The 288,358-nt window shown below is 41.2% G+C and overlaps 8 protein-coding genes and 1 long non-coding RNA gene across 23 annotated transcripts in view; 4 read left to right on the top strand and 5 right to left on the bottom strand.

Moving 5' to 3' along the window:
• The window catches only part of rflna (refilin A), an 8,614-nt gene extending 2,936 nt beyond the window's left edge, over positions 1-5,678 (top strand). Inside the window, exons 3-4 of the mRNA XM_018668655.2 lie at positions 2,155-2,264; positions 2,407-5,678. Coding sequence (XP_018524171.1) covers positions 2,155-2,264; positions 2,407-2,740 — 444 coding nt within the window. The 3' untranslated portion in view covers positions 2,741-5,678. The remainder of the gene's footprint in view (positions 1-2,154; positions 2,265-2,406) is intronic.
• Positions 5,679-7,602: 1,924 nt separating this feature from the next.
• Positions 7,603-90,791, bottom strand: ncor2 (nuclear receptor corepressor 2). 4 transcript variants are annotated; one of them, XM_051075352.1, is made up of 47 exons: positions 90,510-90,791; positions 72,491-72,689; positions 71,601-71,713; positions 66,193-66,370; positions 60,267-60,449; positions 56,140-56,253; positions 51,355-51,411; positions 50,574-50,626; positions 47,370-47,436; positions 46,106-46,278; positions 45,799-45,892; positions 43,565-43,743; positions 42,730-42,784; positions 42,526-42,624; positions 40,000-40,136; positions 38,061-38,221; positions 36,835-36,897; positions 31,411-31,553; positions 31,124-31,262; positions 29,803-30,214; positions 28,560-28,680; positions 27,757-28,033; positions 26,905-26,952; positions 26,408-26,572; positions 26,114-26,247; positions 25,863-25,962; positions 25,593-25,700; positions 24,689-24,792; positions 22,368-22,518; positions 22,020-22,169; positions 21,781-21,873; positions 21,011-21,228; positions 20,568-20,913; positions 20,208-20,411; positions 19,436-19,684; positions 18,480-18,632; positions 18,084-18,386; positions 17,793-17,973; positions 17,170-17,666; positions 13,811-13,941; positions 13,452-13,627; positions 13,160-13,294; positions 12,563-12,705; positions 12,388-12,441; positions 11,456-11,650; positions 10,902-11,081; positions 7,603-10,773 (listed from the first exon to the last, which is right to left on the bottom strand). In XM_051075352.1, exons 2-47 carry the CDS (start codon positions 72,596-72,598, stop codon positions 10,577-10,579), a joined length of 7,341 nt encoding a protein of 2,446 aa, XP_050931309.1. In that variant the 5' UTR covers positions 72,599-72,689; positions 90,510-90,791; the 3' UTR covers positions 7,603-10,576. The 4 variants fall into 4 exon arrangements, with proteins under 4 accessions (XP_050931309.1, XP_050931310.1, XP_018524172.1 ...); XM_051075353.1 differs by having other exon boundaries at positions 31,124-31,259; XM_018668656.2 differs by having other exon boundaries at positions 17,284-17,666; positions 90,510-90,790.
• A 19,537-nt stretch (positions 90,792-110,328) lies between these two features.
• ep400 (E1A binding protein p400) lies at positions 110,329-138,029 on the bottom strand. 6 transcript variants are annotated; one of them, XM_018669070.2, is made up of 53 exons: positions 137,843-138,029; positions 135,015-136,372; positions 134,791-134,898; positions 134,572-134,656; positions 132,126-132,520; positions 131,717-132,016; positions 131,123-131,308; positions 130,860-131,000; positions 130,683-130,761; positions 130,477-130,514; positions 130,326-130,383; positions 130,124-130,213; positions 129,447-129,560; positions 129,147-129,337; positions 128,883-129,060; positions 128,660-128,796; positions 128,391-128,560; positions 127,889-128,063; positions 127,619-127,755; positions 127,148-127,334; positions 126,382-126,551; positions 126,044-126,228; positions 124,880-125,182; positions 122,131-122,304; positions 121,406-121,558; positions 121,134-121,204; positions 120,722-121,011; positions 120,283-120,485; positions 119,633-119,802; positions 118,540-118,736; positions 118,231-118,342; positions 117,707-118,036; positions 117,494-117,568; positions 117,192-117,326; positions 117,055-117,099; positions 116,779-116,932; positions 116,266-116,501; positions 115,966-116,139; positions 115,828-115,875; positions 115,590-115,726; positions 115,279-115,335; positions 115,104-115,182; positions 114,395-114,571; positions 114,242-114,287; positions 114,057-114,163; positions 113,659-113,860; positions 113,420-113,565; positions 112,992-113,201; positions 112,537-112,699; positions 112,070-112,233; positions 111,724-111,873; positions 111,557-111,622; positions 110,329-111,257 (listed from the first exon to the last, which is right to left on the bottom strand). In XM_018669070.2, the coding sequence occupies exons 2-53, from the start codon at positions 136,335-136,337 to the stop codon at positions 110,949-110,951; spliced, it is 9,330 nt and encodes a 3,109-aa protein (XP_018524586.1). In that variant the 5' UTR covers positions 136,338-136,372; positions 137,843-138,029; the 3' UTR covers positions 110,329-110,948. The 6 variants fall into 6 exon arrangements, with proteins under 6 accessions (XP_018524586.1, XP_050930894.1, XP_050930895.1 ...); XM_051074937.1 differs by having other exon boundaries at positions 116,266-116,498; XM_051074938.1 differs by having other exon boundaries at positions 122,140-122,304.
• A 323-nt stretch (positions 138,030-138,352) lies between these two features.
• Positions 138,353-151,904, bottom strand: ulk1a (unc-51 like autophagy activating kinase 1a). Of its 3 annotated transcripts, none has more exons than XM_018669665.2 (27): positions 151,384-151,904; positions 151,203-151,295; positions 151,080-151,121; positions 149,760-149,792; positions 149,603-149,639; positions 147,855-148,028; positions 147,654-147,727; positions 147,465-147,566; positions 146,349-146,407; positions 145,064-145,146; positions 144,925-144,975; positions 144,743-144,831; positions 144,444-144,600; positions 144,260-144,320; positions 143,760-143,849; positions 143,428-143,553; positions 142,998-143,137; positions 142,486-142,586; positions 142,084-142,208; positions 141,714-141,829; positions 141,250-141,375; positions 140,603-140,757; positions 140,298-140,473; positions 140,081-140,199; positions 139,807-139,964; positions 139,554-139,689; positions 138,353-139,449 (listed from the first exon to the last, which is right to left on the bottom strand). In XM_018669665.2, the coding sequence occupies exons 1-27, from the start codon at positions 151,471-151,473 to the stop codon at positions 139,406-139,408; spliced, it is 2,757 nt and encodes a 918-aa protein (XP_018525181.1). In that variant the 5' UTR covers positions 151,474-151,904; the 3' UTR covers positions 138,353-139,405. The 3 variants fall into 3 exon arrangements, with proteins under 3 accessions (XP_018525181.1, XP_018525182.1, XP_018525183.1); XM_018669666.2 differs by having other exon boundaries at positions 140,298-140,470; XM_018669667.2 differs by having other exon boundaries at positions 142,084-142,205.
• Positions 147,975-165,829, top strand: LOC127143168 (uncharacterized). The gene is made up of 2 exons (XR_007814408.1): positions 147,975-148,118; positions 165,641-165,829. It is a non-coding gene; the product is annotated as an uncharacterized LOC127143168 (long non-coding RNA).
• Positions 152,675-182,294, bottom strand: adgrd1 (adhesion G protein-coupled receptor D1). 2 transcript variants are annotated; one of them, XM_018669582.2, is made up of 26 exons: positions 181,830-182,294; positions 181,697-181,733; positions 181,230-181,346; positions 180,484-180,582; positions 179,928-180,050; positions 179,657-179,833; positions 177,712-177,969; positions 176,369-176,436; positions 175,691-175,840; positions 175,449-175,499; positions 174,160-174,283; positions 173,696-173,803; positions 172,359-172,434; positions 171,332-171,473; positions 162,548-162,621; positions 161,811-161,934; positions 159,338-159,441; positions 159,055-159,166; positions 158,625-158,778; positions 156,488-156,554; positions 156,127-156,193; positions 155,850-155,941; positions 155,627-155,753; positions 155,495-155,536; positions 155,139-155,231; positions 152,675-155,040 (listed from the first exon to the last, which is right to left on the bottom strand). In XM_018669582.2, the coding sequence occupies exons 1-26, from the start codon at positions 181,881-181,883 to the stop codon at positions 154,945-154,947; spliced, it is 2,736 nt and encodes a 911-aa protein (XP_018525098.1). In that variant the 5' UTR covers positions 181,884-182,294; the 3' UTR covers positions 152,675-154,944. The 2 variants fall into 2 exon arrangements, with proteins under 2 accessions (XP_018525098.1, XP_018525097.1); XM_018669581.2 differs by lacking the exon at positions 180,484-180,582.
• A 1,024-nt stretch (positions 182,295-183,318) lies between these two features.
• On the top strand, positions 183,319-191,808 carry stx2b (syntaxin 2b). Of its 2 annotated transcripts, XM_018669148.2 has the most exons (11): positions 183,319-183,712; positions 183,811-183,885; positions 183,985-184,084; positions 185,264-185,338; positions 185,451-185,524; positions 185,891-185,999; positions 188,992-189,065; positions 189,288-189,425; positions 189,647-189,757; positions 189,940-190,059; positions 190,231-191,808. In XM_018669148.2, the coding sequence occupies exons 1-10, from the start codon at positions 183,683-183,685 to the stop codon at positions 190,033-190,035; spliced, it is 882 nt and encodes a 293-aa protein (XP_018524664.1). In that variant the 5' UTR covers positions 183,319-183,682; the 3' UTR covers positions 190,036-190,059; positions 190,231-191,808. The 2 variants fall into 2 exon arrangements, with proteins under 2 accessions (XP_018524664.1, XP_018524665.1); XM_018669149.2 differs by lacking the exon at positions 189,940-190,059.
• A 1,204-nt stretch (positions 191,809-193,012) lies between these two features.
• rimbp2b (RIMS binding protein 2b) lies at positions 193,013-272,902 on the top strand. Of its 3 annotated transcripts, XM_051075113.1 has the most exons (30): positions 193,013-193,472; positions 194,334-194,372; positions 194,889-194,982; positions 195,076-195,207; positions 205,493-205,630; positions 233,385-233,468; positions 239,670-239,759; positions 242,344-242,466; positions 243,879-243,983; positions 246,129-246,179; positions 246,688-246,708; positions 248,912-249,116; positions 249,938-250,086; positions 251,629-251,708; positions 252,488-252,597; positions 252,678-253,550; positions 256,506-256,657; positions 257,163-257,828; positions 258,123-258,272; positions 258,831-258,992; positions 260,577-261,356; positions 262,499-262,607; positions 263,109-263,234; positions 264,618-264,799; positions 265,034-265,202; positions 265,370-265,432; positions 265,746-265,849; positions 267,465-267,536; positions 267,775-267,909; positions 270,531-272,902. In XM_051075113.1, exons 3-30 carry the CDS (start codon positions 194,917-194,919, stop codon positions 270,726-270,728), a joined length of 5,295 nt encoding a protein of 1,764 aa, XP_050931070.1. In that variant the 5' UTR covers positions 193,013-193,472; positions 194,334-194,372; positions 194,889-194,916; the 3' UTR covers positions 270,729-272,902. The 3 variants fall into 3 exon arrangements, with proteins under 3 accessions (XP_050931070.1, XP_050931068.1, XP_050931069.1); XM_051075111.1 differs by lacking the exons at positions 260,577-261,356; positions 263,109-263,234; positions 265,370-265,432 and having other exon boundaries at positions 267,775-272,902; XM_051075112.1 differs by lacking the exons at positions 260,577-261,356; positions 264,618-264,799; positions 265,034-265,202; ... (3 more) ...; positions 267,775-267,909; positions 270,531-272,902 and having other exon boundaries at positions 262,499-263,110.
• Positions 272,903-272,946: 44 nt separating this feature from the next.
• Positions 272,947-281,802, bottom strand: piwil1 (piwi-like RNA-mediated gene silencing 1). Its single transcript, XM_018669150.2, has 21 exons — positions 281,702-281,802; positions 281,055-281,148; positions 279,793-279,895; positions 279,490-279,618; positions 279,128-279,342; positions 278,910-279,031; positions 278,583-278,663; positions 277,883-278,080; positions 277,632-277,740; positions 277,227-277,353; positions 276,812-276,929; positions 276,173-276,287; positions 275,878-276,065; positions 275,576-275,648; positions 275,160-275,360; positions 274,889-274,992; positions 274,620-274,690; positions 274,375-274,528; positions 274,012-274,137; positions 273,789-273,936; positions 272,947-273,598 (listed from the first exon to the last, which is right to left on the bottom strand). Exons 2-21 carry the CDS (start codon positions 281,121-281,123, stop codon positions 273,482-273,484), a joined length of 2,568 nt encoding a protein of 855 aa, XP_018524666.1. The 5' UTR covers positions 281,124-281,148; positions 281,702-281,802; the 3' UTR covers positions 272,947-273,481.
• Between the last annotated feature and the right edge of the window lie 6,556 nt (positions 281,803-288,358).

Below are 288,358 nucleotides of genomic sequence, written 5' to 3'. Positions count from 1 at the left end.
GTGCAGGGGCTTGTTAGAGTGGTTGCAGGCCATTGCATAAGTGTTTGATGACCTCTCACTTCTAAATTAAACGTGGATAAACACTCAGACGGCCTGTCTGTCTTCAAACTTGGTTCAAATTTATGCAGATGCAGGATAAGTAATTTTATACTTGCATCTTTTAACATGTGAACAGATTTACAAGAGGGATTAGATGCATGAAAAATATGACTGTGGTTATGTAATCTGGAATATTTCAGAGCTGGGTAAGGTTATGTACACGTTCAGTTCAAGGAGGTGGCTCAACTGTCGAAGGATTAACCAGGACGACAGACAGGAGACAGATCTCATGACTTTTTCTAAATCTGCCTCACTCTGTGAATCTGATGCTCTCACATTAATGCCCTTGCAAACACAGGATGTAAAGTCAGGGGCTTCACTTCACCAAACAGCCAGAAGTAGGAGAAGTGTGTTTGAGTTGGCGTTTCACTCTGCAGCTCTGCATTGTGCATTGTACATTGTGTGGGTTGCTCAGCTGCAGACTATTTTTCCTGGGCAGAAAAGTGCTTCCAGTGGGGTTTATGCTTTGTGTGCATACTGGGGGATCCACTGAAGGTGACCTCCCCTCCATTCACGAGTGTTTGCTTTGCAGAAGTTGCCAGAACACACCGTGGAGAAATACCTGGGATGCTCTCCATGCCAGAGCAGCAGCAGACAATCACATTCTCGCACAGCATTTCCAGCTCATGAAGTACCAGCAGCAGAAAATGAGCAGCCTGCATATTAACTTTTTCTCAGTAGTGCGTGGCAAGAACAGCAGCTGTGCAAGTCCAGTCCCACCATTCAGATAGTGTGTGTCGATGATCATAGGCTGTAGGTAAGATGAGCCTCACACAGCGATCCTGCTGTGCCCTTGGTCCGTTCTCGCTCGTCCCCTGTAGTGGCATGCGCGCTTAACGGCGGCCAAACAGCCTCCCCTGTGTAATGTGAGAGCTGTCTGAGTTGTGGTTTGTTTCAGATTGGACAGTGTGTGGAGAAAGAAAATGCAACTTCTCCCCACGATGTATGCCAGTATCTGTCTCTGATTGGCTCTGGAGGAGACAGACTGAGAGGTCAAGGGTCAATACACAAACAGACATAATGTCAATATTTTATCATAAAACAGACATGAATTAATCCATTGAAAATGAATTGAATAAAATTCCTATGATTCCTATAGGAACTTAAGCATGTGGGGTTCTCATTTATTAGTTTATTGGAACAGGACCATATTGCTCACTAGATTATTCATACAGGAGCATATTAGAGCTGAGAAAATAAATTGATTATTTAAATATTGAATTGAAAGAAGCTTCTCTACTCTAAATTAAAAATCTTTGTAACTCATCATCATATAAAATAAGTAATTTAAATGAGTCAACTTAAGGAGGCATAGTAGTGAGGTAGACATAGAGAGAGGCCATCACACATGAATGCTTGATCATTTTAACCCATAAAAATCCTAATTTACAAGAATCAAGAGCATACATGACAGTGGCATCACATGTATCTGTGATTAGAGGCTGTCCTTCAGTTAGATGGTTCAATTCCCACAAGACCTCTGACCTCCCTGAAACAAAAAGAGAAGCTTTGAGCATCACCTGGTCATCATTTTCAAACAGCATCTTAGCCTGACTTCCAGCTGCACTAGAGACTTATTTCTTGTAAGTGAATTTCCCTTTTCATCAACTACTGTAGGCCCCAACATCTGTAAGTCTATTTTCAGTTCACACACTCACACAGGCTGTGAGTCTGTGTCTGGGTCACACTTCTCTAGCGGGCTGCACTGCAGTGAAAGCTTGTGAGAAAGAGATTTACCTCCAACACTTCATTTGCCTGGACCCACATAGTATAATTATCTGAATTAAAATGGAAGCGTTTCCCCTGACTGCTGCGTTTCTTGTCTAATTGTTGGTGTAGTAATAATCGTGCCATCGACAAGGCGAGTTCTCGAGAAGGAGGATTGAGGAGTGTGTTTTTAATTTGGGTTTCTGGCTCTGCTGAAACCCCCAACCATGCTGAGATTTTTTTTACTGGAATTCCTTGAATGGACACGTTGGCAGGCTGCTTACAAACAGTTCAGCAGTTCATGGATGTTTTTGTGAGATTGTGACTGTGTGTGTTCCCTCTGCACAGCTGCCCTACCTGCTGCTGAACTCCACAGGAACAGACCCAAAGACTCGCATGTACCCCGTGTTCTTTGGAGAAAGCATCGAAGTCAACCCCAAGCCAGAGCAGGAAATCAAGTAAGGGGAACACAAAGACATAGGAGTGGATGCAATATGGAGTGTAGTTCATTTATTTTGATCAATATTGTCTTTTCAACACTGCCACCTAGTGATCAGTTCTAGATGTGTTTTTAAAGAGTTGTCACTTTTTTCTTTCCAGGTGCAACTCTGAGGTCAAGTATGACTCTGACAAACATTACCGGGACCGGGTTTATTGCGCACCTGTTCCCACAGCCACCTCCTTCAGCGAGACAGTGGTGGCAGTGCAGAACTGCACTTGGAGGAGCTACAAGTCCCAGGTGTACTTAGAGCCGCGGCAGAGGCCCATCAGCTACCAGAGCACCACCATCATCTACCCGAAACACGCCAAGAACACTTACCGCACCACGCTCAACTACAATGCCACAGGCTCCCGCCGCTGGTTTGTCTCCACGGTGCAGCTGGAGTCAAGTGAGGATACTAGTCCCTGTATCATCTACACAGAAGACCTGTAGAGTCCAGACCGGGCCAGCCCAGGGCTACCCTGGGGATCATGTTGTGTGTTTTTTTTTTTTTGGAGGACGAGGAACTTGGGAAGGCCCAAATTAAAAGGGAAATACTTCAAGTTATACCTGGAGCCCCTAAAACCCTGCTCTGTTCATCTTTACTCGCTATGGAGGAAACTCTGGGAACCCTTTAGTGACATTTCACCTGAGTGTATTTAGACTTTCTACTGATGCAGTCTTTAAAAAGGGAGTTGGTCCTCTGTCAGTTTAAAGCTGTACTTCAATGGCTAATGTCTTATTTAATACAAGAGCTGACAAATTGGTGGTCTTTGCTCTCCTTCAGGTTGGATTGTAACCTCAGTGAAGGTAACGATCAGATTGTAGATGTCTGTGCATGTAGAGAAAAATCAAGATGACACGTGTCATGGGAGCTCGCGCAAAACCCAGTCACACCAATGCAAAGCTTTCTAGTATGGCTTTATTGCACTTGTTTTCTATATATCACAGTCCTCCCAGTGGACTTGGCATTGCAGGGGGAGAAGTTCAGTGCTGCATATGAAAAATTGGACCAAAGACAGTTTATCTCTTAACTCCACACAGTGAGACAGCACACTTGCTTTTGTTTCACAGTTTTAATTAACACGCATTCAAACAACAGCTTGTCTATTTTGATCAAGTGTTCAGTTAAACTATACTGCATATTGCTAGGTGTTCTGTTTCTTCACCAGAACCACAGCGGTCTGTAGAGTTTGGACTGAAGTCTAATCAAAAGAAGGATGAGAGCACAATAACAAGAGATTGCCTAGGGAGAATTTAAAAAGGGAGATATTTAAAGCTTCTGAAAACCTGGTTTCAAATCTCATTAAAGTATAGATTCATGCTGGATCATTGCAGTTTAGGTTTTAACGCCTGTTAAACTTAATTTGAATACTTTGGTTAGGATAATGTTGGAGTTGAAGGTGTTTTTGTAAAAGAGGTTCTTGTTTGGTCTCTAGGAGGTGCTGAAAGGTTTAAGTTTGGGGAGGAAACATCCTTATGCTAGCAGGTTATTTATTAAGAGTTTAATGCTTAAAAAGTTGATCTGCTTCATCAGGACTATGTGGGTGTAGGACCACATCATCTGTAGTTACAAGATGACTGATAACATAGTTTGGCCTTTGAGAAAGGTGACAGTCATCGTATGGTTTATTTTTTTTCAGTTAATAGAACAGTTTGTTTTTTTTTACCTGGTGTCAGATGGTGGAGTCGCACAATAAAATGCCAAAAAATTAGACAATCAAGGGAAGTACTGACACTTCTCTGTCACAACTCTTGGTACGGAACAAGCTGTACAGATGCAGTGGCACTCACCTGTTTACTTCTCCAAGAGAGTCATTAGTCAAACACAAAAACAAGAACTGTTTCCAGTTTTGTCTGGATGGTTTAGAGCTGTGAGAAGTCGACATATCGCTGTTTCAGCTGCCTCTCTAAATAAGGCTAACACTGATCTGGATTGCACCAGCTATTCATAAATGTATCACAAAGTTTGCAGATAAAGTAACGTCGAAGTAATGATTTACTCATAGTGCACAATTGAAATCTCTTAGCTAGTAAAGTTAACTTCACAACAATAACTTAACAATAACTTCACAACAATAACTTCCAAAAAAATTACAGTTTTATGGGAGTAAACATCATATTCAACTTGACTACTTTTTTTTTATGTAGGTAATAATTGTTTTGTTTATAAGTGCATACATGGAGAAATATGTTTTTTTCCCCAATGTATTCATGCATTATCCAGTTACTATCTAACATTATTTAGTTTGAAATGTTTGTCAGTGTAAGGTTTAATAAGTAATTTTAGGTATGATTTAAGATGAAATTTATATTCAAATATTCCCCATCTGTCAGGTGAGATATTTCAACCATATTATATATTACCTATTTCAGTCTTCGTTGTTAATGGGCCAAGCTAACGTTGGCTTTGTCACTTGGTTCCATTAAACCTGGCATACAAATGTAACACCAACCAGTCTCTACATAAGAATTAGTTTGCTTGATGCAACTCCTTTTGCTGTAGTGATGTGTAAATCCCCACTTGCAACATAACTAGGCCTGAATTTACGAATAGCTGGTGCAACCCAATGTTTCAAGTTATCAGATATCAAAAAATATATATATGTGAAAAGTCGGGCAGTGAAACCAAATTAGATTTCCCTGTTGAAGATGTAAGATAGATTGTATTGATCATTTTCATGACTTCTTTATGTGTCTGTCTTTTACATATATATATATAACTGAACATGGCAAATATTGAAACTTCAGACTTTACCTCAAATTTTCTTAGGTATCAGTTTTATTTCATTGCAAATGTGTATTCCCAGTTTTCATTTGAGGTCTTGAGCGTGTGATCTTGTTTTATTTTGTAGTTTGAAATACCCTCCAGGTATGTGTGGAGTAGAAAGGACATAGAGGGCACAAAGTGGAGGAGTTGCATCAGTGCTGTTGGTACTGAGTTTTAACGAGGGAACAGTAAGTAGCAATACAAAGAGCAAGACAATGGGAGAAAAGTCAGATCTGCTCTTTCAAAAGAAAAAGATGAGATGAGGAAATTGTTCCAGAGATGATTTTTTTTAATACAACAGTTAAGTTCCTGGCAAGATAGTGGAGAGTTTTGCTATGTGTTGATGGTCTGTGAAATGTCAGAGAATGATGAGAGAAAGTTGGTGGGTGTCAAGTTAAACACGTTGGTGGGTTTATGTGAGATACTTTTGTGTTTCCTAACACTTGATTTTGTTACTGTAAAATATTTTCCTGTTGTATATGTGGCATCGAGGCACTTCATAATTCTCTTTATATTTTTGTACGTCAATCATTGTTCCTGCTCTGATCAAGGAAAATAATTTAAAAAGATGTATATCCTAATTGAATAAAAAAAAAAAAAAAAGAATTTCCCAAACCCTAATTCTGTTGTTTTGAGTACATTTGTTTCTCAGGTTTGATCACAGGATATTGACGTATTGCCCTGTTTACCACAGGTTTAATTTTGTCCCTCTCAAAGAAAGAGGAAGTTCTCCAGACAAAGAGTGGGATGGGTCACACATTTAATGCGGTGCAGTGTCCTGCTGAAAATCCTTTTATCTCAGCAAATAATATTCTAGGTAAAAATAGAATTAAGGCATGTTCCTTAAACAGAGCAAAATACAACAATTACATCAATCTGGAATAACATATAATATGATTTCAGTTGAGAACCCACAACAGACTTTTTTGCTCCAGTCCATGCAACAAATATTTAGACAGTTCTACACTTATTCCTCTTTGGCTGTGTTCTCCAGCACATTCAATTTGAAATAAACTAATATGCTTCAGTGCCATAGGGTCTCTACAGCAGCTCACATCCCTCAGTGCCTTATCTGTCTCTCTCCAATGTTGGATAAGACACAAGGTGACGCAGTAAACTACAATTACTAAGGCCTCATTTGTCAGAGCTGTTCTGGTCCCTGTAATGAAATCCTGGTGAAAGTTGGTATTTATGAAACAACAGACTAGGTGCGAAAATCAGTGGATAATATTGCTCTTTTCCAGATTATATGATATATCGTGCTGAAGTTATATAAGCTTCAACTTGATATATCAGCTCACAGAGGATTCTTTTAAAAATGTTCAATGTGGTTAATGAAATTAGAGAACTGAACATCAACTCAGCGACTTTCTTAGCGCTAAATCAAGAGATATAAAGCTGTGCTCAGCGAGGGACACTGAAAGAATTCTGAAAGCTGTTTCAATCCAACACAGAAAAGTCCCTGCAACATAAATAACATTATATCTGATGTCCTCAGGGATAGTTTCCTCGCCTAAATTTGTTCTTTATCTCTCAGCAGTCTATATACTCCAGTCTATGTAAACAGCAATTACTATACAATTGAAATACCTAATCACAAATTTAAGGGTAGTCTGTAGATTTTTTTGGCCACTAGTGGTGCTATGGAGCAATTTTTTTATCAGCAGGTCCCTGTTTTGTTTGTGCTCATGCGTTCTCACATGCATGCCGGAAGAAACACACATTTCTGCCTGTGGTTTCACACTTTCCATGTGATGACTAAATGTAGCAATGTGCCAACAAAGGTAGAGAGGAAGAAGACAGCTAGCAAGCACACATGGATTAAAACAACACACAACAGAAATATTTACACTTTTAAATTCACATGAAAGTCAGGAGAAGTGGCGTAACAAGTCTTCAGATTCTTTATTCAAGTGAAAGAAGCGCACAATGTGAAAAAAGGAAACGTCATGTGCATATATATAAGTCTTATAGTCTTAAGTAACTATTAGTTACTTATTAGTTAAATTCCACTCTTAATACATTTAAGAGCTTAATTTCATAAGGCTGTAACCTTGCAGAGCTCATGGGAGTTATGTAAGGAGGAGCTCATAACAGAGATGCAGTGTGACCTTCATACGGGCTGAATGATAGTACAGCAGATCACAGGAGACCAGATCAGTGGCAGCTGAACAGCACATTTGTACAGCCACAGCTGACAGCTATGCTCTTTATCATGATCAGATGATGAGCATAGCTGCAGCAGTAACATGGGTCAGGCCTGTATTTTATCATCTTACTTTGTTCAATTTATACAAATTGATTACATGCATTGACTGAGTATCTCCTTCAGAATTCTTTTTGTCAAACAAATTCAATGTATAACTGTTAGAAAACGTGCTTATACTGCCCCCTGGTGATACTTTAACTTCATTACTTTGGACCTATCAAATTTCCCTAAAGGGTAAAATGAATTATATAAAGTGAGAGAACATTTATCCAACACACACACACACACACGTGAACACAGACAGACACCAACAAATAATGTGACTCTGAGACCATGAATGGCAATAAGCTTTTTATTTAAACATTAAGGCAGTGTCTTTTTTGTTTTTCATTTTTACACTGCTATCCACAAAGCTTGCTGGTGGGCATGTAGAATTTAACCATGTGAATATTTTTTTTGTAATACCAACCTTGAAGCAAGCCACATAAATATTTACATCTCTTCAGTTTTATATACAATCCTTGCTATTATACAGTGGGTTATAATAATAAAAAAAAAAATCATTATGCACAAAAATTGTTGAACAATGTTTATGTCAATCTCCCCACCCACCCTTGGACAGTCCAGGGAACACATCAGCAATCAACTTTATCATTTTAGGTTTGGATGATTATTTGATTCATAATGAAACAGGTGTATATGAACACAGAAACAGTATTGACAAAAACAAAAATGGATGCCATGTTAAAACTGATTTAAGTATATACTTTTAAAAACAACCTGTAAGTCTGTCATCGGTTTAGGGAACAGCTGGATATGGCTTAGTCTGTTTACTGTCACATTCTTAAATTTCATCAGTGGATAAATGATAAACACACAGAGACCAAAGTACAAAGCCTGGCTGTATTTTTGCTTTGCCTGATGAAATTACAAACCCTCCATCAGCCTGGATAGAAAAAAATAAATCAGAGCTAAAACATGGCTGAGATGAGCTTTCTGCAGATAAGTAGGATGAAGGAGGGAGAGGAGGTAGTCCTATAACAGTCATCATGTTTGTGTTGTGACAATCCATTGTGACAAAAAGAACTAAAGATAGAGGTGAGATTCTCTAAACTACTAAATGGGCTCTCTGCCGTCGCTTCAGAGTGTTCAGTCAGGGGGGACAGGAACAGTCCCTGGTTGCACAAAAGTCACAAGCCGGAAACATTTTGCATCATTTACAGAGAGGGTGATCTTTAAAAAAATACTGCAAGTAAAATGTGAAAACATGTCAACTAATGTTGCAAAAAAATACCAGAATGCTTTCGAATGCCTTTCCCCTCGACGTCCTCTAACCCGTACAAACACAGGAGGTGCAATGAAGTACACTTGAAGTATGTCATAGGTCTCATAGTGGAGAAAACACCTGATGCAGGCCTGGGTAAGCCTTCCTGTGAGACAGCATTGTCATGTTTAGATGATAAATCCAATGAGTGAAACAGTTAAAAGCTAAGGCTGTGATGGATTTGGAAGAAAAAAAAATGAAGCACACAAAAAACCAAAAATTAAAAAAAGGACGTTTCATTTGCTTTGTTTTCAGATTTACCTGCATGGACAGTAATAACCCTGGCATTGGGGGGGCCTAAAAGAAAAATTGTGCGTAACTTGGTAACTTCAGTACTGTATATGTAAAATAAATGGCACTTAACACTAGGAATATCTCATAACTGTACAAACTGCCTGGATGAGGAGTTGACTCTTGGGTCCACCACTAGGCAGTAAAAGGTCAGAGGTCAGACCGTCACAACAGCTCCTAGACGGGATTCTAGCAGGCTAGCTGAAGCTGTCGCTGCCATGGACCAAGGGGGGTGGGGGGGTGGTCATAGAAAGATGGCTTTTTTTGTCACCTCTTTAATGCGAGCAAACTCCAACTGATGCTGAAAGAGTTTGCCTTTAAGCAGCTTTAAGGTCGGTCTGCACCTGCTCGAAGCGGCTTGTTCATCATTCACTAAAATGTGATTGTCGCTTTGAGTGTGGGAGCGCTAAAGAATATCGGTGGCAAGACCAAAAATAAACAGGTAGGTGGTTAAAGGATGCCTCCACAGCAGGATTTCTATGCTGTTCTTGAGTCCATTTTTTTTTCACCAGCCCCAGGAAACACAGATTCTTAAAAATGCCATTGTGAACAGACTGACAACTAAGTGCTTAATATCCAAAAAACGGTTTCAACAAACACAGACATGGTTAATATAAAAACAGTGAGAAAGTGTCACTTGTCTCAGCGCCATCCATCTGGCAAATCATCTCTCCCCACGTGGATGCCTGAAGTCAGCAGGCCTTTCGCTGTTCTCCAGGACCCTCCCAAATATATGATGACATCAGCAATGAACAGCATGTTAACCCTGTAAACCAATGATATGACCCTCCCACATAACAACCTCTGACTACCCCCCTCCCCTCCCACCCCCTTCCCCAAAAGATACATCATTGATAAGAGACAACAAATGACACCATCAAAAGTTCACCATCAAAATGTACTAAAGGTCTCAGCTCACGTTCCAAACACAGGACTGGACTGAATTTAAAAGGAGAAAAAAAGAAAATACCCAAAACAAGGAAAAAAACAAAAAACAACAACAACAAAAAAAAAAACAGGATGTCGATTCTCCTCCCGTCCTCTCGCACGTATTCTTGTAGTGGTAGCAGTGCACAGGCCGCCTGCACCTGGAGTTTACCGTGAAGAAACGTGAGAGGGTCCTCGCTGTGTGGGGCTGCTGCTCTCAGGTCAGATCTGCGGTCAAAATCTGTCTCTAGAACCAGCCGTTATGAGGCTCCTGACCAGACCAACAACACGACCTTTTAGTCCCTTCCACACAAGTGTCAGCACATTAGAGCGGTACACCCAAAAGGTGCAGGTCAATGTGTCTATATTGATAAGGCCAGTGAGGAAAAGTAGTAAAGTTAAAAAAAAAAGTGATTTGTCCTTTAGAGTAGTCCTGGAGTGAATGCATAACACCTAAGCGCAAACATACACACACGCACACTCACTGAGCAGCAGTGTTCCAGCTCGTCGGTGCTTGGTGTCTCAGGTGTGTGAAAAGATGACACGATCCTTGCTTGAGGACTGATGGAGGAAATGCAGAGTGGAATGGTGTGGGTAGGATAGCAGATGCCTCAGCAGGTGGGTGTATGTGTGTGTGTGTGTGTGTGTGTGTGTGTGTGTGTGTGTGTTTGTGTGTGTATGTGTGTGTGTGGCTGCAGCAGCACAGAGGTGGTTAACTTGTTAGAAGGGTTTGTCCTGTTGTACGGCGGCGTTCCCGGTGGGAGGTCGTCACTCGCTGTCAGACAGGGTTTCGTACTGAGACATGAGCAGGGGTTTGGGCTCCTCCTCCCAGGAGCGGCCCTGTCCAGGTCCTGACCCTGGGCCCTGGCCCCCCGGCTGGCCGGAGGAGGGGGAGGGAGCGGATACTGTCCCGCTGGGGAAACGCATTATCAATGGGTTGCACGGGAAAGGAGTTGGAGCTGAACCTGCAAAAAGAAGAGCAACAGCATTGATATGATGTGTTTAAGACTTTTTCTCCAGTGGATAACTGAACCAAATCAGTCAACAGTAAATACATTTTTTTATTTTTTTATTTTTTAAAAGAGTTGTATACCTGTGGATGAAGGCCGGTCCTCCCACACACGACTGGTGAGGGGAGTTCGCCTGTTGCAGTCTCCCTCAGAGTGGACTGAGGACACAGAGGACGGTCTCTCCCCGCCTGACAGACCTGGTCCTGGGGACTTGGCTTTGCGTCCATTAGAGCGCCCGCTGCCCTTTGAGGACTTTCCCCCACCTGCAAACAGAAGAGACAGGAGTCTGGTTTTAACCTACAGTGTAACACATTCTTATGAAAAACATGTATCCTACTCCACATACAGTAAAAGTGAAAAACTAATTGAAGTGTTGTTACAATGTGTTACATGAATACAGGAAATGAAAACAAATGAACACATAATTCAGCACAAGTAAAAAATATACCATTAAAAAGCTTTATAGAGGACTCTACTACAGAATTAACTTTAAGAGGGGAAGAAAAAAAAAGCGAGCAGTGAGAGATGAGAGGATCAATACCACTCTCATATCTGTCTACATTAAGCTGCAGCCTGCAGGCCCATTAGATAATCTTAGTGTAAAGACTGGAAGCAGAGGGAAAATAGGATGTCGCACCTTGTGAGAAACAGTCCTCAGCACGTCCATCAGCCACAGGCATACCAGAACCCAATGGGTTAGTTGCATTGGATGGAGAGCGCTCCTCAGACTGATCATCGTATTTGCCCATTAAGGCCTTTCTTATTATGGCCTCCAGGCCTATTGAGTTACCAGGGGCCTCTGGAGCTGGGTGGCTGCGGACACTCACAGGTCCTGTGAAAGGAAGGAGTGTTAAACAAGTTAGAGGGAGGGAGGGATGGCAAGTACAGACAGTGCTATCATAAGAAGGAAATAAGAGCATGAAGCAAGAGATATAGCAAAAGAGGAAGAGGAAGAAAGTACTGATCCACAGAGCCACAAAACAAAAAAGTATGAAAAAGAAAGTAAGCGATGAAGAGCTAAAACACAGGCCAAAAGACAGAGATGAATATGTGGTGATTGAGAGCTGTCACAGGAGTGGTGAGCCAGCATGAGAGGTGTGAAAAGAGAAGAGCAGAATAACTTCAGTCAGGGAGGTTTACTGCATTTGTGCTGCATTCTTATGTGGAAATTACATAATGTAGGTCAAAAGTCTTGCAAGCGTCTTATTTCATTAACGCCCTAGCATTTTTACTCTCTGTGTCATGTGGAAACACAGGTCAAGTTCATTTCCTGTGTTAACGCCACCTTAGAATCTTGTACGATTTCTGCGTACTGCACCTTTCACCACAGCTCTACTCTGACAACACGCTGCAAACACTGTTCTCTCTGGTGAGTGGCTGATCCATGTGCTCTACAACAGACCAAAGATTGCTATGGCCTTGTACATTAACATGCTAAAATATGAATCAAACTCCTGTAAGCTACTCCACCTTGCATGGTCATTATTAACTAAACACACCAATGCTGAATTACGCATACTGTGGCCATATTTAACCAATGCCACAATGGATGAGGTGGGAATAGATTACCTGCAGTTGTAGATGCCGGCATATTGAAGATCTCTGTTCCTGGCTGACCAGCATCTGAGAGTGTGAACAAGGTTTCTTTTTAAAAGCCCATTCTCTTTATCGAATCACACATAAGGTTTTCTTCTGAAAACAGTCTGTGATGGTGCACTCATGGCTGTTCTGAGGTCAGACTTACTAAAATCACTGTCGTTTCCCACCACAGTCATCTTCTTGATCATCTCCTGTTTCTTTGACTTCACAATTGCTGAGGTGTTCTCCGTCAGCTTGCTGAAGAAAGCTGGAGGCTGGGAGGCGTTGGGAGGGGAACGAGAGCCCATTCTGTAGGAGGGAAAGAGCCATGTTAACACACACACACACACACACTAATCAACACTCTGGAAGTGCTTTTTCCATCTCCAAAGCTCAACTCCCCTGGTTATAATGTCTGGTTTCATTAATTTAAATAATAATGTTGTTCATACAAACAAAACACCAAGCACCCTGCAGCTGCAGAGGTGCTGCATGTTGTATGACAACTTAAAGACCAGACTGTGCTCACTTTGTTCAAATACTAGAATTAGCACTCCACTTAGAAAAAGATCCTTCACTGCAGTCATGCTAATCTAAATATTGTACGAGTTGTGTTAATGAACGAAACATATACCACACGATTAGATTATTTCTGGCTTGACTTGACTTTCATGTGACTGCATCCACTTAAGTTAACACAAGCAACAGAACATATTTGCAGCGAGCTCGTTCTGTGGAAATCTATAACAATATGAGCTTTTACCCTTGCTCTCCCTGCTCGTTGGGGTAGGAGGCCCCTCCCTGGACTTCAGGCTCAGAGCTGGCTCCAGCAGGAGACACTGGTTCAATGCCATCATTTGAAACACTGACAGGTGATGTCTTAGGCTGAGGAGAAGACCTGGGGAGAATACAAAGACAGATACATTTACAGCGTGGTTACCATCAGTCCAAATCCAGGAATCCACGTTTAAATGATAAGGTACATACAGTAGAGAGTGAGCACTTGAGTGTGCATTCAGATATTTCTCTTGTTCCAGAGTTACAGTAATTCCTACCGGTCTCTGCTGCGTTCTCCACCAAGGCCCTCCAGATAGCGGGGCCCTTGGGCTGACTCCTGTGAGGTGGGTGGGGGCTGGGAGGCACTGGGTGGACGGGTCAAGTCCAGGACAGGAGAGCCGTGGTAGCTTTGCTGCTGCTGGCTCTGCCTGGTGTAGTCTTTAGTTATCACCTCCTGTTTACATGAAGACATATCCACATCATGAGACATTGCCTGGTATACATAAAAATACCTGCTCCTTTCAGCACTTAAAGCATTTAGCAAACATGCTACATGCATAGTACGATATGATTGATAGATATGATTGTTTGTTATGTAATTGTGCTGTTTTTGTAAGTTGTAATGCAGCAGTCTTACACTGATGTGCTGTGCCAGGGTGACCACCCTCTGGCTGCCTTTAACACAGGGGGACGGGGGCTGTTGGCCTGGAGACAGTCTCTCCTCAGACGGAGGACGGTACAGACCGTGAGGCTCCATCTTCTGTTGAGCTGAGAGTCAAATCCAAAGAACAGACACACATGCACACCCACGCATACACACACAGAAGCAAAAATCACATCCACACATAGATAAAAGTTATTTTTGTTTTTGAGTTGATGGTAACACAACTCAAGCTCTCTAAAATGTGCTAATGAAAACATGCATAATTCAGAAATGTCCATCCATCCATCAGGACTTATGGTGGATGTGCAATTTAAACATTTCATGTAGCACCTGATGCACGCATGAAAGCTCAAAGGGAAATGTTTCCCACAAAAACACTATGATAGTGTGTGTGACAAGCTACCTTAGATCTCTTAATTATTTATAGAGTACTCTTTGCATACGGACCTAGCAAGCCTTACCAGAAATGGTACTAAAATTGACTGGTTTTGCATCAGTGACTCATAAATGAAGAAGTCACAAAGTCATTTTTTAACCGAAGACCATTTTTCCGTTACAGATGAGATAAAAAAAAAAAGTCATAAAGTACTGCCTCAGAGACAAAGAGAGTACAAATGCATTTGATGCTATGTTCTTTATGATGTATGAATACAAGTAGGTTGTGAATACTAATAGTATGAAACTTAACTCAAGACAGACCCATTCATGGTCAGCCATAAATTTATGACATTATTGTTGAACCATTGTGGGACTAAAGCTTTCCGCTTGCATGATCTACAGTGGACTATGAGCCTATTTCCAGACACTTTTTCCCTTGTGCGTCATGTCTCACTATGTGTTTTCTTACACAACTCTTGCACTACAGTATTTATCTCAGGAGAGGATGATGTAACTTCAACATGGGAGGGCAGGACTGACTGTACAGACTCCCAGGGAGGACGAGTTCCCCAGAGGGACAGGACGCAGTGGTTTTTGTTGTCAACTAGCAATAACAGGAGAGACTCTGGGTTCATTACAACAACAGCTCACAATAGCCTGCATTTCTCTCTGTGATCATGTCTGTCTGTGTGCCAACAGCAAGGTGATGTCCTATTAGTATGTCTGTCTAAAAGTCTCATCTGTTTTGAGAAGCATGCTTCCTGTTAACTACTGTATATACAAGCCTATATTGACACAGATTTGAGCTCAGCATGCAGTTGTTACTTGCCCTGCAGTCTTGTATAAATACAGATGTGACACATTGTTCGACAAGGAGAAAACAACAAAACAAATTCACATTCCAAATGACGGACAAACTCCCAGAGGCTTGATTGAGAGCGATGTGTTGAGTGTTGAGTGTGTGTGGAAAAAAAATTAAATTAAAAAGGAAAAAAAAAAATCAGCATAAATTACAGTGAGCCATAAATAGGAACATGCAGAGATTTGGAGGGCCAGAACCTGTAGTACCCCCCTCCCCCTGGATGGCTGAAAGTCTCCCCAGTCTTTGCCATGTGCTTCCCCTTCAGCACCATCCTTCTGTGTAACACCAGTGCTCTCTGGGACCCCAGGGGTCAGTTTGGTGGTTAGTAAGGTTTTCAGTGACATTTTAAGAAAGGGATTCTTACACCTACTCTCAGATCCCCTTAAGTCATCAGGGCTTTAAAGATGGGCAACAAATTAAAGGAAAACCAACATTAAGCGTCTTATTCAGGTGTTGAGCCATCACAAGCTGCCTGGATGGCTTCAATGCTCCTTGACACAAAATCTTTAAGTCTCTGGAACTCTGCTGGAGGGAAGGAAAACTATTCTTCCAAAAGATATTCCCTCATTTGGTGTTGGTAGCAGAGGATTCACACCATTTTCACTGTCATCAAATCACTTATGGACTGGGGCACTGTCATCCTTGGAGGAGACCATGTCCATCAGGACAGAAATGTTTCATCACAGGATATAGGTGATCACTCAGAACAACTTTGTACTGATTTGTAGTACCCTTCTGGACGCAAACCACGTCAGCAAAATGCCAAAATTTCCACAGCATAGTTCAGCCGCCAGATCCCCTCTTTCTTGGTGTATGCAACACATGCACTCACACTTATCTCTTTGTAATGAGGGGTTTATCCACTGCAACCCTACTCTAATATTAACTTTTGATGACTCTTGCTCTCAGACAGTCTGATTACGTCCTTTACTGACATTTTCAGTCACCTGAGGAAGATTTGATCCTGTTTTTGCTCACATATCACACACATATACACGCACCATGGTCATCAAATGTGCAGTGAACCACAATGTCTGACCCTATTTACTGGTGTCTTTCCCATAGCTCTAGATGCAGATGTCACTTTATTGTTCCTATTGAAGCAGGTTGAGCAGTCCTTTTAACTGAGGCTTCTGCTATCCATGCCCCACAAATGAACCCTCTCTCAAAGTCACTTAGATCTTTACTTCTTGCATTTTTGATAAAATAAAAAAATCAGAATCAACTGGGACTGCTCAGAATTTTTATACAAGCCACAGAGCATGCCTGGATGCTAATTGCTAAATTGTATCATGCAGTGTACCTGTGTGGACACATCTGCATTTATTATGCTTCTCCACTCATTGATTCAGGTTTTTCCTTTAATTTGTCACCCGTCTGCAGGTCTGTGAGTAGTGTCTACATGAAGGAACGCCTCATAAGACATGGAGTAGGCACTGCATGTAGAAAGTCAAAGTGCTTGAATTACAAGCAGTCTCATTTAACATGGGCTATAAAAGCCTCCTGCAGTGCAATGCCCTTTCATGTGTCTAAAATATTCTTTTCATGCCCACTTGTACGTGGTGAAATATTCTGTTTAAAGTAAGCAGCCGAATGTGAGGGAGGAGGGGTGCCACGTTAAATTCAAGTCACATTGCCTACAAAAAGAAAATTAAAAATAAGCAGCAAAGGATGGTTCTGCTTTAATGTCCCACAAGCTTTAGCTTTAAGCTTTTTAAATGACACCTTAAAGGACACCTAGGATCTTCTTCATGGAAAATTAAATGTGTCAAGTTGTTTGTTATTAACATTTTATCAATGCTCTACCAAGCTTATTAACTGCCTCTTCATATTTAATTTCAGCCACTCTGTCCAATTTGGACAGGCTACGAGTTTGTTTTTCCAGAGGGCACCCTTGGTGGTCTTTAAGTCTTTAAAGAAAAACTAGTAATAAAACTGGGAAAAAAGCAAAAAATTATAGCATTGAAAGAAAAAAAATGTAAATGAATTGGGCTGATTTGATAATGCCAACCACCACAGCGTGCAATAGGCCACAGACTGACGGGGGAGGATCTGGGTGATGAGGGGGACCCTGGGATCCAGAGCGTCTTACCATCAGTGGCGCTGCTGGCAACAAGCGAGCCCGTCTCTGGCATCCCCGTTTCACAAGAAATTTGACGCATAATAATCGCGTTTATGAAGTTGGCCGCAGTCATGGTGGTCTTACCGAGTGCGCGGAGCTCTTGTTCCTGAATGGACATCGGTTTGTTTTGAGTCTTTTCCCTACTAGGTGTACCGCTTTCTCCACGGCCAGGAGGGTTATCCGACTGGAGAGGCAGCAGATGTTGGGGCCGGCTTGATGCCGAGGCATAGGAACCCGGGTAAATTCCTCCTGGGCTGGGGTTGGACAGCTTGGGGTCTGATTTACTGGAGGATCCGTGCTGGTCCTGCACATGCTTGGGTAGACCTCCCCTGATTTTGCCTCCATCGCGACTCTGCTCTTTGGCTACACTTGAGTCCATGACAGATGGGTAGGCCTCAGGGGGCACACCTGTCCTTTGGAGGTGGCCAGGGTAACCTTGGTAGCGGGTTGGCCCTGAGGGCATAGACCTGATGGGGCAAACGAAACTTAGCAAACATGGCGATCAGAATGTTGATCTTTGCTACAATGAGAAGTTAGCTTTGGGAAATATCTCAGTGTTGTCCTTTTGAAAACAGAACTAAAATGCAGTTTACCGTAACACTGATGGGCTGGAGTGTTCGCTGACAGACAAACTTTTGCCTCCAGTGTTGTGCAGGACGCTTGGCCTCTGCTGCACATTCTCCTGGGTGCGCGGTGACACTGGGGAGTGCTGGTGGCTGTATGGCTGGGATGCAGGTCTGCTGCTGCTACTGCTTGCCAAGCTGTGCTCTGTACCTGAGATACACAAAACTCATTTAATTTCCTCCAAATGCATTTGTGCTGCTTGTTTAGGACTTCACTTTTAACATGCAGACAAAGATCAAAAAACACAAAATGCTCCACACCTGGTCGCCAGATGGGGGCGTGCTCCACATTTCCAAGAGATCCGCCCTTCTCTCTGTCACGCTCTCGGTCTCTGTCACGGTCTCGGTCTCTCTCTCTGTCCCGGTCCCTTTCTCTTTCCCGGTCTCTCTCCCGTTCTCTTTCCCGATCTCTCTCCCTGTCCCGCTCACGCTCCCTCTCTCTCTCCCGCTCTCTGTCTCTCTCCCGGTCCCTCTCTCTCTCTCTGTCACGTTCACGTTCACGGTCTCGCTCACGCTCTGAAGATGAGGATGTGCCTTGCATCTTGTTTATGTGCGAGGAGCCGACTGTACAGAATAAGCAGGGGGGGCATTTTTTAAAACATGAAGTGTAACATATTTTATCTCTAAGTGAGTTTGCTTATGTTAATGGAATTGTACCTGGTGAGATGGGGGAGGTGGTGTAAGGCCTGCCAGGGAAGGTGGTACTTCCCCCTGGGATGTAGGTGATGCGATCCATTGGGGAGCCAGTTGTCCCTGCAGAGGGAGGGACCAGGACAGGTAAGTGTGGCACCTGAGAAAGATCGATGATCCCTAGGGGACAGAAAGAAAAGAAGGGTAAAGGAAATTCTAAAAGCTGGTCCAGATGTGTTCTGGTGTGGAGGATAACGGATAAATATAGTGCTGATTCATATTGGTCTATACTGTAGAATATCATCCAGGAATGATACAGTTTGAGGTTTTGATAGGCAGTATAACAATGTGAGGAAAACTTGGTATCTTTGAAATAAATACTAATAAAATTACCTTCTGAAGAAAGGAATTATAAATCAACTGGTGAGAATTTCAAGATAAAATCATGATGACGATGGATGACACAAGATGTAAATGCTTGCACTTCTGGTTTGTTAGCATTTCCTAATTCATTCCACCAAACTCACTCTCTGCTCCCTCATTGACTCCAAGTGACAGCAATCTTTGAGCAACTTAGATGCATTTTATCTTACAAGTAAGAGATTTTAACAGAAAAATGTATTCAAAATATATCTAAATCTGAATTCAAGTTTACAGCCTTTTATAGAATATGACAATGTAATACAGACATCATTATGAATGCATTTAACACCTGAGTTGCAGAGTGAGGTACAAGGCTTGGTGGGCCTCAAGCAGCGCAGCAGTTCTTAATGCTTCTGACAAACGAATCTGTTACTGAATGAAATCCAGGCCACATGAACCCTGCTGCTGTTCAGTGACGTTAAGAGCTCTTAGCAAGTTCCATCTGTAGGTGTAGCCCACTTAATGCCTGGCTGGTGGCAGATTTTCAGTTTGCTAAAAATCTTTAACAACCTACAACATGTATGACTCAATCGAAGTGTTGTGGAGTCAGTTAGCCTTACCGCGTGGGGATGCAGAGTAGGGCAGAGGAAGGGGCTGATCTCGAGGGGCCAGGCCCCTCAACAGGTCTGAGCGCTGGGCGGCCATGGCGGCGGCTGCAGGCCACTGGTGCATCTGCTGGGAGGTGATGTAGTCATTGAGCAGCGTCTGGCGGTTCTCCAGGGCTGCGGTGTCAGGAAAGCCACGGATGAGGTAGGGGTAGGGATGAGGGTATGCTGGGTTGGGGGCCAGATGGCGAGGCAAGTAGTATGCTGTGGATGAAGAGGTGGAAATGTCTGTCATTAAGATTGGACTAAATAACAAATCAAGGCCAATAACAAATTATTAAAGGCCACAGAGATGTTTTCCCTTATTTTCTTTGATTAAATATCTTCTCAGAGCTGTGGGATTGACATCTTTCTCCCTTTATGATTTTGTTTTCCCTATGCAACTGTCAACAGGTTCTCCAGCAAAACACTGCAGTACTTCAGTGGTGTGATTGTGGTGCTGAAGGATTACCAAAGAGACACTGGTAGTCTACCTACTCTGTGTACTTTTATGTATCTGAGAGGTCAATGTAGTGCCTTATTGGATACTGATACCCTGTGTTGAACTAATTTAGCACCAGTACAAAAGTCTCATTGCAGGATGTACTTTTTTTGATGCAAGTCTGTTGTTGGTCTGAACTCTGAGGGACAACTTCTGGCCATATAATCATTACAGAACATGGATCTTGTTGATCTCACATCTCACATGTTCTATGTTTTGTTTTTCTCATTATCAATGTTGCTGTACCTGGGTCAATAGGGATACCACGGGGCAGCGCCGCAGGATCGAAGGCTAAAGGGATTTGACGGTACACGTCTGCAGCTCCGAGACCCTGCAGCAGACGCTCATAAGCCTGCTGATCGGGAACACCAGGTAGCGGTGATTTGGTGGCACTCATTTCCCTGGGGGTTGGTGTAGCTTTACGTTCCTGAGGCGGATTCTTACTGGAACCTGGAGGGAAAACAACAAAACAAAACAAAAAAAAACATGTAAGGTCTATGTATGGTCTTGTTCTAGGATATTTCAACTGGTATGGCTATAGCAAGACCTTTTTTCAGAAAAGCAAACAAAAACAATTGTCTTGACTTGACTTGAATATATACCCACCATCATGCTGCCTTTGACCTGACTCTCTGGATAGAGGGGAGCCATGATGGGAGGGTCCAGGGTAAGGGGTCCTTAAGGTGCCTTTGTCATCGTAGCCCACTGGACTATGATGAGCCTTGCCTCCCTGATCTGATCCCAGCGTAAGGGGAGAGGAGCGGGCTATAGGGCTAGCTGTACTGACCACTGCACTGGGACGCCCTTTTGGTGCCTCTTCATAGCGGCCCCTCTCAGAACGCATCTCCAGGTGGGAGGGTGTATTGTGGTAGGAACGTGGTGAACTGGCTATGATGGAGCGGACATCATGACGTTTCCCTGAAACAGAGGCCTCCTGCTTCATGGGTGTTCCCTGGAGAGAAGCACAACAGAAAGTCATCAGTTAAGTGAGAAGAGGGCCAAACATTAGGGTTGGATAGCGCCTGCACATGTTGTTAGTGTGTGTATACCTGTGCTATGATGCCTTCCTTGGCAGGCTGTCTGAGCTCCTCCCTAGGAATGAGGTGGATGGAGCGCCCAGCCTCCTTCACAGTGGGAACCAGGGACTCTCTGCCCTTCATTGGGTCAGAGAGGGAACTGGGTCCACGGGGTGGAGAGCCCTCTCTCTTCATCTGCTTAGCCTCCCTCCTGAGGTATCCATCCTGAGGGTCCAGATGACGAGGTATACCTGAAATCATAAGGATATGTCAATCTCATCTTTTTTGAAACTACAGTGGGCAGCATATTTCACATTTTTTTCATAATTTAGGCAGAAGGGAACTCAGAAATGGAGAACCAGACAAGATAGACACAGAAAAAAAGGGTTCTGAGCAGCTTTATCCACAACTGTCTCTGGGCAAGATGAGACGAGATAGTAATCTTTACTGCCATCAGATAGATAAATACGAATACCAACATCAAACGTAGTCATGCCAGTGGACGAGCTCTGGTAAGCTGGCACAATCTGTGTGTTGAAAGTAAAAAGCCCAAAAGAAAAAGCAATCTTTCTCTGCAGCTCTGCTGAGTGAGCACTGAGACAACAGGCTGATGAAGTGAGAGTGAGTACCTTCAGAAAAAAATACAGAGAATGCAAACAGAGACAACAGCCAACAATTTAACAGCATTCTCTTGCAAGCAGGTATATTTACATTCAGTTCAAAAATGTTATCTGCTGAAAAATCTTAAATACTTTTCTCAGTCCTATGGTGTCACTTTGATCTGCTGTGCTACGTTCTCCTACCTTGTGAGATGGAACCACGGATGTGATGAGCGTCCTTGTAAGGTGTGTGGTGCGGACTGTCCCTGTCATGAGGCATGGCTCGACCAATCAGACCTGAGGTAGAGAGGAAGAAATAGTGAGATTCAAGACTCCGCTAACTGATTTAATGAATAACTAGATGTGGATGTAATTAAATAAGGGTCAAACGTGATTGCATCCAGTAACCTTTTATGAGAGAGTTAAGTGGAGTCATCGCTTACCTTCACAGTTGGCAGCAGATAGTGATTCCCTCATAGGTAATCCTCTAGAGATGCCTCCCTCCATAGCATCATATGGACGCTTCAGGCCTAGAATTTCCCCTGGCTGTCCAGGGCCTCTGCCCTCATCTTTAGGGGTCTGAGAAGCAGCGCCTACAAATGAAAAAGATGTTACTATAATTACATACACAATATATCTTACATTAAGGGATGTAATGACTCAATGACATCTAATAATCTGTATGACTGACTCATTTGCAAGGTTCACTCGGTGGAAACCAATTTCTGATTCAAAATGAAACAATGAACAGTTGCCTACAACATCAAGTATATTGTAACTCAAATACTCACGGTCATATGTGAGAATGTGCCCACTGATGCCCTCATAGACCACATGGCCTTTAGACAGTGCCTCATCCCGCTCCCTCTCAGCTCGGCTGGTACTGTCCTCTGTGATCAGGCGGGTTATGGTTCCCTTATACAGCACATCAGCCGGTGTCCCCTGTCGTGAAGAGAGGAGACATGAGACCTGCCCTTTATCAGTTTATCAGTGTACAGCAGGAGCTGATCCTAAGAAAAATCCGATCATAACTTTTATAAGACAAATTGTACCATGGGCCAACACGAGAGTCTTAATAACTAGCAGGCGCCATTTAAAAAACAACCTAGTCAACCTGGACAGTTTTTACAACCACGTTTACATGCCAAAGTCACATTTTAAAAATTAATTAAAAAAAAGAAAGAAATAGAAAACTTGTCTCCTTAGGCAGCACCTAAATAGCCTTTATTTGGTATAATCACTATCATGAAACCCAACAGTGGATAAGAGACATTTCAAAACTCACAACTAATGCTATGATAACAGCCTGTGTTATGTAGCTGTGTTATATAACTATGTAACACAATCTGTTATACGACTGTATAACAGACAGTGTTATGCAGCTATTACTCAATAGAATAATTAACTATCCTCTCTTACAAAGGCACCTAATAAAATTAGTTTAACAGTTTTGAAGAGCTCTTAATGAGTCACAGTGCTTTGCTTTTTCTTTGCTTTTCAGGATTGTTGAATTGGATGTAATTAGAGCGACAGTGAGGTGCTGATTTGACTGTAATGCATTTTGTAGACTGCGTTACATACAGAGTGTGTTTTCTGTTTCTTGAATTGCTCCAGAAAGAGCGTTTGTTACGATGCTGTCAGATAATGGGGATCTAAATAAATAAACAAAATAAAAAAAATTAACAATCTCACACAAAACAAACACAGCTTTGAAAAACAGAATAGTACTCCCCGAAGAAGTAGAGGTGCGACCACTTGGCAACAGCAGATGACAAAAGGCAGCTTTGTTAAAACCTTGAGTCACATCACTCGTACCCTGAGTGTGAGTCATATTTCTACACCGCTTGGTGAAAAGATGAGAGTGGGGGTGGTTGAGTAGGAGACACAGTAGTGCCTGAGATCACATTTCTTGTCTGTTGATCGAGCTTTTCGAAGAAGACGCTGCTGAATGTTGGGGGCCAGACAAGTGGGGTTTGCTGTGTTGGGGTTTCTGTCTGCAGGATCAGATGGCACTGACCAAAGCAGTCCTCACCTGCTCCTTAAGAAAGTGCACCATTGCCATATCTGGGTGCTTACACACACATCTATCAATCCATCTAGCTGCAAGCTGAACAAATAAATGAGCTGTCCCTCTACGACAGCACTGATCATACTTTATTGCTTTAACCTTTTCTTTACTAATCTATCATGGTGGATAATAGCCCCCTCAACCCTGATTTCTTCTGTATGCCACTGGGATGTGACATTACAGTGGGCATATCAATGACTGGGTTTAGCCAGTGTCTAGAGTAAATAGATAAATAAGAGAGGTAACAGACGCGGTACAGTGTGTACTTGTTGCTAGGGTGACAGAGCTGTGGTTATGTCACAACAACAGGGAAGTCCAGCAGCCACAGCACTTGGCCTGCCTCATGACCTCTCGACAGCTCTGCTGCTCTCTCTTTCATCACAAGTACACAAATCAAAGCCCAGTAACACAAGGGCTTTAACTTTAAACTGAATGTGCAGGTGCCAAATGACAGTAGCAGCAATATGGGCAAAACTAGGGTGAAGTAATTATAAATAATGAGGGTGGGCTGTCTGTGTACCAGCCACATAAGCTGCTACTATCATGAACCTTAAAACAGCTTAACATGGTGCCAGTTTCACCTCACCATCATTCTCTGGACAAAGCAACTCATTAGCCTGAGTGCACCGCTCCTACACAGTGACCTGACAGGAAACACTGAGCCAAATTTCATCTAATATATATCACAAGAAGTCTCTCCTAAACCTACATAATGGCTCATTTACATTGTTTCATTTTTAAACTGACTTATTTAATGAACTTCAGATGTTGTTCACAGGTTCTCCAAATAAAGGGGAAGAGAACTGTTTGCCAGTTATCTGTCGTAACGCACTTTTCAAACTTGAACACTGTCAGCAGAATATTTTCACATCAGGGTTGCCGCACCCAAACGCAGCGATAACAAATCACCCATATGGGAGATTCTATTGCAGTGAGACCAAAAACACAGTGCCAGGGGATTATCTGTAGATTACGCCAGTTTCCTATCATCAACTTTGTTACGTAGAAAAAATCTAGGTTCACATTCCTCTGGTCTGAGCTCACCTGAGTAATGGAGCCCCCTCGGTAGGAGACTGGGGAATCTGGATGCATTCTGGTCCCTGGGATGCCCTTAGTGATACTGCCCCCCTGAACAGCTGGAATAGAAGCTGTAAAGACAGTAAGAAGGGCATTTCTGTCACCATAAGCCAACATGTAAAGCAGTATTAAGAATAGCTGAAAGTGGAACACAATGTAAACAATCACTGGGAAGTAAGTTTTGCAAAAAGGCTGCGAGCATAGCTGTAACCAAAGCAAATACTACAGGTTGTTTCTAATCACTATGATGTGATATCTGCAAGTCTAATTTTAAGTTTAGTGTACCTAATGATATCAAAGTCAAAACATTTATTTTAAAAGGGAAAACTGAAGTGTTGAGGCACCACTGGTGGTAATTACAGCTCTGAGTCCTCTTGACTGTATGTGCACTAGCTTTGCACACATGGATTTGAGCAGTTTCTCCCATTTTTTCACATCCTCTCAAGCTCTGTCAGATTAGATGAGCTTCAGTGAACTCAACTCCCCACCAACTTTCAATTGAGATTTAAGTCTAGCCCGGGTCACTCATGTACACATTCAGAGACTTGTCCTGAAATCACTCCAGTGTGGTCCTTGCTGTGTGCCTCAGGTCACTGTCATGCCGAGGAGGTAAATCTTTTCAGCATGACAGTGCTCAATAAAACATGTGGAATAGCTTTGTTATTCAAGGGAGTGTGTGGCATCTTGATTGATGACAAAAACTGAACTGCTTTCAAAAAAATCTGTGAGGCAACAAAACCTGGAAAAAGTGACTCTGAATATTTGCACTGGAATCATTCTTCACCCACATAACTACGAGGAAAAATGCAGAAGCAAAGCACCAATACTAGTTTATTGTACATGGAAATAAAAGAAAAGTTGAGCAACCCACCACGTCCAGCAACATTATCATGGGGCGTCCCCTGTGTTGACAGGTTGTCAGCTTGGGAGGACGAGCTGCGAGGGGACAGCTGTTCCTGCTTTACCACGGGAAAAGGACCTGCAGCATAGTGCACAACAGATTGGAAGAAGAAAGGAGTGAACAGAGAAAAGATAATGAGACAGACATATTTGTGGCCTCAATGTCAGTTGTGATGGATGTTTTAGATGTGGATGGCAACTTAGAGCAGTTACACTAGACCCTGTAGACAGTTGTACTTACCTCCCTTCCTGTGATCCATCCAAGGCAACCCCATTTGTGTGGCTGGCATCTTCCCATGCTCCAACCCATGAGCTGGGCTGTGCAACTGCACTGGGGTGCCCTGGAGAAACAAGTATTTGATCTTAATAGTGATGTCAGATACTTTTTTTGGCCATTTCTTTATGGCATATTTAATGTAGGGGATATTTAAGTGTGCTAATAACAGTCAAAAAAAGCCAAAAAGGTTAGTTTTCATTTGTGTGGTGCTATACCTGTGTGATAGAGCCCCCTGGCTTGGTGGAGGAAATGAGAGGTGGTGGCTCTGGCATGAGGGGTCTGACTGCTGCTAGCCTACCACTGTCCTGAGGCAGACTAGGGAGTGAAGGGTGGCCTGCTTGCTGGAACGCTGTACGGGAAGAGACATTATGAACTTGTGATCCGACTCTCTGATTGTTGACTAAGGCTTTCTTGAGGAGAGATTTTGTTTCAACACAATATACAACACATATTAAAATTTAGGCTTGATAAGAATAAAAAGACAGGACAGGACAGAGAGGAGGACTCACAGTTGAAGTGGAGCAAGTGCTGGTCGTGAGTGATCTTGGCCATGTCTCGCGGGGACATGGGGTACGGGGAGAGTACTGGGCGACCCAAGTTAGAGGTCCTTAGGTCATCAGGGCCCAGCGCCTGCTTCTTGGCTTCGCCATGTGGAGAGAAAGCCCGGGACTTTTCTGAAACAACAACAACACACAAACAATGTCAGAACCAAAATACAGCAATTCAACTAGACCCCCACTAATCCAAGAGGCTGTCCTTTAGGGATTGCTAGCTCACTGGTGTCAGCACCGTTGTCACGGCCATCGTTATGAGCACGTAAAAACCTCACTCTACCTCACAGCCAGGGTGACACACCACTGAATTAATACACTAACATACACAACCCAATACTAATTTTTAGTTTAAAGGACACACAGTAAAATCCAACAGAGGAGGTGACTGCACTGTAGGGTGCTAAGAGTGTAATTAGAAAGGAATATGGGGAGAAGGCAAGGGGTAAACGTACTTAATCCCTGCAGGAGGGTCAGTAACCACCTCTCGTTGCCTTCCAGCTCTGAAGGGACACAAACACACCACAGATCATCGCATCCTCACAGAATTTATCTCTCTCTTCCCTATAAACATGCACTAACCACATTAACTTATACTACGGTTACCTCATGATGTGAATTTACTATTCACAAGCAGAGAAATGCTATTAAACAGTAGACTGAATATAGCTTGAAAACATGTCCACACCTGCCTCTGCGGCAGGTATAAAGATCTTTTTAAGTCTTGAAAAAGTGGTTGCTGTACTTCAGAGTTCACAGCTGGTGTGCCCAGTTGGTTATAAAAGACCTGTCTTTGTCTGGACTGTTGCTAAAAGTCTTACACTGTGCTCCCAGAGATTCACATTCCACAAGCTCACAGTAAGTGCACTGAACTAGACTATATTCCCTTCTGGGTCAGTAGCAATACCAGATCATTTATCAGTTCCCTCTCCACGAGTGTCCCAGAAACACTTGAATACCCTAAACACTAGAGAACACAGACTCAAGGTTAGAGCATGTGGCAAGGACCAACTAAGTAAAACTAGATCACATTATTTCCTCATTCCTCATTTATAGTGATAATCTGGTTTCCATTTATCCCACATATTATAAAATGGATAATTTCTGCAATGTGCCATGTTACACAAACATCCTGCAGCAGAGTGACACTAGGGATCAGACAAGGACAAAATAATGGGATGGGAAAACAGACAGGGAGATTGATATGAAACAAATGCTGGGAATTCTGAGAGGGGTAACTTTAGCAGATAAATAAGTTTTTTGGAAATTAAAAAAATAGTGTTCTTGAATGACGGAGGTGTACGTACCATCCTTGTCACCGGCAGAGGGGCTGCGCGGGCGAACACGTGGGCTACTGCTACGAAGAGCCTCCCTGTCTCTGTCTGCCTGTGGGGTGTAAGGCTGCTGTTTGCCTGGCTGGCCTGAAAGCTGCTGCTGCTGCTGCTGTTTATGCTGTTTGACCTCCTGGGAGGACTCCCCGTGAGCCATGGTGATCTGTTGCTGGTACAGTGCCAGGGCGTGGGGGGGCAGCACTGCCTTGCCACTCCCACTCCGCTGACTGCCCTCCATGGAGGCCTCTGGCATCTGCACACAGGAAGAGACATAAAGAAAAGACAGAGAGAAAAAATAAAGGTTATGTACACATCACACACATAACACAAACCCAGTCCTACCTGGCATTTGACATATGGTTAGCCACATACAGTATCCCGCAAACATGATAGCTAAAAAACATCTCTTATTTCTTGGTAAGCTTAAGAGTCCCTGATGTCTGGCATCTCATTTCTTCTACACAAAGCAATCTATCCCATCCATCTATCCCAATCTATCCTCCATCTGGAGGATAGCCTATCATATACAAATATGACTCAACAATTTCACCTGCAATACTGTTATCTCTTATCTCAATGGTAGAGTGTGTGTGTGTGTTTGTGAGTGTTTGTGAGCTGGGCAAATCAGGTTTCTGTTACAAAACACCACCTGGATCAAAGACGCTTTCCAAGGCTGAAAAAGCAGAGATGCTTTTCACCTTACTATTGTGTGATGTGTGGGGGGAAAAAAAACAAAAGACACACACAATGAGACACACAAAGTTTAACTAGTGACTCACAATAGGTGGTATTGCAGCAGCCCTCTGTTTGAGCTGTTTCAGGTCCATGGGCTTCTGCAGCGGAGAAGATATGACGCCATCATGAGCGTAGTTCAGTAAACTTGGCCGTGGAGAAGTCATTCTACACACACACACACACACACACACACACACAAACACAAGTAAGTTAGTGGGAGTGAAGAGGAGGCTGAGGGTAGAGCGTACACCATTTTCTATTATGATAATAGACACATAACAGAGCCTCAAACTGCCGTCTGTCATCTATTTTGCCCACTTGAACCTAAATCCAACAATTAATTTTAAAAACATTTACAGATAAATAAATAAAACATTCACCACAAAAAGAGCAGAGGTTCTGACTGTGTTTCCATCCCACACGCCTGCCTACCCATTCCCCACAGGAGACACAAACAACTAATCCTCACTCACTAAACAACGTATTTAAGTATTCAAATGATAAGGGAAAGCAGAAATATATAGGATGTGAGCGTGCATGTGTGTGAGAGAGATGGACATAGGATGTGTGCTGAACAGTCAGACATTGTGGAAAAGAATTACAAGTAAAAATCCATATCCATGTCTCGCACATCTGTCGAAAGCACACAACATTCTCTGAATCACAGACAGACACACACTTTGATGCACAACAACACAAAAGTGTGTAGACGCACACATGCACGCACGCACATACACACACACACACACACTCACTCCCTTTGTTTGCTTTGGCAGAGAGGGCAGCGTTTCCCTCGGCTCTGCCAGTACATGTAGTCTGCTGTCATGGAAAAAATTGAACAAATACTGTGCAAACAAAACTAATCACTCCTCCCACGCACTTTGACACCCATTTCTTGTGGCCTCATTCACAGACACACACGCAGATATATAGGGTAAATATATATTCTCATTCATACAAAGTGCAAATAAAATATCTGGTTGATAGAAAAGAGCAACCTGTGGTGTACACACAAGTGGCTTGCCAAATATGGCTTCACTGCCACACAGTGTAGCTAGGCAACTAATAACACTTCAAAACCCTTGCTGCGTTATTTTCTGATGTCTGCTGTGGTAGACCAGAGAAGTAGGACACCTAGAAAACCACTGCTCACAAGCCAGAGGGCCTTTGACATTAATAATCTCAACCAGGCCTGATGATGTCATCGATCAAACCAAACAGGAAAGTGCATGACATTATTCATTTCAATTTTTGATTCTCACTTTACCTCTTGCTAAGAGTTCTTACCTGTTCTTGTCTGTGTTGTCTGTCTCCTCCACTTCATCAGCGCTGCAAGTGGCACTAGAGTCACTGTCCCTATGGGAGCCTGTTTTGGCTCCATGGTCCTTCTTAGAGCTCTTGGTGGAGCTTTTGACTTCCTCGGTCTCCGCTGTAGGAGGTTTTTTATCTGTGGTATCGCTGGGTGGTGCAGGCTGCTCTTTGTGGGGCTCCCCTGTCTCTGTCTTTATCTCCTGCTTGATGGCTGAGTCTGCATCTTCTTTGACTGGAGGTTTCTCATCCCCTGCCTGGCCCATATCAGACCCGGCCGCCTCCTTGTCCCCGGCCTTCGACCGGCTCGAGCCCTCCTCCTTAACCTTGCTGTCCTCAGATGAGTGTGGCGAGGGCAGGCTTTCGGTGTCAGAGCTGTTGTTGGCTCCACCTGGCAGGGGAAGAGGACAAAGGGAAACATAGATCAGAAGACGAGACCGGGCTTACACTGTAAATCATGTTATATCTTCTTGTCCTTTTTTTCTTCCATCTTTTCCCCATCTCTTTCTGTTAAACCAGATTCTTCACAGTGCCAGTCTTCTGCCTAATCAAGTTTCACTGTACAATAAGGAGGAACACAAAACCATTGGGATGATGGATGAAATCTCCTGGGGCTTCAGCACTCTATTGTGGAAGTACAGTCTACACACACAGTACACTATCAGCAGACTACAGCAGGATTATCTGAAGATTTTTATAATCGTCACTGCAGAACACGATTCTTCAAGCTAAGTCAAAGAGTTTTGCTGTTACATGACATTATCTACACTCAGTGACCACTGTATTTGGTATCCCTATACAATCCAATGTAATCCAATACAACAACTCAGCCATAAATTCTGCCATTATATGATAATAATGTTGAACTTGACTGGATATAATACAGTCCAGAACAATAATACAACTAACTACGACCTCAATAATAAACACGCTGTTGAATTAATACTTCTTTGAAAGTTTAACAAAAACTGGCCATTACAAGCTCTGTAAAGGTAGAATTTGTGGAGATCTGTTGTATCAGTCTACCTAGTGTTGCTAGCCTTCTAAACAGAAACAGAAGCCTAGCAACAAGCATGATATTAATCATCTAATTGCTTATGTGCATCAGCATAATTAAATGTTGATGCACGTAAATATTTTGTGACCAATTTACACTTTTCTACTGCAAAAACACTATATAATGAAACAGCATCCTATTTTAAATATTCATAAAGCCCAATAAGATAAATACAGGTAAAATAGAACCTTTGATTTATACATTGTTTTGTAATTAGCGTTAGGTATATTGTTTGATGTGTACCCTCTCCATCTTCAGGGACCTCCTCTTCATTGCCACTAGCTCCAGAACCCTCCATCTCCTCCTCCTCTGCTGGATACGGGGCACTGGCCTCCTCATTCTGCAGGGCTTTGCCCCTACGACGGGCCTTTCGTTCCTTCTCCTAGGTCAAAACAAACACACACTAAATAAAAACAGCCCACAGATCATCAGGAGAAAACCAGAAACAATCTTATGGCTTGGTGGTGCACTTCTCCCTGTCACACTGTCAGTAGTGCAAATACGGCTCAGAAACTTTTCCCTGTGCTTACCGATTTCATTTTATGCTGCTGCAGAATCTCATCCAGTTTCTGCCTCTTCTTGTAGTTGAAGTAGAAGTTCTTGCACTGTGACACGGTTTTTGATCCCACCATCTTGGCGATGGCGGACCAATTCCTACCATACTGGAGAAGGCCTGGAATTAACAGATGGGATGGGCAGAAGGATTAGGATAGAATAGGAACAAAGACAGACAGGTAAAAGATGACACGTAGCCTTGCACGACGTCCCTACTCCATCTCTATCAAATGATATTCTCTGTGAAGTTGTAAAAAAGTGATGCAAGCTGTGCAAAGTGCAGGACTGTAAAATTAATTGTCATTTAGGTTTCTATTCAATAAAGAATATCTCCAACCACAATCTCTTTGAGTGCACAGTATGGATGTCTCTCTATAGTAAACCAATAGCCAAACACATGTTATGTCAATACAGTGTAAAACTATAACACAAACCGAGTGTTTGGTTCACAGTGCAAAACAGACAAAGTCCCACTTTCAAAGCAGCACGGCTTTATGTGTTACACTTCCTAAACAGAGACAGAGGAGATGCAGAGAGAGAGTAATGGTGAGGGGAGTTGTGATGTGGTGGCTGACCAGTCAGTCATACCAATGACATCACTAACTCCCCCCACTGGGGTCACTCTGTGTCATATTCTAACTGACTTTGATGTGACCCAGTTCCAAGAAACCCTGGTCCTTTACCCAGTCAACCACATGACTGTGCCTTACACAAGAGTCTACAGGCACCCACTGGGCCAGAGCTGTGATAGATCAACCTGTCATGAAACACACATACACACACAATCGCTTAGTGTATGTGTGCTAAAAGAAGAGATGTAGAGAGCAGTCAGTGTGTAAGTGAGAAAGACAGATAGCGTAGAGTTCCCCCCCCACCGCAAGTCTGCTGTTAGCTAAAGGCAGCTCATTAACAGTGTGTGTTGTAAGAGGCTTAAGCTTGCACCACCCACTTGTTTCCTGTGCCAGCCTGACAGGTCCTGGCAACAGGACAGCCTCTCAAAGGGTTGTGGACACGGGGCGGGGGTTATTAACAGGCACAGAGCCAAAACCTCCTGGGATAACCTTGGACATGGGTTCAGAGGTCTCTGCATCTCATCGCTTAATGGAGGCAGTAGGACAGCAAGCACAACTCCGAACCAAAGGAGAGGAAAGGACAGCTGTTTACAGCCCTGTCATTTCAACTGTCATATTAATCAGAGAGATTGACTGTGATACCGACACTTTACTGACTAATGCTAGTGATAAGTAATAGCTGCAATAAAAGCTGGTCTGTTAGTTGTTTACAAGTTTAATCTCTAGGATATTATTCAAAGAACTGTATTTATTTATATGTGTACCATGATGCTTAGGGATAAACAAGATGTGAAGATAACACATCATCCCAAATATGATGACGTATCCAGAAAACTGTCTGAACAGTAAGATTTTGGTTCAATTCTTTCTTTGCAAAAGAAAATTATAATATTTATCTCTGCACTGACATAAGTAAAATACTACCACTGTCACAAATACCTACTGATGTAAAAAACACTTTTGCAAGTAGAAAAGTTGTGCAATATCCAGCAAACGTGAGAAGATGTATAATAATCACAGTCATGCTGAGAATTTATTAATGCCAGTATAAAAGGAGCTACAATAACCAGCACGGGTGATCTTCAAGTCTGAGCTGCTGGTGTCTAAAAGCTCCTGCATACCTACAACCTGTCAAGTGTTAAAGTGGAAGAGGTTTTTCAGCTGAAATATTCATCGCTGCCACTAAAGGCATTGCTGGGAAAGCTCCTCCAGGAAAGAGAAAGAAAAGAAGAGCAGTTGGCCTGACTCATTCCAAGAGGACTGAGACTCGTGACCGACACCTATTAACCTTTTACAGTCGTCTCACAAGAAGCGTGGGAGGGGGCAGTTAGACACCCTCCAACCTGCATGAGTACACACAAACATACACGTGCTCAGACAAACATAGACACAAACAGTGGCAGAATATCACACACGTTCAACCAACTAAGGCTGCACCTGCTGAACTTGAACCAATAACAATGCAATCCATTTACTGAAAGTCAAAGGTCACTTTGTTATGACCTCTAGCTACATCCAGTTTATTCCACTGTAAGCACATACTCAAAGCACAATCCCAAGCAGCTCTGGTTGACTCAGGGCCTTAGTTGCTGGAGCAACACACATGGAACAAACATCCAATCAGCAGCAGCAATGCTGAAGCAGGTGGTGGCCTCACACCCAATCAGGACATGCTATTCCCATTAGCTCCTCCCAGAGAAAGTCCGAACAACACCTGGTGCAGCCAGAAAGTGGTTGTTCCTGTCTGTCACATGCCTGTCACTTTAGCCGTCGTCTCATGGCCGTGCTGTGGATAACACTATCAGACAGTTTGATCTCTGGAGGGCCAGCCGGGAAGCTCTTCGGGGCTGGGCCTTCCGATCCAGAGCAGAGGAGATGAAAACAGCTCAGTCTCGACGCTCTTCCTGCCAGCTGGCTTGATACTTGAGCCGGTGTCAGGTTGACGTGTTCCAAAACAGCACATGCTCCTGGCCTCTCCCCTCCTTTTCCTCTCACTCTGTCCTCCCTGTCCTTCGGTGAGTGCTGGTCTGTTCTTCTCTGCCGTGTCTCTCCCCAATGGCGGTCGTCTGGGAAGACTTCCACAGGAAAGTGGGACTGTGGGGCGGTGCTATGTGCTCAGCCTTTCTCTCCCCTCATCTGATCTCTCCTCTATCTCTCTTTTTTTCCCTCCCTCCCTCTCTCCGTCGGTCTGTCCCTCCCCTTACCTCACTCTGCCAGCAGGCACAGCAGCACGCACACACACACACAAACGCATGAGTGAGTACACACTCACTCGAACCCTCTCTCTCTCTCTCACTCTCTTTCTCTCTCTCTCTCTCTCTCTCTCCCTGTCTCTCTTGTTAATACTCTAGCACACAGGCGCAAACACACACTCAGGCAGTCCAAGAGTAAACAGAGAGCAGAGAGAGAGCAGCCCAGGGAGAGAGAGAGGAAAGAGAGAGAGAGAGAGAGAGAGAGAGCAGAGCCACTGAGCTAAAGAGACAATAGAGAAAGGGAAAGGATACAGAAGTAGGGAGTAAGCAAAGAGAGAAGAGGGGAAAGACAGGAGGGGTGGGGAGAGAGAGGGAGTTGATGTTGATACCATGAGAAAGCATAAAGGCTTTCACATTTTTCCTGACTGACCTGCTTTTCATCTTGAATGTGACCTCTCACCAGTCTATAACAACACAGAGTGAGGGGAGAGAGGGAAAGTGAGTGAGGGAAAGAGGCGCTTGCCAAATCTTCCACAGCTCTTGCCAATCTGGGCCCTTGCCATCTCCCGTTCGAGAGAGACAGACAGAACGAGAGGCAGAGATAGAGCAACAGTGGAGAAGAAAGAGAGAAAAGATAATATGGCATTCTCTACTTGCTGCTCCTTTAAATGGGTTCTTCCAGCAAGCAGAGCAAGGGCCATTATCCAGCTGCCTGCCTGCACCCAAGCAAAGCCTGCCAGATTAGTGCACTTACATAAACGCCTGCCAAGAAGGGTGCACATGCAAACACACACAGCTTGGACCAAGTGCACACAGACACTACCTTCGCTACACATATCTTGCATACATGTGCACGCGCGCACACACACACAGAGGCAGGCAGAGCTGGTGGGTTTAAGAGACAGACTTTACAAAGATTGGCCATCCCTTGTTTGAGGTACCAGTTTTTATAAGCAGTGAAGACAAGAGTGATCTATCTCTGAGTGTGGCCATGCCATCTTCGAAGGCAGCCCTCGCTGGCGCTGCCATGCTGGAATGCCGTTGTCCTGCCAGGCACTATAAATGCCATTATTCAGATCTGTTTAGCTCAAGTGGATAAACACATTAGCATCAGGACACCTAAGCCTCTTTAAAGCATATACATTGTCAAGCACCTGCAAAGGAAAGCACCTTGACAAGCGTATTCAGTTCTTTAAGGAAATGGGTGGGTGGGGTTATGATCTCCAAGCGCGTGTTTTGGCAGGTGTGGGGGTGGTTGTTAGAAATGATGAAAAACGGCAAGAGCAGCTCCTCCTCTTCAGCCCCTGGTACTGTAGCTGGGGTTGTGTGGTTGTGGTTACATAAGCCCTCCATAGAAGCCCTGCTCCCACCGAGCTGCCAGGCTAATCCTCTGGGATGGAGCGCCCCACTAATCCCACTGCAGGAGAATGGAACTGAAGACATTAACCAGGATTACTACACAGGACCGTGTACGAGCCAGGCCAGCGCCAGTTATCACAAAATAACCCTTAACACACAAACCTGGCCGCAAACACAAACCCCAAATTGCAGGAGAAGCCACACACACACACACACACACACACACACACACACACAGAGACATACAGCATGGGACAGATGCAATAACTCCTCTAGACCAAATGTGGTTTCAATATCACATTCTAGCTGCTGATAGCTGTTTGCAAGCAGTGGCACTTCATCTCCTGGTGATTACAAGGAAGGACAGGTTAAATTAGTCAGAAGCAGAACTGAGAGTCACACAAAGCACAATGACACATCATCTACAAATGGCCACAAAGCAGCCGCGCTGAAGTGAAATTGCGTTGAGTCATGTGCAGAAAGCAAGACTTGACATTACAAAAGTACTCTGCCACCTTAGACCAAGATTTTTAAAAACATCTATAAAAAGATGCATTTAAAGACCCAGCTCAGGCTGACTTTTAGTAATGCAAAGAGTCAAAATATTAACATAACTGCCTGCAGCAGCCATCACCTTTTCTTGAAATAAAATAAATCTTTTTTAACAACAGATGAGAACCAGACCATCAGTATGGTTTAACAGATCAGTGGGGAATCCCTATCTAAAGAGCAGTACACACTAGAAACTACTGATGTTGAGGAGCTCATTCAATCAGTAACTGAGACTCATGCACTGCAACCAACAAACGCTGTCAAACACATTCACAAAAAGCGCTGGTGCAAGGAAAATGGGCAGAATGTCAGCGACCTCTGTGAATCAGCCATAGGCTTCTGGGTAATCTTCAGTCAGAGACAATAAACAGGCTGAGTTAATGACTGCTGCATCTGCAGGGGCCTGCTGATAAGAGGCAGACTTTACAGCCTGTTTGATAAAAAGGCAGGCTGCCTTGACCCAGAGAGACAGGGAAACAGCTCCAAAGAGCAGCAGACCCAGTCCAGGCAGACTGACACATACATGCATAGACACAACCTAGCAGCACGTGGCGGTTGCTGCCTCACTAACAGGAAGTCACAGCCGCATCACTTGTCTATGCTTTCGAAAAAACAGTGCCTGATCTGCTGCTAATGTTCTTTCCTTTGGTACCTCAATTATAATACAAAGTAACTGCGATGAAGTTGCGCTTCACAGGGAGAAGAAAGGTTTATTCTTTATTACCTTTTTTGGCTGTTTCCATCTCTTCTTCAGTCCAGCGAGAGCTCTCATTCATCTCCAGATTGGCTGTTTAAAAAAAAATAGAGAACCACCAAGTCAGAGAGGGCGGGAGGAGGGGGGAGTGGGCAGTTGTCACAAAGTCAGTTAGGGAGTGACTGACAAGAGGAAGGGAAGGAGAGAGAGAAATTAGAGAAGAAAAAAGAATGAGAGGGTGGGGGGCAGGGTAGCTTGTGTTGCTTGCCAGTGCGGCACTGCAGCACGGGTCGCTGGGGACTGTTTGTTTTAGATGGAGGAAGCAGGAAATCCAAGGAGAGAAGTCAGTTAATGATTATAGACATAACAACTGGCTTCTTTCCCTGCACAGGCCGTAAGCCAGGCCGACCCTGGCCCTGCGTGGCAGACAGCAAAGCAGGAGTTTGTGCTTATGTGTCCTCTATATGGACCCGTGAAGGGCACAGTGGGCCAGCTAGCAGTGCTGCCAGGACGGGAACAAACAGTGGCAGAGGGGGGCTGCTGTTAAGAGTCCCTACAGCCTGAGTCACCTGGGGATTCCCTGTGACTAAAACCTGTGCTGCAGGAGCAACTGCAGCATGTGCACACAACTGCTGAAACATCAAGAATTTCTCATAGCCTGCAGCAAGAGTGTTAGATTGTGCACGGCTGACTTACCACCTGCGAGGAAACAAAGACCTAAGTGGGGAGACACTGCTGACACACTCAGTATTCTGTCCTTAAATAATACTTTTGCCAACAGATGCGATTTAAACTGCGTATCTAATGCAGTCACAATTCTTTACGGTTTTGATTTCTTAGTACACCATTTATAAGTGTCACTTTGGCACAAAGTAAGGAGTGCAAGACTTATACGTGGATGAAGACAAAAGGAACAATAGTGCACTCTTGTGGTGTGGGTCAGAAGGCCACAAGTAGATAAAAGGTGAAAAAGTCAATGCAGGTGCACAGTATTCAGTCTGCATTTTAGCCATTTTAAAATCTTAATGTTTTCCATCCAGTTTGCAATAACATACATTTCCTTATGATAACATTTTTTTGTTTCCTTATAGTTTAATTGTAATTTGACCAACACTTCATTTCATAATGTTTACCCACATCACTCTCTCAAATAACAGTGTGCAGTGTGCTGCATGCTAAATTTATTCAGATGTTAAAATAACACCAGACGGAGGAGCAAACTGGCACTAATTTGTTGCACAGCAGCTGAGACTGACCGAGCTCATTGTTCAGGGGCGGTGTGGTGGTCTCCTCCACTTCACTGGTCATAGAGCGGGTGATGCGGCCCTTGCGGCGCCCCTGGCTGTTGGCTGTGCGTCGACCCTTGAAAGCCACAGTGGGCTCTTTGTCCTCTGCATCCTCTCCAGAGGTGTCATCCCTGCATTTGAGAAATGTCAACAAAGTCAGCAAGAGATACACAAAGGGTGTTTGAAGGTGTACATATGATGGATCACTGATCCCTATACACAATCCCCTAATTCTAGGGCAGTATTGTAGGACACTGATAATAATGATTTAGACAGTGTTTTTATTGTCTTACAACCAAATGCTCCCATTCTAACTGGCAGGTCCAGGCAAGGTCCAGCATCACCTCAGGAGATGCTAAGTGTCTGCTGATGACTATAGGTCACCTATATTGACTGTCAGTGACTGCAAAACTTTGCCAAACTCCAACATTAACTATGGTGAATTTAGGTCTGTTTTAATGTATAAAAAGAGCTATAATTCCTGAACTACTGTTATGTGCAAATGTACACACCATCAGAAAGATGACACCTAAATCTTGAAAAATGTGCCGAACCCCCGCAGTATACAATGTGGGGTATCATTCAAAATTATTAAGATATATCCTATTGTAAAAAGCAGCAATTGTAAAAAGAGAATGTAGGGGGATCTCACCAGTGAAATAATACCAGTACAATCTATTCATTAAGTCCCAAAAACCTAAATTCAAATTTGGGTCCATCACCATCATGTTCCTAATGCTCTTTGCCTCTACACTGCATTAGCTTTAGTGAGACAAACCTAGCCATGTGTATGCAGATGCTGTTTTTTCTTTCTTTCTTTTTTTTTCTAAGATAATTTATCGAGTGTCAGCACAATGCCATGCCAGGAGATAGCCACTGAGTTTGAATCCACTGCTCCTCCATTCATCTTCCCCCAGCTACATTAATCTTGCTGAGAGGAACTGGTGGCACACTAAATATAGGCTAGCCAGCTGTGCCAGGGGTGACAGGCAGGCAGCAGGGTGTGCTGGGAGTCACGGAGTCCCCTGGCCTTGCCTCAGAGCGGGGAGGCGGTAGGCAATGCTTCATCATCATCTTCTACTTTGCACAACTGCTCATAAAAATGACCTGCCATTACTTGAAACTGCTGTAGTGTACAACCTCAGCTGATATCATAATACAGTACATGAATACAGAGATAGACTTCATCAATTCATTTTCAGGCAACAGAAAGCAGTGATATTCCATCTGTTGTTTTGCATCCTTTACTGGCACTGTGCCTGTAAACACCCCCTCCACCACCACTGCACCTTCCCACTTGCCCACACACACACACACTCCTCCTTACTCACTAACAATTCAATTTGACAGCTAGGATGATCGTACTGCTTTTTTCCCCCCACCAAAAAAAAAAAAACCCAGACTAACAAAATAAGCACAGAATTTTAAAAATGACACTTGGCATTCTTTTGGGAAGGGGAGAAGTATAAACAGGAAAACAGCTGTTTTAATAGGGAGGACGAAGGGACCCTTGAATTTGCCGTAGGTGGAAAGTCTTGCTGGAGGTGAAGGGAGTAAGAGCTCAAGGGTTAGAGAATGATTGGATTTCCAGATCCGCTCCCCCTAGCCAAAAATTACTCCTACTCCATTTGCTGCAGCCTGACCTGGAACAATTCTAAAAATTGTGTGCTGGAGAAAAGGAGCGAGTAGATCGCTGCAGCTGCACAGGTTCAGGCTCATGCAATGTGGCGGAAATGTTTTCACTCGCCTCCATCTTTTCCTCTCAACCTGTCAGTCTGCTTTTCTAATGGATCACTAAGTAAAATCATCTTTGCAGCACACAGTGCTTATTCTTAAATTCATAATTGGGTTTGATACAAAAGATATGACTCTGGCATGGAAGGTTTAATCAGTATTAAAATTGACTTACTTCATTCCATCTTCCTTGTCTTCGGCTTCATTTTTTTCTTCATCCCTCTCTCCCTCCTTCTCTTTCTCTTCCTTCTCCTTGTCTTCCTGGCTGCTGCGGTTCACTTGTTGCTGCTGCTGCTGCTGTTGCTGGCCGTGCTGCGATGAGAGACAAAGCAACAACAAGGCGCTCTATTACAAAGATAATCCCAGGTAACTGGATACACAGACTTACAAACAAACACCACAACCTCTCCTGTAACCCATATACCTTAGATACACACACTTAGATGTGTGGATGACAAACATGTAGAACTGATGCAATTAAGACTTAAGTGTGCATCTGTGTTTGTGTAAGGAAAATTATTATGATCAGATTTTCTGTCATTTTAGTAGATTCCTCCAATATTTCTCTGTAATTCATCTCTTCTCTTCACCACATGCATTTTCTGTGTGTTAGCAAACAGTGAATGAGGTAGCACTTGTGACAGATGTCTTATCTAATTAGACATTAATCAGATATAAATGTACTTCTGGCATACATCTGCAGACAAAATGGTGTCTGCCTTGCTTTCTGATGAGATAACACAACAACCGTACAGTGGTTTTTGCAAAAACATTGAAATGTGAAACATACAATAATTATTCTCTCTTCACTTAAAAAGATTTGGTTGCACTTATTTAAAGTATACAGTGCTTGCTAACATAAAAAAAGACTCATTTTCAGCACAGGCAAAAAAAAACAGGATACGAAAGTTCCGAAATTACAGCAGCACATTTCTGCCGTATAACTTTTGCTCTTTAAGCACCCAGAACCACTTCCTTACCAGTTTCCTGCCTGTCTGGGCTTTTAGGGTTAGAGTTCAGATGAGTACAGATGCACAGTCTGACCAAAAACCTTAAACACTGCTTAATACTGACAAAGCAGATATACTTAAACTGATAAGAACTACTGCTCTGTTTGATGCATTTGTAGTTCTGGGATAATGTAAACCTTTGTTGATCTCTTTACTACATATCCACTCTTAAAAAAGACACATTGCCTGTGGCTCCTGGAAAGGGAACATAAAAAGGAGTAGAGCAGGGAGAGGAGCAACATCAAAATGCACATTTTTCTCACATACCCTTTTTCTCTGTTTGCACTATACCACTAATGTCCTCTCCCTGCCATGAACTCAGACTGAAAACAAATAAAAGCTATAACTGGATAGGACTTAATGGTCTCCCAGTCTCATGTGCAGCTCTGATGCTTTTTCCTGTCCCCAGATGCATCATCAGCCAATAATCTCTATTCACCCTTACCATAGAGATCTGTTAGCACTGCATTTAAAAATGCCCTAAGCTGATCCAGGGGCAGACATACAGAATGTGTAGTTAAAGGAGACAACAGAGCAGCCAATTTACTGCCACTACACTCAGTAAGACTAAAAACACATTAACATTTGAATTAAGCTGTTACTCATCATCACCATCTCTCCACTATCCAAACATAAACTCTATTAGCATTTGCAGTCGTTCTGACATATAGCACTGCACTTTCTGTTCCTCTTCTGTAGCTACCTCCCTCTGTGACTGTGAGCTATTTGTGCTAGCTGCTACTCAGGAGATGTGGAGCAACCCGCCAGGTAATGAGCGGAGGTTTCTTCAGGAAAGATGAGGAGACAAGCATCATCACATCCACAGGAAAAGGTCGCCAGTAAATTAATGTGCCATTTCATTAGCGCCTGCAACCATTACGTTTAACAGCTAGCACCTGATGTGAGGCTGAGTAATAACTGGGAGCTCATTAGCAATAGAAATGACCTGTGTTCAAAAAAAACCTGTCAGTATGGAAATAGTGCTGACATGTGGGGTTGAGCAAATTGTGGCACTTGATCAGCACTACTGAGTGACCTTTGGCATTTTATGGCTTAAACTACCTGACTGTTCTGCAAAGACATCACTATAGCTCCAGTGCTGGTTGTGAGATTATGGCCCTGTCCATACGCGACACACTTTAACCAACACAAAGTCTCATTTTTAGTAGAGCTGAAATCACTTTGCCTGGTGTATTAGCACACCAGATACAAAACATTAATCTATATTGAATGCCTTGTGTATGTCCAACTCCACATAGAAAAAAAATCTCAATCCAACTTTTTTTTTCTGCTGTCCAACTGGATAAAATCAGAGTCAAGTGTTTCCTAAGCTGCATCCACTGTACACAACAAAAATAGGGGTAAAGCTAGTGGTTGATCTTGCCAAACTTGTTTGACAGCAGAAAATGGCATCAGGGCCTGCACTGTACTGACTAAAACAGAAAACACATTTTTCTTCATCTAGAAAATGGTATAAGTCACTGTCATTAGATAAGTTGGTTAGGTGACTGACACCAGTTGACTTCTTTGTTACCCAGCAGTTGCAAAAGGAGAATTCCAGTGCATCTGCCTCTTTAAAAGACAGAGTGGTGCAACCTCACGTTTTCAAGCTTATGAAGCTTGCTGCACAATTTGGCTTTGGTGTAAAGAGGAGTGCCTTTCTGAACTGCAAGCTTCTTAGGTGAGAATACCTGGCTTCTCCCACGGCGTCTGATGTTCCTCCGCACTATATTCTTATAGTTTTCATTCTTTTTGGTCAGGTAGTAAAAGAGCACACACTCCGCCACCGTCTGAGAAGTGAAAGAAAGGTCATTTTTGAACAAACATTTCCTGAGAAAACGAAATCATACTGAACAGCAACTACAAAAAAACAGTACAAAAAACTGAATCAATACCTTTCTCTCCAGAAAAGACGCAATCAGACCAAAGTTTTTGGGGTGCTGGATGAACCTGTGGGAACAGAACAAACAAACTCTTGAAATCTGCTAAAGCAATGATTCAAAATCATTGACATTTGCTTAAATACTCCAAAAGAAGATCACAGAATAACACAGAGAGAATGATGGAGGAGGTGACGTCTGTGCTGACGCAGAAAAGAAAATTCAAAAGACTTACTGTATCCTGCTTCAAAAAAGAAAAAGATCAAATAGGTACAGAACCACTGCATTAATCCTAAATTTGTAAATTAGGCATGCAATAAGTTAATAAATATCACACCACACGGTCTTTAGTGATCAAATATCTTACTCTATGTTTTGGATCAGATTTGTTACGAAACAGAAAGCTGAAGCTCCTCTTTTGTATGTGGGTAGACTTTAAAGTCAGTGATTTTACTGTGTGGGTTTAATTCGATTTGGCAGCTTGAAACGCCTCCTCTCGCTTCTCACGAAAGGGGAAGATTCACTTCCTTACAACTTACTGACCCTTTATCGGTCACACATACTTCACAAGACAAACTTCATCTTATTGCTTAAAAAGAGGTTCTCAAGCACTTTGCTTTGTCTAATAAACAACAGAGTAGAGCTAAGAGCTTATGTTGCATTTAATGAATCTGGATTCAAACAGAAAATGTTCAGAATTTAATGTAAAAAGCCTGGGGGAAAAACACCAAAATGTAACTGTCAAAAGCTATTTTTGAGTGTGGTTTGCCAAACAAAGCTCAATTTGGCTGCTAGGAAATAGAGATATATTATATTTGCCATCATGACTTCACTGAAGTGCTCTGCTTACTTCTCTCTGAAAGTGTCCTTTTCCTGCTCACTCCACATGTTCATAACCTGCCGGTCCTTGTACACCTTCATGGGGTCATCCATCAATCCATTCATGTTGATGAACTTGATGCGTTGCTGCTCAGCGTCAAACAGCATAGGAGGGATGACCGCAAGCTGTCGCATCTGCTTCTCCGTGTTCTGCCACACACACAAACCAACATCCTGGAGTGAGTGGGCTGGTCGTGAGCAGGAAACTACAACATGGAGCTTATACTGACATGCACTATATGAAACCTGATGTGGTATTACACCCTGTTTTGAAGTGTGGAGGAGTTCAGACGACAGGAGGAAGTTTTGGGTGTCAAATGTAAACTTCGGTAAAACAGAGTCTTTCCTGTCACTCTTTGACCTACAGCATAACAGAAACAAGAAACAATCTAAAAAATAAGGTGTCTGAGGTTGAGAGAGGGGAGGGGAGTAAAGGGCACAGATGCTAGCTTGAGAGGGTAGAAAGCATTTCTTGAGATGAGACAAGATTACCCAACTGGACACACTGCTCAATTTAATGGGACCAGGCTGACATGAGTGGAACAGGCCTGTATGACTAGTGGATATCACAGAAAAGTCACTCATAGCATGGTCCTCCACCATTATCCTCAACAGTGAGAGCAGTGCTTTTAATTGTTAAGGACTCAGACACCACAAGTCTGGCATATCTCTTGCCTGTGTTGGTTTTAACATCTATAATGAGCAACAATCATTTTATTTTTCCTGGACTAAATGTACTATGAACTATAAGCTTCTGAATTTTTGAAATGTAAATGTAACTCTGGAAACCTTGTCAGCCCAAATAGTATGCATTTGGCTGGTATGCTTTAAGTCAAGTCAAGCCAATTTTATTTATATAATCTGCCTTAGAGGGCTTCAACAATTGCAAAAAACCCTGTCTTAGACCAGACTTCTGATGTTGAAACCTTACCGACAGCAGCAAAATTCAAAGGCTGTTACATGGTTGTGATTTTGAAGCCCATGCTGACATTTACTCCCTCGAAGTTTATTCATCGTGGAACCATTATCATGTGGATGAGTACACGGACAGTAATTACTGTTGGACCAGCAGCTGACGCTATGTGTCGACTGCACACATTATAAATGGAGGGAAAAGAAACGAAAGGAGGCTGTAAAAAAAAAAGAGACAGGCAGGAGAAACAGCCAGAAACTATCAAAGTTTTGGGAGTATTTCAATTGGAAGCAGCTGTGCCGCTGTGTTTGCCGCTGGGCTGTGGTGGCCTTTAAGGGCTAGTATTTAGCTTTGGCTAGCCCTGCTAACTTAGCGACCACAAATATTCCAATGGAATACCAGTTGAGAACAAGCCTTCTGTGTTTCTTTCACAGATACCAGATCACACAGTGGCATAAGGCTAACCCAGCAGAACAGCTGCAGTATGTGACAATATTTACTGGCTTATGCCATTAAAACATAACTATGTTGCAGTGATTTACAAAGGCTTGTGCCACATTTCACAGTGCAGAAGTTGCTCCACCATGTCTTCCCAGGTTACTTTCTTTATATATGTTCACCACTTATAAAACTGATTTCCTGAGTACCCATACTATAAATCTATTATGTTGTTCTATTCTGTAGACACAACATCTATTGCACATCTGTCCATCCTACAAGAGGGATCTCTCCTCTGTTACTCTTCCTGAGGTTTTCTTCTATTGTTTTTTTTGTTTGTTTTTTGAGGAGTTTTTTTCATTATCTGATTCAAGGCTCTTTGGACAGAGGGTGTCATCTGCTGTATAGATTGTATAAAGTCCGTAGAGTAAGATTTGTGATATTGGGGTATATAAATAAAATTGGACTTGACATTTGCAGTCTATGTTTTTATGATGTTGTTTTATTATCTTCACTATTGCTAAACTACATAACATTTATAAATATTATTAAGATATGTTTTTGTATGAGGAGGCCAATAATGGCTCATTTTATAAAGACCTGACCTACTTAATTTCGCTTCTCGCTTTTCTCCAGCTCTTTACGTACTCTTATCATCAAAATAATCAATAGAACACCCAACAATTAAGATAATAAATAGTTAGAAAATAAGAAAATAAACACGCATATATCTATATGGCGTATAAAAATAGTGGCACCAACTACAAACACCCCAGGTTTCATTCCTGACAGCAGTGCCACTCCGTACAATCAGGTGCTAGGATGTCTGATAATAACAGTAATTCATATCTTACCTCATGCTCTGATATTCCATCAATGATCTCAGAGACCTCATGTTCACTGCGAGCTGCAGACGAGGTCAGCCCACCTCCTCGCTGCCCAACACGGCTACAAAAGGAAAAATACAGAAGAGCCATCACTCAAAATTACCCACTCATTACTGTAACAGAGCCACTTACATAATACAATGAAATAAATCCAATTTCATTCTTTACAGTAACCGCAGTAACTAGGCAACAAATCAAAGTGATTAAGCCAGTTCCAGAAATTAACTTTGTCTTCGACCTGTTGAGAAATGGAAAAAAAATCCTGTGATCTCACCTCTGCATGCGCTCCTGCAGCTCTCTTTGCTTACGGATCTCTGGGAACTGCTTCTCGTAGTACTCCCGCACTTTGCTCTCCTTGGCTCGGCGCCGCGGGTTGTTTTCAATGCGCTCCACCTTCTTCTCCCAAGCCTCCATCAGCTGGTCATAGCGCTGGCAAAATTTCTGTTCCTGAAGCACAGCAGAGACGGGAAACATCTCAGTCCACTGTAGGCCCACTTGACTCTCAACAATATCTCGTTCAATGTCTTTTGATTTCAAGACACAAAACTAATGCACCACTAAGGAGGTACCATTAGTGAACATTTAACAGGTAACCGCTAAAACAATACATCTCCCAAAAAGCAGAGTGATGTTTCAGACTGCACTAACATTTGATAATTATATTCAGTAATCTTCCATGAGTCTCAGTCTCTCTGGTGTCTCCTAGCAGACGACGGCCCACTGTTTTCCCAGCCTTCCTCACAGGCAGGCTGTAAAGCAGACCATTAACCCTGCTGCAGACATGACCCTCAGTGGGCTCATAAACCACACGGTGATGTCTCCCCACACTCTGCCCACGAGGAGCTACCTCCCCCACTTAGACACAACATGAGAGAAGTCTGGACACTCGTCCGTGACTCACATGCTTTTGATGAAGGTGTTGCATCTGAAAACTGTTCTTTCTGACCTCACATAAACTTGCAATTCAGTTCAGAGCTATGGGACAGTTGTTACTGGCACTATCTCTAAGGTTGGAATCAGTTAAAAAAAGCCATTCTTATTCTCTACTTGTAGATAGATGCAAATTTCATAGTAAAACTGTGGACCTGATTTGTAATAACGATTTTCTGTCAAGCCAGTTGATTTTAAGATGTCCGCCTGGCTCTAGCATCAGAGCTCACCCCATTGATCTCTGCTTTATTTATAGTCATGCTCTTTGGCTCAGTCTCGCTCAATCACTGGCAGCCAAGAGCAGTTACTAACCCTGTACAATGCTCATTATAGTGCTTGGCTGACAGGGAATTCAACAGATGTATAAGAAAAGGTTTTTCTCTCAAGTGACAGTATACGAGAATTTTTTTTCTGTTTTTCAGAGGCAAATGCTTTCCCAAGGGCACAGTAACTCCACTGACAACAGATCATGCCCAGAGCTCTATTTCTCGTTGGTCTGCCTAAAATGGCCACTTGGTTCAAGAAACAGCTAGCCCAGTTTCACTCTAGTAATCGGTCATGGGCTGAGTCCCAGCAGAGAGTCAAAAAATGTTGAATTCTCTACTTACCCACTGCTTACGAGCATGATTTCTCCTCTTAAAGTATAAGATGAGCTTCTTCCTCATCGCCTGGTTTCTGAGAGGGAGGAAGACAGAGAAAAACAGTGGGGGAAGAGAGACACAGAGAAAGGGATATGGTGAGGGCTTTCAAGAAAACAGTCAATGCATACAATGCTTTGGCTTTCATCACATTTGTCACATCATAAATCTAAGTATATAGCATCTCCAGAGCCTTAGGTACACATGTTCTTCCCACTGCACTTTTTCTGCCTCACTTCTTTACCCAGTAAACAAACAAAAAAATGCACTCATAGACACACACTCACACAAACACAAACAATGCTTGTCCTTGTATGCCGCTGCTCGATGAACTCAAACTTGCTTCTGGGTGGAAAGGACAGCAAGGGGAGCCAAACTTATAAAACTTGTCTGGGCTGGGAACAGCCAGCCACAGTGCTTCAAATAAAGGTCAGGGCCAGTAATCTCCTTAGGCAGCCACTCCGTTTGTCTCTTTCTTTGCTGCAAGACAGAGTTTTATTCCTGACACTTAATCTGTCAGTTGTAAGGTCACGTTCTCCACTGATTAATGTAATCTTATTCTACATTAGTCACTTCAGCTGAGCCGCAGGGACCCTCAGGTCGCAGGCAAGGACAGAACTACTACTCATGGTGTACAAGTTTGGTGAAAATTGGAAGATAGCGTGATAACATTTAGGATCTGGAATGATAAACACACAGGATGACCCATTCTTCATTTCCCAAACATGTTATCTGCAATAACAAACCCAAGTTAAATCTAAACAGCCATAACCCCCAACCTACATAAACACTCCCACACACCCACACATACAAACAGACACATATTGAGCCAAGCCATTGCAGCAGGAAAGATAAATACTGCCAAATACAGCTAGATACTGTGGATATCCACACATACTGTGGCATATAATGGGTGAGAACTAACTCAGTATGGCAAAAACAGATCTGATAGATTAAGCCCTTTTAAGACAGAGATGGTATTGTCCTCTGGACACCAGATGGCAAGGGGAAAGATTAGTGGGCTTGAACCCCTACGAAAGGTTTCCTTTGTCCTGCCCAAAGCCTGTGCCATTTCTGAGATATCGGAGAACACCGTAATTTGGCATAATACCTCCAAAACATGATGGCTGAAAGATTCATTATACGTGCACTTGTGACAGATGTTCTCCAGTGGTACAACCACACTGAGCAAGAACTTTTCAGATTTCAAAATTCGATTTAATTCTCATAGTGGTCTGCATTTATCATCAGCTGAGTGGTAATAGCACTGTGCGTGCAAGAGATGAACTGGCATGAGGACTCAGATACTCAGATACTGGTACTCATCTATCCCAGCAGGGATGAGTGCCAGGGGTAACTGGTTAGCAAAACAAAGAAGTCAATTGTGCTGGCTCAAAGCGACATAGTGGTATTTAATAACACACACACACACACACACACACACACACACACACACACGGAGGGAGAGAAGAGAGTTTTCAGTTAATTGCTTTGAGGCAATAATACTGATCAAACGGTGCAAGGATCAAAAGGAGTGAAGACAGAGCAGTGTGCGGCTAAGAGGTCAGACACATCTTGTGGTATGCCACTGTGCCCAAACCATAGTGCCAACGGTGGAGACGGGCTATTATAACCCTCCTACAGCCCTTTGATGTGCCTTAGTGAATTATGGTCCTTATAAGATTACAGATGCACATAAGCCTTACTGATAGACATGGAAGGGCCACGCAAAGTTGTGTATTCTCTGCTCCCCTCACTGCAGATATCCACTAACATATGAAACTGACATGATTTATTAACCATTCACCTAATGCAACCTTGGATGCTGAGAAAGGAATCCTGCTGTTAATATTTCATGTCATAATATCAGGGGTAAAAAATTGAATCAATGGCCACTTGAGTCCATTTTATCTTTGTTTTGTTTGATCTGGAGCACAGTTCAAATATTCAAATATGACTTACTGTACCTTTGCATTGGTCTATGCAAATGTTTCTGATTTTTTAACTACATCCTATTTCTTATGTGATCGCAATACTAATATGACTTTAAACAATTCTACCATCTTATTACTTCAGTAGTAGTAGTAACTAACAGACGGCAGCTGGTGGTCATATTATGTAGCATAAAAATAACTTCAGTGATGATTACTATAGCCTTTAATTACATATTCATGGTCCTCATAACAAAAAACCAGCCAGTCTTTGTACGCTTCAGGAGTTTTGATCAAAACAATATATTTTTTTATATATACCTAACATTAAATAGGAAAACGCAGGTGTATTTGGGTATATCAAGTATCAAATTCAGAATGAATGAAAGCAAACAATTAACACTACACTTACATAATACTAGAAATTATAGAACTGCATTCAAGCAGAACTGACAGGATCTGAATGTAAGTAAATAGCTTTTTCTTTCTTGGCACTGGCCTGTAGACATCTGCCAGCTGACTTCATAACCAAATTGAACACAGTTTGACTGACAGTGCAAGTCTTTTACCATAAGGCATTTGCATTATGTTTTTTTTGTTTTGTTTTGTTTTTTTACCGTCTGTAGCTGCCCTTGTTACACATATTTATTCCAGTAAGTGCAGGAGGAAGGAGAAAAGTGGCGTGTCTCTCTCACTGAGGCAATATACAACCACTACAGGAATTGATAGCAGCTGAGGTCACCAAGTTTTACTTCCTAGTGGTAGGAGTTGTAAGTTTACAGAGAATTAAAAAAAAAAAAAAATAGAGGGATCTAATACAACAAGAATTGTCATAACTGCATATGCACAATTTATATCACTTGATGGTCCTAAAGATTGTCTTAAACAAACAAATATCTCCCATAAATACAATCAATGACAGTTGATCAACATTTTCTGGCCTGTTACAGCTTGCTAGGTTTTAAAATTCCCATGACCCCAGCAATCAGAGTTGTTGGGTGAATTTGAGTTTGGTTTATTCTAGTATTAGATTGTCAAGGACATCACTATGGGTTCAAACGCATTGATTGAAAATTATTCTATATTTTCTAATTATTTTGTATTTAAAATATATCAAATAAATGTTTCAGAAATCAGGGGTGAGCCGGTCTATCGATACTTCAGCAGTTTGTATACTTCGGTGGGCATATATAAAACATTTCTTATATAAAAGTGTTTAGGCATATATTAGTAACACACTCACATTTTGATGTTCTCATGGTACTGCTTGGTATCAGAAGGCTGATTGTACAGAGGCTAGAACAGGAGAAGAAACAAACATTTCAAAGAATCAGTTATATTTTCAGTTGTGCAACAGATTGAAAATAGCTGAAATACAAATGACAGAATCCACTCCAACATGTCTTTAACATGCTTCTGACCTTGCCCCCAGATAAATGCAGGATTTCAGTGTTTGCAAAAATGGTCATCAAATAACAAGAGTGACTAAAAGCTCTGACTGGTAGAAGTCAAATAACCCAATTCAGAGAGTTTTCTCAAAATGAATGCCCTCTAGGACAGAGCAGACCCTGCTTTGTGTAGCATCTTGCATGGGCTCTTTAGGTCATTCATTCAACAAAATCAAGTGATCAAATTCACTGGCTGAGTATCTGTGTGTGAGAGAGTAAGATAGATGGACAGCTGGAATGACAGATAAATACAGTATGTGTGAGAAAACCTATGGCAAAAGCAAAGAGGTGAAAAAAAATTATCGCAATGCAAAAGTCACAAATCTGAAAATGCAGTGAAGTAAGTGTTCTGTGTGGTTGTGCTTCTCAATGCGTTTGAGTACAAAGAAGCCTTTAATATTAGACTCTGACATGAGTCATCTTATTCTGTGTTCAATATCAATATCTTCAATAGTGCTTAATGGAGCTGTGAGTACAGAAATCATAAAATGTTCCCACACGTCAATAATGAAAGTACGTAAGAGTGGGAAGAACAACAACACAGAAAGAGAACATAAAATCAAAGTCTCCACTCACCAGTTCTACCCTGGGTCCCAGTCCCTCCAGTATCCTGTGAGCCTCTTCTGCCTTTTTCTGGTAAGGGAACACAAACAGAAGTAGTACATTAGCCGGCTACCTGCACCTCTGCCATCACCACGGCAACGCAGGGAGCACGCTCACTTGATCACACAGGCTACACCACTGCTCGCTGGATGGACAGACAGACTGCTGGATGTATGGATGGATGGATAGATGGAGAGCTGGATGCACTGACTATTATTAGAGCTTTTAACTCAAGCTGGGCCACAGCTCCCTTTCTCCTCTCCCAGAGCAAAAAAGATTACTCACCTCCCCTGAGCAGAGAGAGGTAGAGAGAAAGAGCAGGCAGGCAGGAAAGCAAGTGGGAGTGGAATAGAAAGTGAGTGGGAGAGAAAGAGCAAAAAAAAAAAGGAGAGGGGTAGGGGTGTTGGGGGGGGGGGCTAAAGGGCTTTGGTGGTTATCTCATAAGAGACATCTGATGAAAGACAGAGAACGATCTCACCTCCAGCACAGTACCTACAACAATGAACCTCTTAAAACAAAAATTCCTGGCAGCGACCATAAAGCAAGAAAGAAAGAGGTGCTGGGGCATGAAGATGGGCAGCGAAAAACTCCCATCTATGTCTCTGGGTGACCTCTCTGCAGCTCCTCTCCTCCATACATTTATATTTAGCTCTGGCAGACAAATGTATGAGCAGTGTCCCAGACTACCCTTCTCAATGTTCGCTCCACTCTTTTCCTCTTTCCACTCTGTACACTCTCTCCGCTTCATCGATCAAACAGACCCCGCTTGGTGACACACCACATGCTCTGTTGCTTTCCATCTCACTTCATTTCCTCCAGTGACCACGCAGCAAGACTGGCAGGACTGACGCGTTCGCAGAAAAGATGGAAGTAAAGGGAGGAGAGGGGTGGATGGAGAGGAGGATGTGGGAGAAATTTCAGAGGCGATAACAGAGACCAAACCTGCCAGTGAGTGTGTGTGTGTGTGTGTGTGTGTGTGTGTCAACCTTTATTTTTCACCACCCACCATTGTCATGCTGCTTCCTTGTCTCTTTCACTCTGTCTTCACTGTAGAGGTAACACAGGAGGTGTTTGGGATCTACTCCTAAGTTTATATAAGACTCACGCTAACAGACTTGGATGTAAGACCCCAGAGGAGCTCACGCACACAGCTTAACTTGACTCAACACAGGCTTCTAACTGGGTCACCTGTGAGGGAAGCCAAATGACATGACTCTAGTTTTAAAAGTGCCCTGTGCATTTCCTCCAAATCATTAGGCAAAAGGAAGCACTGATGATTTACATTTGCACATAGTACACGAATCACTCAAATGCAAATATAGTAACATGATGCTATTGTTCTTGTTAAATTTGCACTGATCTGCTTTCTTCCTCATTCCTGTTGCTTCCTCACCAGTGAGTAGGTGTAACAGGCTGCAGAGTATTGCCTCAGAGAGCTTGCTCACTACAGGAGCAGTTAATGAGCAGCAATTATTAAAAGCAGCCTTTCATCCTCAGGGAGTAGGGAGGCTCACGGATCTCTCTTCATTTCCTGGCCGTGAGTCTTTCGGTAAATCTGAAAATAAGACTGATACTGACCTCGAAACTCTTGCAATTTGGCTTCACATTAAATACTAGAAATGACAAATTTAGCAATCAAGAGAGAGGGATGGATGAGATGCAATATTACCTTTTCTCTTTAAGTGTGGTTAATTACAGAGAGAACTGCCCTCTCAATCCACACACACACATACAACCTCATCACAAGACCCATGCACAGAGGCTGGCTCAATTACTCATGCCCCCTCCCTGTGGTAGCACACAAGACTGCTACTCTGGCAGTGGCATTATAAGCTGTAAAGCTTAGCAGCTGTGCTGTTGTACACACTGCCTGCTGTCAACAAGACATTTTCCCCAGCGGATCACATGATCCCTTAAATAAAACGTTGAACGTGAGGAAACTGGGGACAAGCCTGTGAAAATAACATGCTTATGTGACCAACATCACTGCATTACAAACCTTTCCTAACTAGCATCAAGGGAACACAAGAAAGAATAACAGGGGAAAACAGTGAGAGGCAAACAAAAGAAAGAAAAAGAGAAAGAGAGAGAGAAAGCACTACAAGGCCATCTTAGTACAGCACAGACATGAGGATTTAGCATAGCTCAACAGACTTATGATAATGCAGTCTCAGTGGAGCTGTCTTTTCTTGTGTTCATGCCCATGACTGCTATGTCCCAAATATGAGCGGAGTGAACTTGAGTTGAGCCATCCCCAGGGTTTGACAATGGGCTGTCGGTAGAAATGCTGCTGTAACCCTGTATGAGAGAGCTGGTGACACTGAGCCCAGAGGGGACAGATGACACCGTAGTGACACCAGCTCAAAAAGGCATTCTGAAGCTGGAGTAATTATAGTGAGGTGCTTAAAAACACATACACACAGTTTGTACTGTACATATATGTGCACAAATATAGACACACCACAGGCTTCATGTGTAACATTAAGCTTTAATTTTAAATTATTGCCCTGTTTACACATAGCCACTTCACGTGCTTTGAGCAGACTGGATAACTCTGACATACAAGCAGCCAAGCTTAAATATATTCACCAAATGCTCAAGACAGATGCCGAAAAGGTGTAAATGGCATCTGTCTCTCCTAGTAAAGACTAGGAGAAACGCATCTGTCTCTCCTAGTCTTTACTTCTCCTTGAGCCCTTTGGTCTGTCCTTGTGATCATGGCAACTAAAGTGACACTGAATTTAGCAGAATGACTATAGCAATTTAATCTGAAACAGTCATACAGACACGTAACAGGGAGTCAGAGCTTTTACCAGAGTCATGATCAGTACAGCCACTGAATTACCTGTGTGGGTGACCTAGCAATGATTTGTATGGGTGACGGAGTGACAGGAGTGAAGATGAGCAAAACTTGTGTGTGGTTCACAGACCATCTATACAAGTCATGCATGTGTTTGTTAGAGTGCAAGCTGAACTGTTGTTGTGTAAGCCAAGTGTAAATGGGACTTACACAATAATGATTATACAGGAATTAATAAGTAATACATGTAAAGCTACTAAAAGGATTAATAATCATATGAGTGGATGAGTAAATGTTGTGGTGTTGCTGTTACACTGTTTAGTGTGGGTAAAAGTAGAAAACAGCTAGAAAGCTGGTTACTGCTTAAGAGAGAGAGAGAAAGAAAGAGAGATAGCGAGGTTAGGGGGCCAGGCAGTAGGCCAGAGTGCATCCTGCCAGTCAGAGGGAAGTGGAAAGTGGAAAGTGTTACAGAGGTCAGGCTACATTGTGGAGTAAGCCATGAGTCATTCTTAAACTTCCAGCCATTCAGATTAGTCTTGAGCAATCTGCAAGTCCTGCTGTTGTACAGAAGTGCTGTGATTTAGCTGTGCTTTATGACAGTAAGGGAGTAAGTCATGAAGGACACTCCCTTTGCTGTGGTGTTCCATTTAAAAGGGCTTCTCAGGGCAGTGTGGTGGTTATCTGGGGGCATCTATGCAGGTTAGAGCACAATGTCGCAACACAGTTCCTTGAACTGTGAGGGATTTAGTCTCTTGCCCAATGACACTTAAGCAGGGTGAACGCTTGCTTGCCAACACATGGGTTTTAAACTAGATTCTCCATTTGGAGTGTACACCGCTTTGTCATTCTATAAAAAATATTTGCCTTGAATGTGTCAGAGAAGCTGTTCAAAACTGTTCAAGAGTTCTTTTCCTCAGAACTGTGAAGTTTTAACTTTACTCCTATTTACCCATAGGGGGTTTGTTCAAAGAGGTTAAATCTGGGGTGTGATACAGTGTGAGAGGAGTTCCCTGTTTTAAATGCCAACTCCAATAAAAAGGAGACTTATACATTTCACCACTAGGGGGACTGAGAGCACTGAGAATCACACAGCACGGCTGCATGTACTGATTGCTGTGACCAGAACTAACTTAACACTTTGAACATTTTAGCTTTACGTGACCTCCCAGCTGTCATCCGTTTCTTCTCCTGAAAAATGATTATGTTGCTATTCCTCTATATGTGATAAAAGTCAGAGATTTGTTACAGTGTGCGTCTGTGACGTCTTATAGAGTGTGTATGTGTATGCCTGTGACTCATCATGCCTGTTATCCTGACCTTTAGTAGCTTATTCTGTTAGGCAAGAGTTCTGCCATGCCTGAAAGTAAAGAGTGGGAGGCTGACGTAGGAGGTGAATACTTTGTGATATAATCTGCTTTTGCTGGTCAATGAAAATGACAAATAAGAAAAAAAACATGTTCTGCAGACAGACATCGGAGCCCTGGCATTTTGCTCACTATTATACACAGTTCAAGAGTGTCTATGTTGTCTATGAAATGTAATGAAAGAAGTACACAAAATGCAACTCTACTCATCCCAAATCAGGGACTTTGTTGTTTGTTCAAAAGGTCTACCTGCTGAGGAATCTAGTTTACCTTACAAGCACTGTAAGGTAATCTCCAACACTGGATAAATGCCCTGTCCTTGACACAAGAACCAAATAACCATACCAAGCACCAGAGAATATTCAGAGCCTGACTTAGTTGAAGTAGTTATCTTGTATCAGCCCAGTGAAACAGCACTGAACCACGGCGGAAAAGCATCCAGCCCTCTCTCTCTTACGTTCTCTTGTGATAATGAATACACTACCTATCTGATCAAGTGAAACAAAATTTTTACTTGAGTGAGGGACCACTGACTGAGGGTCTGGTGTAAGTGTTTTTTTTGTGTGTGTGTGTGTGTGTGTGTGTTTTACTGACCCTGTTCTCATCGTAGATGATCTGCACCAGGCTGCGGTGCTTGGCCTCACTGGGTGGTGGTGAGATGGGCCGTTCAGGCTCATGAGGCTTTGCAGCCTCCTCCTCCAGCTGTTGCTGTAACACACAAAAACATAGATGACGGTTAACACTTAAAAGGGCCCCGATCTACCAGGAACCAGTGGCTCACCAGTTCCTGTTGCAAGGTTCCAAGAGTGTGCTTTAGAGCAACCGTCCCTCCCCCTGCTCTCCAGCAGGGACAAGACTAACTGTCCTATTAGCTATAATAGCTATTAATTCCCAAGGGCCTAGTTAATCAAAGAGTTACCACAACAGCCTGTAAACAAAGCCAATGCCTGCTGTGTGGCTAGAACATCCAATGAGAGAGAGAAAATTAAAAGAGAGAGAGAAAGAGAAAGGGAGATGACAAAAGCAAAATTAAGAAAGGGAAATATGGGAAATTAACACCAGACAAATACTGGAAAACAGCTGAGTTCCTCTAAATTACTAGTTACCCTGGCTTGTAACCAACCATTACTTGAGGACTATGCTCCAGAAACAGTAAATCTTAGAGGCACTGTCTACTGTGAAAGCTGAGCAAAACACAGAAACAGACATCAAATAAGAATTTTGGAGGTGGGGGGTGGGGGGGTATCAAAGAGAGCTGTTTGGAACTGAAAGAGAAAACCTGGCAGGGCTGAGGCCCATGAACCTTTATGTTTCACTGCCAATCAAGTACAGTTCAGTCGGTGCTTCTTTGTCCATCAATCGTCACTTGACAGTGTACAGAAATAGAGGAGGGGAAGCCTGCTCTGACATTCAGAGAGAAGCTGAATAGCATATAGAGAGGAAAGCAGATTTGGCTCCAATAGCCCATTTACATTCAGACACTTTTTGCATCTTTGGCAGACTGGATAGCTATCAGAAAGAAGCAAGAAGCATGAGAGAGGAATGGCTACCCGACTGCACAGTCTATCCAGACGCTGAAAAGACATAAATAGACCTATCAGCATCATTAATGCTTCCACACTTTACTATGTCAATAAGCAGCAGGTGGAAGTACCAACGTATGTCTGTCTGTGTTAATGGTAGATGAAAATGAGACAAAATGTATTTACACATTTAAATTATTTACACATCGAGTTTTCCGATGTGGCACAGGAAAAAAAGCACTTTCAACACATGCAATCATAAAGAAGTCAAAAGGTGCTGTATGTAGCATGTAGCATGTATTACATGTACAAAACGTGCATCTTGCCTATTATCTAGCACTGCAACTCGTTGTGTTTGTAAGTTACTTGTCAACAAGCTGGCTAAACTGTTTTAGTTTAGTTATCCAGTTAATCTTTGGTTGTCTTCAGCCTTTGTGCAGTAATAACAACACTGATTTTAATTATTTCATATCTGAATTTCATCTAACTATAAATACACATAAAAAAGGAAATGGGGAATTTGAAATTGAGGCAATTTATCACTTTGGTCCAAAACCTTTTATTAGAAGGACCATTTATTTTGCTGCCTTTACTCAATTATTTTATGAAGAGCCAGACCCAAAGGTCATCATTTTGAGTAACAGCTTGCCAGAATGTAACTGAAAAACCTCAAAAGCATCCATACCTAAATCTGTCTACAATTTAACTTCATGTCAATATCAAAATCATTTAAATTTTGTATTCCACATTTAAAGACAATAAAGGGCTGAGCCTGTCTTCTGTTTAAGGGAAGAACATCAAAAACACATTTTTCGTCAATTTAATCCAATGCATTTCAGTGACTACGTAATCCATAACTTTGACAATAATCACAATACTATCCGCAAAAATAGTTCCTTACTCAAGCTGCCATAAAAACCTTGTGACACTGAAAAAATAAGTAAATAAAAGTAAAACCCTGACATCATAATTTGCCTAAAAATGTTTGAATATAGTCCCTGTGTTGTGCAGGCTGTAAGCTGGAGACTGAGGTAGAGTATATTCAGCTGTAACTGTCTGGAGGCCAAGGCCCAGTGTCACTGGTGTGCATATAGCAAATCAGTTAAAGTCTGCCACCCATCCGCTCCCGCTCCTCGTTCTCATCTTCAGTCAGAGGCTTCAGAAGGGTGAAAGAAGGCCTCCAGCAAGATGGATCATCATGTGCCATGATAGGCCTGGATAAGCATCTGGTGAGGGAAACACAGACATTCCCAGAAGAGAGCCCCCCCACCCACCCCTTTTCCTTTTCCATACCCACCACAGAGTAAAATAAAATAAACCAGCCATCCTGAGCTTGGCTGACATGACACAGGCTGGCAGTAATCTAAGCCCTAACCCCCGCCCATCCACTAACTCTGCCAGAACTCTTTAAATAAAGTTTTACCATGCCACTTAATTAGTCCAGATGTTTTAACGCTTGAAGAGAGTCGGACTATAAAAAAAATATCCATAAACTGCTGGATTTATGCTTGTAAGCAGCAGAGCTTTGCCTCTCAATCTCAATCATTCTCAAGTTTCAACCCCTAGTCTGGAATCCGATAGCTTGTTTTATTTTGGTTCCTGTTGCAATTTGGTAAAATACCCAGATTCAAAAAAGACTAAATATTTTCTACCAACAAAGAGCAATGTACAAAATATTCAGGTAGCAGGCTTCTTATTTTTATCCAGCAACCATCGATTTCAGCAGGTGTTACTATAGCTATCAGCAGGTTTTATCAGCTGTAGCTAATTCATGGTAACTTGGACTTGTAAAAGTTATTCCTTCACATTACTTTCAGTTAAAATCTCCTACTGCAGTGTTTAAGGTTATACTCAGGAACTTTAAGCTTATCAAATCAATAGCTATGAACCCCCGGGATTCTAAGCTGTGATGTATCTCGTCAGTCTGTGAAACCAGTGTTAGCACAAGCTGCTACAGTGGAGAAATGCAAATGTTCAGGAGTCACATCATTAGCTTTCACACTGTCAGATACTGACAGATGAGACTGACACACATATCCATTTTCAATAAATTAACCTAACACTACTTCTGAATGACGATTACTTTGTTAAGTAATTCAGTGTAATGAACAATATAATGGCATGCATGGTGGAGGAGGGACTTGGGTGGAAAAGAATGAGCTTGGCCATACAGTTTCTCCAGTGAACATGGCAGGCGGCCAAAAGGGAGACAGCGTGGCCGGGATATGAGTGGTTTAGCAGTCAAAAAAAACTCCACCATAATCCTCCTCCTCCCCCAGGGAAGCTGTTATTTATAGCCTTATATATTTTTAACCTACTTTTCTCCTAAATAAAAAGCTAAAGAGAAGAGAAGAAAAGAGGGACTGCAGCTGCCTGGAGGAGTGTGTGTACAGAATCGTTGTACACTGAGCAAGAAACAGCTAAAAGCCTGAATGCAGTGATTACAACATAGCAAAGTCTGTTTAAGACTTTATTGCACCAACGCCAACTACAGCCTGGCAGGGAAAGTCACATTGGAACACTGCACATGAACATTTCAAACAAGCTAAACACTGCCACTAAGAAAATTTGACAAGGTTTCCAGCACTGGCAAGGACATCTACAAGCATGACGAATAAACACTTAGGCATGCCTAAAAGCACTGTCTAAGTGCTACCTGCCTGCCTGCTCAAACTATGTGCAGAATGCACACAAATGACATCACACTGTGCTCAACTTTCTCCACTGTCACATATCATCTCTTCTTAGAGGTTGTGTACAAAATAACACTATGAAAAATAACTTCCTAAAACACTTCAAAAAGGTGGGTCACATTCAGCTGCATGCCAAGCTGTACTTACTTTCCTAGATCTCAAAATGTGTCTTTTCTAGTAAGGCCACATCCACTGCAAACACTTTTCTATCACAAAGTGAATGAAACAATGTAAATACAATTGCATTCACCACACATGATTTGTCCTCTTCTCAGTAGCTAGATAGTATTTTGTAATCCAGTCTGAGAAGTTATTTCCAGTGCATATGTTCCCAACAAAATTTTGTGCCACTTAGTGCTATAACAATCAAATCTTGGGCAGAAACAGAAATCAATTCCATGGCAGGCCTGTCTGGATTCCTCAACAAAAATCAAAGAGCTTAAGAGAAAAACTTGAGATGACATTAGTCAGCAATCTCAAAGTTCAAAGATTCAGAGGTGTATACCTGTTTCTTGCGAAGCTTGCTGATCTGCTGCTCCACCATGGTGATCTCCCTGTCCACGCGGTCCATGTTCTGGATCAGCTCCTCCTTGGAGAAGCGAGCTGGCACAAGATCCAAGTCAGGGTCCATGTGGACTGGGCTCACAGGGGAGATGGGTTCCAGCTTCCCCATGCCACTTCCACGCTCCTACAGATGTGCAACACAGAAAAGTGACATGTTAAAGAAGAAAATAATAATATGGTCCTCTGTATTTTCAGTTTTACACTCCAGCAAAAATCAAACACAATAAATTAATTTAATTCAAATCTGACAAGAGAGGGAAAAATGAGGACAGAGGAATATTTCTAAAAGGAATATCATGTAGTAAGACAAGTCTACACAATGTTTGGATAAAACTGATTGTAGATGGCAAGTGAGTGTAAGGTATCTGATATACAACAGAACATAAAGACCCGCTTGATATCTCTTGACCATCTCAGACAAATGGACTTGTACGTTTCCATTTCTCCTCTTTCCTGTTCAAAGCATCCCTATCTTCCTCTGATTGCAAGGTCTGAAGGTTACCCCGTAAGAAACCATCCAAACATAGTCTGTGTATCCTTTGGGAAGGTAACACACACCAGTAATTAAGTCCTCTGGGTAATGAAAGCCAGTGCAGTGTCTCAGTGTCACTAGACCACACTAATGAATATGAGGTCACAGCCTCCCTCACTTGGATTATGCACCAGAGTGCTAGCAGCTGGCTCTGCTTAAGAGGACTTTGTTTGAAATATGAAATACTCTGTGTTAAGGTGCAGGGAGGAAATCTGAAGGGTGGTAACACGTGTGTGTAGATCAAATTCAGGAGGCACTTATTAGCCATGTCTTCTGGCAGAAAAATGGAAATGATGCGTGTCTGTCAGTCAAACAATACACAGCACAGCTCATCAAATGAGCAGCAGTACTGATGAGAGAGAAGAGAGAGGGGATTCATTAAACCACTGATCTTCCAAGTACAGTACAGTACTCAAATTTTAGTTCCAGTTCTGTGCCACTAAATCACTGCAGAAGAAGAAGGCTCAACGAGATGACATAAATTAAAGAGCCCAGTCAAACCTCAAACAAACAAAAACAATGTAGAAAATGTGATGCAAATATGATATCTGTTTTATGTATTAACCTAAGGAAAGTTACAGTTTCCTCATTGGTCCACACAGATCTGATGTTAATTATCTGTGTTTGGTCTCTTCATTAGAGCAGAGGCTTGAGTGGATGTTTAAGTCACCTGCCACATATATGTCGCAATTTATTTGCTTAACCAACTTATTTACTTCAGCCAAGCATAACAAAAAAGTTATGACATTCAATTTCTTTTTTTTGCATCTTCTATGTTTCCACTGTGATTTTTTATGTGCAAATTGAAAATGTGCATTAATAAGTGGCACACTCAAAGAGACAACCAGCAAAAATGAGCATTTTGTGAACTTAGAAGCAGAGAATTACTTAACAACTATTATCATAATTGGACTCTAACTGAGATGACCAGGTTATTCATTTAATTTCACCTGAATGTTCCTAAAAAATTTTTTTGTTTTGTTCTGTTTTTTTTTTTTTTTTCAGGCTTTTATGCCTTTATTTAGAGTACAGTGACAGGGAGAGAGGGGAATGACATGCAGCAAAGGTCCAGCCAGATCGGGAGTCGAACCTTATGTGAGCATTATGTGATTGAACGTAGTCCGCTTCTTCTTGGAGACAGCCATTAAACTACATTGTTAATGCCTGTGTTAAAAGCTCCCCAAATATTGCACTGATACATCTGTAACAGTGAATGACACGTTCGACACCTCATGTTGTTTAGATCACAGACGCCATTGAGATTCATCAGAACAGATAACCTTCAGTGGTGGACCATGGTGAGGCAAGGTAAGCTGCATGATCATCTTTTATCATAACCCATACAAGGCAAGGGTGAGGCACATTTGTCAGACTATCAAGCCACCTGATGTCTCCCACACAGTTGGTGAGACAGCTCATGTTCTGATCCACATGCACATTCAAATCTGCTGCCTTTCAAAGCTCAACACATAAAACGCCCTCACGCTTGAAGCCAGTTCTCAGTAATCCGTTAACATGCAAAAGCAAAGGAGTGGAAACTGTGTTGCTGTTACATGCACCAGTTTATGTAACAACAACACACACAAATGGTCAGAGAAGGCCCACTTGCTCTGCAGGGGCAGCATCTATCTTTTTGTGATCGCTGAGTGTACGTGTGTAAGCGTTCTACAGTTATATCCTCCGTCAAAGACTACATGTGTGATCCAGCTTGCATTTTGTTCTGCGTTATTTTTAAACGTCTGAAATGAAGGTTATGTAAATGGGCTAATCTGGACGAGGCAGGCTGCATTACAGCCCTGTAGCCCCGCTGTTATTGAAAATGTCAGTGCCAGAGGATGTTGAGGGGCTGTCCTAGATGAAGAAGCCCACTGTTGCCAAAGCAATTTAGTCATAAAACAAAACAAAAAAAATCAACACACATAAATATAAAAAGGAAAAAAGGAAAAGAGATCCTTGGATTGCTTGTCTTTGTCTAAAACAACATCCTTCCTGATCTGTGTTACAGCTCAGCGTGCCACAAATCTCTCTCAGGGGACAAATTTATGGTGATGTAAAACCAGATATCATTACACAACATGCGTGCGTGGTCATCACAGTCACAAGAGAGAGATTCAGAGAGATTCAGAGCATAGTCTTGAAAAAAAAAAAAAAAGAAAAATGTCACTGCACTGTGTGCAGTGTTTTTTATGAGGGCATCAAACGTTCAACAGCACAGGAATCTTTAAACCTTTAATTCCTTTCATTTAGCCTTTGTTGCTGCAGCTGCCTGTTGGTAATGACATTACTGGACCTTTTTTTTAACATCACCACTTTGTTCTGCTGCAAACTCAAGGACATTAAAGTGTGTACAAGATGTTTAGAGTGTGTGTTTAACCAGGAGGGATTTCATGGTATGACAAAATTATTGAGTCAAAAGCAGTCTACACTTCACAAGACTTAAGTTTCTCCTCTGGTCTTGTGCCCTACACTGTCCTCTGTTCAGGTCAACAGTGCAGCGACACATCAACAGCTACTACACCTGTGACATAGTGTGAAAAGGTCATAGGCCCATAGCTAAGCCCTTGGCCCAGCACAGCTTACAGCTTATATGGCCTCAACAACCCTGGTCACATTTAGAACATTCCACTGCATGATGTCTCAGGCTGTGCATGCATCAGGTTTTATTTAAATTACCTCTGGGTGTTGTCACGTGTCTGTGTAAATGTGTTCTGTTCAGTGAGCTCCAGCATGTGCGACTGAGTCACGTAGTCTTAAATGTTCCGGACAACATTTGAATAAAGCTGTAGACATCCCATTTTCAACATCCTGTTCATAATAGTCCCACTGGTTTGGACATCAAGCTTACTCTTATGTAAAGAACACATCAGGAGGTACACAAAGCTACTGAAACTGAGGTGACAAAAGTAAGACTTCCTTAGATCTCAAAGCTGAATCTCATTATAAAAAGGGAAAATAAGAGCAAATAAAAATGCAATATGGAGTAAACCTGGTCTCAATGAGCCTCTAACATCTAAACAAGGGTGAGATTTAAAGCTAAATGAAAATCTTTAAAATGCAAGAAACTTAGAGGTGTAAGCTGTGTGGGCGGTCTTGCTGTGAACTTGAAATGCCATCAACAACTTTTGCAGACTTATGTTGCTTCTGCTTTATTTTTTTGTTTGCTTTGTTCTTTCAGTCAAAGATAGTAGACAAAACAATTCTATGTCAGCATCTTAGAAAGTTCCCAAATCCAGTCTACTGCTGCTCCATGGTTGTTACTTATGATGTAGACGTGCAACTATCAAATATTTTCATAAATTTGTAATAATTATTGTGACAATAATTCAAATAATATCTACTGGTATGTGTTGTCCCTGATCACTCAACATCCTGTGCCAATAAGGTCACCAGTACAGATACAGAGCTGCTGCTATTATGACTACAAATCTAAAGCAAACATTTGTTTGCCCGAGTGAAAAGGCAAAGGCCTGGTGGGAGATGTTCGGGAGATAATGTATAGAAATGCAACTATAGGCATGCATGGAACTGAAGGTTCAAGGTACTCCACATCAATATTACACAAATGATGTCTGGCAGTCAGTGTTGGCAGATACTCCAATCTACACTTGTGAATTCTGTTATTTGAGAGCCAAGAAAAGTTCTGTTTCTAAGGTGAATAAGCATGTGTGTACAGTTCGGGAGAAATCTAAAAAGCGAGCCTCAACTTTGAAATATTTAATCACAGATATACTGTATGTTCCCAAGGTCGAGACTTTCAGCTTTCACGCACATGCTGGCTTTTTCTCACTCTGCCACATAAGTGTTCTCTCTCTCTCTCTCTCTCTCTCTCTCTCTCTCTCTCTCTCTCTCTCTCTCTCTCTCTCCCTCTCCCTCTCCCTCTCCCCCTCCCTCTCTCCCTCCCTCTCTCTCTCCCTCTCCCCCTCCCTCTCTCCCTCCCTCTCTCTCTCTCTCCCTCTCCCTCTTCCTCTCCCCCTCCCTCTCTCCCTCCCTCCCTCTCTCTCTCTCTCCCTCTCCCTCTCCCCCTCCCTCTCTCCCTCTCTCCCTCTCCTCTGTGGTGGTCAAACAATGTAATGGCAACATTGCTGTGAAACTAGCTCAAAAATAACTCACCATTTCTGTGCTGCAAAGTTGTGTTATTCATTGCCAGCATACATGCGGATACCAATACATCCGCGACAACCTAATTTCTTTTCCTAATTTCCTCACTGGCATAAATATCCCAGTAACACCAACAGCACTGCTCCTTCTTCAAGCCATATATGGTAAGTATGACATGTATGGAAATTTTGTGAGAGCCTCCTTATAAAGGAGAACACAGACTCTCATTCTAATCTATTATCTTATTCTCTTTTATTAAAACCACAAATTCAGGATGACTTCACAATGGTGTACAGTAACAAAATGTTGCTTTTGTCCTTCTCTGATTCACTGTCCATGATGCAAGCTTCAGCTTTGTCTGCTACTACTGGCCTACTCCCTCTTTTCCTGTTGGTCTTTGTCTCTTTCTCCTCCCTTTCCCTTTCCCCCCCTTTATCTGTGCCTCTCTACACTTGCCCTTTGAATCATTTTCAGTTGCATCTCCCCCTCTATCCCACTATCATTTGGAGCACTTGTTCCATGCAGTGATTGCATCTGACATGACTTATATAATGGGTCCACAGCCCTCGCTGCTCTGAAGGGAATTACTGGCATTCCTGAATATTTGCCTGCTAGCTTAGGAGTCAGTGCTTTTTTTCCTGTACCCTCTGTTATTGGTGTATCTATTTACCATTCCTTGGCTGTCTGCCTCCCCTGGCAGTTTGAAGCACTCTGTGTAATGTCAGGAACACCTCCCCATTAGCAGTTCTACACTGCAAGCAAGTCGTTTTGATGTGCAGTTCACACAGTTTCTTCTTCAGTCTTCTGAAATCTAGGTCAGCTCTATTATTTATTAATTGCAGTTTCACAACTCCCTTAGTCTTCCCACTGCTGCTCACAGGGCTCCAGCTCCTACAACACAGAATCTCCTTCTATGACTTCTGGTGCAGCATGTCTAATAATATCCTTTGTGGCTCTGAAGGAGGCCCAGCGGGATTAATCCAAAAAAAAAAAAAAAAACACAGGATCTCAAGAATACAGTCCTCACATTTTTTGAGAAGAAGCATCCACATTATGAATCATAATTTCTCAAAATTGTCTTATGTAAGTTCTGAACAAATCAATATTTCACTTATAATTTTGTTGTTTTATTGTTTATTGTTATTCCTGCCCAAGGAGAGTACTGATTATTTCTGATTTGCTCATTGACCAGGTTGAAGTAATATATTCCAAACTGTATGTTATAGTGACTACTGACCTTTGCTATGTCCTCAGCCCCTCCCAGAGGCAACGGAGGCCGGTGAGATGAGGGCCTCATCAGAGACTCTGGTCCCATCTCTAAACGAGGCCGTTTGATCTCCGCATACTCCACCTCTGACTGGCTGCTGGGCTCTGGCAGGTATATGTGTTCATAGCGGATATGCTGCTCTTGTCCTCTGTAACAGAAAAAAACACACGCAAATGTAGCAGATTAGAGAAAAGTAGAGAAAGTGTCTGAAAAACTTCCTGCACAGTAAGCCACAGGCAGCAGTTATTAATATAGGGCTTATGATAAAAGCTTTGTTTAGTTATGAATGTTTCTAATGTGAAAGATGAAAGAAATTCACAAGATAGAAATACTGATTTTAAGAATAGTATTTTCCTTCATATGCTTTTTCCCCAATATTTCATTCATGTCAGGACATCTCTAAAACTACTGACAAATTTGCCCCAGCTGTATTTTAAAATTTATGCTAATATAGCAAGATAGCTAATGGTAGCATGGTAAATATCAGCATGTTAACATACAAAAGTTAGCAATGACATACTGTGTATACTGGCACTCAGCTCCAAGTACAGTTAAGCTAGGGTACAGCTGAGGCTGAGGAAGATGAATTGCAGCTGAAACTGATGAAAGTTAAGCCAAAACTGATACTGCAGGGGGGAGACACTAGTCCAAAGGAAAAACTAATGGAAGATAAAGACTGTGTGTGAAGTTTGACAATTTAACTGTTGTGATCTTTTCCCTGAAATAAAAGACCAAACCTCTTCCAAAGCATGCTCAAGTGAAAACTGGAGCAAACAGAAAGAGACAATCAATCTAATCAGTGGTGGAAAAACAAAAATTAATCAATTAAAATCCATGTGTTATGTCAAACTAACACCCCAGGTTAATAATCTCAGATGTGGAGACATCAATAACATTGAGACAATATTGATCTCCTGAGTAAAAGACAAGCCTTGGTGCTGGTTTTGTTGAACACAGTGGTCTAATCAAATCCCATTTATACAACCACACAAAGACACATTTGTACAAAAGCACAAAATGACAGTTACAGCTTGAGATCACGCTGACCTAAATCTTTACTGTTGTGTTCAAGGCCCACACAAATGCCAGTTGGCTTGCTTTGGTTCAAACAGAATCATCATAAAGTAATCACTGAAGACCATTTTTCTGCAAAATTGGGAACATGTAATGGGTCACTCAGTAGTGGAAAGTGGAAAAGAAAGGGAAGCAAGAAAATTGGAAATGGTGACTCACCGTTACACTAACATCTAATGGTTTTAAATATAACAGCATATGGTGGAGCGGCTCTTTGTGTGAGGCTTTGCAGACAACATTAGGCAGTCAATGGCCACACACACAAAGCAAAAACTTGCTTTGTTTAGACTTGGAGTAAGAGCTATGGCACTCCCCATACTGTACCCCAGAACTAGAACTGATCTGGATGGCTGGGAATGTGAACAATTACACTAACAGCCACTGGAGGAGGGGAAAGTACCATACCGTAATGTGATCTGGTCATGTCTGCTCCATGTGTGGTGCTAGTATAAAAAAAACTTTCAGCAAATTTTGGTCACATTCATTAAACTCATTAGCACATTGTGGGAAAAATAGCCAACAACAAGCTAGAGTGCACCAGTAAAGCAGACTCTTGGTGTGTAGTCAAATGACAGCTTCCGAATGTTAACAGCACTGGCTACTTAGATCTGGGAAATTTTATTAGCCCACTTGTAAATGGCTCTCTGTTCTTTCTGAGGGAATGGTTTTCTCAAGTCTGCCCTGGAGGCAGATGCCAGAATGTCAGTGACTTTGCTGCCAGTGTCAAAATGGAAGTGGCTTCTGAAGAGAAGAGGGAAAACACAACCATAATTGCTGGTCCAGGCCCACAATGGCCTAGTGTGTGGTTTCTCTATGTGCCAAAGAGCATGGAGCCTGTCTCTGTTTAGTAGGGTGCTGGTGGGGTGCTGTAACATTCGAGACCATCCTCTGACTAGACCAGAGGTTTACACAGGAGAGATACGTCATGTCACTTATGTAATGTGCAGGGCTAATTCTGCATGTTTAAAGGTGTCATATGGTGTCAAGGAAAGAAATGGATGGTGAATGTTTATCTGTGTGATTGCCTAAATAATATCTCAAAAAAAGGGGGCCAAAATTAATACCCAGCTGGTGTGTGACTGTTCCCCCCGAACACATTTTTCTCACTCATTCAGTCGCACACTTCCTCATCTCCATAGAGGGCTGGCACTTACATAATCACATCATCAAGCTCTAGCTCACCCACCCCCCTTTCCCCCTTTTCTCCCTCTCCCTCTCCCTCTCTCTCTCTCTCTCTCTCTCTCTCTCTCTCTCTCTCTCTCTCTCCCACTTTCTTTCTCTCTCTCCCTCTCTCCTGCTTTCTTTCTCCCTCTCCCTCTTGTGAGCGTGCAGAATAAGCTGATCCCTGGGGAGGATTTGTCTGGAGGATGAGAGAAAGAGATGTGTGTAGAGAGGGTGGGGGGTGGGGTGTGTGGAGAGGGGAGGGGAGAGAAGGGGGCAACAAAATGCAACACAATGGCCCACAACAGTTTCATCACTTTCTTACTGGCTTGGGCCCCATTACAATGAGGAAGAACAGAGATCATGTGTGCTGATAGCAGCCTGTTACTGTGAAAGCACTACAGCGTTTGTGCGGCTGCCAATCTCTTCGTTGCTCCCCAGAGGAGCAGCTCCACAGCTGTGTGCGGCACAGGGATGGCTATCAGAGAGAGAAGCCAGGCTAACTGCACCACAGCTGGGATGAATGAAACTGAAGAGGTGGGACAATGGGTGGAGTCAAAAAAAAAAACTTCACACAAAATGTGCTCAAGTTCTGGGTTCATAAGGTATATTCACACTATACACATCAGTATTCCTTTTGAAATAATGCATAAAATGAAAATGGCACTTATGGACATTGTATAAAAACACCAAAATAATATAAATATGTGGGTTAATATGCAAAGAAATAGAACCTTGTAAATAACACCATTAAATTAACTGAGTCATTTGAGAATGGTTACTCCAATCACCAAACATTTATAGTAACATGATGTAGGAATTAGGTATAGGGGACTCCTATTTAGGACAATTTTTGCAACTGTCTTGAAACCATTGGTATATTTCTTACAGTCTGGTCAAAAGCCACAGAATACTACTTTCATACTTATTCACTACGTTAATCAAAGTTCACAGATGAATGACAAGAATAATCAACCTAGTGAACAAACCTTTTTCATTATTGCACCAGATATGTTTGCTCTATACTCTGTTCTCACCAGAAAGGAAAACCTGTGAAGTGGTTTCTTTGTCTTGTTATGCTCATTCTAAAATTTATTCTCTCCCTTTCTCAAGTAGCCTGGGTGATCTCAGACAGATGGGAAGAGGCGGAGTGACTGAGATATTGCCTGGAGTAAAGAGGGGGATGAAACAAACAACTAGCACAGTGGCTCACCAATGATTATACTGTTGTGGTTTTCTGACCTGTAATTAGGGTAAATTTGGAGCATTAACTAAATAGCACATTTTCACCTTGCTTTCAGTCCAAGACAAGGAAAGAACAGATGAAGGATAGATCGTTCTATCATACTGAGAAAGAGATAATGCCATCTCTTATGGAGAACAGCAGTCTCAAAGGCCATATTAGTGCTCACATTTTCTGTCAGAATGTGAATAACCCCGAGCTTGCTACAAACGGAGACGTGGTGTGCAGAATTACTGAGACTTATGAAAAGACAGGCACACATCTGAGAGGAGAATAGATTGAAGGATTGCCAAGGCCAGAATTACACTATTCAGACTCTGAATGAGAACATAGAATGAGGGCTTCAGACTGGATTCTAAGCCCTCTAAAGGAATGCCGAAGGCCTGATATATTCAACTGAAAGCCTCCCCACCCACAGACGCCTGCCAGCAAGACTAGCGGTTTATTTCAGTCTCCACAAAGAAACGTGGGCTAACTGCTAGTCTCCCCTTTTGATATGATGGTTATTTTCTTATCTGGTAAAAAATAACTTCACTGTTCTACTGTAGAAGTTGCGCATGGAATCTGGGTTGGTCGCCATGTCCTGAGTGTGACTGCCAAAGCACCAGTGAGTGAATGAAAGGTGTCAGCAAATCAGGAGCTGGTGGGTAGCAGTTGAACAGTGTGGTGTTTATTTCTGTATCAACCCATGACCCAGTGTTCCCACATTGTGGGCTAAGCTATACTAACCATTAAACAGGACCGGCACACGCACACACACTGCGCTTTACACTGACGGCCGTAATCCATCTGATTGATACGACACAACACGCAACGACGACACTGGTGTCTGCTGCTGTAACTACACAGCGTTAGAGACGCACAAATTATTTGACATATATCTTGAAAGTCAGCCCGCACCCCACGCTTGACATACTGTTCGTGTAACAAATATCTGCTGGGTGATTTCTAGTAAAATCAACTTCTTGAAAGTTAAATTCTGTACTCCTTGCATGTTTTAACATATGCAAGAAAACCTGCCATGACAATCAAATGAAGAGAAAAAAATATTCTTGTGACTTATCCTCTGTGCACCATGCAAAATTCATGGCAAGTACATAAATTATTCATGAGTACTCATCAAGACTCATCCTCAAAAAAGTATGGGTATATAAATAATGAACTTTGGTAGGTACAAGACCTGAATCTCCAGAGAGAAAGTACTGTTCACACAATACTTTGGCTGACTTATTGTTGGTCTATTGATGATGGCAAAACTCTGCAAGCTCCATTGCCCCGCAGAGCCGTTTAACACAAAATTACAGGGGAACGGCTTGTGGATGCCAATTACGTAAGGATTACACTAGGGGAGAGTTAACAGGCAGAAGCTCTAGCAGAATAATACTGCATAAAATGCAGCCTGCATGAAACTTCCATTGAGCATGCTTTGTCCTGCAGTCATCTCAAGACTCAATAAATTAAAGGGGCAATACAAACATTTTCATGTGAGTGGTATATAACTTCTATGTTAACTGACCGTAATATGAATCTACGTCATACATTTGAAAAAATGTACAAAACTAAAAATATCATGTCATCTACAGATCCCAGCAGGAGGATGTTAATTAGATTTAACATAAAATAATGGTGCAATTTCATTTACAAACCCTCATGCTATATTTGCACTGTAAATACAGCACAAAAGAACACAACAACTACACCCAGAACAATGGGTAATGTAAAAAGTGACAGCGTCTCGAGATAACTTCTGTTGTGAATTGGCGCTATATAAATAAAATTTGACTTGACTTGACTTGACAATGTAATGAGATGCAAAAGGAATCTAAACATGGTGTAATCCATAGGAATATGTTGTTCATGAGAGAACAGACAATATACTGCATGACCATGGTGAACCTACCTCTCATTCCCAGGCTGAAACTCTGAAAGCAAGGAAGGCCGACGGCGATGGGGCTGGGCCAGGTGGGAGCTGTAGTCCCGGGCATGTGAGTGGTAGTCGACCAGTCCCACTTCCTGGAATACAAACAACAAAATTTTCAGCACTGATCTCTTCTATTTGAGAAATGATGCAAAGGTCCCTGAAAAATATTTTTTAAATTTATTTTAATATCCTCTCCCCCAATTTCCTGCCTTTGTCCTCTGTAATTTCCAGTCATTTTCTCTCCTGGTTTCATTTCTCTCATTTGTTTCTCACACAAATGGGGTAAGCCATAAAACTACTGTAAATGTTTGCCTCTGCCAACCAGGGATTGTGGGACACAGCCCATCAACCCTCATTTCCTCGTGAATGTGATGACAAAAGGGAGTAGTGGGATTAACTACATGTGCAGCTGTGGGGTTCCTGGGGGGTAAGCCTTGAATTCTCCCACCATACATGAACAAAAAAAGCTTGCAAACACTGGTGGTCTCGGAATGAACCTCTGGATCACCTAGAGGCCCCCTCTTTGAAGCACAGATAGCTTTGTCTGCAATATGTAGAAGAACATAATCTTGATAATTAGGAGATGTGGGTGGAAATAATGGTGAAGTCTTAATGTGACTCCATAATGACAACATGAACTTTCAACTCAAACAACTAATGAGGGTTCTGTGTGCAAAACACTATAACCTGGGAGTGTTTCTATTGGAAATAGTTGGTTAGGGGGCCCTAGGGTCAGACCCTCTCCAATGGTTCTGAGTAATACCCTGTTTACCAAATATCCACCAAGCATGCGAAGCCTGAGCTACAACTAGAGTAAAACCTAGAGGCACTACAGGGCCATTAAACACATTATGTGCCAGGCCCCTTACCGTGTGTGCCCGTTGCAGCTGCAGGGGTAGAGTAGCAGGGTTTGGCAGGTGCCGTGTGTCCAGTCCAGTCCTCCGGCCCGGCGGCACAGACTGAGGATGAGAGGACATGCTGGCACAGCCGCTTCCTCTACAGGCAGGAAGTGGGTGTGGCTGCAGAGCAGGTGCCGCGCATTATCGGCTTTTTCTCTTAGCCAGAAACCTGTGGAGAAAAAAAAAACCATGAGCTGCGAGACTTTTCTTTGTAGTTGTACAACCTTACTTTGGACACCCTCATGCCTGCATAGAACAGTGCATAAAACATTGTGCAATATGCATAACTGTTGCTCGGAAACAATTTGATGTTTTCTGGCCAGCACTTCCAGAGTAGTTAGAGATGAAAGTGTGTGTCTGTCTGCAACGGATATCAGAATGTCATCACCTCCCTACCACAGCTGCTGCCCCCTCCATTGCTCCTAGTAAAGAAGTGAGAGTCCCTGCACCTGCTAGACTGAACCCCTCCTTCACTGCTTACTGAATGGCCCACTGTCCTCACACTGAGGACTCACAGACAGAGACCAGCCAAGTCAAGCAGCTAGCCGGTAAACCAAAAATACTCTGAGTTTAATGGGGCTTTAGAGGCAACATAAATAACTCAGTGACAGATAGAGATGTAGGCCTTGAGAGTCAGGCACTAGATTTTAATTCCAGATGACGTTATGCAAACCATCTACAAGGAGTGTGTCATATATTGACCAAGAATAATGATAAAAGTAAAAACAGACACACACTAAGCTGTAGCACACCCCCACAAACCCTCTCTGCAAAAACTAGGGGAGGGGATGTTTATTCTGCACAGAAGTAGAGAAGAAGAAAGGTGCTACAGTGACTACACAGCACACACTGACAAAACACAACTGTAGGGCAGGGCAATAAAATGATCTGATGATCAGATCCCAGAGTAGCAATAATAAACTGATGAGTAATTTACAATAAATTTATCTGTTCTGCATTTGGGTCAAACCTCATCTACACAACAGCAGCAATATGGTTACACAGCTGACACATGTAGGGCTAAAACAAGGGGAAAATGAAGTACAAATGAGAGCCCGCAAGGCGTCCGCACAAGACGAGGAAACTGTGGTGAAGAGACGTCACACATCAGTGATTTAGAAATGGTTGGGTTTACTAAAGGTCAATAAACAGCAGAGAGATATCCATTGCAAAAACATACAGGTGCCCTGTGCCAGCGAAACACAGCAACTCTTTTCCAAAATTTCAAGTATACAGAAAGTCTGCAGTCACAACTGACAGCACTAGGGCTTACACTCAAGCTTGCAACCAAGCCTCGTGGTAACATTAGTTCAATCCCCAGCAGCAGTCACTCCTGTTGGCCTTGAATCTTTAATTGGAACTAGACCAGTGGCTGTTTGAGAAGTCTTCCTGTAAACAAACAAATTATCTTTTGTTTACACACCAAAACACACTATATGTACCCTTGAGATCTGAAAAATGTGTTTCTTCCTCATTAAATCCATCTTGTATTAATTATCAATATCAATCGATATGAAAAAAAAAAATATTGCGGCAGTTCCAGCCATATTGTGTGGCCCTGCATGACTGAACTGTTAAAATTTGAGAAAATGCTGAAAAACACAGTGAAACTTGTGAAAATAGTTTCAAATCCTCAATGGGAATTAATTTGTGGCTCTGTCCAGCCTGTTGCTCTACTATTCTCAGGCACTCCAAAAAAGCCTGTGGTGGTAGTAGTAGTAGTAGTAGCTGGACTAATACTCGTAATATGTGTCCCTGTGACTCCTGCCAACAGAGAAATTAGGACTGCTGCCATTTGTATGAGCCACTGACTAATGACGCCTCTCTCATAGCTCATGTTTCACCAGTGTGTGTGGCACACAACAAGAGGCATGGTGGCAGAAATACAGGCTCTCACCATGGCACTGATAGAAATCTTGACACGACAGCAGTGCTTGGGGTGCACTGCAGCTTTGTTAACTGAAAGCCAGCACCATAGAGCTAAACAGTTTCTTTCTAGATGACAATGAATTAGATTTAACACTTAATTTAACTGTGCACTTCAATCTGTGCTTTTTCAAAATAAAGGATATCAAGTTGAAAATAATAAACATCAGTAGTTAATAAGCATACAAGAAATGTTAACAGAGATATTCAACCTGTATCTTAAAGAATTACATTAGATTTAATAAATGAATCATTAATTGGATATCCCCTTTAAGCATGTTTTCTATTTTGATCCTGTTACCATCAAAACCATGTTACCATGAAGGAGCTTGAAAATGAAGCACTTAAATTGAATTAATCTTATTTGGGTGATAACACAAAAGATTTGTCCCAGAGGTTATGTAAGACTTAATTATATACTGCACTAAATTAACTGTCCATGCTTCATGGCCTTTGATTCATGAGATCACCTCTCTGTCCACATTACAGCGTGACTTTGTAACAGCTTGGACCTGTCAAGGCCAATTCATGGTTTCCATGTCATCAAGGGTCCATGTGGATTCCCATGATACAAGTTTCATTATTATAAGTTCTCGAGGGTCCTCATGGGCCCTGTGCAGTCTTCCTAATGTATTCCAAAATTTGAGCCCACGCCCTGTCCACCCTGCAACTGTGCTGACCACACATGCCCCAGCCAAGTAACCTGGACACTTGTTTCATTGATGCAAGAACTATTTATTTCCTATTCTTGGTCATATTCTTGTTATGCTTATCTTTTTTGGCCTTTTCATGTTTTTCAGTCATACAACAGGCAAAGGAGTGCCTCTTCAAGCTGCCAGGAGGTTGCCATCATGTTTTCTAAGGCAAGTGTGGAACGTGTCCGCATATGCAAAGCTCCAGTTGAAGCATAAATAGAAGCACGGCCGCATGCACAGTCCGTGTACATCTGAGGGCAAATGGAAACCAAGAACTGGCCTTCAGGGTTACAGCTGTCTAGAGAGTATTCACATTAGGTAGCACAATATTACTTTTTGTTTAGTAAAATGCATTATCTCTAGAAAACTGTAGCTGCATTAACATAATGCCAGTGCTGTCACATGCACATTGTCCATTAGTAATAACCTTACTATGAGACAACAACTTATATTGGGAGACATAACTAACAGTGCTACTGATGGGAAAATATAATTATGTTTTCAATAATAAATTTACACCTAAAAGTAAAAACAAAAAATAAAAAATAACACTAGGTCAAACTCACAACAAACTCATGGTGACCTATAAACTGCGTAACATTAGCTCACTAGCCAGGTCAGCTATCTCCATTGGTTGCTATACTTCCTCTTTGTAGTCCTTTTAGAGTCTAGACAAGGTTCTGAGTAAGGACCTCTGCAACCAGAATACTTTATACAGCACTATGAATTTGAGACCAGATCACACCATTCAGTGCACATGGTGCACTCATGGTAGCGTGTCAGTGTGCCAGTCTCCATTGTCTGACTCTAGTTTTGACTCTTTTTTGCTGCACAAAGAAGGGCACTATCTACCCTTCCTTCCTGCACAACTGTCACAAACACAGAGTGTCACTTGATTTCAGTTACGCAAAGGGCTCTGTTACGAAAGGCTGAACATGGTTCTGGTGTTAAGGAACAGAAGAGCTCTGTAAACATGGGCTCAAAGAGGCCACAAGATAGGAAAACGCTGCTGAAAGTATAACACCAACTAGATGCTCTGCCTTTAAGTCAAGGACGTCTAAACTGCAGCTTCAAATATCTTTAAGAAACTGGTGCACCTGAGACATCCTTAGAACTATCAGCCTGCCTTGCTTTACTTGGTGTGCTGACACATATTGCTTATATAACAAAAATATACAAAAATATATAAAAAATTGCTTATTTAACAGCAAAAAAACAGCAAGTCTTTTGTCTTTTGTCACACTGGTGGCCAGGTGCCAAGTTTTGATTAGATGATTAGATTGTAATCCTCCAACATTTGCACAATGGATCAGGGATATATAGTATTTTATTAAGTTGGTGAAGATTAGTTACACTGTAAGGGGGTCAGCTGACAATTTTACATTGATATGGCAACTGTTCCATTCTGATGCTTTAGGCTCTGATTGAGTGTCAGAAATGAAGCACTGGAAAGATCCCTGATGTGTCTAAGAGTTAATATTTTTCAACATTTATTTTTATTTTTCCATATTTTAATAATTTTGATTATTTTTGCATTATTTGTATATTTACATTTCCTTGCATAGTTTAAGTTGTATAACCTCTGAACGTTATGATGGGTGGGGGAGGGGGATATCTGTCAGCCCAAATGTGTTTACACAGATTTATCACAGCTGTATGAAAAAATATTTAGATATAAACTCAGTTAAAAAGATGAGTGTGTGCTAGTTTCTTTTTGGTCAACACACCACACAAAAGGAAGGGCTGAAGTCCTTGAGTGATTCTCAATGTTGGTGAAATACTAAATGTGGAAAAACTCACTATATTGACACAAAATACAAATATGCTCAACAAAAGAGGCCAGCAAGACAAAGAGGGGGTGAGATAAGCCATCCTCCTCAGACGCCTCTCTTTGATGACTGTCCAGTCCAGAGAGATTCCCCTGAGAAGGAGAAAAACAAGTCTGAAGGCAGTCACAAGATCTGCACAGGACAAAAAAACCTGAATCAAGATGAGAGGGCCAACACAATGAGAGAGCTTTGACATAAACTCTGAGGCGAATGGGGCCTTCCAGACGAGAGGCTAAACACATGCACTGGCATTGCTACAGACACCCACAGGCAAGTCGATGGCTTGCTGCCAACACTGCGAATGAACTCAGTCACCTCACTCTCTCACTCTAGCGTGCTTTCCTTCTCCCCCTCTTTTTTGCTTTCGTCTCCTCCACAGAGTAGAGTGGGCCTCAGCCTTCAGCGGTGCAAGCCAACATTTCATCCTCTTACCCCCCACCCTCCCTCTCCATTTTAGGAATGGCTGTGGAAATACTAGCACAGAGCACACAGACGGCTTCCAGCCTGCCAAGGAGAGCAGGAGGCTGACTTCAAACAACAGTTTAATTCTACTGACATAAACAGTTAATCAAATCTCTGTCTAGTACGACTTGGTAGCTTGACAGTCCAGCTCAAAAAAAGAGTACTAGAGATTCAACAGCTTGTAACATATTTTTTGATAAGAGCCTTGATGGCGTGGTTTGGACCTTGACAGACTCGAGAGTGTGATCGACCCATTGCTCCCGCAGCAATAACGTACTGTTAATTATATGCCCATAAAAATATTTTGCCAGTATTTTTACACAGGAAAACGAAAACATATTAAGAGTATTGAGCTGACAAGCAAGGACTTCTGCAATTATTATCACAGCCAAAAGAGATGATGGCTCCGTTCAAAGGCGTGGGGCTGTTGTGAAAAGGCAGACAAGTGTACTGTAATGGGCATAAGGCTTGATCTGGGAACAACATCAGAAGTCTATAAAGCACTACCTTAGAGACTTCTAGAGACTGCTCAGGGGAGGGGGGCTGCTAGGACTCTCAGCCTAGGAATGTGGCACCCTGTCAGGTCTCATAAGGATTTATCTCCCTGGAGCCTCATTACCGAAGGGCCCCGGACAAGGAGGCTCTCACTCGCTTACCCTTTCACTCACTCACCCTCAACTTCAATACTTAACTGCTCACAAACACTAAGATGAATGCAAACACTAGTTTTCCAAATGATTTTCAAATCTTTAACTAGAGCATGGGTGGCCCTGCTCATGTTTTAAAGTGCACACAAAAAGTCACTTTCTGCCCTTACCCTAACATCTTGTGGAAATAATGTACTGACTTTATAATTTCAGAGAGGAAGCAGTGGTCTTTTCCACCAACATTTGTTCAGCCTTTTTTAAAGCCAACACTTACCAGTCATTACAACAAAATTGAGAAACTTCTGCGTTGGCTCTAACAGTCATCTGCAGTTGCTGATTGCTCTACTCCCACCCTTCGCCTCCCTCCCCATCCACCCAAATTTAACATGGAAACAAAGCTCTCACAATTAATCCTCTGACGCTCCAGTATTGGAGCCCCAAGAGGTTTTTTAAGGTCAGGGTGCAGAAACAAGGTCAGTCTATGTAGTAAGCACAGCTTGTCAAGACATTTTTCGTTTTATCAAAACTATCTGTGGAGTTGCCTTCAGCCAGGGTACCATGCAAAGCCTGTTTCTGATTTGCATTTTTTTAAGAGGCTGAGTAATGTTTTATTTGACTGCTTTCTGTGCAATAGAAAATCAGTCTTTAAACTCTTGTTCCTTAAATGGCACAATGCTGCATTGTACATGTGTCCTATGTGTTGACAACAGCGCGGTAAGAGCTAAACTACACTAAACATAATAAAGTAAGAGGCGGAAGTCATAGTACAACAACCAATAAAGATGGGAAGGTGACTGCAGGCACCTTTAAAATAGCCGTTGTGACAACAGCAGGAAAAACACTCACAGATCTGCCAAACCCAAGTGCAACGCCCTTTACACTGCTAAACAGTAATATCCAAGACAATGCTGACAAAGAAGAATGCCTTTTTCCCTCATAGACACTGTCACACTGACATTAAAAAGGCGAGGACAACAGATCAACATAGTGCAGAGACCATGATGTAAGATATTCCACTGTGGCTACATGCTTAACTTCAAAATCAGCAGACAAGATGAAAACATGGTTGTATTTTTTGCAAGTATGCTAAAAATACCCTGAAATGTAACAAACCACATCTTACTTATGTTTGCCAGTAAAAAATAATTTAATACTATCAAAGAATCCCCAAAATCTTTGAATTTAAACTAGTTAATAACCACTGCTGGGAAAATAGCCAAGCAGGAGAATGAGTTACTTAACAGGGAAGTAACATCAAATGTTAGGTGACAGAGAGAGGCTATGAATGCCAGCTTGATATGTAGTGCAGCTCCTGGCAGGCAGGTGGCTGCGGCGTTGCTGTAAGTATCAAACAGTGAAAGAACATCCAAACACCCCAAGCTGATCTTGCCTTTTACCTCCACTCAACTTTCAGACAGGAACTCTGCGGTCACAACACAAAGTCAGCAACTGAAGACGCTGTGAGAAAAGTGTGAACACCCAGTCAACTTTGACACAACTATAATTTGTCTGACTGAAAGAGGTACAATCCTGTCCCATAACCACAGCCTGTCACACCTTTTATTTTGAACTTGACTGAACAACACTTCCTGTCATGTGGACGACAGTAAAAACAATAAGGGATTATGAAACTGAAAATGGAAGTAGTAATGAAATGTAAACACTGTTAAAATGCTTCACAGAAAACTTTCATACAGATTATGTTTAAGATTGACAGACACAACTTTACCATTAACAGGACAGCAAATGTAACTGTCATCAATAAATCTGTCCAAAGCCATTTTTGAATGTCATGGTTGTAAATATAAAAATTACTGCAAATAACTGAAATGCTGGTTTGCCAATTTAGCTTCAAAAGCACACAAGCACTGAAAAGAAATCAGGTTCAGTTCAACACTGAGACACTGTTCTCAAAGCCTTTGTGTGAATCTACAAAATGTGAACAATGTGATCAGTTAGGTTAAATACTTGTTATTCTATAACTTGTATTTAATAAGTTGTTTGATCAAACTTCTTTTTATTTGCATAAATGTGATGTTTTCACATCACAGATGATAGACAATGGCTTCAAAGCATAAGTCTGAAAGGAAAAGATGAGACTGGACACGTAAGCTGCTATATAGTGTGGGGCAGCTGCTCTGCAAATGTTGGGCGTACACAGTCAAATGGCACATTTCAGTTTTAAAACAGATTATATCTATCATTAGCAGTATCTCAACACATAGACCATAAGTGCGTGTCTGACATGGGTGAGACGAGACAGAGGAGGAGGAGGAGAGAGATAAGTAGGGTCAGTGATTGGCTGGCCTGTGCCTCCAGATGTGGTTGTCCAGCTGTATCAACGCTGGACAGTAGAGCAGCTATTGGATTTCCTGTCTGTTCCCCTGCTGCCGGCCGCCTCAGCGACACTGTGTGAAATTACATAAGGCTCTACCCTCCCCCTCCCTGCTGGCCGGCATAGAACTGGGGCCTTCACACACTGCCTCAGCCAACTACGACTCCCTGTAACCATGGAGGCACAGGCACTCCACCAGAACACACTGAAGGATCTGAGAGCTACTCCCTCTGTTCACAAACACACACCAACACCATGGGTTTTGCATAGAAACTGACTGAATCATTATAACAATCTATCAATAGTTGTTTGGGTAAATTCAATTACAGTTCACCGATATAAAGACAAGCAATCACAGAGGTAATGTTCACTCCTGACTTCAAGAACAGGTTTCTACCTAAGAACGATTCCTCTGGGATACACCCACAGACAAAACACACTGAACCACAAAGCGAGAGCACAGAACAGTAGTTTTTGTGTAGTGGTTTAGACGGCTGAGTAAATATTTGATGAAAAGTTGAAACCAACACTGACCAAACAACTTTACATCTTCGTTCTGTGTGTTTCAACAACATAAGTAGTTTGTTATCGTTGACCTATATTCTCTATATATTCTCTACATGTGTAGCCCAATATTACAGAGTAGATTGTGTGTGTTATGACAAAAGAGAGGCATGATCTCTAATACCTACTCTGACATGAACCCTTCTTAAGGCCCTGTAACACCACACTGACATAAGCCAACGGATCAAATGCTTTGTGCTGCCCTACATCTTCTGTTACAATTTCTCGAACAGACCACAAAGATAATGGGCAACGGTCAGTTGACCCAAAAAAGACTGTCGACCAGACAATACAGACAGATAAACAGAACTAGCCAACCCAACTGCGCACTACAAACTCAAATAGATATTTTACAAACTAGGTGCTATTTGTAAGTTTTTGGTATCACTACATGGCCAACGGTTGCATTAACAGCTATGCTCAGGACAATGCTACTTCTTCATTCTCTCATGGTGAAGTGAGAGCATACGGGATGCTACGGTGACTCATTATCACAAAGTCATATTAGAAGGCAGGATAGAATCGAGGCTAACTGGTTAGCATGCTAATTTTGGTTGTAAAGAAGTGAAAACAAGAGTTAACATTGCTGTTACTTCCCACAAATAAAGACAGCTCTTGGTGAGTAAAGGAACGAAGGTGAATGCTGCATTTGTTACTTTTCTTTAGACTGGTAAGTAAACAGCTGTTAATGCTAACGCTGGCTATGAAGTGATAGAAAAAATATGGTACATATGGTACCTTCAAATTATGTCATGTCGCTGTTTGCATGTTGTGTCTTGTCTGGTGAGTTTAATATGATTCACAAAGCAAGAAATTGTGTCTCATGAAAGTGCACTTATTTACACTATAGTTATTTTATGGCTGTTGCTATTTCAGTGGGCCTGGAGATTCAATTTGATTCGATACATGGTGATACAGTGATTCAGAGTGTTGCTTAATGAGTTACTGAGAATTTATCCTGCCTGGTAACTTAAAGTTTTCATATATTCAACAAGTGAGCAACACTGCCATTTCCCAGAACTGAAATTGTGTAAAGCCCATATTAAAGGTCAAATTGTAAACGCATTTCCTAGTTATGAAAAATACTTGTTTTATTTGGAAATTGCTAAAGAACTAAAACATGACACATCAGTAAGCATACATGTGCAGAAAACTCTGCACCACCTTAAATGTTGTTCCATACAGCTACACATGGACAATCAGTGGCAGATGCTTCAACTATGTACTGACTTCCACTTAAATGATTACTGAGCACAGACAGGACAGAAACCTGCAGTCTGCTCACTAATTCACCTGCACTGTTTGTGGTGGCAACACATCAGCCTGATATCTGCAGACAGCTGTTTGCGAGTCAAGTAGAATCGACACACTGTTCAGTCGACATCCGTGGCCTCACACCTCACAGCTAGAGACATCGCCTCAACAGACAGCTCAGTCTTTTTTCAGTCCATCAGTTGTAGATTCAATCTCTAGTTTTGACATTTCACCCAGCTAAACCACTTACAAGTTACCACTGCCTACACAAAACATTTAGTGCAGATGTTTACTGAGAAAGGGTGCAATTGCAAAAATCAATAACAATATTGGATCATTAAAATAAATACTATTCAGACACTACAGACTTATGCATTAGAGATGCTTGGCATAGTTTGTTAGAATGCTTTTGTAGAAAAATCCATGGAGACTCAACAAAGTGTCAAAAAGCATTACCATGGTGTCACAGTAAAAACTCAATTCAACTTGAGACACTGAATTGAAAAAAATCTAATAACATTTATTCACACTTTAACAGCTCTGCCTAGTTACCAGCTTGAATCAAACAATTTCTTGTACCAGTGGGACTCCTGATAATAGCCTGAATGAATTACCCCCTCAAAATGACAGAAGATTTACACGATTGACGAATAATCGATGACTGATCAAGAGTGAACGATTGCGACAAATGATTCCCTGTTAATTGCTGATGCACAAATTTACTCTCAGCAGATCCCCTTGGATGGCACTAAACCAAACACTCCTCAGCTGAGGACACAATGTGCCAGCATCACTATGATGTATGAAGTCTCAACTTACGAATCCCTCTTTATTCTCTGCTGGCTCTGCTCTTAAAGCCCACCTGACATTCAGCTCTCCATCCTAAAGGAGCAGGAAATAAAACTGAGGAGTACACTTGTCTGCTGGGGCTGACCTACTTCCTCCTCACTGCTACTTAATTATTCAAGAGCTTTGAAATGTTCTTCTGTATGGCAGCATGCAACCCGAGTGCCTCTGTTTGCCCCTCATGATGGCAGCCTCACAGAGCTTCCATTTATGCATGAGAGGGTTCAAGTGTGTGTGTACAGTGTCAGAGTGCGCGTGTGTGAGTCCGCTGCCAAACACTAATGGCTATACATGCCTGTGTTATTTACACAGACAACATGACAAACAAAACATCCCACCTTGAATTGATACATAAGGTTTTGAATTATGGACGGAGAAGAAAGAAAGGTTCAGTGGAGAAAAAAACCTAAACATTTCAAAACACAGAGCAAACGTCACTTGAGACAGCGACTTGATGTTTTGATGTATTCAGACGACTAATTTGTTCCAAACTGCACTGTCATGGATCCAGTGCACATGTCAGGGCACGAGTTCAATCCTTCCACACAAGCACACCATAACCTGTAATTACACTCCACTTAGGCCTTCATACCTGTCACCATTGCATGACACTCGTATTTTCACTGTAAGATCATCAACCCTGAGGTGTGTACCCTTAGCTGCCTCAACTAACATGCTTTCCAGAATGTGAAAAACAAACAATGCTGTAACACACGTTCCTAGCAGAAAAGTGAGGCTAATAAGAGAGATAAATGTAAGGCTACCCACAGCTGTGGCCTACACACAAACAAGAGTAATGTCCTATAACATGCTGTCATCTGTGTTGCGTAACGGAGTCAAGTGAATCACTTACCACAGAGCCATTTCTAATCTCTGCTAATCCGCTGTCTGCCTCTCTTTTAGTATGTTTAAATATGGGTGACTGATTTTAATAGCAACTCCATTTCATAGCCTGAAAAATGTTCTAATAACATGCAAAAAACAACACACAATCAAAAGGATGTTATATGAGGCTTTTACAGAAATAGAAATTCCAATTTAACACAACAAATGGATACAAGTAATTATTTTGATGCTTCATTAGTCTGATGAAGTTTTATTATTTCCTTGGTTTTATCAATGAACCAAAAATAGTAAATTAAGCAGCTTAAAAATCCAAGTTAGATTGTGTTACCACGTCTGTAAGGAGCAGTTAGAGAGGATCTCTGACTGAGAAACTCACTCACACACTTAAAAAGCAAAATGGGATAAGTTAACTGTCAGTATCTGGATATGTTATATAGTCCCTTTCATAACAAAAGTTATTGTAACACTTTCAAATCAGGCAGATAAAGAACAAATAAGTACCTAAACTTGAACTTTATGTAATAGGTAGCAGATTCACACACACTGACTGCCACAGCAACTGACACAGCATCTGGTATCAGTGCAGTCTCTCTATCAGAGAACTACGTACTGTATACTGTAACAGAGCTGGCAAGTCTTCCACACAGAAAGCGGAACAGTCTAAATACTGTTCCAAACCACAGTGCCACAATAGAAAATGTGACTGTTTAGAGAAGTCAGACTGTCATAACATGCAACAAACTTTCAGAAAAACAAAAATGAAATGAATGAGGAAAGAAAATCCATACGCTCTCTCCCATTTCAACATCATGTGTGTAGAAAGGCAATGCTAGTAACAAGACTGATAAAAGGGGCATGTAATCTACAGTTAACCCAAAATTAAAACATGTTTCATTCAACATCATAATTACCTGAGGAATGGCTATTATATTGGTTTGAAATTTTAACTCATGATGCTAGACACAGTAGGAGCAATGCTCACCTCAGGAGTAAGCTCTGCTACCTGAGAGGACAACTTCAGGGGGGAAAACACACATCAGTGGTAAACATGTTGGTTTGCTAAGGTTGAGGGTTGATTGTTATTTCCACTAAGCTAGCAGCAGTGGCTCTGAATTTGATTATTTTATGTAGGAGAGTGTGGCAACTGGTAAAAATGAGAAATCTGACTCTGATTTGACTTTGTTACGCAGAAACACTGCAGAGTCAAAACTGCTAGCTCTCGCAAATATTACAAGAATTCACTGAATTTCTGGTAGCAACAGATAAATCCTATGGCTTTTGAGCTCTACAGAGTGACAGACGCAGAATCAGTCTGACCTCCAGACCCCATTAACCCCAAGGCCAGCAATAACCCCACACCCTGCCCCCTCCCTTTGATGACTACATCTTTACAACTGCATCCTGAGTATGAAAGTGGGAGGCCATTAAAGATGAGGAAAAAAATCACACGGCTATAGGCTAATGGCTACTTGAAGTATTTGCATGGTTCTGCAGGAGCCAATACAAGAAAGGCACTTCCTAAAACATGTGACAATCATGGTTTCTCCATTTGGCAATCCCAGAAAACTGCTCAACCTCAGCCCCAATGCAGCCACTTTAACTGAGGTGGCACTATGTCCAGTTCAATGGCACTTTGATTGTGAGTAATTTGAGGCAGTGCAACAGACCAGCTGTGCTTGATCATAATATTCTACCACACTGAGTCAAGCATAACATTCTCCACACACGAAACCTACCAGGTGCAGTCAACTAGTGAGCAAGAAATGCTAGACAGCTGCTGTTACTCATTCAGTGAGAGGGAAACTGGGTGGGAGGAGGGAATGCGCCTGGAAGGCAGTTTCACGGTGACTGCCTCATATTTCCCTTGTTGGTTTCTGCATGTTAACTTAAGGGTTCATAAAGTGCACCACAACATACCAAAATTGTGTAATTTCCCTATAATCATTGTTTTGTGTGCTGTAATTACAGTAAATATAAAATTTCAGTTCAATATGCAGCATGAAGTGCTCATTGGTAAAGCATCTGAAAAAATCTGAATAGAACAATGACTGGATTTGCCTAAATTAAAGACGCTCACCTTTGAGTACTGATTAAATCTGTCTGTGGAAATTACACTTAGCTAAGGAAGATGTTGACTTGCGATTTAATGTCAACTCTAACAAAATAAACATCTGAAATTCAGGTTCAAAAGGCTACATCAGATAAAAAATAACATCTCAAAGCCCTGAAACACCAAGCAGACAGGTTGTGTTGGGCTGCCAAACGTCTCTAGCTCTGGTCAGCTCCTGTTGTTAAGCCAGTTCAGCATGTTGAATTAGGACGTCAATACATGCATGTTGGCTGACCATGCTCTGGTTAAAAATTGAGTAAGCACATCAATTAAGGTAAGGACAGTGAAAACTTTCTTTCAAAAGAACTTGTCTTCCCAGTAGGACTGGGTACCAAACTTCGGTTCTTTTATGGCATCGACCGAAATGCTTCGATACTACCTGGTATCGAAAGATGCTTTGTTTTTCGGTGCCACATTTCAATACCAATGAGTTAATCACATGACTGAGATCTGAAAATGCTGCTGACGATTGGCTGTAATGTTACACACGATAGAGGCATACAGGAAAAATACTTACGAGGTTACACCCACAGGTGTGGTTCACGTGTATCTGGTTGTGCACTACAGTGTGTGAGTGTGTGTGTGTTGAAGCGGTTAAAAAATGTGACCGAGGTCAAAAGTGTGGCTCCATTTTAGCAAGACTGATGCCAATAGTGAACGATGCAATATTTGCAAAAAGGACATTGTTGCTAAGGCAACACGACCAATCTGATGAAGCATTTGAACGTGCACTGAATCAATTTAGGAGCAGAAAGTTGCTCCGTATTCAACTGCACAAAGATTTAGAGGTCCTTCCACTGACTTGTCACTTGTTTGCAACAATTATTTTTTGTTGTATTTGTTGTATATTTTTTATGTTAGAAAACTGTACGGAAACAGTATGAAAAATGTTTGAACGATACCCAGCCCTACTTCCCAGAGGGCCCTTGCCTGCTATGTCTCCTTATAGGCCTGGCCAATTAATAGCCCTTAAAGTTATAAAACCTGAACCATTTCTTATATCCAAAGGTAGCCATTTGTTTCTTGAAGCTTGCTGTCAGCACAGTATGGTTTGGTGTGCAGCACCTATCAACTATCAACAACGGAAGCACATTCAACTTTCTAGCTAGCTGTCTGCACAGGCTAGAGGTTACAATCAAGAATGCAAATGAACAGGTTACATTTACCTTATAAAATAACAGACAAAGCTTGTAAAAAATATGATTTACACAATGTTTTACATGAGTACACAAACCAGTTTCCTAATGATCTGTACCAGAAACTTAGTATCTGACAGTAAAAACAGTGTCATGCCATTTATAAGTGACACAATGTTACACTAGTAGAAAAGCACCTGTATATGCTGGTGATCTAACGGCAGTGGTATATTCCAGTGAAACAAACATTGCAGCAAAGCAGCTTGAGCAGCATTCCTGTAGGTTGTGTTTTCATGGCGTGCCTTTACAGCATTTTCATTACGTCATTATGTTATCATATCTTTTCTACAATTTAAAACAATTGTCCTAAAAATTACTCTGATCTGACTGCTGGATTAATGATTAGAATGATAGTGGAGCATCTCTGACAGTGGTAGAGTGCTTCTTTCTTAAAAGAACAGAGTGGTACAGCCCTACTGAAAAGTGACAATTTATTGAAATTTTATGAAAATCTTTCATGATTTATGATGATGCAACATGCTTGTTCTCCTCACAAGAATGCACTGTGAGGATTTATCCTTTACAGACAATAAAATGAGCAAGAACTCTGCCCTTTCTAGTTTCATAACTATGTTGTGTTTCATAATACGAGTAGAAATTGAACTAGCAGTGAAATGGTCTCCCTGAGGCACCACACTGAGCACAGGATTATCTTTGCCCCCATTACCATTTGGATAAGGGGGAGATATCTCCTTACTCTCATTTAACCCTTTACAACCCGAACAAGCGGACACTGTACTATGAACACACAGAACTCAAGTCAGCAATGTCACACTGTTACAGATTATTAGCAGACTTTGTGCTCTTTAGACTGACACACCATCTTTGTATAATACCTGGAAACTGCTTGTTTAACTACTAACTATACTAACTTACTGAACCAAATGTCTGTTCAAAGTCTGTTGTTCTTATTCTTTGATCAGACATTTGAATCATCACTTCAATTATATCTTCTCGTGCAATTTATTTAGGGGATGTACTTTACAGATTAAATTAAAACACACACACACACACACACACACACACATTTAGAGCCCTATTAATACAGATGGAAAGGTAACAGCTAAAAAAGATGCCTGCAGAATAATGCACTCAACACTCAACAGACTATGGTATCAAAACATCAATCAAATCAATACCAGTATTAAGCCCTAAAATAACTCTTGATGGTGATGTGTGTAATTTTCTAGCAGATGTGCAACAAACAGCACATTTTATACATTTAGTGAGTGTTGCTTAAAGATCATCAGCTTGTAAGTGGATCACCAGATATGATGCATCGAGATCATGGCCTACCACCTCTGCTAAACAATTTCCTAGGGGAATCCCTGGGTTACATAATCAAATAGAACAGTTCACCAAAAAAAAGGTATCACTTAGCACTAAGTATCTAGCAAGTCCATTTATGTGCTCTGTTTAGGGCTAGTAGCAGAAGTTTCAGAGACAGACATCTCAAAAGCACACAAAACTGAATCCATCAGTATGGCTGGAAACCACCGGTAGTATGTGACAAAATATGTTTTTGTGTTTTGGGTGAACAAACTTTTCAATAAAAAATTAAATAACAGCAGTTCTAAGAAAGAGTGTGCCATGTTTGTCTACTGACAAAGCTCAACAGGCGATTGGTTAACGTGAGTAGCAGAATGAGCTTAAGTGTCTCAGCCCAAAAATAGTCCAAAAACTCCCTGTACAAAATGAATTAAATTACCACATCACACCAAATGTCAGTCTAAACATTAGGGACTATATAAACATTCTCTGAATGAAATCTGTAACTTATTGCCCAGCATTTGTGACTTTAATGCAATAGAGGGTCAAAGCTACGTAGAAATAAGAGCACATTCGCTGTATATGGCACAACATAAAAATGTGAATATGTATTGTTCAAAGTATTTTGGAGTATGGTGTTTTCATATTCAGTTAAACTGTGTAAGGTTATATATAGCTTAGAACAAATTTGCTGGAACATTTATTTAAAGGCATATTTGGCTGTGTCACAATTTAAATTCAGTTATCTTCATGTCCAGAGGCAGTGATGATGGTGCACAGTAATGTTGTTGTTAATTGTTAAATCACAGCCAAAAAGTACAATGAATCTGACTGCTTCTCGTGGAAAGGGCTGCAGAGATAGGGCAGCTGACAAAAACAGACATAAACTATTTTCCACAACAACGCATGTTTACTTTGTTTATGTTAATGATCTAACTTTGGGTAATGTTTGAGCATTACACAATAAGGGTCTGGCTGTTCTATTAAGATGTTAACAACGTGTCTATAAAGATGAGCCTGCACTAAAAGTTTGACAACATTACGCTCAGTTGGCAAGTGAGACAGCCTGAAACAATAACGTTTGCTTATACGGATGGATATCTATCTTCAATCGTAGTGACGCCTAAAGCAGCCTGCCCACAAATTGTGTTCAAATGTTAGACATAATCTGAGATTAAAAACCACAGTTCAACTCAAAAGCACGTATACTGTCACAACATCAACTTATCGATCCAAGACAACCAGCCACTAACGCTACCTCACCGATCAGTCCGATTTACTTGGGTCAGTGACTTGGCATCAAGCTGATTAGACAACTATAATAAACAAATCACGGCTTATCACTCTTCTGACAACAAAGCAATGCATTATCGGCTAACGTTACTTTAGCTATCGACACAGCGCATTAAATCAACACATAAAACTACTGTTTATAAACGTAAACCCGGCGCTTTTGTGCATAGCTAAGTTAGCAGGCTAACTAAGTTAGCCAGACACCACAACATACTGACACATAGTAGACAGTTGACATGATTTATTAATAGTGAATACTGGTGGTGTCATAAATGGAACTGTGTGTTTACATAGAAAAAATGGAGGAGACTAGAGTAGGATTAATTCTGTTCAATAAAATCGGCGTTAGCTTCTCCGCAGTTCTGACAGCTAGCTTAGGTAGCTAGCGTCGTTAGCTGTTAGCTAGCTTAGCCTAGCCATGTAGCACGTGTTCCTGATTTATAAAATAATTAACTAGCTGATGATAGCCAGCCAACTATGAGTACTGTAGTGGAGTGAGCAACCAGCTAGTTGTTCTGTTCTCTAATATTACATTTCCCAAATGTTCCACTGCCCGTATAGCTAAACGCAACGTATAGCCTCGAAAAGGTCAATACTGCTATGTATGTTTCTCCTCCAAAGAATAGCCGGACCCCGTCGTCCAACAACAGAACAGACAGACCCCCCCAACCCCCACCTCCCAAACCAACGGACAGCCAGCCATGGAAGCTAACTAACCTTAGCGGCGGGGCAAGAGAAACCATTCGGCGGTGTTATCGTACAGTAGCGAATGTCCCAGTCCTCGTCAGTCGATCCAATTTCGCTTAAAGAGCTTCTCGCTTCGATTGAGTGTCTCGCCCCTGAATTAATCCACACGAAAGCGTAGTGTTCGTTTTCATTTGTTCCGCTGGCAGTTTTCAGCTATGTCGTGCCTGTTCCTGCACAACACAGTGGTCTGGTACTACTCCCTGAGCCGCTGCTGCCGAGACCATAGCGGGGATGAACCGCCTCTCTCTCTCTCTCTCTCTCGCTCTCTCTCTCTCTTTCTCTTTCAATAGGTCCGCATGCTCTCTCGCCCCTCCTCTTTACTCAAGGACTGCACATTTCCCATACTCACAACAAATTCAGTGATATACTGATGTAGTCTTAAAGCCAGAGATTACCATAAGGCATCAAAACAAAACATTTTGTTCTTAGGATCTGCCTGTGCCTCCCTTCCTGCACATGGGCTGTAGGCTACACAGCCTATTTCTGTTCATATCATCTATTCAAACATGTTCATATTTGTGGATTTATGTACGTGTGTGTGCTATGCCTATGATATGATGAGGTAAAACGCTCACATACTGCACAATTGCTGATCAGCATACATTGCATTTCTTCACAAATAGGCTATATAGGCTATATGTTGCTTCCATCTCCATCTATGTCTTGCAACACACAAATTCTACAATTACAAATAGGCAGATGCAACAGATACAATAGTTCTATCTATCTATCTATCTATCTATCTATCTATCTATCTATCTATCTATCTATCTATCTATCTATCTATCTAAAATACATTCGCAAGTAAACTTAGGATTTAGCATTACCATCACCTGAATCACCATCCCTGCTGTTTAAACATATTGTTGGCACACATTGTCATAATATCAACAACATATATTGTCCCTCACACCACAGCTATGAGGACAAACCTTCTGTATTCTCTCTTTCTCCCTCCCTCCCTCCCTGCTCCAGTTTGAATTCAGAGGTTCCAGAAGGGGTCAGTTGAAGCGTTGACACTCCAGGAAGTCTACATCTGTGCTGCTTGATGCCCACGGAGAAGTACAAGCTGTGAATACAGTGACTTAACACTGAAGGATAGTATTTGGGAAGATCACAACATCCCATGCTGTGTACATAGTTGATGACTCTGCTGAGGCCAGTGCCCTCTAAATGGTCTGAAACCTCTCTGTCTGCTTCACACAGCTACACTGGCTTCTAAAAACCACCACCCATGCTGCAGCTGTTTCACTCACAGAACAGATTTTGTTTAAAAGTATTAAAGTCAGTCAGTGGTGCTCATTAAAGTAAGAAACCTGCTGCCACATAATCCTGGTTCTGACAGGCGAGGGCAATTAGTTTCAGCTCATTTTATATTGTATAATTTTGATTACACATTAAGTCATTCAGCCTGGACAAGGCGTTGGCAACCTGACTTATACTTGACCATATAACTATCTGGCACACTTCAGGCAGGCTATATCTTGACCTAAATTTCAGCGGCAGCTTTTCCTATGATGTCAGATGGGATTGTTTTTCTTCCCCATGTTTTTCTTTCTGCTCTGTGGTTTGGGAGACCCCCTCTAACCATCAGTATAACCACCATCTCTTCATCCGGCCTTCACAGAGCAGGAAAGAGGGCTGCTTATTTCAGCTGGGCTTTCTGGGCCCAGACATCTGTCGGTTTAATCTATCCCCTATCTCTGCAATGCCCAATTTGTCAGCTCACTGATAAAGCACAAATGTTTCTCACTTGCCAGTTTTGATGTCAACAGCTGTGTTTCATCTGCAGCCAGATCCCCTGTAGAGTTAAATGGAGCTTCAGACAAAGCCCAAATGGACAGATGAACTTTCCTGAGATCCTAAAATCTCTCAACCAGTAAATACTTCACATCTGAACAAGGGACACTTTCAGTGATTGCAAAAATAAATTTGCAGTCCACTTCAGGGGGAAATACTGGAGGTATTTCTTCTACAAGTTATTAAAAAAGAACTAGAGAGGATTGTTTCAATAGATCCAGAGCCCACATGAAAGACACCACTGAGAGTGACTGCATCAGCTAAGCAGACTTTAGAGATTTCAAAGGCTGTCAGTTGATAGATGCACTGCAGACAGTCATTACAGTTCTGAAATAATAGACGAACAACAGACAATCCTTCAGAACAAGAGAGGAGGCTGGAGGGAAAATCCTCATCAAAACCACACTCTTAAAAGATGAACTGCCATCAGGAGTCTACCAGATTAATGGAGCTCCCCTTTGTGAATGATCAGCTTTGATTACAAATTCAAATAGTCGTTTGCTGGTGCCATCTTCCAAAACTGCAGCTGATTAGAAACACATTATTACACTTTGCCATTCTTAGTTTTCTATTGTCTTCAGGGGTAGCTCTTCAGTTAGACTTGGACTAATTGGATTCAAGCACAATTAAATCTGAGACATAAAATCTATGCATATTCTAAAAACATGAAATATCTCTAATTGAAATCACATGTTGCGTGTGTAATGTGATCCTCAGACAAGGATGATGGATATTACAAGGCATGTGTTGCTATTTATAACACTGGTATAATTACATGCCAGGTTCTTCCTTTGGCTATGATGTACATTTTTAGCCGGGACATATTTCATTCTGCCATCGCTGGCATTTATTATTGTCACAACCGGGCTCAAGTCAAGCAGCATGGGAAAATTATCTCTCTCTGTACATATCAGAGACAGAGATGGAAAGCAGGAGAGGAGACTGTTTTTCTATCTGCTTCATCATAATACTATTTTACTGGTATCATTAACAAATCAGTCTCAGTTTACAGTGCAAAGACAGGGCTGAAATTTATTCACAGCCACAGGATTTCACCTAACTGCCTCCTCCTCGCCACAACAAAGACAGCACTGAGAGCAGAAATGGCAGCATCTCACTGAAGAGTCTAACGACTGCCTGCATTGTTGGAATTCCGGCTTAACTTCCTGAGTCTGTCCACACTGGCCGACTGCCAGCACACACACTTTTCTCTCATTTTTTCCTTTCCTTCCTTTTATCAAGATCATATGTAGACTAAATTTTACTGTTGAGACATAATATGAGTCTTTCCAACCTCGCCCACATGTAGTACAAAGTTGGATTATGTTCTGTGTCTTTGTTACATCATATATTCATGTATTTTAACAGCATTTTTATCCCTGATAGTGGTTTGAATTGAGTTTAAATCTGTGCTGGGCAGAAATCCTGTGAAATTTATTGTTCACGTTTGTGATTTAACCTAACCGACTGTTTAAATAACCACAGTAATGAACACACCATTTGTATTTGTGTTGATTGGTAGTTGGTATTAGACAAATGTATTTTAAATTGCAACAAAATAATCAATTAATATATACCACACTGCTGCATGTGTTTCAGTAATGAATCTGAATAGATAATAAGAGCCATGTCATGATGTCATGTGTTCTCTGTTTTCATGTGGCAAATCGTGCTCACATTTCTTCGGTGGTACTGGCTGCATGGGCGTGACAGACATATTCACACTTGTCACATGTCCAAGCGAACCCCCTGTAATGAAACTGGCAGTAGCACAGCAGTGCAGGAGCTTAGCTCAGTCAACCATCTGTTAGCTTGCATGGATTCATGTGGAGTAAACTAGAGTGGACCTTGTATGGACATGTTCCAGCATGACCGTCATGACATCAATATTCACCATGAAACAAACACACACAAAAAAAACCTCATTCCCATCTCCTTCTAATGGAAGAAGCATGCGAGGAAGAGTATGATTCACTGCTTTTCATGTCTAATCCAGGTTCCAGTGCTTTAAATAAATTAGATACAGAGACATGATACAGCATATATTATGCATGTATATCTGCATTCACACACGGATCAGATTTTGGCAATGGTAATTTTAAATACAGTAGCTAGTCAGCTTAGATGTTTGCCCCCTGATCGTATGCCACAACATCTACAGAAAGCACTAGCAGTGATAACCTTGATGCCTTTTTACAGGTGAAATCAGGTGCTGCGGACTCTCTTCAGTACATGATGCTGAGTTGTGGTAAATCTTGGCAGCTGAGATGCACATGGTGATGAAAGAGCTGAAGAGAATCAAAGTGGTACTCTGCTAACATGGATATAGAAGTGAGATGATAGCTTGTTCACCTTTTTCAAGCAGAACAGGGAAAGCCTGCCTACCAATAATGGACGCCATCTCTGACAGGAAAATTGACATTTGATCCTATGGTGATGATAAGAGTTCAATTAGTAATTTCCAGCAAGGACACATAAGGAATTCCTTTCTCTTCCCTCAAGGACAAAGCCAGTTTTGGCTGTAGTTTTCTTGCTAAGTGGCTGAGCTGTAAGCCCAGAGGTGAATAGCTGCTGCTCAGCCAACTCAAATACAGCTCAGCACTTCCTGCAGAGCTGGATGGACTTGCAATGTTGCATCTAATGTTAAAAGCTCAGCCAGGGCTGAGTCCTTCACCACTTCAGAGCACATCACTATCTGCACAGCCTTTTGTCCTTGCATGATAACAAGCTAGAGGCTCACAGGCTGCCCACCCCTCCACTTCCACATAAACCAGACTTAGGCAGGGAAGAGTTCCCGGGAAGATGTGTGGGAGGGAAAATACTAGGATTTCCAGGGAAAAAAGGGGAGGATAGAGAGACTGTGGTGTATATGGGTTGCCATAGCACTATATAAGGGAGGAAGAAGAAGAATAGCAGTATTTTCAGTGGGAGGACAGAAAGGGGAGGGGTTCAGAAGAGTGCAGAACCCCCATAAATAAAACTAATGAAATGGCAGTTGAGTCTGGAGAAAGGTGGAATGGCTGGTTGGGTCTTACCCACTGTCTGATTTATCCTCAGTGTCCCTGTGAGCACAGCGGGGAGATCCATTACCTCACCTCATCAATAACAATCCCATGGACAGGGAAAAAGGCCTACCTTCCACACCGACACCCACCCCAGGGACCAGCTCAGAAGGCTCACTCGGTGGGGGGAGGGGAAGCCAGCGTAATGTAGTCACACATAGAGAGGAAAAATGTCTCGGCTGGGGGGATGGGTTACTTTAGGGGAGCTGCGCAGGGGGTAGTTCAGCGTACACAACAGAACACAGTCAGCACATTGCAGCATCTAACGATCACATGCACATGCATCTTACAGAGCACAGAAATTGATGCATTAGCCATTTTTCACATGGACACAGTGTCTTTATTCTTTTTCTGTGGGTGGATGGTGAAAAGATAAGCATACATTCTCTGTGTCATATGACTCAGAGTGCTATCATCTAAGAGAATGTCAACACACAAACTGGTAAATGATTGATAAGGTTCACCTAATTCATAAGCAATGCTGTTGATAAACTGGAACAGTGAAGGTGTATGCATGGCAAAGATTATGATGTACTATAAACAGAGCAATCATTTTAAATGAACCTTGAGGGCAAACTGAATATGCAAGGAAGGTGCTGGAAATAGTTCTTTACTATGGAACAAGGCATGTGATGATGATAATAAGGCCTTGGAAGTATTTTACACCAGAAATGAGGTGAAATGTCAACAGAGCTTATAGTCTACAGGGAGTTGATAACAGTACAGAGATAAGAATAGAGTGCACTGACAGTTACGGTGACTGAAGTAATCTCTGTCACACACTCCCTGTCTCTGTGCATGTGTGTGTGTGTGTGTGTTTGAGAATGATCTTTTATGTGCTTTTTGCAGCGAGATCACAAGGTAGTGGCAGTGTCTGTGTTAAGGCTGAGTAAGACACCCTGAGGGAAGGGCTTTTCAGCAGCACGGCTGAGAGGAGGAAGCTCGACACTCAAGCATGCCACGGAAAGACAGTGTAAAATCCCTATCAGTCGCTCCCCATCTTTGAGTCTCCATTTTTTTCCCCCAACAGCTCCGGTGTCAGCTGAGTAAATGTTAGACTTTGATCACACAGTGGAGGATTTCACTGCTTGTATCTTGAGTCAAGAATCCAGATTTGCCCATGGAGAGATCCTCCAACAATATAACCTACTGGTTTGAGGTGTTTGGATGGGGAAAGCGCAGTTACACAAGCTTTCTTGAAACTGAAATGAAATCAAATGAATGTCTCTCCTCAAAGCTAAGCCTTTACACTGCAGTATGTCATAGACAGCTATCCTCTCTGTGTTGTGAGGCAACAATAGTAAGCCTTTGCGGGGGCATTCAGAGTTTGTTTCCCTACTCAGTACTCAGCCAAGCCTTTTTAACAGACAGACAACCTGATTACATCTCACTCTCACTGTCAAAAAAGCAGAAGGAGTCTCCAGGCATGCATATTCCTGTGAACTGCAGCAGCCCAAGACTCAGACCCTGACAGGACAATGGAAGACTGAGCTATTTTTAAGCTGTTCCACTGTTCCACACAGACTTAATAGTTCCACTCCCAGCTGTAGGTGCTTCTACAGTGTTGCTGATTCCTTCAGATTAGTCATTTGTAATGTGTTCGGCCACATGAAACACAAGGGACAAAGAAACAAAAATTCAGTACATACACCTCTTGTGGTTTAAGCAACACTGAAATGTTGCAGGACTGTCAAATGTTGTATTGTTATCAGACCGCTCTAAAAAAAAGCGATCCTTTAAGTTTTATCACTTGTCTCCGAGGCAATGAAACAGAATGCCAGTAATGGAAATATGATTGTAATAAAGATACAGAAACATATCTTGGCAATCAAACCTGCAGTTAATGATTCTTTGGCTTCAGAGCAGCAGAAATAAGCTGTAAACACACAACGCTGACCTAGAGTAACCTTCAAAGTTGATATAGGTAACCTGATGTTAACAGCAAATTGCCTATTTATGCAACCTTGCAGTTACTGGACAACATTAACATTCATTTGGAGTTATGTTTCTGGCCACCTGGCAAATAAGTCCAATATTTAGCCTGCTTTCTTTTAGCTCTATTTTTGTTCCCCACCAGCTCCTGAGGGATCTGCCTCTTAGACTGTTGAAATGCTCCATTACATTCACTACCTAGTTGCTAGCTTTGTCAGTCTGCTATTTGGTGCTGGGCAGATAGTGTACAGTGGGTTTTGAAGTGTTTTTGTTTTTTTTCTGAAAACAACTGCAGTATGTGACCGAAAACCTGCTGTGAGCAGTGCGAGTGAATCAAAACAGTGAAGTTGTAGGCAACAAAAAAACAAAACAATTGACTGCAAGATGCTATTGAATTCACCACAACTGCCCCCTTTCACATTACAGCTAAGCAGTTCTATCAGTTTTTATCATAACAGGAGTCTGTAGCCATGCTAGCTTTGTGTGCTAATCAGCATGCTAACATGTTCACAGTGACAATCCTAACATAGCAATATGTAACAGGTTTTATTTAGTACTACCAATTAGGCTGCTGGGAATCAATCAATCAGTCAATCAGTCAATCAATCAACCAGTCAGTCAGTCAGTCAATCTATCTATCTATCTATCTATCTATCTATCTATCTATCTATCTATCTATCTATCTATCTATCTATCTATCTATCTATTTATCTGTCTGTCTATCTATCTATCTACATCCACTGGAGACCAAGCATGTATATACAAAAAAAGACCAACAGACCAACACTGCCATCCATACAGCCACATTGCTAGCTCAGCTCAAATATTAATAGCTTCTTTAATGATAGAAGGCATAGATGTGCGTGTTTCATGTTTCACATTACTGACATACTGACACATGGTCCAAGAATAAAAAAACAGGATGGTGCTCCCATTGGACCAAATAGAGTACACATGTCACATAAATTTAACACACAGAAATTCATTTCAGTATCACTCTCCACAGTCATCAGAACAAACACAAAAGAGATAGCTGCCATATACGTCCTTGAGGAAGAGGGAGATATCCTATTCAGCAGCTTCTGTCTGACTCTGCTGACACCAAGGTCAAAATGTACACAGCCCTGCTCGGGAAGGAGGGAAAATAGTCCATCAAACGAGCAGTGAACCAAGCCCCTGCATCCTGGAAAGTGTTGATGCAGGAATGTGGGGTCCTCTGAGAATAGAGCTTGCTCTGTAAGCATCCACAATGCTCCCTGAGCATTCACACTGTGTGTTCCTTTTTCCACCTGATCTGGCCTTCTGTTCTCTAGCACAGAGGCAACAACACTTGAAGTTTGCTTTCAGAAAAGTCTTTTGTCATGCTCTCGTGAATACTCAGAAAAATACCTATTAATAGATGATATAACACCACACTAACTCTACATGTGCCACAGATTTATATGAAATACACCACCGCAGCTGACAGATGGCGTTCATGTGAGTATAATCTAAACCTCATTTTGACAGAATGTAAATCCCTGTAAAACAGTGTGCTCTTCAGTATGACAACACACATCAGAGGCTAGAGTCCATTGTGGCTGACTACGAGAGAAAAAAAAAATACAGCCAGTGGAAAGAGCTCAGTGGTCATCGTAAGAGAGTAACAGAAGAAGAATTTAGCCTTCGACTGCCAAAGCTAGTGAGTCACATCCGATCTAAGAGATTCTTGTCAGATGTCGGAGAGTGGGAGGTGTGTGTGGGCTGCAGAAATGTGATATAGAATCGCCGATCCAGCCTGCGAGCGTTTTCTCTTCAACACCCAGAAATTAATCCATACACCTTGGAAAGTCCTCAAGGCTTTTCACACTAAGTGTAGAATGTGTTAGAAACAGAGTTGTATAGGGTCTTTGTGTGTTTATGTCCGTAAGAGACAGAGAGGAGACTGTGAAAGAGCCAAACAATACACCATACAGTATATGCTGAAAGGCTTGTGTAAGACACACATTGGATGTTTTGTTTGAAATATCTCAATGACAGTGATATCCTTTGCTTCTGCTCCTGTCTCTGTGCTGAAGTGTAACTTGACAACAGTGGCTATAGTTGCAGCCTTGGAGCAGCTTTACACTCAGTGACCTTTGCAATCATTTTAAACTATTAAGAGTATTAACACCACCACTGCAAGTTCCATGTCTTACTTATTATATTTGTCTCTATATCCCTCTTGCAGCTTTATTGCTTTCCTGCAGTTTTCTAAAAACGTACATCCTTTTTCTTTATGTTTTTCTCTCTCCTATCCATTTACTGTCTGCTCAGAGGACCAGTCTTCATTTTGATCCTGGTAATGATTGGTGCCCAGCCAGGTGGCAATAATGTGCCCATTCTACTGTGTTTCCTTCCAGGGGTCAGGGGTGCTGGGTGATTAACACACAGGATGTGACCTTTAATCCACTAGCAGCTCCTCGCAGCATTAATCTCCCCCAGCCAGCATTCAACTCTGATAATGGCATGGTAATTAATGATGCTCTTTTGAGGTGGCGTCAGCCGGCACTGGAAGCTCCAAGAGCTGGTTAACACCTCGCACATGTTCTCAAACACTGAAGCCCCCCCACCCTGAATATCAAATACAGAGATGGACACTCAAAGCTCACCATGTGACAGCCACATGATATGTAAGATTTCTTCCCAGGACCTGTTTAACCTAATGCAAATGTCTTCTTCAATGGCAGTCAATGGGCACATGATTAAATGTTTCATTGTTGCATCACACTGTTTTGTGAGTGAGTCTCATCAGCTGTAAAAATATTCTAAGATTTAGACATTGTCTTAAACATACCAGCACAGCCATGAATGCATGCTTTAGCGGGCAAAATGTCAACCCACTCTTTCCTCCTGTCTCCTCATATCTCTCTGATAAAGCGGCTCACTCAAATGCATTCACAAACACACATGCATGATCCACCCAAAGGACTCTCACAGTCCCTGCTTATACATATTTAATCAAATATTTACATTCTCTTGTTCTCTATTCCCCATTGATGTTAGAAGAAGAGACAACAGGCTAAGGCCAGGCTGAGTCTGAGTTTTGTGTACATTGGATGAGTCAGGGTGATATGGAAGAGAGGCAAAGGCCAGGCTTGTCCCTGTCTGGGGGCTGTGACACGATTTATGGATCTCTTTGCCTCCGAGTGGAAGCTGCAGAATAGTGTGTGAGTCTGTGTGTGTAATTGTCTGTGATGTGAGTGGGTTGGTGGGGTTGTGGGGTGGTGGGAGCAGACTCCTAGGCATTGCCCATCCTCCACCCTACTCTTCCTGTACACTCCAGTGTCTTTACTGCAGTGACCATTTATCAGCAATACTGCCTAAACTGCCAATTTTAATGTTAATTTTAACTTAACCAACTTTGTCTCAAACACCTAGAAAAGAAGGTAAGATTTAATTTAGTTAGTCTTTGCTTTGATTGACGATGTAAATTTGTGTGAATTTTGGATTTTTTTTTCAAGTATAAACCGAAAGCATACTGTACACTGCACTCTGAACTTGGTTGAGATTGATTTTGCAGTGTCCTTTATGCTGATGCTGAGGAGGTATAATGTTTGCTACATTCACCATTCTAGTTAGTGTTAGCATGTTAGCATACTAACCCTAACTCATATGCTGATAAGTGCCAAACACAGGCTAATGGATCAAATGTCATGAGGTTTGTAACTATTTCGTTTTGAACCACAGCATTACATCAAATTAGCAGACCTGATGGTTATGAAAAGGATCAAGTGATTACAATTCATCCTGACAGGAACATAAATGTTTGTACCAAATGTAATAGCAATCCATCCAATAGCTGTTGAGATATTTCAGTCTGGATCAAGTGGTCGTCGACTGACCTGCTGACTGACATTGCCACACACAGACTGGCTTCTTTACATAGAGCATTTTTATAACGGAATAGCAGCCCAATCAGAATAAATGCCCCATGTAAAGACTTGGATTAAATCATAATAAATTAAATCATTCTGAAAGAAATTTAATTTGTGAGTATAAACATTTCACATATGAAACACTTAGGTAATGTGGTAGCGTAGGATTAGTAACCATCCAGGTGCAAGGTTGACCACTGCAGCTAAGACAAAATATGGTTTTCATCTCCTTCTTCAGAGCCTCCTCACTTCTCCTCCCCCACAGTGGCTCCATATCTTCCTGTATTCACTCAGTGGTTTTGGAGGAGCTGGTCTATTAGCTGGCAGCTCCATTGGCCACAGCCTGCCTCGGTAACTTCCTGACCAGGAAGCTGCTCTCCTCTGAGCCCAGGCCCGGTTCCCAGCTAGTGTCTGGGTCTGTGGTTGAGGCCAGCAGAGTCTACTAGCAGTTGAGCAGAGACACACAGGCACATGTTTACTATAACAGCGAGCATTTTTGTGGAAATATTGTATTGCCCCATGTTATGCTTATTAGATACACTTTTGATTGTAAAATGAGTAAGGGAAAAAAGATGCTAAAAATATAATCCTGTGTTCTGGAAAAAAAAAGTGGCACTTATAAGATGTTGGAATAATTCCTGAAATATAACCACATGGAAGCAACACATTTTAGTCAATTTAGAAACAGCAGATCATTCAGATTTTAAACAGGGGTACACAAAGAACATTTATGTCCTGTCTAAATGATAATCAAATCATTGCCTGCTGAAATGACAACTGTTCCAGGCATCATTTATCAGCTGCAGCTAGCTAGCTAATTAACATCAAGGTGAGCTTTATGAGTTGATTGGCCGACTTCTCCAGTGTTTCCAGCTGACTTGTTTTAAAACAAGAACCCGGTAGAAGGGACTTTAAATGTGCACTTGATGATCCATGTAGAAGACATGGAAAGAGCAACAGCATTATTTTTATGATGCAGTGTACAGCTGCAGTATGACAGTATGATAGTAAAAAAGTGTATTTATCTATTTCACAGAGAAACTATGTGATTTTATTAACCCTGATCAATTATAATGATAATAACCCACCAACACAGATGGTGAAGATTCTTTTACATGCATCTACATGTATGTATTTGATCATTTTTATTATTGACTATTCTATTTTAATTAATTGTTTATTTTATGTATAAAATAACAGAAAATTGTGACCAATATGTTGTCTTTAAATAGCTGGTTTTGTCTGACCAACAGTCCAAAATCTGAGAATATACATTTTATACTGATATAAACCAGAATGATTACTCAGTTAACAATACTGTTGCAGATTCATTTTCTGTTGATCAACAAATAAATTAAGTGACTAATTACTAAGTCAGTAATACGTCCTTGAATATATGAATGTTAACCTGCATGTCTTTGGGCTGTGAGAGGAAACCAGAGCACTGAAAATCCACACATACATGGTGACAAACGACAAACTGTCTGTATGCAAACTTCACACTTCCAATAATAATAAAGATAGAAATACGAGTTTTACAGTGTACATCTCTGAAAGTGAGCACACTAATAAATCACCCTTCCCCCTGCCTTCCTTCTTCTGTTTCTCTACCTCTTCCTTCTTTACTTCCAGCCCCTTCCAACATTTAAGGCAAGAGAGGAGGCCCACTGGTTCAGATACTAGACCCCGTCGCCTCATGACATAGCAGTACTGGTACGTGTGTGTCTGTGTGTGTGATTTATGTGTCTTGTCCAGACTCAGTGGGAGCAGGGAGTAGAGACCCCCCTCCCCCACTTGCCCAACAAAGCTCTCTAAAAATGTGTGTGAGAGGTTTGGGGGAGGTCCCCCTGAGAGGCAAATAGAATTAAGGAGCCAACTGGAGTCACTGAAACTATGCTATAGCTCCTTAGCTGACAGCAAGAGCACACACCCAAGTCAGTGAGTATTCCCTCTCCAAGAAACTCGCATGTTTTTCTTTTTCATACGTGCACATTTTGACACTATGCGGCTGTGGAAACTGAAAGGTTTGGATGTAGATGATTATTTTACCCTGGAAAATGTATGATTTGCAATAAGATACACTTGTTAAGTAATATGGCTCTAAACTCCCATGCTGACATAAGCAATGAATAAATCAAACACACCCACCCACACATATATACACACACACACAGTAATACCATCAGTACTTCCTCTGGCATTAATCTCACACATTTATTCTGGTTAGTCTACTTGCAGGCAGGAATCCACCAGGACATCTCATGTTGCATATCAACACTTCCATTTGTGCAGCGTGAGGCTTAAGTAGGTTAGAGGCAGGCATGCACACTCCACTTTCGTCTCCAAGCCCTCCAGCCAGTAAACGATTCTGTCAGAGAGGCGGCTGCTCGTTATCGACGTGCTCGCAGGCTGGAAGTTGTGGGCACCCCAGCAGCTCCTGCACAGAGCAATGCAGCCTTTGCCTCCGCCGCACAGCAGCCATGGGTGATCGATAATATAATACCATGCACAGAAACACAGCTGAAGCCAAAAGTACCTCTGTAGTGAAGTGAATGTGTATTGATTCCAATATAGCACACAGAAATTTACAGTAGAAGTTACATGAGAATGAATTGTCGAGGTATTTTGGTGTGGAGTGGTGAACTGACTAAAAGGCTGAGTGACACTGTCATCCCTAGAGCCCACGGTGTTATCGTGGCTAAAAAAAAAAACATTGCTTGTTCTTAATCTGTTGCAGCTAAAGCCACACCACACCTAGCCTGAAGCATTTCAACTGCGTGCATGCATTATTAGATAGTTAGTCTGCATGTCTGAATCCTCAGGCCAGTAGCTGTCCAAGGGGGTCAGGTGGGATTTGTGGATGTAGTTAGACCAGAATAAAAATGCTCAGATTTATGACTCTTGCTCAACTGCACAGCCTCAATGTTGTATTTGTGTGTGTATTCAGAGGATGTGTATACTGTATATTGGGGTGGTTGTACTGAATAAGTGAAGCCCCCTCGCACACCCTGTGACATTTACAGAGAGGAGTGCACACTACAGAGGAGGCTTGGGTGGTTTATGGAGTAAAAGCAGCTGACTTGTATGATCCACGTGTGGTACCTGAGATATCTGACTGGAGCAGCCCCCTCAGGCATACATGTGACATTCCATTATCTCCCACCAACCAACCTCCTCGTCTGACGCACATGTTTTCTATCATGGTTAGGACATTCCAGGCGTTGTCCGGCATTCCTCAAAAAGATCTATCATGTACTAAGCACGTCCAGATAAAACAATGATAAACCACACTGAGGAAACCTATTTGGATTTCGATGTGTGTGCACAGACTATAGTATGAGCAAGGTAATGGCATTAAGTGCACTTGTTAGCAAATCTGTACTGAACACCTAATTCCTGTGGAAGCCAATTTAAACCTTGTGCACTCTGTCATACTAGAGGTGGGAAAGTTCCTAGAAAAACAATACAGCCCACCTGAGTTTTACTGTTTTCTAAAAAAAATGCACATAATAGGAATGTTGAGAATTGACAATTAAAGTAAATTATTGTAAAGTAAATTATAATTTCATTTGTTCAAGTATATTAAAAAATAAATGGATAGAACTAAACTGGTGGGAAGTAGCGAGGTGTAAAAATGGTGCTTCCACTTTGTGCAAACATCATCATGAGTTTCTGAAACTGTTCATTGAAGTGAAATTTTGCACAGGCCTTCATGGTCCAGAGAGGATGTATCCTACTAACTTAGGTGATTCCCTGACTTTTCATCTAGAGCCATTAGTCAGTCACAGTCTTCACTTATCCTGCAAAATAATCCAACATACAATTGATAGATTGAGAAGATTGGTACAAAATGCACAGATGCTCAGTATTCCCAGAGGATATATCCTACAGACTATGTGATATCACCTCTATCACGTGCTGCCGTGAGTCAACAACCCTTGCAAGCTAACAATAGTTTTTACCTGCTTTGGGAATATGTCTATGGAGGAGAAGACTGGTATTGTTGTCACTTTTTTTTTTTTTTGCACAAATTTTGCAAACATTGAACATTGATGTGTCCATAGCAACAAGCCTTACGTGGGAATGTTGATTTTGTGTAATTTGTTTGCTAGATGGTTGGTTATTGAAGATTAAATTAATTCCTAGAGTTAAAAATAGACTTGTGTTTAATAATATAAATTTAAGCTGCATGAATTAATACTGTTTTGAAAAAAAAAAGTCAGTCAACAAGAGGCTTGTTGTTAAAAATGAAAAACTTTTCTTAATGCATTTTCTGCATTAATTAGAGATTTCACAGAGGGTATATTATAGGAAAGGAGGGAGGAGAAAGAGTAAGAGAGAGAGCTGAGGACCCCTCTGTCAATCCATATTTCCATTTTTTGGTCACAATATTAGATACCACTGCTGCAGCCCACCATAATCTGACGTATAATAAGGTTGCAAACAACAAGCAACAGCAAGCAATAATAAATTATGACTTATGAGCCCACGCCCACATATATATATATGTGTAACATACACTATTATGCAGAGCAAATGCAGCTTGTCCCATGACACAGCCACAGGCAATGTAAACAATGACCTACCTTTAATAACACTAGACATACACATTGCCTATAGTCAAATGGGCTTAAGTGATGCTAAAGCACTTTCTCAGTTCCCTCCGGACATCATGCCAGGAGCAGAAGACATTTACACAGTGTACATCATGTGAGGAAGAGAGGAAGAGGAGGAGGAGGAGGAGAGTCTGCAGAGCCATCCGTGGGGGCGGATCAGGACAAGATCAATGGGAGTGACAGGGAGTGCAGGAGGCAGCAGGAGATTCAAAGTAGGCCAATAAATAACATCCTAGTGAGACAGCGACTGCCTCCCCCTCAGCCGCCATTGCCCGTCCCACCCCCTGGCCCCCCTGGACCCCGCTGACTGGGCCCCCTTGATTACTGGCCTCTGAGGTGGGTGTGTGTAAGTGTGTGTGTGTGTGTGTGTGTGTATGGGTGGGGGTGGTTGGAGGCCCCGGCTGCACAGTACACCTCTCATATGGGGCCCTCACTCACCTCTTGCCTCCATTTGTTGGACATTCATCTTTCAGCATGTGTGTGAGTTTGTTTAGGGGGTGGGGGCTTGGTGGATGAGGGGCTGGAAGGGACTGCTGGGGATATGGGGATGGAGAGATGGAAGGGGGTGGAGGTCTGTGTGTGTGGTGGACTGGGGAGTCTACTATGTTTTTTACATTGCCCCCCCCCCAACACATGCCCAATCCCCCCCCCCCACCCAAACACCACTCTGTATTCTGTCGTCCCCCCCTTTAGACCACTAAGCTCTGCACTGTGGTTTCACTGAGTAAGTTGGGTGGTTTAAACATTAGCCACTTTGGCTTTTGCTCCATAGCAGTCAGGCTGAAGAGAAAGAGCTTGTCTTCTTTTCAGCCTGGCTGCCATGCAGCACCAACAGTTCTGCTGTTTGACACCTTAAAACCAATTTTACTTTTGGCATCACAACCAGGATTTTATTTTTGATTTTACTCAAATTAAAGCTAAACTAATATTTGTAACATAAATTTAAAGGGACCAGTGTTTTTAAAACTTAAAAATACAGGATATCTCTGCCTCTGCTGCTTTGATCATCCATTTTTAACCTTTCTCTCAGAACTGTCCCCATTTTAGAAAAGATGTAATTCTAAACAGCTGGAGTACCTTTTATTATGTATATAAAAGAAAAGGGGGGAATATGACTAATGTTTCTCAGTAGTAGTGGCTGTTAGCCAAATTCAAATCACTGTTCATAAAAAATCTAAAGCCACATCACAATATACAATAACTGACAGGCTAAGACTGTAACAGAGAGATTATGATTTATGCTCTAACCCAGGATAGTGGATACATTTTAATTACAGTGGATGACTGCATTTGGCATGCACCTGGAAAGGAGAAACTACTGCGTAACTAAGGTTGGCTTTCTTCCCTCGCTTCAGTATAGAGTATCTAAATATTTCACAAAGCACATACAGGACAGGCAGATGACAGGCACGCAGGTCAGGTTGAAGATTGAGGGGTGTGTGTGTGCGCGTGTGTGTTGAGGGCCAGCGCTGGCAGGTGGGGAGCGGGGCCACACCTCAGCCAAGGTTTTTGCCAAGACTCAGAGTGAAGACAGAGATCCCCTTTGTAGTTCACAGCCACTCGCTTACATGACTGTCATACCACAAGACGTTTGCGTGGAAGATGAGAGCAGCCGAGCGTAGTGAGCTGACAGAATTGGGCAGAGAGGAAGAGAGAGGAGGAGGAGGAGGAGGAGGAGGAGGCAAGCAGGGAAGAAAGAGAAGCCGAGGGAGACAGAAAGAGAGAGAGAGAGAAATTCAGAGAAAATGAGTGGGAGGTGGGAGCAGAGAGTGACAGACTTATACTGTAGATCTCAGTGGTGCGTCTTCAAAGTGCCGAATGACACTTCCTATCACTATGTCGAGGGAAGTGGAGCGTGTCAGCTCCGGTGCTCTCTCACCCCATCTTGCATGTGGAGCAATTACCACTGGCACATACAGCCCCCCACACACCCCCAACCACCATCATCATCCCTCTGCAATTCAGTGAAATCAGCCAGCAGACCTGTGACTCATCATTTAGAGTAATAGGCCAATTGTGTACTGGCCTCAGGAGTCTCAGCACTTGTAGGATGCTTAAGGAGGACAGGGAAATGACGAAACAGAACAAAGTCGTCTCATTACGGGGGGGGGGGGGCATCATAAAAATCATCTCACCTTTTATCCTTATTAGTATGGATTAGAAAGGCAGCATTTTAACATTATTCAAAAGCTGTTGTGGGCTTTTCCTCTCCTGGAAGATGTTTGGCACAGAGCAGCTCTGCAGGAGTGGCACACCTTGCTTAAGGGAAGATAAACAGCCTTTGGACAGCAAAGGCTGAAATTCGCTTTTAGCTCTGAATGCTAAATAACTGTTTATTTGATGTGATTAAATTATTTAAAGAGAAATGGAACTGAGGCATGTCTGAAAGGCTGTATTGCCAGTGTGTGCTACATAAACCATTGTTTCACCAGCCCTGTGATTTGCACTAAAGGGGTCGCAGTGGGTTGTCATGGCAACCTTTCAGTATAGATGGCCTGTTTCTTTTCCAATAGCGGTGATCATCATCATCATTGGAGGCGCATCATTAGCAGGGAGCCCCCGGGGCTGTGTGATCAGCGCCTGGCCAGGACATTAGAGAGTGTGGAGAGAATGACAGGCAGAGGATTTGGCCTTCATCATCTGCAGGGTGAAGCCAAACCTCCATAGGCTCCTTTGTACCTGGGTGCCCCCCCCCCCCCCCAGTACTGAGGTTGACAACAGAACCCTCTCCGCGTTGATCTCTTCACTGCTGTTGTGTCAACACACGTAATGATTGTATCATTCCTATTTCCAGGTTTCCAGGCTGTCATTCACATGGCTCCTTTGCTCTCCAACATGCTTAGGAGGCTTTTATTCACGGCTCTGTGCAAATGGATGAAAACATACAACAGTGGAACAGCAGCCCTCATCCCTGCCTCACACATTTGACACTCTTCAGAGGCTTTAAAGACCCTCCTGAGGTAAACACTCACATGGTGAGAAGGCGGGTGCCTGAGCACAAAGATGAAACCAGCTCTGACAGCCTGAGCAGCCCTTACCCTGCACCCCTCCTAATGCCTAACTTTTCCAGTGGAAATAAAGATATCAAAATACAAGCCTGCACTCCAAAGTACTGCCATGGGGGCTTTCTAAACGCTGAACTTCCAGCTGTAAATGCCTCACTCTCAGTTCCTTAATCACAGAGCTTGCGTTATTTCTCAGGTTTAAATCAAAGCAGAAACAGTGTGTGTCTACATGTTTACACTTGTGCATGAAAGGTGTAGCCCCCCCCCCGAATTACTGCAAAATGACATTCAAATAAAAGGTGGATAGCAGAGACATGGAGATTCACTTCCCTTTTCTCTGCTGCACCCTCCAACAAATGCACACACTCAGAGAGAGGAGGTGTGAAGCTTATGATGAGATGTATGAACTGAAGTGGTATGATTCATTTACTCCCTTCAACCAGACCATGACAGCCTGTATGCTCTAAAGTCCACCGGCTGTTCCTCCCCTCAGTAATGTACAGGACCATTATGGCTCTTCATGTTTCTGACCTTCATGTCACTCAGTAAAAAATATCCTCCATCCATGACTACCATTTCCAATTTTTTAAAAGTATAACTAAGAGAAGTTGAGCACAGAGATGGAGGGATGTCCAGGCCAATGGAACCAACTTTGCCCATCTGTTCTTCTCTCAGCCCTCTCTTCCACCTCACCTCCCTTGTCTCACTCGTTTAGCGGTCAATGTGGACTGGCCACCGAGTGCCAGCAGAGAGGAGAGACACAGGGTGTGCACTGAGGAGCAGATGGGAAATTTCAATGAGCTGGAAAATCCAGAGTAGTGGTGGGCCTTCCTCTGAGAGGGTACAGGGTGACACTGATACAACAGTGCCCCCCTGTGGACTAATACAAATCTGCATCCCCTCCTTTTAGACGGCAAGTGAAAGTATTTTCAATTGGGTGCATTTTCCTGGTTTAGAAAGTGAATTTGCAAAGGGTGAGGACTAAACGATAAATGTTTTTAATGTTTTGGGTGGCTGGGTTAATCCTCAGCTCCTCTGCCCTTGTCTGACTTTCTCAGCTGACATATCTGCCAGAGCCAGCAGCTGGCCAGGCCAAGCAGACAGTGCTGAGAGGGCCTCCTCAGACTGTCCAAAGGCAAGATGCTTGAAATGCAAAATCAACTGCCTGCCAAACCCAAACTTTTGCTGAAGATCTACAGCAGCCTTTGACACCAGTTTCTGTTTTGCCAGGTGTTTCTGTACAACTGAAACTAACTGGTGCAGGTCCAGCCTCCCTTCAGGACTTTTTTTTTAAATAAATGTCTGACAAAAAAAAGGAATAGCTACTGATACAGCACCACTCATCAAAAGACACTGGTGTATTAGGGTGCTAAGAATAGTTCTGCGTGTGCTATAACAGGGAGTTTGTTATAAGAATTCACAAGATGTTCAAGTACTTACAACAGATTTAATGGAAAAAAAAATCTAAGGAAAAAAGATGAATTTGTGTATAAAAACAAAACACTTTATTACAATTAGGCTGAAAAAACCCAATGAAAACACAACTACTTTACAAGTACAAATGTTTTTGTTGATATATACAGATTTTTTTCTTTGACATCAATAAAAAAAGACAATTTATGAGAAAACACAAAATACTAAAGTACATGTTTACAGTGTATTTGCTGCAATAAAAAACAAATGACTAAAGGAACGTGCATTATTCTCCATTCAGTATCTATAGACAACAAGGGAATTAGACATAAAAGGGACTATTTATGAATACACTTATTTTAATGGACAGCTTATTCCCCAATGCAGAATTACCAATAAGCCTCCCCCTCAGTTCTGTTGAGTAATATTTTAATCATCACTTTGAAGGCATGTTGTCTGTCATTTGATGGGCTGGGGAGCTGTGGGGAATTTCTTTTTTAAGTTGTGGTAATTTCAAGAAACATTCCACATTTCATAAATCAAATAAAGAATTGAAGTAACATTTTTGATTCAGTAATACAAAATTTTGGATCTCACCAGAGTGAGTGCCTCAGCACAAGTGTACTGTTATAATCTGTAATGCGGGAGCACACTTGATAAACTGTGTTTCATTTGTTTTGCTCTCCTAGCTGCTCCCCCCACTGGGCTTGGCAGGAGTTTTGGCCCTGATGCCCCCCTGGCGAGCTTGACCCTTGGTGGGCTGTTGGGGCTGAGTGGGCTGCTGCACTGGAGACTCAGCAGCAGAGGGTGCCGCTGGCTGCTGGGCAGGGCTGTGGGGAGGAGGCGTCTGGATCTGGGGTGAGGCGGTTGCAGTCACCACCTGCTGCTGGATGACCTTCTGCTGGACCACCTGGGCTGGTGTCGTCCCGGCAGAAATCATTTGCACCTGAGCAGGAGCTGATGTGGGTGCCTGGGTCAGAGGCTGGGCGGGGATCTAAAGAGAAACAACACAAACAAAACACTAGAGGTTTAATGTGAAATATTTCACTGCATTTAAAAGCACTATTGTGCTCTCGCAAAGAGCAAGCAAAGCTCTAAATTAATCACAAAAAAACTTTTATCCTTTTAATCCTTTAGCAGGCAGGTAGTTCCAAAAGGCCAAAAGCAGCGATATTTAATTTCAAGCCTGGAGCATAATGGTATGGTGCCTGAGGATATGAGGCTTAGGAGGAGGTGAAGAGTCTACAGCAGAAACAGCTTAGGGACAGTTCACAGCTCAGCCTAAAACCTTACCTGCTGAGAAGATGACACAATGTGTTGAATATTGGCCTGTGACACTAATTGTGGGACCTTAGCCACCTGATAAGAGAAATAAACAAGAAAATCTCATATCAACACGTGAATCCATTGTTTATCTGCAAATATTTATTCTACAATTAAGACTTCCACTGATGATGTACCTGGATCTGTGGGGCTCCAGATTTCGGGATGGATGTAGTAAAGAACTGGGTCTTGATCCCTGGTTGGAGTTGGGTAGTGGTGGCGTAGGTCACCTTCTGCGGTGGCTGCTGGGCTGTCTGGGCCTGCACTGTCACTTGCTGGGTGCCAATCTAAGGGAAGTAACAAAAGTAAAGCTCACACAATTAACTGACTCACTTTATCTTCCTAATATGATCATTATTTCTCAAAAACTAATATATTTGGGCAGCAAAAATACACCATGATAGTATACATGCTGACTGACTGCATGGTCCTAACAAATGATCAGTTAACATAAAATCCAGTATCTTGGTGTGGCATGTTTACCTTCTGCTGTACAGTGGCCTGCCCTTGCTGTGGCTGCCCTGCTTTCTGCTGGGCTGCGGCTGCTGCCTGTTGCTGCTGCTGCTTCTTCATCTGAAGCAGCTGCTGGACCTGCTGGACCTGCTGGACCTGCATCTGGGAGAAGGACGGCGTCAGCATAGGCCCACCTGACAGAGAGGAGGAAAAAAAAGACATATTGGAACTTTAGAACACATCAAAGGTTTGTGCTAACAGCATATTTTAATAGGATGTCATAAAAAGGTATGTCCAACACAGATGAAACGAGTGCATTCAACAAAAAATGCCTGTTTTGATCTGTATTTGTATTGAGCAAAAACAAGCATATAATTAAAACAACAGCAGCTGATCCATAATATAATTTAAAAATCAGTTCATAAACTGTCCACATGGACATGAGGAGCAACAATCATAGTCAGAAAAAAAGACCAAAATCCAGACTTTAAACACACCTGTTTTCTGGGTGCCAGCAATAGCCACACTAATGCCTGCTACAGTGACTGGCAGTGTAGTGACACCAGCTGATGAGACCACAGCAGGCACAGAGACCACAGGAGGCTTGGTAAGGGTCACCTGGGCTGTCTGACCTGCCTGGGCCTGAGTGGGCACTCGAGTCTGTGAAGGGACATAAACAGAGGAGAGGACAAGGATGTACAGAGGACCATGTTTTTGTGGGACCACTGAGCACAGTGATAACATGCCCACTTCTTTATTTTCTCTGATAATGTTGTGCATCAATAATAATTTAAGATTTATGTCTCTAGGTAATTTTTTCATTAAAACAATCTCGTTTTTTGATTCATATGGTGAGAATCTATTATGCAAGACATATAAATTACTTCCACAACTTCTAGCATTGCAAGTTCTGTACTCATGTGTAAGAGAATGATCCTTTTTACAGTCTTACCAGTCGCAGGTTGGTCACAGTGGTGCTAGCCAGCACAGCTCCAGGTCTTGGTGCTGCCACAGCTGCCAGCTGAGAATTGGCTTGGCCAACCTGTGCAGGCTGCACCTGGGCGGCCTGTTGGGCTCCTGCAGCCTGTTGGCCCTGGGCTGCTGCTGCAACTGCTGCAGCTACCTGCTGCTGCTGTCGTTGTTTGTGCATCTTCAACAGGTCCTATAAACACACAGATTACCAGTTTAACTATACACGTTGTTAATGTAACTGTTACATGGTTTCAGTGTACTATTTACTGAGTAGTTCTGAGAAACTGCCATCAATGTGATCATACTAGAAACAAAGAACATCTCAGTTACAGCTTCTAATATGTCAGATTTATCCAACAGAAACATGAAATTTTGTGTAGCAATGTAAATATGCTGCTGGTGGTGTACCTGGGATTTGGCTACAGGTTTGGCTACTGCAGCCTGCTGTTGTTGTTGTTGCTGTTGCTGTTGTTGGTGCTGCTGCAGCTGTTGCTGTCGGAGCATTTGTAGATGGGCCGGGGTGAGAGGCTTTTGTGGCAATTGCATACCTGTGGCTGGACAGAGAAGAGGAGGTAAGTCAGATCTAAGAAACAGTAAATTATTTAAGTGATGTTGCATTAGAGAAAAGCCTGTGTTCAGTTCAGTACCTGATGTGACCTGTGTGACCAGTGGACGAGCCTGTGACTGCACCGGGCTCAGAGTGGTAGAAACTACAGCGGATGCTGTCACTTGGGTAACAGCTCGGACACCCTGCCCCGTAGCTATGGCGACCACTTCAGCAGGGGTAGCAGCAGCCGTAACGGGCCTCTGTTGTGTGTGGACCACCTGGGCTCCAGCTGCACCAGCAGGCTGGACCAACAACAACAGAAACAGTCACACAATGAGCAAAGGCTCCAATACTTGTAATGGTCATTCTGTCTACAGGGTGTAATGGGTGCACATTCTGTTTCATGCCATTTCAAAGGCTATTTGCGTCATGAATTCCTGTTAGTGAGTAGGTGGCTGAGTTCAGCCAGAGCAGCAGTGATAAATGAACATGACTCACAGACAGGGTGCCTGCTATGACTGGAGATGCCAGGCGTTTGTTGGCCGGGAAGGACGTTGGAGGAACTCCAGCTACTGTGTTCACAATCACATTCCCCCCTACAGTGGCTGGAAGAAACAAAGAAATGAATTAACCGCTGGAACACTAACAGCTCTGTAATGTGAACCATATGAGTGTCAACGTACCAGCCTGGATGGTTGTGCCCACAGTGGCATTCTTTATAGCTCCAGCCTGAAAAACATGAAATGTATGTTTAAAATCCTTCACAGGACAACATGGCTTCTTTTGAATCTCACTATATGTTGAATCATATTGGTGGAGGATGTTTGCATTCTCACCAGAACAGCTGCATTAGGCACAGCAGCAGCTCCGGCCACTGGGGCAGCCTGAGGGACCTGTGCCTGAGCCTGACCCGCGGCAGGAGCCTGGGCCTGGCCAGGCGCAGCCTGGGTCTGGGGAGCTCCAGCCTGCTGCTGCTGGGCCAGCTGCTGAGCCTTCTGCTGCTCTGCAAGGGCCTGCAAACACACACAACATGTCAGTTATAAAAAAGAAATAAAAGAACTTTTTAAATCTGACAGTACTAAAACACAAAGCAGGTGCTCCTGATTTCGGTTTCTACTGACCCTGAGGAAGAACAGCGTAAAGTTGACATGCGTTGGTTTTGTTTTTAATCGTTTAGTTAGGTTTTTTTTTTTTTACTTTTGTACTTCAAAAAGCAATGAGCATGGAAATTTTTAGGAGCTCCATTCCTTTTATTGTGGACAGTACATTTCAGCACATATAGTGGGACATACCAGCGTACTTGAATGGAACAGCTGCAACATGAGAGAGATAGGCAACTATGTCTACCTAGGCGTAACACAAGTATGCAGGCTGTCACTCTAAGTGAAGACTGCAACAGCAGATTTCTCTGATTAGCTGTGTCAACAGTCAAACCACATGCTATCTTTGTTTATGGAAATAAGACCCACATACTCCAAGCATGGCATAGCACATGGTTCAATATACACATTTAAAAGCAGTTGTTGGTACATTGCTGACAATCACCTTTTTCTCCTTGGCAATCCTTTCTGCACGTTGAGATGCCACCTGAATGGGAGGTAGGGGCTTGTCGTAGCTGATTCCACTGAAGACATGGAAAACAGGTGTTATGTTTTTCTTTGTTCCTAGATTTAAATAACATTCAAATGGTAATGGAACAAAATGATAACATTAATCACACCTTTCTGCCAAGACTGATGCATGTTTGGGATTCTTCTGGAATGGATTCATGCCGAGCCTGTAAACATAGTAAATTCAATCAATGCATCTGAACTTAATTCCTCTTTTTTCTTGGTTTTAATCAGTTGTGCATTGGCACGTTATTGCCTTGAAATAACACAAACATTCATGCACATTTTCAAGATCAACCAAAGATGACATAATACTCAACCGCTCTACTGTTGTTATGCAAGACTGTTGACACAGCTTTTTTTTTAGTTTTGGCTCTTTGGTAAGAGCAAGCATTTACTATAAACAAACATCAGTGCTTACAGTGGTTTGATTGGTGGACTCCTCTTGCTGGCAATGATCTTCATGAGTTCAAAGCGGCTGTTGTAGAGCTGAATGTGAGTGGCGTTGTCATCCTGTGTGTAGATCTGACAGGTCCTCAAAGGACGACTGTTCTTAGACTGTACAAACACACAGGATATAAACACATACAGAACAAAAGTGAGGCCAGAAATTCAAAGCGAAGAAACATTTATCAAAGACAAAGACCAGGATAAGGTACCTTGTATATGCTCTTGGTTTTTTTCTTGGGGTTTGCCTCATACACCAACTGAAAAAAGTTAGAAACTGGTTTAGACAAACATGTACAAGGTGAGTAAGTCAGTTTTACAGCAACATAGAATGACTCTGTGCTCATTACCTTGCCCTCCTCTCTGGGAATGATGACATTCTCATAGCGGTTGCGACACTGTTTGGGTGAGCGGTAGATACGGCTGCAGGAGTTCACCACATCGCTTACCAGATCCCAGTTTGGAGTGTGGGCAGGAGACACAATTGTCAGGTTAAGCGGCAACTCCAGCAGCTGCTTTACAGCCTGTCAGAGATATGAGTATGTTATTTAGACATTGAATATAGTGTAACTTTTTTTCACCAAGTGACATGCAGTTCAACAGATTTATTCATTTCCATCAATTCATTAAGGAAGGGCACTGTTAACTACCTGAAGCAGAGCCCAGTCCTCACTGATGAGCCACTCTGGGTTGTCCTGGCCAGCCTCCATGGCAGGTTTAACCAGCGATGGTAAGGGCTTGGCAAAAGGTGCCTGCTGCTTGAGGGAGAAGTTCTTTTTCTGGTCCTTGCCCTCGCGGCGAACTTTGAGCATACTGGCCTTTTCGAACAGGGAGCGTGGAGGAATGACTGTCTCTCCATGGCCCTTCTTCTTCTTTCTGGCTGCTGCTGGACAAACAAACTCAAGTAAGGACACAAATGCCAAACAAACAAAATCAATCCATTCTTAGAAAGTCTTTTCAAACTCTTTCACTTAAAACACACATTGACTACAAAATATATAACAACTCATTGTCTGAAAGCACAAAAAATACTTTTTAGAGCAAAACGTAATAGCCTCATTACAGAAGATGTACACGTAATTAAGCAATCACAGCCAGTGCAGGGCTGACATATTGTCGTACAACAGAGTTAATGAAACCCTTAATGACAAATCTCCTCTCACCTGAGGGGTCCATCTTGAGTCTCTTGTGCTCCTTGCGGATGTAGATAGGAGGTAGCTTGGACTCTGGCATGGGTGTGGTGTCATACATCAGCATCATTACAGAGTCTATGTAAATGTCATTGTCATCCTGTGGTGGTGTGGGTGGAGTCCAAAGCTGTGTTGGAAAATCATAAGTAGAAAACAGCCAGATGAGAGGAGGACTTGATTATGGGCATTAATATAAATTAATTAGGAACAGATCAGGGAAGATCCCAAATTTGAAATTTGGTGGCTTACCGGCATGATTTCAGTATGGCCATCCTCTGCATCAAATACATACTCCTGTTGAAATGCAGAGAAAACGTTTATGTAAACAACAGTGCAACAAAGTCTATACACACAGTTGACTGGCAGAGATAACAATGGCCATCCACCATGTTATAGGCATCCTCTCTGGTGTAGGTAAAGAGATCTTCATCGCCCTCCATCATCTGCCGCTCCTCCTCCTCCTCCTTCAGTTTCTGCAGCTGCTGCAGCTCCCAGCCTCTCTTAGAGCACTCCAACCGCTCCTGAGGAAAATAAACACAAACATGCATCAGTGAAATTTACCAAAGAACAAACACTGCGCTGAAATGCCAACATAAATCTGAAATGAGTAGTTAAGTTAATGGAATGATTTGCTCATCTATATTCTGGCAAGCTTGTAAATAAATGATTACATTAGAGTTTAAGTTACCTTGAGAGCAGTCTCATCATCACTGATGTGGAGGTACTCAAGGTAATGCAGAGCATACCTTTCGATTGGTGTGAGCTGTAAGGGATAAGTAAATGTAAATGCAAACCAGTAAGGCAAAAAAAATATATATATTTTTATTCTAATTTATTGCTTGTATTTGTTATTTTCTGCTTCAACCAGATCCAAACAGTGTAGAAAAAAAAGTAAAGCTACCTGTTCCATGACTGCATTTAGCTCCTCTATCTGAGCAGGTTCTTCTTTTGCTTGGCTCTCTAACTCCTGGTTGTCTTCTGCTGATTCTTTGCTTGCTAATCCCTCCTCCTCGTCCAGCAGCTGCAGCTGCTGCTGCTGCTGCTGCTGCTGCTGCTCCTCCTCCTGCTCTGGCAGGGAATCCAGGTCTATGCTGTGGAGAGCCTGGATGTAGGGTCTGGCCACTCTGGGAGAAATGGCTTCAGATGCTGATGGCTCCTGATGAAGAACCACAAATTCCTCCACCTTCTCTCCAGACCCTGCCTCAACCTCAAACAGATCCTGGATTGTCCGCTGGAAATGCACATTATCGGGTCAGTTACTTTATGTCCCAGGTTAAATAAAGCTATAGTAACAGGTCTTGATTCCACAGGTGAAGAAATGGTAACTTTACTGATACTGTTTAGCTTTCAGAGTTTGCATAAGTGTAGCTTTAAGCAATTACAAAGAATGGAGAGTTTCTGATGACCATTGTGAGTTGATCTTACTTGTGTGAGGAAAGCCAGGGTGTAGTCAGTGCCCTGGGCAGCCACCTCTCTAATCAGGTCCTTGGTGCCATTCTTCAGTAACTTCTCTTCAATGGAGTTCCCACTCTCCAACCTGGGCAACCCAAAAAAAGTAAACAAAAGTAGCATCTGGTCAGTGTTAGGGAGGTACCAGTGTTAGGGAGATAAAATTTGCCTCTCATATTTTACAAGTTACATGTTAAGGAATGCAAAAACAAAGTACTTAAAGTAGTTTATTAGTACTAGTAAAACACAAAATCAGATTATATTATTATGTATTAATAATATCACCTGTATATGTGTATATCCTTGGAACGTCCAATTTTGTCACACCACTCCTGGGTGTGGGCGTCCATGCTGGGATTGAGGTCTGTGTCATAAAAAATGATGGTGTCTGCATCAAAAACAGTCCCAACTGCAGAGCAGCAGCGGTTGGTCAGGATGCTGCAGAACACCTGCCTGTTCCTGTTAAACTTCTTCATATTCTCCTGCAGGGACACAAAACCAAGTGCATGAACAGATGGGACAAAGGCCAAGATATGTTTTTCATCTATTTTCTTTGCTTATCTCAGCAGTTTGTAGCAAACTGTTTTTTTTAAAAACTTATCCCCTTGTATTATCTTTATCCTAATTTATATGCAACAGTAAATTCCCCAAAGGCTCATTAAAGTTTCATCCCCTCTTTATTATACATTTTGATGCAACTGCTGTGGCCAATTAGTTGTCTGCATCTTTATTTTCTTAGAGCAAAACCAGGTCTAATTAACTGACCCAGGAACAAGAGGATTTAATAACAGACAATAGATGACACAAAGTAAGGACAGGAATATGTTTCAATACTGAACTTGACAGTTCAGACAGAGTAGAAACACTTAGACTTGGAAAAAGTACACAGCAAATAGAAAAGACTTAAACCCAGCAACCCAGAGTAACTAATGTAAAACTTAGGCCCTGGCAGGAACACAGTGCAGCAGGAAGGGGAGAGATCAAGATGTCAAGTCTGTCCTGTTGTTGAGCCACAACTCTGCACTTACACTAGGAGGTCCCAGTGTTAGACAGGGAGGCACACAAAGGTTTAGATGTCTATGAAAACCACAATCTAAGGTCACTGGATGACTGTACCAGTCCATGCTTGACAACTGTGGACCAAAATACACTCTTGCCCTTCACTGCACATGCCTGCCCACAACTGATCAATTGATCACTACAATGATACCGAGCTCCAACGCTCTATGACAAGAGTTACTGCTCTAATTCTATGTATCATTTCCATTGTCACCATGGCACTTTTTGATGTAGGTAATGATGACTTAATTGAAGCCAAGTATTATAAAGTATTATAAGTGTGGCTTGCCAGAACCAGTTTAAATGGTGATCATTTTACCTGTCGTTCGTCAGGAGTGAAGCTTTCATCAAGCCGCACATAAGTGAGCTGTCTGTAATCTAGGAAGGCCTCCAGAATGTCTAGCATCTTCACCATCTGAGTAAAGATGAGGACACGGCGGCTCTCTGACCTAAGCTTCTGCAGCAGAATGGCAAGAGCTTCCAGTTTACCTTTGGAAAATAAAAACATCAGAATTTATTATCTGGCATAGTTAGATTTTCCAGTTTGTGGTGTTTCAGCAAGGTTTACCTCAGCTGCAGTGGTTTATTTTAGCAGTAACAGTAACATTTGGTAACAGTAACTATGTTTCTGCATTTTCCTCTGTGACCTGAGCAGTTTTACAGTATTTACATTGATCAAGAATACTTGATCTGAGTATGGAAAAAAGTGATATCAGCATTGTTTCTTTTAAATTATCATTAAATATTGTATATTTCTTCAGACAGACAAGAACTGTCTATCTTAAGAAAGGAAGGAATATTACAAAATGTGGGATGAGTCATTCAGTCCATGTAGGCAGGAGGATTAAAGTGGAGCTTGTCTTTCATGTAGTACATAATTGTTGTTACTTTATTACGTTGTAATAATTCATTTTGCAGTCCCGGCTTGCTTTATTGAAAAAAAAAAGTCCAAAAAAGCCTTGGCCTGACCTGAGTCCATCTGCATTAGCTGCAGGTCAGGGAAATGGAAGAGACGCCTGGACGCCAAGCGGTGGATGTCCGCACTGTGGGGAGCACAGGCCTCTTGCAGCCGACAGCGAAGAGACTTCTGCTCAAGGCTATAGGGAACTGGGGGATTGGCTGCATACAGGTGAGGAGGTGGTGCTACAGCTCGAGGCACCACACATACCAGCCTAAAAGATGACAATAGTAGTCAACACTGATGGATAAATACATGCATATCAGATAGTTTTTAAATGGATAAAGAAATAAAACCTACAGAGTAGCATTGTGATAAAACCCTCATAGGTAAGTTGTTATTTTCTTTTACCACAATAACCACAGTGCATTCATTTATAAGGTATTTTATGATGGTTTCAAATAACGTGCAGCATAGAATAGAGGGGACTTTAGCACAGAGCTGAAATACCTCTTGATAAGGCTGTTGGCAGCCTCCAGACGGTCCTCCACAGACAGCAGAGTGGACTGCAGTGCAGAGGTGGTAGCCACACAGGTCCTCTGAGCCCGGAGGCAGCTCTCTCTGCCCACCCACCTCCAGCCTCCAGCTGTCAGAGCAGAGAGACCAGGCTCTGAGGTCAAAGTGCATGCCTGCACGAGGTCTGACCCATACAACACTCTGCGGCTGCAGCGTCGCTCATTTGCTTCAAACAGGCGGCTCAAACGCTCCTTCAACTGCTGAGTCTTTTCTTCTGAAGACTCCTGAACATTCAAGTGAGAGATTGTTCACACAACCATAGTTTGTATGCTGTAAAATGTTTTGACTCCAGATGAAAAAGCAAACCTGGGCATTATAAATAATTTTGTTTGAGTAATGTACTTACTTGAGAACCAGCATGAGCTGGACCAGTGGGCTTTGCGGGGGCTGTTGTGGCATTTGTAGTCATACCCAAGCCTTAAAAAGAAAAGAGCAGTGTTATTGACGATGCCAACATTGAAAATATTGTACAGGGAAAGAGGTATAATGAGTAGGACAAGGTAGCATTTTATGTCCAACACAAATGTATTAACTTTCAGCATTACAATAATAAACTGATACTGATTTAGAGAATTTATCAAAGATAACAATGCAATATCTGCACTGTCAGTGAGTCACCTTGTTGGGCTGTTGTCAGGGCAGGATGAGGTGTACCAGGTGTAGATGACGCGTTGGAGGCAGGAACAGCTTGTGGCATTGTTTGCATTACCATAGATCCCTGGGGCCTGATGATCTGCTGCCCAGGAGCTGACACAATCTGCAGGATGTTTCCTAAACCCATCACACATAATAAGTAACCAATGTAAGAGGTGCCCTCTCAAAACATAACTTCAGTAAGAGTGGTATTTAATAAAAAACAAAAGCAAATACAAAAATGTAAAATAAAAACAACTTATCATGCTATCGGGATTAAGCATCACATAAAAAGTCAAAAACAACAGTACGTCAAGGAAACTGCAACAATAAAACTATAGACAAAAAAATGAAGATAAAATGTGTGTGGCAGTTTGGGTGTGTTTATTTGTTCTTTCAGTGCTCTTTTTCACTGCTAGCTTGCTTGACCACTGTTTGACCAATGATAAATCCTGCATATTACACCTTTAAAGACTCCTCTGGCTAGAATCAAACCACATATGTTGTAGTTATACGGTTATGGCTTCTGATGTCTTGAAAACATGAAGTAGAATAAGGGTCCAGAATTTGATATACATGTCTAAAAACTGACTCAATCTATAAGTTAATTATAAAACCAGGTGAGTTACAAAGAAATATCAAAAGAACATAAAGGACAGAATGAAGAGAATTATGTTGAGGAAGAAGTGTGACAATGGGATGTACATTACCGAGTGTACCTTGGAGCTGCAAGGGCTGTCCTGTGGTAAGCTGCCGGAGCTGGCTGGGGGACAAAGTGAACTTGTTCCCCTGAAACTGCAGAGTGACAGGCGTCTCTGGTTGGGAGATACGATTCTGACTGCCTGCAATGTTGGCCAGCTGGGCAATCTTCACCACATCTCCACCTTTAATGGAAAGGAAAAACATACTTAATCACAGACAGCACTGAAATGAGTCACATTTTGACAGTTAAAACAATATACATTGTATCAGTTAGTTATAGGGTGAAAAAAAAGATAAGACATGCAGAACCAGGGTGGATTAATCAGTGGAACGAGCACAGCCGCCGTCCACAACAGAACCATAGCAGCTCCTACTTTTATAAACCCTGAAGGGGAAAGAAAATGAATATAAGGGCGGTCCTCAGGTGAGACAGAGAGCCTGAAACATACACAAACATGAAGCGGTGCACTTGACTGCCTTTTCAAACCAACACACTGGTCACCCAGACGTATTGGTGTAAATAAATTATATTCTGTCAATTATATTCTGTAATTAGTATCAATCATAACTTTGTATTTTTTCCATTTTTTATTTATATGAAACACTGGTTTTTACCCTTTATAGCCATTACTGATCAAGCAATGTTGTCATTCTGATCAATGTTAGATTAGAAAATATATGCAGAAAATAGGCGTAGAAGAGAAACTGAAAATTTATGCATATTGTCCTTTCATGCAATTTTCAAAGTAAACTACAAGTACCTTGGAAATGACATAATGAAGCTTGGATTTCTCAGACCACAAAGCAAATTTCAGAAAACAGGAGGATCATGTTTGCTAAAAATACATTAACAGAGCTACCAGACAAAAGTATGTAATCTATTACAAGTGCCTACTATGAGGGATGTTCATAAACCTCTTTTAGACAGTAACCCTCTGAGTACAATGCCAATTTCGGGACACACGAACCATTTTAAGCCACCAAAATCAAGTTCATCAAGATATTAGTGTGCACCGAGGTCAGGTTTACATGACATTGAATTATGCACACAAATTCTGAGAAATTTTACCTGACACCTGCTGGAATAAAATTATAATTTAAACATGTTTACTCCAAGATTCACATTCAAATTGCTCCAGCAAACTTGCTTACCATACCATAAACCTGGAATCTATCAAACTGCAGAATTGGAACTTTTGAAATTAAAAAAATTGATAATTTTTAAATATGTTTTCCCCCTCTATATATTCAAATACTGTGTGTTGTTCCTGAAAAGGTTTCTCTGTTCACATTTGAGGCAGAAAGGGTTGGCAATTTGTGGGACCATTTCCACATGCTTTACAGTGATGCTCAACATCAGAGTGAAACCATAACATTAGCAAAGAAAAAAATGAAACAACCAAAGCTTTGGGATTTCGTCCTGCAGCTGGGCTGATGCAAGAGACAAAAGAATATTAGTAAACTGGGAGAAAAAATGATTAAAAGAAGGGGGGACATAATAATTAAGTTAAATAGTGTAGTGATGTGTAGTGTAACATAAGTGGGTCGTTCATAGTGTACATGCAGGTTTTGAGAGAGAAACTGGGGAATGCTGAGGCTGTGGAGATGCTGCTGATATGGCTACAGATACAATTATTGTTAGAGTTAGGGCTGCACGATTCTGGAAAAAATGAGAATCAATAATTTTTTTGCTTAGAACTGAGATCACAATTCTTTCTCACGATTTTTTTTTCAACATGTTTTTTGCACTCATTTACCCGATACACAAGGAAGTGGAACAGAAAACATAATGGTGCCTGATATAGGACAGGCCATATCTTAATGAGTATGGTCTAGACCATATGCTGGAATACCCTGAAATGACTCACAGAATGTCAGTGGATGAGTTAACACTTTTTTTTTTTAGCTGCCTCACAGTTCACACACACAGCACTGCAGGAGAAACAGTGTGACAGGCTGTAAACTTTACAACCAAAACTTGTCTTAAAATGACCAAACCACAAAACTAACTTTAGAGTTAGATACTTAATGAAAATGGAGGGCAGAATGACGATGCAGGCAGTGTGACTCGCTCTGATTCTCTCCGCTCCAGTGTCAAGTGAGTTCCACCTGCCTGCTGACAGCTGCATGCCTGCTGCGAGAATCCGCACATCTAAAGTGGATGTGTGGTGATAAGACGAGTTAAGACCGGCTGACAGTGTCTGTCTGCAGTGTTTTTGCTCTATACATTTTGTAGCAGCGGCCCGCCATGGGAATATTACTGCCGCTGCTGAAATTTTATAAAGTTGCAGAATACCTGGTTGCGCCAAGAGGGAGAAAGAGAACAAATTGAAAAAGAGAAAATGGTAGAATTAACTTGCTAATCTTTTTTCAGCACGAGCACAGTGCCATCAGTGGTGTTTTCTTCTGGATTGATTTTGCGGTTTCCTAACACAACATCTGGCCTCAGACTGTCATTAGCTGCTGTCACTCACTCGCTCTTGCCGGGTTTATTTGAGGTTCTGCTGCTCTGAATCAAGATCGTGATTTTAATACAATTAATCGTGCAGCCCTGCTAAGAGTGTAATAACTACTGATACATGGCATCTCTGCCATAGCCAAAATTGCTGCACTACAGTGCTACTGCCATTGCATGTTTCTGAAGTAGAACACATATCAGCAGTGCCCCAAGTAAAGGCCTCAGTGTAGAGCAGCCCATACTGTTGTGCCATAGGTGGAGGGGAAATGCTGAGAGGGAGGGGAGGGGAGGCCACTTACTAGGCAACCGTGCCTGGGCCTGTGATGTAAGAACCAGCCTCTGGGACAGTAAGCTGGGCTGGATGGCATGGCCGGGGGCTAGAGCTGGCCTGGGGACCTGTGCTAATCCAGGCTGGCTGATGGGAGTTATAGATCCCACAACTGTGCCAGCTAAGGTCTGGCCCAAGGCCACAGGGGCAGCTCCCAGCACATGCTGCCCAATGCCACTGTTCCCAGAGGAGGCTACAGTGGAGGCGGCAGTGTTGCTGCTGCTGCTGCTGACAGGAGGGGTAGTCTGGGCTCTCTGAGTAGCTGTTCCAACTGCTGTGAAGTACAAGGCAATGGGGTATGGGACTACATGTTAGGGGTAACCCAATATCAGTACGATCAAACAGTTTCCTCTGTATATTCAGCAGTGGTGGGCCAAGCAGGGTCTGAAAAGTTATTGATTAATAATTGACCGATCAATCGCTTCTAACAATTTGACTGATGAAAACATAATTATCTGACAATAAAAAAAGTTGGTGCAACAGTGACTGTGTATCACTTGCAAATAAGTAATTTATACCAAATTTACTATGACTTTTGCCCTTTTCATTACATCACCCTTATATAATAATTTTTCCATCAGCTGCCTTGCAATAAAAGCCTTACATTTAGACCTGCCCTAATGGCAGTGCTGCCATGAGGGGATAACAATGTGTTCAGCCCACCACTACTGCATGAAGTACAAATGTAAACATATGAAACCTCTCTGACCCATGAAACTTGTCAGTAAAGGTGTACAAAACCTCTCCATTAAGTTGTAGGAGGAGAACCTTTAAATTTGCAGTTCTGTGCATAAATATGTATACACTGTACAGAAATGTGCTGCAAATACACATGAAAACAACACATGACCGGACTGGCACAGCATGAATGAATCCTTTAAGCATGACACAATAAATCTGGTTTTATATCCAAAACCGTGTCACAATCATGCAGAATATGATCGTGTAATGTACATAGCACAAGGTTAAAACTAGCATAATGACATGAGGTAAAGGCACCAACAAAATGTCTATGGGTGGTTACATTTGTCTTTTAATTTTTTATGTTGATGATCACACCATCTGTAATCCTTTAGCCACTGTAAAAACTAAATTTCCTGTCCTTTACTAAGTATTGCCACTGAAATGGTCTTACCATGAGAAGTGGCTGTAGTATTTGCAGTAGTGACAGGGGACTTGCCTCTGCTCTGGGCTGACTGGCTGGTGCTAGAGGCAGAGGTGCTAGTAGCAGGGGAGCTTGGAGGATGCTGGCCTGGTGCACTTGTGATGGCAGCCAGACGACCCTCTGGCTTTGTCCCATACTGCACTGGCTGGAACAATCTAATCAGGGGAAAAAGTAAATCATCACGTTTTGTTAAAATATCAATATTACAATATCATGTATACATTTTAGAGCAAAACATCTGCGGATCTCCACATCATGTCATGTTACTTGGATATTTTGAAATTTTATTGTTGTATTATATTGCTAACCTCATGGGTTTTATTGGGCATTGTTTAGGTCGTGGTGGAGGATCTGGACCGGTGTAGATCTCCTCTATGAGCTGCTGAGAGACCTTCAGTTTGGGTACCACCTCTTCAGTTTGATACCGAGTCAGTGTGTTCTCATTATTGATCAGGTCAAATATGGACATGTTCGCAATCTAGGAGGATAAGATGAAAAACAATAGCAGCAACAATGCATTAATACTGATTGATAAACACATTTTCTTTTTCATCACTAATCACATTTAACAACATCTCTCTCTCTCCATATATATATATATATCACCAAAAAGAAGGAAATAATAGACAGCAAGGTCTCAAACAAGTAACATACAACCAAATAGAAGAACATAGACATAGACAAATACTAAAAGAGTGGATAGCATATTGAACTTCAAAGAAACCAAAATTTGGTTTATCAAATATGGACTAATTGATCAATTAGTGGATCAAGCTTTTTTAATTCAATCAACTCTTAAAAAATAAATAAAAATGACAATTGCAAATCACAAGTTGAGAGCCCAAAGTGATGTCTTGATGCTGTCTATTTTGTCTGTCCAATGACACTAACAACCTATTGTTTTTATCTCAATTAAACAGAAAGGCAAGACAATCTTTTTAGCTCTGACATTCAGGGCATTGGCCAATAACAAAAGTTGTAAACACATCATTTTTAAGTTTAGACAATTAAACAGGGTTGACTGGCTTATGTACACCTTGGTGCACAACAGCAATGCAAAGCACAAGCACATACCTTGGCTGAGTCATTCTGAAGAGCTTCCAGCACCAGTGATGGGACACTGTATTGCAGAGAGGAGCAGAAGTAGGAGCTGCTGTTCTCTCTGGGCACCACCAGCTCAGGGTGATTACATACTCGCTGTAACTGTATCAGGACCTGAAGCACGCTGACAAAATGGCCTGTCTTCAGCGCTTCCTGAGCTCTAAGGCAGCACACGAGACAGAAGCCATGATTATGAAAAAAGGTTCACAACAAAAGAAAGAAGCAACCAATATTAGTAAAACATGTGTATCTTGACACATTATGATATTATATATATATATTGATTTACAGTACAATGTGCACATTCTACTTTTAGCATGTCTTCAAATTCCAGTCGCTAAATAAGGTGTGAATCATTTGAGATGACTATCAAATATTACTCAGTGCCAGTAAGTAAGAGCAACCTTACTTTGATAACACAGTTTAACAATGCAAATGTCTCACCCTGGCTGAGTGAGTATATCCTCGTAAAGGCTCTTCTGTCTGCTGGAGAGACGACACTTAAGGATGTGCTCATACTTCTTGGGTAGCTGTTTCTCTACGTCCCTTTTGGAGCGTCTCAGGATGAAAGGCTGGATCATCTACAGTTAAGAGTGAGACAATTTCATATGTAATGTGCATTTAAGGATTGCAAGTGAAGTGAATTAATCATTCTGAATTTTAATGTGTTGTCATGTTTACAGTTTAATAAGCAAATGATGGTGCTGTACCCACCCTGTGTAGGCGGATGACCAGTTTGTGGCAGTAGTCCTGGTTCTGGTCTGTGCCTGCCTTAACAGGGAAGTCAGAGTAGGGCCTGGTGATTCCTGGCAAAAGGAAGTGGATCATGGTCCACAGCTCCTTTAGAGTATTCTGAAGAGGAGTGTTGATGAGAAGAATCCTCTGCTCACTGGAAGATGCACAGAAATATCTCAGTTACTCCGCCAGCTGAGTTTTGTTATAAGCATCTTGTCAGAATATTAAAAGTGATTTTATAGAGAAAGACAAAAATCCCTGACATGGAAATGATCTCATCAAATAAATAATTTGCCCAAAACTAATCACACATGTAAATGCAAATCTGTCACTCCCAACTCTTGCTGCTGTGATCATCAGGAACATAAAAAATGTTAACCATGCTCCAATTTAAAGATTACAAATAAGTAAAAAAATGTGAAAATTATAACCTAGATTCTTAGGAAACTGGAATAAATACAATATTTATCACCCAGCTCACCTTCTGAGAGCAAATACTGTTTCCCAGTGTTTCTCAGTCATGTTTTTTATGAGTTGAACTTCATCCAGGACCAGATGTCTCCACCTCCTCCTTAGAAAATGGCTCTGGTCTTTCATCAGCAGCTTGTAGGATGTCACACATACATGGAAGCTGTTGGCTTCCCCCCACCACTGTAAATGAGTTATCAGATGATATATGTATTTAAAAAAGGAGGCCTCCTATATTGATAATGTCATCAATATGTATTGTTTAAACACAGCAAAAACTACCATTCTCTTAGATCTCCGCTCTCTTCTGTTGCCAAGGTACAGGAGGATCTTAAGGCCAGGACACCAGCGCTTGAACTCCACCTCCCAACTTAGCAACTTGCATGTCCTTACTACGATAAGGTGAGGTCCCCAGATACCTGTGGACAAAAATATTCAGTATTTAAAAAAAACAACAAAAATATTCACAAATTTAAAGAAATCACGCATATCTTTAAACACATACCCTCTTGGCCAGCTAAGTGGGCCATGTAAGCCACTGTCTGTACGGTCTTGCCAAGACCCGTCTCATCGGCCAGAATACCATTAAGGTGTTTCTTGTGAAGGTTAACCAGCCAGTCTACACCAATTTGCTGATACTCTCGTAGTGACCCATGCAGAAGAAAAGGAGCCGGGTTGCGGGTCTAGTAAATAAAAGGTCAGTTAAAAATTAATAAAGAGCATTTTTTTCTTTTATGTGTCTGTGGATTTGTGTGTGTATGTGTCTTACTGTGGAGGTGGTCCTTAAGCTGCCCTTGGGCAGGATGAGCTCTGTGGCAGCAGCCACTTCAGCTATGTCTCTGGCAGGCTTCCCATCACTGTCACAGGAAGTGGCTTTGTCAGCGCCACGGTACTGGTCGACACTAAGCAGGGAGTCAATCAACACTGCTTCAGGTGGACTCCTCACAGGATTCTCCATTTCTGAAAAATAAAAAATATCAACTATTTTAGAGTCCTATCAATCACAACCATTACCCAAAACGGGTATGAGGATGAACACAACAATTTAATTGTTTGATTACAAATGCACCTTCAGTTTCTTCCATGTCATCCTCATCACTGTGAGGACTGGGCTGAGGCCAATCAAAGCCATCGACATAGGCACCAGCATACTGTTTCATCAAAGCATCCAGAGGCATCTCAGCTAAAAGCCAAATACAAAAGCATTTGAGTAAGCAATACAGACACAAAGACAAGCAAATCTGGTACTTGTATTGTGTATTAAACTGAGCAACAAAAAGTAAAAAGCTTTGATCATTTATATCTATATGTAACTTGTAGAATAAATGAAATGATAGATCGCCCACAAATACCTGGGCTCATTAATAATTCACCATCATAAGTAGTAGGGTACATCAACTTTGTTAACAAGTTTGTCTAGCATTATGTGTTAACATAATAAACATGTTAACTCAGTTTTTGTCTGTGTATAGCAATTTTCACTTCAGACAAGGTTATTATGGGCAAAACTTCAGTGTTGCAAACTATTCACAGCCATATGGAGCATCAGTACAAACTGTGTACTGCAGTACAATGACAGGTTATGAAAACAAGGATACAATGAAAGCCTAGTTTACTGATAATCTGAATATATATGTTGTGCACAAGGGTATATCATATATATGAGGATTGGGAATAAATCCATTTCTCCTCATTAATTCTGCTGTTCCACATTTGCATAGCATAGTAAAATAAGTAAATAAATACCATCTTTGGCAAGGTTGACCAACTCTGTTTTGTGGTCTGCTTCGCCTTCCATGGCCTCCTGTTCCTCTATGGTGCTCTCTTCATCTGGGACTGAAAGAAAAGATAATCAATGAACAGTTGCAAGTATTTTTGCAGTAAAAGTCACTCTACAACAACAATTGTGAAGACTCTTTAAACATCCATGTTATACATTGACACATACCATCTTCATCAACCAAGGACAAACTTGATTTTCTTTTCCTTGTTGCAGTGGCCGCCTCCTAAAAAAGAAAAAACATATTTCAAAATATCTTTGTAAGACACAGTGTGTGTGTTTGCATAGTAATTTATTAGTGTATCACTACTGCACTTACCTCTTTATCAGCATTCTCTCCTGTTGACTGACCAGGTACTGTAACACAATTAACTGAAGTTCAGTACAACATAAAATTTGGGTTATTTTAAAAATGTTAAAGTAAGGTAGACTCACACAGGTGAGCTTTGAACCAGAACAAATGGAAAGTGAAAACTCATGATATACATTGTTTTATTTTACGTGTAGTTGCTTAGTGGGACATACCTTTTGCTAAAGCTTTTTGTAAGCTGAGTGCTTTGAGTCTCTTCTCATAAATTTCAAACTGGAGTTTAATTTCCACAACCTGGCAGAAGAAAATACCTCATTCACACTGATAAAACACCTATTATCTATAAGTCATTACAACATTTCATAATCAAGAAGAAATAAATGTAAACATACCTGTTCAATGTTTGACCAGAAGAATTCAACCTCTCGAGCAATTGTGCTGGCAATGTGACGAAGATGAATTTCCCTTTCTTTCTTTGACCTCTCTTCACTTTTTTTCTGCTCTTGATGGTAACGGGCACATGTGCGAACAAGCTGTAGCAGAGACACATGAGACAGTTGGCTTTGAACAAGACATCAGTTGTGACATGTTCTTTTGTTGTGCGGCTGTGTAATTTCACATTTCTCTCTGATTTATTCCATTCATCCAGCTGTACCTTCTTAGCAGCAGCCTCTTTCCATCTTCTCTCCTGAGCAAAGTCAGCTGCCATCCACTGCATCTCCTCCAAGAGGTAGTCCCAGTGGGACTTTGGACGTGAAGCTTCCACAAGCTTGGGGAGTCTACTGGCTGACCACTGGCCCTCCTTTCTTAGCTCAGAGATGCGTTGATGCACTTGACTCTCCTGAGAAACAGAAACCGTATATGACATCAAAATATTAATCACAAATATTAATCCTTGTTTCAGGTGCTCAGCTAGGTATATTAGAACCCCACTATACCTAGCTCAGTGAGCATAGTCAAAATACAAGACAATACACAAAAACAGGACATATAAAAAAATAGACATCACTGGGAATTATTCCCATTATTCCTATTTGTCATATTTCATGATAAGTAACTATGAGGAAGTTAAAAGTAAACATCTTTGTTTTTATTTTTTTTATTTTAAAAAAGCTGAAAAAATACAGCATCGAACCAGTATCAAAAAAGCATATTTAGTACATTTAAAAGGAGAGAATCTATTCAAGCAAAAAGTTTTCATTCATTTGCAGACACCTGCTTGAAAACTAAGTGTACTTAGGGAACTCACCAGTTTGGCTTGCTCCACTTGCTTATCCTGAGAACCCTCCTGTGAGGACTGCATGGTGGCAGTTTGACCAAAACCACCAATTTTGACTGTGGATATGCCATTTGTTCCAGTCAGTTTGGACTGGGTGCTTGGGTTGATGTTAGAACCAAGAGCACGGAGAGGACTTGCAGTATGGGGGGTTGTAACAGAGGAGGAAGTAGAGAGGGGAGCAGGAGACATGGATGTCATGGATATTGAGTTGGTCATAATCCTCTGAACTGGCTGGTTTGAATCTGTACCTGGGCGAGCGAGTGCCACCGTCTGTAGAGAAATGAGAAAAAAAAAATCCTTAATTGGACAAAAAGCAACATCACCATTTAGTCACAAATATAGATGAAAACTGCACTGATATGGTTTCACATAAACTGACCGCTTGTCCTGACTGTAGTATGGCCTGGGACTGTTGTGGTGGAGGCTGCAACTGAAGATGAAGACCTGGCTGCATCTGCTGCTGCAGCTGGGCCTGAAGCTGTGTGTGGGGGTTTACTGTAGTCAGGACAGGCGCACCCGTCTGTACCTTCACCTGTGCTTGAAGCTGACCACCAGGCTGAGCTGTATTCTCCACCAACTGAGCCTGCTGAGAGAGTGTCATGGGCAGGCCTGCCATAGGGAGGGCACCTTGGGGCAACCTGCCAGGCAGCTGGGGAGGAGGAGTGTGCAGGCTGGCTGCATTCTGCACTGGAGGACCTTTGGACGGGTCGTATTGCTGCTGGTTCTGCTTCTGTCCTGCAATCTGGACCGCTTGAGGAGTAGGCGGCATCCCGCCTGTACACATAGTAACCAAATTATAGGACACACAAAGGGGTGATACAGAAAGCAACACAAAGAAAGATGCTAAAAATCAAGTTGCCAATCTTGTCATCTGAAGTGTTTTTTAAAAGTCCTTAGTGCTCTTGACAGAATTAAAAGGTTTTAAATGTCATTTAGTGTTTTAGTAGCTTTCCCTTAATACATATTTGAGAGACCCCTTTAAATGTTACATCTTTTCAAGCTAAAAAGATAATAAAATAGTACTTTTAAATTTTACATGACTGAGCTTCAGATATTAGAGCTCCTCAGAACCTTGCCTTAATGAACTAGATGTACTGTATGAATCAACAGTAGTATATACTACTTCCTGATGATCAGAGCGAAACTAATGAAACTCATACAGCAAAATGATTACAGAAGAAATGAAATCAATGTGAGAATCTACATGTCTCTCAAATAAAATACTACTTTGATTAATGCAAAACCAAAACATTGCATTTCAAATGTTGAGAGAATGTGGTTAAAAACACTGAAAATTATACATGCAATAAGAAAGGTTTTAGAGAGGAAAAATAGAAATGTTACAGAGGAAAATGAAAAAAATAACTTCTGACAGTAAAGAGAAAGGGAGAGAAAAGGGGAAATAAAAATGCAGAGCGGACACTTACAAAAACACCATATGTTTGGCATGCATGAAGCGATGTCATTCTAGCGGTAACCAAGGCATCTGGATGCCTCACATAGCGACAAAGCACAGAGATGAGCAAAAAGGACACACATGGGGTCTTGCAGACAGCAGGCCTGAGCGGAGCTGTGCACACTAAAGCAGCGCCTGCCTTACCTCCCTGCACGTCACACCACCTTGCCTAGACGCCATCAACACCTGGCCCTGACACACCCACACCACCACAATCGCAAAAACCTGTGCCGTGAACACAACTCCTCCACATGAATCCCCTCCTACTTAGACTGAGGGAAAGAAGCCAAGTCAGAACAAAATGCCATGAAATAACATGGAAGAAAATCAACTAAATGTGAACATGAGGTAAATAAAGATACTCTTGAAGGTGTAACGTATGAAGATTGATGATTCTGAATCCCTGTTGATGATGCAAGGACGGACAATCAGACAGGGAAAGACTTGTGAAGGAATGATGATGGGAAACCAAAAGGAAGCATGACACGTGGATTCATAAAATGGGAAAACAAGCAAAACCCATTAGAAAGTGAATTTATTCACACAGGGTTCCCACTTTCTGTGATCCACCTCCAAATTAGATGAAAATCCATCAGCACGGGAAGGTCTGTCCAAATAAAGAAGACTAACAGGAACAAACTTCAGAAAAGAAGAGATGGATAACGACGGGTGATCAATAGTTAAAACAAAAAAGGAAAATCATAAGACATGGCATCTTCCCATTGAGTGGCTACTCTTCTTCAGACTTGGATTGTCTTCTTCCCCATTTATCCTGACAGAGAGAGCTGGTGCTGGTACAGCTAAGCCTGAACTTCCTGTGGACTGCTGAGAAATCCAGCAGATGGATGAAGATCTGTTTGTTGATGCTGCTTGGAGTTTTTTTTAATAGAAGATGAATGTTGTGATTCGCTTTTTAAAATCTCCTTAGATTGAGGAAGGGGATACGTCCAGCAGCATCGAACAGAACACAGAACGGCCTGGTAGTAGCACTCCTACCTTGCGCAGTTGGCATAAGCTGCTGAAGTGGAACGCCAGGTGATCCTAAAGGAGCTACACCAGGATGCTGGAAAATCAGCCCATGGCGACCAACGTCAATCCGGGACCTCTTAGCCTGATCTGGGATTTAAAACACACAATACCCTCATAACGCAAAAAAAGCACTCGGCACAGAGCAATGACCTTCGGAAGACCTTACAGGTCACCTCTCCTTCCTCGGGTTAAGACTTCAACACAGAGCGCTAGTAGAGGATGCCAAATATCTAAAAGCAGAAGCAATTAGAGGGAGAAAAGAAAACAAACAGAAAACAAAGCAAACGGGGAGGAAACAAAGCAACATAAGAGAGACAAGAGTCTAGGATCCTTGTCCTACCTGCTTGCACCATAGCCTGTTGCCTCTTAAAGGCATCCATGTCTCCAGGATTTGTAATAGTGCCAGCAACAGCCCCTTGATGTCCCTGTAAAAACAAACTCTCAAAGAATTATTAAGGGATCACCTCTTACACATTTTCAACAGAATCTAAAAAAAAAGGATATAGATAATTTATTTATAATTGTAAAAAGTGCTTAAGACAAGTGTTGCCTCTATCACCTGAAACTGCTGCTGGGCAGAGAATGCTGCAGAAACATTGGGAGGAAGCTGTGTTGCTATAGCAACTGGAGTAACTGCTTGGCCATCCTTTCCAGTAACAACCTTTACCTGAAAAAGACACAGATGTAAAGGAGGCACAATATTCATCTGATGAAATGAATGTACAGTTCTCTAACCATAAAATTCTTAGTGGATCTCACATTAACAGCCAGCCAATGTAATACCTCATCATTAATGACCTCAGACTGTTCTTCTTCTTCCTCTTCATCTTCAAGGTCCAAGTCATTCTGTCTCAAGTAAGTATATAAGGGAACACAGGGCTTTTTCTTAAAAGCTAAGTAGTCCATCATGTTCCCTTGGAGGTGCTGTAGAAAGAAAAGCTCAATCAGGTACTCTTTGAACACTTCCTTCAGATTTTCCATTTTCTTGTTGTGATGCTCCAAGCACTGTTTTCGCAGCTGGGCAATCTCTGGGGTAGAAGGAGCAATTTCCTCCAACTTCTTGGGAACTTGCTTCTTCATTGTGCCCACAGCCATGCTGGTGGGGGCAAGTGGATTGTTAGGGATCCCCTGGGGTGGACTAGTGAGGGATGGGCTAGATGGTGGAATGGAGGTGGGTATACTGAAAGTTGCTGTGGCGGTGGTTCCTACTCCAGCAACCACACCCTGTGGAGTCTTCTCAAATATCATAGGGCGTGCCAGCTGTCCTTGAATGATACTGCTGATCTGTGGAGGTAGGTTGGAAGTGGTGATGTGACCAGGGCTACCCAGATTGGGGTGAGCGGCACCAGTGGCCACAGGACTTTGAGGTCCAAGGTGGTGGATAGTGCCTCCAGTCTGTGAGTGGGGCTGAGAGAGTCGGCGTTCCCTCACAGAACCTGGTGCTCCTGCAGAGGCCAGCTGTACCTGGCCAGGTGTGGCTGGGGCAATCTGGGCCAGTGCTGTCCCCTCCTGGTAAACAAAGTGACCACTTCCTGATGGGCTGCCTAAACTGATTTGTCGTACTAACATACCAGCTTCAACAAATCGAGTTGGACTCTGTCCACACACACCCAGTGCTGCTGCAGGTGCTCCTGCCCTTGTAACACCTTGCAGAGAGACTGGGCTGTGCTGGGTGGGACTCTGGGGCTGCATGGGCTGTGGCACAGGAGAGGTGACCTGGATGTAGGAGGATGGAGCATGCTCAAACCTCCACTGAGGGGTAGTATGCTGGAAGCCAGGGGATGCTGGGTTCTGGATTGGGAGTGGGGTTAGGGTGATCTGCTGGTTACCAGTCACCATCTGTCCCACATTTTGTAATGTGATGTTCATGTTCTGGCCAGTGACTGGGCTACGACTCATGATTATCTGATAATTGGGCGACTGAGGGGCTGAAGGGCTGGCAGCAGATGAAAATGTTGTCACAGGAGATTGAGGGTGGTTAACTGTAGCTTGCTGTTGCATAGCTGCCATGTTAGGCTGCTGCTGCTCCTCTGCTTCAGACCCACTGACAGACTTGGATCTCTGGAGCTGTCGTTGCATATTCTGTGATCCACTTCCATGGTGCATTGCGTGACACTGTTACTATGTCTAAACACAATAATCTGTGAAAAGGGCAAAGCAAAACAAAGTGGTAATTGATTTTGAACTATTGAATATGACCCAAAAATGGAAATGGTCAGAGGGCTGTTTCTAGTAGGTCACCCATACTGAAAACACTAGCAACACATGTTACATATCAAAAGTAGATCAATCCTGGCCACAGATTTCAAATATCTTAATAAGTTGTATTTAATAAGGTTCTCAATTAGACAGTATAAACAGAAAAAATATTGACATCTACCACTTGTCTGTAGTACAGCTTACATTACTGAAGTGGTGCTTTTTTGCAATGTTTATTTTCCTGTCTTCAGGTTTTTAAATCATTGTGATGATGTAAATGATAATTGTATTGTTCCCAGATTTGTCAGGTATTCATTTTACTGACACTCCTGTCTGGTTATTTTATCTATAAACAATTTCTAAACTGATTTCACTGAAAATTAACTACATCATAATGTATAAATCACTGTATAAATTATATTACATTACACTACACACATTGTGACTGGACACTTTTTTTTCCATACAACCCATTTAGTATACATGACCAATTTCAAATACATAAACATGCACAGAGGGCAAAATTTTGTTACACTATATTATTTAAAATATAGAGATAACCTGCTTGGACGAACACAAACACATGCGCGAAGGCTGGTACATTCACATATTAAAATGTGATTATCAGCTACACAGATGGTGTGTTAATGGCAAAAAGGCAAGGGCTGTTGCCTTTCGTGCATGCAAGCAGTCATATATTCTGAAGTTTTACAAGTACATTTTTAACGTAAAAGCACTAGAATCCATCCAAACAACTGAGTGCAATTTTAAACGAGCACAAAATTGATGACAATTAATGATACTGTTGTTATACACTGTTCTGTAATGGATATGACAGGGCTGACCTAGTTTACTGCTGACAATCAGCCAAAGCCAACATGCATTTCAAACAAAGGTGTTATATCGTTACTTGTACTGATAATGGTGAACTGCACAGTTACTGTTATCGGTCTATTACAGTAAAATGCAGTGTTACAAAATTCTAGAGTTTAATATAGAGCACTGACATTATATTAACAACCAAAATAACCTATACAAAACGGTATTTTCTGGACACTCGCTTAATTTTTCATTGTTTGTTACGACGTTAGCTCCCACTGTCAGTATCGCTCCGGGGCGTAGCTTAAGCTACCGTTAGCTAGCTAGGTAAGAGCGTTACAATGTGATAAAACCCCTTGCTACAGTGAGAATACTTGAGTAGGGTAAGCGCTGGGTAATAAATATATTGAAAACAGGTTGCAAATATTAAACTATACACATCTGCGATAATGTTATCTAGGCCATCTAATCAATTACAACGACTCTTGCTACGGGACGCGTGATAGCTAATGCTAATAATGTTAGCTTGTTAGTGCTAACAGGCCAGCTGCCAATCAACAAACAAATTTTATCACCTCAACAGTGTTACTTACAGGGAATGGGACTTCTGTAGTAGTTTCATAAACCCTAAGTCATATTTACAGTAAATCACATGCTGTAACAAATGTTATTACGCGAAAAAATAAAATATCGATATTGCTAGCGGCTAGTCTATGTTTTGGAGCTAATTTCATTCAGCAACATGGCGACCGCGGCAACCTTTTGTGTAACCCGGATATCGTTCTGTCTCCAGGAAGCGGTAACACCATGGAACGATGACGTTAACTAATATAATGCCTGAAGTGGATAATCCAATGAATTTTCAATAGTAATGTGACATATTAAGTCGATTACCGTCTGTTAATATTAACAAAACAGCCTAATTTCTAATCTAAAAGATTATTATTTTTATTTAGTTCTTATTAAAGCACTGATAAATTATTTTGAAACTGAAATTCAGTGTCAGGTATAATTATAATGACAATGTTTAAACCTGCAGGTAATAAAGCAAACTAAAGACATACTGATTTAGCAAGCAAGCTGAAACAGAAGAGAACCCAAAGTTTTAACAATAAATATGATTTATTGTCATCACACAGTGTGTAACAATTCATTTTCTGCAAATCTGACTTGCAGTCATAAAAGTAGAAAAGGCAATTTGATAAATTCTAACAAACTTCTGTTTAAACACTAACATTTTCACAAAATAGTGAATATGTAATTGTAATAAACTACTGTACTATCACACAAAAAAATATTATACAAATTCATTCCCAAATTTACTTTTTACATTAATCAAAATATGCACAGCTGAAGAATAAAACTAATTGGCACACATACACACAAACAGCAGATAAACATAAGAAATGTGGCATGCAGTTAATGTCACTTAAAGTACCTCATGACTGAGCACATCATTGCCCCAATCAATTTGTTGTTCAACAAAAATCTCATTCAAATATAAAATATACTTACTGCAATCCCATGACTGTAAGACAATTATTCAGTATGAGGTTAAAACATACTGTCACTACCTTTACAGCCACAGCTATCCTGTGACAAAAAATGTACAACAAACACCAGGCACAGTTTAACTAGTATTGCTACACACTGGTAATATTTGGTCATCTCATCCAGAATATTATGGCTGGTGGCTTTCACTGTACATATAACACAAATGCTTCAAAGAGAGAAAGAAAAAAAGCCAATAATCCTTGTTTCAAGTAAAACACATTTAAAATCAGTTATTATTTCATCTGATAATTCTATGTGCAAAACATAAAACATACATTTAACACTAACATATACAGTATGTAACAAAACAAAACAAATACTGACAACAATTTACCTGATCAAAGTATTCAAACAATCATAATATAATCTTTCTTCAAAAACATGTACAAAATAGGACTTCCAGTCTTTTCTGTGCATTTATGTAAAGATTACAGACTGGGTGGTGGGATAAGAGCAGGTGCTCCAGTGGTCAATTCCCTTAAGAAAGATCAAAGTGCTTGTGTGTACTGACAGTCTAGGAGGATCCATCTACACTGAGGTGAAATGGATGAGGCAAGATAATCCAGTGGCTCTGAGTGCAGTTGTAGAGCTCATGGATACTGTTAAGTTTGCAGAGCAGAAAGGCGTCGCTCAATACACTGCTTACCTGAGAACAACAAAGAGATTGGAAAATTCAGATTAGACTAAAAACTGATTCCAACATTTCAAGCTACTGTTTTGTGGTTTGTGTGTCATGGTGCTGCTACATACATTTATCTATGCTGTCAATGTCCTTTTGCTCTGTGATGACACGGGATAGACCCTCCATCAGCAGAAGGGCTCTGTGGTAGCGCTGGACTGATGCTGTGCCATAGTGGAACATCTCATCTAAAGCAGCAGACTGTACCTGAATGCAATAAAAGCACATACATTATGGCTAAGCTAAAGGTGCATACTGGACACATATGGGATGGAATTTGATGTAGAGTGAATATCATCATCTCTTGCTGTGAGGTGAGCTCACCATGTGCACAGTGTGGCTGTAGATGAGTTTCTCTGCTGTGAGTCCATTGAAGCGGTCCATTAGCTTCTGTTTATCAAGCAAGAAGGTCTGCAGCCGGTCGTTGAGGGAGCGACAGTATGTTACACAGTTCTTGTACAGTTCATTCAGCTTCCTGATCACTGCACAAAGGAAGTACAGTATTATTATTCTGATATATGAACTCACCCTTACCATCAAGCTTCAACCTACAAAAGGTGATTGCTTAATAATCAAAACCAGAAGTCATTGGACTCACCTTGTTTGACTGTAGCAGAGGGAAGGAGTCTGCCTTGTTTGATATCCTCTTTAGCAGTGTGCAGTGCAGATGATAGAAACTCTTCAGCTTTCATGTACAGCACTAACTGCTCTGCATAGCTTGAATATGCACATAAGAAACAGAAGTCATTTCCACAAACACTTAAAGAGAGCTACTGTGCATATTGAGGAAAAGTAAAAAGCTCCACGCCTCTCACCTCCATTCTCTACTCAGAAGGCTAATCTGATCTGTCACCAAGCTCTGCTCCAGAAAGGAAACATCAGGACTGCTGATGGCATCCAGCCCTGGGTCTTTAGAAGAAGCCAGTTCCATGACACAGTGGACAAAAGCAAAGGTGAAACGCAGGTCACTCAGGGCATCTGTATGAGCCTGCTGTGAAAAGAAACAATAAAATACTGTTAATCTGAATTTGTCTATTTTATGTTAGTCTGCAAATGCACATCATGCCTATGACAACCTGGAGGATTCACCTCACAGCATCATCATAGTATTTTTGTCTACCTCCATCAGTGTATCTTCAGCGAGCTCTGGAGGGTGAAAGACCAGACCGCTGTGTGGAGTAGCATCCATGGCTTCAGTCTCACTGTTTCTGCGGCTTCCTCTCTGGAGAAGGCGACTGCTAAGTAGCCAGGCTGAGTTAATGTAGCTGGGGGAGCCTGCATTTAGGACAAATATAGGATAACTCTGAACAGCTGAAATCTAAGTAATCAAAAGAGCAGAACAGATAACACATTTTAGAACTACAATAGCCAGGTGGCTACTTATCATGTGTTTTATAATTATTTAGATTTAAAAACAATGTAATGAACTGGTACAACAGCCCACTATAACTTAAATGTCAACAATCAGAGTTTGTTCTTTTATCTAACCAGTCTCCAAATGGTTTTCCTGGTTAAGAAAAGCACTCAGTATTTGTGTTATGCTTGAGAGACTCTTATTGGATAATTACACCTTATTAATTTTCTGAATTGGTTTAAATGAACTCAAACTAAAGAAAATAGTACATAATAAAAATGCTGCCTTATTGGATCACTCATAAATAGTTCTTATTTGAGGGACTTCTTCAAAACCTCCTACAAGCTAAAATCATGGCTAAAAATGAAAGCCATCATCATGAAGTCAATATTCTGAGTAGTCAGAACACCTACCTGCGAGCATCCTTGATACCATGGTATCAGGAGGAGAACTTCCTTTGGAAGGAGAACCCATAGTGAAGACTGGAGGGGGTGGGCTGTCTGAGAACTGAAAGCCTCTATTGTTACCAGTAGGGGGAGCTGTAGGAATAAATAAGAAGAGTTAAAGTCAAAGGGATAGGACATCCTTGGAAAATGTAGTCCAGCTGAATTGCAGCCCTGTAAATGCCATAGCTACAGTCATTGCAGTAGGTAACTCAAAATGGGCACTTTGTAACTACTGCAAACAGTAGTATATATTTATTCCTTTTGTATGACTTTAGATTGTAGAAACCGAACTACATTTAGCTATGAAATATGTACCCATCTTTACCAATCTGTCACTATAACAACAGCTTCATAGTCTTTAATACTGGTGAACAAAAAACACTATCAGTAGAAATAGGAGTGCTCCTATTTGTACTACTTTGTACTGGTACCTGTTATGTCCATGCCTTTCTCACAGTTGAGGCTCTCATCATTTCCCTCTTCAAAAAGGTGAGCTCCAAAGGCCGCCTTCAGTAGCATGTCAGATAGCCTGCCTGTGCTCAGCGATCTGGATATTCAATACAGCCACAGACACCATCCTGAGTATTTAATAATTTATCAGATGGCATATCTTCAGTACTGTGTGACATCTCTAGGTGCTAAATGGGAGGTTTTCACATGAATGACAGGCTCAATTATATGTGGCCTACTGACATAAACACATAAAAATTCAGATTCCATTCAATGCCTTATGATTTTGCAGGATGTTAGCATATTTTACCAATTATTGTTAAAATCATAATAATATTACAATGTTCTCACCTTTTAAAAGGACCCTTTTTAATGGCACATTTCCTGTTGTGGTTGGTCTGGGAAGTGGGAGCTGTGTCTAGAGATTGCAGGTCTGGGACTGTCCTGATCCGGTTTGGCATTCTTGACTGAACCTGCTGAAAAGCAAATGTAAGTTGAAACCTAATTTAATTGATACCATGAACACCGTACAGTTAGGTACTGTTTGATTTCAGAGCAACTGGATTTAACTGTATGAGTTTCTAGCTGCTCTATTATAAATCATTGCCCTTGCAGAAAGTGTAAAGAATTAGTCACCAGTCACTTTTGCTGTTCTGAAGGGAGGTGAAGCAAAATGTGCTACGTGCATTATGAAACAAAAATGTCAATAATAATAATAATAATGATAATAATATAGATGTTTCAGAAGCTGACCTTGGGGCTAGAGATGTCCTGCATGTCAGGAGAGCCAGTGAGAAGTCCAGTTCTTGTGCTGAATGGGAGAGTCTGCTCTGAGGACTTTGGGGTAGATCCCACTAGATTATAGAGGATTACAGACATTAAATCATTAGCAAAACTAGTGAATTAGGCACATTTATAAAATTAGTATTCACTAGAACATTTTTGCTCTTAATAACAACACTGCTAAGACTGAATGAAACGAGCTGAGGCATGCTCTATGCTCTATGGGTGTTGTCAAAAAGCCTAAATACAAGTAGGTGAGTCAAACAGAGGGAAGGTGGGTACAGAGAAAATCAATTACACACAAACACATCACCACAAAACAACTCCAGCAATGTACTGAACATGACATATTTCAGATGGTTGTTGACACCCAAATGGCCCTAAAAGTCTGCAACAAGTGTATGAATGTGACCAAGAGAGTGACTGCAAAAGAAGAAAACATTCCCTAGATAAGTAAAGCAAAAGCCGCTTAAGATACCAACCTAGTGGGGAGCTCTGCTGTGGCTGAGCTCCTCCAGTCACCAGCCTTGGGGAATTGAGGACAAATCCTGGACCTGGAGCCCCACAGCCTTCACATTGTGGGGAGCTTTCACCACTGCTGCCTGCACAGCACAGTGTCACCCTAAATAACATGAGATATAGTTAGACAAAGGCAGAAGAAAATAACAATACACTGAGGTGGAGTGGGTGCAGGGGTAAGAAAGCTGAGAGGTTATCTCAAGGAAGTTTAATCGAAAGCAACTGGACTTAGTTGTAGTCTAAGAAGATGTTTCACCTCTCATCCAAGAGGCTTCATCAGTTCGTGTTCGCATCTGACCAGGCTGGGACTGGTCCAACTGACCAACTTCTATGAGATAACTATGACCTGGATAAATGAGAATATTCACAGGCAAGCTGAGAGGTTGTACATGCCTGGTGGAACCATGCACGCCGACAGGTTGCAGGTTCTGTTCCATACGCTGGTAGTTTTGGATCTGTGTTGGGACAGGAATGGGCACAGAGTGGCTGCAGTTACAGCCAACAAATTCAACAGGATTGCTGCGCGGATGAAAGAGGAAGCCAAGAAATTAGACACAAAGGAATGAGTAGTTAGGAGCGTTTTTGATGATTTTGTGAATCAGAAGAAAACAGTAGGTCAATTTAATAAAATTAATTCACATGTAGTAGTACATGAGATAGATAAATCCCAATCCTCTATCCATCTTCAACCCACCAAAATCTAAACCTGCTTGGCTTTCTCTTACCTAACAGGCTTGGAGGGAGAGTGTACCAGGGGAGAAGGTGGAGGTGTCTTTCTTGCAGGCCCAGGACCTCTTTCAGTAAGCAGTGAGTTCCTGGATAGAGCGTAAAGAAAAGCACATATCTATATTTATTATTTATGTTAATGCCACACACAGTCCAGTATACTCTGCATATTTATCTTAAATCACCACTCAATCCAATTCTATTTATCTCAATCCAATTCTATTTATATTTATATTCTTTCCTATTTTATTTACATCTTCTGCCTGTATTTGCTGCTGGAAATGTAATTTCCCCGAGGGAGTCATCCCAAAGGGATCAATAAAGTCCGTCTAAGTCTAATTTGTTAGCTCCAGTAAAATCGCCTGATACTAAGATATAGATATTATTGAACCTGTAACAGTGACAAATGACATGAATGGAACTTAGGATCTTTGTCATTAAAAAAAAGAATGTTTTCATGTACGTGACAAGTCTATTCTTTTGTTTGTGCGCAACTCACCCACTGTATATAAGGCAACTCTCAATTGGTGACTCAACATCCACTTCACATGTATATTCACCTACAAAGCAGTAAGTAAGTAAATAATCAGACAACAAATAAATAAGCGTGTAATGGGCTAGTGTGAAAAAAACAAAAAAAATTCTGATATTTATAGAGTGAGAGTGAGGCTCAGAGGTCTTACTGGGAAACTGGGCAGGCACCATGACATAGTCCTCTGCGTAAGATGAGGTGTTCCTACTGTCTTGATTGGCTATTTCTTTCAGCAGGAAGCCAGCAGTATTTTGTGTAGGAGAGTACTGAGCTTTGAGCTGGATTCGGTGAATCTCTCCATCGGAATGCTAAGTAAGTGTAAGATAAAGGATGGTTTGACCAAATTACAGAGAAACAAACACACTATTAGTATTTCTTTTACAAGACATTTACATTTCACATTTTCTACCAAGTGTTTTTTGTTCCATTAATCCACAAAATGGTACATACTTGAGGTGAGGCCAGATGAGATGTGGAGGAGCTGCCAGAGGAACTGCCTGAGCCTGAACTGGGGTAGGAGAGCATGGGAGCTGGAGAGCCTGTCAAATAAATGTGTTTGTGTTAAGACTCTGGCAATAGCACCTATACTGATACATACATAGATACTGACACAAATAAGAAACAGTACATACATTTCTTTGTGGATGAGCTTGTCTCCAGGAAAGGATGGTGGAAAAACTCATCTGCATATGTAAAGATTTAGATGTCAGAGAAACTTACCAAAATCAAATTATGAGAAAGGGTAGTGAATATTAAAAGGCAGGGGCTTACCAAAACTGATCCGCTCTTTGTGGTTTCTCTGCAGCAGCCCCAACAGCAGGTGTCTTAGGTTACTAGAAGTCTCCTTTGGGATGCTGGGAAAACATAAATGTTTCCTATTTAGATTATCTTTGATTAATAACACTGTTATTAATATAAATGGAAAAATCAAAACACAGAAGAACAAATATACAAGAGGAATAACATCCAGGAAGAGGGATAAAGCATTCAGTGGGTTTTCTGCATGCAGCTTTACTGTATACAGTGTGATGTATGTGTAGCCTACACAATATTTTTAACTTGCTGCTGTAGTGTGGTCACTGTGTTTGCATTCTGTTGCTGATATATGTAGTCTTAAAAGAAATAATATTTAGGTCACTTGTGTTGCATAAGCTCAGAGTGAGCTGTAAAATATGTGAATTTTTAGTCCAATTTATGGTTTCAGTACAAAACCTCAGAGTCAGTATAGACTGGTATTGCTTGTGTTTATGTCTGTGTTGAGCTTTGTGGGTCATGTGGAAAATGATAGCCGTGCAGGCCACAAACTGGCAGCTCGGAGCAGGTTATATATAGAATGACAAGAAAACAACAACCCATGCCTCCTCATACACAAACAGGGCCTGACTTATCGCCCGGCTTTATCACTGAAAAAGATAAGCATGGCCACGAGCCATACACAGGCTGGCAAAGTACACCATGAAAACAGTGGGCAAACAATCCATAAATGCCTTTGAATACTTTCCATGTCCAACTTCTGGATTCAGTGCTCAAAATGACTGTAAACAGCCAAGAGTTTTTTTTACTAATATCAAGGCAATGACATAGAGTCTCACATTACAAATGGACAACGGCTATCATAGACAGGGCACTTCATTTAGCCTTACACATTTATTGGATTTCTAATATCAACTGTATGCAAGTGGCTGATTGAGAATGTTCTAGATGATCAGTCCTGTCAGGTGTCTGGATCAGTTTCTTTCCCCATCTGAACTATCTTTAGTAGTGGTATGAAACTTGTGGATTTATTAAGTGCTAATGTGAATGTGCATGTGCATGTGCCTGTGTGCGGTGGCATTTGCTTTGTAAACTATCCACATGCACATTGAATGTCATTCACATATACACAATCATATGTGCGAGCACAGGGCAGATTAATGTCAGTCATTCGTCAGCAAACAGAGAAGACAGATCTCCCTGTGATGTCTGTTTACACTCCCCTCCGATCATACACAGGCACATGTTGTGTATATACAATATATATGTGTCTTAGTGGGAGGTCATTCATAGGTGTACTAACCTGGGTAACAGGGTCCTGTTGCTTTCATAAAAGAGACGGAGCTCCTGCGGTGTGCTGGCCTACAGACACACACACAACATGAGTTAAACTTGACCATTCACATGCACACATAAACATATGTAAATGAAAGCACCTGCACCCGTACAAACAACCATTTGGATAAATGGTAATGAAATGTTTGACAAGTTGCTTGTCTACATCATTATAAATAGAAAAAAATTGTTGTGTCAAAGTGCGCATAATCCAAACAGAAACAATATGTCAGTGTTTGATGATCCCACCCAGAACAACGTGGAATGTTTGGAGATGCCAGCTAAGCCAGCTAAATAAACACCATCATAAGCATCATCATCTGCTAACTTCACACTGACCCTTGGACTTATCTCAACTCACTGACCTGCCTGGCAGAAATAGAAGTCAATCTTCCCTCTCATTCTCAGGGAAAATGTATTCAAGGAAACTGGAAACATAAATAACCTCAAAAGGTACAAAAGGTCAAAACAACACAATGTTTGTTCTTCCCTAACTGCTAATACGTGGAAATAAAAAGGGATTTCAGAGTAAATGATGGGACCAAAGATGAGGAAAAAAACATAAGCACATGTCTGTACATAAATCACAGCTGAGGCAATCTGCAAGCAACAATTTGACAGTTTTATCTGAGCAGCCACGTGAGTAAGTAATACCCAGTGTTATGAAACAATATTTACTCTGGGTTCAGTGAGATGGTTCGCGGCAATTTCCGCATGCCCCCCTCCCACAGCCCACCAATCCGTAAACAAGACTCTTTCCTAACAAGTGGTCAAGCTGTTCCAGCATTTTCCAACTAACAACACTGGATATTAGGGACAGTGTCACCCAGCAGGCAGGTGGTTTTTAATAGATGTGTCTCATGTTGTCTCTCTGTGTTGTGAAAGGGATGCGTCATGTCCAGTTTTGTGCTGACAGTCATGAGTCTGCCCTCTCTTGGAACTAAAGCAAAACAATTTCATGAGTATTTGTGATTATGTAAGAGACCGCAGGCAAACATTTGTTCTTTTTATCTGAACACCTAAAAAGGAGCAATGCTACATTTTTTTGTATCTGCATGTGTTTGTGCTCTTAAGTGCCACTCACGTGAAATGGTGCCTTTCCAGTCAGACACTGGTATACAATAGTGCCTATGCTCCACAGATCAGCCTTAGCATCATAGTTCTGGGACATGATGACCTCGGGAGCCTGTGTGCAGACAAACACAGCTTACAGATTAGAGAAATGGTGACACTGTTGGCACAGGAGACCAGAGTAAGAGAGTTTAATTCTCACCATGTACATGGGAGAGCCACACAGTGTGGCTGCCATAGTGTTTGTCTGGAGATGACGTGCAAACCCAAAGTCAGCTGGAGGGTGAGAGAAGTAAGGTCAGGGGTGTTCAGTAGTATTTGTGTATGCATTATGCATCCTCACAGACATACTATACATTCAGGTCTTCTAGTACTTCAGCTGCTTAGTCTGCCAAATCATTACCTATCTTAATGCAGGTATTAATGGAACTGGACCTGCGGCCCTCTGGGTGGCAGAGCAAGATGTTCTGTGGTTTGAGGTCTCTGTGGAGGATGCCTTTGCTCTGCAGGACCTTCATGGCCTGAGCAATCTGCTGCAGGAAAACACGGATGGTGTCTTCACTTAACGTGCCCTTAGCTGTGGATCAGAGGGATGAAATATGATATGGGATGATACAGGAGGAGGAAGACAGCATGGCAGTATACAGAGAGTTTATCATACTGAATGGTATGTAGATGGTATGGTATGTATGCATATAGAGGTGGAGAAACGTGTGAAAAACACATTGTCTGCATTTATTCCCTACATATTATCCTTGTCTAAGTATCTTTCTGTGGGACTGTGATAATGCAACTTACTATCATTTCAAATCATTATTCAATATAAAATGAAATATACAACAAACAACCCTCTTTCAACATTTGAGAAAAGCTGGTTACAAGGTTATTGTAGTCTATCAGCATGTAAATGACCAGTTTATGTCCACTTCACATCAAAGATCTTACTAGCAATGAAAGACACACAGATTAGTTAATAGATTAAACACAAGTTTTACAGGCTTCAGCTTCTTTGGCCTTTTTGGACTGTTGATCAGACAAGGTAAAAAATATGAGTATGTCACCTCTGGCTTTGGAAAACTGTAACAGCAAATTTTCAGTACTTCCTGACATTTTGTGGACTAAATGATTAATTTGTAGAATAATCAACAGATTAATACCAGCTAAAAAATGTGTTAGTTGCAGCCCTTGATCTTACTTAAAAACTAGATTTCATTGTTTGTTCTCACACTCTGAAACTGCAATATGATGTAAGATGGAGATGGACATGTCTAATCACATCAGCGTCACTGCTGTTATAATTCATGGAAGAGAATTTTGTTTATGATGAGGCTTCATTTGGAAATGAATGTCAACGCCGTCTTGACACGCTTGCGACCCCCTCCTTCCTGGTGCATCCAGTATTTCTAGCTGCTGTGTTTTTCCACCGGAGCACAGGGGATAAGTGAGTGACAGATGGGTGAGGTCATGTGGGTGCTCCGTGAACCTTGCCAAGTGTGACTGAGTGTTGTGCTGCAAATAGCTGGATGGGCCAGTCTTCAAAATAAGAGACGCTGGCATGATGGCAGAATTAGCCCATCGCTCTACATCAGCATTTAAATAGACACACTGACACCAATGAGATATATTTAGCTTGGAATAATCAACTCCATACCCTCAACCGTGTCACCATATTTTGAAACAGGTCTTGAAACCTGAAGCAGGGTAACTTTTCACTGTGACAGTCCAGTGAAAAAAGAATCAAGGCACACTGAAAGCCAGAGACATGAAAAATAACAGCTGGGAGTTATTCTGGCCTTTTTGTTTGTACTAGTCTCTACGTAAGGGGTTTCATTTTATCTGGGTTAAGTACTTGTGAGTATTAGCGATAATTTACCCACTGACCTGTTGGAACTTTAAACCTGAATTCTATCGTTGTTCTTTCAAAATCCTATTATTCCTTCAAAACACTGAAAAAGCTTAGCCAAGCCTCTTAAAAGCCACACTGACCTGCCAGTACAGAGGCAAGCTGCTCCAAACATGTTTACAAGTGTGAGACTGACACTCTCTTGCAACAGTGAGGACTGGTGTCAATGTCCCCCTTTATGCTTTGACCACAAGTGAAATGGAAAACTTTACAGCAGTGAGATGTGAGCTATATTAAGCTCTACTTACAGTGAAGGTACTCTGCCAGGTCACCTCCATTGCAGTACTGAAAAGACATGAAAGACAAGTCTTAATGGAGGCTTTGACAATGCCACCTTATTGGTAAATGTGATTTGCATCTCCACATGAAAACAGACCAACCATTACCAATTCTAACACAGCTCACCTCCATGACAAGATACACACATCCTCCCATTTCCTGTTGATAAGATAAAATGATAAATAAAAATTTATAAAAATTATCAGCAGAATAGTAACTGAAATACACCAATGCTAAGAATCACATTTAAAGTGACTTTTACACTGATTTGATGATTGCTAATAAATACATCACATATATTTCATGTAGAGAGTTTAGGATTTAAGACTTATACCAACAATAAATCAATGTATCTCAGCAGCTGTGCCCCAGGTTACACAACAAGTGACACCAGCTCATTTCTTAGACTGAGTTGACTCTGTTTTGGCCCATCACCAGTAGCCCTTCTAGAAATTCTTGGCCCTAAAACTACAGGGGGCTTATCAGGGTCCTGAAACTATACCCTGTCATGATGCCTGTCCACCCCACCCCCCCACCTCCCAGAAATCACCCAAGGTCCTCCTGAACTTGGTGCCTTATGTGTCACCACTGGAAGAAGTCACAGAGCAGTGAGGTGAGATGGGGTGGGGTAGAAAGGTGAGAAGTTAAGGGTGTCAGTCTCACGTGACTGGAATGAAAAGTGTGGGAGCGGGTTGCATCTTGTTTGTCTTTTACATCACTAAGTTAAAGCTGGTGTGTATCGGAGTGATACTTAGGAAGTGTATAAAAACCCACTGTGGCTATTATGATGTAATAAATATCACTGAAGCAGATAACAGAGAGCACAGGTTGTTCAGGTACCAGGTAAATGAACACATTTCTGTCTAAAGTCATTATCCTTGCATGTTGTTGCGTGCCTCCTGGGTGATGATACTCTGTCTTAAAAGCCATTGTTTAACCGGTTACACCCTGCCATCTGTCAGAAATGGTGATCCCATGTCTGGCAGGTGTCAGGAAGGTGAGAAGAGGAAAGCACACACACTCATGCTAACTTACATCCAAGCAAACAGTTAATGTCCTGAGTGATGTGTGACTTGTTTTTATGAGTATTTATGTACTCTATAGCTTACGGTGACACACCCTACAGACAAATCAATATCATATATTAAGGACACAGTACCAACTGCTCAAAAGTCAGGTGTATACCCAATTTCACTCTTTTAGAATTATTTATTTACTGGACTTATTTTAAAAAAGCTTCTATTTAACATAAACTACAGCTCCAGTTCAGGCTACCGAGGCCTGTTAGCTCCTAAAAAACTACAATATCCGACGGCCATATTTGTACCACATGAGCAAATGACGTCCCATGTTTCGGTAACATGTCAACATTTGTAACATGTGGTTGCAAAGTCTACAATATTGCGTGTGTATTAGAGGTGAAAAGAAAATACCAGCCTCTCTTACCTGATAGTCAAGAAGTCTAACAATGTGCTCATGTTTGAGTTCCTGGAGGAGGCGAGAAAAACTATTTAGTTTAAGGTACACAGAGACTGAAACAGAATGTATTGCAATAAAAAGTGATATTACCTTTAATATTTTGATTTCTTTACCAAGCAGAGACTGGGATTTGGCCAAGTTTTTCTTGTTGATACACTTTACAGCTACCTCCCAGTCACGTCTCTAAAAAAAAAAAAAAAGGAGTTTGTTTTAAAATCAGAGCCTTACAACGACCAGACAAATCCAAATTTGTCTCAGATATTAAAGTTACCTCTTTGTGTCTGCCTTTAAACACGACTGCAAATGCACCGTGGCCAATCAGGTCTTTCCTGTTGAACTCAAACTTCCCAACAGACTCCATGGATAATAAAAAACAAACGCGTTATAGTATCCGAGCAGACTCAGGAGGCTGATTTTCCAACTGAAACAGACGTACAGTCCCACGACGCGTCCCTCGTGCCGGTAAATCCCATTTCATTCATTAACAACTATAGTCTTCACACATGACAATATTTATAATCGAAGGAAACGTCGAGGACAACTTTACAAAGTTTCTGTCAACAGAAATAGTTAAAGCAACGTGCGCAGGAATTTAAAAAAACGTGTGTAAACAAAATATTAGCGACCCGCTGTGTTTAACGATTCCAATGAGCTCCTGTCGCCTTTCTATAAGTGGTAGAGGTTAAAAAGTTACAGTAGTGCTGTTAAACGCTGTTAGTATCCAGAAACTGAGCTCGGATATTGTTGTCTTCTTCACCTTTCTACCCATCTGCTGGAGTTATTCATATCTCACGGCGAGCATGCGCAAACAGACTGGCAGCTGTTTGATGATGGCGCCTTCAGGGACACCTCGTGAACTCATAATTCAATGTCTTAATTTGGCCAAGGCTTATTTTTAATTTCTAAAAGTAGCGTTACGGTGGCTAGTGTTATTTATTTGGAGTCTCGCCTCACAATGCATTTTTTGCTTTTTTTTTTTTTCCCATCTCTGCTCCACTACCTTAACATGTTTATGTATGTATTCATGAGTATTACCTGCCCCGAGGCCTAGTTAAAGTTCCTCCCGAAAAACAGGAAAAAGCCTTCATTCAAATGAAGGAGGCCATCAGGACACCTTCAAAGGAAGTGTTTGTGTTCTGTAGGCTGTTTAGACATTGTGCTCTGTATGTTGTGTCTGCACACAATTAATTTAAGCATTTATGACAGGGGCGTAGAGTCTCATAATCCATCAAACCACCTAAACGTAACAGAAACAACAGTATTAAAGACACCTGCCAATTCGTTGTTTGTTTAAAGAATAAACTAGTGTTGTTCAATCCAGTTTTGTTGTTTACATAATGCAGGATGTTTCCATTTCAGTCTCCTTGATGGTGAGTTTCAGGTTTTGGTATTCTGCACAGTCATTCTTACCAAACATGGATTAGTAATACTGTAATCCACATGTACACACACACACACACACACACACACACACACACACACATTTACACTAAATAGTATAAATGCCAGCCAGTACAAATGTGACCATGATGCTGAGAATCATGTAATAAAGATGACACTGATTTCTTGTCATAAACATTTTTTAATAAAGATAATTGGAAGCACAAACCATAGTACCATTAGACAACAATCATTGAAGGCCATATACAAGCTTAGAAATACTGAATTATTTAACTTTAAATCTGACATGAAAAGTGAGCACAGAGTGACTTACAGTAAATCCTGTTTTTGGAAACTTAATGTTGCTACAGTGTAAGATCAATGACATTTTAAAACGTGCCATCTCCCTCCATTCTCACAGTATGTTAAGAAAAAAAAAAGCAACAACCCTATCAAGTCCCTCTGTTGTAGAATGTATTTCATTTCATATGTTGTACAAAAATGTATGAAAACGTAAAAGAAATTTGGAACAGAAATAGATAAAGACACCATGAAACTTCACAGAATTGTGTCCAAAACACAACCAGTATTCACCATTCCTTGAAAAGCATAACACACCGCAGCTTACTAAGATGTGAGGTACTGCAAATATACCAGTCAGTTCATTTCAGGAGAGAAAACACTTAAACACAGAATTTAACATGAGAACATACTGATTGTTGAGCTGTGACACTTGACACTTGAGCTGTGAGACATGATAAAGAACTCCGAATCACAAAATAAATAAATACGTTACATCAGAATTGCATATGGTCTAATTCACTGCTACTTCATCCATTGTTATTATGCAGTTATTGGGTTGCACTTTCCCCAAAACTAGAGTAAAGCTGTATGAATCAGGTGAATCTTGAAGAAATTCATTCAGGTAAAATTTGAAATTTGCCCTTTGTGATGATTAATACTGTTAACAGCTGGTGAAGCCATTATGTCATTGTTTTTAAGAAAAATATCTAACACTATATTTAAGGAATGCTTCTTCCCTTGTTCTTTTTCTATCCAAGGTTATGCAGTTGTACCCAACCATACCCTGAAAATACTTATTTTTATCTCAAATTGTTACATTTTCTGCAAGTAATTGCACTACTTTACTGTGTTAGACAAATTGCGTGTCATATGGTATCACTGTGATTTAAGGGATAAGTTTGACGCTTTAGAAAATAAGCTTATTAGCTTTCCTGCCGAGAGTTAGATGAAAACACAAATTCTCATGTCTTTGTGCTAAATATGACACTACTGCTGATGTTAGCTTAGCCTTGTAAACAAATCCTGGAAACGGTGAAGCTAGTCTGGCACATAACTGTAAAGCCACCAACAACCAAAATGTTATTTTTACACTTTGTATTTTGTACAGATTGATTAAAGGCGATATTACATGTTAATTACTGAGCTTAAGACGGTTGGTAGGCAGAATTTGTTGCCTATGGACAGTGCCATACTAGCTATTTCCAAAGCTTAAGCTTGTAAATTTTCTCTTCTGCTGAATGTGGCTTCATCCATTGTTGCATTTACAATACAAGAGTTTATAATATGCCCGCTGAGCAGTGTTACCTCTTCAGGGTAGACTGGACACTACAGTGAGTTGGAATTGGAAAGTGATGAAATGGGCCAGTTGGGCCAAGGCTAGCTGGTTAGCATGTTAACTTCAGTGTAAGAAAAGAAGTGGTGGAGCTAGAAGCACAACACTGGTGTTGCTTTCCACTGCTGGAGACAGCTCTTGGAAAGTAAAGGAATGAAGTTTGATGCTAAAGTCGCAAAGTTTCTCCTGGACTAGTTAGTACATTAGTAACAGTTGTTAATGTCAGCTATGTAATGATAGCAAAACTTAGAAATAGCTCCTTTAATGAACCAGCTGATGGCAGTAGTTTCATATTTACCCTCCATATATGACAAGTGGTATCAATCTTCACATGTAACTCTTTGCAAGAGAGCGAATAAGTGAATTTCCCAATTGAACTACTCCCTTAAATAAACTCTGGCCAACTAGTAAATCAACTGCAAGATAAAGATGGACCAGGCAACAGGAAAATCAATACTCTCCACTACACAGAGTGTCATTGCCAGACCCTGAACTACACTCATGGATCTTAAGACTTTATGTCACTTCACTGACCTTCTCCTCAAAAAATCCCTGCTCTTGATTTTGGAAACATAATATGTTTTTATGAAGCAAGGATTGGGCACAGTCCTTAGAGTCTGTTTGTCTTTAAATGTGAAGCCATTATTCAGCTACACAACACCTCATTTGGGACCACTTTCTCTGGAGTGGATGAATATCCAATTCATTACATAACATAGAGGGAGAATACTCTGTGTGTCTGACAGTGTTTGTCACTGTACACTAGCGAGCTTGAGATTGCTGTCCTGCCACACACAGAAATGGCCGTCTGTGGTTCTATACGGCAGAGAGGTCGATACGATTGGCTGAGTTGGTGCTTTTGTCCCATGTGTTCATCTTGGTGGGAGTCACTCCCTCCTTGTTTCCATTCATCTAGGTTAGAAGATGGGAAGGGCAGAGTTAGACTCAGGTGGTCAAGAGGAGAACTGCTTTTTTATTTTTTTAAGTTAACCTTTAACAGCAGCACTCACAATGTCAGAGTTGAAGGGCTTCACATTGATGTTTCGGATGGAGCTGCTGGTGAGAGACCACACCTTGGTTTTGTGTTTGAAAGCAGCTCTGACCTATAGAAAGAAGTAAAACCATAACATTCAATGGTGACAAATGCCACCTCACCTTTGAACCACACAAGGAATGCGCAAATACACTATTTTTACAGTATCACTCTAAACCAGAAAATGGGATCGCAACAGAGAACAACATCCTACTCTAGATTCTACAGTCAAATTAAATTCTGGTGGTGGGTGTGTGAATAATTCTCCCACAGGACATGACAAATCAAAAATGAATTCATTAAAACACATAATCAACATGTTTAGTGCCATACCTCAGAGTTGAGAAGACAGTGAAATAAGAAAACAAAGAACCCCTAGAGAAAAGGAAAAATGTTGTAAGAGGAAATTCACAAAATGACTGCTAGCAATTTAGAAAAGAAATGATCCTGTAGTGAGGAACTTACTTGTAATGAGTTGAAGACAGCAAAGATATATAGGAATGCCAAGGATTGTGTGTTGACAGCAAGAACACCAAAGATCCAGGAAATGCCGAGTATAGGCAGGAGCACAGCTACTGCCTTTACAGTCAGCCTTGAAACAAAGCAAGTTTATATTAGCCTTTACTAAAAGAACAAAAATTAATAACTGAAAGAGTATTGGTCTGATCATGAAAACAAATAAACTCACTTGACTGCATTGGCATCTCCATGAACCTTGTAATTCTCTCCACTGATTCGAGATATGATCCTGGTCACAGATATCAGAATGCCTATGTTCACCTGGAAATCAGAAAGGAGATTAAAAACATCTAACACACAGTGGCACAGGAGAAATGGTTGTATGGGTCTCCTCCTTGAATAGAACAAAAGCTTACAGTGAATACAGATTCATCTGTCAATCAAATTAAGCAACAAATGGGGAACTGTAAAAAAATGACAAATGCTAATTTTTGTAAATTCCTCACCACAATGACAAACAGAGCAGGTGCCACAAACGCCCAGATGGCTCCATTCTTCAATGACAGCCAACAGCTGAAAAAGCAAGGACAGGTGCAAGAGTAAAAAAGAAAAAGAAAAAAACAAATCACACTTTGTTCCCTTCCCAGCAAAAATGCAATAATGCTGTAATGTAAATATGGAATGACACATGTCATAAATGTTAACCTGAAAGCATTTGAATAACATTAACAACACAGTGGTTTCCAATTTATTTCCACAAGCGATGTCATTCTCACACAATGCCATCAAGCTTTAATGGAATAAAATGAATTAAGTATAAGCCTATGATTTTTTTTTTTCTTTAAGTGCAGGACAAGTCATACTTACTTGTCAACCTCGCCATAACTGTCCAGAGCTGATGTCATGGACACTATACATATGACCAGTGGAGAGCCTGACAAAACATAAAGAAAACAAAAACACATGTTATACATTCACTAATGTCACATAGTATCCATAACTGGATTTACCTACCGAGGGGCCCTGGGGCAAAAATACGATGCAGAGCCCTGTTCACTCCTTAATTCTCCCCTACTATCCTTACACTATATACCCTCTTGTGTTCAAATACAGTGCCTACAGAGAATATTGTGGCATCTGAATTATATTTACTGTGACTTTTAGTTTATGATACTATATACTTTGAGTGCAATGTGACTGATTTGATTCTGGCCAGGGCCCTTAATTGGACATTATCTTCCCTCTCTGTCTCCTCTCTTTTCCTGTCAACCCTTAACTGTATACTTTCCAATAAATACTACAAACATACTTTGAACTGAAAAAAGAAGGGAGTCAATACTAGATTTTGACACAGGGCCCATACACAAGTCAAGGCCTCATGATTAGGTAAGAACACAATATAACATTAAGATTGTGCTTTAGTGGTGGAGTCGCCCAAACAGCCAAACAGGCAGTTACAGATGCCCCATGGAGTTTTCATGTAAATTAATATTTAAAAAGGGAAATAAAATTATGTTTACATTTACTGTTCCTCAGCCAAAGGCATGATGTGTATGCTTGAGGACTGACAAACATGCTGAATGCATTTCCCTCCTCATAAAACATGTACAAAACTCTTTAAAAAAAAAATCCTGCATTGTTTTAAATCAATAGTTGCTTGGTAACTCTCCTCCTCTTCCTTGCCTTTGTTGGCACATTGCTAACTTTTTTAATGCATTACCTTCGCCAACTGTTGATCAGCAGAACAGCATAAAACCAGTGGCTGGAATGTGAATTACATTGTCCACATGCTCTTGCACACAGATTACATTTAATCAAATCAAGTCACACACTAAACCTGAGGACTTTAGGTCTTCACATGGACCTAGGTCTGGGGCTGTAGCCGAGACCACAGGGCTGGCAATAAATACAAGTTACCAACACTCTTATGTTCTTCTATCACCAGGGCAGGGCTCAGAAGGGTGATTTATTAATAATCTCAAAACAACCTAGGAGGCCTAAAGGGCTTTGACCAAGACCACAGACATGCAGGTTATGACAGATGTATCCCAAATACCGATAACAAAAAAAACATATGGTATTTTGACTTCCACAGTGTCATCCAAACATAAGCCTCTGCTAATTTTAACAGACAGGCTTGTGGCGTGTGACACTTGTTATATTGTCCAACATAGTAAACTCCACCCACAGTGACACCTGCCTTTGCGTACACTTTTAAACCCAGTGGTGGTTTTATTCATCTGCTGTGCTGCTAATTGCTCATTTCCTTTTTATTCTTCTGCCTCATTCTTTTGGCTTGCCAAGCCCAAAGTTTTCTACCATACTATACTACAAGGAAACTTTTACTTTTGTGGGAGGAAATGAAAGATAAAGTAGTCAACAGCCTTTATCACAGCTAATAGCAGAAGCAATTCATTATAAAATGAGTATTTACTTTTTTATGTATAACAGCTATACTTCTGAGTGTCAGACAAGTCTCCAGCACATAATTTGCAGTTGGCCACACAAAATGAAAAATTACTCTGGCCAGAAGAAAGGAAGTAATAAAAAGGGGATCGTTTTTCCACTAATGGGTTCAGCATGTGAAGTAGAGACTATGCATTCCCCAGCAGCCAAAGACAGTAAACGTATGTCCCAGGTTCTTTTTATCTGTCCATCAACTCTGGTTCACTGACATCAGGAGAGGCAATTGTTATGCTGGAATGTAACTGAAAGCAGATTCAGGCCCCAAAAGCAGGGTCATAGTTATTTACTTGCCACAAATAATACTTGACCAGTAAGGTGAATCAAAAAAATACCAGAATCATATTCACAGTAACAGCCTGGTATACGGGCGAGGCACAACACTGGGTCAAGTTTGGGACAATAAAACACAATGACATACTTTAGTCCTTAAATAACAAACAAGAAAATCACACAAGGAATGCATTACTGACGTAAGACTAGTATCTGTGTTATGGTTTTCATCTGACTATTGTAATCAAAGACTACTGAGCAGACCTACCCCAGCCAATGCCATAGTAGTAGAAGTGTTTGCTTCCCTCAGAGCCAAACACCTTGACCACCATACTGTAGAGGTGGAGGCCCTCTACCAGCATCCAGGCAAAGGCACTCAGAAAGAAGAAGTGTAGCAGGACAGCCATTACCTTACAAGGCAGCTGGAACAGGGGACAGAATCAGGCTTTAACCATCAAGGCATTCTCTTTCTCATAGTTATTTGTGTATGCTATGTTGTTAAAAAGCATTTTGCCATTCGCTATGTTTATTTTCGATCATTCATGATTTTTATCATTTAGTTGTAGTTCTATATTTTACAGTTTTAGACCATAGTTTGCCTCTTACATCATCTTACATAAACTACTTTTTTCTTAGTATTTATTCCAACAATCATCAGATTATTTGTATCGACAGAATAGTCTGTATTGTGTACCTACCGTGCCTGGGTCAAAGCGAGCGCTGATGAGCAGCAAGATCTCAGCCACCAGGATGGCAAAGGACAGGTTGGCGTGTATGTGGTAGCGTTGGTTACGGATGGTACTCACTGACCTGCAGAGTGAAAGCAGGACAACATCAAATTAACTCACCATGGTACTTTGGCAATAAGAGCACACTATATTTTGAACACAGATGTACAGTACACATTAATGAACACATTAGTAGAAGTAAAAAATGTGGTATATATTTTAAAAAGTTTGTGTAAATCTTGATGATACTCACGACAGGACTGCAAAGGTAACAAGAGTGATGGCAAGGCAGAAGATGGAAATTGAACAGCCAACATAACCAATGGTTGATAGTGCCACCTGGTGGCCAGCAGTTAGCTGTGTGTAGAGACAAATCACCATCAACAACAGACAAGACAACATGTAAAAACATTATTATTTTGTCTACATGGTGGGTTGGTACATCGTGCCACCAACGCACATGTGAAGCCAGTTTAGCCTGTTTCATTCCACCTGTATCATTAGCCAAGAAATTCAAAGGGGCCCTGTAGAGTTTATGATGATGAACACAATACCAACTCTCATTAGTATTTCTCAGTCTGGCTTCTCTCGAGGACTGGGCAAGACTATGTGACCGTCATAAAGCTTTAGCAAAATGGCTAACCCCCCCCCAGGGTTACAGATTAAACACTGAAGTTGGAATCACAAGTCACTCTTTGCAATAGTAAGAATTCATATATGCCCACTATTCTCACATTTTACATACAGATACTTATTTTTTATGATTTTGGGATAAAAACACACACACACACACACACATATATATATATATATGTACTGTCCATAAGGCAATGCATATGGCCAAGTGCATTGATGTTGTTTTGGAGCTCAGGCTATTTTAAGGGTTTGGGTTTGATTCTCCATTAACTGTCTTCACATGTGCCTTGTCATTACGAGGGCAGAGGATTCTCAGTCTTCCAGAAAAGGGATGTGTGGGATGTTCCCTTGCAGCTGAGGGATAAGGCAGGCCACTAATTAAAGAGTGGCTAAGGGAAAGTATAGCATCAAATAGACTTCTGCTCCTTAAAAACAGCACTGGCCCACTTAGCAGCAATAAGAAGTTCTCTATTTAAAGAAGCCATCGTGGATGCTGGCCATACTCCCAGGACACATATTCTTAAATAACAAAGAGTTAGACCGTGGTGACTGTGTGCACAGGATTGGCATTCAAAATTGCCCTAAATGTAGATAAATAATAAATTAATATAAAATACTGTGCAGGACAGTGCTCAGAGAGGAGAAGAGAATGAATGTCATCTCAGATACTTTAAAAGGACAGTTTCTGCAGGATGGTTCACTGGGACAGTTTTTGGTCTCTTGTGAGACTGTGGACCTTGAGGAATGGACCACTGACCTGTGCAGCGACCCAAAAGAACCACATTTAATCATGGCTGTCCAGAGTACTTCTGTATAAAACCACCAGTGAAACCAACATTGTGACTGTGTAGGTCTGCTTACAACTGACCTATAGGGAGGAACGATAAACTGTTCAAAGGCTGCAGTGGGGGCCTCTGGATGGTGGGTTACTGTGTGGTAAACCATTGCTTCCTCTCCAATTACGTTACTACAAATGTATTTATTTTGTGACAAAGACACACAGGGAGGGATGCACTTTTGAATATCACTGGCATAGAGGAACTAAACTTCTTCTAAGAAGTAGTTGGAAGTTCACTGTTTCTGTGGTGAAAATCATCAGCAAGCCCTTTTCACAGCAGACATTTAAACTTGCCACAGCAGGAAAAGCGCAGGTGTTACTAATAACATTAATGATGGCTTCATTCTGTTCAAGTGTCCCTGTGAGCCATGCAAAATACCAAAATCATGGATTATTATAAGAACTGGATGCTAGACTTGAAGATGGCGCCCACCCTCTTAACTGAAAATTGCTCCCATTGGCCGTGCCTATACACTCCCACTCAGGCCATAGCCTTCATATTGGGATGATATTATGCACATAAATCATGCTTTTTAAGGCCCAGGAAAAGTTTTACAAATATGAAAACTCCATGGATAACAAAATTCATATTACACTGAGAAATAATTGACCTTGTTTGCATTTCGGGGCATGCTGCCAGCAGCTTACAGATGTCTCTTTAATGAAGTCACTGGGCTATAGCAAACCTGAGAGGCCAGATCATATCCAGCTCTCTTAATACAGCAATAACCAAGACCCTGAACTGCAGTAGCTAAATTGAATTCAGCCATTTTGTATTTTTCCTACTCTGACATGTCAAAATGTCTTGTGAAAGAGGCCTATGTTAAACCTATAATAATTAATTCTATTGGATATTTGAGATAGTACAACAAGCTGTAAACACAATGCTAACGTATTATCACCTAATATGGCTAATGTGTTGGCATATAACAGTTGTCTATAATATGCCCATCAGCTAGTTGCTAACTTTGTCTGTCTGCCACTTGGCAGTGGGCAGTTAACATATAGAGGGTCTGTATATAGAGGTTGATGAATACAGTAACCAAAACATTAAAGTTGTAGGGTTTAAAGTCTAAACAATTAGCTGAAAGAAGATAACACATTAACTGAGAGGAACTGCAGATTTGAGTGATGATACTTTGTGAGTTCATCATTTGAACAACCCATTTCACGTTACATATAATAATTTTATCATTTATTAATATGAAAATATTAATCAAAGCTGCTTTAAAGTGTAGCCAAAATGTTGTACCTTTAAGGGCACCACTTGCATAAGGATGGCAAAGTTGGTGAGGTGGTTGCACAGGCATACAGAGTACGTCATGTTCCCATCTGAGCGCACACAACCTTCGTTGGACCATACTCCCTCATTTGAACTGAAAGGCACAACAATTAGGCATATTCACTGAAAAAATACACTCTGAAATATGTTAACACACCAAAGCTAGCATGAAGAACAAATACAGTATATAAAATAAATAGACAAGGTTTTTATAGGAACACAGCTGGCAGTGATCACTCAACATGATCCACTGTAGGAGGCACACAGTGAAATTTCTTTGCTGAATTTACCAGGGCAATCTGACAGGACAATCTAATAATTCACATTTTTCTTGAGTTTCAAGGCAAAGAGGAGTAAGGAGAGGAAGCCTTTGAATCCAAATAAAACACACTCCCTTTTAAAATGATTTATGCTTTCTAAATAATGTTTTGGCTCCATTTATCAGATCACCATATTTTTACAGAGTGCTGTTGCTCAAGATATGCCAAAGTGAAACAGCAACACATGTAACACTGGATGTTTTTGATTTGAATGAGAAAAGGAAAATACACCTTTTCCAAATCATTGGTCATTTCTTATGATTTAAAGCCTGAAAGACTTGGGCAAAGAATATGTAAAGAGTCGACAATCAAGATAAAATCTCTCTGGCTCTACATCTGAATGAATAATTGAGACATACTGTATTTAAATCATGAGTACAGACCCACCTGTAGTCCAAGAAGGCACAGTAGAGGAAGACTTTATTGCTTTGATTTAGGATTTGGTCTTGCTGTTCTTTAGTCTGAAAAAGAAAATTCAAGTCTTTAATTGCAAGAGAAAAGTATGCGATATAGGAAAACATTTGCTTTTGGGTCATACTGGCGCATTAAATTACATGCTTTGTTGTCCCAAAACTAATAGCAAATTGTTTGGAAAATGTACTTTGATCCAGAAGACAGCATGGAATATTTCAGACAGCAATTAGCAGCAGTCTTTCCTTAAACCTCGTTGGCTTTTTCCATCCATATGCTCAACAACAGCATTGGGTCATATAAGGAATAAAAGTTTTTTTTTTAAATGTGCATAGTTACTGTACTGTACCTAAAGGGAGATAAACTGTTGCATTATTTTTGCTTAACAAAATTTTAAAAAATGCTTAACTGGTGCTTAAATTCCAGGAAACAACGATTTCAACTAAAGAGATCTGAGATCATAGTCAAGGAGGACGTAGTTTGACACTTAGCGAAGGTGATTATTACACTGAGTGAAAATCCCTACTGTCTTTGAGAATCTTATTTGATTATAAATCACTTTTTCCATGTCATTCCTTAATATGAGATTTGGAGTCCTAAGAGACAGTGAGCTAATGGCTACAGTGCAAGAATGCAGTAATTGGGGCTTGGCCCTGGTTTCAGGTCAAACCACTACCCTCCTCAATCTGTCATCTGAAGAAAACAACACTTCCATTGGCTGGTTGGGTGTATACTGAGAGACTCCACACCTCTGCTCATTCCCCGAGCCTTGACTCTCAGACTGAGTAAGTGTATGATTAGATGGACTATGTCTGCACTATTTCCTTCTGGAAAAAGTGAGAGTGAGAGTGAAACTGACAGTCAGGCTGTCTGTTTCCTGGCCCATAGGCTCAGTGATTCATATTACAAAGCATAGCACAATACGTTGACTTCATTGTGTAACCAAATCACTGCTCTCATTCTGTCTGTTTCGCACATGCAACTCTTTAGTCATCATGTATTGTGACCCTCAAGATGAATAAAATAGATAGATATTCATTTGGCCCATTAGAGCAGGCAGGACAATGGGTCCAAGAGCCATGAGGGCGCAGTAAATGCACCCCGTCAACACGAGCCGGCGGCCAGCTTTGAGGAGCTGTGAGCCACCCCGTGAGTAAATTTACTGGTCCCCTGGGGGCTTTAATAATCCACAATTCATTTCTTGTTGGTTTTAAATGAAAGCAAATGGAAGAAAGACAAACTGTAATTGGCAAACAATTTTAAGTCTTGCTCGACAGTGTTGTATTTGCTCTCCACACTTGCAGAACCTTTAATGTTCTTGTGCAATGAAGGAAGACTAATTATCCACATTAAGTACAGAATGTAAACCCTGACTCATGGGAAAAAATCCATCATCATCATCATCAAACCATGATATGTACCAGACACAAGCTAAAATATACATTAACTAACATACCATCACACATACAGTATATATGGGAGCTCTGTTTGGCCATACTTCCTCTCTAGCAACTGTCTGTTTGTGATATATCCAGCATGTGTTTTCCAGTTAATATCTGAAGAGAGGTGCAGGAACCTGAAAGTCACTGGCGAGTGTTAAAATGCATTCTGAGATCTGGCCCAGCTTTGTGAACACGCTGTTGTCCCCCCCCCCAACCCACCCCTGTTGCCCCAAGGCCTCAGCATCTATACCAGCCAAGACTGCAGCTGGCGCTCCAACTCTTTATTAGCAACAGAAGTCCAGCAAACGCCGCCTTGGAAATCACTTTGAGCCTTGTAAGGAGAACAGGCAGAGAGACGAAGAGAGGGTGAACGCTAGTGACAGGAGAGTGATGCAGAGCGACAGACTGATAAAGGAGAAGAGTCTGCGAGAGAGAGAAAGAGAGAGAGAAGGTTGATAAATCATAGATAGTCACAGCGTTTGTGGTGCTTCTGTGTTATTATGTCTGACTCGGTGCAGCTGTCAACCACAGCTCCATCTAAAGTGCTTACTTTAACCACAGCTCACTGACCCCTCTGCAGCAGTGGAGTTGAAAAATATCAAAGGTTTTTCATCTCTAGATTCACCAGCTGCGGTGAAAGACGCACTCATATCTTTTACTTATATTTAAATACCAGTGTATAAATGTAAAAATATCATTTAAAGTATCATTTAAATGATATTTAAATGATACTTTAAACTTTTTACTTAAATATAATTTAAGTAAAAGTTTTGCATTTAAACTCCTATTTAGGTAAAAGTACAGAGGTGTTACCTGAAATATCTATTGAGGTAAAATTACTTATTCTTCCAACGACTGTGTAACATATTCCTATAACATATTTTTCTATACTACATTATTAGATGCCTAATGTTTCTGTTATAGCTGGTGATGTAGTTCATATATTTTTAACCACTTTAATCCAGTGGTTTGCCAACCTAGGGGTCAAGCCTTAAACCTGAATGAACTGATCATCTGGTCACAATTAAAAACACATTGGCTGCTGGAGTTTAGTTGAATAGAAATGTGATTTCTAGCTGACACGATTGAGTTAAAATACTTAAATAAACTACAATCCTAAATGAGTAAATGTGCTTAGTTACTTTGCACCACTGGAACATTGGGTGTTAACTAGCATTTCAGTTGAAACAGCTGCATGGGGATAAAAGTACTGTAACTCATGATGCAAGTCTTTGGAGAGGACAAACACTTTGTAGCTGCCATGTCATCATAACATGCCTGTAGTGTTTTAAATGATAGGTATTTAATGGTGTATCCTGATGACTTGCTAATGGAAATGAACCCCTATCAGCCATTTAGCCCAACACACCAATCAGTTGTCATTGGCAACAAAAGGCCGTTAACATCAGCATGAAAATCACTGGCTGTCATTTGATGTGTATATCCATCTAACCCAAATCACGACTCATCCTTTTACCTTTCAATGACTGTGCTGAGCCTGTTGGGTAAAATGCAGAGGGATTAAAATAAACACTCTCATGCATCACAAAAGCATTTAGGTCGTAGATGACATACAGAACCCAGCAATTTGTATAAATGCTTCTCTGTCCTCTGTGGTGTCTTTCAGACCTCCCATGACTGGCAGAGCTGGAAGCCAGAGCCTTGCTGTGGTCGAGCATAGCTTCAGCAAACGCCGACAGCATTTACGCCTCAGAAAATCCCAAGACATGGGCAACTCCAGACCAATTTAAGTCTTAGCTGTTGACAGCTGGTTCTCAACCAAGGCGCAAATAAAGAAAAGATGGAGAAAGCTACACACCACTCATCATCCTTGCTTCGACAGTCTGTTCAACACAGACTGGCTAGTGCTAGAGCTATACACACACATGTACTTCTGTCTGAAATAATTGAGTTGTTTATTGAAGTAAAACTGTTTGTTACACAACTTTGTATGCACCACCAGTATTTAGGCATTCATAACTTCAACAGAAAATTGCAACATTTAAATTAGTGTTTAAAGTGGCTGTTGTGTACAGTAACAATATATATAGAGAGAAATTTCTTTTTCCAGAGCTTGATATGAACTTGAGAGCATGCAATGTGGTTGAATACTATGGAAATGGCTTATATATATATATATATATATATATATATATATATATATATATATATATATATATATATATATATAAAAAATCATTCATGAAAAAATCCTGCACACACCCACTCATTCCATCGAGCACTGGTACAACAATATGCAGCCACAAGAGCAGTCAGGCATATTTCAGGAGCAAAGAAGTCTAAATAAAGGCTTTGGTGGTGCTAAATTTAAAAAGCAGTGAAACATTACACAACTGTGTGAGTGAATAAGTGAGCGATCGTCTCCCTTTTCCTCAAACATTCCAAATATTTGAGCGCACAGAGAGTGTAATTTCCACTGCACTTTCTGCATTTGCTATAGATATCAGTCACACTTAACACAACCACAGAACATTATTTAAAGCAACCACCATATATATTTTTTATTTTTTATTTTTTTTGTGGAAGTAGGTGAAAGTGTTTGTTAAAATATGAGCCAACAGAAAGGCTGGCTAAGATGTGGCCAGGGTTTGACAATGGCTAAATTGTTCTGTATAACAACAGAGAGACCATACATTCATTTCCCAAAAGCTACATTGACTGCTGTTAAATTTAGTAAGGAAAGGAAACACTTTATTGCAGTATGTCTGGGAAAGGTATGGTGTAACATTACACAACCCAGCAGGCTAAAAAAAATAAAAAAAATAAAAACAACCAGCTCAAACCTTGACCTGGAGTTTGAGAAAAACCCTCCCACTCAACCACCTTAAAGTCAGTATGTTGAAGTATCATGCTGATGGAGCACAGATGTCATCGTTGTTGTAACAGGTCTTTTCAATCAGAGGCCAAACTGATCTACATACAGCATGTGGAGAAACAATCTGAATCCATGCAGCAAAACACAACTGGCTTTGAGTGAGATCATGCCGTCGGGGGAAATGTAATAAGACGTGCAGCTGTGGTCTCAGCTCAGTCTCTGAGGTCGACACCGAAAAACAACGAGACGTGTTGATAGGCACGCAGGGTGTGAGGTAAACTGGGGACAATTAAACAACCCCAAAAGTTACAGAATTGTTTTTGATAAGGCGAACAGTGGATGTTCAGAAATATTGTACCATGGCTGCTTCAAAACTACAAAGACGACAAGCTTTTTTTTTTTCCTTTTGGAACTAAACTCATACAACAATGGAAGAGGTTCTCCATGCTTCAATTCATGTTTTTAATTCCCGTGGGCCTTTCATATGGGCCCACTGTAATGTTTCTCTGGTTTCTGTTGGAACAACGTTTGCTTTCACAAGATGAAGGCTACATTTTGAGCCTTTACAGAGAACTTTAAATGAAAGGAAATATAGGTCAAAGGGTCAACAATAACATTTCTAACTGATGATAATTTTAAAAACCTGTAGTTGTAGATTACCCTTTGTAAACCTGAGAAAATCTCTAAACTCTAATAAAAACAGCTGAATGTTATTTCCGTCTGATCCTGTAAAAACACTCTCATAGACAGAATCAGCACCAGGACCTTTTCAACTCTCCATTGGGCTTAAGCTCTGCTCTGTTCAGCACGTAACAAGAGGTGGTGGTCGCGGGGTTGGAGTGGTGATAGAAAGGGGGGCACTTAATGGGAGGAGTCGTAGAAAGAGACTCTAAATCTTTTTGCAAGAGAGGCAACGGCAATAGCCAGACCGCCATCTGTGATTGATCAGTGTGTTGGCTCACACAGCCTGTGTTTGTATGTGTGTGTTGGTGTATGGATGGGTGTGGGTGGTTGGGAGAGAGAGAGGGAGCGAGAAAGAGAGGAGAGAAGGAGCAGAGTCTTTGCCCACAAGGTTTAAGCTGGGCGTGTGCTGGGAGTTATAAAAAGACTGGCAAAATAAAGAACAGTTATTATTGTGGCAGAAAGAACTGATACCAGCGCTGGCATACATGATTAAACAATTAGGAGTGAGGGTATCAGAAAGTGCTGAGCCTAGCCTTTGCGTGTCTATTGTAAAAGTTGCGGAACAATTAATCCATTAATTTTCCCACACGTATAGGAAGCTCCAACAAGTCTAGACATCTTTGTAAACACAAGCCACACAGTTTCCCTTTCTGCCCCTGAGGCTCTTTACTCACTTCCCACCAAACTCTTGTTCAGGTTCCTTAAATCAAACTTAAGATTTGAATACTTTGTGAATACTTGAGCTGATAGTAGTGCTGAGGTCAACTGAGTCATTTTGATCATTTCAATACTCCCATTTTCTTGACTTATAAAATTACAAACTAAGAAAACATATTGAATATATTAAACTTGTCTTTAGTGTGTATAGAAAAGAAGAGGCAAAAGTGACAGTTCTGGTAAAATTATGACTGAATGAATGAGCTGAATGCTTATATCCATAAGAGGATATAGGCATAGTTTTAAGTGTCAAAAACCATCTCAAAATAGTTTTACATCTCCTCTTGCACTTCTCTTTGGAACTCTAACAATATTAGGGCGTTTTATCTGTCTCTGACACTCTGACTGGCGAACTGTTTTCCAAGTGATGCGTGGCTTGGCCAACTGCAGGTAAAAGACTATAGCCTACTCTAGCTTGGTTAATGCTAATGGTGATAGCCACCACTAAGAAAAATGTTAAGCAATCAGTCCTAAATTGAGCTTTATGGACAATTAGCCACTGGAGTTCCTCTATGGTGTTCCTCTATGGTGGGTTTGGGTGGGCCGTGCTGGGGGCATTGCTTAGGGCAGTGACAGATAGAGGCCACCAGTGCTCTTCCAGCGCTGCCACCCCGTTCCACCCTTCACCTCAGCCGCCAAACTAACACACCACTTTATAAGCCTGTAAAGTCAGGTCCCCTTGTCAAAATCTGTTTTTTAAATCCTCTCAATTTTGACCCTATAAATCGACTTTGCTCATGAAATCAAGCTTTCCATTCATTCACTTCATACCATCAGTGTGATGCTTTGATGGAAGAAGAGGACAGGGAGGAGGTGTCAGCCTTTTTATGTATGTATTAATGTTTAACTACGGACCCCAATGCCTCCCACCCTCCTTTTTCTTCTCTTCTTCTCTCTTTCAGTTCTCTCAAACTGAACTGGACCCAGACAGCCGGTAATAAATCACCGATGGAGCCAGCGTCCAATCAACACCGCTGCTGAATGGCGTGAGAAAACACGTGGGCCTCCAGCAGCCTTGATAACACCTTGTCTGGGTATCAAAGCCACTCTGTGCCACATAATGCATGATGGCGGCATCTCAGCTTGCTCTGACTGAGTCAGCTGGGAATGGGAAAGTGACCTCAGTGGGCTGTTTCAGTAAGCTCAGAGGGCATCAATCAGGAGTGCAAGGTCACTCTGACACCCACCACATGGCTTTGATTTTCAGTGACTGGTACCTGTCACGACACAAGGTTGTGGTGACTCCATCAATCCATGGTATGATACGTTTTATTGAGGTGGGTGTCAGATAAAGAAAATGGATGGCACTTGGGTTTGAGCCATGACAGTAAGTGACTGTTTGTACAGTACAAGAGGTGGCACGCAGGATTTGTTGTAACCATGACAGCATGAAAAGACAAATGAGGAAGCTGACATATTTCTGCTTTAGACGCAGTCAGCTGCCCCCCTGCTATGTTTTAATGAAGTCACTGGGTGCTTGTCTATTCTCAGGGGATAAACAGAGAGGTCAGTTGCAAATCACATACTTTAGCCCACTGAACTGGTGCCATGAGAGGACATCTTTAAGGTTTAAGTTGTGCAGACAGTAAAGAGCGACATAAACAATGACGGGAAAGGTCTGCCACATACTGTGTGAGCCACCCTCCCTGCCTCCAAGCTAGAGAGGTGATAAGTACCCACCAGTTGCCAAAGACATTAAACCTCCAAAAATAGTCACTTTTTTTGACTAAATCCAACTACAGGTCTGTGCTGCAATCCAGTCATAGCAAAACACCCCTTTTCCTGGACGCGTTCACAGCCAAAAGCTCTGCGTGCCAAATTACGATGCAGCTCCTAAATATAAATCATCGTCCAAACTCTGCAGCCTAAGTAAAGCTGAAAAGTGCTGGCGTGCTGGTGTTCCAATCAGTATGCATTAGTAATAAGTATAACAGCTTATTTGTAATGGGTTAGAGAGGAAAGAATGTAAGAAACCTGATTTATCCTTACATCAGAGGTAAAGGCAATCCAACTAAAACAGAAACACCTTGACTCAACAGACAGCAGAGCTGGTGAGCATCTCCAGCACTTCCATAACAAAGGAGATTATAAGCCCTCTCCCATGGTGTCCACTAAAACAAACACAGTAATCACTGTCACAGGAACCAGGCCAGATAATTGCAGCGTAAACATTTATTTCACCAGGGAAAATGAAGGCAAACAAAGCAATATTGCCATAGTTTCATGAAGCTACATGGTTTTAATTTGTATTCATATGAGTGAGGAAAGAAAAATATATTGCTAATTCACTTCAATAGAAAGTGAATAAGTGTCATGTAAATTAAACAGAGCTACATTATTGGGGGTTTAGTTGTTAACTGAATTACTAGTGGTATTGTGTGATCTCTTAGGCTATTAAAACAATTTATTTAAAAAAAAAAAAGAATAGCCTCAAAATGTTATCAATGTGCAAAAAATTTACAAAAGTATGCATGGCAGTGAAGTACGCTGCCACATTTCTGACTTTACAGGGAAGCGAGCTAATGTGATGCACATTTTTTACTTAATTTTCATCATGAGTTTCAACTATGTTTCCCATGGAAAACTGGCACAGCCTCTGCCATAAAGCAGTGCAAAAAAAAAAATATGTTGTTCATAAAATAAAGTTATTGTTCCTTTCAAAGCACCCTAAGCCTACAGTTCAAATGTCCATAATCAGTTTGCTTTCTGAAAGCCACATGCTCCGTGAGGGAAAATTTAGGCAGGCTAATGAAAACCAAAATAGGCTCCGCTCTTTGTGCTGGTGAGTGCCCAGCTGCACAAGCCTCAGTCAGTGATAGACACTCGTCTACTTACATAAGAGAACACCAAAAATAGAGCTGATAGATTTCATATGGGGGGGAATCCAGCTACTGTAGCCACAGGCAGACCATGGCCATCTTTCCTTTGATAAGGTGGGTGTCCCACACCCAACAACTGCACCTGCCAACTGGAAAAGCATGCCATTTTCCCAGTATGACTAATGCACACAGAAAGTAAATGCCTGATAAAGGGATGAGTCAAATACGAAGAAAATGGGACGTTGTGTGGGTTTAATCTTACCAGGACATGGGTGAGGACAATCTTGATGAGTGGTGCTCCAGAGAGGTTGATTGACAAGGCTGGTGAAGGCTCCACTTTCAGAGAGATTAGACAGCTTGCTACCTGGATCTTGTGATCCTTGAAATCAGTTGCTTCATTAATCCTAAAGAGGGAAAAAACAGAGAAAACATAAGAAAAGAAAGGCAGCGTTACAGGAAGAAACAGAATCAGAAGTAAGAGTCAAAGATGCAAATATAAAAGGCAGAGAGAAAAAGAGATGTCAGGAGAGACATAAATAGATACAGTCAGATAAATCAGAAATACACCACTGTAATCTGGCACTCACATCAACATAGAAGTGTTACACATGAGCTGGGAGCAATAGCATTTAAGTGGGACTTTGATCATCTGTCTATATAATCTATCTCACTGACAACAGCAATATTGTCTCAATAGTTTTTCAAGATCCTATGATATGTGACATTGGAACCATACAAGCATCACCTCCATCAAAACCGTTACTAAATGTACTGTCACATATCTTAACACTGTGTACTTAAACCTCTACAAAGTATAACGTGGGAAAAACATGTTGTTTAATCACTGTTGTGTCAGGTTTGGTAAAAATAAACACTGAAGCACGGGTGGAACATGCTGGTCCAGTGATGGGACAATAACTTAAGGGGAAGGGGTGGATATGTAGAGCTAATAGCAGGGTGTATCAGTCAGTGGAGTTGAGTGGTGAGATGAGAGACAGGCTAGAGGACAGATAAGGCTCTGGCTCCAGGCATCAGCTGTTCTGTGGCACAGGAAACAGGGGCGCCTTAGTGCCAGAGGACCTGATTCCCCACACAGGAAGTACAAAGAGAGAAGCTTAATTGTTTTCTTTTAGATGACTGGAATTCATATTTACACTGAGTAATTTTGTTTAGAACATATTTTCCTTGACTAATGCCTTGCCAAAACCAAATTGGCATGACTTAAAATGGCTTTAAATTTAAATGCGATTAGATTGGATTGGACTTTGGGTGTTGTCCCTTCCTCTTACCTGGTCTTAACAGGGTTGATCTCTTTGTAGTAGTTGTGCATGTTGTGGTAGAAGAGGCCAACAATGGTGGTTTGAGCTGAGGAAGAAAAAAACACTCATAGTTGAATGTGAAAGGCATGGGCAGAGGGCTGGGAATGTAAAGCAGTGCTGCTAAAATGCTCACAAAGAAGGGAAGTTAATTAACACTCCCTTGCCGGCGCACGCTGGCACCGGCGGGCTAATAGGACGACTGTATACTCGCATAAGAGTGAAAGGGGAGAGGGCCACGAAACCACGTGGATGCTGGGAAGTCTTACGAAACTTCGACATGACTTCACCAGCGGCAGAGCAGGGGGTCTGATCCCCCCACCCCTAATCTGACCCATCATCCAGCTCAGTCCCACCTAAATACTGCAAGATAAACAATTAAATTGGAGGAAATCCTTACTGTTCCTGTTCCTCCTTTCAAAGGCCTTCTACCCAGGCTCCACTGACTGTGACAACAAAGGCTTGCTGATGTCAAACAAATGTGCGGTGTATATGCTGCAGAGATGGTTTTTAACCTTTCCAAAAAATGTTTTCAACAGAATGACCCCCAGGAAGTCCTTTGAGAGATCTGGAGTTGGCCAGGAGGAGAGGGATTGAGAAAAAAATATAATAAAGCATCCAAACACACCAATGTGTCGCATTCTCTCTATTTAATTAGCATATAAAACCTCCCCTTAGAACATTTCATACAGCCAGGTATTCAGAGCTATGAGTTAATTTGGTCCTGGCTCTAATGTGTCAAGCAATAACATATATTCCATTTCTGATAATAGTCCTTTAATGAATTATTAAAACAGTTTATTCTAGTGTTTGTACAGCAACACAGAGAATGCAGCGGCCAGGTGGAGCCAAGGGAATCTGACCTGAACACAAAGTCAAACAAACAGAGTTTTAATGCCCACTGTAATTACTGCTCTCCTTCACTCCATTCTTTTTAATGACAGAGGAAAGTGCTCTCTCTCTCATTCTTTCTGTTTTGAATAAAAGGGTAACTGCCAACATTAAAGCCATAGCTGGATTTCTACGGTGCACCATAAAGCCACACAAAAGCTCTCATGGCACTCCTGTCCTACACTGTATGCTGTGTTAGTAGTCTTAAATCTTAGCATAATAAATTACTGGCCAATAAGGAGAGTCTCCCAGCTGGACAATTTTCTCTTGGCTGAATCAGAGCACAAATAATGTGCAGTATTCACATTCAACCTAGCTACTATTTCTATACAGAGAGGCCTTAAGATGGGAAAGGTCTGTTTTGTCCGTCACTTAAGACATGTCATTGAATGTCTGTAGTTTGTAATATCTATACTTACACTGCATTGTGAAAGCCTCCCCAGGCACAGAGATGTAGTTCTTGCCTTGTGTAGGGAAGCGATAATGCGGTAGGTTGTAGTTCTGAGGGAGTTTCATCAGAGAGTAATCTGTCGAGGCCAGATATTAGAAAAAGTGAGAATGGTTGAGAAAAACAAACTTAGAAGCAAGCAACACAACTAATCTGCTTTATCAAGGGTGGATCAAAGATGTCAAGCGACCCCTGGGAGACAGACACAAGCAAGCTTAGTGGCAAACAAAATATTATGCAAAGAAGAAGAAAAACGACCCACACCAGTGAGAAGCGAAGCAGAGGGGGCTGACCGCTGCTTATCTGACCGGCATTTGTCCTCTGAATAAGAAAACTAATGATGTCAGCTTGATGCTCCATGTCCTTGTACCCTAATCGTGTCCACACAAACTACAAACAGTGAGTCACGTTATGGAGCACTGACACCATACTGACCTGCAACAAAAGACGTTCCACCGAGGGAGATGAGAGAGTTTGGGCTTGGCTCCAGGTTAGTCACCATGTGTTCCATCACTCTGTCCACGGTCTCGATCAGACCGCTGACCACAGGGGTGGACTGCTGCTCAACAATGATTCAACAAAGGTCCACAATCAATTCACAGTCTATTCTTTCAATGCCCAGCATTGATTCATTCACCTATTAGATTATGTCACATCTTGGGAACAATTTTTAAAATTAGATTTTTCTTCCCAGGTTCAATTTACAAATATAAATTAGGTTAAGCAAGGGTCAGTAAGGGTCAATATACTTGTCATGAAGAATCTTTGTGTAGCATGTGAAAAGTTGCATAATGTAGTTCTGTAGCTATAGAGGGAACTGTATAGGGGGAACTTTCCGTAGTCAAAGAAAATAACCGTGATGATGTCATCTGGGTAATCTCAGTTTAGCCTTTGACACTAAGGATTTATAACAGAAACTATGTGTTACAGATGGCATTTACCAGGCAGGAAGGAACATGGAAATGTAGCTGGGAGAATATGTTATTTGTTCCCTCAAAAATTATGTAGTGTCCCTTTAAGACTACTTACAAATATATAGTATGTGTCATACTATACAAGCATATGCATCCCATTGTTGCAATAATAATTATAATAAGTAATATGAATGTAATTAAACTGAATTGGATTAAGTACAAAAAATACAGGCAGCAAACTAACTGTAACACAACACAAAGAGTGAAATTTTCTGACGCTCAGCAGGAATCTGATCAGAGGAGGTAATCACAAGGGGCTTTAGTGAACACTGTATCTACTGTCCAAGTTTTACATCCTAGTACAGGAACATCTGTTTCAGCTTGCTCCTACAAAAACAAGCATGCTTGTTCTGAGCACCAAATGTACTGAAACCACACACTTGCTCAGAATGTCTTTCTTCTGGCGCTGATGTGTTTGTATATGAGAGCGCAGAGATTTGGCCAGGATGAGCTACAATACAGGAGGCTGATAATTTACATGGAAAGCATTGTGTTGTAGAGCACTGTATAGTCAGCAGTACTGTCTTATACAATTTGCACCACTGTATTTGACTACATACTGTAGTCCTGCGTGGGTACACTGCCAGATACTGTTATTACTTCTGGCACCACTTGTGCCAAAAGTATGCGATGTTAAAATCTCAAACTCATAGATCTCTTAAGAGCCTTGGATTAAAGTATTCACCAAATTGCATATGTTACATTATGTCATGTTTGAACATTGCACAACAACAGTGTGAACTCATTTACCTCTTGCAACCCTGGAGAGGACAGCACTTCTTCCACACTTTTGAGAAAAGCCTGGGTGGAAGAAAATGGACATCACGGAACTGTTGCATCATGTGCACATGGGTGGGCATTGAGTCTGTGTGTGTGTGTGTGTGTGTGTGTGTGTGTGTGTGTGTGTGTGTGTGTGTGTGTGCGTGTGAACTGGTTTTGCAAGTGTAATGTGTGTGTGTGTGTTCACGTGTGTATGGACTGTGCTCTAAGACCTGTGTGAGGTTGTTGGCAGTGTTGTAAGCAATGGTCCTATTGGGCAGTGCCTTCAGGAAGCCCAACACTGGCATGGTGTCCGGGTCCTGGGAGCTTTGGACTTCATCATGCTTACTGCTGACGACAGGAGGACTCACTTCAGTGGCTCTCTGGGGAGACAACACATCAGGCATCAAATAAAGTTTACTATCGGGAGGCACTTTCCGAAGGAGCACAGAGTTCCAACATACACAGGATGTTTAGTGACTGATAGCCAGAGTTCAGGGAATACTCTTTGGACAAGTGATTCAGTGTTGCTCTTTTTCAGCCCAGTGCCCTACAGGGAGCCATTTTGTGTGTAGTATTGAGCAGCTGTCTCCACTTTCTTCTATTTCTTTATCCGTTTTCTACCTCCAAAGCCTTTTAATAAACAGGAGCCTATTCACATGTGCTCTCAATATCCTTTTGCCCAATTCCTCTATCTTCAAAAGGAAACAACAGCTCAATAAGAAGTTAGTGTTTCTCTCCTCTGTGATGACTTTTGTGCTTATTTTGCCCCAAAACATTTCTGCAAATTTGTCATGCAATTGGACAGATTCTGTATTTGTGAGGAAAACCTTAATAGTTCACACATGTGGTGTGAAATTGTATTTGGGTATCAAATCTGAGCCTTGCTAAGTCAGATCTGACACACTTACGACTGTTGGTGCTGCTGAAGTGACTTCTTTTGAGAATCTGGGCGTTGTGGCAGAGACCATGGCTTGACCTAGAAAATAGAATAAAAAGGGCTTTATTAAAATAGAACAGGAAGCACACTAGTGACCTGTATAGATGGTTGTAATTCACTCTTAATGTCTGGTAGATTTTCCAGTTTAGATAGCCTTTGCCTTTTTGTCATTTTGTTATTAGGCCCTTTGTTGAACCTGAGCAGGCTGGGCTGCTCTAATGTAACTGGACTTTATCACCGCACAGCTCACAGTTTATGAGGCTGGACCATGCCCAGTCATGAAAGGAGATAGATTATAACCTCCACAAAACTGGGATAATCAACCTCATAATACTCTGCCACTAGCTTCTGTACAAGGCTTAGATACATTTTATGTCATTGCTGTCATTTATTAAAAACGGCACTAACTAGCTACCAGAGAATGGCCATATATGGACATACATTAGAGGTATCAGTGTGAACCATTCCTGCTCTTCTTTGGTTCAATGCAACATTTTATATGAGTGCTCTGGAGAAGTAAAAATATTTTTCTGTAACCATAACAGTCAGGCTCTTTGCGTCTGGTAATGGTCTGTGCAATATATTGCTTTTGGTAACGACTTCGAAGAAGAAATCAAGGCAGTGTGAAGCTCTAAGTGCACAGTAATAGTTTTCATATACTATCACCATACACACAATAGAGCATCCTCCATTGTGCTTCCTCACTAAGCAGTGTGTTTCATATACAACAAAAAGTGCTTAAGCCTTTGTTAAGATAAAAGGTACATTTTATCAGGCTTTGAACATTTCTCAGGCTACCATGAAATTTGGTAATAATTATGTTATATGGGATCACACAAAATATCATTCCTAAGTTCTAGTGAATGTCAACATGTTTTTGTCCATTTATGGCATTCTACTGACCATAGGAGGTAAATAGCAAGAGTACAAAAACAGAGTCTGGGGGTTTTGTCTTAGCGTGTTATAACCTGTCACTTTAAATCAAAATGATCTGCCCCCTGCAACCCAACCTGCCGCTGCACTCTTATAAATACTTATAAGGCAGAACTATGTGAGACATGGCACTTATATGGTGGAAGGTCATGAAAATGTTCTTTGCAAGAGGAACTATTTGACAGAGAAGTATATTTGTACAGTTTAATATCTTGTTGTTATGCATGAACACTGTGGACGGAATGTAGAGAGGAAAAGGGCGGAAATTGCTTTTTAACCCCTATTTCCTCAGTGCAGAGTCAAGAGGGAGGAAGCATCATAATAGATACGCTGTGTCCTAGAATGACAGGAAATACTTTCCAGTACAGCATGATGTCCTACCTATGGCTGCATTGTAGTAGAGCAGAATCTCGTTAGGTGGAAGGGCCCTTTCCCAAATCACAAACTCATCAAAAGCACCTGTCACATAGTGACCGTACGCCCTGTCGTTGCCAGTTCCAATGACAAGGTCAGGGTAGGGGTCACCATAGTTCTCTGAGACATTGCCAACTGCGTCACCAGTGGTGTAGGTCCCATTAATATAGACCTTCAGACCATCCTTTTTAGTCCATGTGAAGAGAATGTGGGTCCAGTAAGGCCCTGACAGAGAAAAGACAATAATAATTGTTTGTGTAGCATTATAACCAAAAGTTTTACACAATAAGCACTGCTAGTGTTGGCATTTCAATAAAACTACAATGTCCATTGTAGTTTCTCAGAGCATTCAGCTTGCTCATTTTGTCCAAACAACAGCCTAAAACCCAAATATAATCAGCCTGCTGTCAAATATGACAGCAACTAGTACTGCTGTGCAAACGCCTCTGACTGAGAGACATAACAGTGCTTTGAGCTAAATGCTAACATGAGCATACTACAATAACATCAGTAACATGCTAACATGTTAACCCTCTTAGTTTAGTGTGCTAGCATGCTAACATTTGCTAAACAATTAGCAATAAAGACAAATTAGTCACAGCTGAGGCTGATAGTAATATTAGTTTTGCAGGTATTTCTTCAAAAACCAATGTATTGGACAAAATTTAAATGTTGGCCTGATGATGGCGATAGCTAAAAAGTAACAGGATAACTAAAGTGACTACAATTAATTTGGACTAACCTTAGTTGGCTTACAATGGCTTAAATATTTCATTGTAGATCATAATAGTTCCTGATGAATTTTGATTGACTAATAGCTTAATAAATGCTATATTTGTCTTTGCTGTTTTATGATATAAGGCTACGTAACACCTGTGTAAAACTCAATGCCAAAGTCTGTTCTGGTCCTGCAAGCTCCTCAGTCAGCCTTAGCCTGCAGTTCAGATAGCTTTCTACCACTAGTTTCTCTAAGGTATTTTGATAATAAGGGGAATCCCATAAGACTCATACACTGTCTGAAAACACTTGTGCCAGAAGAGCAAAACAACCAGAACACATCTCATTTGTGGTTAGAATATAAACCATATGTGCCAATAAAGACCACCCCCTTTTAAACATTTCAGCTCTTGCTTCACTTCTTTATATAGACATGTATCTATAGTGTAACATTCTTAGCCTTCACTGACAATTACACTGGGCAGAGGACACCTCAAGGTTTAATCAATCACCCTAAAAGTTTTTTTTTTCACACTTGTGAAATGCAAGAGAGAGAGCTGACAGATTGTGACAGTATGTCCTGAGAGTTAGACCTGTCACTGTATGAGAAACAGATGACGTTTGATCCTCTGTAACTGAACACTAAAATCAAAATTGAGTTATGACGCCCCGTGAACACAACCTTGAGTAACTGCAACAAAAACAAAGATGACAGAAGTCATTTGAGAATAAAATACTGACTTGTAAAAGTTTCACATAATGTTAAGCCTCATATGGTTTATTCACTTTTGTCAAAACAGTTTACCAAATCATTTCATCTCATTAGAATACAGATTGTATTTTCTGAATTAAGTTCAAAGTATTGGTCACACTCTGACCTTTATTATGTTTCACATTTTATCCTTTACTCACCAAACATTATTGTATTTAGGAGGGAAATGACCACATCTAATTAAACATCAATGATAATTTGTATGTTTTCAGGAAGTGTATCCCTGACTTACCAAATAAACTGTCTGTGGCTACATCTGGTATCTTTTAACCAAATCTTAAATGCAGTTACATAACTAAGAATTTATGGTTGAAAACAAAATATATAGATATATATCTCCAAGAACAAAATGCATTCCTCATTGGTGCCTACAACTAAAGGATCGCTGTGTAACAGCCTACAAAGCAGAGTCATTCACTGTACCTGGAACTCTGATGTTGGCCCTCCATCTGTGGTTGTTTCCTCGAGTGTAAAACTCCACATATCCTCCAAAGGGATTGGTGTAGACAGAGAAGCCATTGGAGATAACTTTCCCTCCAGAGGCCACAGCAAAACGAGACTCTGCCTCATGGTTTTTCCAAAAAAAGGAGAAGGTAATCCCTAGAGAATTAACAAAAACCAGATGTGGCTGTCGATACAAGAGACTGAAATGGTTTGAAAATAATTTGTTTTTTGCCTGATTTTTTGCACTCACCCTCAGGCCCACACAGAGTTGGGTCACTAATGCAAGAGTTCTGGTAGTTTCCAAAGTGGAGAAAGGTACCGCCATTATCTCCATTCAGAAAGATGCCCTTGTTAACCATTCCTTCAACAATGTCTGTGGCAAAGCACAAATCAGGGACATATGCATAAAAATGGGAAACCATGAGGTCTGCTTTAGTGCCAAAATATTCATAATGTTTAAATATCTGTTCATCCAACAAATCAAATCATACAGAAATCCTTATTAGTAAACTTAATGAGAAATTGTTTGTAACTGATGAACATGCTTTTTGGTATCTCATGAAACCACAACACAGGCATTAACTTAAGTGTATAAATATGTTACAGATTTGAACAAAAACTAATCAACAATGGCAAATAATTAAAAGACATGAATTTTCTCAGCTTGTGCTGAACAGACAAGAGACTGAACATGGAGGAAAGTATGAAATGCTCAGCTCAACCCTGTGTGAATACAAACACGACAATAGAGAGCAGTGGGTGACGCAGAAATGAATTTCAGTGAGCAGAAAGTGATTGATCCTCACCTACTGTTGCAGAAATGTTAGTGTAGGCAGAGTCATTGGTATACACATAGGAAGAGTTATGGGAGGAAGGGAGCACAGTGTGGTTGTGGATTCTGAGAGCTGGACAAAGACAACGGAGAAAAACAGTGATTCACACCTATATAGATACACATAACGAGACACAAGAGAACAGTGAAAGGGAGACAATGAGAGGGACGTGGTGTGCAGGTATGAGACAGAGTGATGCTGAGTTGAGCGCACAGTGGCAGCATTCGAAGAGGACCTGGTGACTCCACACATCATGCTCAAGTCTATACCTGATCCCTCTTCAACTTCTTCATTTAAAAAAATAGAAAATACAACTTGCACTACAAAGTCACTGCACAAAGAGAGTAACTGTCTTTCAGTCATAGACCAATTAAAAGAACTCTAAGATGCCGAATAACAATCTGTTCCTTACATTTTTGTCAGACTTTTACCACCTTCAGATTATGAGATACCATATGTAAAGTAGTGCAGCATTTGAAATCACTACTTGCTCTTACTTTACACACTTGATATTTTATCCTTGCTATTTCAGTGATAAATCTGACATACAATATAAAAGCTCTGAACACAGGGACACATTTAAAAAGCATGATGGCTGTGGCTGGAAGGTGGGTGGTGGAAAAACAGCTCGAGACCATGCAGAGAGCAATCAGAGAGAGACATTTAGGTGCTGCATTCCCATGAGCACATAAAGCCCGCTTATGTATGTATGCACATACTTATGTTGCTTCCGTTAACATAACCTGGTCTGTTTCCAATCTGGTCCCACAGCTCATAGATTCCGTCCACTGCGTCGAGAGGCCAGTAATGTGAAGCCGTGGCCAACACCTGCAGGCCTGGACGGAGAGTTCACGGATAAACAAGGATCCAGAAAAGGGCTTTTCCCCCAATCAAGCTCTGTCTCATTACTCAAAATTTATTTTCCTGGCACTCCCTTCTGGATTTTAGGGGGATTAAAAGATTGATAATAATGAAGCCAACAGCTGTAAAAGTTGTTTATTCAACACACTATTCTGATTAATGAGAGGAGCGGTAAACAAATCAATAACATCTTCTGGTTTGGAAGTTAGCAGATGTTAACTCTTTAATTCTGATATATATAGATGTATAAGGTTAAACTGTGCAGCTTAAAACAGTATGAAAAAATGAAAGATATCACACGACGCATGCAAAAATTCATGACTACCTGGATGCTTCACAGGCTGTACCACTTGAGCATAAACCTGTAAAGAAATCAAATGTATTTATAAAGGTTGCTACACAGCAGATGGTCAGACTATAATATTAGAGGATAGGAAAATGTGTTTTTACAAGCTTACCTTAATACATGAAACAAAAGCTGTAAGAAGGTGAATTCGCAAAGAAAATTCCATTGCTTCTGAAAAATGTACAATATACAGTCTTTTCTAAAAACAATTGTTAAATCCCCACATGAAAATGAATCCAGGAGGAGTCACTCATTATTCCAAGATGTGAAAACGTCTCATCAGTCCAAGTGTCCAAACTTAGAAATAAAGATAAATAACAATACCAGCACTTGAACAAAAAAAAAGCAATCAATTTAGTGTTCTGGCATGAGGCAGGAAAACTTAAGAAGTTGCCCTTTCATGATAATGTGAAGCCCAACTTCCACTTCCACGCAGAAAAGTGTAATCCGTGATCTTTATTCTCAAATTGAACTGGTACTCTTAGTTTCCGTGCCTGCATCTGGAAACTGCAAGGAGTAGAGAAGCTCCGTGGAGGCTTACTGGGCTGCTGGACTGAACGTGGGAAATGCAAAGCGTGATGTCATTTTTGGATCTTCTGAGGTGGGGCGTTACGAGCTGTGCGTAAATGGCATTGTTTGTGCGTAATTGGAGATTGCGCCGGGAATGAATGAGATCAAGATCTGCTCAGTGCGATCCAAATGTTGTTTAGATAAAAGATGCGTATTAACATGGGGTTTCATGACTACTTTGGATACTGGGTTAAATTACAGGACAACACCCCGGACTCTCTGGGAACAACAGGGATGCTGCTGCGCTGAGGATGGGGTGGTTTCTGCGATAGTCTGACAGTCAGACCCAGAAACAATATCTGAAACAGTAATCACAACTCTCTATGTATTTCCTTATGGGATACTTTTCAACCATTCACATTAACCCACACGGAAAAGAAGGACGATTCACTACAGATAACTCACTGTAAATACTGTAAACCCAAGTAGAAATGTTAAACAGGAATTGTTGCTGACATGTGGGTCAGAATTTTCTTGACTTTCTCAAGTGCAATACTGTGATGATTAGGACGATTCCCACAGGTGAGGGAGTCATCAACTCCACCAGACCCGTCACAGGCTCCCAAGGTCAACTTACATACATATGATGGTAAACAGCGCCACCGTGTGGTGAAGTGGCCCATAGTTTAGTGACCAACCAGTCCTGCTCATCTATTATTAATTAAACCTTCTCATATAACTGCCTGGTGGTGCGTCTGTAACCAAACTAAAATTTAACATCCGATGAAAAAAACATCACTGTGGTTCATTTGATAAACCACAGAAGACCCTTGTGCTTTGTCACAGTGTTATTTAGACGTAGCCTTGTTTTTAATGGTAGCAATGTAACATTCCCTTCTTTTCTACTTTGTCTCTTTCCGAAACTTTAATAGGATTGCATTACTTTAGTTTATTATAATGGTCTGATCAAATTTAATTGAGGTTGGACTATTTTTTTCTCCCGCCTTAGGCAGAGAGAGAGAGAGAGAGAAAGAGAGGGAGAGAGAGAGAGAGAGAGGTGGGAGAAAAGGCGTAACCCAGGGAGGGAGATATTGTGGATCTGTTACGGATCTTTCACGCTCATGCGGTGAGAAATATCGACACAGTATAGACCAGAAACGGTGACTTTAGACGTTTGTTTTTGTAGAGCTCTTACTTTTTTGAGCTGTATTTTGGACTCAGTTTTGATAGAATTCAAACTTTAAGATCTCTCTTCCTATTTCTTTCGTCTCAATAACGCTATTAATGCAGGCCTATTGTGTGTATCAGCTCAGCTCATCTCTCTTAGACCATCTCAGCTGTGTCTCAGTCCACAGTAAGGTGGCTCAGTGTTAACTCTGCACATGGAGACTTAAAGGATGACCCAGCGGCTGTTTTACTAGAGTTATCTGGCCGGGAGACGAGCCGATCGGTGTGATGAAGGATCGACTGGCTGAGCTGACTGCTGTAAGTGTCTGTTCTTGTTTTAACATGCCTACACCTTGACAGGTAAATGATCCTGACTGCAGAAAAAGTCACTGAAAACACATCTTTCATCTGCACAGAGTAGGACACAAGCAGAGGAGGATGTTGCAGTCACAGTGGACAGAGATGGCTTCATGGAGAGCTTTTTCAGAAGGGTGGGTGTCACCGTGACTTCCAGGATGTGCACAGGTTTTCATTATGAAGTGATCCAAGATACTGAGAGTTTGGCTCTTTTATTTATTGTTTTGATTCAGGTGGAAGAAGTCAGAGGACTCATTGATAAGATCTCCTACCAAGTGGAAGAGGTGAGGAAGATGCACAGTATGATCCTGACTGCACCCAACCCTGATGACAGTAAGTGTGTGTCTTTATAAATAAAAGTAGGATGGAGACAGAGAGCGTGTGAATTTCAATGCTGACATGTCTGTAGTTTTCATGGGTTAATCTGTGCACTCAGTTGTCTTGAGAACTGCTTGGCTAGAGTTTGGCTTTTGAGGATCAGAGTAGAAAACACAACAAATGTCTCACTTCCTTTGTGGCATTTTCCTCCTCATTGTAAATGAATGGCTGGCTGACCGGAAACCTGTGAAGGAAACACAACCATTTTTCCCAAAAACCCACTGACCATTGTAGTGTGAGCTCTGACTTGTCCTGATAGGAACACTCAGGGATTTTAACATGCTGTCATTTGCAGATGTATGTGGACATTAATGTGTAATGTAAAATTTCCTTAACTGAACAGAAAAAGTTTCAACTTTTTTAAATTATTTGAAGCTAACACCTCAATTATTTACATAATGTAAAGTCATAGTGTAATACTCTGAAATTAAAGTACAGAACAAATGAATAATAAAGGTTTAAAAAAAAATTTAATTTAATCATAGCTGAACACACTCGTGACTTTCTTCCTATGATGGAAGTGAAACATTGTTTGGAAAGTGCATCCCAACACTGTTGCAGAAGTTCCCACAAATGCCTTGTATCTGAAGGTTGCTTTGCTTTCACTTTCTGCCCACTTTCTGTTCACCTCTTCAGTTTAATACTGACCTTTGTACCATTTAAAGCTATTCACTAGAACTGCTTATATTTCAATAAAAACTGGAAAAACGTACGTCCTTTAAAACTTTTGACCAGTAGTTTAATATGACCATATTTGTGCAGTGTTAAAAGTCCTGAGAATCAGTGCCTGTCCTTGTTCAGTGAGTGAGCTGAGGCCTGAGGACCCTGCAAGACAAAGACTCCCCAGTTAACAGTGCCATGGCATCATTAGTGATTCTGTTAAATGTAACATATTGTAGTGTTTTGAGATCCATGACGTGGATATGGTCGCCAGGGAAAGAAACAAAAGGCTCATGTTTTGTGCAGCGTGACCTCTGCAGTATTGCCACAGGGCTGTTGCCAAGTTACCAGATGAAATCACTGTAAATTCAATATTTACAGGAGGGAGAGTCACAGTGATTAGCTGGATGGCATTATTTCTTCTCATTAACAAACCCAGTCTGACGTGATTCCTATTTGTGTGTGTGTTTGAAGGAACAAAGGATCAACTGGATGCACTGACCAATGATATCAAAGGGAATGCCAACGTGGTGCGGATGAAACTAAAATGTAAGTTGAACCATTACGTGATTTTCACTTGGATGTTTATTAACTACACTGTACAAAAGCTGAGGTCATCTGCTATTGTGTAATGTTGTGCCATAACTCTCTCCCTGTGAAGCCATGGAGCAAAGTATGCCCAAAGATGATGCAGCTAACAGAGCCTCTGTTGACTTCAGGATCCAGAAAACACAGGTCAGGAAACAAATTGATGACAACTAACTTCTCACATATAAGTAACATAAAACAAATATAAAATCCCACCCATATATGACCATCTTTACCTATTTCTTAGTACATATATACTGGAGATTATGTTTTTGTATAGCTGTATACAACTTTATATCCAACAGCTAATTTTCACAATCAAATCCAAAAATGGTCCTGCCACATTCACTGTTTTGGAAGATTTGGTTTGTAGACTGAAATGGCACTCACTCTTAATTCAAAAAATGCTAACAATATTTTGGACTTGGGTTGTAGGGTATGAAGTAATACAAATGTGCAGTCTGAAATACCCATATTCTCACTGTTTGTCCTTGTGTTCTCACTTGTCCTCAGCACACAGTGCTATCCAGGAAGTTTGTGGAGGTCATGACACAGTACAATGAGACGCAAGTGTCCTTTCGGGAAAGAAGCAAAGGAAGGATCCAAAGACAGCTGGAGATAAGTAAGTGACAAATAATGGAACCCCTGGCCCCTTATAAGGCCACAAATCATGAGTTATATTTAGGCAATCATCCTTTAAATGAAATAGTAATGATGTAAATTGCTCATGCTGACATGAAATACTGCTTCACATGCATTAATATGGCTTGAGTTTGGTTGCACATACAAGACTTGTGAGCACCAGACTTGTAAATCTAGAGATAAAAGAGTGACAAATAAAACCCTGAGGCGCTGTTGGGACAGGATCCAGGAAACAGACCACACCGGTTTCCTCTCTGCTTCTCTGGACACCATCCTAACTGTTGATAAACAGACACCAGCAGCAGGACGGGATTTTTTTCAGATTTCTTCAAGATGTCAGGGTTTTTCTCTTTTACACATACCAAAGTCACAGTTGATCACATCCAGACACAAACATTTCAGTGTTTTGCAAGTTTTAATGGAAATTAAATGAGGAGTAGGAGGATTGATCAGAGAATAGATACACAATAGCAGTTAGACAGAAGATACATACTAGGTCCTGACAAGCCAGAATGAATAAATGTGCTGAAAATGTGGATTATGTCATTAACATGATGTGTAAAATAGCAGCATAGCCTACATAATTTACATTTAGTGTGTGATTTACCACCAATAATATACACTATAAATCAGCACCATTTTTCTGTGGAGTATGATCAAAATTACAGTGACAAACAAAAGCAAAGACAGTGTGCATCAGGTGTGTGTATTATGTATGTATGAGTAACACGAGACAATAGTGAAAGGCAGAAAATAGGGCTGTCTCCTACAGTCCCTGCGGCCGGCATTAATGAGAGGCTCTAGTTCTCCACACTGCAGGCGGAAGAGCCTGATACTGGAGACACCTTGCTGTGTTTGTGTTGCCCGGGAAACAGGCAGAGGGCTCGGCAGCCTGTGTAACAGTAGTTCACCTGTCTTTGACATGGCCACATGAACCTCGGCCTGTGCTGTCACAGACTTGCACCATTAATTTACATCTTTCAGAGGCTTTTGTGCTTGATGTCTATCAATGAGCTGTAATGGTGGTGTGTTTTGCCGTGTTGACTGCGTCTCTCTGAGGAATAGCCATAGCAAAAGGTGTGTGACATACAGTAAGCACCTGCACAGAGAGCTGTCTCTCCAGGGAGGGTGTTGTACAACAGGAGGCATGGCCTCTGGAAGAGAAAGCTTTCTGCTTATAGAGTTTCAGCAGCTATTTCTCTGTTAGGGGTGCTGGGCTGCTTTGTTCCTCTGACACTTCTAATCTTAGTTACAAGTGCAACCCTTATCCATGAATAAACTGAACACCACAGCAGGAGCTGACTATAATTAAACATAAAATTATCTAAATTAACAGTCCTCTGATGAACGCATTTTAGAGATTTAGAGTTTTTCCTCAGCATGTTTTTCAAAACCCAAAATCATTTGGTTTGTAAAAAAAATGTTAACTAAAGTCTTGTGTTGACTCCAAGTCCTAACTTCATCCTAACCCTCAGTGTGCCTTACTTTAACAATGACTGTTGTCCCATTAAATGATAAACCACATCTCCCACTACATGGTGGAAAGTCAGCACTGTGTTTATAGCAGTGCCCCCTGGGTGGATAACAGAGATGTTATTTTTCTGTCAGGAGTTACAATGAGGCCTCATTTCCTCACACATCAGGCTTTATACACAGCAGCTTCACAACACTGCCAGACAAATGTATTACCCAGGGATTAAACACACAGTAGTATAGAGTATATTGTACCAGGGCTAAGCACAGACATGTGTTGTTTACATTCAGAACATTAGTGCAACATTCACTGCATTAGGAGATTTGTATATTAAATGTATATAATTATACATATTTTTGTCGTTTGTAAGGCATGTCACACAAATGATGAACACAAGAACACAAGTTCCTCATTACAACAGGGTGCGTCAGATAAATAATCTTTTAGTCATAGACAGAGCTCCGTCCGCTAGCCTTCCATATTTTAAGGCCAAATTGTGAATCAAAGGTACAGAGGGATAATTAAAGAGCAAGAGTAGGAGTGGTGTCATTTTAAAAAAAATCTCAGGACTCAAAGGACTAAATTATATTCTGTTACACTGCGCTGATCTGGGATTCTATTATTATTATACTTTTAAGGTCATTATTTTGAATAACATAATCATATACACATTGATTGATGGTTTTAATGTTCTCTGTCATTTTCATCCCAGAATATAAATACATTTAATATTTCAGAGAAAGGCCTACATCTACAGTGTAGTGACTGAAAGTGTGTGGCTGTGTGATTGCACATGTATTTGTTGCCCACTGCATTTTACAATCTGCATCTGTAATCACCCCCAATATAATAGACAATTAAGAGTTTACTCAGTAGAAATCAAGATGTCAGATACTTAAGAATCATTGTCATTTTTGCTTCATTACTGACAAGTGGAGGGTTGCACAGCAGTGATGTTTGCCTATAAACTGCTCTGTAATGAGCTGTGGAATTGCTAGTAGAAAGAAGTGTACGTGCCCTGGCATTACTTTTTTGTTCCACCCCCCCCCCCCCCCCCCACACACACACACAATTATAGAGCACTATAGAATTGTAATTGAGTTATTTTGGAGACAGCCTAGGGTTTTTCACAGAAGACATATAGTACTGTAGTAATAAAATGAATGATGGATGAATTCCATTTAGCTGCTTCAGTTTCAGTTTCTGGTTCAGTTCTCACTGTCACACTGTTATGGCTTACTGGGCCACCTGAACAGAACAGACAGAGCCATTAGTAATGTTATTAGTAACACTTGTGCTTTTCCTACCATGACAAGTTAGAATGTCTGCTGTTAAAACAACCCATTCATTTAAAATAGCATGGCTTATATTTTTTTAACACATATTTTACATATAAGTACAAGGAGTTGTTTGTAGGCAAACAACTTTAAAAAGTCACTCTTGCAAGGTGAACCAAAATGTGATCAATCAAGTAATTTTTTAAAAAAAATTGTTTTAGCTGGAAGAGTGACCACCAATGAGGAGCTGGAGGACATGTTAGAAAGTGGAAATCCATCAATCTTCACATCTGATGTAAGTTTTCTCTTGCTTTCCTGTGCAGTATATTGTTGTAGCGTGACAACAGTGGTCTATGGGTGAAAAACTATTGCTGCCATCTAGTGATAGTGGAGGAGTAAATCATCTGGGGTGGGGTAATGCACTGCCAGGTATTTATTTATGCATTTATTCTTGGGGAGATTTGTGTGTGTTATTGGATGAATTATTTCAGTCTGTCTGTCCTCCTTTCTTCCTCAGATCATTTCTGATTCCCAGATCACTCGTCAGGCCGTAAATGAGATAGAGTCACGACATCAGGACATCATTCGTCTGGAGTCAAGCATCAAAGAACTCCATGACATGTTCATGGACATGGCAATGCTGGTAGAGACTCAGGTAACAGATAACTCTCATTAGAAAGTTTCATAGGTTGAGGCTACTCTTTATTAATTAGAAGTCTATCACATTTAGTCTAATAGTGTCTAGTTTGTGATGCTCTCTCACATCTTGCAAGTTTATCCATAGCCACTATATTTCTTTACCAGCACTGCCAAGACAGGACCCAAAACATTTCTTAGATGCATTATATAAAAGCCTTCTGATTCTCACATTTACAGGGGGAAATGGTCAACAACATTGAGAAAAATGTCTCCAACGCAGCCGAATACATTTTTCGTGCAAAGGAAGAGACCAAAAAAGCAGTGAGATACCAGAAAAAATCACGGAGGGTATGTGTTCCTTTTTAATTATGTGTTGCTAAATTGTTGTGAATAAAAACATTTGTAAATGTCAGTTATACAGGATGTTCACATTTTCAACAAATTTAAGCCATGTGTGACTACTAGAGCTGTTTTAATGGTACCCTACTTTTAGTTGAAGTTCAAATAACAACCTCTTCTTCACTTGGCAGAAATACATTATCCTTGCCTTTGCTCTGTTGATCCTGCTTGCTGTCATTGCACTAATTGTTGGCCTGTCTGTTGGACTAACCAAACCTCCTGTATGAGATCTACTGTGATTACTGCATGAGGTACAACTTCCACAACTTCCATGCCTTGAATCAAGCGTTCATCCGTCCATCTGTTCAGCTATACAGCCACAAATCAATTCATGTATTTATCCTTTGAATGGTTAAAGGATTTGTAATGCAGTTCTTCACAAGCAACCCTTATCACTCTTTTCTTTCTTCTCTTTTTGACAGAAACTTCTTTGCCTTGCCATGTGTGGAGTTGCAGGTTTCCTCCTTTTACTCATCATAATAGTCGGAGTCTTTGAATGATGGATTTCATGGTTCACAACCTCACAGCAGTCAGCTGCTCCTGTAGAGATGAGGCAGGGAACAGCTTCATAATAAGACTGACAGTCACTATCCAACAGCATTACAGAGATGATCTCTTGACCAGAGTGAAGTAAGTATAATGTGTGTGACCCACTTTGCGCCAGTAACATCAGACCTCATGATACACTGTTCTGGAGCAATTCTTTACGGCTAGAATAAAGCGTCCTGTCTGCACATATCTCTTTTCCTTAGCTGTGATATAATGAACACTGACAGCACATCAGATTTATACACTGGTGTACGCTCTGTATTGCTGCCATTTTTTTCATGTTGGGTATCGCTTTCAGACATTTCTTGGTCTGAAGACTTTAAAGGAATAGTTTGACATTTTGAGAAATATGCTTATTCGCCTTCATGCAGAGGGTTAGATAAGAAGACTAATACCATTCTCACGTCTTTACAGTAAGCATGGGTCGACCCCCAGCAGCCTTACAGCTTAGCTTAACATAAAGACAGGAAACAGAGAAACAGCTAGCCTTGCTCTGTCTAAAGGTAAAGAACATGTAACACATTACGATTTTTACAGAGGGATTATGCCCCAGACTATTTCATGGCTGGGTGCAGTAATTTCCTGAAGTCTTGTTATCATTGTCATTATCATTTGCTGGTTGGCAGGGCAATGAGTGAAGGCTCCAGGAAGTCACTACTGCCGGTACATCCATACACCCCCTCATAAAACTACAATGTGTCATTGTTACACTTCTGTTTGTGTACAGAACAAACAAACAAGATATATGGTGGACTGTGGTGGACTGTGAGCCTTAGAGGTGCTGCTGGGCTAATTTTGTCGCCTTTGGACATAAACAGTCTAGCTGTTTCCCTTAGTATCCTGTCTTGGAACTTAAGCTAACCTGTTGGCTGCAGCTTCATATATATGAATATATATATATATATATAGCGCATAAACATGAGAGTGGAATCAGTCTTCTCATGTGTTTCTCCCAAGATGTAAAATATTGCTTATATTAACTATTGTATCATCCTTATGTTCTCTTGTCCTTTTGTATATCTACTGTAACTCATTTGAACTGAATGTAAAACTACTACAGCTCAGGAGTCCCGTAGGAATAGAAAAATGTAAAAATAACAAAACAAAAACAACATTATATGCCCTGTAAGCTTTCTAGTTAATTGTGTTTCAATCAAAAGAAATATTTTCGGTCAATTGAATGGAATTCATCAATTCATTTAAGAAACTTACAAAAGTGCCTTCTTTATGTTTAATATGAAACCTTAACTTATTGAATTGTATTTATCACAATCACTGTGTGTGATGACTGAAATATTAGTTGTGAAAAAATCATTTCAAGAGCACACGTTTTCATTTTGATACAATTGATTCATTTTTTTTAATGTTTTTAAGTTATATCTTGTATTTTTATTGAAGAACAATAATTAAGTCAGGTAATTAAAAATAAAGTGTAAAAAGTCTTTGCAGAATGCTTGCTTGTTTGTTTCCTTTCATTTTGCCATATTGAAGGTGATAAAGTTGATCTTATTAGTTAAAACTGCAGGATCACTCCAGATATTTTAAACTGCAAACACCGTTGAATTTGTCAGACAGAATTAAGGTTATTTTCTCTGCTCTTTTAACACTCCAAATATTTGGAGGTTGAGTTTGTTTGGAGGAAAACAGAGAGAAACCGAGGGTGCTGTTTACTTCAGGACTAATGAGCACTTTGCACAAAGCGCTTGACTTCCGTGTAATCAACCAAACAAGATTAGTGAAGAAAGTGGAAGTAGGTCCCTGAGGGCAGGTTCTTTCCTCTTTGAATTAGATCAAAGGAAACTTCTGAGGTACACTTAGAGTGAAATGCCAGTAAATGTCCTTAAAATCTGTAGGTAGGTAGGGTGATTTCAGGTCACTGAGCAAGACATCCAAGGTGTCAAGTCAAGTAATCTTATGAACTGTGATTAAACTTGGACACTTAAGTTTTGGATGAGTAATTTCTACAACAATCTGTAGCTGTTGAAGCTTTGGCAAATGGGAAAAAATGTGTGGAAATAAAATTGGAGAGATATTGTTGCTTATCCTAATTAGTGTATTTTTGTTTTGAATACTATGATGGCATTTATTTGTGTTGTTCACTATGTTCCAAACTGTTGCCTGTGAAAGTCAGCAGGCTGTTTCAGTTTCAGTCAAAATTAACGCAATCTGAGTGTAGTTCATGGACCAGGAGGGTTCAAGATAAGAATCCACAAAGAAATATTAATACTCTCCAAGTGTAACATGTTCTTTGTAGCACAGTTCTGCTACAGCATGGGTAACTCACCACACTAATGCAGTATTGTAGTCACTAGTCTCATTAAAGGTGTCCTGAGGCCTCAGGCATCATGCCTCTGCCCAGTTTTGTTGTAAACAAACGTGATGTTTAGGTTCAGTGTCGCCTAAACGAATTGTGTAGCCTACATCATTGAGGTAGTAGGTTTTGAGTACATTTCTTTTCCCACAAAAGTCAACTTTTTTGGGTATTATTCAATCCGGATATGTTTACATGCTCTTTACTTGCTAGCAGTCATTTCCTTTCCTGCCTTATGGCGCAGTGATTGCATATAGTTCATTACCTCCACCTTAAAATCAGTGAAAAGGTGAGGCCACAGGTACGGCTGTTTATTGCTTCGTGCACGCGCATGTGCACGAGACGTACAAAATTGGGACCAACTCAAAAAACCCCAGCTCTGTAAACAACTCGGGGTCAGAGACTCTTCAGGAGAACCTTATGCAACTCTTTGACTCTTCGAGGGAAGTATTCATGGGTGCACTTTGGCTATTTTAGTACTGCCGGTGCTCTGCAGGAACAAGTCAATTGTGGTCAGACTTGGGTCGTGGTGGTCTCAGACCTAGCATGCATGTTTTTTTACGGGTAGCTAGCTTGTTTGCGAAGCGAACTATATCACGGTATTATACCAGTTGAACTCGGTTAAATGCATTATATTCGCTGGCTATACTTAATTTTAGCATTTCAGTAAGTCACTAGTAGAGGTAGGCAGTAATGAGTTTTGGAGTTAACGGTGTTCGTCTTGGCTAATATATCATCCATTTAACTGGCCGGTCATTGATGCAACCCATTGGAGAGAGAGAGAAAAGTTGACAGTTACTTTATGTGAGTATGACTAACACAACGTTGAAACCACAGATAGTCTCCCTTAGTCAGACACACGTGAACACACCTGTAGTTAATAGGCACTTCATAATGAAACGTCACATCATTATCTACTAATTAGCTTAAATTAGTCGTCCAATATTCAACATTTCATTTTGACCACCTCTGTAATCTTATTGTCACTTATTTTTTTCTTTTACTTGCTTTCTCTAGATAATTTTATAATACAATACAATTTTTGCCTACTCTACTCACTTCTGGTCACAACACTAACATGTTCATGTCCATACTATCTGTCTATCTCTACTACTGGATATTATTTGGCAAGTGGATTCACTCACTGTTTTTGCTGGATCCCAGATTAGAGTACTGTGTGTACTGCTGCCTGAACTTCTCATGAATGTACAAATATAACCTTCAGGGCCCCCATATACTGTACTTAAAACTGCCTCAGACTCTTACATAATGAAATACAGTGAACTGTTGGGGATGACTAAACAGACACCAAAGATTTATCTGGCCAATGAGAAGAAAACTGTGCACCTCATATTGCAGTCTCTCAAAGCGATGCAGGAGGCGTCACATTACTTGGCCTGTGCAGAAATGACTCTCATTGCATTTGAAGGCTGTAGAAAGATTTTTCTGTTACTGTGTGCACTGTATGAGATATGTATCTGCACTTAAAACGATAAGAGGGAATTGCATACAATAGAGTGCTTGATCTAACTGGAATTGGAGCTGACATGGAAAGAAATTCCAACAGTTAATAGCCTCTCCCGCAGTGGTTTTGGAGCACACTAGCCTGGATGACCCAGTGGCAACTGTAGCTGATGACTGGACCTCTGTACATTTTAATTGCAGCTTCATTTCTGCTGGAGCCAGGCTTATCCTGCATCCCAGGTGGGTGGTAATAAAATATTAAACAAATATACTGGATTTTGTAGAGTGGTATTAGACTGTAGTTGAATTATAGCCCACAACTAGTGTGAATCACCATTTTTAATTGATGAAAACTGAAATTGTGAGCTCCAGTTAAATTATGTAGACAACCTCAGTGTTTTGTTGTGCCTTTTAAACTCCATGGTCTTTAACATGCATTTGAAAAACGCATAAATAAAACATAGATTTTTCATGATTTCTACAAAGACACTGTTTAATTTTCCTCATACATGTGATAGAATACTTCTAATTTCATGGATAAAAACAATATAAGATGTTTTCAGAAGAAATACATGTATCCTTTAAACAAAAAGTAAATTCCTTGCCTGCAGTTCTTGCCTGTTTTTAAATCACCAAATGTAATTTTAGATGGTTTTATAGTTTTATGTTTTTCCTGTAGCAGCTGTGCCATCTTTCCTGTCTGTGTGTACTGAAATTAATCCAACATCCATTATTATGTAACTCTGCTGAATACAGATATTTATAATCTGAACATGCTGGAGTTATGACATCATCTGGAGCTGCTGACCATGACGTGCGTTTGGGAAAGCATGCAAACTGTTCTGTCATGGTAGGCTATGACTTGTAACAAACAGGAACTGTATCACTGAGATGTAATCTGATTGATGCATGGCTTAACTTGATATGTATGTTTATATGCCAGAGGACAATGGGTTGTCAGAAGACTTGCAAGGTGGAGAAATTCCTGAAACCGTCTCACAGGGATGTAGTGTGGAGCCAGAGACAAAGGTTAACCACATCTAAGAAGAACAGCCAGATGAGTGGCACAGATAAGGTGAGTGTGTTGTGTTTGTTTTCCTGCGTGTTGGTTGTAAAGCTTTCGATGAATAAGCTTTGATTCATCTGTGTCTGGATACTGGCAGGATCAGCACTTGTTGATGCCTGCAGCCATAATCTGACCTCACCCTGTACTCCCCAGCCAAGGCTCCTTACTGTCACCAAGGCTCATCATTAACAAATGCAACCATATGTGGCATATGTGACTGTATTTTCATCTCTTATAGAGATGATTTAGCTACTAAACAAACTATATGTTGTAATGCTTTATCTTCTGTAAAATGTGTTTACTAATTTATAAAGACATTACCTAACAAACCATTATGTAATATACATATTACTGTATAAGACAACAAATTGTTATGCATTAGAGCATACCCATAGATACCATGTATTATTAGCATGTATTTTTATATTTGAGGAAATCCTGCTTACTTTTTAGAAATATTGTTAGTTTTAAGTAACTTTGTATAATACAACATAATAGGTGCAGTTTAAAATAATGTGAGTGACAGGGATTCATCGAAACTAAACATAATAAACCACCATGCTGAAAAGCTAGTCAAGTGAAAAAACACTGACCTGTGTACAATAGACTCACATCTAAGAGAACAGAGCTGACTTGAATTGCTCTTCAAGCATCTGTAGTGCTGGATGAAGTTATTTCCAGATGTACCAAATTAAGGTGGATGGTAAATAGAGTGAGTATCTTATATCAGTATACATGTGCAGATTAACAGTCATTCTGTCAGTCTGTCATTACAGGATGTTGTGGGTTTTGTGACTAAGCGAACCTGCTTGGGGATGTGGGAAAGCAGTGGGAAGGAAACTGTACTGGTGTGACTGTTATGTCCAGTAATGCACTGGAACCATCTTCCAGTAGTGCAGTACCTGGGCATAGGTTCTGTGTTTCCTTGCAGGTATTTGATGTAGCTGACATAGGAAGAGCATCCTCTTTTTGGCATTGGTTCTTGTGAAAGTCAGTACTTGTCTCTACTGTCTTAAAAGTGTTAGATCAAGGTTATTATTGGCACACTGTCCTCTCTGTGGGACGTATGGGTACTATCCACAAAACTGAACAGCTTGATTAAATTGTCAACGCAGGTGCAGTCATCTGCTTATAGGGGACAACAAGAGTGGAGAGTGAGAAGCCCTTTCAGGCACCTGCAAAGAGACTGTTCTTCCACATAGCCTTAGCCAATTTGAGAAAATCCATAATGCATTGAGAAATGGTTGTGTATCATTTTAGCAGACCTTGCTCTTGGATGCTTGTTTTGAAGTCTTCAGATAGGACTCAGTGGAGGCTGGTGTGGACAGCATCAAAGTAGTTCACTCTGTAGGCAGACAGCAGGAGGCAGGACAGGACTTCATTAAGTCAGTGCCACTGGTCTGTAGGCACAAAGGCTAGCATTTGTGCCCCACTTTGGAATGGGGAAGAATAAAGATGTGATGAATTCTGCAGGAAGTTTAATACTGATATATACTGATATAAAATGCATATCATTTTATCATTAAGACTAAATATTATCTGAAGTTATTGTGGTCAGACCATTTTGAATTTAGGCCTCTATCTAATTGGTCATAATATGCAAATTATGAATAATTTTTTTGTCTCAGGATATCTTGTCTGTCTGCATCAATATTTAAAACATCACTGTTGCTATTCCTTTTTTTGCTGCCTCTATATATATAAGTTACCATAGCTCTGGATGTTTTTGTTGTTGTTGTTGCACCTCACACAGTTTTCTGTTAATCTGCAGAACCCTTCACAAAAGGGAATGTCAAAACAGCTGTTCACACCTCCAAACGTGTCTCAGTCAGCCAAGTTAAGGCAGGCCTGGAGCTCCTGTTCTGCCTTCTGACATCCGTTGACAGCTGTCTGAACAGGTTTGGCTCCCCTTAACATTCCAAGGTAGGCAGGCGTCCTCTGAATCACTGTTTAAAAAATAAAATAACCCAAATAACACAAGACCAACGGCAGCACCAGCCAGTTGATGCATCTTACATAGCTCTGTCCTCCCTGGTGAAGAGTCAGAAAATACCAGACATAATTTGCAGCTTGGTGTTAACAGTTAATGATCTTACTAAAATGTTCCATTAGGCTTTTGTCTTTCCCATTTGATCCAAACTTTAAAAGCACATAGCTAGAGTATTTGATCTATGCAGTTTTGATGTGTCAGTGGAGGAAAAATTCAATAGACCTAGAAATAAAGGACTACATTATTCTCCTTCATGGAGACACATTAATATTTGAAGGTCATTCAATACATCTGCATTCATAAGTAATAAAATAAAGACACATTTATGAAAATAGTTTCCTTGTCAAATGATCAAAGAAGTGTAGTGCTTGCATTTCTACTTTCAATCCTGCTGTGCTATGATTTTAGTTAATTTACTAATACCCTAGAGGAGATCTAATCTACAGTGCAGTTGCCCGTAGCAGCTGATCTTATAGTGAAAACATCAGGTGTGCTTCCAGCTCATTGTCAGGGCTCAGCACCTCCCCCTTTAGTGTTTAAACAGCAGGTAGAGAACATGGGCGGGAACAATTGACATCAGTTGTGTGTGATGTCGTGGTGCTGTGAGTGCTAAACAGTCACTGTGCAATATAAGCTCTCAATTGGGATTGCAGAGAGGGTCCCGCTGGAGGGGGAGGGAAGGCTCTAAACAGAGGTAAGGAGCTACTCTGGTTGCTAGGCATCCATGCTGAGAAAAGCATATCTGTTTTGGGCCCTGCTCTTCCTCTCTCCTTTTCCCAAACAGACTGTAGCACCACTGTCAGCCACAGGGGGCAGCCAAACTGCACATGCTCTGCTGCTCTCCTCCCATCTCCCTGTAGTGAAAAAAGCCAAGGATGGCCCAAATAATCCCCTTTAATACCCTTCTGCACTTGATTTCCTGATCTGTGATTGGATGGTAATGGTGTTGCTGCTGTTTGTGATAGCTGATTGGTCTGGCCCGCCATTCAGTGAGTGAGGGTTTGTCAAGACAAGCCTCCGGAGAGCCTGTGTGGCATAATGACCCATGACAAAGCGAGGCACAGTCCCTGTATCAGCTTGCAAAAAAAATAGCTGAGGAGTAATGCAACAAAACTGGGCGCAAACACCAAGGGGGATGCCAGAGAACCTCACATGACCTTGCCAGCTTTAATCATGGCTGCTGATCAGTGGTGGTTAGGTGGGCAGGCAGAACAACGAAGCACGTTGCTGGAAGGGTTTATTGACAGGATTGTCTGTGACTGCTGAGAATAAGACAGAGAGTGACCTATTCTGATTAAGGAAGAACAAAGGTATCCTGGAGAGGGAGCACAGCTTAGTGCTGCAGCGCATTGCACTGCCTCTGCACCCCTGCATGTCTGTGTCTGTGTGACTAAGCGTGCGTGTGTGTGTGTGAGAAAGTGAGAGAGAGAGAGAGAGAGAGGGAAAGGGGGCGTGTTGATGTGTGTGCTCTGCTGCACAGCCACGGTAGTGTGAGCTGAATGATGCTCGCTGGCTGTCTCCCTCTCTCTCTCCCTGCGCTGCCTGGCTGTGCCTCTTTCTGCCGAGCATTGATGAACCATTTTATGCTACAGAGCTGCCATAGCCATCGTCCTGGTCCCACTGCTGGCTTCTGTTCTGTCCTGCCAACACAGTAGGAAACGCCTGCCACTGCATCGGTCCTTTAACTGCTGCTGCTAAGGTACTGTACTGTCTACTGTCTGCTGTCAAGCCGTGTGTTTTTCTGAACCAAGGATTGTTGTACTGGCTCTGCTGCAGGATCCCTGTGCTGCTGCTGCTGCTGCTGCTTCTACTGGAGGGATAAGGATAATCATAACATGTCTTAGTGTCTTTGACTCTTAGCAGCTAAGATAATTGAAATGTGTTCCTGCTTATTATACTGTTCACTAATAGCCCTCTACCCTACCATGCATTTCTTAAGCGATGGATCAGTCTGTTTCGGGCTGTTCTGCTCATGAGTGCAGGTTTGACAGCACTGTGAAGAGCCAGAGGGCATTGCACATCATTTGCATGCAGTAAGGATCCACTGCCATATTTTTATATTGTTTCCATTTCTTGTCCTAACTGAAAACATGCTGCCGGATGTTAAGAGAGTACTTCAGTTGGCAAAGCCGAAGCAGTGTGTTTATTGTCTTTGGGTGATATAACATGATTTTTGGGGTTGACGTTGGTTCCGGTTGTCACTGCCATGTCTGTCAGAAGGGTCTTTCTGTCGAGTCTAAATGTATCAGAGATGTGTTTTAAGTTGAGAAAAGCATTAGCGGCTACTGAAGTTAGGTTAATAAATTGGAGATATAAATGCTAATTGGAGAAGAGCAGTCATCTGATACTCATCAATTTGCTTGCATGGAATTTATTGAACATTTGTGTAGATTATCCACCGACCGTGTATACCAGTAGAATATTATCAATACCAGGGTGTTAAGACAACAACTGATACTGTATGGTTGGTGTATTTTTTCCCCTTTTCTGAAAAGGTGTCCTTGAATGTGTGCGTATGCATTATGAATTAATGTGTATTGTAGGGGGGCATTTATAGATGTGTAAAGGAGATAAGTGTTTCTGTATGTTGTGTCAGTAGCCTCAGAGCTCAATTTACAGTGAGACAAGATCCTATAGGTGGCAGTCATGAGAGCAGAGGGCAGCAGTGGGAACAGACAACGAGGGCTGAACTGAGATTTTCACTGTGAGAAAATACGTTGTGTGTGTATGTATGTGCACTTGTGCACAGGTATGGCTGTCTCTGCTGCCTCCCAAGGTCGTTCATTTGAAGAGCTTCTATAATTAGGACTGTCAGTCTCGACCCACACCTCAGATATGAGAGAGCACTCTGACGACAAACTCCTATTCATACTGTAGCTCCGCCTGTCCACCTTAACAAGCAGGCATGGCCATTCATCATTTCGCTGGTTATCCCTGAGCTGCCAGCAAGTGACTTTTATCTTCACTACGCACAGGAGACAGGTATACATATTTGTAACCCAAATTTGTTTGCTTTGCAATGAGTTGATTGCAAGAGAGGTGGTGGGAGGGTGGTGTAGTTGGGGTAGTTCAAGGAGGGATGAAGAGCACTGTTTAGCATTTTTTAAATCCAGCCTTAGGTCAGATAATATTTGCATTAAATTCTTGGTGTTTATTTCCTCCCTCTGGTTGTACTGAATGGGTGGGGTTTACCGCATTGGGAGTTCAGACATTTTGCTTCTGTCACAGAAAACTATAGTGAATTTAAATTAGAAAGTGTCTGCTCTCTGATTTTATACCATATTGACCATCTGGTATTAGCCATATGCTATATGAAGAAGTCCAGAGCACACTGGAGTGTGATATTTGAGACAGTTAAATATTTAATAATAATATTAAATAATAAAATATAATAATTTAAAAATTCTATTAAAAATGTAACCAGTATTTACTGAGTGGGACAGTAAATTTGCAGTACTGATTTATTCTTATTTATTTTGGCTGCTTGGGACAACATTGACATGTTATCACCTTTAAAGTTAATATTGCAAGCTTGTTAGCAAACTGTTTCTTATTTTCACACACACCAGACGTGGAGCAACACGAGCATTCATTTGGAGTTGTGTTTATGCCCACTTGTAAAATGTCACTTGTAAAAAGTCCAATATTTACTTAAAACAATTTAGCTCTGTTTTTGCTCTCCAGCAGCTCCTGACGGAAATATCTGTCTCTTTGCTGCTAAATACTCCACTATCTGAAGTGTGCTGGGCAGGTAAAATACAGTGGAATTGTCTTCTCCCCTTTCTTTTTTACCAATGAAATCAGCTACCTGCAGCTGCTTCTGGAAATGAAGCTGATGACAGCACTGAGTGCACCAGAAGAGTGTGATGACCTGTAATGGTTCTGAAGCTATGTAGTAAGTTGCCAATGGTGTTCAGAAAAAATGAACCTCATCTGTTTGTGGTGGTGCAGCTGCTATGCTTAGGTCCATATAAAAAATCGTTAACACTCTCAAGAGTCATGTAGCTGTCGCACAGATTGTATTGTTTGAAACCTTGAGTTGTGACAGAATTATTTTCTTATTGCATAAGATTGATAGCATTGCTAGTATGAAGCATCGTCTCCTGTGCTGGTGTGACCAAAAGTGAGAGGAGGATTGCTGAGGTTCTGAACATGGCTGCTCAGTGGAGCAGCATGAGTGGTGCATGGCTCAGCATGGTCCTGAGTGACTGAGGCTAGGCTGTAGTAACAGCTGGAATACTGCTGCTGCTGGCGCCTGGATGTGGCCTGGATAAGGCACGTGACCCCGCCACAGTGTGAGGCATTAGTGATATGAACAGCAGGGTCCACGGCTGCTGTTACATAACACCATCTTCACTGGGAAATCTCTGTAAAGATGGCTCCGGGAGACTCAGTGACAGCAGAGCGAAAGTGCATTATCATTGTCAGCAGCCGCATCACTTGCTCTGATTGTTGGACTGTCCTGTGCATGACAAAGCAAGCATGTGTATCTCATATGTCCTCAGGGTAACTTCATGTGAAGGCAGATTAATGTAGACATTTTGTGCTATATAAGCCTCCAGACTAAATCCACTCTACACACATGGTCATTGTGTTTGTGTACATGTTCATCTGCATATGTGGATCTACTTGCATGTGTCTTTGCATCAGTGTGTGAGTGTTGCAGTTTGTATTTTTGCATAATATGTGGACGTGTATGTTTACATTCAGCACATGTTTATGTTACACCATAGCTCCTGCAGCTCAAATGTAATGTAAGTAGATATGTTGTGCCAGCTGTTGTCATATCTGCAGTTTGACTGACTGCTGTAGTCGGGCTCAGACGTTTGGGAGGGACTGGTTGCTGACTTCGCTGGAGGTCAGAGGAGAGTAGCCAGTAATCACCTCAGGGATCTGACTGCATTCATAATTGATTGTTCCTGGAGTTGATCAGGGCTGTCCACTCAGTCAGATGGACAACACTGATCTGGTGTAAACAGCATGAGATTAGATGAACCCCCAGAAGTTAGCTCTAGTGTTTCATTGATAGCATGATGCTATTTTTTTCTACTCCAGTTTAATAAATATGACACAATACTCATTTGTCAATGTGACATCTTCACAGCTTATGGACAGGTCCTTGATTTTCTTTAAAGGAATTCAGTGCTTAAAAGGGACTCTGAGGCAAGACCTCTCTTGTGCATCAATAGAATTTTACTTCACACTAGCCAAACTTGACTAATAAAACTTGTAAAACCCAAAACATACAGTAAGGATAATTTTAAGAGATTGTGCTTAATGACTCTGAACTCTCAGTAAGTCGTTGTTTGTGGGCAGCTCAGTGAGGTGGAGGGCTGTTTGGATCTGTTCTGAAAGGTGGACTATCCTGACTAAGGGCGGGGTTGGGGATGATTATGTGGATCTTGCCAAAATCCACAGGCAGTGATGATTATTTGTCAGGATTTGCTTTGTAATAAAAAAGCTTATCTCCACAGGTTCAATCTCGGCCTCTATCTCTGTTTCTGCCTTAATGCTTACGTTATCTGCTTTGTCCACACCATACATTTTCTTTAGAAAGTAAAATTGTGTTCAGTCACATGTTGCATACATTAATCAAACCCAGACTGGCTAAATTGTATTTTTCCAAAAAAGGCGATACAGACAGTTTTCATTCCTGGTTCATCTGATCAGGATACAGCTGACAACAAGAGCTGATGTCTGCTGTGGTTGTTGAACACCATGTCCAATGTTCATGTCCTTTATATGGACACACTGTACTCGGTGTATTGTCCACCATGTTGTAGGTTAATTGCACACTCTTTGATAACATATTATTGGCAGGCAGTACTACAGACACACTGTGCCAGTCAGTTCAAGGCACACTTGCTGTTTCTACACCACTTTTAATGTTGAGGATGATTAATGGAATGCTAATGTGCCCCAGAGTTAAGGCTTTGTGTTTATGTGGGGATGTAATTGATTCTAATGTCCTGATCAAGTGGAATTTCATGGCAGTTTACTAGAAAAAAAGGCTGGGCTGTGCAGTGAAAGCTGCAGCATGATGATTCCTTTTTTTTGCAGTGATTCATCTTTGTTAACTGTATGATAGGGCACACTACATTGTTCTGTGTTATAGGTCTCTGTGGGGTTGGTAAGCTTGCTGTCCAATCTGCTGCTTCCATGCTGGCCCATCAATGAACAGGGGCACAGGGTAATTGCATGAAGAAACTGTAATAAGGTGGATTGAATTAGCTTTGCCCTGACTAAAATGAATTAAAGAGGCCATCATGACATACAGACTCCCAAACTAACTCATTATACCTGCTCAGCCAAATATATCATAATATACTGTATTATTGTAGAGATGCTGACAATCTAGGGTAACAGCCCAACATGAGTTTGTGCAAATGGCTGTATGGTGGAATAATGAACAGCATCTAATTTTGCCTTAATTAGAAATGCCTGCATGACTATTTGTTCTAATATGGATGAAAACAGAAGGCTAACCCTCGGCCCTGACAATTATCACAAATAATGAGCTCTTATTGTTCTGACATGCCGATCACTCAGATGCTATGTGCGCGGTTTGAGCAGGCTAAACACTTTGAGAGTTTATGTTACTTCTCAACAGTTTCAGTCACAAATAATTTCATGTACATGTAGTTTTCTAAACTCTAAACAAGTAGGTGTTTAGACCAGAGTCATGGTCTAATGGATGGATTACTGTATGAAGAGGATAATAAGTCACTTTGTTGGCAGCAGATGTTAGAGGGAAGAGCTTCTGAGCACCTATGAAGGTTGAGGTGGATGGAGGGGCTTCATGGCTGTAGGAGTTGTGCCTTGCAGCAGGGGTATGGGGCAGGGCAGAGACAGCCTGTGTCCAGATGTCTGTTTGCGTTAGGGAGGTTATGGCACTGCCTCCTGCCATGAGAAACAAACACTAATTGCCCACTGGCCCCGGGTTGGAGATGTGCAGCTGGGGACATGTGGCTAAAAATAGCACTGCTTGTTCCCATGAGTGGCGGGCACACAGCACCATAGCATTAGTATTCAGCACTAAAGCATGGCATGGACAAAAAAGGTCATCTTCTGGCCACGGCCACAAATGTCAGGGTGGGGTACAAAGCGACACCAGCACAGGGCGGGTGAACTGCAAGCAGCACCTCAGGCTTCGCCCCCATATGGACCAACCTACTGAACTATCGTCCTCTGTCTGAAGACTTGCAGGAAAATGTCACATGGAAACAGCCAAGCGAGTGTCATGACATCTTGTGTTCTGTTTGTAGCCCAGCAGCATCCACACTTGTTCCATGAAGTCTTTACCTCCATGTAGCGATGGCCCTCCATGCTCGAGTCGAGTTACAGCTCTCCCTCTATGACACAAAAGCAGCATCTGGTTCCACCTGACTGGAGCTATGAATAATTTAATAGGGGGCATTATTATTTCCAGCCAACTCCACTAGCTTGGCAATAACAAGCAGTTTAGGTAGTGCTATCAGCGTTGCTGGCTAAGTGGTTGAACATGGAGAGAGGATGTTATTTTACCTCGTTGGCATCTTATACTTGTGTGGGTTTGTAAGTATCTGGGTGAATGAGTGCTTAAGTGTTATTTTTCACTGAAACAGTGGGTCAACATGTTGCTTGGTTGTTTGCAGATTTTGGAATGTCAGCAAACAGAGCTGTGTGAAACATCTGGGTGACTGGGTTAATACAATTAAGTTACCATTATACCAATCAGTTGATGTCTTGTGACATGCACAGATTATCAAGCACAACCCATTGGCACTTTATTTATTTTTACAGCTAATCCATTATACAAACATTTTTTTTTCTGTTTTTATTGTGTATGATTTTTTTAAAAACAGAATTTCACAGGAGTGCCTTTATTTTCCATGCAGTCAGAGTTGAGTTGAACACTGTGTTCACCATGTGCTCAAAGCAGCAGGTGGGCAGGTAGTCCAGTAGATACTTTATTCCTTCTATTGTCAAATTGAGTCTGTGAAGATCAATGAAGGGAAAACACACTCTGTTTGCACTGCATGAGTGTAGCTGTTAGCTGTTTTTCCACTCAGACCACCTGCTGGCTCTAAGCAGCCACTCACCCACACTTACAGATAGAGTGCTAGCAGATTTCATCACCAGTGGAACTTAGCAGCAGTTGGTGAAGGTTTATTTGGAAAAAAAAATGCCAAAAACTGCACAGTCAAATTGTAAAACAGTCATTGTGGTAACTAACCACTGTGGGAAAGTATTATTATTACTATAATAATTTAAATGAAACGCTTTAAATGAGCTTTTGTGTTCTCATCTGTTTCTCCCTTGCAGCTAAGAAATGAAGTTTTGCCCCACCACCTCCCAAGTGTGCAGCATTTGGACAGCTTTCGTCTTCTAGAAGACAACAGCAGTGCTCCGAGACTCAACCCAGAGACTCTGAGCCACCAAAGGCTAAAGCAGAAGTTACTGGTGAGTTCTGAATGTGAGAGGGAGATAAGAGCTTGTTGGATGTTGGACTTGGCATGGACCATTAGGGGCAGCTGAAGACTGATGTGGAGGCATTTGCTTTCAGCAGTTGTCTGGCTTTCATGTTCCTCTCCCTGCTTTGGATTGTGAACTTGTGAACCATGAGTTATTTTTCCTCCAGTTGTTGGTTTAATTTTGAAATGAGCTGTGTTTGCTTCTGCTTGTGTTCATGTAGAATCATCATTGGGATTAATTGGGGTCAAAGTGGCAGTTTTCTCAGTAGTTCATGACCACTGACCATGTCAGAGAAAGCTCAGGAGACAACGCCTCTTAACTTAGGCCTGTGCATTCACTTCATCAATGTCCGGGGAGACCAAGCCCAGAGGAAGTTGTTGGCAGACTGCTCCTTTGGCTCTCCTAGCATACTTTTAAATGACATTAAACCATCCATATTTTCCTAATGAAAAATTGGCTTGAGAGGACATGTAACTTTATTTAATGTCAGTGATACTAAGTTCGCAGCATTAGTTTTATGTCGGAGATTGTGTAGAAGATTTTGATAAAACTATATATACAGTAAAATCAATGGCACTATGTAGCAGTTTCAGTATTTTCATCAATTGCAAATGAAATAATACATCAGTTGTTTTGAGGTAAAAGTTTATTATTTTCAAAAATATGTTAATGCTATTAGCTGGTGTCTAATTCTGGTTTCCTGTGTTCTTGTATATAGGTGCTACTACAGAGCACTTAAGCAACCCATCTACAGCGGTCAGATGATTAATTTTCTCAGTTAAAATTATGTTTAAATATTCACAAAACATGGCATATTGTTTAAACAATGTGGTTTAAGTACTGTTGTACCTGTTCAGTGTCATTTCCTGTGGAGTAAAAGAACCCAGTAGCCATGCTGTTGAAAATGTCATGGAGAGTAAACAATAGGTTTCCAGAGTGAAGCTGGCTCCGTCCTCCTCAGGCTTCCTCAAGGCTGCGATCTCACAGCAGAGGCTGCTTGTAATTCCCTCGGCTTCCCCTGACGTCTGTGGTTCAATATGAATGAGCTGCATCGATTAGACCTCAGTGTGTTGCTTGCACAAAGGGTGTGTGTGTGTGTGTGTGTGTGTGTGTGTGTGTGTTTTGAGGGAGGCTGCTGGCTTTCTCTTCTGTGTCTCCTCATCACTTACCAGACTGTTGTTTTCACAGAGGGCGATGTTATGGGTGACATCTTTTGGCTGAACCATAAACCGAAGCTTTGTTATTAGCAGCTTCTATGTGTTAAAGAACAGTCAATGTAACTGATATTTCCTACTGGTATAAAGAGGGAAGGAATTTTATTGGCAGTAATGGTAACATAACACACTAACAACACTAACAAAGGTGTTGTCTGTATCAGTTTTCTTTTTCCATGTTTCCTGGTTTTAGTTTGGATACACACAGTTGCACAAACACACATGATATTCTCACATACCTTTCACAACCCTCAACCCTTCTTGTCTCACACACTGAGAGTGTAGCTTCCTTGTGTTAAAGGCCACCAGCTGTAGTCTATAGGGGCGCGAGGTTAGCACTACTGACTGTAATTTTTTGCATAATGATGATGTTGTGAACTCTATTTTTAAACTCTCCGCCTGCTTGTGACTGGGCTACTTGATAATTACCTTGTCAACATTTCGTAAGAGCTCGCCTGCCATTTCGGTCATGTGTAGCAGCATTTTCAACACAACTATGGTGAATAATAGTATGTTTCTTAAAAGCTGGATTGTAAATGAATTTGTCAGACCACCTAAAAATCTTGCAACAATTATGTGTAAAGGACATTTAATCATGTATTTGCCTGCATATGCTTGTGACATTTACTGGACAGAATGCTAAATGTGAAACACAGAGTTTTGGTATTACTTGGTAGTTGTTACCTTCTTTCAGTCTTAATTCGCTGCATCTTCTGATAATTATAACATCCTTGAACTGAGGTTTGGTCGCACAAAAGCTCTTCCCTCGTACCTTTGGTGGTTGCTGGGAAACAAGTGTTTTGAAGTCAATGTGCATCCTATCACGTCATTAAGCTGGTGTTTTGCACCACTCAGTCAACAGAGAAATGGACTGGGAGGAACACGGGTATTGGTGAGGAGGTGGGTGGGTTGAAGGTGGTGTTGTTAGTTCCCTCAAGTGGAAAAACAGCTGATTATGGATCCTGAAAGACTGACGTAGCATCTGTAATTACCAATACTGCACAGTCCTACGCAAAAAGTGAGTGAAGTGGTAATGAAAAACTGACAGAGCATGAGGCGTGTCTTCAGCAAGCTCCATTAACCTGCAGCTCTGTTATCTTATGATGGAGATGCAATCAACAAACTGCACCCTGGTAAAGGTATCCTCCTTGTGTATACAGCTGTCTGTAGCTGTTACATCTTTCGCAGCGAGTGTGTTTTCCTGTGAGCAATCTTGATAGAAGTGACACTTTTTTTTAAACTTTGCCCTAGAGATTTTGTGCTCTTTTTTTTACCTTTGTTGCTTGTCCTCTTTTAGGCATGCAGACTTGTGCTAAAGAGGGAATTTCACAAATACTGAGTTATAGTTGTTATTTTGCAGAAGCTGACATTTACATAATGTTTTTCTCTGTTTAGGACTTTTTAGTTTAGGACCGCAGGAGTTTTTGAGATCAAGGAAAGTGACAGATGAAAGAAGCATTCACTTTCTCGCCTGTAAATTATACATCTACACTTTTGGAATAGGAATGTAATTAAAGTCTTATGTTTAAGTCACATTTAGATATAACATATGCTCATTTGATCTGTTGTCATATCAGTGCATCCAAAGAGCCAGTTTTCTGACTTTTTGCAGTTGGTCTCAGGAGTGCAAAAGCAGAAGCAGCAAAACATAAACACAGCTCACGTTCACTGTCAAATCCTCTTTCTAAAAAGCAAAAGCAAAAGTGACACTATTCTAATAATGGTTGTGTGTAGCACACAGAGTAGCACACTCTTTGCAAACATCAGCCAGCATTAGACTGTATAAGCTGGTGGTCATACCAGACCAAGCAAGGTTGTATCAGCAAAACCCCTGCAGATAATGAATTCAAAAAACTGTCAAATTTTGCCAGTGGATTCAACTTGCTATTTGCAAGAGGGAGATTGTGTTATGTCTTCTTTCAAAAGTTTCATGTGCTTGCTTTAAATTGTCTTGAAAGTCTGATTGTAACGAGGTGAGATGTTTTTCTACCTGACAAGTCTGTCCTCATCCATGTTTTCTTCCTGCTGTGCTGCAGGGGTAAACTTTTGAGGTAAATTGGCAGGCATTCCAGGATGTCAAAAGAAGAAAACACGCACATCCATCAAAGACTGATCGAAGTGAGCGTTTGAGCATTTTTCAGCACTGAGCATTCGATAGATGTGAGTTGCATGAACAGATGTGCTGTTTAAAGTGGAGAAGACTTACCGATTTACTGCCCAATGTGATGTGTGATGTTTTAGTAAAGAGTAAGGCAGTGCAGTTCTCTTAGTATCTTTGCAAAAGATTGTTTCCGTCTTTACATCAGTCTCATTGTCGTAGCTGAGATGGCAACAGGCAAAACTTATTAAGGATGTGAACACTTTCTCCTCGGCTAACTCCTGCTCTCATAACTATTCATGACTGGGAGCAGGCCTACAGTCAGGCCTACAGGTTTACTCGGGCTGCATTCAGTTTGATGGTCAAGTGAATCAGCAGGCCAAGGCACATTTGAGTGTTGTTCATAAATATGCATCACAGAGATTGCAAAAATCACTGTCCCATCATGTTCTTTAGAACTAAAAATATTCTCTGTTGGCAACTTAATGTCTCATATAATCTCTCCTACACCACCATCAATACCAGATTTGTCATTTCTTCATTTTTATTCATACCCAGAAAACATAAACATCACACAGAAAGGGCTGAATTGGTCTCCCTCTTACTATGAGACTACAGTGCTAACCACTGAACCACAATGTTGCACAAGATTTAATGACACTTTGAATCCTTCACCATGAACTGCTGACGCTGCCCAAACACTGTGTTCTTGGTTTTCTTGTGCCACATAATGCTGAAAAATTTCCCCTGATCAATCTTCACTACTTTGTTAGTGTTACCTTACAACTCTTACTAACACACTCAGGTTGAAATTTCTGTTACATAAGACAAACAGGTGTAGATGCAGTTTTGTGGTTAAGTAATTTATTTCTAAAAGTGAGCATGGTATTTTTGGGGGAGGGCCCTGCGCTGGGGGCCAACCTCATGTTTACATCACTTGTAATGAAATTAGAGCCGTGTGGCGCCCACACTACAGGCCTCCACTGTTCCTCTAATTCAATTACCCCCCTTATTAACGCTCAGATGCTGCTGGCTGACCCAGGACCGCACACTGCTTTTGCTACACACCATTCACTCAGCAACTCTTTCTGCTTCTCCAATGGACTGACAAGTTATCAGTCATTGTCTTACTGACGCACAGGATCAACCAGGTTTCTCCTTGAATCAGATTTGTTTGTTTATGACTGTGGTAGCAACCCCAAGTCTCCCTACTGTGATAGCAAATACAGGTAAAGGAAATGGTTTACATGCCTAACATTGTGCAGAATGTGTGAGAATCTACAGTAAGATTGGTTTCTATTTTTTAGTGTGTTTCCTTGCTTTGCTTATTATTTGTCTGTAGGATGTCAAAACCCCCAAACTATAATAAGCTATAATAAACAGAAAAATGCAATTTGCCCAAATGTATGAAAACACTGAGGTGCAGTGAATTTCAATATTGAGACTTTCAGTCAGGTTTATTCTCAATGACTTTTTAAGAGATTTATCAGCTAGTGCATTATAAAGCTTGACTGATGTTCCAAAGGTGTTATTTTTTACCTCATGATCCAATATTGAAGCCTTGCACCTTGTAGACTTGACAGTGGATATGGAAATGATGAGCTGACATTAGAGACCACCTCTAAAGCGCTTCAAACTAACTTTATGTGGAACTTTTTAAATCATGCAGTATGACTGAGTAATGAGCAATGAATAAAATTGCAGTAAAATACAAATTACAACCAAAAAAAATGAAGCACTCTAGGTGATTTCTAACTTTTGGTGGAGGCCCTGTCCAGTTAAAAATCTGGACACAGATATGATTATAAATATTTTGTGATATAAACAGATAATAGTTTAAATAGATAATAGTACCCAATTCAACTTGCATTATTTAATAGAAAAAGTGAAACAGTGAATATTTAGTATTTTTAGCTTCAGATGACATAAAATGACTTAAAATTGTGGTTAATAAATTTGATTTTAATAATTGAATATAATTGCTTCAACATCAATCAATGTACAGAGAAAAAATGATCATTTGTAAGCTTTGACTGTCTTATTTCCTGACTGAGATACAAGTCTTGAATGTAAACTGCAAGACTGTGTTGCTATTGGAACAAGGCCCATCGCCTCTCTGCTGTAACAGGTCTGCAACGAGCTGGCGGGATGTATGGCTTGATTTAACACACAGGGTGTCTGGTGCCAGCATGCACACCGGCGAGGGCAAACACACACACACACAAACACACATATGTACACAGCACTGTATGAGATAAGATAGACTTTATTTATCCCACTTGTGGGAGATTTACATGTTAGAGCAGCAAGAAACAAGAGTAACAAAAATAGAAAAAGAAAAGATAAAAATATAATATAATATAAAAAAGGCAAGAAGGGTAAAAAAAATAAAAAATAAAGTGCAGCAATTAGCATTAAAAAACTCTGTAATAAACATAAATGTGCATTTTGTAATATAGGAAAATTGTGATAATGTCAATGACAGTGACAGTGTATGATGTCAGTGGTTGGGCCTTTACCTCACCAGATAAGAGTACACTTATGATGCTGAGATAACATTTATCACAGCCATATCAGAGAGAGTGCATAGAGGGAGAGAGTCCTTTCCAGTCTCCTCCAGGGTCAGGTGTTTCTGAGCCTGCTGACACCAGCCACCTTCATCTACAGTCTGGCCTGTCATGATAGCCATGAGCATTAGCATCACTCCAGTCTCATCACTCCTGCATTCATTCAGCAGTGGTTTGGTATCCTCTAGTCACCATTACTGCAGATTTGAGATAACAATATGGTGGTACAGTAATATTAAATAAAATCTGTAAAATAAAGATATACAGTATGTTGCCCTGATAGCATCATATTATGCTGAACTAAAAGAGACAACATTAAAAATAGCAGTAGAAACATTGCTTCATATAACTGATTAAAATGCTGGGGGAAGTGTCTGAAGTTAAGCCGGTTAATGGGTTTATCACAGGTTTGCAGAATCCCCTGTCTTTTGACCCGCTTGAGTGCATGCATGATACAATGAGGCTAAATCATCTCATGCCCATATTCAGGATTTCAAGCTAAATCTCTGCCAAGTTTCTTAATCTCTAGCCACTGCATTGGGCTTATTAAAATTTCAATCTGCTACAGGCTCTCTTTCTCGCCTCACAGGATGAATGTGCCCTTTTAATAATGTAACTGGTTTTAACAAGATCGTAAAATGTTCATCTAACTTTCATAAGCCCTGTTAGCAAAGTGACAAATTCATGTGATGGCAGGAATCACTTTGGCAGTCCTTCAGTTTTAGAAATGAGAACACAGTCAGTTTATCATTATTTTTTTCTTTGAGTGCAGCTCTGTGGAGGCCAGAGAGTTGTGCCTAAGTTTATAGCAGCCTGCAGGGAGGGCTGAGCTTGTTGCTGTGTCACCCCTGTGGCCCTGAAATAGAGGTAAGCCATGATGGGGTAGATTTAGATTGGCCTTCTGGTAACTGATAGTGCTCCACTGAACACTCCCCTTCTCCTCTGCCTCATCTATAATGTATATGAGTTACACAGGGCTAAACCCTGAAAACACAACCTTTTCAGACTCAGCTACAGCATCTGCCATGTGATGGCTTTTATAATCCATTTATTGCTAATGAGCTCTTTCTGTTTTTACGCTCTTTAATACAGTATGTGGTTCAGTGACATTAGTTGAACTGGGGCAGGGTCAGGGTGGCGTGAATGCAAAAGCTGCTGGCTGCTTTAGCTGAGTGTGTGTGTGCTTCTGTCTCTCAGGCGATGTTGGAGTAATGTCACCTTCATAGGGAGATTAAAATATGTAGCAGGCGTGCATTGATTTTTGGACTGGCCACTGGTATTTATGGACTCAGCCAGTGCATAAATATTGATACTTGCTCTCCTAGAGAAAGATCTGACTTCTCTGTGTTTGTGGACTCATGTGCCATTTGAGTTAAAGAATATGAAAAATATGGAAAGATGCTGGATATAAAACAATAATTTGTAGCACATGTGTTTTGGTAACCTAAATCTGCCTGTGACCCAGCAGCAGCTTAATAAGGTCATTCCCATTATGTGGTGGCTAATTACAATGCCTGTCATTGAAGTCCCCAAGCTGCACAGTCAAGTAAAAGAGCAGTTTAAAGGCGCAGTTCACGTCTAAACACAAAGAAGACATATTTTATTCTTTAACCTGAACCTGAAGTGCTAATTGTTTTTGTGAAATTTGTAGCCATGCTAGCAGTGTGGTTATATGAATGGAAATGTTGGTTGGTTGGTTGGTCTACCACTTTGGTCCACACAGTTGGATGTGGATGGCATGCAGTGTGTTAGACAATTGACAGTTGAGACTACAAAACAGGAAGAGACAGGGGTCCCCTGTGGTTATATGGTATTTGTCTTAATCACTGGACCACCATGATGCTCCTATCCATCCATTTAAGTTTGGTGCTACAGCCATTACCTAAATCTACACTGAGATTTAGGTAATGACTATTAATAATTAATTGTTCTTTTATTTTATAAATATGCACATTTGTTGAGCGCATTACCTGCTTTGTTTTGAAATCTTTTTAAAATTGTAAATTGTCAGGAGGTGGTGATTGTGTTCAGTCTAGTGCCCCTTAATTAAATTGGTGCCTGGGTGGAATTAAAGGCCAACGATGGCTGCCAGCGTTTCTGGTACAGACAGAGGAGCTGACTGATAAGCCAGCCACTCACAGTGTCAGAAGAGTTGTGATGAGCTGTGTCTGTGTCTGGAGTGTTGTTACTGTATGCTGCTATAACCCTCTCTTGCTTCCTTGAATTGCCCCTTTGTCTCAGTTGGGAGTGCTTGTTCATCTGAGCGTTTTGTTCAGTGGTTAGGCTTTTTTTTCTCAGAGCTTGTTGTTGACTGTTAAATTCAGACTCCTGCCTCTTGCTGCATTTGAGATGCTGTCCTCTGCAAGGTTTTGCTCTTAGTACGTACTTTGGGATGAGTGTGTGGGGCAAGTGGCCCGGACAGGCCGACTTGGGATGACTCACACTGCTGACATGACTTTTTGTCCAATGAGTTCACCAGAAAAAGGTTGTTTTCTGGGTCATTTGCTTAGATTGCATCTCTCTCCCTCTCTCCCTTTCCTCCTCATTCCTTTTCTGTTTTTTTCAGTTGAAGTCTAAGGTATCACACAGCTTTCCCGTGAAATGAGAACCAGCTCGGGAAAGTCCTGCGATTGTGCTGATTAAAGCAAAATTCATCCAAAACATCTACTCTACTTTTTTATTTTTTTATTTTATTCGAATGCAAAACAGGTACAAGGAGCCAATCTCCCACTCCCAGAGCTACATCTGAATGTACTCTGCAACTAAAAGCGTGTCTGACATAGGTCTTACAGAACAAAAGATAAGATAAGATAAGATAATCCTTTATTAGTCCTACATTGGGGAAATGTACATTGTTGCAGCAGCATCAGAGCCTGAAAAAGGGCACAAGATATGTATGACAAGATATAAGCAAGCATATAAAAATATAAACATAAGAACAGTATAAACAGGACAATGTAATAAAATTATGGACAAAAGAGCAATATACACAGGACTACATACATAGAGACAGAACAAAATACAGATATTGCACATTTTGAAATGGTATTGCACACGGTGAATGACTGATAAACAGCTGTTTTGTTAGGATGGATTAAAGCGCAGAACCTAGTGAAATGGTCCATGTGAGTATGTGGTGTACTAGGAGCAGTGCTGGTTGTAGTGTCTGACAGCGGCAGGAAGGAAGGACCTGCGATACCTCTCCTTCACACACTTTGGGTGAGGCAGCCTATTGCTGAAGGAGCTGCTCAGTGCTGTCAGACTGTCCTGCATAGGGTGGAACTCACTGTCCATCAGGGATGATCCTCTTCTCTCCCACCACCTCCACCGGGTCTAGGGGGCACCCCAGGACAGCGCTGGCCTTCTTGATCAGCTTGTCCAGTCTCTTCCAGTCATCTCCATAGAAGATGGCTGATGCCATAACAGTGTCATAAAAAGTCCTCAGGAGTGCCCCCTGCACTCCAAAGGACCTGGGTCTCCTCAGCAGGTAGAGTCTGCTCTGAGCCTCTTAGAAAATTCTTCTTATAAAGTATGGCAACAATTAACACTTGACTGAATATTGAAGTTGCACTGCCTAAGAGAATAAGATAACGTCCAGAAAATGGTTGGGATACTTGTTTACATTGTTAAAAGAAGCATTTTTACCTTTGCTGAAAACAGACTGTCCTTTATCACATGTAGTTGTTAAGCTGACCTTGAGTTCATATTAATTTACTGTGTCAAACACAGGACTTATCAGTTAAAGTCTGCGATGGTGTATTATTGTGCAACTGGAGCTCTGGCAGCATGCAGTAATTTAATCAGCAGGCTTGGGTAGCAGCATGGACTTCAGCTGAACGTCAGGATCAGGTTGCAGACTTATGCTGTGGTTTCAGAATTCTGCGAAGAGAGGTCTGTCTATCTCTCGTCTATCTCTATCTCTGCTACGGTCTGGACAGACTTGTGGAGACCAAAACCTGCCAGTTGTTACCTGCTGCCTGTCTGGATATGAGGGAACTAGTCTTTAAGGCTTGCACTGTTGCTGTGTGGGAGAAGGTAAGGCCAGGCCAGTGAAAGTAACCTTTGTGCAAAGTGGCTGAAAAAAATTCAGGAGATCGGGGGAACATTCAGTCATGTGGGTTGAACTGTGAACCATGATGTTGTAACCAGCCTGTCTCAGGGCCAGTCTTCTTACCTGCTTTTTAGAGCAATTAATTATATTATTATTATTCATTATAGTCAAACTAAAGGATTGCTGGAATCCTACTGCTATTGCATTTAAAAGACCCAATTTTGTTCGTAAATAATCATTCTTTGTAGAATTTAATGTTTCATTGATTTAATTGATTCCTCTTTCAAATTTGGGTAATTTGGGTAATTAAGTCGTTTTTGTAGAAACTGCATATCGTAGGAAATGTTGACTTTAACAAGTCATTTAATCTCATATTCAGTTGAAATTTTTACATAAAGGCTTTGAGAAATTCTGCCAGTGGTGTGAGATAGCTCCACCTCCATCCAGTGCAGTCCTTCAGGAAATTTCGAGAAAAAAACATGATCACTTGACGGCAAAACAAGGCACACCTCCAGCAGACCTTGTATTTAGACAGATCATAACTGTAAAGGAGCAGGATTATGACACTTTGTTGGCCCTGATGTTATATGATAAATGTTTTGCATTTTGTGCAGATTTGATGCAATAATTATTTTCACTATTGATTAATAAGATTCTTTTTTAAATTAATTTAAATTAAGTTTATTGATTATTGACATCTTCAGATGTCTTTTTTTGTCTGGCCAATAGTCCAGTATCCAAAAATATTCAGTTTACAGTAACATAAAACTGCTCCAACATGAGCAAATCCTCATTTTGGAGATGCTAGAGTGAGCATTTGGAGATTCACTAAATAACTGACTTAAGTAATAAAACAATTGTCAAAATTATTGCTGATTATTTCCTAAATTTGCTTTGAGGAGTATTTTACATTTATCCTACGTTCTCTACCATTTCATAGCTTGTTACGTACATTGATGTATACAGGCCTATCTTCATTACAGTAACATGACCACAATGGAAAAACGATTATTCAAACATTAGCCTAGGCTTTGGCCCAACCCATCAGTGTCTGAGGCTCTGATCATTCAATAGACTACACTGGAGCTGCTGTGCTGACCTGCTGTTGCACAACACAGAGATTGCATATACGTTTACCAACTGGGAGTCCTTTACCTGCTGTTGTTCGATATTGTGGGAGATCTGAATCCTGTTAAAGAGACGGGGTGTTTGGTATTTCCTTGCTGCATTGCTGCCATAAGCACTGTGTTCGACTTAAAGAATGCCTCTCCCCTCTTTTCCTCTCTCTGCACTGATGATGACTCACACTCCAACACACCCTGCAGAAATCTCCTCTCATGCACCCGAGAGAGAGAGAGAGCAAGAGCGAGGGGGGGGGTGAGAGAGAGAGAGAGAGAGAGAGAGAGAGAGACAGAGACAGAGACAGAGAGAGAGAGAGAGAGAGAGAGAGATGTGCTCTTTTATGTGGCTCTTATACACACAATACCTGTTCATGTGTGCTGCTCTACCTGCTCTGTCTGTTTACAGAAATACCTGTACTCATCAGTATTCCCTATGGTTCCCTGTAGGGTGGAAATGCAGCTGGTGTTTTCTGTGTTGCTAAACCCTTGAGTGCATTTTGCATTTATTTGGGCAACCAATTCTCTTATCTGCAACCAAGGGGCTTCAGGAGTGCGTTTAAATTCATCAGATAAAGTTAATACCTCAAAAAAAGGTGACGTTAAACCCTGAATCCCAAATAGCACAAATTTGAGGCATTATTTTAAGTGAGGGTGGTGAGTGTCAGATCAAAGCATCAGCAAATGTTGCATCCATAAAGAGTTGAGGTGGAAAGGTGCCATTTATAGGTTGTCCTCATGATCCCCTCACCGTGGGCTGCCCTCCAGTAAGCAAGCTAACATTGTGTGACATTTGCAGTGATGCTGAAGTCCAGCCTGCACGTGCTCCAGTGCCGTAGGTCCGCTGCCCTCAGGAATTCCACTTCTCTGGAAATAGAAAAAGAGCAAAGAGACCGAGCGTGATTAATGGCCATATATGTGCAGCAGAAAACACAACAGGCCTGTCTGCCGCCATTTCCTAACACACGGTCTCACGGGCTGGGAATTACATAACATCTGCAAAGATGCTCGTGCTGATTCTTAATTGCTTTAGTTCGTTTATTGTACGTGATTGCGGCTGCGTGGCCTTGTGCAATTCACACGTGTCAGGTGGGATCACAGTCAACAGTGAGATGTGAGAGGTTTCAGATTCGGAGTGGTTTGGCCTGCAGCGGGTCTCTGTCCTCTTATTTACCATGCCCCCTAGTTCAGCTCTCAGGACTGTCTTTGGAAGAAATGTTTTATCTCTCCCCCCTTGTGCCAGTCTGGATTTGACTGGCACTCTGTTTTTTTCTACTAAGAATGTGCTATTTTTAGCACACTGTGTCAAAACACGGCTGTCTCATCCTGTGTATGTATGTGTTCACTGAAATAACTTCCCTCCCCCAGAAGGCTTGAATGGTCTCTTCAGCTACATGTGCTGAAGCCCTGTTTGCTGTGCTTCACACTGCATGCAGACCCATTACATAACCCTGTGCATCAGCCGAGGGGCCACCGGGCCAGAATGGTAGCCAGCTACCAATCACTCTCCCTTTCTTCCCTTTCTTTCCTGTTTTCATCTCTCTCTGTGCCTCTCTGTTTTACCCCCCCATACCAAATTACAGCAGTCTGTGTTTTGGTGAGTTGGTAAAAGCTGTGGATTGCCGCTGGCATGCAGAGTGGTTCTCTCTGTGTACTGGAGTGTGAAGGCAGGTCAGTGGGGGACAGCGGAAGAAGAGAGGATGATCTGTCCTTTGTTGTCAGTGGACTTCCTGTGTGCCTCTGCCTCATCTTAATGCAAAGTAGAGGGTTGTATTTTCAGAGGGATCAGACCTTTGAATGGTCATAGTCGGCAATACTTCACTAATTGTTTGATCTACCATATTGCACAGTGCTTTTGGCAGGTTAAACAGAGCTTTGAATGTGCCTTGAATAATATACCATCTACCGATAATGATAAAGTGTGACATGCAAATTATTATCATTTTCCCATGAAAAATATATTGTAACTTGAAATTCACTGTTAACAAGGCAGATTTCATTGCGTGTCTGCATGTGATGATTTTCCTATTGATCATGAGAACAGAAAATACGCATATAAGAATCAGTGCATTCTGTGTAGCTAATTAAAATTGTTCTCTATGCACATACAAACACTGTATGTTGACTAGAGTAACATGAGTGAGGTGGTGTAGATTATACAAATAAAAAATGTGTGAGTAAAAGTACCTTTATGAAGAATAGTCACTTTTAGAATATTAAATTATTGATCCATTATACCATTGCTACTGGAAGTTGTGGATGATCTTTTAGCTTAAAAAGATCTTGAAAGTTTAACCAGACACCAGTGTTTATTTTCAGTAAATTAATGAGGCAGTATTAAACTGTTGGTAAAGACAGCAACAGATGAGCCTCAGCTTAAGATCTTAGAACTAAAATTATGTAACTACCAACAACAACCAAAGAAAAGGATAAATACCTTCTCAGAGAGAACCACATAAACATGATTTGAACTGGCTGATGGCTCTGGTTTTATATTTATTATTTGTGCAGACTGCAGTGTAGGCTACAACCAACAGCGCCTGGCTCTGTCCAAAAGTAAAAAAGATACATTCATCATTAATTAATACATTGTATCTTTAAGTATTAAGTAATTTAAGTATAAAAATGACAAGTGGTCAAGACAGCTGTCTTCCCTGTTTTCAGTCTTTGTGCTAATCACAGTTATTGTTGGTTGTAGCATCATATTTAATAGACAGATATGAGAGTGGCATCCACTTTTTCATCTAACTGTTGGCAAGAAAGTGAATAAGCTCATTCCTCATAGACAATTCCTTTAAGTTATACAAATAATGGTTTAGTTACAATAATAAGTACTAACTAAACCATGTTCTGTGTAATTTTCTGCTGTGGGATTTGAAGAGCGACATTGCAGGCAAATTATGCTCTGCAAATTAAAAGCACATTATGTTCCATTCAAGTCCACTCAGTGTGATGAGAGTATGTCCGCTTTGACATTTCACAGTAGCTGAACCTTGGATATCAACATTTCGCTGAGACTCTACGAAGGTGGTAAATGAGCCTCAGACAGATATTTGAAGTAGTTCAGAGTTTTAATTGAATGAACTGGGATATCAGACACGCTGTGTTGACCTTCTCCCGCTCTCTTTCACACTCTCATGCATACACACACACACACACACACACACACAGATACACACAGAGTCTATGTTATTATTTCTGTCGCTTAAACACATGAAAAATGCGTTGAAAAAATTGGGACAATCTGCATGATAAAACCATCGACAACAGTTCAGTCTGTGCCATTTAAGACTGCACAGAAACACTTTTGCTGTGGCTTTATATTCTGTTAAGAGAATGAGAATTTCAACATGTTCGAGTTCTGCATCAACTTGTCTGTAGATGTAAAACATTATTTCTTTTGCATCTTTTGCAAAACAGCATCTCTTCACTTTCAAATGAAAAACTTTTGCCTTGCCTTGCCAGCACAAATGCCATGGTAACTGCTGAGAGCAGTGCAACATTTGTTTAAATGTTCTTAGTGGAAAGATAATCAGTGTGGTCCTGTGTTACACAAAGGGCAGAATATGGCTTTTATTTTATGAGGCAACCATCACACACTACACATCGTATTTGTTGCTGTATGCCAGCACCTATGCAAAAGGATGATATGATGTCTGTGAAAATGTGCTTGCTTGTTATGTTCAGACCTTTAAAACACATCAACAGTGTTAACTGTATAAGGGCTTATGAAAGAGGTCTGTAATGAGTTCCAGTGAGTCTAAACTGCTTGGATCAGTAGTAATGTTGGCTCAGTTCCCTCCAAACCAGCATCGCCCAACCCCTGCTGAGTGGAGGCAGCAGAAATTGATGGTGCTACAGTAGTGTCCTTTCCGAGAAATACACAGACAGACACGCACGCATGCACACATGCTAGCTGGCACACACACATTTTCTACACTGCTCCAAGTCATGTCATGTCAGCCACTCTGTCTGGCAGTCTCCAGGTATATCTTATCACCTTTTGTGGGAGGAAGCATGACATTTTGGTGGCCATTCACACTGCTCCAAATTGACCTGGGATTTGTTTTTTTGTCTGCTGTTTGTTGAGTACAGAAAGGAATAATAACTTTTGTAATTAATGTTGCTGCTTATAAAAATTTAGTGCAGTTGAGTGAATTAGGCTTGGGAAAACAGAAAAACCCGTTACGACTATTATTATGGCAATAAGACTGAGTCTGGCCTATCTCTGTCTCGCACCCACTTGTCTGTTTTGGACTCCCCTGAGTCAATTTTTCCAAAAGCAAAAAGCTAAATTGGAGTTCTTTTTTGTCCTGCTGAATGCTCAGATTGGAGTTTATTGTGATAGAAATGGAGAGTCCAATGATTGACAGGTTGGAGTGTTGTTTTTCTGCTGTTTATCCTCTCCCCTGTGTGCAGGAATCAAAGTCCTGACAGCCCTTCTCTGATCCCTGGATGAGGACCAGCGAGCATATTGACAATTGAGCCTTGTGCAGCGGCAGCCATCTACTCCAGACTGTTGTTTATATGCTAATGCTGGACTCTGTCAATCCCACGTAACCGACTCACTTTCTGTTTTGCTATTATTTGTGCACAGTAGGCTTCATATTAATTTTAACTCCAATTCAGTTTGACACAAACCTCATCTCGTCACCTGTGATGATGTTGTATCTGGGGCATCTATGAGATCATGATACCTGCTGAATTTAGTTTATCAGCAAAGGTCCATTGATTACAAAATTTACTTCACTGTGGCTTCTGGGGAGCTGTAGGCCGAAACAAAATTAGTTTCAGATTTGCAGTCCTCATTTACCCTGGAGTTACAAGGCTCTCTGCTGTAAAAATAAGTAATTTCTTTTCAATTGAGCCTCAGCAGGGGCACCTCCTCATTTATTGAGTTACTATGTCTGTGTGACCACAGTGTCTGTGAGTGTACAGGAAAATTTTGGTATACATTTCATGTATGTTTTACTCCATTATCTAAATTCCCAGAGCATATCATATTCAAACAATTTTTTGCCATGCTCAGTAGCACAATTATATGTAAGCCAACGTTGATCTGTTGGTCAGTCAGTTCACCATTTTAGTCCAGACTGAAATATCTCAACAACTACTGGATTGATTGCCATACAATTTTGTATAGACATTCATGGTTCTCAGAGGATGAATCCTAATCACCTAACTTTTCCTCTAGCAACACCGTGAGGTTGACTTCTGAGGTTTTGAGTGATAGATTTGCAATGAACTTTGGTTCAGATATTCATGTCCCCCTCAGGATGAACTACAGTAACTTTGGTGATCCCATAATTTTTTCCATTATCCATCATTTCTTCATTCCCATCATCCTCACCTATAGTTTGTGTTTAGGGCTAATAAGCAAAAGTTAGTATATGAACACTCTTAGTACACTTAGTACAACTCTTAGTCTTGTTTAGTCAATATAAATCTACTATAATGTGTGAATGTATAACATTGTTCAATTGATCAGTTAATTCTTAAATCTCCTTGACATCACAATAAAGTAACTCCATGTTCAAATGGGGCTCTCACATACCACCATACACATATGCAATCCCTGGTACTGTTACTTTGTGTGTCTGATCCAGTTATTTTCTCTGGTTATTTTATTTACCTTCTTGCCTGTTCTGTTTTCCCCATGCTTCCTGTGCAGATTGCATTGCAAACACGAAGATAGTGATAGAGCTGAATCAAATTAGTGTGTATCCACTGCTGGCATTATTTCGTTTTGCAATCTGACCACTTGTATGATTTGGCACTTGGCTACTGTAGGCAGCAGGTCCTCTGTTCGCTGCTCAGGTAATGACCAGTAATTGAGTGTCCTGTAAATTGGCAGTGATGGTTAGAGAGTGTCCCCCAGATGGGAGGCAAAGGCGTCTGTTTCTGCTGCGATTGTGCCAGACTCCTGTGGGGTGAGAGCCTCACTCTTTATCTCCTCCTGGGCACCACCTGTCTCCCATTACTGGACACAGGATCTCCTCACCCACACCCTAATGTGAAAACACCTCATATCAGAGGCTGTCTAGTTTTGCTGAGGCCAAAAGCCAAGTCTGACACCACATAATAATCAACTCACTGAGAGCTAGCCTTTCTAACTCGTTTACAAGTAGATGGTCTTCTACACCAGGCAACATATGACCTTTCTCTCCATGTTCCTCTTTCTCTGCCATTAAAGAGACATTAATGGACACCTCTGTGGGGCCAGGCTGACAGCAGTTCCTGTCAAGCATTGAAGATTGAGCTGAGGGAGGGACATCAAAGCCCGGTGCTGAGGTTCAGATTAATCTTTACCTAAATTAAACAAGGACAGTCTAGAGCATTAAAACATCCATGCCAGCTTTTGACTGTTTAAAAAGCGGCATTGTACAAACTATATTTTGCCAACATCAACTTCCCTTTTGACAAAGGATAAAAGTTAAGGTGCACTCATTATATTGGCTTTGCAATCTGGAGAGCAAACTTATTGGTCACCAGCTGTTGAAATGTAGTTAATGAATGAAGAGGTATTGGAGAGATGTTCCCCGCATCCAGTACAGCTCCTCCCTGCAGAATGGAGCAGCATATGTCTGTGACTCTGGCACATGATCAAAGCAGGAGACAAGGCACCTCAGCTGGTGACAGCCCCTTTGCCTACAACCGCCTGAGCTCTCACTGCGTGGGGCAGGAAGACAGTTAAATTAGCAACAGCCAGTGTAGAATTAGCGTTAAAGAGTTTATCATTACATTTTGTTGAATTGAGTTTTAAACTGAGGCAAATAAAGGGGATGTACTACCAGAGCCTGTGCTGGTTAGTGGAGACTATAGTTCAGAGTCTGCTGCTGTAACGCTGTGGATCATAACTGCATCTACACACAAGTGTTATTGCTGTTTGATATAATAAAGCACAGTAAGTAATGCAGGGGGCGGAAGAGAGTCCCCATGCCCCTTTGACTCCTCAGTGATTTCATAAATTACAGGTGTAGGTGAAATGATTGGACATTAATAGTGACCTATTTGTGTAGCCCTATTTGTGCCAAAGGTTGCACCAGTTAGGATCTGAAGGATCAGTGTATATACCTTGTAATTATCCATCTTAGTCTACCTTGACCTTTCATAGGTCAGTGATTTTGCATTACCAGGGACATCGGGATAACACTGGATCAGAACAAATAGGACAACATGTAATATTTTGTGTTATAATCAGCTTATCTGGTTGGGGCCCAAGTGTGCAGACAAACAGGCAGCCTGGTTCGATGTGAATTAATTTGATCATGCAGGTTTGTGAGATTCTCTTTCTCTGTTGGCTTCTGACTGAGAGGGGCGCAGATGTGAGAGCACAACTCCCCGCAGAAATGGAGTGAGTGATTCTGGCAAAGTCATGATAGCATGAAGCAAAAAATGACTGCTCTTTTTACTTATTTGGCTGTTTTCTGATATGTCTGGTTGAGCTTGTCTTCTGTCTGTTTGGATCCATCTAGTTGTTTACAATGAATGCTATGTGTTTTTTATAATGAAACATTACATTGTTTATATTGTATATCTAATTAGACAGCATGAATTTGACCTTAAATGCCTGCAGGACATCATTGCGATCCAGACCTGTGGCCAGATCACTGTGTATATATATGTATATGTATATGTATATGTATATGTGTGTATATATATTGGGATCTGGGGAGTCTGGAGGAGTCTGGAGGCCGGGTCAACACCTTGGGCTTTTTGTCATGTTCCTCGAGACATTTCTGAGCAGTTGTGGTGTAGTGGGAGCATTATCCTCCTAGGAGAGGAGTGTTGGGGAGTGTTGTTGCCACTGGAGAGGTGTGTGCTTGGTTTGTGACAATATTTAGGTGGGTGGTATGTGACAAAGTTACATCCAAATGAAAGTCAAGACCAAAGGTTCCTCAGCCAAACATTGCGTTATAACAAGATGATCAATGTTATTCACTTCATCCAGCAGTGGTCATAATGTTATGGCTGATTGGTGTATATATATGTGTGTGTACCATAAGTACCATATATATGGTATGTAGAGATTGTTACCGCTGCTAAAGATAGTGTGCAACACATACTAAGGACACATTTTATAGACATAAACAAATCAAATTATTTATTACCTTAACAGACAGTGGAGAGGAAGAACAGCTTAATGATTGCAGATGAGTCATTGGTTAACATTTACAGAAGTGCGCTGATGTCCAAGATCAAATTTAAAGGCATTCTGTATTTTGAATAACCTTATGGCAGTCTGTTAATGCCAAATTGAGCTCTTTGTGACTGTAACAGGCTGCTAAAAAGAATCAACTGATGCCTCTACTTTAGCTGATGCTTTAGCAGTGCCCCACAAGTACCTTGAGTACCAGAGAGTTCAGAAAACAGTCCATCATCTCAGCAGCTCATCTACCTGCACAGCTACTGGCCAGTCTAATGAGACTGAGCTCCAGTATTCAGGTCTGTTGTGTACTTAAATTCAGACCATCTGGGTACTTCAGCTGGTCCAACAAAGTGAGTCAGTATTAGTCAGTATTACTTTAGTTCTGCTTGCTTATTTTGAGTTATTCAAGAAATTCTGTCATCTTTTGACAGTTAATATTTTGACCTCGAATTGAGCAGGAGCAACACTGAGAACCTAATGACTGCAAGCTGAGTCTAGTTTTATTGTTCTGTCCATAAATGCTGCCTATCTCCTTTTGAAGTAGGGTCTTGGATATTATTTGGCCAACACATTCATTTCAAATTCTTAGAAAGTATTAATCCCAACAGAATTTCACAGTTCTTATTGTGAATGAATGCAAAAATTGACTGATTTTGCAGGAACTGCTCAGAAAAATTGGGACACAATTTGCTACTATTTCATTGAGAAGACATTGCAAAGAAAAGAAGCATGTTTTTGGTACCACTTGTTTGGGAGTGATACACACCCTGGTAGTAGACCCTGTATGAAAGAACACTTTCAGGGAAAGTCCTAAATAGGCAACAAGAGAGTTGGGTTGCTGTAGTTGAACACTGATTGTGTTTGACTTTGACTCTTTTCATTGGTTACTTAATAGCAGTATTTTTTAGAAAGACTGAAATACATATGGTTGCATGGAGAGTCTCAGGGGATAAATACATAACCTATTGGCATGTTTTCTTTCTTGTTTTAGAGCATTTAGCTGGTGTGTGTATCTGTGTGACTAAGCCAGCTGTGATCCTCTGCAGTTCCTGCACTATTGTTCTGCAATCTCCAATAAAATAGAATAACACAGGAATAACAACACACCACCTCGTCTTTTGTGATGCAAGGAGTCAATCCCCAAAGTTTACAGTCTATATGAAGAAAATAACTTCCTGCCCTCACACGTATCACCCTGTTCTTTGTTTTGTGTGGTTGATTTTTTTTTTTTTCAGTCAGATGAGTTTTCTCTAAACAGTTACAATAAAAGCTGCAGAGGTGTTACGCATTTACGAGAACTGTCTTTTGTTACTGCTCTGCCATGAGAGATGAAGGTTACCATGTGAACTGAATGACAGTCTGAAGAAGCTTGGCCAGCAAATCCAGCTGGGGATGAGTAAGCCTCTGTGTCTGAGTGGGCAACAGCAGTGGGCTTTCAGCATTTGCTTGGTTGCAGCAGTAATCATCAGATATTCTCTGTGGACCTTTAGTCAGCAAAATGGATTCAGCTGCCAAAATGCAAAAAATAAAAACCTGTTTATTCTCTGATCATACAGTAATTTTTCTATATAATGCTGCATTATTGTATCCCACATTGTCATTTACCAAACAAGCAAATGAATAGATCGTGCAGCAACACATATACCCTCCTTTACCTCTGTGGGAGTCTGTTGTGGCTGGATGAGTCATTGTTTAGCTTCTGTTAAGGTAAAAGTCTCATCTGACGTCTTGGAGTTCATGCAGTGGGATTATCAGATTTACAGTCCTCTCTCTGGAGCCTCTCATACACACTGAGCCTGCTCTTTCCAATTAGCTCCCTATTCCAACAACCTCACATTTTATTTTAGATCTTAGTTTATCCTTTTCGTTCTGCTCCTGTCACTTTCCTTTGATCGCTCCTTTTATTAGAGAAGCCTGTGATAGTAGCAGAGTAGTTCTCTCTGTTTTTCTGTCTGATGTTTTTCCTTTTTTTCATTCATTATCATTCATTCTGTTCTCCTCTGCCTTGCCAACAGTGTACCCCTTCTTCTCTCCATCTCCTCCCTTCTTGGTCTTCAGTAGAAGCATGTTACACTCATAAGACATCAGCAGGCAGGTAGTGTAGCATTCGGTGGCTCAGAGAGGTCAGACCCTGGTGATAGTGGCAGCTTCATTTCTGATTCTGCAGCACGCTGAGGCTCATGGTTTTTGGTGGGGAGATAGAGAGAGTGTGAAGGAAAAAAGAGAGAGAGAAAGAGGGAGAGCAAGTGGAATCCAGACTAGGTTACTCCTTTTGCCACTGCTGCATGATGTTTAATATGCCTGATAGAGGACGACTCGCTGAGGTCTTATACCGGGGACAAAATGCTGCAGAGCTGAGGAGCTTAGACGGTAAATCCTGCCTCCATCCCATTTTTCATTTTGCCAGTCTCCCTTCTTTTTCATTTGCATTCATATCTGGGCCTCCCTGCTTTCACATATCTCTGTCATGATCATACGTTCATTCACTGTCACTCATGTTTCTCTCACCTCACTCTTTACCCTTTCCTCTCTACTCTGTGTGGTATTTCTTTGTCCTCTCTCTCTCTTTCTTTCTCTCTTTGTATATGTTTGTGTATGTGTGTGTGTTTGTGTTGAGGGATGTACTTGTTGACCTTTGGGAGTTACACTTGTTTTCCCTGTAAATCTGTGATTCAGCATTCAGTCTGCATGTAGCTACGCATACATACGCATGCATGCGAAAACATGCACACGGATATACACTTGCAGGCGGCAAACGAGTACAGTATTAGTGGAGTGCAAGCATCTGTGCCTGCACACACAGACTTAAGCTGTAGGGGTTATGTAACTTACTCTGCCATTTCAAATGATTTGAAATCACAAGTGCTTGCTGTGCTGGACTAGATTACCGTGTGTCTGGGCCAGCAGTATGTGCAGTATAGTCATATCCTACACCTTATACTACATGCACATGCTAAGTGGAACCGGTTCTTTGGTACTGAGTAACAGAGGGGAATCCTCTCTTAAAGAGCCTGACAGCACAGTGGCTTGCTAACACTCAGCATTGGGTAGCCTTTCCTTCAGCCTTGTTAATGGCCTTTCCTTTGCTGCTGCTGCTTGGCTGCAAGAAACAAGCACATAATAACAAGGAAAAAGTGTATCCGGACAATACATATATCTCAGGGAGCTCCATTGACATTTTGAGAGGCAACAAATTAGCTGTACAGCTACAGCATGTGCCACAGTTAGAGGTGATGTACTGTTTGTTTCTGAGTGTAACTACTCCCAGTAAAAAGTCAAGTGCTTTTTCTCTTGTGTGGCCATCAGTTTTATTATAATGTAGCTGAGCTAAGTTGTAGCACACTGTGTACCTGCATATTTTTTCAGAGGATTAGCATTCAGTGTCATAATTAGATGTGAGGTTAACCTAAAAGATTTAGCAAGAAGAACAGAGGCTGCTTTCAAACCCATCCCGGAGCAAGTCTTACTCCTGTGCATATCTGTCTATATTTTATATCTCCACCAGATATCTATTGTTTGCATAGAATCGCCCCCTGGTAGAAAACGTTGCAGTTTTTTTGCTCAGCCATAGGCAGGATTATTACCCATCATTACGCATCATGCATATTCAACACAACAAGGGATGAGAGAGAGAGAGAGAGAGAGAGAGAGAGGGAGAGAGAGAGAGTAATGAGGTTACCCCTGCTTGCCAGAGATTATACACAGAGCTTTCCCAACTACAAAAGATCAGAAGACTGAACACTGAGAATAGGATGGGGAAAGCCTCCTGAGTTAATTAGTCATTGCAGAAATAATTTTGGAGTATGTGAACCTCATTTCATCAAGATGTTTCTATGCATTGAATTCACATAGGAGAGTCAGCAGCAACAAAAATAGTTGAAGTAAACCGTATACACCATATGCTACTGTAGTGAGAGCCCAGGGGAACTCTCCATGGTGCTGAACACTGAGACGGCTGTTCAGGGCTCACAGCTGAGGCTCGGCTGTTTTCACTTCTTGTTTTCTTTTGTTAACCTCTTACGCTTGCTTCAATTCTTGTATTGTAAATGATAGTTAGTTGTCAAGACTCTATTTTATTTATAATTAATGTTACTTCAGAGATTATTTCTTACATTTAAAGGAACAGTGTGAAAGTCAATTGCAGATAGAATATCTCTTATATGTTGCTGTTTTCTGAGCTAGCTCAGATAGTCTGGCTAACATACCATCAGTGTTTAGTGGCAAACAGAAAAATACCAAAAACTGTCAATTGATAAATTATACAAAAAGTAAATGAAAGAGTAAAATGGTTTAAGTCAGATGAGAGAGATATGTTGGGCTCGAAGTAATGATTATTTTCATTATTGAGTAATTTGTAAATAATTTGTGACAACCCTATCTGAAAAGGTCTCTCTGAAAGAGCCTGTCTCTCCATTTAATCTAAAAAGTGTTAGAAATTAACGCAAGTTCCCATAGCCCAATGTGAAACCCAAACGCACATTTACTTTATGTGAATAAAGCAGAAACCAGAGAATGTTTGGCATTTTTCCTCGATGAATGATGGTTATTTAGTTTGAGATGCTGATTTTACTGTGTTTAACAGTTAATCAAAGAATCAATCATTTCAGCACTGGTGAAAATAATAAAATGGCAGCATTTACACCTTCCAACAGATCAACATTACATCCTAACAACTTTTCCTCTTTCTCATTCTGAATCTTGACACAACCTAAAGCCAAATCATACCTTTTCAGAGACTTTGCACCACACACTTGTGTGAAAGAAATGTCATTGGTTTTCAAAGATATACTACCAACTGACAGAAACACCTAATGGTAGTTCACCATGAAAACTGCCCTGACTGCACAGTATAGATCACTGTGGCTGCCCCTCTCTTGTGCCTGCATTTGCATTAGTGCCACTGAGGCACGAATCCTAGCTAGCCTAAGGGGATGGTCTCTCTCATCTGTCTTCATCTGCTGTGCAGTAAACGCCTCTTCACTTAAACAGGAGCTCATTACTCACAATGGCAGCCATTTGAATCTTTTATCAGAGGGATTTTTAATTGAACATTGGCAAATGTGCTCCAAACAAATGGGCTTGCGAACAAGCCTGAGAGCTGAGTATTTGCGCGTGTGTGTCTGCAAATGTGTGAGTGGAATATTCATCGTGCATGTTAGCGCAATGTCATAGCCGTCTGGTTCTGAAAACTGCACACATTAGATACCAGCCCACATGGGAGATGGCAAGCTGTCTGCGGAGGCTCTGTGTGATTCACTCAAAGGAAATCATTCAGAGTCAACATGGTAGTGTTCTATATATTGTGCATATGTACACTTTAAAAATATGTCATATTTTTTTATTACTCTTTCTATGTATTTGTTTTGACAATACAGTGAATAAGGATGGTGGAGATTTAGGTGCTAGAAATCCCAGCCTTACCTTTATCTTAAGTCATCATCCTAATTGGGTATTTAATAATGAAATTCTCACTTCATAGGACTTTTATTTTCCCTATCTCGCTGTCCATGTGAGGGTTTTAGTCCTTGAAAGGATAGAAATACTAGAGCACATGCACACATTGTTCATACAGTTGAGCAGGATCATCGGTGGACCAGCTACAACAGATAAAGGGTCAAAGATTTAATCATGCCAACTGTCACTTGCCTGGGGTGAAACACCACAAGGTCACTGATCATGAAAGGGTCAAAGCTTGTTCCTCCTCCCTCTGCTCTTCCTGTTCTCTGACCTTATTGCTCACTGTTTTATTAAATATTGTCAGCACTGGCAGGTCAAGAGGGGAACCAGCAGATGTAGTGAAGTAAAATATCTTCCATTTGAATGGTTTCCAATATATATTCAAAGTCAAGCCGAGCTTTGAGCCTTGCTGCTATGAAGTGTGCTCTCTCTGCAGCATGCATTGTGTGCTGTGGGCTTCTGGTGGCTCTACTGGTGCTTATTTTAGTTTTGTTCAGGGACGCGTGGCACCATGCTACCAGTGTGTGTGTGTGTGTGTGTGTGTGTGTGTGTGTGTGTGTGTGTGTGTGTGTGTGTGTGCGTGTGTGCGTGTGCGCACGTGCGCGCGCGCGTGTGTGTGTGTGTGTGTGTGTGTGTGTGTGTGTGTGTGTGTGTGTGCGTGTACGCATTGGTGGTACACACTGACACCAATAAAATCCTGTTTAATTCTATACGCTAATCTTGGAACATCCAGCTGCAATTTCACTCCCATCCATAGAAAGGATGTTCTTCATACACTGATAGAAAGCTCAGTCTGCTGATAAACAGAGGATCTGGTTGGTGATGTAACACGCAAAAGCAATGCAACAGTGGCTGTGTGTAAAATGAATGCCCATAAAGAAGGAGTGTATTCTCAGTTTAAATGGGTATACCCTTCACTCCTGAATGCATCCAAGCTTGGCAGAGAATGTTACCCCCCCCCCTACAGTGAAATCACAAAGAGATGTGGCATCTCCAGCACAGGACTGAACACACAGGCTGCTTTGATGGGGGTATCCCATTTCTAGCTGTCTGCCCCTACTGAGCAGCTAGCGCTGATGAGTTCTCTGAACAACACTGATAGACTAAACAAGTCATCCTCTGTGGAAATTGTGGCAGACTTTAGTCATGTCTTGGCTCTAATCTCACATTGTGAAGAAAGCTCAACTTCTTTTCATTGTAATTCCAGCTAACGCAGCATTCAGCTGTCAGCTCAGTTAAATGGCTGCTTGATGGAAACATAACAGGCATTCAGAAACCTCAGGAGTGAATATTAGGTGTCAGTTAAGCACTGAGGGAACCTTATATTATTACAGATGGACATAGAATGCAATCTACAGTACATGCGCCAACATATTTAAATTTTCAAGTCTGATCAGCTCAGTTATCCTATCCATTTAGATGTTTTGACATATGTCAGCAGAGAAAAGATGTAATTAGTAACATTGATTAAGGCTGCATTCCATACAGATGTATCTGGGCTAGGGCTCTGTGATTGTGCATCTTGGCTCACTGGGACCATTGGAACAGAGCCATAGTTAAGGTTATTAGTTACACCTGTGCTTTTCCTGCTAGTGGAATCCTCTGCTGTAAAAATGGTCAATAGGGGAAGTGGGGAAAAAGAGCCAAGACTGGTTAAAGCTGTGAGTTTTTTAAACAGATTTTTGGAGTTGAATCATTACATTATTCATCACAATGCTGAAGGGCTGTTTGATGGAAACATATGGGGCATAAAAAACCTTAAGAGAACATCAGGTGTCAGCTAGGTGTCAGCCTTCCAGTGAATACAGCAGTATACTGTGCATGTCCAAACATACTGAGTTTATATCTAGTTAACACTGGAGACAGAATAGACCTTTTAAGAGTAGGATTTTTGACATGGTACAGCAGAAGAAGCACAGGTATAGTCAAAGGTGCCCCTCAGAGTTTTCTTGTAAACAAACCAAGGTTATTAGTGTTACTCAGCCAAGGTCCAACAAAAGAGTTGAATGTATTTACTTCATAAAACATTTGCAAAGCTGATTTTAAATCCTGCATTATTTACATCCATGTTTACTTGCTTACACTCGTCTTCTTTCCTGGTTTTTCTGGTGCATTGCTGCATTTCTTGGCATGCATGACACAAACAAAATAGGGACCCACTTGTTAAAAAAACTGCGTCATAACGCTACTAGAGGTCAGAAACTCCATAAGGGACCTGTCTGCATTCCAAGGCTCTGCTATTGTGCATGCTTCCCAACTAGGAACTGATCCATCGTTAATTCATTAGTAACACCTGTGCTTTTTGTGCTATGACGAGTAGATGTGTCTGCTGTGACAAAAGTCTTTAACCCAGCAAACATACGTGAAGATTGGAGAAATAAGGGCGATTCAAGGGGAGGCAAATCTTTTAGTAAATAGTTAAATGTTTCTATCTGGTGATGTGAGAATTTTGATTAATCTAATACTTTGGGTCATAACTAAATACTAATTCTCTTCAGCTTTTCGTTTGCTTTTGTGTTTAGTCCTGATTAACAGAAGTTAGCATGCTAAAATGCTTGCCTAAAATGGTGGACATAGTAAACATACCTGCTAAACATCAGCATGTTTTGCAATGCTGACGTTAACATTCAAATTAAAACACCTGTGTGCTTATGTAGGACCTCACAGAGCTGCTAACATCACTGTAAGTTAATTTACGACTATGACTGGCCAAACTGAGTGAAGGCTTTTAAACAGATATTTGTTTGATCTTTTTCATTACATTATTCCTAAGAGGACCACACCCTACATCCTCAACAATTGAACCTTAGAATCATTCCAGCCTCCTGTCTATTTTCTGGCAACAAAAACATTTTGTAATATCTATTAGATAATCTCTGGAAATCTCTCTCAGTCTCTCTGTTGCGCGCACACACACACACACATATACACATGAACCCACACACATACACTCACACACCTAAATACTGCTGAATAATGAAATGCTCCAGCTCCCTCTCTCTCTGCCTAGTCTCACTGAGTTCTCTCAGGAAGCTTCTGTTCCTGACAAAACATAGCAGCCATCCTCTGCTTTTTTTTCTCTCCCCAGGAGACTGAGATCAGCACCAGAAGGAAGGAGTGTGAAGCACTTGATGCAGAGGTGAAGAAAAAGAATCAAACATGTCAGACTTTGGTAAGTGCTCCAAAAATATACCTTGGCCTCTGAGTGAAAGGACAGAGGCTAAAATTGATTTGTACCTGAGTGCCTTGCCTGCTATCATCACACACAAATGTCCCCTGAGAAAATGAGTGGCAGTCTACTGTAATGATAGCTTGGTTCTCAGGCAGTGATGACTGAAATTGAAAAATGGGAGCAGTTAACTGCAAGTTAGGTTTTGTTTGCATTGGGAATACATTTGAGAATGAGTGCTGCGGTTATAATTATATTCTGTGTGTTATCATCAAACACAGAGGAAATACAGGGTATGGTGCTGTGACGTATAAACAAAGGTGAACACTTCAAGTGGTATCCTCAGGCGGTGGCTGTATTTGTTTCTTTTGTATACACCTTAGTTCATGGAGCTCAGTGCAACATGGTGTTAAGTACACAGCAGTACATGGCAGCATACGGTACAGCGGTCAGGTAATGGTCATCACTTTAAAAGGTTAGAGATATGTTACACAAGTCTTGTATTTTCATATGGTGTTTGGTGCCTCTTGAAGGACATTTTCTCACAACGCCCCAGAAATGTCATTCTGCCTGCTGGAGTGGCCTTGACTCAGGACAAAAGGCAAAGAAAATGAAAAAAAGATGAGGTTAAGAGGACCAGCTGAGAGGAAGAAAAACATGTTTTTTACATGTCTCGTCTTGACATTGAAGCAGTGAATTATTTAAATAAAGGCCATGTATAGTCCCATGTTTGTCTTTGCTCATAATTTTTCAAGGTATGACAACATAATCCAAATCAATGCTTAGTTCAATTCTTATATTCAGCAACATGTTTCTGTTGATGGTGGGAATGGCTCAGTGGTTAGCAGTGTCACCTCATATGTTGATGTGGTGTTGTTAATTATCAGAACTGTAGACTGACCAACCAGCAGTGGCAAATTAAAGGTACCCCCTGGAGGTTTTGACCACTTATCCATTGGAAATTGAGCAGTGTTTTAATGAGTTGGTTCACTGTTTGTTTGTATGTTGTCATGAACACAGAGGTGGCATTGTGACTATAGTTACCAATAAAAGATAGTAATACATCAAAGAGGAGAAGAAGACTGAAAAAAAAGATTCATGGCTGATGTATGTATAGCTGCTGATATGCATCTATTTCATCATTTACAGAGCTCAAGGTAGACTAAAGTGAAGTGCTGAAGACCAAATGTTGACTGATGTCCTATGGCCATCAGTGACAAGTGTTTTCTATTGGTTTTGGTGGTTAAACAAATTTCCCACTTGGGCCTCTTTGCCTGTGCTGGCATTTGTGTTGAGAGGAGTACGTGTGATTTGCCTGAAATTAAATTTCTATTGCAAAGTGGTACAGAGGAGCGAAGAATGTGCAGTTGGCTAAATGCTAGTACCCTGTTCAGTCGTGTTGTTTTAGATGGGAAACGTACACAAACCATCATCAGAGTAGTCATCAGACTCTATCAGTCTCTCACAGCAGGCAGGCATCATAGTTGTCAATCACTGCATAAATAAAGCTTAAGTGAATGGTTCTCTTTTAAGGGTTTCACCATTACAGTTTTGGGAGCCTCAATAAGCAGAATGACTAATCACTTTATATTACAGTATACTGACATGGAGAGCTCTGTTCAGCTTCTGTCAAAGTTTATTTTCAGGAAGAATAACACTTTACTGCTGTGATGTTCCAGTAGTTATTCTGACAGTGGAGTCCCCATGGGATCTGCAGCAAAATGTTGAGTTTAATTTTAGTTGAATTCACTAGAATTTTAGATAATTTGTAAGTGTAGACATTTGTAGACCTACTGTGTCTGTGGTTTGGGAGCTGGAAAAACATCACAGGGTATTGTATGAGTGACATAAAAGCTGTTTCATGAAAGTTGAAGTTCAGCACGACATAAAAATGATACATGTTTGTAAACTGTAGAAGCAGAAGTAGTCGCAGAGTAGTGCAGATGGCCTGGAGCAAGATTTTTCCTATGAAAGACAGAAGCTGTAGGGATTCAGCAGTAATTTAAAATGGCACTGTTTGGTCATAGACCATTTGAATTCATTCCCTCATGCCCCTAAGCCATCTTCTTTAGATGAGCTGTCTTTGTGTGTGGCTCTCTGCCCCAAATAAACACTCCATTAGGACTGTTTTCTTTGCTGCCCTCCTCTCACGTTCCCTGCCCACAGCAGCACTTCCCTCCTTGTCCCATTGTCAGCCTGCTGAGTCTGAGGGAAGCTACCCAAAGGACAAACTGTCCCCAAATTGCAAGCAGAAATGGCAGACTGGTCTCCACAGACTGCAGCACAGCTCTTATCTCCTCCCGCACTGAGCTCTGAGAACAGAGACGCAAACACAGACAAGACCAATGAACACTATTGTGAAGGGATGGCAAGTTGACAGTAATGTCACTCTCTGTTTGGTCCAAACTGGCTTACCTTTCTCTCTCCTCTGTTTTCTTCCTTCTCAGTGCTCTCCTTCTCAGGTTAAAGTAAAGGGTGCACATACAGAATTAGGTGCAGCCATTAGCAACTCTGGTGCTCAGGTGCTCTGCTGGTGGATTTTTCTATTTACCAAAAATGACTTTACAGGAATATACAGGCTCTTGAGGAATATACATAGATTTTTCTTACCAAATGTTGAAATTCCAGCTGGTATTAATGCCATGTCCCCTCATAGTGATCAGCTGTCGTGTATATCAACACATAGTCTGACTGAGCGTGTGAGTGACAGTAAACACTGGCATAGCCATCTGGCACCTCCACCTTCCTGAGTATCGGGTGTATAACTACAGACCATCAGCAGAGTATGCCTCCACTGGCATTTAAGGCCCGTTACCATAGCGACAGGCATTAGCTGTGCCAGTGTCACTCAAATATGTATCGGTGCTAATCGAACATCAATATTGAGGCAGACGGCAGGCAGACTCGACAAGTTCAAGGACTGTACTGTGGAGTCGTGCTCTCAAATTGAGCTCAATAGCTAGTGTGAAGTGCCTGCCTCTGTGGTCAACTCAGCTTTCATCATGAGCTGTTTGTAAACACAAACACCTTCTGTTAAAGGCGTGATTGGTAGCACACATGACATTATATGTGGCATTAAACAAAAACTGTCAGAAATCAATTTCAAGATAGACTCTCATTTCGCTCTATGTTTTTTTTTTTTAATGTTTGGATTTATTTTCTACATTTTACACAGTGCAGTTAATTCAGATATGTATTGGTCCTATAAATGCTTTGCACCCTGGCTTTGTACTTTCTTTGTGATCTACACCACAGTTTGCAATGCTGAGGAGGAATTCTGGTCTGTGGTGTTTAAGTGGTGTGCAGGATTACAAGCAATGTGTAAGGCGAATACATTAGATATTTATACACTATACAGACTGTACACTGTAATCTACTTTTACCTTATTCTAATATTCACATTTAAAGGTCATCAATGTTAAGAGAAACCAGTAGTCAAGAGGAAGTGTATGGTCATGGTAAAGAATAAGAAGCAAACTGGAAAGGTTTAGATGATCATTAGTGCAGTAGTGATTGGCTTGCTGTCGTCTATACTGACCGAGAGCAAACGTTGCTGCTTACACTAACATTTGCTGCTTACACTAACTGACTTTACAGAACAGGGAGTAAGTGGGTGAAATGTTTGCTGTGCTCATGTGTTAAATGGCAGAGTTGATTCATCTGTCAGGCTTGTCCAAATTAAACTCACAGCTCTGGCACACCAGGCTGAGTCAGACCATGTCTGGACAAAACACCCAACTGCCTCTGCACTGCTTTCAATCACAGCAGTGAACCAGGTACTCTGCCCTAGGCCTAATTATAATGTTCCACAGTGTATTATTCATGAAACTATCCTGGCTTGTCAAGAATGAGAAGAACACTTCCTGTTTATCACTACACAATCGTGTTTTTAATGTTTTGTCTCCTTGCTCACTATTGTATATTTGTAATCTTGAATTTTACAGGTATTATATTGCAGTAAATAACTTACATGTTGGTCACTACATCAATTAAGCATACTGTTTATGTTATGGAGGCTTTAATAGGTTATATTTTTTACTATATTCCAGTCTCTAAAGCAATTCAAATCATCAATGAATTTATGTTGTGTACATTTTGTATGTACATTGGTGTAAGTACACATAAGCAAAGCTGAATTAGCAAATCTCACCTCAGCAGAAAATCTCAGGTTTTCAGCTGAATAATGTTGGAAGCAGCTCAATATAGGACACAACGCATTCTGCCTGGAATTCTCTCCCATCACTGGGCTCACAGGCTCTCCATAAAAATGTGTCTTGCCAAGGGATTATGACGTATACTGATCTTTTTAAAGCGTTAACACGTCGACAATACAGGACAAAGAAACAGCTGATTCTCTGTGTTCAAGACAATTTGGTTTGCATCGCTATGTGTTTGCTGTCACATCCAAATTCCAAAAAGGATTTAAAATGAGGATGGCAGTCATGCTTAAATCAACAACAAGCTTGAAATTTCAGAAGTATTTCCGTGCATTGTTCTCATCAGTGTGCATACTGTAAAATATGAGTGCTCAGTTTTTTTTTTTCTTTTTCCTCAGTAGCTGTTTGTCCTTCAAAATGAACACCTGGAGGCTTAGCCAGCCCACATTAGCTCTGAATTGAAGGATCAATGGATATGAATAGGAATGCCAATGCAATCTAGTGCTTGTACGGGAAGCATTAAAATTGACTAGACACAATTGATGCAGGTTGAAATGTCAATACATTTTTTGGATGTGTGGGAATTGAAATTAATGGAAAAGCTTTAGATGTGACTTTGGTACTGTCTTCAGGCTGTTGTTTACTTATTGCTCTTTGTCCTTCACAGTATTTCTCCTCTATGGGCTGTATATGTGCACTTTGTTCATACAGTTCATGTTCATTTGACGTAGATAATGATATGTGAAACACCATCAAATACCTGTAACTGTCCTGCCAGCACAGTATGGTATATGCATGAGTAAATGATATAATATCAGTAGGTTTCTCTAATTTGCAGTACTATTCATTGTCCTAAGTTGTCATGGAGAGAGATACAATACAACTAATATGAATGTTAGAACATATGTATGTATTAGGTATTATCATATGTATTATGTAGTTATCATGTTCTTCACTGTAACACACACTGCACATTTTGACTTGTAATAGCAGGAAAAGTACAGGTGTTACTAATAACAATAACAATGGCTCTGTTCTATTCAAGTGTCACAGTAAGCCTTGACAGTGTAGCAGTCAACCAGCATGCACAATACCCTTGGACTGAAGCAGCTAAATGAATTCAGCCATCATTAATTTTATTATTTACACTGGTGATTTTCCTACTGTGACATGCCAAAATAGTCTCTGTGAAAAAGGCCTATTGCCATGACCAGCATCTTTTCTTTTTTTCTTTCTTTAGGTGCACATTTACAAGAGCAATCATCATGATTTTGAAATGCTTTGTGACCGTCTCTGTGGCAAAGAAAATTACTTAACATTTTCTAGCCTATTAACATCTGTACCCTCACATGCATGTTACTTTTTTATGTTTACTCCTGTCTCCATTTGCCCTCTGAAACATCCTTCATAAGTAAAACATAAAGGAACAGGAACAAGCACACCATCACGAGCCATTAAGAAGCACTGTATTTACTGTAAATGTATCATGCATGAGCCAGTAGGTTTCTTGGCTCCCAACAAGACCAACACTTGGCCTACATGCTGCTGTAGCTGCAGTGAATTGCACATCTCAGAGAACTCTCTAGTTGACACTGCAAATTGCACCTCACGACTGTTGATTGAATGTAATTAAGTTTTCCTCCTCTGCAATGAAGAGATTTTTTTTTTCCCATTGCGATGCACTTCGCAGGAAAGGATGCTTTTTGTGCGTGCATGTGTATCTATGGTTAGGAGGGTGTCAGAATGTATGTTTGGTTCATCCTCAAAACATTAAAGAATTTCTCATTACATCTATTTGAGTATGTTAAAGACACTGATATGGAAGCTAATAGTGAGACATTATTATTGTTCCACTATAGTGACTAAAATGGCAGCTTGTTTTAGTCATACTGTCTAGAACATAGGAGAGAATGTGGAGCAGTCTTCTCAGATGAATAATGCATGGGCTATCGCTAACAAAATGCTGGGTTTGAGTTCTGTGCTCTGGTCTAATCGTGGTTACTTACTGGATTCTAAACACTGTTTTCTTTTTATGTCTTTTGCCTAGGAGAATGAGCTTCAGGATTTCCTCCAGGAGAACAAGCACTTGAACTTCCAATTGTTCAACAACAGCCACAAGGCATCTGAGTATGAGAAGGTAAGAGACAAAAAGTCCTGTTTGACCATATACATCTCAGTGCTACTTCATCCATGATTATAATGATTTTAAGCTTATATCTGACATATCAGTATACCTAAAATACATTTTAACAATGCTAGTGACCTTTCTTAATGGATGACAAAGTTGGTCTATTGGTCTGCTGGTCAGTTGGTCTGTCAACCACTGTGGTCCAGACTGAAATACCTGAGCAATTATCGGATTGACTCTCATGAAATGTTGTATAGACACTCATTGTCACCAGAGAATGAATCCCATTGTTGAATGTTGTTGATCCTATGACTGTTCCTCGAATGCCATGCCTCATTTCTGCAACTATTGGATGGATTGCCAGGATGTGTGGTAAAATCTCTCCTATTCCCCCTATGTAGTTTCTTCATACACCAAAGCTTCCCTGGTGTTACATTAATACTCCATCAAGGGCCTTTCTGGGTCATACTGTAACTTGGCCAAATTTGCCCTGGGATGCTGGATAAACTGAGCTGTTTTACCACTTTCCAGCATATCAATGCAAGCAATGAGCCTCTAATTCTATTAAAACACCCTCAGCTTCCGTTTAGGCCCAAGACCTCAAAGGCCTTCAGAGCTGATAACACAAAGTCAAAGTAGATCAACAAACAAAGAGCACAAGGCCCCTCTCTATAGACAGGAAGGCAATTTCCTGAAGGAGCTGATTGGCAGGTAGTTGCTGGTGGGGTTGAAGAAGGGCGGAATGCTGGTTATTGATGTCTTATCAGGACTAGGGTGGCTTTTGGAGCAGCTATTCTGAACTGTTATCACACTGACGGATATGAGAGCAGCACTCTGCAGGGCAGTGCGGATATTAGCCCTCGCTTACACCCCCGTGTTCTGATCCCTATCGTCTCTGAATGAACTAGGAGGGGCTACAAACGGCACCTCCTTCTACCCATAATAGACTATTGACCTGCTTCTGTTGAATCCAATATAGTTCTGTTCGATCTGTCTACATTAGGTCTGACAGTCACTCTTATCCATGCGAATAGTTTTTACTGTATGGTGGTGGGGCGTTTAAAGCAGGCTCACTAGCTTCTGTTTGTGTTTTGCTTTGCTTGTGTTTGCTGAAACGCCGTCCTTGAGGAATCATTAGTCATTCATGGCTACTCTGAGGAAGGGGCTTTACCATATTACGGCTGCAGAAAGCAGTCAACTCACTGCCGATTAGGGGCCTTTAAAAAACTGATTGAAAAATACAGCTTCTTAAGTAACAATACAACTGGTCTGTGGGAAACAGATTATGAGGAATATGTAGAAATAGAAATAGTCACATTTTTTTGATAATGGCAGCATAGACCTCTTTGGTGTTGAATTGATGTACAATATTAATATAATTTTAAATTGCTTCATTCAATTGAATATGTAGTGCTTGGTTAACAATGAAGTGAGAGTAATATATTAATGTTTTGGTCTATAGCCATTAGAATTAGCGAATTATGTTACTCTTGCATTATAATAACATGTAAATGCTTTTATCACCAAAACCAGCCAGCTTCTACATCTGGCCTGTAACAATGTCTGTCTGTTTTAAATGCTCGGAATGCTTTAGGTGGCATTAACCAGAAAAATATGAACACCTGTACAATCGAATTCAATCCAATGCAACAGTTTTACTTTTATGAGCCATATTATGTTACACTTTTGTTGATATTGTATCAGAGATTCAACTCTGTAATCAACTTGGAGACTTTGGTGTTATTGGATTAGATTATACTAAATGGTGTTCCTGACATTTCCCCATCCTAGAAAAAAGAAAACAAGTGGCAAACTGTTAATTGGATCACTGCTGCAAGTGTCATGAGTTAATCTGTCTGTATTTAATTTAAAAATAACACCATTTAATAATATAAGACAGCTGGCTATATGACTTGTAAAACCACAATCTAACAAGTAGTTATAATTGTAGGATGCTGCTTTTTTAACACTTTCCTTCCATCTTTAGTTTCCTTGTGTGAATTGGAGGACATTTTTGCCAGTGCAATCTAACGAACATGTCTTTTTGCTACATTGACTTTTACCTACTTCCACCCTGTAGTGATTACACTTGTAAGTATAGACTATAATATTATAGTCTGCAGTTATGCATTTAATTTAATGCTCTTGAAATAGGTTTTATTATTGACAACATGGTCTGATTAGATAATGGTAATGGCACAGAACACTTTTTTGACCACTAGTAGCAATGTTTTGATGAGTGGGTGGCCCTTTTGTTTGTATCTCATGATTGTGTAGAAATATTTGAGTGACATGATACGCGTTTCTGCTAGCAGCTTCACAATATTACATTGATTATCCAGTGGCCGTAGTGTACCGAAAAAATAAGCAATGCACCAGCAAAATGTGGGGAAAAAGCAGATGACAACAGCTAACATGGATGTTGCTAATACAGGTTTCAGAAAATATCGACTTTGCCAATGAGGAAGGAAATGCATTCAAAACGTTGCTTTGGGTTGATTAAAACTTGAATAGCCTGGTTTGACACAAAGAAAACAAACTGTAGTATAGCTGCACACTGTCACTTTGCTCCTTGCTTGTCCTGTCTGCACAGGTGAAGTCTGAGTATGCCCAACTCAAAAAGACCCTTGGTGCTGTGACGCAGGAGAGAGATTTAGCCCTGTGGGAGAGGAACCAGCTCCAAGGCAAACTGGAGAACCTAGAGCAGGTGCTCAAGGTGAGGAAGCTGACTCCAAGGGCAGATACTCTCTGTCAGTGCTGTGCGCCTTTCTAGTTCTAGTACTCTCGTCTATCCTGGGATCCTAATTCAGGTGGTTTTTGTTTTTGTTTTTATGGAGCCTAACCCTTTGCCAGTACCCCTTCTCCTACCTGTGCTACTCTGCCTCCATCTGGTTATCTTCCGCTATACTGTCTAATGTCCCTGACATGTCTGTTGCCTTCCAGTGTCGTGTTGGGAGTTCTGACCAGGAGCTGTGAAAGAGTAGAAGCTTGGAGCAGTCTGCCCCCCTTTCCTTTCCTATTCCACCCTTTCATGTTGTCCTGCCTCCCTAACCTTTCCCTTCCTGCCTTCCCCCTGTCCCCTCTCCCCCTGCTAGATTTATAAGGTATCACTGCTATGTTCATCTGTTAGGGAGCAGTCCTATTCAGTCCCATTCTGAATGCTTTCTGTCCACCTCAGTGGCTGTGCTTATCTCTCCCTTTATCCGTGGGCTGCTTACCAGACATACGAATGGTCACCTGGCTATATGACCACAGCACTGTGGAATGTAATCTTTGCATGAGGCAGGACAAAGAGTTTGGCTTTGTGACGACGGGAGGGGGAGGAAGAGGAGATAGAGAGACTGGGCCACCCTTCATGATGATAATGTCACCCACAAGTTTGATGACATTACCTATCTTAGAACTTAATTTTTACTGGCATGAAAATGTCATTTGCTTCTTTCACCTAACAGTGTTGCAAATATTCACATATAGTGGGAGCAGTGATGTGACTGGATGACACGGCCATATTGTATTATGAAGAGCCTAGCATTCAGTCTCTTGTATTGTATGGCTTCTTTTGTTGTTATGGATGACCACAGACAAGTGAGCACGCTATGGAGTTTGCTCACCCTTTTCATGTAACGTAAAACCCTGTATTGATCATGCAAAGACAACATCGCTGAGGACAGCTTTTCAAACAGTCCCAGTAACCAGACTTCTAACAGGTATTATGTTACCTAAAGGGGGCAGCAAACCTGACTGTGGATTGATGTTAGTTTTTTTGTTCACACAGCAAAGCATCTCTAGTCCTCATCCATAAGCACCTTTGTGCAAATTTGATCTGATCTCTCCTGCTGATCATTTGACATAAACTGTTCTCACATGGCATTTGCTGTGGCATAGTTTATGTCTTTCTTGTTGTTAAGGGTTTAAAGATCAGTACACTGTTAACCAGCCTCTGTATGTGTGATGTGTGTGCACATGTAACACCTGTGTTGTCTCTGAGTGTGGAGTAGAAGACTGGAGATGCATTTTGTGTTGGCTCAGTGCCGTTGGATTTTAGTTCCACTAACAGCAGCCCTCTCTATGCTCCCCCCCCACAATCCTCCCCCTCGGCTCTCCACCCCTGCACCCCCCTGCGGACAGCATATGCGTGAGGCTGCGGAGCGGAGGCAGCAGCTAGAGTTGGAGCATGAGCAGGCCTTGGCTGTACTCAATGCAAAGCAGCAGGAGATTGACCTTCTTCAGAAGGTAAGGGAACTCAGGGTACATAACACTCACAGCACCAGAGGGTTGGGCTTTCTTGTTTGCCCAGCTTGTGCCTGTGTCATGAGTCAAAGAGCTTTTTGTCAAGCACTGGTGCGATATATACAGTCCAACAAAGGTGAAAGTCAACTCAAAAATGTGTATTATAGAGAGCGGAGCAAAGAATAGTGCTTTCTACAGGCTATAGCACTCGCTCATCTCAACATTTTCATCACTGGCACTACTGGAGCTCTCCCAATGCATCCTTCAGCTGTCTATCACTCTCTAAGCCCTGAGTGCTCAACATTTCAGGAGCACTCCTCTTGTTTGTTACAAGCGAGCAAATCAAACATTCAAAACCAAGAGTAGATATGACACTTTTTAGAGGCTTGCTTAAACAAAAATGCTGGCCCAGGCCATTTGATGGTTGGTCTTCCTCCTCTGTGCACTAGAGCTGACTGTAATGTCAAAGCAAGCCTAGCAAAGGCTGAGATTGCTGATAGTGTGAATGTGATAGGAATTGTCACCAATGTCTTCTCTAGAAACAGTGTATGTACCCCAGTGTTGCTCTAACTTCACAGTCAGCCTTTCACAGGCAGAGTCCTCAGCTTTTTTTCTCTCATTAACAGAAGCTCATTACTGCCTTATCTTCCCTCTGACACTTGCTGCTCTCTGCATTCTCCTAAATTAATTGCCTACAAAGTAGATTTATGAAATTGTAAAGTCCACAGATGCTCCCATACTCATGTGGAACACTTATTTTTCTCAACAGATGTTTCTAGTTTCCATAAGAAAAATGGCATGTATTATGCTACGCATCTATAGAGTTCAATGCTTTTATAATACCCAAACCTTATTCTTCTTGAATGGACTGTCCTCCTTAATTTATTATTGATGGAACATGATTTTACATTTGTTCAAAATTATGTTTGTGTGCAAACAAACATGTCCATTGTTTGAATGACCATTTACAGTAGATAATAATTCTATAAAAAGAACCAGTTTCCTGGGTCACAGGCCTGTATTGCAATATATATTCAGCTTGCAGTTTATTAGGTACACCAAACTAAAACTAAAGCAGTCTAATATAGCCATCCTGCAGTAAATCCTCCTCCAGGAAAGTTTGTTTAGAAACTGTTCCAGAGAGGTGTTGATTCAACTATATGGTCATTTTGTACTGTTGCAGGACTGTTGTATTAGACTACATTAGTTTTAGCTATGCATATCTAATAAACTTCTATCTGACTGTACTGTAGCTACAAATACGAATCTCTAGTCGGAGTGTGACATGCCTTGGATTTCAATAACAAGACAGTTTACATAGATGAGGGGTCTCAGACTGAAATTACCTGGGGGCCAGAAGCCAGGTTGTTTTTTCCTGGAAAGGGGGGTGGGGGGGCTCTTGTACTCTAAATGGAAAAAACTGTGTATACGTTCTGAGGCTGAGGACTTGCTAAATGGTAAAGGAATAGCTCTCTTTAGCTCTTGGCCAGAAAGCAAACAAGCATATTTGTCAACTATTTCTTTAAATGTTAACTGAAAGCCAGTTGACATGACTTCTATATTGAGGGAAAACAAGATGGGAAAAAATAAAACATTTCTTAATTTAAATATACATTACATACATACATGACTGGATCTGGCTGCCAGGTTGATAGTTTGCGACCTCTAGTGTAGATGCTCGCAAGCACGTGGTATTGAGAGGTAAGTGTAGTAAACTGACAAACAAATTCTTCCTTTATATTAACTTTCTTGCCTTGTTTTATGTTGCATAACACACTGTTTTGATAATTAAATAGGTTTAAAAAACATAAAATATTGAAGGTGAAAATGGTGTAAAAAAAAAAAGCTACAACATCTTTAGCTAGTTGTGGTAAAATAAAACTTAATTTCTGCTAAGATCAAGTCACGGTTGGTGAATGTCAAATGTGAGAAAAAGAAATAAACTGCCCATAAGTTTCATCCTTCACTGCTCCTACACAGTGTGGACAGAGAGGGTGGCTTTCCTTTCCACCATTTTCACCATGCGCACCAATGAATGAAGAGGCATTTTCATTTTGTTTGTAAAGGACTTTCATTGGTGTTTAAAACTGAAACTAAACTGCAACATAAATGAAAGTGAACTGAAACACTGCACCCTGTGTTTCCTAGGCTCAGGTTGAGGCTAAAAAGGAACATGAAGGCGCTGTCCATCTGTTAGAGGTGAGCGTCTGGACTCTGGGGGGGAGTTGACTGTGTGTGTTTATGTGGTTGCTGCTGGAGAATAAGGGACTAGTCAGCCCTGGGGCAGACCTGTGTATACCTAGAGCCATTTCCTGCTCTTCTTGTCCTCACTACCTTAATCTTGTGCTCCTTTTCTTAGTTCTCATTTTTTTAAAAATATGAATCCTGGGCAAAGTATATAGATTTATTTTCACAATATTCTTAAATTGACTTGTGAAGTACCCTTTTCTTTTCTTCTATCTTTTTTTTTAGAAAAATGAATAAAACAAGCAAAATGTTTCAGACTACCATTATTAATCTATTTATATATTTCATCTTTCTATTAGACTTGTAATAGGGTGATATGTATGCGTGAGTGTCAGAGCAGTCCGGAATTTCAAGAGTCTTGTGCTTTCAAGATGTGTATGAGTGATCACATGTGTAATTGTGCTTTATTTCTTTCCTACATCTCCGTTCACTGTACGGGTGTGTGTTTGTGCTTATACAGAACCACTTGGACAGCATGCAGGTATTTCAGAATTGCTTTTATTTATTTACTTGATTTTTAATTTTTTTTACAGCTTTCCTAGTATAGTCAATATGGCATACGGCCCTCACATGTTCACTTTGGCCCAGCGTGTGTGGTGATATAACATCACATTGCAAAAAAATTTTCATCATGAGCTCAGTCTTGAGTTGTAATAAACATACAAGTGGTAGTCAAAAAGTAAGAGGTAATATGAAGCATACATCAGTTGATGAATGAACTGATTTAATGTGTGGTCATTGCTTTTTGGTTTTCAGAACAATTCAGAGCTGCTTCAGAGCGATCTTTCTTGGGCTTTACCACCAATATTTCACATTTCCCATCAAAGCAAAGTCACAAGTGGAGGGCTTTTTGACAGGCTGGAACATGACTGACAGCATAAACTGGAGGTCTTTCTGACTTGATCATAAAGAAAAATTCAGCTACACTCACTTAACAATTCATGAAAAGATTCAGAGAATTTCAGAATATGGATCGACTTCAATTAAAGATGAATGCCTGGGGCCTCACTGACGGACGTCAATTCCGCATAATCAAAGCCCATCAACACACTGAGGCATGCAAATTTCAATTTATAAGACCAGACATGTTTTTTAAGTGTGTGTTTAGATGTGAACAAACAGCAAAATATTACTACAATAAACAAATGCATTAAATCTGTTTAATTAGTAAGGTAAAATGTGTAGTGCATTTTAATTTTAGAATTAAATATTAGTCATTGTATCTATATATTGATGAATAGAGTAGGTATCAGCTTTTTGAGTGTACAAGACTGTATTGTTATTAAAGGATCACATTGCCAAATATTGATGAATGTGATCCTTTTCTGTTGTAGCATTGCATGTATGCTATCCAGCATGTTAAAATCTGCCTAGTTGCCATACAGCTAATAACTAAACTAATACCTAATTGACTAATTCTATTTCACAAATGCAGGAATTCTTTTGTCATCTGTTTGCTAACAGCATGTTATAACCAGCACCGACCAGTCTGCATGAAATGGACGTAGTGTTTTAACAGAACAGCACAGAAAGCACTGTCGCAGCAGGTGTTGCTGTGTGTTGGGCAGTGCTAAAAAATTCCATGGTGGCTTCAGTGCCCTCTGGAGCATCTCTGGTTCAGATTGTTGTCAGTTTCAGATTGAGAAGTGATTGCTGACATATTGCATCATTCAACCTGAGAAATCATGCTGTAGCACCTGGAATTTCCATTACTCCTGCCCAAACAAATGTGTTCAGTTGTTGGTGTTATTTTGCGCAGTGGAGTTTCCTGTTCTTAAAGTATGGCTGATGTTAATTTATATTTTTGTTATTGTCAACAAATCTCATGAAAAGGCCATTACCAACAGAATTTCTCAACTGCCCAACCTTGTATGAGGTTCTCTGCCTTCTCATTGAAGAGGTAAATCTAAAAAATGCAAAGTAATTCCCTGAAACAACTGTACACTGTAGTTTTTAACAAATATTACTCACATTTAAATAGTGCATTGCTGGTAACCGTTTGCAGCTGCAGATTAATACACATCTTGTGCTGTAGTGAGTATTTACAGGAGCAGTACATTAATGTACAGTGTGGCACATTAATGTGTTTTTAGACCACAATAAAATGGCAGCTGTACCAGGCTAAGGCCACAAAGAGAATATGTGTTTGTGCTGTTGATTTTGGTCTTTTCATGGTATTACTTGACAGCAAGTAAAAACATAGAGTATCATCAGGCTCATCCTCTAAGACACTGCGTGGTTTGGGTTATGCATACTGTCTTGAAGCAAGGGGCTTTTTCATTTTCAGTATTATTAGCATTTACTGTAGTTGTGCATGTGATTTGTATAATGTACTGTCAGTAGTAGTTAAAAAGTCATTTCAAGAAGTATTTCTCTGCAATGACTGGTCTATATGTTTTAAGTCCTACAGTAAAATTTCATTACATGTTCTATTTGTGTGTAGACAGTAGAAGTATATATTTGTATACATACCTACTGTATATATGTATGTACTCTAGTATTTCTGTGTGCAGAATGTTCAGTTCTGCATCCTGTGGTTTCCTTATTTTTCTTTTTCTTTTGCTTCTCTCTTTTCTCCATCCTGTCTCTTCCTTTCCCCATCTGCTTGTCTGTCTGTCTTCTTTTTATCTCTCTCTCTGTCTCTCACTCCTCTCTCAATGACTCTACTCTCTCATCATCATCAGGCCAAAGTCCGAGAACTGGAGGAAAAATGTCGGACTCAGAGTGAGCAGTTCAACCTCCTGTCAAAAGAGCTGGAGAAGTTCCGGCTTCAGGCTGGGAAGTTTGATATCCTCAGCACTGAACCCTTAACTGTATGTGAATCGCCTGGGTCGCCCAACAAATCCCTGTCCCAGCTCCTCAATGGACTGGCTGCCCCCATAGGAAAAGGTATGTGGAGGATCTTACTGATGCTAATATATATACATACATATATGTGTGTGTGTGTATGTATATATATAACTCATATACGACTGAAGTTAATAAATAAGAGGCCACCAAATTAATTTTGCAACTGATTAAATGTATCCTTTCCATCATGTGAGAGATGCGGCCAGTAACACCATGCATATTAGAAGAGGAGTCAACTCCCTCACAATGATGTGAAAAAAAAATGCAGCTGAATTACAAGTCTGAGAGACCAGGCTTCTGACTTAATCTGCAGTAAACACAAACTGCTAATGAAATAATCAATCATAGTGAGTAATAGCCTCTAGCTGGCAAAACCTGTTCTCTGTTTGTTTTTAACTTGAATACACAAATGCTTGACTAATTACAGTAGTATTTATTGTGCAACTCTTGCCATGAAACTATAATTAATTACGTATGGTTATAAGTAATTGGAAACTGTAGAATATATTGTACAGTATAGTACAGTAAGATATCTACCTAAATGATACTTGCACAACAAACATTAGGAGAATTACATCTCTTCAAGTGGTAGAACCTTAAAGGGACAACAAGCAGGTGAACTGGCAGAATACTTTGCTTTTAATTGCAGAGGGTATTAGTAGCATACAGTCTAGTCTAATGAATATTTGAATGTTTCTATTTCTTTGTTCATTCTTTATCTCTCCTATCCGTCTCTGAAATGCACAGACAGTATTTTAGTTAACCCTTTTGTAGTCTGATTTTTTTGTCACAAGTTTGATATTTTTTCACTTATATTGTGATATGAGGATCTGATGAGAGAAGTTCTGTTTGTTCCACAGGCAATGAGGCTCCAACAAGCAGATCTTTGATATCTGAGTTTATTCGACCACTCCAGATCAGTGGAGACAAGCCCGAGCTCCTCTCTGTCAAGCCAACATTCCTCACTCGCAGTCGAGCCAGCAGCCCAGCACGGGCTTTCCTCTCTGAGGTATCTGATAATGTCAGTTTGTAGCCCATATGGCTCCTGTTTTATTGCAACTTTCTTCAAGCTACACAAGGCAGGACTGTCTAAACTTCCTGAGTGACAATGTGGGGCTGCAATAGAGAAGAATCCCCAATAATGTAAACTCCTCAAAAAGTTTGGAAAGTTATTTTGGTCAATTATTTCTCCCCTTTGATAATACCGATTAGTGTTGTATTGTATGTCCTTGGAAAGCCTGATTTGTGGTAGAACTTGTAAGGATCGCGCTTCTGTGGAATGAGCAACACAGCTGAACGTGTGGGTAGCGCCCCCAAAAAATGTGCCAAAATCCCCTGCAATATTCTCTTTGTAGGTGTTCACTCTTGTTTTGAGATGCTTGGTGGATTAGATGATTGCACTCTCCCACAGTAATAAGGAACAAACAACACATATTGGCCATTTTTACATTTTAGTCATTTTACACTGTCAGGGACCTCAGTAGCATGTGGAAGATCCATACGCAGCCACAACAGCTTGGCACCTCCTCCTCATGCTGGTCACCATCCTGGTCACATTTTGCTATGGGATGGCATTTTCATTCCTCAACCAGCGTGTTAAGGAATGAGGAATGAGGGTTGTGTTGGTCACTCTAGCATGTACAGCACACCCAAGCTGATGTGTTCAATTGGGTTGAGGTCTGGACTGGTGGCAGGCCATTCCTCTCCAATCCCAAATTTTGGAAGTACTCTGTGATGATCCTGGCTCTGTGGGGGAGAGCGTTGTCATCCTGGAAGATGTAGTTAGGTCCCAGATTCTGGAGATATGGGATCGCCACTGGCTCCAGAATCTCATTCCGATATCTCACTGCATTGACCATGTTGCTTATTTCACAAATGCATGATTCCTTAAAAGTTGTACCTCATTGTAAAGGTGACTAATCAGGCTTTCCAACGATATCAAATACAATACCAACTGGTATTATTAAATGAGAGAAATAATTGACCGAAATAACGTTTCCAAACTTTTTTTGAGGAGTTTAGATGCTTTATTCTGCCCTGTTTTCCTTTTGTTAGGTATATCAATTTCCACCAACACCAAGTTACCACTCTTGTACATTTGTTATACTGGAAAAAAATGCTGCCTCATTTTAATCTAAGTAATGTGTTTGGGCTCAACAAGAGAAAATCCACACAGCAGGGATGCAGGAGGCTTCCCGGTTTTACTCATTCAGGCAGACTGGGACTGGTCATAATATTTTTAGTGCACAGGAGGTGAAAAATTGAAACAAAAGAAGAGATGAAGAGATTAGATGTCAGGTTAAACCAAAGGAAGATGTATTAGAGAGCAAACACACCAGGATCATTTTACATTTTGGCTCTTAAAATCTTGGTATATAAGATGTTCAAATTAGTTTATTACCTTCATCTATGTAAAATGATAAATTATTTCATCGTAGAAAGTTTGCTACCATTGTGTTCTGAATATGCGGTGAGGGGTGAAACCACAGAGAAGGAACATTTGAAAATTAGTTGAAAATATGATTATTTGTACCTTTTTTGCCTTCTCTAGATGGACAAAGAGCTCAGCTCAACCACCAGATCCAAACCAAGATTCACAGGGAAGGTCCGTCTATGTATTGCCCGGTACAGGTATGTATACACAGCACACAATTACTTACCCCACCTACTATTCACAGTATGTCTGGTTTCATTTGAAACACTGAACACAGACAAAAATAATCTGTTATTTTTGTTTTAAAACCCTATATAATTGATAAAGCAGATTAGAATTTAAAGTCCTTGTAGTGCTTTAACTCTGTAAATGTTTTTTTCTGATTTCAGTGCATTTTCAAAGTGTCAACCGGAGCTTTATGCTAACATTACAAGACCTCCCAAACCAAAGTGACACAGTATAAATGTCCTAAAAGAGGGTACTAATTAAGAGAGGTGGCCTTTACATGCCTCTTTACAGTAAACTGAACCAGCTGCTCAGTGTAGACAAGTCCTGGATGAATCTTGCTGAGATTATTTGCTTTTTCTCACAAAGCTTTAGGCTATGGTCTTAAAGATGATTCAGTATTTCTGTCTCTAAAGAAAATGACCTGTCAGCAGAAAAATAATTGGAATCCTCAAAGCACAAATATGTGAAACAGGGCCAGAGCTCTCAACCCACACTGTCATCAGCTCTGTCATACTTGTAACTAAAAACCAAAAAACAAAAAGAAAAGATAAAAAATAACAACAAAATAATATAGAAACAAATTTCATACTTTTTACTTAAGCAGCACTCAGCAAATTGTTTTTCCTTGGAATACATATTAGAGAATTGAGGTGTTTGACATAAAGAAAAACCTCTGGTGGTGAAATTGTACAGTTGTAAAAGATTTAATTAATTGCAACACTTTGGCGGTTATGTTTTTTTCCTATAGTTACAATCCTTATGATGGGCCTAATGAGCATCCTGAGGCAGAGCTTCCCCTGGTGGCAGGAAAGTACCTCTACGTTTACGGGACAATGGATGAGGATGGCTTTTATGAAGGTCTGACATGCATTGGTTATTGTTTATTTTTTTGTCCTTAATATCACCACAATACCAACTATGTCTTGTTTGTTTCTCAGGAGAGCTGCTGGATGGACAGCGGGGACTCGTTCCATCCAATTTTGTGGATTTTGTCCAAGATGAGGAGACACCCTCTGTCCAACACAGGGACACAGTGGCTAAAGAACCTGGCTACCTCAACCACAGTAGCTTGGGGTCTCAGAGACTGGGGGGCGGCACAGGAACAGGAACAGGCATAAGCAGCCTGCTGTCTGACAGTAAACTAGACTGTCTAAGCACCAGCAGCTTGGGCATGGACCTCCTGGGCTCCTCCAGCAATGGAACAGGAACCCTGGATGTCAGCATTGACGAAGTCGGTGAAGACATTGTGCCTTATCCCCGCCGCATCACCCTGATTAAACAACTGGCCAAGAGTGTGATTATTGGCTGGGATCCTCCTGTGGTCCCACCAGGCTGGGGTTCCATCAGTGGCTACAATGTCTTGGTGGATAAGGAGGTGCGCATGAGTGTCCCCTACGGGGGTAGGACAAAGTCTCTTATTGAAAAACTCAATCTGGCCACCAACACCTACCGTATCTCAGTGCAGAGCATCACCGACCGGGGTCCATCGGATGAGCTCCGGTGCACTCTGCTCGTGGGGAAAGATGTGGTGGTGGCACCTTACTACCTTCGGGTGGACAGCATCACGCAGGTCTCTGCTGAGCTCTCTTGGATGCCCAGCAACAGCAACTACAGTCACACCATCTTCCTCAATGGTGCAGAGTACGACATGGTCAAGGCGGGGGGCTACAAGTACAAGTTCTTCAACCTGAAGCCCATGACAGTTTACAAGGTGAAAGTTGTGGCACAGCCACATCAGGTGCCTTGGCAGCTTCCAATGGATCAAAGGGAGAAGAGGGAAATCTCTGTGGAGTTCTGCACTCAGCCTGCAGGTCAGCCTTTACTCACATTACTCACATTTGAACTTGTCCTCATCAGAAAATGCAGGGAGTTTTAGCCATTCATTTTAGTCACACTAGCTTGGCTCTAGGGATGGCAATACTGATCTTTGGTCCAGACTGAAATATTGCCATGAATTTTGGTATACATATCCATTGAGCCCAGAGCGCCACCTTGAGGTTTTGAGTGAACTGTCTCAACAGCTGTTGGATGGATTGGCATCAAATTTAGTGCAGAGATTAGTGTCCCCCTCAGGATAAATTCTAATAACTTTGGTGAGCCCGTGACTTTTCATTTAGTGCGATCATACTTTAGCTTTTGATCAAATCCTGAAAGATTGATGACGCTCCATTTTTTTGAATGCTATTTAGCAAATGTTAGCAAGTCCTCATATTAAATGAAAATAGTAAACATAGTAAACATTATACCTACTTAACATCAGCATGTTAGCATTATCATTTTGAGCATGTAGATGTAGCATTTAGCTCAAGGCAGGACTCAATCTCAGCATCACAAAAGCATTAGTGTGGTTTTAGTCTTGTTGTACCACTGTAGTTAATTCTAGTTGTGCTAAAATTATACCTAAAGTTGCATTACCTGATTTTTTTGGCCACTTGGGGCAGTATCAAGTTGCTTAGATTAACTTATGAATTAAAAAATTAATAAAATATATTTTCTTATTAACTCATACACTATACACAAAGCAACATTAGTATTCATTTGGAGATAGTTTTATCACCTGGTAAAAGACCAACATTCACTCCTTGTATCTTCTTTTAGCTCTCTTTAATGCCATTTTAGCAGCAAAACACTCCACTATTATTACTATCTAGTTGCTAACTTTGTCTGCTGTGTGGTGCTGAGTAGGTATAGGTAACATAGTCCTTCCTGCTTTGGCTGGAAACACAGTTAATGAGAGCACTCAGTCTGAGTTTTTAGCTCTGTGGCTGCAGTCAGTATGTATTTTGGGTAAGCTGTATTTATAAAAAAGGGTTAACTTTGTTCTCCCATTACTCCCAATCTGATTGCCATTCTTGTAGTCTAATAGTCTGTTCTGTGTCAAAGTCATCTGATATTTCACAATGAAAGCCATCTGATAATTTACATCCAATACAGTAATCTGTTTATTTACTCAGCCATACGCTTCAAGCCCATTACATTTACAAACCTGACAAACATCTCTGCCATTTTCATTTTTCCCCAGCCACTTTTAGAATGCCCTCAAGGATTTGTGTGTGTACTACTGAGATAAGACACATGCATGGTAGAAAAAAAAAGAAATGTGCAATGAGAAAACATTGAAGAAGCATTCGCTGAACAGAACTACATAACACTGGAAACAAGAGTCTCTCAAAGCCAAATTAGTGTAAATAGTGAGCGTAGATCTCTGGGATTTCTTCTCCCATGAGGCTCGTTGATGCTTTGCTGTTGCCAGCTTTAACTCAGGTCTCACAGCCTGGCTGTCTTGCTACAGGAGATCTTTTAAAGTGAGAATGTAATAATAGTGAGTCTCTCCTGACCCAGCTACATTTATGGCACTGTTTTGTGTGTGTACGTCACAGTCTATGCACAGTGTATTTAGCCAATTGTGAGCGCAGATGAAACATGGTTCAGGACATAACAGAGAGATTATTAAGTCAAGTAATGAGTAGAAAAAAGGTGAAAGGAAGGGAATTAAGGAAGGACATAAGAGGGCAATAAAAAGAAAGAGTGATGCTGAAGTTTGAATTGACATTTTCTGTTGGCAGCTGATGAGCTAACATGCTGAGAGTTCATTAAATGATCTATTGAACATGTTAATCAGGTGCCTCTGAAACAGTCTCAGTATCTGTGGCGGACAACTCAATAAGGAGGACAGTGTCTGGAGGCACTATATTAGGCTTTCACACTCAGCATGTGCTCCTCAAACAAGTGACTTCATTAGTTCTTAGTGATACAGCATTTTTTATTAATATGAGTCACAGGGAGCAGCATCCAATTCCCTGCCTGGATATCAGTATCTGCTGTTTGTGTCCAGTATCAATGAACGCTGCTCCACTGAAATATTCATTTAATCACTCATTTCAGTTCTCAGGGGAACTTGTTGTTTTTAACTTGTGTAGTTTGAATATGACAAGAGGAAATGAAATCCCCAAACAGCCACTGCCGCTGTTCCAAGACTGTGTGTGTTGTCTGCTGACAGTCAGTGCAGAAATGTGATTAAGATTGCATTAATGTCGATTCTCGGACCCACACACACACAGCTGCACATTGCAGCTTGGAGATACTGCTGACTGCATCTGCTCCCTCTCGCTCACTGTGTGACTGCAGGGGAGCAGCAGCACTGCACAGATGGGTTTGTTGTTTAGTATGCAAGCAGCATTGACAGATTGTAGATTTTTTTTGATGCTCCATAGAATACTGTTATTGTGAATCTGGCAACAGGATATTGCTGTACATTCACTGAAGGCCGAATGTTGGCAAACTTGGCTTTTTCAACCAATGTAACACATCTGCCCAACATGCATGTGAATGAATCTTGAGATACAAACTATGACCCTGCACAGATGAGTATGAATATTTAAAATATCATATTGCAAATTACAAAATTACAAGAATAGTCCATTCAGCTGTCAGTGTCTCTAGCTCTTCATTTCACTGGAATTGAAAATGCTTTTAGAATAATTTAGAATTTAGTTCACATCATGTTTTCTTTCCATTCAGTTTTTGGTAACAGCACAATGTTAGGCTGTATACAGTGTGGGGCTTCAGATTGAGGCATATGACACATTTCTCCTACAATGAGGATATCCTTATTTCTTACCACTGTGAAATGGTTACTGTATGTGAGAAATCCATAGTACTGAGGTCAGCACATAAATTTTTTATCAAATTGGCGGAAATGGTTCAGCTGCTGTTGAGCTGTCTTTTTTTCTCTCCTTATCCAGTGTGTGTGTTGTGCTCCCCAGGGCCCCCTCTCCCTCCCCAGGAGGTGCAGGTCCAGTGTGGTCAGACTCCTGGGGTCCTGCAGGTCAGATGGAAGCCGCCGCCCCTGACGCCTTCAGGAACCTCCAACGGGGCCAGTGTGATTGGCTATGCTGTGTGCACAAAGGGACAAAAGGTACAAAATGTCAGAACAAATCATTTTTTGAGACTTTGAGGCAGTACAGCTCTTGATAAAGGTAGCGTTTGCTTTCCTCAGTGGTAACTTCTGTGAGTAGTACTCTATTGCCATCTCCTGGAGAAAAGATATAAGGGTGATATCCAGCCCCCAGGGACAAGCATTACTCCACTATAGCATCCCTTTTCCACAGGGAGCTATTGATTGTGTTGTGTTTGTTTCTATCAACCACGATTGTGTCCAGTTTAATTAAAATAAACAAACATGCTGGATAGAGAGATAAGGTTAAAGTTTAACTGGACCTCCAACATCCACATATATGTATGTTATGATAATATGGAACAATCAGGTATTTCTCTTCAGCCAACTGATGAGAGGGTTAGGGTTAGGGTTACTGCATGTAGTTATGTTTGTATGATGATATGGTTTCAAAGTAAGTACTTTTGCATGCTGACATTCTGAAATGCCCTTTGGTAAGGACTCTCTGGTTCCTTTGTGAATGCAGATAGCAGAGGTCTTGTACCCCACAGCAGACTATGTGACCGTGGAGTTAAACAGGATTCAGTGTCTGGAGGCCAGGGAAGTCATTGTAAGGACGTTGTCAACACAAGGAGAGTCCCAGGACTCGCCCGTGGCCATAATCCCGCACAATCTCTTGGGCTCTCCACGCCTCTCCCACCGAACCACCGCACCTCCCCACACTATGCCTCACCCGCAGTCTCATCCAGTGCATTCTCAAACCCATCCTCCTTACCCATCAACATACCCCCCAAATCACCCTCAGCCCCAGATGCAGCCTCTGCCTCGAGCCCAGCCCCACACACTGCCCCATGCTCAGCCGCACTCGCAGCCCATCCGTCACCCTCCTCCTCATCCCCAGCCTCATTTCCAGCGCCACTCCATGCCCAAGTCCAAGCCGTTAGTAAGTGCCAGAGAGCCAGAAACCAAAGAGCATGAGGTGGGCCTGCGGCCAACCCAGCCCTGGGAGCGCTCCCCCTCTCCGCTGCCTCCCATGCGCGGACCTAACCTAGAGCCGCCACACTTCCAGCCACGCCGATCGCCCTCTCCTCAGAGGATCCTGCCACAGCCTCAGGGAGTCCCCATCCCCAATACTATCGCCAAGGCCATGGCCAGAGAAGCTGCCCAGAGAGTGTTTGCCGAGGGTAACCGGGTGCGTTGGAATTTCTTTATTAAACAGAATTCATCTCAGCATGTGACAGAATCTAGCACTGAGCCCGGAAATCAGATTTTTCATTATGCTAATGGGAATATCTGTCACTTGTTTGTGAAAAATAGCTTGATTTAAAAAAAAAACAAAAAAAAAACATTAATACAACCGATAGATAGAATTGTTTGTCTCGTGAAAATTATTTGTAAAATGTAGAAAATTGAAATCCTGCCAGTTTTTTCACTTAGTCTAATTTGGATTATTTTTCAATCTAAAGTCTAACCTCTCTCTTATCAGGTTGAGAAAAGGAATATCTTTAGTGAACGAGGTAACGCCCTGCACCCACTAAACTCTGATGAGGAGGAGGATGGCTACGACTCTCCTCATGCGAGAAGGAGAGGAGCCTCGGTGGATGAATTCCTCAGAGGCTCAGAGCTGGGCAGACAGGTACTTTACAGAAAACACAACAAGCTCTGCTTAGCCCATCAGTGAGTGCACATCACTTGTTTCTAGGAAGAACATCAGGCAACATCAGATTGAATCAGATCAAATCACATCCCATCAAGTCATAACGACCAAGGCCCTTCCTACTGTGTATTTCTACATCTGTATAGCAACAGTATTATAGACTTTTATTTTCTATCATCTTTTGGACTTCATTTTTTTAAAAATATATACTTAAGGGAGGGAGAAAAAGTGCTCACGAAGTGTTAACCGATCCACTTGTTAACTGAAATTTTTACTTTGGCAAAATAGTTGTCTAATTTCAGTGTACATTGTATAGCTATACAAGAGTTTTCACCAGCACACACAACACTATGAGCACTGCTGCTTCTGCACTTGTGCAGAGGTGTCTTTAGGTGGCATCAGTCAGTCACCGCAGTGGTAACGGTGACTATTGCCACAAAATCTACCAAAGATGCCACCAAAATAAAAAGAATATAAAATCCAGAACTTGTTGATCTCTACCTAATACGCTGCTTTCTCTCTCTTGTTCACACTTAGCACCATCATCACCACTACAGCCACAGTGAGGAGTACCACACAGAGAGCAGCCGGGGCTCTGACCTGTCCGACATAATGGAGGAGGATGAGGAGGATCTTTACTCTGAGATGCAACTGGAGGAGGGCCGCAGGCGCAGTATCAACTCCCACAACACTCTTAAGGTACTTACTACACACCTTCAGCCTGAAATGGCCCCAGGGGGAGGACAGAGGAGGGTGGGGAAGACAGGGGTTTAAGGAAGGAGGGGAGGGAGGGTTGTGCCATCTGCAAAAGTACCTGCTCTCTCTCACAGGCTCAACAACCAGGCCCGTCGTGGCTTTGCCTGGCCGAGCTCCCCCCGCCTTGCATTAGCTGAACCAGCCTTCCCACCGCAGTCTGCTCCTCCACCTCGACCCTCCAGCACTGCTTTATTCATTCAAGGCTGAGCTCATGGGAATGGCTGTGTATACATAACTGTAAAGCATGAGAGAGGAGAAGGCTGTAATTGAAAAGCATAATGTTTTTTATCGTTTGCACTGCATTCTGATGCTCTTTATACTGCACTGAAGGAGTATCACAAGTGTTACAGTCAAATGTTAGAATGTGATATTGAAGTGCAAATATTAATATACTATACTGTATCAAAGGGTCATGGCATATCAAGTGCATATGGGAATCTCATTTAAGTGAGTACTTAAATGGAAATATTCACTTTTGTTTATGTCTGTCATGTCCTAATGTTTAATTTTTCTATTGTCGATGTAGACGTTAACATTGTCGGTACATGATCCTGTCTTCATTTGGTCTGTCACTGGGGATGTGTGGATATAAAGCCAGTCTGCTATGTTATGAGAGTGAGAGGTACTGTAGTAGCTGATTGGTCCTCTGTATTATGGTAGACTCGCTCTCAGAAATCAGTATATTGTCAATGCAGATTTGGTTAGTTTAATTCTGTTTTTGTCCAGTTAAACCTGTATAGTAGTGGTGTTCATGAAGGGTATTCACTGGTGTATTAACTCTTTACGTACACCAATACTGCATCTCCTTTTTGTCATTGCCATCTATTTGTAAATCACTGTTGCACATTATCCATCCCCTTCTGTACAAATATTACTATTTTAAAGTATGTATAGTGATGATAGATTTAAATTATATATTGTGTAGGGAATAGTTAAAGATGAATTGTCCAGTTTGCTTCTTTCATTGTTGAAAGTTGTGTATGTTTCACTTTATTTGAAATTGTTGCTAAAGAAGTGTCCTAATACAGTATGTCCTTAGTTGCTGATTCTTCTACACTCTTAGCTACGTGTTGTTAATTTTATGGCTTTTTTAAGGTTTATTTATTCATTTCATCCACACCGTGTGTTTTCATTTATCCCTCACCCGTGGCTCACCAACTAAGCCTGTCACATACTTTTTCTTTGAATATTTCTGATTTCCCACACGCAAAATTTCCTTCTCCCCATACTCAGTGTATCAGTTATCACTCCATATTTGAGCCTTCACAGATTCCTGTTCAGAGCATGCCATTTCCTCCTCACGGAATGAGACTGCATGTCTTACTACATTGCCACAAATAACTAATTCTGTCTTTATTTTGTCTTTCCCCCCCATTTGTTCTATTCACATTCTGTGTTGTTTCCTGCCTGTTCTAAAACCTTCGAAAAACTTTTCAACCCCCCTCACAAAAATCTAAACTGAACCTTTTGAATTGAACTAACTGAACTGTGAAATTGTGGAACTTTGCCTACTGGTCATGATTGAAGGCATATTACAAGCGTCAGGACCTGGCAGAGGAAAGAGACTGCTGGGACCTCCAGAGGGAGGTGGTGAAGCAGAAGTCGCTGCGCAGCAAACGTCTCCACAGCATCCCCGAGGTGGCCGAGGAGGAGTCGGACAGCGTGGACAGCATGGGCCAACGCCTGTGCTTTGAAGAGGGTGGCCGGCCAGGAACGCCACACACTCAGCGGAGGATGTACCCCCAGGACAGCCACATGCACAATCATCTGACCCCAAGCAAGACTTCCCGCCACCTACAGCGCCAGCGCTCCTCTCCTCGCTTCACTGACAGCCGCTACTGCTACAACGCAGACGACCGCAGCCTTGGGCGCCCCAACCGCCAAAACACCAAGAGTCCAGACAGTGGTTTAGACTGCGGCAGTGAGGAAGAAGGCTCTCTCGGCCGAGGTCATAGAGGGTACTACGCTCATGGAAGCCCACTGCGGGGACCTGTGCGCATCATTCACTGTGAGGGCCCGGTAGAAAGGCGGGCACTGGCTATGGGCCGTAAAAGAACTCTTACCCGCCAATGCAGCGTGGAGGAGGAGTTCTCTGACGTCCCAGTGACTACAGCCAAGTCGGTACACACGGGTGACTTTAGGAACAGGGAGCACTTTGGGCCTGGTCGGGAGGCCGGGCCGCGAAACTACTCCAGGGAAGGGGCCCTGAGCGAGGGCAGGCTGAACGAGCTGGACAGGGTCTATTACAGCCCCCACAGGGAGGCTAGGGCCCAGTCTTTGTCCAGGCTCAACCGGGACCAGCCGCTGGTGTGTGATTCAGACTTTCTGCTGTACTCCATCCGCAAGCTGCAGCCATTCTGTTTTCTCAGTGTTGTTTGTTTTTCTTTATAATTACCCCCTCCTTTCATTTGGCATTTTGTTTTTCATTTTATGACAAGTTATCACATGTTCATGGTTGGTCTGATTTGATGTTTTGTTTTGTGTGAATTACTTTGCTTGTACTCAGAATGTCAGGTGGATTTTAAAGTTAAACTTTTAATTACCTAAAGGCCATTTAACTAAGTTTTGACTTCTCATGTCTTTGAGGGGAAAGGTTCCATTTAAAGGAAAGTCTTTGTGCAGTGCATGGGAACGTGCTGCTCACGTCTTGTCCGCCCTTGCCCCCGCCCTCTCTCTGCCAGCTGCTGGCTTCATATGCTGCTCTTCATGTCTCACCCACTAGAGCTGCAGCCATAGCGCTCCACCTTGTGCTTGGAGCTTTATCTCAGCATCTCCTGCCTCTCATTACCTGACATTACAAAATAAGGCCAGAGCAAGACGTTTGCAGGCTGTTGTGACTCATTTAGCCTTCAACCCATACACATCATCTCTTATTCATCTCTTTCACTTGTTTCAGCAAAACATTCTCATCATGTTCCATCATCACTTTCATATATTAAATGTGTTGATTGTTGTAATACAAAGCCCCGGGCTGAAAATATAATGGCTTTGTTCATTTAACCACATCTATAACCATTTTCAATCACATTCACCCTCTACTTCTCCTCCACTCTTTCACTCTCTTCCTAAGTCACCATTTGTGTCTTCAGTGCCGTCACTCGCTTCCTTTTCTCATCAACGGGCTGACATGCACAGAACAAAACAACCCAAACAAATGGTCTTTAGCTAAACATCTGACCCTTTCTAACCCCCAGTTCATGTTGTGTTGGGGGTTGATTTGATTTACTTGTTTTGATGGTTTGTTGGATTTTGTTATTGTTGTATGGATTTTATTTACTATTATTTTGCCTCCCTAAGGACAAATGGAAACCACATCATTTGCTCTTATGGTTTTCAGTTGTTTAAACAGGATTGTGGGATTCTTTTAAATGATTTTAAGTGTTTACTTGTCATCACGTTGCAGGGGGCTTGTCGTTCTAACCTCTTATCTGTTGTCTTTTACTCTAAAGATCATTGGGAACTCACTGTCACATGGAAGCGCAGATCGTCTGGACCACTCAGGGAGGAGGCCGGTTCACATCGGCACCCCCCCTCAGCGACGACCCATCCCATCCATTGGTTAGTGAGGTCACCACATGAGGAGACGCCTCATCCCCACCTGCAGGGCCACTGATGTTTGTGCTATTTATACCATGTGTTTCCCTTACCCATGTGAGCCGAGCTGTACATCTCTCCCATAGAGCTTAAACAACCACGTAGACCCTTTTTTTGTGGGGTGTTTGCACACCCTGTAGCTGTCCATCCTCATGAGCTGGATTCACCAAATGTTCACATGCAGTTTTGCAGGAAAGTTATCCCAGATATACTCCCTATGCCTGTGTTTACTGTGGGTTAACATGTTTACATGACCACCCAATTTGACCTCCCTGCAACAGTGAAAGCATTGCTGTTTTACACCCAGTGACTCCAGAGTGAAACCTGTTGCCTTGTACACCCTCCCCACCTCAGGGCAACCTCATCATCCTACTGTCTCAGCATGAGTGAATGGGCCATGGGGTAGAGCAGAGTGTGTGTGCGGGGGATCTCTGACCGTAACGTTGTGATTGGTGTCTTCTGTAGAGATCACCATGGACAGTAACAGTGAGGGGAGTGAGGGGAACCTCTCACCCGTCAAGGAGGATGTTTACTATGGCAGTGTAGCTCGGCGCAGGATATGGCGATCTATGTCCTCAGAGGATCAATATGGTATGTGGTGCAGCTTCTCTCCAAGATGACAATTCACCTTAACAAGGCCAGAAAAGGCCAAGAATCGTTCTTGAACACATGCAGTGATATCATGGTGGTCTGTGTTCTGTGCTGGACAGTTAGCTGCTTTGTTTAGTTTAGCTTAGCTTAGCTGAATAAAGCTGACGGGGGAAGACAAGACTGGCCACTTTTCCCGTTGCTGGAGAATGAAAATCCTTTCCCTGTATGTACTCCTACACCTTCAAGAAACCCCAAACCACCCACTCTTTCCATTCACCCTCTGTATCCTGGCTCCCACCTCTCCCACCCCACCACAACTTAGCCTGCCCTCCTCTTCCTTACCTTTTCTGCCACCTCTCCTTTTCCTTCTCCTCCTGCCTTTATGAGCCAGCAGCCCGTTTGCTTTGTTAATTTTGCATGACCTGTTTACAATACAGTGAGAAGGAAAGACACATTACTGGATGAGTTAGTGCATTCTTGCCTTGTTGGTATCACTCGGTTGCACATTCATTTACTCTGCTGCCATCAAAATCAAACATGTTTTACACCGTTTTACATCTTCCAAAAAGCATATCTCAGTTGCTTAGTTGGTATTGGTTGCTATATCTCTGAGCCATTATTCAGACTTACAGTCTGCCATCGAAACATTCAACGTGGTGATCCATGAGAAGCATGGGTAACTGATATCAGGTTCATCCCTTCCCCCTCACTGTCCCTGATATCTGTGTTGCCAGGAACTACTGGGGCATTTGATGTGTTATCTCCCTTGGGAACGTGCCTCCTTTGCCCTTTTCTGCTGCACATTGTTTTCCAGATGTGGCCTAAAAGCATGACATTACACCAGCATTTGATGTAGGAATGCTTTCCTCCACATGTTCAGTCCCAGCAAAGCATGCATGTTAATCAGCCTCTGTGAGATAAGGCAGTGAAACAGCAATGAACAATAGTGCAGTGTTACTTGTGTCCTCCTGGTTTGCAGAGTCATTCAGTTTCCCTTGCACCCCAAAAACTGCTTGACATGTGTTTCCTGTCTGTGCTGTGTTGTACTGTGTTCTATGATGTTTAGTGATTGTCACGCCAGCAAGCAGAGATGTGTGAACAAAGAACCCTGCTGTGCTTTGATTGAACTGAGCCTTTATTGTAAAACCATCCTTTACTTTTAGTGCGTGAACACAACACAGGCATCATTTTCGAACTAAGAGAAATTAAAACTAAAAATATAATTAATTGCCTTCGATCTCTGGCTCTTTTTTCACACATGAATCTCATCGCCCTCTCCCCTGTCAGCCCTAACAAAGAGACATCTTCTGCTCTCATTGCCTCTACAGCCAGCGTGGCTGTATAAGGCTGGTAGTAGCAGCAGAGGCCTCCTCTATGTTTCAGACGGCTATGGCGGTCGCAGACACGGGCGGGGACGGCGTTCCCCGGATTACTATGAGGAATCAGAGCCGGAAGAGCTGACCCGTGTGTTTGTGGCTCTGTTTGACTATGACCCCCTGTCCATGTCTCCCAACCCTGATGCTGCTGATGAGGAGCTGCCATTCAAGGAGGGCCAGATCATCAAGGTGCTGGCTTGATTCTTAGACACTACTCTACTGAAATAGATATATCATAGACTTCTCACTTGTCTTTTAGTTCTTAAATAGAAATATAAAACCTCAACTAGGATTGGGAAAAATTACTATTATTTATGTGTAAGTCTAAAGGCATTAGCAAAGACAGAATTCAATGGTAGGGGAAGTTAATCTGTCCTTTCTTTTAGCATGATGTCTTCCTCTGACACTTTGTTGTTCCTTTAGGTGTTTGGGAATAAAGATACAGATGGCTTCTATAGAGCAGAGATTAGAGATCGTGTGGGTCTAATCCCCTGTAACATGGTCTCTGAGATCCAAACAGAGGATGATGATATGATGGACCAGCTCCTCAAACAGGGCTTCCTGCCACTCAACACTCCTGTGGAGAAGTTAGGTGAGACATTTCCCCAACAGTACCTCCTCGACTTCTTTTTTACTTTGACTTTGACCCTTTATGTCTTTCTGGGCAACTTTTTGTTTGACTAAATTGTCTTTTACTGACACATTTCTCTTTTCCTCTACTCTTCCCACTTAAATATGTTTTTCTGCTTTCCTGTGAAGTGAACTGCGACCGTTTCAAAGATGGCCGCTCAATAAATCGCAGGTCCAGAAAGTCCAAGAGAGGTCTGTGTCCAGTGAAATGCTCTTCTGCTCTCTGCTTCATCTTTACTGTTTCTGTTTTCACTTCTCATCATCCTTATTCATTTGTGCACTCTTGACTATTTCCTCCAAAATTAACTGTCACCAAACATTCCCCAGCTACTAACATGGACATAGTTCACTTTGAAATCCCGATGATCACACATTGCAGAGATTGTTGGACTTGCAAGGCTGTTATATATCGTCACTGGTCATCGCATTCCTTCAGTGACGTTTTTTCACATTTTTACCACTGATTACTCTTTGGGACTGTCTTTATTACCTCTCCTCTTCACAGAGAGGAACAGGCGGAGCGGTCGTCAACACCCGATGTCAACACGGAGAATGGTAGCTCTGTATGACTACGACCCTAGAGAGAGCTCCCCTAACGTTGATGTAGAGGTACTGTCCTCCTGTAGCTCTAGCTATCCACTTGGTCTTAACCATTCTCTGTCCACACCATCATGTTTACAGATGCATAAAAGCTGTCAAAGCACAAAACATTTTCAGGTGCACAGGCAGTGAGATAAGGATACTCTATTTGTCATTTTTGAAGTTCAGAATTTAAATTAATAATTTGACATTTTGAGCTATATGTCTATTTATTCTCTTGCCATGAGTTTGATGAGATGATCCACACTACTCTCATGTCAGCTGGTTAGCTTAGCCTAGCATAAAAACTGGAAACAGGGGAAATAGTAATTATTCAAATAGACTAAATTAGAAGCAATGCATTTAACAGGTTATACCAGATAGAAACAAACTGTACAGCTTGTGTTTTTTAATATATAAATAAAACTGCAAATGAAAAACACTAAAATAATATTGAGTTTTATTTCATTTTATTATTATCAGCCATGGTGGCTTTTTGTTAGTGGTTTGTTGACAATTCACCATGTGGGAGGTGTGTGAATTTCCCAATATCTACAACTAGGAATTGCAGCTTAGAGGCTGACATTAATGGATTTTCCAACACATAATTACAGTCTAAATGATAATATGTAAATGCGGCTTTACCTGGCAACCTCATGGTGATGACAAAGTTCCAGGAGGTCTCTGAACCCAGCCAAGAGATAGTTTGGCACATGAACTGTATAAAACTACAAACTGTCATTTTTACACCTTTTCTTTTTTGTATGGTTTAAACAAACTAAATGAGTAATGAGTAAATAATGAGTGAATAAGTCAGCTTTAGAAGAACTAATGTGCCCCCCTCCTTCCAGTCTTTGCACTAAGCTAATTGTCCTCCGGCTCTAGATTTATATTTACCACGTAGATAAGAGAGTGCTATCTTCTTATCTAACTCTTGACATGACACAATTTCAAACTGTTCATTTAAGTTGGTGAGACTGAATGAAGAGTTATAGTTAGCGCTGTGTTAGCTAGAGGATTGAAAGTACTTTCCCGTGCTGTTTTTTTGGCCCTTCCCCGCGGTTTCACTTACTCTCACCTTTCTATTGGTATTGCCACCGACACAGTATGAGGGCAACAGACTGAATGAGGAGGTGAGTGAAGGCGAGGAGGGTACGGTACTGTCTGCTCTGTGTGTGTTTCCTCCCCCATTTGTTGGAGTGCAAATAAGGAGGTGGGCTTCGGATGACGGGCCACGGCCCTCTGTCCCTGGTGGTCATGAATACAGCCCCTCATGCATTGCCTGAGCCAGCATCTCCCCTCCTCGGTTTGGTCTTTTGTGTCGACCTGTCTCCTACATACTCTACATATGCTATGTTTGGTTTGTGTGTTCTCAAGAATCCCGTAGGAGGGATGTGCCCACTGTGTTGCAATCCTGTCTTCACAGTTCCAACATTTGATGCATTTACAGTTGCCACAGTCCATCTGCTAAGACTGACTTGACACTCGTGTTTAAGATGCATCACACTGATTTGGAGAAGGAAGCACAGCATTTCAAACTCATCAAACCCCAGTAGATTTGGTGTTTTGGATCATTTTTGGCACACTTTAACTGCTGTAAACAGGCCAAATGTATCTCAAAGCTCTTTCTTCTCTTTCTCTTCAGGCTGAACTGACTTTCTGTGCCGGCGACGTCATCACAGTTTTTGGTGAAATAGATGAAGATGGCTTTTACTATGTAAGTACTAAACCACTCCATGTCTGCTCATCACCTGGACCAGTATTTTTTCTACCCATTTAGAGCACAATGCAGTCCTGACTGGATTCTTCACCACAGCTGGGTCTCATAGTCTTTAATCCACCATACCATGACTTATGCACTGAAACCTGTACAAATAATAAAAACATTTTGTCGTGAATCACACTTTCAGTTAAATGCAGCAGAGCGAGTCTCAGTGTTGTTGTGTACTCCACAGGGCGAGCTCAATGGACACAAAGGACTTGTTCCTTCCAACTTTCTAGAAGAAGTGCCTGATGATGTAGAGGTTTTTCTCACTGACTCACCATCTCGATACCCCCAGGACACTCCAGCACGGATAAAGACCAAAAGGGTACATGCTCCTTCGCAGTACTAGCCCTCTGTCATCCATTTACTCTTTTCAGTTCCCTCTATCTCCTTTAGTTTCGTGTCTGTGCGTGTGTGTGTGTCTCATTGATCAAAGTACAATGGGATTTCTGTCTTTGGAGCATTACACTGTAAATAAATAGATGTCTAAAATCTATGAGAAAAAATAAAACTTTAAGACTAATACTTGACAGAGGTACTTTTATTTTTCATGTTTACTGCTGTGAAAGGGGGGAAGTTCTGCATTGTATAATACATGGGTATACTGTATTCATAAAGCATTCTCAATGAGAGTAAAATGGACGGGGGGGGGACTCCTGTGACTTTTTACCTGTTCTGTCATGTCTTGAAAACAGCAGTTAACACTTTTTGCACATGCATATTTAGCATTCTGACAGATGCTTTATGAATATATTCTGTGTTTGATCTCAAATAATTTCTAATAGAGTAAATAGTTTTGTTGTACTGAAAGATGAACTATGTAGTCTGTAGCTCAGCATGTTCTATAGTCCAGATGCATGAATTCTTGAACATTTTATATAAAGATAAGTCTAGTGTAGTACAACTTTTGTATCTGCTCCTGAACGCCTTGTTTTGTATATTGCTTTCTTGTAAAGTAGCACGCAAAGGTCACTTAGCCTATGTTGCCATCAGAGAATAATTTCAGAAGTATTCATTTACTAAATGTAAATATGTGATGTTATTTTTGTGTTTAACAAATAATGCAATTGTTGAAATATTAATAGGTGTCATCAGATATTTCTTTCCTTGTGTTCTAATTTACCATTGTCATAGTGCAAACTATATTGAGATGCCATCACCATATATTTTTTTTATTTCTTTTCCTCACCCGCTTGGCAAAACAGAAGAAGAGTGTTCATTTCACACCTTAAAGGCTCTGTTTCCGTCACGTAAGTGAGCAACTGAGGATACCAAGATTACGCTCCCCTCGTCTAATGCAGATGACATGGGTACCCTTAGTTTCTGGTATGCAACATGTGTACTTTGTATGATATTCCTTTAGTGCTGCTATGCCTTTAGGTAGTATTTAGGAATCTGTGTTGTTCCTCCAAAACACTCAGTGCTGTTTGTTGGTAGGAGACAGTAACCCTGGCCAGTGCATTAGACAAGAAGTGTGGTATCTTCAGTTGTTTCTCTGAGTGTTGTACATGACAATGTCCGTCTCCTGCAATAAGTCTCCTGCTGTAACTCATGGTAAGCTAAAAGGCCATTGTTGCACAGTTAGCCACAATTATTGAAAATTTGAGTTCAAATGAAAATTACCGCTAACATTTAGACTTTTATCAGTGCAGTTTGATGTGCTGCTTCCTAGTAAAGAATTCTAGAAAATCTACCAATTCTATGCAAAAACCCAAAGAAAAGCATAAAGTGTTTATTCGACTTCACAGTTGTAGTGTAAGCCTCTAGCCAAATGTAGGACTCATTCTTATATGTAGACTAATGTGAAATGGTAAAAGATAATTCAGCTATGAAATCTGAAATTCAGCTAGAATTTTAGATTTCAAATTGGATCTAATTTTATGAATCAAGATGAGTCATTAATTCACTTGCAAAATAATATTGATTTAGAGTGAGACTATGCATCTATTGATGAGCAGCAGCCACTGTGGTTACAGATGATAATTATGGAATAATAATAATTGTCAGATTTCTTTTTAGCATTTATCTAAAACGCTAAGTTACTGTAACAGCAGCTCAAGGGGAGAAGAATAATAAAGTCAGAAGACTGACTCAGTAATGTCTGCTATATAGAAATATTTATCTAAAGATTGCTAACATTAGCAAATATGAGCCACTTTAAGTCACTGGTCACACCAGCCCAAGTAAGGCTGTAGCAGCAAGGCCCTTGAGTGTGCTGAGCTGATTACGGGTATGTTTTATTCGTTTTCCTAAAAGTTACATAGTCTCACTTTAAACTCAGCACAATAAACTACTAAATGAAGCAGAGTGATTTTGATACATGTTCCGGTGTGTAAGTTATATCTGCACATACTGTATATACAGAAATATAACCTCATAAATGTAATCTTTAACCATCTGTCTTCCCAAAGTGCAATTTAAAGGAGCCTTTTAGCTCATGATTACAGAAAAGGAATAGTGACTAGTAGTTTCTCTGTAACCCAGTTGTACCAGTAAATATCTCTATATATTGAAGAGGAAGGAAAGTGAATGTGTATAAATATGTCCTACTTGTCCCAAAATGCAAATGTATCTGTTTATGTGAGAGGAACTACCCTGCCTTTGATAGTAATTGTTGGGATATGTTGTCACCTTAACACTGATGTGGAAGTTAGTCAATGTCATGCTTAAATTCTGTGTTATAGCTTATTCATAGCAGCTTCATCAAAAAAAACACTGTTTCTACCTGACAGAGGGGGAGGGAGAGGTGGGGAGGAAGGGGGGGAGGGAGTGTGTATCTATACCTGAGTGCACCAGACTACATCCAGGGAGGTAGACTTCAGAGCTTATGGTGGCCCTGCAGAGAGGACAGAAAGGACTTAAGAGAAAGAGGGGAGTAGTGACTGAGGTGTGAGAGACAGCTGGCTTTTTAACACCCTCAACTGTCCCTTACGGGTCTCCCATTAGGTTCCATTGGAAAAATCGGGTCCGCCCAGAAGAGCAGCCTCTCCCACAGTGCGTCCACACATCCCTGGCTCTGGCCCTGCCACCGTGGGGCCCGGCAGTCCCATCAGGGCCCCACTGGACATGTACTCCTCCAAAAAGAAAAAGGGACTGCTCTCCAAAGGGAAGAAACTATTGCAAAGACTTGGCGCTGTAAAATAACTTCTTGACATACTTGGAGAGTGTCATCCACTTCCTTGTAGTGTTTAAAAAAAAAAAAAAAATCAAACTATCATACAGTGGACAGGTGGCATTTGTGAGCTTAGCAAATGCTTTATTCTTGTACATCTGTTGCATAATAGAATATTTGTATTTTGTTAACGGTATCAACTACATATTTTCAACAACACATTTCATATTATGGTCCTGAGACCTCATGGGTGTCGGCCGATGTAGAATTGAATATCTTACCTCTGAGTCTCCGGCTGATGAAGTTTTGCTGTAGACAGAGGCAGGGCCCAGGACATTCTCCATTTTGCACTTGGTCAAGTCTGATGACACCACATTATGAGTCTGACCAGTGTCCCTGTATACAAAATCAGAATATCATTCAAACACTGTGGGCTCAGTTAAACCTTGGGGTCTATTTTGAATCTGAGGACAAGGATGGACTTGGAGGAGCTTATTCAAAACAGCAGGTCACGTAAATTGTACACGAGATTTGCATGCTTTTTACTTCAGCACATTCCCTCCTGATCCCGTGAGAGCGCATGTGATGTGATGGGCTCAGTATGGAACCTGGAGCATGCAGTACTTTAACACAGTGTGGCAGCACGTGCTGTGCAGTTTACTGTGACAAATCAGAATGAACTCCTACTCTTCTGCCCTATCTCAGCAGCTATAAGAGCAGCAAGTGTCCCCCCCCCACCACACACACAAACATGTCAACACACCTTCAGAACAAGCACATACTGCTCCTACTACAGGGTCTCTGCAGTAAAATGAGCCTGAATGGAAATGCCTAGTAGATCCAACCTTCATGTATTTGCCTTATAATCGCACAATGGTTAGTACTTTGTCCAGTAGAGCGTGCAGTTCCATGCCTACTATTCATTTATGTTGTTACTTCATAACACAAGATCTGTTTGCAGATGTTAATCCTGATTTGTGATGTGCAGGGTATTGTGTGACTGTCGTGATTTCAGATTACACGTAACCGTCCAAGACTCCTGTTTCTATAACGTCCATCATCCATAGTTAAGCCCAAAAAAGAAAATATTATTTTTAATTTTAGAAATATTCCTTAGAAAATAGAAAAAAAAATCCCTGTATAACCAAATTCAGGGGCTACTGAGGAAATGAAGGGACTTTTATTTTGAGTTCACTGTTTTTGGTGCCACACTGATGCACATCTGATATAAAACAATGACTACTCTACAAAGGAAATAATAATACATAAACAGATTAAAGAACAAATAGTAGTTAATCTGTGTGATATAGCATCAGCAAATGATGTCCTGTTGTTGTACTGCATTTGATTCATAACATGCGACACTTTTGGGCTTCACTAGAAGTTTGACTCCTATCACAGTAGTTAACAGTGAGACACAAGGCTACCTCTATGCTGCCCCTCTACCCCTCTAACCCCAAATCTATTAGATCTGAAATGTTTATTCAAGCCAATCTGTCATCGATGCCTGTTCAATGTGTCCCAAGTTATGTTGGTGCAGGATACAAGTACTGTATATCAATATATATATATCTACACCTTAATGTAGAGTAGTGAATGTATGATGAATTGAAAGCCAATGTATTTTCAAAGCTGCCCAAAAGGATTGTGCAGATGTCCGTCTTTGTGCGTGAAATGAAACAGTCCACCTTTATCTCCTAACACCGTTCTGTTTTCCATTTCATCCTCTCATGTATTTTAATATCTAGCCTATTTTTTCTACACACAAGAGTTGAACTGAAAACTGCCAAAAAAGAATGTATGCAAAACATTCTGTAATACTTTCTGTACAATTCTCGGCCGAACAGCCATGTTAACCTAAGGTAACCTGATGTACATCTTTTCCTATTTATGGACCATGTCCTCAGACATTGCTTCTATTCATTTTGAGTGACTGTTGGTCTTTTTGTACTTTGTCCATTTGTAAAATTGTTTTTAAATGTTTATACTTGATTTTCAAACTGCCTTTTTTGTACATTTAACTTTATAATCAAACAGTGCAAGCTTTCCCCATGGTGTCTTGAAGACCATATTGTTTAAAAGTCTGCAATTGTGTGCTAGCTTTATGATAAGAATTATCAGCCTATATTGATGGTTACAAATTATTGTGTGGGTGTGCATGTGCAATCTTTTCTAAAAAAAAATCTAAATAAATTTAATATTTTGTAATGTTTGCATGTCTTATTTGACATAAAAAAACATACCATACCACACAAAGAAATGTTTATTAGAACCATTTGCAACACAGCAATAATAGCTCTTAGGACCTAGAAGTTGACTCATGAGTCTTATTAGCAACAAAAACTTGAGCTTCAGCTTGTCTTTACTCCCCAGTGTAAGCAGCAAACAGCCATCTCTATAAACAACATACAAATCATCTGAGGCTAACATGTATAATAATAAACAGCTAAAGAAATATTCTAGGTCCCCCTATGAAAAAAAATATGCTTGGTTACTTTTCCTGCCTCTTTTTTTCACAAACTGCCCAGACTAACTCTCACAGATCAACTTATTTGTGGCATTTCACTCTGAACATCTTCATTTATTTAACTATGAGTGTTCAGTGTATTTCCAACAGTAGACAGGGTGTCTATCATTTTAGCACATGCAGTTTTTTACCTCTGAACTGTGACTTTATCTTTACATTAGACTTGAATATGTAATACAAACATAAACTGAGGAGAACTTTTCTAACAAAATTTTACATATACAAGAGTCAGAGCCAAACAAATTACTCATATTTTCCTTATAGGTAGAACAGGAAGTCGTCTAGTTGCACATTGGGCTCCCTGTGGATGCTCTGACCCACAAGGAAAGCCAACTTGTGGGCGTACTGGCAGGGAGCAGGCACTCTGATGATCCCCTAAGGCCGAATATTGAGGAAAGGTCAGTACAGCACATTCTATATGGTTTCAAAATCAATCTGACCTTCATTTTTGGGAGGGTACAGGGTCTTAAATGATATCTTAAATATCACAAATTCAATATTTAATAACAGAAGAACATTTTTTCAGTACAACTGCACTTTAATTATAATGTCAATGGCAGCCTACCTGCCAGTTGTAGTACATGTGGCACAGCTTGTAGGTGAGCCGCTGCATATGATCAGGCTTCAGTCCGCTGGTGTCGTACACAACATTGTAGTGGGTTGGGGAGACACTTCCTGAGCGGACAGACTGGCTCACAATGTAGAAGTCATACCTGGCAAACAAAGGCTGCAACAGTTAATGACTAAATACATAAATGGAAAGATACAGGAAAGGTTAAGACATGTACCACTCTGGACGAGTGACCTCTGAGTCAACGATGGTGCCTGGGGGAGGGTTGGACACCTTGCCATTGATGTGGGCAAAGAACCTGCTGCTGATGCGCTTCTTTACCACCACCACACTCAGCTTGGGCCTATGATGAGCAAGATAGAGACGCTCCATCAAAAACCATTTCCAAAGTCATCTGAGCTTTGCTTATATTCTTTTGGAGTGTGAACTCCCCCACTAAACCAAACAAAGGCTGAATCCATCAGTTCTTCAGTTGATGACCTTCCTCATTTTTCAGCACCTGCTGTTCTCAGTGTCAGTCACAACAGCTTGTTGGTGCAGCAACTTTTTAAGAGGAAAACTCTGGACATTAAAAACTCACATATAATCATGCCCCATGGACTTGATGGAGTCTATGATCTGTGAAACCTCATAGTTAACCACGCTGTGCAGCTGGCCGTCGCCTACTCCATCTCGATACACAATGATGCGTGAAGGCAGGCAGTTGTTGAACTTCAGATAGTCTTTCAGTGCAGCTGGGAAAAAAAAGTTATTCTGAGACTGCTGACAGAGAATTATTGTGTATATTAACATTCAAAAATTGTAAAATTAAGGAAAGCAACTTACCACTTAAGGCCATCTTCAGTCCATCCATGATTTCCTGACCTTTGTGCTGCAGCACACACTTTGAGAACCACCTTGACAAAAGAAATTGAAAATCACAACTAATTGGATGTACTACGGCACTAAATCAAAGACTCACCAAAGGTCAGCAAATTAACTACTGTAATGCAGACCTGTGTACATGTTGAACATGACCTAGTTCAGACTGTACAATCAACTGCGCCAGCACTCAGCCCTTCATGACACACAGTTGCCTGTCTGTAGATACTAACCTGCTCATGCCCTGGTTGAGGCTGGCCACTAGAGCCCCAATGGACCTTTTCCCAGCAGTAGCGTCATGGTAGCAGTCAATGCCCACAATCATCAGTTGTTTGAGCTGCAGAGAGGTGAATAGCCGAACAATGACTGCATTCACCATTACTTCCCATTTGTAGACTTATATGTTTTTACCCCAATCTTATTCTTAAAAACGACTCATTTTCCCACAACGCAGCCTGACTTATTTAGTTCTATGTACAAATTATCAATGACTTAGTGACTTACAGGGATTTCCACACTCCAGAGCTCTCCTCCCATCTTGCAAGCCATCTGCAGTGCAATCTTGGTGGCCACAGTCATGAGTGTCTGAGGCCGGCTGAGGGTACGGGACACCATACACTGACTGGGAGTGGGGCAGTCCACACAGAGGTACTTCTTGATGCTGTCGTACTTGTCCTTCCTGTTGCTGGGGAGGACCACCACCACCTAACAAATGGGAAACAGCGGTAGGTCTGCTTTGTTAACAGGGCACATCTCTACGTCTGGACACACACACAGCAAACATGGCTGCAATGCAAACATCTTCATCCATGGTTCACAAGGAATGCACAGCACTGACTAAATAAGAACCAAAAGTTAAATTAATGCATGTCATCTCTAACACTCCTCCGTTTTCATCTATTAAATATCTAGTCACTCACCATTTGTGTTTGGGGTCCAACATTGTGCTGCAGGGCTCTGAGGAGAGACTCCTGATGATCCTCATACTCAATCCTGAATAAAAGGACAACTTAGACGATTAAATGACAAAAACATAACCAGGGCAGTGTGATCTAATCTAGTTGGGCAACAATCTAAATCTAGTGATGTAATCTAAATTCAAGTGATATATTCTAATACCTCATCTGAATAATAAATAAATGAATAAAAACTACCTTTTCAACCACCTGCTTGACCACTATAACTTTTTTGTATGATCCATTGTTCTTATGCTAGAACTCACATGACAGCTCTCTGGATGCGGATCCCAAGTGGACCTGACACTTTGCTAAGGGTCTGCAGGAGGGACTGGGCTTCGTTGCCATTACGGCGGGTGTAAAACACGAGCCAATTGTTCAGTGGAGGAGAGCTGATCAGAGGCACTCCACGCATCTCTTTGGACCAGTCAGCTGCCCAAGGGTTGTACTCATACTAGGTGACACAAATGTTTATGTTAATCTCTCAATTGCAATCATATAAATAAATCCATTTAATTAATTCAACAGAACAAATTTTATGTAACCACAAGCATATTATACCGATCTTGATCCCTGGAAAATCCTCTCCCCTGGGAGGACTCTGCCAGTCAGATTTAGGAGTTGCTTATCAAAGTTGAGTCCCCACTTATCCAACTCTGACTGTGCATCAGCATTCCTGTGAAATCATTTTCAGGATTTAAATCAAAGCCTGGGATTAAACTGCCTGAAGATGTTGACAGGAAAAATTGCTATTCCAACTTTTGTGCATATGAACAGACTAATTACACAAACTGCTGAGGTTAACAATTTTTAGAGAAAATTATTTAGAGCCTTCACGATCAGTTGAACAATAAATATTAATATTTTGATAAATTACAGTATTTAAATAGACAGGAAAAAAGTACTTGTGACTGAGCTGTGTTGATATTTGACAAATAGCATTTGAGATGTGTTCAACTTCTCCACTCAAACAAGAACTAATGAGGACTAATTAGGCCTCTATGCTACCATGTGTTGATTAGATCTATTCATCAGGCTGGCCATGAATTCTGACGACAGTGCTTCTTTTCAACATTTCTCATATTGCATGCATTGTGTTAATGTAAATGTGTGCTTGCAATAATTCTAACTATGGGACTTTTGCCAGCGACTACCCAGATAAAACATGGTTAACTCAGTGACACACTAATCATCACCCACTTCTGTATATTAGTGACAAATCTGTTGAGGCGTCCTTCTCTCTGCTCTGGGGTCAGTCTAGTATGGTTGCTCAAGTCTTTCATGATGTTGAAGTCAGCTCGCATCTTATCAGTCAGCCCTGTCAAACACATCGATAAAACCCATGACAAATTTCACTTACTGATTTTACATTTACCATGGATGACATCTGAACAAATCAAGAAGTTTTACTGTCACCAACAACCACACAGGGATTTCAGATTAACTGATGTTTTATAACAGAAGACTGAATTTGGTCACATCGTTCAGGTGACAGATTTGTGAATTAATGAACCCTAATGATATTCATTTAATACGGTAAAGACACTATAGCTAGAGCAATAAATGTTGTTGACGTGTTAAGTCTGAGTCAAACACTACAGAATAATTTGGTAACCTGTAAGGTAGCACAGCTCTGGGATCAACATGGCCGGGCCAGGAGGAGCAGCTCCAGCGGGACCCATCCTCTTCACATGGCTGACCAGCAGCACCTGGTTCCCATCAGTGATGTCCAGGCCATATTGCTTAGAACAAAACGTATCCATATTTGAGTGCGTACTGAAACAGGAGTGGTCTATGAGTGAGGTTATTTAACACTCAGGTGTATTCTCCGAGGGTCTTTTTTTTATATAAACTTGTAGGGTTTGATACTTTCTGCCCAATCCCAATCTGAGTCCTTTAAATACAGTATTTGCTTTATTTCTTGTGTTTGGGTGTGTCAGTCTTCTCTTTGGATCTGCTGAGGAAGTTTTGTGTCAATTTTCCCAGTTATACCAATACTTGGGCTGTATATGAAACCTACAGTCTTGTAGTAGTTCTTGAAGGAAATATCTGCATCTCCCCTCTTGAATGTGTTGTTGGGAGTGTGATCCCACGCAATGTCATCAATCCTGTAGGTTTTATTGTTGTACCTAAAATGGAAAAGGAAAGAGTAGCAGCACAGGTATTACATGTAATGTAAGTAATGTGTGTAATGAGGTTAAGGTTACACTGAGGTATTTGTTGGGAAATTCATATGAATACAAATATTTGTGTATGTAATGTGGGTCCTACTTGGTGAGAACTATGAGTCCAACAAGCTCCTTGGTGCAAATCTCAGGGAAGCGCTGATTTCCAGATCGCTGCCTAAGGTTAGCCATGAAGTCAAGGACTGTCTCACTACGCAGCACTTTGTGGCTCACGTCGGTACACAGCATGATCGATGACTCATACTGCAAGATGGTGGTGGTGTAACCTGGCCAGATGGTCAGCCTGAGAAAAAGGATCATTGTTTTTAATCTCTAATCTAGTGAAAAAGTTGTTGTGCACTGACATCTTATTTCTACAACCAAAAGGGCAGCAAACCAACAATTTCATAGGCTGCATTTCTTATACAGTATATAAAAGCAGGAGCTCAATACATTACACCTTTAAAAAACAAAAACAAAATTTTTTGATCAACACAGACATCTGACTGCACTTGAGTTACAAGTCTTGAAAATCAAATATACTTGTAAAGACATTTTATTGATGAAGGTAAGGTTTTTTAATCAAAAAAAGGCCCAGGCCCAGATTGAAAGAGTAAATCAGGTGTGCCCATTCTTGTGTGTATTTATAAGAATGGTGTCCTGTGTCGTTTTTGCTTGTGTTAAAATATACCACTACATTTAATTTTCTTGTTTGAGAATTGAAAGCTTATTTTAGAGACTAATGGAGGGGGAAAAAAATGTCTTAGAACATATTTTTAGTGTGAGAGTGAAGAATATGAATTTACCTGTGCTGTGGGATGTTGAGTGGGTCACTGGGGTTGTAATAGTTGCGTCCAATCTGCTGCATGTTGAGAATTCTCAAGATCCTGTAAAAATTAAATAACACCATTATTGTGATTTTTGGAAGTTACAAAAACCCAAAATGCTGTGGCAAACTATGTGTATCTGAGATTTTGTCATCAGATGTTACGATTCACTTCTATTTGAACAACCATAAGTACACTGGTTATGAATGAATTGCAGAATTGTGTTTCTTTGGCTGACACATTACTCCTCTCATTCTTTACTGTGCATTACTAATTTTAGTCAGAACTGAAAACTGGAAAACTTGCCTTCTGAATATGATGTTGTAAAACTGAATACACACTGGTGATGTGGGTGGCAGTTCATTTGTCAGTGTGACAGTTATCTGAACCTTCTCCCCATTCCTTGTTTTGCTGTGGAGTACAGTCTCCTAAACACAAGGTTAGACATTTACATGGCAGAAAACTCTCATTACCTTACCACTGTTGTGGTGTGTGATTAACCTAAGCTTGGAGTACTGGAGTACCTTGCCGTGCAATCTGTGAGGCAGAAAAAGCAGAGCTCCATCAAAGCTCCGTGCTGAGCCAAGTGCTTCCTCATGTTGGAAGAGGAGGGCAGATCTCAGACGACGAGATTCCATCGGTGGTTTGAAGTCTACATGATACTGATACAAAACCCACTGAGGGCGGGACAGGATGCGAAAGAAGTTGGCTGTCAACTGAATGGGAGACCCACTTGTTCCTGTTATAGTACACACACACACACACACACATACATACACACACACACACGCAACACACACACACAACACACCTTCAGTGAATAATCTATTATCCTCTTCAATTACAAGAAGTACATGATTCTGAGTTAATTTCACAGGAGACAGACCGGACTTTGACTCCTTTACATGCTCCATGGCCTGCCTGGTGTTAACCCCTGCATCATGAAAATCCCGACGGCGTCCACCTCTTTCTCCCAGCTTTACTTGCTGAAATCCAGCTGAAATCTGTAGAAGAGCTAGGTAAAACAAAAAAGACCAGTTAAGACATTATGATAAAATAAATTAATAATTCAAACTACAAAAATTTAGGCAATGCTTTAAACACGTAAAATTAACATACTGCCACAGTGCAGATGGAGTACATACCCCACAAGTCCAGAGTGTACATGTGACTTTATGTTTGACTGTACCTTCTGCAGAATATGGACCTGGAGCACCTTTCTGCCTCCCTCTACCAACCAGCTCTCCCTCTGCAGGAGGAGGAGCTGCTGGTGCAGGCTCTCGAGCCTGACTCTTCAAGAAAGAAAAAGGTAGAAATTTGGAAACACAGTGTTAAGGAAATAGCCCATTCTTTGAGGAAGTTAAGTCAGTTCTGTTATCCCATTTTGGGGATCTTACCCATTACCTGTAATGTGATTTTGAGTTGAATATGCCATAAGATTTCTGTTTCAAGCCTCGCTCAAGCGAGTTAAAACAACAAAAAGACAAAAACTATATTAATTCTGATAAAGATTGCTCACCCAACACAAAACTGGTTTTATTCTCTTCTTTATTTGACTCTGCATTTTACAGCCCACTACATATATGCATTAATGTCTCTTTCCCTGGATCTGCCAAAGTGACCCATATACTTCTTTTTTGAGGCTACATGATCTGATATCATCATGATAGAAGAGAGGTAACAAATGTCATTTGACATATGAAGAGCAGAGGCAACACGGATGTGTTTTTAACCTAACTAACCTACTAACTTCACAGGACAAGGTTCACATGTCCCAATAATAGTTTGACCAAGTTCCCACGTTCCCAGGTCCATTACTTATTTATTTTTGTTATTTTTTGTTAACGACTCCCTAATTTTTCACTAATTTTAGCCTTTTTATAGGGTTCATTTTATGAGACATTGTATAGATGGATGAAAGAAAGAAAAGTATTCCAATTTGCCATGTATTGTTGTACTTTGATATATTTAGATGAGAAGTTTTTTTTTTTTTCAGGTATATTACATTGGGTAAAATATACCCAACGTTAGTGATGGTGTTACAAAAGTGAACATTCGTGTTCTAGGGTTAAGAAAACATTCTCCAGTCAACAGTTTTACTAGAGACCATTTCTCCTGGAAATAGTACTTCAGGTGGGAACAATGTCATGTGAGGATTATCCACAGTAACAGGGATGGAATATTTTCCTATCAATTTTCATTGCTGAACACAACCTCTAAAATTACTTTCAACAATCTTAGAGACATATCTCTCAACCTTAGCAAATAAAGCTCAATAACTATACTGATACAGCTACAGGCAAGTGAGGAACTGTTTTAGTGGGAATATAACAGCAATACTAAATTTTTTAAAGTTACTAGGACGAATAAAGGAACTAGTGTTATAAAGCAAGTCATGTAGGTTCATGTCATACACAAATACCCAGAGATTTCCATATGGACTGGTCTTACCGCTCCAGGTGGCGCAGTCTCTTGACCGCGTGCTCTGCCTCTTGATCTTGCTCGTGCTCGACCAGTCATTTTAAGGCAGTCTCAAATTGTAGCGCTATGGGGGGAGGGATTTATACATATAACAATAAGGCATAATCAAACATATTCAAAAATATATACCTTCTAACAAGCAGCGCTTATCAGAAACTTTAAGAACTGCGAGCGTCAAGAAAAAAATCTAATACTACTACACGTGAGTTATACTAAAATCTGCAAGTACAGACTATAATCCTGCTGCAATTTTCCTCACGCAGATAAAATGGCGCCTGCTAATTAACATTGAGTGTGGCCCAGCACAGTATGCTAGTCAAAGTGAACACCAAGTAAAAATCAATTTCCTTTTACAGGGTAGGACACTAAAATGCTGTTATTTTTTGTTTTCGTGTGTTTGCGTGTTGACCCCCATAACTAGACTTAAGTTATAATACTCTCTGGTTAACATCGTGGATTTATTTTCTTGCTAATTAAGGTTAGTTGACACGATTAGCTATGACCGTAACTGTCTGAAAGTAATATAATTTCGATTAACTCTAAACTTAGTACTCTTGGTCACTCGTTAAATATAACGTCATTGGGAATATATGCAGTATTTAAACAGGAATACTCGCCTTTGTAAAAGTTTCTTGCAACTCTGCTTTCAACGATAAGGTATTTACCACAGGTGTAAGTCGATGAAGGTCAGTAAAAAAAATTGCGGCAATTTAGTTATAGGCCTCTTCACTGAGAGAATTAATACGCGTGTACATTATTTTTAAAACTTTGATTGAACACTTCTTCAGTTTATATATTACATCACTGTGTATTAGAGGTTCAGTCGTTCAGAATAAGTGAATCTAATAACGACATTATTGACTGCTGAAATTATGAATCAGAAAAGCCCAAGAACTACTTTTTTAAAGCGCAGTGATACGGTTATTGTGCGTTCCCATTTTTTTTACAGTGCTTTTTTAATGGCGACCACTAGATGGCAGCAAAGCTCGTACAGTAAATAAACTGACTCGGGCTGTCTGGGTTACCAGCATCCACTTTATTGAGTCTCTGATCAAACTCAGAGTCCTGATAGACACATTGTTTTTGTTTTACGAATCAGCAGCAAACTGTCAAATATCCTGTTGAGCTTTCCAGCCCACTGCTCACTATGAACCAGAATTACAGAGAGAACAGTACCCTAAATGTCACTTTGACTTATTGTCATGAATCGTAATCAGTAATGTAGGCAAGCTGTGAAATGAAAGGCTGAACTGTCACTCCTAGTTTGTGAGCATTGTACAAAAAAATCATTTAAAGGCATTTCTTAATGCTTATTTTCATAACAAATTGTGTAAATTTATTCCATACAAGTTTATGTCAGGTTTAAATAGTGGGTTAATTAAGTGAAGGTGGATTTAAGCTTTTGGCCTACTGTACAACTGCTGAAGAAATGGCTTTTAGAGGGGATGTAGGTCTTTAAATAAGACCTAAATAGATTCAGACTGAGGGCATGATTGAAAATAAAGTGTGACCGTAATTTTACCGTAATACTTTTGACTGATAGACTAAAACTGAATGACTGATAAGATCCTTTTATGATGATGTAGACTATACTATTGATTAAGACATTGGGGCAAGACTAGCAAGGCCTTGTGTCTGGGATTGATCATTCCCTTTCTTATCAAGTTTATGATGAAAAGTGAATGTTTCAGAAAATGTGTTAAGAATGCATTGAAGGTCAGAAAAATCCTCCCATGCACTCTTTTTAAGGTACCTTATCATGAGCTATTATTTCTTCCCAAGCTTTTTCTTCTCTTCTTCACATCCTACCATTTGAAACAGAGCTTGGCACCTCAGAGGGCATTTTTAGGAAGAAGTATGCAAGTCTTTCATGTCTGAGATCTAAGAGTGATTACAGATTCAGACCTGAGGGACCAGTCTGGGAGGACCTGCTTCAGTCACTGTTTACCTGCTGGAAGGAGACCGTGGGGAGATGAAGAAAAAGGTGGGGACATCAGTGTCATCAAGCTTGATTGTGGGGTAAAAAGTGGAAGTCACACCAAGAGCCCTAAGACACAGAAATCCAGTGGGGCGTATTTGTCTATGAGCAGGTGAACAGTTACAAATACAGCTAAACATTACACACATATAGTAATATTATGTTGTCAAAATGCTGAACAATGTGCATCTGACACATCTGACACATCCAGTACAGTAAAAGCTTTGATGAAAAAAGGGAGAAGTTTTCCTCAAGAGAACACGCTATCTCTTAAAAAACAACAAAGGCCATTGAAAAGGACTAAAAGTGAAAGAAAAAGAAGAAAACATGGCTGGGGAGAGGGCTACAAGCTGAGCGGTGTGAGGCTGGGAAAGGTGCACCCTGCCAGGGACGTTGATGAATGCGCTTCAGGCTTCAAGCTCGCCCTGCAGCCCCCAGCGGTGTGGATTCCACGCTTACGCTAATCACGCTCTGCGAGATACTACGGCCCAAAGCTGATGAAAGGAAGCACGCAACGCAGTCAGTATATCAAACTGGCTGCACTTTCTCAAAATACACACCCTTCAGTCTTACATTATTATCATCACAGCCAGGGATGCCATCACCATCATCACCATCATCATCACTATTGTTGTCAGGAACACATCTCTATGCTGATGCATAGTATTTGTATGATATTCATAGCATTAAACCACACTTCCTGTTTGAAACATGAAAAACAAACAGGATCAAAGCTTCCATTTTACATAAATCACAGTGGCCCCATTAAGCTTGAACCCTGATTGCAAAATCAGAACAAGAGGGGATTCTGAATAATAAGGATCTACAATGCCATGATATCAGTAAGCGGGTTAGGAAAATTAGATTATTCTCTTGCCTGCTGTGGAACCTAATCTGTTCTGTATCAGTGTGTTCCCCCTTAAGAAGACGAAGGCACTGCATCACACACACACACAGAGAGACACACATACACACACAAAATTTCACCCTGGGTTTCTAAAGCCAAAGCAGAATAAGTAGTCAAACCAACAGTATGTTGAATCTAAAACAAACTGGTGCCCAATCTATAATGAAGACAGAAAAAACCATAACAGTTTCTGGCTTTGTTAGTGATGGTGCACAGTTGGTATTGTCAAAGTCACTAAGGCTCAGTTCCAATAGCAGTCCTTCAACAGAAAGAGATCATTTTCAAGCAGATTCTGAATGAAAAATACCATAAGGGATGGTTTTCTTCCCCGAAACATTAATGATTCTCCTACATTTATAGATGAAAAAGTTTGTTGCCTTAAATGATTAATAAGCCATAAATTGTACTCTATCTACACTGAACACAGCCAAAGATAGAGAAAAAGACAAGGAGAATATTGGAATGACAGCCCTCTACTGGAAATGAACTAAGAGAAAAGTTTTCTGCAGCACTGTGACTCTCATATACATTGTTAATTGTTTTAATAAAATACTAATATTATTTAAACAATAACATTTTATTAAAAGTGATGTAGTATTATGTGAATACGTATGATGATGATGGATGGTGGACAGCTTTGTGGACAGCAGATGACATCAGAGCAAGCCAATAAGGAAGAAGAGAGCTAGATTTTAGCTGCGCACACTCTCATTGTTCACCATCTTTATCTACAAAGTAAGCAGGAAGTGTTATTTATATGAAATTTTAATTCATCACAATCTGAATACATGGAGCTGTTTTGCTGTACAAAATTGACAAATTGACATTGTACGCACAACGCATGCAGTATGTTCTTTGCATTTTAAGGCTCTGGAATATTTATACATATAGGGAAACTTAATGTGTGTAAGTGGTAAAATAATGTCCGCTCAGCTTGTGGTGCTCATTTCAGGTTGATTTGTTCTTTTGCTAATAAGAACAAATTTTCTATACTAACACAATTTTTTCCATGTTTTCTATGTGGACACCAAAACTCGAAGCAACAAAGTAGAGATGGGAAGAGATGTCAGGACATTGTGACCCTAAACAAAGGCTAATCCTGGAACGGAGAACAGCTGTATATAGTAGTGAAGTTAAGGATTAAAGTCTGCCTCATGATCTTTGTCACATATTGCATGATCCCTACTTTCTCCTCCACGTCTTTTGGCAACACTTTCTAGTAAACCACACATCTATCAAAAAATAATCCACACACACTATGGCTGGATTGCTACATAGAGCCAAAATATTTACTGGGTTCATCATAGCTTTCAAACTACAGGCCCCCCCCCCCCCCCCCCCCCCCCCCTTTTTTTTTTATTATCCTTATCCACACTTCCTGCAAGCATGAGCGCCAAGGACATATCCCATTCAAGCTCCATTTTGTTCTTACAGTATTTGGCAAATACTGTTTCCTGTTCATTTGATAACAGAAAGCTCTGGCTGGTAGCCTTGACTTGTTAGAGATTATTTGTGTGTACAGACAAAAGCAAATCTAGGTAGAAAAAGATTTGATTCAATAGGCATGGATTTGTCCACTGAATACTGTAAAGGTGAAAAGTAAACACTGTAAATCATTTGTCAGTTTGCTGAGATGAAGTAATGGCCAGAAAGCATTTAGGGTAATTTTGAAGTTGTTGTGTTTGTGAATATGTTTAGTGTGTTCAAACACCAGCCCAACCCCTTTTTTCAGGGGGATAAAGGCAGCAGGAGAGGGAGGAGGAGGAGGAGGCCTGTGCTGACCATAGCAGAGTCCTGCAGAGGCAGAGCCCCCTCGGAGCCAGCCACAGTGAGGATGCCATGTGATCTCTGAAAAGTCAACAAGGGTTGGTCCACAGCTGGGCTGCAGGAGAACAGAGAGCAGACACGTAGCAACACCCTCCTGCTGGGAGCAGCCGAGGAGACGGAGGGCTCACAGCCTGCCTGTGAATCTACTGTAGATTTCTCCCCGACGCAATCCACCCCAATTCACTTTTATCATCACAGAAGCTCTCATTTTATTTTACACACATGGTTGTTTCCTAATCGTTGCACTGCTGCATTTTGATTCCCTCACAATAAATATCGTGCCGTCTGCTCCACGAAACTCACAATCCATCTCCTTTGTGCCGGAGAGCCACTGTACAACGGGAGCGCTGCAGCTTTAATTTCCACAAAAGATTAAGTTGCCTTCTGCATCAGTGAAACTTTCTGGGGGTTTGAAGTTGAAATCTCAGTGGTTATTCCTCTCTTTGTCCAAAGAATTGGTTTGAACAAAGGTGCAGTGAAGCATCAGCAGCAAAGAATCTAATAAGCACAATGTGGGAATAAAGCAGAGGGGAGTAAGCATCAAAGGCAGCCAGGCACAGCATGACTGGCATTGGTCTGAACTCCCAACCTAGGACACTCAGCATGCTCTTCAGCAATCGCCCCCTTTGGACCAGTTCTGGGCAGTAATTAAAACCATCATTCCCACTGCCTCAGTATCTCATTAGCCACAGGACCCTGGGCTTTCATCCCTGCTTGTCCAAAAATATCACAACTCCACACCAGCAAAGATGAGTTCCGCACAACCACAACACCCATCCATGACATCTCTGAGCCAAACAGAGCTATATCTAACTATCATCCAACTCCAAAAGAACAGTGGGAGATCACACAAGCCTGTCTATTCATGTCCACTGTAATTATTATTGCACCTATCAGAGATGACTTGGAGGGAAACTGTCACCCTGCTGTTGGTTGATTAAATCTACCTGTGCAGCAAACAAAGAATAAACACAGATATGAAAGAGAGCAACCACAACGTAACTGTGACTCATTTGCTCTGCAGGGAACAAGGCAGAAGAGAGTGCTTTTGTATAATTTTGTTTTTTTGGTTGCAAACATCAACCAGTGTTTGTGACTGAAACCCATTACAAAATGAGGACAAACTGATACATTTGAAGCTCCTACGCTTTCCCTATCAAAGGGAGGATTTGAAGTGGGTGAGTATCAGTTGCAGTGGTCAGATTTAGCACTTTGGCTGTAGATAAAAAGAAACTCTTCTTCCCATGTTTAATTCAGTATGAGCCATGACTAACTCATGTAATATACTGGGCCTCTGAAGTCAGTCGAAGGCTTTTCCGCTCGCTTTGTGCACTGTGGACAGAAATGAATGTGTCACTGTATTTTGACGTGATGTACCTCAGCACAGGGATGCAGGTCAGGAAAATGTGTTTGGATAGGTTTATTTTACTCCCACAGTAAATCAGTTCTTCAGTATAGCAGCGCTACACTAAAACCTTAATCCACTGCATGTTATTAACCTACTTGGCATCACTGCCAGGCTGTTTTAGCACTTTCAATGACAGCAAGAGAGCTAATGTAAAAGACAAGATGTCAGCAGGGGCATTATTGTGTTTATTGCAGGTAAACAGTGGCCTATCTGTCATTCAGAGGCAGTTTTAAAGTAGTCTACATATTGAATGTGTCATGAGCCACAACAGCCAGTTCTGCAAAAACAGTGGGAGCATATATCAAATGCAGTTTAATAAAGAAATTCCAAAATGTTGCATATTAGTTTTCCTAGTTATTCTATGATCCTCTGTTGAAAAGTTGCTAAATAGTTGGAGCGCCTAAATGCCCCACCCAAACATATAAAGCAGGATCAGTCTGCTCCTAAAGAGTGCTGTTACATCGCCCTCACAAACATGCCAACCACTCCTCCTGTGGCAAGTGAGTGTGTGTGTGCAGTATATGTATTTGAGATGGAGTCTCCCCTTTCTTTGGACACGAGAAGCCTCTGATCTTTCAATGGCACAAAGAACTTGTGCAAGATGAGGATGAGCTCTCAACCTTTGTGAGCATCCAGCAACATTTAATAATAGTGAGCACATTGTTTATGTAAGTGTTTGTTCAAAAAGGGCCTTGATGCCACAAAAACCATCATAGACAGGGTCCCCATTTCCTCCTCAGTGCCATTATGAGTCAGTCGAAATTAAAACCCAACCACAAGCTGGTTCTCAGCCAAATTCAGCTAACTGACTCTCTCCCGCTCTGTTTCTTTGAGAAGCCTTTGATGTTAGCAGGGGGCTTTTGCACTCGCAGTGATGGTAACGAATGATACTTTAAGCGATTCTTTTTTATCCAGCGAGCTTAATGAAAGATTAATGGGTTTGATATTTTCCCTTGTTTATATTTTATTTAAAAAGTAAGCCGTGGTCCTTGGAACCTGTTAAAAGCTTCTTGGTAATGATTTTATGGATCAGTGCAAGTCATATTAGGGTCTTTGGCTCTAAACGCAATGAGAAGTGTCGATTGTCTTCTCAGCAACATTATCTTTACATGAAGAGCATTGACCTTGAGTGCCGACGTCTTTGTCTGATATGG

Source organism: Lates calcarifer, linkage group LG13 (genome assembly GCF_001640805.2).
Source record: "Lates calcarifer isolate ASB-BC8 linkage group LG13, TLL_Latcal_v3, whole genome shotgun sequence".
In the NCBI taxonomy this organism is placed as follows: domain Eukaryota; kingdom Metazoa; phylum Chordata; class Actinopteri; family Centropomidae; genus Lates; species Lates calcarifer.
This window is presented reverse-complemented; position numbering and strand designations above follow the sequence as displayed.

What these genes read in the sequence shown, in the direction of transcription:
- stx2b (XM_018669148.2), top strand. Translation starts at nt 183,683, where the DNA reads ATGAAGGATCGACTGGCTGAGCTGACTGCT. An exon ending in GGTGCGGATGAAACTAAAAT is followed by an intron (nt 185,339 to 185,450) that starts GTAAGTTGAACC and finishes CTCCCTGTGAAG; the next exon opens with CCATGGAGCAAAGTATGCCC. An exon ending in CCAAAGACAGCTGGAGATAA is followed by an intron (nt 186,000 to 188,991) that starts GTAAGTGACAAA and finishes AAATTGTTTTAG; the next exon opens with CTGGAAGAGTGACCACCAAT.
- rimbp2b (XM_051075113.1), top strand. Translation starts at nt 194,917, where the DNA reads ATGACATCATCTGGAGCTGCTGACCATGACGTGCGTTTGGGAAAGCAT. An exon ending in ATGCAAACTGTTCTGTCATG is followed by an intron (nt 194,983 to 195,075) that starts GTAGGCTATGAC and finishes TTTATATGCCAG; the next exon opens with AGGACAATGGGTTGTCAGAA. An exon ending in ATCAAACATGTCAGACTTTG is followed by an intron (nt 233,469 to 239,669) that starts GTAAGTGCTCCA and finishes TCTTTTGCCTAG; the next exon opens with GAGAATGAGCTTCAGGATTT.
- ulk1a (XM_018669665.2), bottom strand. Translation starts at nt 151,473, where the DNA reads ATGGAGTCTGTTGGGAAGTTTGAGTTCAACAGGAAAGACCTGATTGGC. An exon ending in GGCGTGCATGGTTCCACCAG is followed by an intron (nt 143,138 to 143,427) that starts GCATGTACAACC and finishes CATGTTATTTAG; the next exon opens with GGTGACACTGTGCTGTGCAG. An exon ending in CATTGACAGCATAGATAAAT is followed by an intron (nt 139,450 to 139,553) that starts GTATGTAGCAGC and finishes TGTTGTTCTCAG; the next exon opens with GTAAGCAGTGTATTGAGCGA.
- ncor2 (XM_051075352.1), bottom strand. Translation starts at nt 72,598, where the DNA reads ATGTCCTCTCATCCTCAGTCTGTGCCGCCGGGCCGGAGGACTGGACTG. An exon ending in GGGCTGAGGACATAGCAAAG is followed by an intron (nt 60,450 to 66,192) that starts GTCAGTAGTCAC and finishes GCACATCTGTAG; the next exon opens with GAGCGTGGAAGTGGCATGGG. An exon ending in CTCTGCCGGTGACAAGGATG is followed by an intron (nt 26,953 to 27,756) that starts GTACGTACACCT and finishes GTGTCCCTTCAG; the next exon opens with AGCTGGAAGGCAACGAGAGG.
- ep400 (XM_018669070.2), bottom strand. Translation starts at nt 136,337, where the DNA reads ATGCACCATGGAAGTGGATCACAGAATATGCAACGACAGCTCCAGAGA. An exon ending in CCCTGGCTTTCCTCACACAA is followed by an intron (nt 118,037 to 118,230) that starts GTAAGATCAACT and finishes GTGCATTTCCAG; the next exon opens with CGGACAATCCAGGATCTGTT. An exon ending in TTCCCAGAGAGGAGGGCAAG is followed by an intron (nt 115,876 to 115,965) that starts GTAATGAGCACA and finishes AACTTTTTTCAG; the next exon opens with TTGGTGTATGAGGCAAACCC.
- adgrd1 (XM_018669582.2), bottom strand. Translation starts at nt 181,883, where the DNA reads ATGGAATTTTCTTTGCGAATTCACCTTCTTACAGCTTTTGTTTCATGT. An exon ending in TTGTCCTCACCCATGTCCTG is followed by an intron (nt 162,622 to 171,331) that starts GTAAGATTAAAC and finishes TTTCTTTTTCAG; the next exon opens with ACTAAAGAACAGCAAGACCA. An exon ending in CTGTCTTCAACTCATTACAA is followed by an intron (nt 155,537 to 155,626) that starts GTAAGTTCCTCA and finishes CCTTTTCTCTAG; the next exon opens with GGGTTCTTTGTTTTCTTATT.
- piwil1 (XM_018669150.2), bottom strand. Translation starts at nt 281,123, where the DNA reads ATGACTGGTCGAGCACGAGCAAGATCAAGAGGCAGAGCACGCGGTCAA. An exon ending in TGTAAAGGAGTCAAAGTCCG is followed by an intron (nt 279,343 to 279,489) that starts GTCTGTCTCCTG and finishes GTACTATAACAG; the next exon opens with GAACAAGTGGGTCTCCCATT. An exon ending in ACTGAAGATGGCCTTAAGTG is followed by an intron (nt 274,529 to 274,619) that starts GTAAGTTGCTTT and finishes TTTTTTTCCCAG; the next exon opens with CTGCACTGAAAGACTATCTG.